The following is a 267,144-nucleotide window of genomic DNA, read 5'->3' as shown; positions in this document are numbered from 1 at the left end:
TTGTAATCTCAAAGCAGAAAAAGTCAGAATTAACACTGATGACAGCTACTTTTCTCGCACTTGAGTGCAATTGTAAAAATTAAACAGTGGGTGTCCTTGTTTCCAAGACCTTTTAATGCTAGAAATCAAACAACACTGTACTGATCCTGAAGGGGGCCAGTGGGTGTTACAGCAGCACTAAAATGAAACCAAATAAAGACAGAAAAAGGATCAAAATCAAAATCTATACTGATGCTAATATAGAGATGCACAATAACAACAGGGCTGTAAGTAAACACTAACCCACAAAGGGGATCCTATATAGAATATGATACCCTGGGTCAGTATTTATAAACAGGTTTTATGTGCACTGCTATTGCTATTGTCAACTTTGTAAATGCAGTTAACAAAACATTTAGACATCTGCTGATTCAGTTAAATCCAATAGGTCAGTTGGATCTGAAAGTTAGACTGCAATTACTAATGTAACAATAGTGTTGTATTTTCGTAGGATGGAGGGATCGATAGGATTGTGTCGGTGGGCGGCTGAGTGTTTTTTTTGTCTCATATGGCCTTTACAGTAAATGACATATGCTTGTGCCGTTCTCTGTGAATGGTGTGAATAACTAATGATACCGTCCCATTTAGATATTACAGTTCTAGGACCCTTTGGTGCTTCCTTGACACTGGTAAAACGTACTTAACAGAACAGAGCCATTGTTATTAATTACGCCTGTGCTCGACCTGTGATAATGGCTGCCTGGGGATCACTGTGTGTCACATACGGTGCACCTGCATCAAATCCAAGAGTCTGTGCTTGTGTACGCTGTAGAATAGACACAAGATGAAGTGATGAAAAACCTCTTCAGTTAACTGTTTCATCTTTTATTAAAAAAAAAAGGAGCACAGAGGTAGGTCACAGGCCAACACTCAAAAGGACAGAAAATGGTCACTATGGAGATAAGAGAGAGAGAGAGACCACCACTAGCTATTCAAGACAGTGCACAGTGACAGTTTTGAAATGCTGGTGACAAATAGATGTGCATGTACAATATATACAGTAACTCAAAGTTACAAAACCTACGCGTTACCTTCAGTGCGACAATGAGTCTGAGGAGCGAGTTTAATGTAGCAGACGAATCATGTGACTTCTCCACAGTGAGCTCAGAGGATCTCCAAGTAAATGGCCGTCTCTGCATCGGCCGCAGCAGCACTCTGCACCTCTCTTGTCCCTCTGACTCTGTTTATTCCTCCCCCCTCTCCTCCTCTTCTTCTCTCCCCACCTCTTCTGGCCATCGGATGGATCTGAAAAAATGGACAGATGTTGCTAATCCTCAGTTTTGGGAATTAGAGCTTTTTGTCTATGCAGTGCCCTCTGTTGTCAAGGACATAACTTATACTTATAGACCAGGAGATTTAAATACCTGCTTAGTGTGGACAAAAAGAGGTGTGCAGTTCTGGTACACCAGCTGGTAGCTGCCGTTGGTGTATATGTGAGTCACTTCTGTGCAGTTGATATAGAGCGGCATCCGGTCCTGATAAATTCCCAGTCCTCCTGGGCACACGCCTGGGCGTCTAAGAGGAGCAAAACCTCGAAATGAGCAAGTGCGACAAATTTAAGTGAACACTTAAAGGGATTTGCTTCACATACTTTCCAGCTCTCTTTCGGCAGCAGCAGAGAAAAAGAGACAGGACCAGTACGACCAGGCAGATGGCTACAGCAGGTATGACCAACCACAGCAAAGGTGCTGTCTCTGTATGTGGACAAAAAGAAGAAGAAGAAGAAGAAAGAATGATCAGCATTTGGTGTAAAACTGCAATATGATAATTACATCTGTCGCTCCCCACCATGGGTGGAACAACATGGATTATAGTTGAGCTCTAGGCCTCTCAGACATATTGCCTGTCACTCAAGTGCAATGTACTGGCTTCACTGAGATACTCCATAATAACATCTGGAAAATCAGTTTAAAATGTTCCATATTAAGCACTATAATATGAGGAATTATAAAATGGAGCGCAGCAATAAAGAAAAAAGCTGTAATCATAGTTAAATAAGGGTGAAACAACACACTGTAAGACTGTTGTCTTTGCAGCAATTTCTAATTCATTCTTCAGCTTATTCTCTTCTGCTTTTGTTTTCAAGCTGCAGGCATGTTGCACAGATGTTTCAGCAGCAGCCCTACATCAGAGTGAATAATCAAGAGGCACAGCTCTTGTCTTTGTTTGTGCAGAAAACAAAAGAGTGCGTTGAACACACCCTGTCCCCCCTGGAGCAACACCAGGGAGTCGTTTCCCAGGGCATTGAAAGCAAAGCAGATCACCATCTGAGGTTTGTCCATGCTGCCCCTCAGAGTAGCTGTTAGCGTGTCAGACTCGGATGTTACTGATACGTTGTAATCGTGAGGTGGAACGCTCCCGTTCACGCTCCAGGTGACTGCTGGTTTGGGGTTGGAGTCGACTGAACAGCGACACAGCACCTCCAGGTCCTCCACAACACAGGTGGAGATCCGGAGGATGACTGGTTTATCTGCAGGAGAGAGAGAGCAAATTAAACTTTGCCCGAAACTCTTTGACCTTTTGCAATTAATATTTATTAACCGGTAATATCCTTTACATTCTTTAAATGATACTTATGTAATATTGTAGCTGTCTTTCGCCATATTTTGTTCAGTTTGTACCTATGGAATTCAGTGAGTGATTTTACACCATATAAATGAAATATGATTAATGGGATTTTAACATCAAAATGAAAAGTTTGACATTTTGGTAAATATACTTGCTTTCTTTCTGAGAGTGAACATAGAAGAGAAGATCAATACTTTTGTAATTCTTTTGCTTGTAAGCTAAATATGTGGCTAAACATTTAACTTAGTTAAGCAAAAAGACCAGAAACAGGGACTGTGAGCCTGGATCTGTCCAAAGTTGACCAAAAAACCCCCCCAAAAAACAAAAAATAACTTAACATCTTCCATGACTCCTTTTTATAGGGGATTATGAACCAACTATTTCTTGGTCAGGACCAGTAACTTCCTGGAGTGTCTACCTGGTGAGTAAACCGCTGTTTGCTGTAGTTTCATATTCACTGTGCAGACATGAGAGTGATATACATTTTCTCGTCTAAATCTGAATCTAAAGCGAATGAGCATAATGTCAAATTTCTCCTTTACACTCCCTCTATGTTGACACTTTGGCTACATTCAAACTGAAGTGATGCTGGAAACATTTCACTCCTGACCTGACAACACCGCTTGAAAACTTGTTCTTGCTGACTTCTAGTGATTTAACTTCTCACCCTGCTTCAGTGATGTCAGTGTGTACTCCACAGTGTGGGCAGTACACTGTGACATCACTGTTGGGTGTGGTTACAGGAGCAACAGATAACACTTCTGACCACACCCGATCAAACTGGAAGCTTTCAACAAGGAAAAGCAATAACAAGCTTTTTAGCCTGGTGTTGCAGTAAGTCCCTGTGTGTGTACGGCCATTGGAGGCCTACAGGAAGTAGGATTACATTGTATGTTCAGTGGCGTGGGCCGGGACTCTCCTCGACCAATCAGGTTCTGTGCTGAGCAGCGGACCCTCATGTCTCGGGTCACGTTGAACACCCGGATAGAGTGTGCGCGCTGGTGGAGGTGCACCGTGCGGCCGTGTTGACTGTAGGACCAGCGGTACTCATAAACTGGCGGGTCAGCTTTACAGGAGCAGACCAGCAAGGCGCTGCCCCCCTCCTGCACCATCAAGGTCTGGACCTGAACCATCACATCTTTTGGTGAAACTGTGGAGCATAAAAGTTGTGTTATTTTTGGTATATTTTTCTGCAAACTGAGCCAAGAAACATCAACATGCTAGTCAAAACTATGCTTACATGTCACATGTAGATCCTTTGAAGTGGACAGTGTTTTGGCTCCTGGGTAGCTGACCTCACATCTGAGCCTGGGTTTCACCTGGTGTGTCACAGTAAAGGACAGAGAGGCCAGTAGCATCAGCCTGTGGGGCTCTGGGCAGAGTGTCTTTACCTCCCCAGGCTCAGTGCTGTTCAGCTGGACTCCTCTCTCCCAGCTCCACTGCAGGGCAGGAGGTCTGGAGGGGCAGTGATAGCTGACGGAGCAGTTCAGGGTGACCAGCTGTCCCTCTGTGGCTGACAATGTGCCGCTGATGACGGGAGCCTCGGGAGTGTCTGTCAGTGGAGGAAACCTCCATCATTACAGTTGTGTATTTCATGAAAGACAAATAATATTTCTACTGCGATGAATCTCCTGTAAAGTCCATTATTGGGGGTTATTTCTCCAACTATGTAGGTATAGGAACTATTTAAGCAAACAGCACGTGTCATAATATCTAGGGTGGTTTATTTAATGTGGATGATGCAACATTCCTTATTTCTTATTTACTTTGATCTTTTTATGATTCTTTTTTGGACATAATTTGATAATTACTTTTTTACCATTTTCCCTCATTTAATATAAAAAGTGTTTGTTTGTGTTTATGTATTGCATGTTTGTAGAAATGTACTGTATTTATGCTCCTATACAATGTTAAGTTGTTATAAGAGAAGAACAAGGCAGTTCACTCCCCAACTCACCCACAACATCCAAACTAAAGCTCCTTGGCTTCCCCCAGAGTAAATCATCACCTCTCTTCAGAGCAATCTCAAACACCCGTGAGTCATCCTGACTGATCCTTTCAATCTTCACTGAGCAGTCTCCATCTGCGATTTGCCCAAAGAGTGACGTCCGACCTAGAAAATCCCTGCTCACTTGATCTCTGTCCTCGCTGTTAAAAGCGGTGCTGCGGAGAGGGAAGAATTTTCCACCACCTCTGAACCTCAGCCGGACGTCCACCCTCTCCTTCCTCCCCTTGAGAGGGTGAGGAGCCAGGGGAGTGAAAGAGCAGGGGATCACCACACAGGAGCCCACCAGTGCTTGGACACGGTCAGGGACTGAGGGCACAGGAGAGAGAGCCTCCGCCACCGTCCACAAGGCCGCTGCTGTCACAGAGAGCAAGGAATAATTTACCAATTTGTTTTAATTTGATTTCTATGAAGCCAAAAACAGTTTCCCAGTTCCCATAGATCACTTCCAATCATAGAGGTGTAACTGAATTAATCACTTGAGGTCTTCTACAAAGGTCATCCTGAAGAATACATTTTAAGTGACACAAGGTTAGAACTGAGAGTATTCTGCTCCACTGTCTGCAAATGCATAATATGAACTAGAAAAATTTCGCAACAGATGTATATTTAGAAAAGGGAAGAGGGCATCTGCACTGTTGGCTCTGGAAAATCTACTACACTTAGATTTTGTAGTCAGTGGATATTATGTAGTAAATATTTTAAAAGCAAAATTATTTTGATTAGTTGAGGGAACTGTGTATTTTCCCAGTATCACCAACTTCATGGAGATCATAAATGAGGATCTATTTATTAAAAGCATTAGAAAGGATATATATATATATATATATATATATATATATATATATATATATATATATATATATATATATATATATATATAAAAATAATGTAGTCCACCAGCGCAGTATATTCTGCAGGAGGCATTCGCAGAAAAAGTAATGTCTTCATCTCCAACAGTATTAGCTTACAAGTAATGATGTAATGTGGTTAATATGACTGAATAACCTAGAACCGAACCTTGTACAGAAATCTAAAGCTAATGCATTAAAAAAAAAATCATACAGGATTGAATTACTCACCGAAAATCAGGGGCCACACAAGAGAGCCGGTGTCCACATGCATGACTGCAACCCCGCTCTGGCAGCACAGACAGAGGGAAGGATGAACAGCAGAGCAAAGAGAGGGAAGTTGTATTTCTTTGTGCTCCCTGGTACTATGACCTCAATTTGATGCCCCCTCGTACTCCTCCAATGTCTTCAGGATCAGCTCTGCTTAAGACATTCATTGATCCATCACATACCATTGAGCTAATGGCTCAAAATGTAATTGTACAATCAGCAATGGCAAGCGTACACCTTCACAAATATTTAAACGTGTCATAGGAGTCAAATACTCATTCTCATGGGGGAACTAGGAATTGCTTGCAGGGGAAAGAAAGATCTCAGCAAGTATCTGTGAGACAACACATGACAATGGATGAGTCACCCTCATGCTGTTCACCATTTCCTCAAAGGTTCCAACAACTAAATGCGTTTCTGATTCCCTTTGTCTGCGTGAGCTGCTGTAACCAAACCTCACATATTGTGATAGCAGCAACTGCGATAAAAGTTCCATAGAGAGTTGAATTAAACAGATTAATGATTTACTTTTCTGCTTGACACCGATTTAGAGCTGTTGTGCCGACAATAAATCTTCATCAGCCTAAGTAGGTCATCACAGTTACATAAAAAGGTTGGAAAGAAAGGTGAAAAAAGTGCCATGCAACAACTTCTGTATTTCAAAGATAGACTGTTTAGACTACTGGTCAATATGTTTATGTGTGCACAAAAATTCAGAATGAATGCGTAACCGTCACTAAAGGGGACTGGCATGTTTCTGCAAGATCAAACAAAGGCGATTTATCAAAAGCAGGGACAAAGACTTTAACTCTTTGAACTATGGACCCTTTGAAAGGTTGTTTGAATTGCCTCTTAACTCAGGCACTCCGCCTCCGTGCACCTTAAGACACAAACAGCTTTCCTGCTAACACTCATCATTGTAATGGCAAAACTCGACGAATGGGACGGTAACAGAAAACACAATAAAATATGTCTTTAAGGTAAGCATTTTAATCATTGTCTACAGTGGTATTTATGCAGAATTCCTTCTATGTATCCTAAGTGTTAGAACTGAAAAGTTCACCTAACTTTGTTCTTTCATTCATTTAGAGCCCTACCAGTTATAAAGCACTAGATCTTGTGTTGTATTCCTCCCGACAGTATTTCCTGACGTCATGGACTCAGCTCAGCAGTTGCTCCGGTCTCAGAGAGACTTGCTGCTGAACTGGACTTGTCATCACCCAGCACCCTTGCTGCGTTGGTTGCGTGATGCTGAGGTGCTTTCCTCTGACCACTACCTGTCTCTGCTGGAGAGGTCACCATCCAATGCCGTGGCCCAGGCTCTAGAGGTGGTGTGTGCCACTGAGGAGGGCAGCCAAAAGTTCCTGCAGGTGCTGAGGGAGGTGCAGGATTATTACAGCAGGGATCTCCAGGTCTGGGTGGAGAGACACTGCGGGAATGATTCTGTCAGTAAGACAGTGCCTGCACATGTCAAAGCTGAAGGTGAAGCTGCTTTAATACACTGGTGATTATTGTTTTTTTAAACGTTGCTGGAGTGAAAGTCAATCAAGTTTTACTGCCTGAGTAACTGAGGTGTGAGAAGATTATTAACAGAGTATGATGGTTTGCCAAGCAATTTCTGCTGACTATGGCAATGAGGAAGTGTAAATGCAACAAGAATATTTAGCACAGCTATGATAAGTTACATTTTTAGCTATCATGCTAAGAACATGCTCTACATTGCCATCACTCGAACAGTGGCAATGTCTATATAATGCTTCTGTAATGACTTTGGTGATCCCCTGATGTTTCATCCATCACCACCTTGAGGCCAAAATGTTTAAACGTTTGTTTAAAACTTTGGTTTATGGCCAAACACCTGCAAAACTAATGACATTCCCATAAGCCTAATTAGCATGCGACATGCTACCATGGTAAGATGGTGAACATGGTAATCATTACACCAGACAAACGTGCCTGAGTGACATTTTTAAGTCTCCAAACAAACTTGAAATTACAATTGTAATCAAATCACATATCAAATGTCCTGTAATCCTGTAATATCCACAGAGAAGAAGCCTAAAAGCCCCATTGCTAAACTGTTCAAAGGAAAGAGCAAGAGTTTTACCCTGACTGCTGACATTAAAGGTATGAATTTATTATTTTAGAATATATTTAGTTCACTGTCTTTGTGGTTATCAAATAACCAATATAAATAAGTATACAATACTTTGTTTGTTCCTATGTTTTGAGGATATATTACAGTGAAATGATCTTTATTTACAGCTAAAGAAGAACTGAAACCTAACAGGAATGTAAAGCTGGCTAACATCCGAGGTATGTCGATAGTCAAAATATCTATCTTTAAGTCAAATCTGTTGACAATGTATTCAATCTTCCTGTATTCCATTGCAGTTCCCATTTCTGCCCACAAAACCACCCTACTGAAGCGCACAGAGCAGTTAAAGTGTTACTCAGAGGGCGATGGAGTGGCTTCAAACTCGGCTTCTCACATCGAGATCCGCTACACTGACCTTTTTGTGACAGAAGATGATGATTTAGTTGACAGCAACCAACATGAGTACTTTGACTTGGCGAGTAGACGAGCTCGCATCTATGTCCATCAGGCTTGTCAGCGCATCAGGCCGTGCCATCTACTGAGCCCCCAAGGAGAATCAGGACGACCCCCCAAAAGAGTTAAAGTGAAGGGTATTGCTGGTATCGGAAAGAGCGTAGCAGTACAGAGACTAGTCTTTGAGTGGGCGATTGGGAAGAACATGCGTGAATTCACCTGCATATTTGACATCCGCTTCAGAGAGCTCAATTTGATTGAAGCACCACTGAGTTTACTGGAACTGCTTGGAGAACGGTTCCGGTATCTGAAGGCAGCTCTACCTGATCTTTTCACCTCACCAAGCTCTTTGCTTTTCATCTTAGATGGATTAGATGAGTTCAAATTCCCCTTGGACTGGAACAGTCCTGACAAAAATATTGACATTGGCTCAAAGGTACCAGTGTCAGAGCTGATGGTGGCTTTAATCAAGGGAAGCCTTCTCCCAGAGGCATCAGTCATCCTCACAACAAGACCGTCTACCGAAGCTCCCAAGCGTTTCTTCCAGAGATGTTGTGTGGTGCTGGGCTTTGAGGAGGACCAGGTGAAGGAATATACTGCCAAGTTCTACAAAGACAGTAAAGTTGCTGAAAAGGTCTACGATTACATCTTGAACAATGACAGCCTTTTCGTGTTGTCCTTCATCCCTCTTTACTGCTACATCATCTGCACTGCTATGGCTGAGTTCTTCTCCTCAGAGAGTGAAGATGTTGGTGATGCAAGGTCTCTGGAGCTAAACCCGCCAAGAACAGTCAGCGAGGTCTACTTCTGCTACCTGTTTACAGCGGTCAAGCACCATGCGCTGAAGGGGAGTGCAGACAGAAACACCCCCAGATCTGAGGTTCTCTCACTAGCAAAGCAACAGCTGATAAATCTGGGAAAACTGGCCTATGAAAACCTTCTGCAGAAAAAGATCATGTTCAATGCAGCAGATTTGGAGAACTATGGTGTCACACCTGCTGATCTTGAGAGCACCTTCCTCTGCCACATCCTCCAGCCTCTCAAAGAGGAAACAGTGGAGATGTTTTCTTTCTTCCACTTGACTGTTCAAGAACATCTGGCTGCCCTCTACTGTGCAATCAATCTTTTCAGCCAGGAAGACATAATCCAAGCTCTTGACTTCTGGTGTTTTGGGCAACGTCCACCATCTTCTACAGCTGCAGCCCTGCGAGACACAGACCTCAACATGGACAAGCTAGAAAGCCTCCAGATGTTCACACGATTCTTCATGGGAATGCTCAGAGCTCGACTGGCAGGTCATTTGGATGGCATCGTTCTTTCCCCCCTGGAGCAAGCGGATGGCATCCCCACCAGGCTGGGTTTGTGGTTCAAAGACCAGTTTAAGGGCAGGAAACTCAAGAACCAGGCAGCCCTCAATCTTCTCCACTGCTTGATGGAGTTCCACATGAAGGAAGCCACCAGCCTGGTGGCACCAGAGATCAAGAAACTCAACCTGTTTAAAATGAAGCTGAGTGTTGTGGACTGTGCAGCCATGCACTATGTGCTGCAATTCTCTCCACACAAGCTGCAGGAGCTCAATTTAGGCTACTCCAACATTGGAAACAGAGGACTAAACAGGCTGGGGCCAATCCTACATCGCTGTGAATCTCTCTAGTGAGTAATCGATTTCATATTAAGCTGACAAAATTACCATTTGAACACTGATCAGTTAAAATCAACCCGTGTTCAAATGTCATGGCTATTACGTCTTGGACCAAGAATCGGGAAGGACTCAAATGCACGACACCAAACACTTTCAGGCAGTTGAACAACTCTTTAATTTTGCAATGACAAACAATACTTACAATAGTTAACTTGATTTCAATGGCGACATGGACGCTTGAACAAGACAAGACAATCTGGCACAGGACAAAGGGAGACGCAGACTATTTATACATGAGGTAATGGGAAACAGGTGGAAACAATCAGGGCGGGGCAGACGATCACAATGGCAGGAAACACAAGGGCAGGAAGTCAAATAGCCTGAAACGAGAGGAGTTAGATTTCACAATAAAACAGGAACTAGACAAACTTAACAGATACGACGGGACATGACAATGGCTTGCTAATGCCTTTCTGTGTGGAATTTGCCTCATCTCCCTGTGTCTGCATGCGTGTCTGTCTGTGGGTTAACTCTGTCATAGACTGGAAACCTCTCCAGTGTATACCCCACTTCCCACCAGATACGACTCAGAACAGCTTACAAGCCTGAGCATGACAGGCTGTCAAAGAAATGGATGAAGGATTGCTAAATGTCAAACTAATGTTTCTGTGTTCTTTTCCAGTTTGAGATACAACTGCCTGGATAAGCAAGCAGCTATTTTAGAATCTGCAGTCCTGAAATCAAATGAGTGCCAAGTAAAAAAGCTGTTGTAAGTATTGAGAGAGTATTTATTACAAGAACCACTGTGAAAAATACACATTAAGGGTTTAAAGCTAGGACAGTGTAACAGTTGTAAAATGCATAAATTAAAAAATAAAAAAGTGCTTAATGGGACAGAAGTGTAACTCATTTTACATTATGGAAAGTCAATATCATTACAGAAACATGTTAACACCATTCTGCAAAATGCTTCTTCTACTCATGTATACAGTATGTGTGGCAATAACCTGGGTCCAGAGGGGGTTTTGGAGCTGTGGAACGCTTTGGAGCACAACACCACGGTGGAGGAACTCTATCTGGACATCACTGGCATCACAGAGCGAGGAACTGAAAACATTGTGAACTGCCTCAGCAAAAACAAGTCTCTGAAGACACTGACGTAAGTATTAAATATAGCAACTTCTGTGCACTGTTCTCAGTGTTATACTGTATGACAAACACTGCCACCTAGTGTGAGTTCACGCTTTATCACAATGAGAAGTAATAACTATTATTTTCACCTTCGTCAGCATTGTTGGGAATGAGATCGGAGAGGTGGGGAGGAAGAGGCTGAGGGAGCTGGAGCAACGCAGACCAGGACTCCGGATTATTGCAAACTTTGTGGATGACACTGGATTGCTTCAGGCCTACCTGGACTGGGTGGAGGAGATCTGTGTAGACAGAGACCAGATGGATTCGGTGAAGAATGCAGATGCTCTGCTGTCTGTGCTGAAGGGGCTCCAGGTGGCAGGAGAACGGGTGGAGAAAGGAGAGAATGCAGAGAAAGCAAAGGAGCTCCAGACAAAGATTGTGGAGTTGCTGAAGTCCTCTACAGATATGATCAGCACAAAACAACAAGTTGTGTAGCACGTAGTATAGTTTGTATGGTTTGGGTGGTTTGTAAATGTAGTTGCTTTCAGAAAATCATATCATAAAATCATACAATCCCATCTTCTCCACACAACGACAGTCTGCTGCAAAACATCTTCCTCAATGTTCAAAAAACCACCTTGATTGTGTCCAACAGGAGAACAATTACCTGTTGCTACCGGATGAACTGTAGCAGCAGTTGATCCATGTGGAGCAGTAACCACCAAAAGGACAACGAGATCCTGGAATTCAAGAAGGGACTGTCTGTCTCAGGACTCACAGGGACCACCAACTTATTGTGGAGCAACATGGGGCGAGCAACTGAAAAATCCAAAGAGAAGTTCAGAAAGGAGCTGGAGGAGAAAGAACAGCACTGGCCGCAACAGAGCAGAGCTGAAGAGAGATAGATAGAAGGCGACTGCTGGTTCAGGTCGGACAGCAAAAACACCCTCATCCTCCCCTCTTCACCTCTCCACCCTTGCTCTGCACCAACTGTGGAAAACTAGCGTAACACACACACTTTACATTAAAAAAAAAACATGATCAAAACAAAACAATATCAAATCCAGCAGCGTAGGTTCGGTGTTTTCTCTTCACTTAGGGCTTTTTATTTGTGAGCATGTTTGTTTTGCTTGTAAGTGCGCAATAAGACTTGTTCCATTATGAATTTCACCCCATGCATGTATGTTGGCTGGAAAATGTTGTCAAAGTAACAATCTGAGCCTGTCAGTGTCAAAACCAAGACTTTTTGTACCTACCAGTCATTTAGACACCAAAATGCATACAAATAAACTTAAATAAACAATAATGCAACACTTAAACTTAAATAACACAATAAATAATACAGGGGCTTAAAGGGGCAGTTCACCCAAAAACAAAACCGAATCAATGATTTATCAACCGAAGTGACTGTGTTCTGGTTATCAAATGTTAAATAAAAGTTTGGTAAATTACCGTCAAAATACTGTATGGCTTTCTTCAAAGGAGAAGGAATCAGTATTTACTCTGCAGGGCCAGTGTGGGTTAATTTTTTCTGACCGGGGATCTGACGTCAGGCCAGGCTGATCTCCATACATTCACAACAGACCCGTTATACCGGTGTTTCCCAGCACCCTGCATGCTTTATGCTTTATGTTTCCCTGCCTAAACACACCTGATTCACATGAATGGCTCGTCGTCAGGCTTCAGCAGAGCTTGATGACGAGCTGATCATCATGTGTCACAGTGTGTCATGTTTTTATGTAGCAGATGAAATAAGTCTCTGAAGTGATTCTGGTTCGCTATTTGAAATAAAAAGAGGACATGATTAATTAAGCGTGTTTATACTTTTATTACTAGAACATAAATGATATCACAACCACATTTATGTCTTGTATAATTCGAGTATCAGATGTTTTACATTAGTTTTTGTGTTAACAGATTATAATTTGTAGAAAAGCATTTGATTTTCCAAAAACTTCAGCAGTTTGTTTATAGACTTTCAGCATTCGCATTGACACAGGGGCCCACGTGATGCTAATGTCATCTATCTATGTATGATGCAAGGTTGCCTTTGTGTCTTGTCTTGTGTTGTCTAATCAAGCAGAACAGGTTTGAGAGCAAAACTATTGACGCTGCAATCAAAAAATGGTGCACGTGTTATTGGTAACATTCACTTTTAGTGTACGAGGGAGGAGCTGTGAAATCGATGGAGAAGACAGAGCGCAGGGGATGCTGACAAGTTGTCACTCAACTGGCCGACACAGAAGTGTCTTATATCTTTCAGTGAAGGTCGAGCCCACCAGATTCAGCTCAACAGCAAGCAGAACTTTTGGTTTTGTATTAATACATTTTAGATTATATAATTATTTGCAGCATGGTGGTGCGGTGGTTAGCACTGTTCACAGCAACAAGGTTCCAGGTTTGGGGTCTTTCTGTGATAATGGATGGAATAAAACACTGATGGATAGAACATTGACACTGTGATTACAGTGTCAATAGTTTTGCTCTCAAAACTGTTCTGTTGGACGCATAATGAAGAAATTGACGAAATTCAATTAATCTGTCCGACACTGACAGACGCTGACATGCAAGCAGCTGAGTAGAAGCTTTGTGTCGAAGGTTTTTATGCCAGTAAAAGCTTGAGTTGATTGTTTACAGGTCGTCACTGCAGTAGAGGACAGAGACACCCAGGATGACTCAGTGAAACTGGGTTTGGCATGTAAAATAAGACGTGATCAGTGAAGAGAGAAATGTTTCAAGCAAATCCTCAGCTCTGTCTCTGTCTAATACACATGCCTTCTGTCGGTTTGATTGGTTGAGGATTTATCATCTCTGCACACGTAATGACTCGTCACTGCCAACATGTATAGTTATGATTAAGCAGTACAGTGCCAGTAAACATCGCTTCAATGGGCTCTACAACGTGTGCGAGTGACATGAGAGTTAATGAGTGTGTGGGTGAGTTTCCTAGCAGCACCTCTGGGAGCGTGCAATAGTGAGGAATTGACTGGCATCAATCAAAGACACATAGCTCCCTTCAGCTCGCAGCAGCACTGTCCAGAGTGCAGAGCATTGCAGCAGCTCAGACACTCAGCTCACCGCATTATCTGTAAGCATGATCAGGTTACCGCAGCTTCTGTACAGACTAACAGGTCACTGTTGCATCACAGCGCAGGCTCTCTAACAACAATTCAGCAGCAGACCCTGCAGGCAATGTGCACTGCTCCAATTTTTAAAGGAGAACTCTGGTATTATTAAACCTTGGCGAAAAGTGTTGGAATTGTTCCAGCAGATCACCACAGCCGGCAACCTTCAAACAGGCTGCAATGGCTGCAACGTAATCCCTTGGGGCAACTGCACCTGATCAAAGTGCGTCCCCTAAAACTGCTTGTTTTTGCCACAGACAGGCTCAGATTGGTATTCAAAGTGTCTGACAACATTATGGAAAGGATCCCTACAGAGACAGACCTAGAAGATCCTTTCTGTTCAACCAGATTGCTCTCTTCAAAGCCACCAGACTCCAGATTTGACACTGGTTGCTGGTTAACTGCTGTCTCAATTTCGATTTCAAGTGTTTAATTAAATGAATTAATTCATATTTAAATGTTTATTCTGTTATTTCTGCACATTTACTCCAAATATGTAGCTTGCTGTTGTCGATAAAATCAGATGGCATGACTTTTCTCCAGGAACAGGCGTGTTTCTGAGGCGTCTGTTCTCAGAGACACATTTTCCACCATAATATTTCTCTTTGTGCTGCCTCATCTGAATGAACCTCCCACCTGCTTGTGTGTCTCCTCCAACAGTCTGAAAGAGCTCAGGTCAGACTAAATGTACAGGCATTTTGTTCTTGGAGTGGATTTAGATCATACTTACAGCATGCAATGAAGAAATATTTAAGACCTTCTCAAATACAATTTAAGACTGTTTAATGCTTTTTAAAGCATTTTATAAGTAAATGTGAGGCATTAAGGCATTTTAAGATCGCTGGTCTGTGCTTATTTAATGGGAGGAACTTAGGCAAAGGGGAGAGATGCAGGGGGGGAGCTGTATTTTTCAAATTCTGGCCTTTCTTTTGCCTTTTCCAGAGAACTGCCTCATGAAGCTTTAACTGTGTGGGATAACATCCATTCATTTTTTTTGGTCTGTGAATGACAAACAAATGCAACATTTAAAAACGATGAGATGTTTCCCTTTTTTATATGAATATTGATGCCTATTCAATGTATTTCCTTTATCAAATGTACAGTCCCTATTTGTGGCAAAGGGTTACCACATCAAAACTTTTTAGAGGATCAGGAAAACATACAGAAAAACATAGTTGAAGGAAATATGGTTAATTTTGCAATTATTATTAATACTGTTATTATGACTTTTATACACACAGCGGTGATATCTGTGACAAACTAAACTGCCCAGACAAACTTAACACAAATCACTGGTTGAAATGAAACAAGTTTTACCACAGGCTGATGGACAGACCCCAGTCAAGAGACTACCAAAGGCCAACAATGTTAATGCTGACTTATTTTCAGGCCTTCAAAAAGATTGAATAACAGACTGCTCTGAATTTAGACTTTCAGTTGGGTGTTTGTCCAAAGGACTGAATAATAATGACACTTGAGAGTCGGTCACTGTGTCAGTGGAAGTCTACAAGTCACTTTTCATGGTCAAAATGGAAACTTTCTCTCCATCTCCATGATGTAATTTGGTCATTTGATGGTAAAAGTTGATTGATTACCTGTACATTGAAAAAGGGCAACATTTTGGTCACAATGCTATTTCCATAACTTAAAGATCACTCAGCTTGTACATGATCACATTAACAAAGAAATGTGTAGCTCTGCAGTGGAACGTGTGTTGCAAACATCACTCACCTTCTTACAATTGTGCAAGTTCCTCATCTTCAAAACAATTCCTACAAGCTCTCTGCAAAAGCAACCTCACTTCTGAGGAAGCTCACTTCTCTCCGCATGTTTCATCGAGCTGCACAACAGACCTGATGAAAACGTAAGTCATTGTAACTTTCATAAGAAACATATGAACATGTCAAAAATATACAATTAAAACAGTGAGATTGTTTTGCTAAAGTTAAAGTTTGATTCACTTAGTCTCAGATCAATCATCATGAAATTATACAGTTTTAAGAGGAAGCAAAAAATATGGTCGCAGATGGTCATTGAGATAAGGAGAATTTCTATTTGGAAATAGAAAGTTTGAAGAAGGCAGTCAATTGTTTTTGACATTGCTCCTAAATATATCAAATAATTCAAGTAATTGAATTATAATAAAACAGCAGATGAAGTACATTAAATTTTGTACTTTGTGTTTTTCATCTTTTCATCATTCCGTGTTCTGCATTTGGTCAAACAAAAGTTCACACAGTGGCTGCGATGTTGAAATGTGAGCCACTTCTCTCTCTACAGTAGGGACACATAGAAACTGCCTACCAATATTGACATTTTGACCAATATTGACATCAGGATCAAACCTTTATAATAACTCTGTCAAATCTGCAAGAAATGTTCTAAAAATTAATACTTCCACTTTTGTTTTGCAAGTAATAATTACTCCTTTTCCTTTGATTGACAAATGGGTGCACTGCATCACCCTGCTACCGAGCTGCTAACGTGTGCAGTTTCACTTGTATGAGATTAGGAAAAAATCTTAGTGGTTCACATACAGTAAATGTTACTGATGTCACTTTTCTGCCAAGATAAAGATTTGCAAAATATGTAGGTTCAACAACAAGTAATGTCTATCTGAGACTTAAATTTGTGCCTTCAAAGAAACCCTGTTCTTGAATTTCTTCAGGTATGAAATCTATCAAACACATGAACTGTTGCATTTTTAATCTCCAGTTTCTGCCTCTCCTGACAAACAAACATGGCTGTAGCTGGGAGTCTCTTTCTTACTGGCTGTCTGCTGCAAGGTGAGTTGGGGTTCTATAAACATAAGTAATCTGTGATATGGTTATGTTTTTTTTAAATATCTGAAAGAAATATCCAGACTATAAACTGGTAAACATTTCAGTCATCATGCTGGATGGTTAAAATAAATTTTACTGCCCAATTCATCCGTCCATCCATCTCCTTCTGCTTGTCTGGGGTCGGGTCGCGGTAGCAACAAGCTGAGCAGGGTACTCCAGGCGTCCTTCTGGGGGATTCTGAACCATTCCAGATGAGATAAATAATCCCTCCAGCGAGTTCTGGGTCTGGCCTGGGGTCTCCTCCTAGTTAGATGTGCAGCTTCTCACTCCCAACCCGGATTGGGCAATTCACTGTCCACACGTCTGGTGGCCAGGCCTGGATCCACGGGGCCTGGAAGAGCAACGTGGTGCCATCACCCCGTGGACCCACCGCAGGGGTCGGTGCAAAGTGAGCTGGGCAACAGGCAAAGCCCGGGTCCTGGGCACACAGACCCCCGCCATTGCAGACTGGGTCTAGGGATGTGAAAATTTTACTCTTGACTTTTTTTTTTTTTCAAATTTTGTGCTTTATGTTTCAGGTGCTTGGTCTCAGCTGTTTGAGGTCACTGTTCCACAATCAATAGTCATTCTGCGTGGATCCTGTGTGACCATCCCCTGCTCTTTCAAAGTTGAAAACATATATCAAAAAGCTTTGGACAACACATGTGAAGCAATATGGAAAACTGAAAACAACATAGTTGCATACAGTAGCAAAGAGGACACTAGACAAAACGGAGAACTGAGGGGAATACTGAAAGAACAAGACTGCACCACAACCCTGAACAACATTGGTCCTGATGACAGAAAAGCATATTACTTCAGACTGGATTGTAAATTAGTGAAATTTGACTTTAGGGATAAGGGTTTAGTGGAAATTTTGGTCAAAGGTAAGTTTCATGTACAGGTTTTAATCGTTTCACTTTCCTCTACTCTCGCCCAGTTATGGATTTACTGGGATCAAGCTTAAAGATTTTTATTTAGCGACTGGTCCAAATGTACCTCCCAAACAGATGAACCACCCAGGCCGACTGTGACTCCGTCCAGTCTGACGGTGAGGGAGGGAACCTCGCTGAGTTTGAAGTGCTCTGCTCCAGCTCCCTGTCTGTCTCATCCTCCAAATCTGACATGGAGCTCCAGCCTGGGTGACAATCAGGAGACAACTACAGTCAAGTACAGTCTACAGTCTGTAGTGAACTTCACTGCTTCTCTTCTCCATCATGGGAAGGAAGTCTCCTGCACTGCAACCTACAGCAGACAAGATGGCAGCACTGAGTCGTCTGTTACCAGTTTAATGGCTGATATTTCATGTGAGTTCATTTGTCCTCTACTGACATTCTCTTGTCTCATAGTTTTCTTGACTTTGATTGGATTGGTCGATTAATTGCAACTTTTTTTTATTTCCTGCTTTTTTCTCTTTTATACTATTGTAAACTGGATGTCTGAATGTCAGGTTATTTGAATGTCACTTTAGCCTCTGGTAAATTGTGATTTTTCACAGTTTTCCAACATTTTACAGACTAAATAATTAATGACCAACAATAAAAGTTACTGACAGAAAATGATATTCAAAATAACAATAATTTGCAGATCATCGTCATTTTAGGAAACAGCAGCCCCTGTACAAATATGCTCCAGAATCAAAACTAAATTGTGAAGAATTATCTCCTCCAGACTGTTACATTACTGACGCCTCGATGTATAATCAGTATTTCAGCACTGCAAGTGAACTATGTGATCCTGTCTGACGATGTTAAAATATAAGGCCTGAAGTGTGAAGAAATGCATCATCTCACCTTGCTTTATCATTTATGTCTCCAACAGCTCCGAATTTGCAAAGTGACAACAGTTCTCATATATGAAGTGGATTAGGATAATATTTCCCTCTAAAATGTAGTGGTGTAAATGCATCTTAGATCATTTACTTACCAGCTCTGGTTAGATGTTCGCTTAAAATTTAAACCATTTTCAAATTTTTTAATGTCAAAAACATTATATACTCCCAGACCTCTAAAATATGTTTATCCATTTCAATTAATCAATTAAATTATTTAGTGTAGGCTTCAGAATAGTCCAACAGGTGGATAGAAGTGCAGGAACAGCAGGAGAGCCAGCTGCTGCTGCTGTTGTTGATAAATCGACTTCCAGTAGGAGGGCTTGACTCAGGCTTTAGCAGCACAAACTAAGGACATGTCCAAATTGTCTGTATGCTACAGTGGGCTGTTCCATGTTAAACCAAGATGGTTTACAAAAGGCAAAACTGCTCTCTCTCTCTCTCTCTCTCTCTCTCTCTCTCTCTCTCGCTCTTGCTTTCATTGATTCTTCACCAATAACATAAAAGTGTAGTGGGTAGGATCCATCTCACAAAAGAAAGAAAAAATGTTTTACCCTGGCATGTATTTTACAAAATGTGTAACATAATTTGGTTTCATTTCATCACAAATATCAGATTGATGTAAATCCTGGATTATACTGCCAAACATACTCATAGAAGGAAAGCTGCAACGCCACGGATGCGTCCTAATTCTGTTTATACTACTTTATGGAGTAAAAGTGAGTAAAAGTGACCACCACCATGAATGCAGACAAATAAATAAGCAGATAAAAAGATAAAAATGTGCAGATTAAAACCAAAGTGCGATTAAATAAAACTGTAGTGCGAGTTAAAGAACAGAAGTACATATTAGTGTTGAATAGCAGAGGGTGCTGAAAGCTCTCTGCCAGCCAGAGTTGAGTTGTTAAACAGTGTTATGGCTGTTGGCAGACGGTTTAATGACTAAATGTGGCACTGTATCAATAAATACAAATATAAATACTGTAAATATATATAATATAAAATATTCATATATAAATATAAATATTTTATTTAAATAAATGCCTACTAAAATGATATGAGAGGGTGCACATTACAATGAGATAGGAGATCAAATTTGACAAAATCATATACATAGACAAACAAACATAAAGTAAATAAGTTAGTAGTTAACCCACTGGTAAAACTAGCCTAACCATGGGTTAAAATGACTACAAACAATTCATTTATTCCTATTGTAATCATAGACAGTCATGACTGTAATAGAACATTAAATGAGCAATCAAGTGCTTTAACAGAGGAAAAATTGACTTTGCTTCATGAGTCCTCATCCGCAACGTTTCAACAATTATTTTGCTTCTGTACATCTTACTCGTTTTAGCAAACTTGATTAAACATGACTTCCCTTGACTCTTGTCCGTCTTCTCTGCATTCATTACAGTTGCTCCACAAATCCTGTCCTCTTCTAACTGCTCCAAAGCTGCAGAGCAGCTAAACTGTTCCTGTGACACGGTGGGGAATCCTTCTCCCACTCTACAGTGGTATTTGGATGGGTTACCTGTCAATCACTCTGACCAATTAGCAATCAGCAGTGAGCCACCACATGGTACAGCTCTGAGGAGCATCATCACTGTGAATCAAGGGGATCTTTCCACCTTGCTCTGCTGCAGCTCCAACTCTCTGGGATCTGCTACTCAGCGATTCTATGTCTACAGTCTGGAAACTCAAACATCTGCAAGTCATGGTTTGTCTTTGTGCTGAGTATAAGTTTTATTTATTTAAGTTGGAAATCAGAATTCCTTTCAAAAAGACTTGAAAGATTTATTGATTTATTTATGTAGCTACTAACTAACCATGTGCGTACTGTACTATTACATCAATTTGGGTTTCAGATAAATGGCCCCAAAAATATTTTTGGCAGCCACACTAATAAACTGTAAACCTGTTATACACACATACTGTGTGTATAATGGTTTTTTTCTATTAAATGCCGGTTTCCGTAAGGATTCAAGAGCTTGAGACTTTTTTTTGGCAGAGGCATCAGCTACCACTACTAGTGTTACTCATCTTCACTGACTGCTTCTGTCTACAACTTTACCATCAGTGCCCTCACCCTCTTAAATGGTAACAGGGTTAGTGGTGCCACCCATTTCTTCAGTTTTTTTCAGAAAGTGGATGCATGTAGCTGTGTGACCCAGTGTCAGACACACAACATAAAGGCACTATTAAAGGGCCGGGAGCACAAAGAGGATGAGAAAGCTTTACTAAGAAAGATTAATGTTTGAAAGCAGCAGTGTTCATCAGCATGCATGGCTCTCTCTGTGTGTGTGTGTGTGTGTGTGTGTGTAAATATCTGTTGACTCTTGACAGCTTCCTATCATCTGCTATGTGTATTTAGCATGTCAACTCCAATATGAAATATGAATATGATCAATATGGAATAATTAATCCATCTACATGTTCCTTTTTCTTTAATATATATATATATATATATCCTGATCTTCCATCGTACCTCGTCTGTTTCAGACCAAGTGACACTCGCTGTCTTCATCACCACAACTGTCGCACTGCTAGTACTAGTATGTGCTCTACTGTGTATCATCAGGTAGGGTAACAGCTTCAGACACCTACACGTTCAGACCATCTCTACACATAACACCTGCTGTTTAACTGATTCCTAATTGACTCCTGACTTTTACTTGGACTCCCTCTCAAGTGCAAGTACTGACAATACGCAGTGTTTACACGGGCCCTTTCAATTAACAATCTTGAGTAATACCCGTTCCATGAGCGGACCAGGTCCTCTCCAAAAGCAGCAAGTAACTTGATCAAACTGCCACTGCTGAATCACCATTCATTAGGATTAATAATTTGCTGTGTATAGACAGAGTAATGCATTATAAAATGTGCATCACCTTAGTAAATCAGCAAGGGCAACACTGGTGGGTAAAATTAGTTTCCATGTCAATCAGCATTATTCATCAAATTCTCATTATAAAACACGTCCATCATATCCCTGTTGTTTAGCTTCAACATTTGACCTCTTACAACTCCGATTGTCAACACTGTTCTCTGCCATTGCATGATTTGGGAAATGTCTTGTGATTTTACCTAATCCACAGACAACTTGAGCACATGACTTGAGGTCTTGAAAGCTTTTTCACTCGTTTTGTTTCATTTCAAAAACTCATATTTGCTTATCTCCAGACATCTTTTATTGCTGCTTAACTTGGCAGCAGACAGACAGACAGACAGACAGACAGACAGACAGACAGCATGACATGCTCATTTAGTTTTAGCTACTACTATTTTTTGCTTTGATCAACTTTTTCACCCTGTCAGTTAATAGATGAGCGGTGGGGAAAGCAAAGATGATATCAGATATACCCATGTAGGTTGACTGTATTTTTCAGGGCTCAGAAGACTCACCATGAGTGCCCATGTGGCGTCAGCACAGGTGCTATGAGCGAACTTCCAACAAGTGGAGACGGAAATGAGGTACTTTGACTTAGAGCTGGGCAACTTTCCACTTCAGACAATTATACTAGATTAGCAAAGTATCTGTACCACTAATGTTTTCTCTTTACTTGTAGGTACCCAACACAACTGAAGAGGATATTTATGTCAACATCAATGTGCCAAGACAGGCAGATGTTGGCCACCCTGCAACTATCTCTGAGGCAAACAGCACCAGCTTGCCAAACCATGCAGGAGACAGTAGAAGCTCAGAGAACGAAACGAATGAGGAAGGCAGTGATTTGATTTACTCTATTGTGAATTGGACACCCAGGAGCAAGAAGGGCGACTCTGTGAAGAATCAGTCTGCTAGCTCCTATCTGGAGGAGGAGGGGTGCATGGTGGGAGGCATGAGCAGAAATTCTGTGAGCAACGCAGTGGAGATGGGGAGTTTACATGAGGAAGTGGAGCCTAGGAATGTGAGGAGGGAAGTGGAAAGTGAATATGCTCATGTTAAATTTAAAGACAAGAGTGCAATGCACACATAGACCACCTCACTTCACTATTGCTGAGGCTTCATTTCCTCTGTGTTAATGAATAATATACAATACTGTATGTTCACATATATTTCTTACTCATATGTTGATGTTTGGCATGTGAGTAAGGCCCTGCTGTGACAGTTGTTTGGCAATCTGGCCAGCTCATGTTTAACATTTAGTTTTGAGTGAAAGTGAAACTGGCTGTAGATATATAGACACACAGAGAGACCAAAGTTTTACAAAAGTAATGATCTCTACATTTTTCTTAATGTCTAGAGTTGTATGTGTATATTTCTTTCTTTAATCTCCAGTTTTGTATTTGATATATATCTTTTATTGCATCTTGCTCTTGCCAAAGTGTTTTGAACATGTGCTGTAAAACAAGTGATGGAGTGTTAATTAAACCAGAATTTAGAAACAGGCAAGAGAGTCTCTTAGTCAGGCTTTCTCACTGTTCAGCTTTAAATGAGCTCAGTAAGTTCCCTGTTTGAGACTGAACAGAACAGAGGGGGTGTCGGGGGGATTAGGAAGTGGTAGAGAAGTAGACTGAGCACAGTAACACATCAGTGGGCTATCACACACACATTCGTGCAGCAGACAAGGTAAGCTCTCTTGGTCAAGATCACTCAAAGTAATAAATGGATCCAAAGATAATTTTTCAAATACTAAAAAAAAACTACTTTCTCTGTCTGATATTAGGAAATAATGGTCTGTGGCTGTTAGTATTCAGAAGTTTCCTGTATTGCGGTGTAAAATAGCATAGTTAAGTGCAGAAACGATACAATACTAAATCATCATGATCCAACAGTAGTAACATTGTTATAGCTGCTGTGTTCCAGAAATCAAGAGCTCACAATGTGATTTACTGAGTGGTTTACAGCGCCTACTTTGTTCATGGGGACTGCTCATCTGCTAAGACTGCTGACCTTGTTTTTGGGTAATATTGAGTTTAATCTGTTTTTATTTCTGTTCTGTTGCTGAGTGACATTTATTTAAAAAAAAAGAAAAAAAAAAGAAACAATAACATAATATTATACGTGTCCTCATAAAAAGGACTTTATCTTCTGGTACCTTAAAATCATAATTGTGTAACCGCTGGAATGTATGTTTTTGATAATATGGTAATGAATAAAACATTTTAAAATACTTTGACTTCTCTGATATTGTAAAAAGTATTGCCACACTTTATTATGGAGTAGTCATTGTTTTTTGTTCCATGCCACTTTGGTACAGTGACTACATCTAAATAAATATAAATATAAATATATCTAAATAACGAACTTTCGGTGCTTTCACTGTAACATCTCTCTGTTCATCAGTTTCCTGATGTGCATCACGACTCTTATTCTCTCATACATCACCCAAAATAGCATTACAAAATATAGCAACCATTGCTTTTGTTTGCTGTGTTCTGTACTACTATTTTATCCCTCTGACCCTTCCCTCTTTCTCCTGCTCTCACCCACAAAAGGCATCTTGGTGCTCCAGGAGACAGAAAGCTGGAGCATCACTGTACCCAAACATGTAACCGCAGCAGAGGGGAGCTGTGTTGTGGTGCCATGTCAAACACAGCCTCACTTGCGGGTCATCTGGTACCAGTACCATATCATACATTTCCCTGTGGTGTATGACGAACTTAACCCTAGTTCAGTGGCACAACAGTTCAGAGGACGCACCTCAGTGTCAGGGGACGCTTCTAAGGGTGACTGCACCCTGATGATTAGAAACGTAAAGAGAGCCGACAACAACCTTCAGGTTTATGTTTGGATCAATCCAGATGCTACAGCAACTGAAAAATTCCATGATCAAATTGTAACTATCTCTGTTGGTAAGTATTTGTAAATTTACATTCTGAGGGAGTTGAAGGGAGTCAAATGTTTGGACAAGTTTTCATTCGATGGTTTTTCTGTATTTTGATTATTTTCTACATCGTAGATTAATGTTGAATATTGAACCAGTTTTATATTTTAGATTCTTCAGAGTAGCCACCTTTTGCTTAGATGACAGCTTTGCTCACTCTTGGTGTTCTCTCAGTCAGCTTCATGAGGTCGTCACCTGGAGTGGTTTTCAGCAAAGACGTGTGCCTTGTCAAGAGTTCATTTGTGGTATTTCTTGCCTTCTCAATGAAAGCACACCTGCTGAGCTGTACCACAACAGACGTTGTTGTTTAGTGAGTTGACAGCAGAAAACTGTTACGTTTGACGACTGAAGTGTCAAACTGATGTGACGACTGTTTCGCTTGTTTCAACATGATTGCAGAATTTAACTGAGCTGTTTGTTAAACTGAAAAGCTGAGAGTAGTTGTCAGTTCAGCTCTGTCCAAACCGGACAAGAGACCAAGCTGCAGAGCCATGGCAGCCAGTCTTCTCATCACCATCGTGGACTCCAGCAGTAGCGTTTTAGTCAGGCAGTGTGTGTTCACGTGTTTCAGGAAAGTGGCTTTGGAGGGAGGCCTGGAGGGAGTGAGGGGGAGTGGGATTTTCTTTTTCTTTTTTAGTTTCTCCAATGTTACACAACCTGCCTTTAAATCAAACATCATTCCTGCACTAAATGAAATGTCATTTACACAATTTATTATGTATTTTCACAATGTTTTTTTTTCCATCATCACTCTGTTTTGACGTCCAGTGAAAAAAGCTCCAATAGTCTCCATTCAGAAGCAGATAGTGGATGGGGAAACATTCCAGGCTAACTGCAGCATAAGACACTCGTGCCCTTTCTCACCTCCATCGCTTCAATGGAACAAAAGTCCATTTATGGAAAACTCCACGTCGACGGCTTTGAATGAGAAAGTACAAGGGCAGTGGTTGTACACAGAGACTCTGCATACTCTAGCAACATATCATATACACAACAGCAAAATGTGGTGTTCTGCACAATTCGGAACCCTCGTCACAAAAAGTCAACAAATCACATTAAACATTTTGTGTAAGTGATGCTGTTCATAACACAACACACAGTGAGAGACAGAGGTACATTTACTTGCCCCGTATATTTTTTCGGGGAAATGTCTTACTGTTTAAATTGTTTATTATGATTTCCTATATCCACAGATAAACCTGTGTCTGTGACCCTGATACTGGAGAATGAACTGGTAATTGAGAGTGGCAGCGTCATCATGGAGTGTGCTGCTGACAGTAACCCACAACCACAGAAATTCTCATGGCTCAAAAGACAGCTGGGTCAGGACACCAACATAAGTTCATCTCACAGAAAAATGACCTTCGACAACATTACGCGAGACACTTCCGTGTCCTGCATGGCTCACAATGCGATTGGAGCGGGGCAGTCCATCTGGTTGGATCTGGATGTTCAATGTAAAAAATCCTACATTCTGTTACCTCTACTGTACCACAACTTAGCGATAGTGTTATTTTGTGAACTCAGAGTTAACATTCACACCAAGATGTTGCACTGCTGACTATTAAACAACAATTTAATCTTTAACAAGCAACAGCCTGCATGCGGGTCGCTCATTACAAACTGGTGCGCTACAGCCACACTCAGTTTAAACCCACAGCGCTGTTGCTTGAGCTTATTTGGAGCACTGACTTTCGAGCTGCAACAATTAGTCGATTCATTGGTCACAAAACCAATGTGCAACTGGTTTTATGATTGACGAAGCATTTAAGCCCTTTGTCAAGCAAAAATTCCCCAAATTTGATTGTTCAAGGTTTTAACATTAACATTTGATGAGGTCACTGTGAGCTCTAGGATACTGTCATGGGCAAATTTTCACAGTTCACTGTAATGTTTTATAGAGCAAACCATTAATCGAGAAAGTAATTGGCAGATTAATCAGTAACAAACCTCTGACTGATTTGGTTGATTACTACACCAGAACCACACTGCTGAAGCTGAAGCAACATATTTGCTATAGTTTGACAAAACAATCTCTACACAAGGCTTCTCATGGCTGTTCAGGAGCTTTCGATCTTATTACACAATCATTCTTAGCTGATGAAGTTGCAGCTTTCATCAAACAGAACTCCATGTGCTGAGGAAGATCTTCTGATATGATTGAAAGCTCCAGAGCGGCTAACATTACTTTAAATGGGCCTGGTGAGACTGTTGAGCCAACTCGTGCTGTTTCAAAGGTTTGGAACAAATTGTGGAGAAAAGGAATCTGGACATTTGACAAATACAGTTCTCCTCCTGCATGTCTCCCTTCTCTGTCCTAAGTCGCTCCTACCAGACAAGAACAGGCATATGATATGCATACGCTTAATAAGGAAAACACTTCCATAATTCCGGCCATGACCAATCGTAAAGCCTTTTGAGATGATATACAGTGTTACACTGTACAAAGTTCTAACATTAGCTAGTGCTATTTTTGATATTACTTCAGTCATTAAAAATTGTGACTGTTGCGAAGCGAAATGATGGCAATAATAAAAACAAATACATTTTACTTACCATTAAAATAACCTAAACGTGAACATGTCTGAACTCGGTTGATTATCCTCACTTGCTGCACTCACATAAACTCCAGCTGTTTCGTAAGGCGGCCTCCTTAGTGCGGGTGTAATCTCTGGGTCACAAGAAGCGATTTAACGCCATTTTCAATGTCTTTGGTGTTCTTTAATTCAGGGAAGCTTGCCCCATTTTGGCACCCGATGTGGTCATTTAATATCATCTCACATGAGTGGGCAAATTTCAATGCAACCTTCCGCCTTTCCGCCCTAACTTCCCACCCCACAGCTGGACAGTATGCAAGAAACATTTAAGGTTATTGCATTGTTGGCTCGCTTTACCTCAGTTATTTATATACCTAAAATATGCATTCAATAATTTTTGAAAGAATATGTTAAAAATGTGATGAAAGGGGGTAAAACCAATGTATGTTTTGATGATAGATAGATAGATAGATAGATAGTCTATCTATAGACCTCTCCTGCTGCCTCAACAAATCATGTTTTCAGCTTAACAATGTATCTTTGACTTTTGAAAAGCATTCACTAAATCCAGATGTCTGTGAGGGTTGAGAACTTGTTTAGTAACAACACTTTTTGTTCCATCTGTCTAGATGCCCCAGTGATCCTACCTGAGTCCTCCTGCCACCTGACAGGGGAAGTTCTTAAGTGTGTCTGCCAGGCTGACGCGTCCCCTAATGCGTCCATATACTGGACCATTGATGGAAATGACACTCTTCCATCCTCCTTCAGCTTTGTCTCCATAAATAGTGTCGCCTCTGGGGGAATACGTGGCCCAGCTGGAAGCCAGTTTAATATATCTTGCACAGCCACAAACTCCCTTGGCAGCAGCACCAAACAGTTTTGTATAGACAACTTCTCAAAAACCTGTACGTGACTGGACACTGTGGGTGATAATTCATTTATTTTTTCCCCAAACAACATTCAAGAGCACATCAACAGTTCTTTTGTGTATCATATTTCCTTTCACAGCCTCTGTGCCCGTGACGTTGACAGCTTTAATAATCCTGGGAATTGCTTTGGGATGTGTGGTGTTCATTTACAGAAAATATTATAGAGACAGGTTGGTAGACTTCACTCCTTGTCATACAAAAAGACTGCGCTGCTATGAAAAATCTTTTTATTCTTATTATTTTACCCGCAGACTTCCACCAGGCTGCGTCTACAACATTCATCTCCGTTTCAGGTGAGAAACTGGAATTTTGTGTTCACAGTTGACAATGATTTATTTTCACATTTGCTGAGTTCAAATCATGTTTTTGCATCTTTTTTAAGGCCTCAAAGTGTATTAGATAATGTCCAACAAGACCAAAGAAGGAACAGCCTTCAAAGGTAAGTTTCGCAGTAGTAGCAAAAATGATTCCGTATTTAGTTAGAAACTAAGTCACTTATTTATGACACTTGAGTTGCCTACTCTATTTTTAGCCATGAACTTACTGAGCTCATTTAACCATGTCCAACCTCTCTTTCTTTTGTCTCTCTCTCATGCACTTCTAGATCGAATGGTGAAGACACGCAATACAGCACATTCAGACTTGAGAGTAATTCTGAGGAGGACGGACTTCCCTGTGTTTATGAAAATTACATTTCGGAAGAAATGTACAGACCAGCCACAACACAGCAGCGCAGGAACAGCCCAAGAGTGGTTTGAAACACAATCACTGGCAGAGGTGCAGTGAATGTGGAAAAATATGCCGTGGTTTACAACAGCACATCACTTATTTTGTGCATAAAACACCTGAAAATACTATACAGGGATCAGATCGGGAGCTAACATAGAGATTGACACATAGAACCTAATTCCTTCAAATCAAATTAGATCTATAGTTTTTTGTAACAGGTGCCATGAGGTTCTTCTGTCTCTACACACTGAGCATCACTTACAAGTCACATATCAGTTATTTTCTCTCCTCGGTTTTTATTACTCAAGCATGACTTCCCGCACGGTGTGGCTTACAGCATTGCATTGCTTAAAACAAATGAAGTAGGGCAACATTTATGTAATGCAGTTTCCTCCTATACAATTTAATCTTTCGGCTTGAGAATGGCAGTTGTACAAATATTTAATTTTGCATGCATCATTAATGTTGCCTTAAATTTTGGAAAATAACATGAATTACATGTACAGTAGTGCCTGCGACCTTTCAAAACTTAACATAAAGGGACCCATGTTTATTTAGTTGCAGTGTTAACTGATGCTAATGTAAATAGGGCTGACAGGAAGGAAACCAATATTTTTGCTGTTACCAGGCAACAGAAAGCAGATCTACTGTTGGCTAAAGGCTACTATAAACAGTCTGTTGGGGAAACAACAAATGTCTCAAATTGCTCTCTGGTAATATTGCCATGCTGGACTTGAACTCAGAAAAGGATGTCTTAAATTCAATGTGTATGTGGGGGGAAAAAGTAATCTGTTTATCTGAAATGATGACTTGTTCTCTGAGTTTGTGGTGTGTAGGCGTAACTTTGGATAAATGCAAGCTCACAGCTTGATGAAATCCAAACCTAATTATCATGCTAAGAGTTTACTCCAGCCGAGGTCGAGTGGGAGGAGGTCCTTTATTAACATACCTAATATCAAAGTCAACATCAGCTTCAGTTTTGCATTTTAGTTAATATTAACCCACTGGTGTCTCCTCATTGCTCAGTATAGACTGGGTAGAGCAGCGTGTCACTCGGGGCTTTGATATGACATGCTGCTTGTGACCTTTTATATCAGGTCATCTTTGAACTCACAAGTTATAAACTGCTCGTCACTGATGAGAGGCGCTGCGAGGCAAGCGACGTGGAACTTAAGTCGTTTTTCTTAAAGCCTTAGCATTTTTGAAAACTTCTGGGTAAGTAGATATGCTTCCATTATCAGACCTAACTTTGTAGATCCCTTTTGTTCCTCATTTGTTTGGAATCTGAGCTCTTTTTAAATGTTCCGTGATCACAGTCATGAAAAGCTGTTTTCCTAACTAACTTTATCCATTCTTATATAAAATTGGAATAATAGTGGGTGGCTAGAAATACAACTGAGGTATTAACAACATGTTCCAAATGGTGAAAGCTGAGCGAAAGCTAAAGAGGCTGATTTGACTTATTTAAGACCAGTAATGTCTTTGAACAGATATATTAAGGTAATCATGGGGGGCTCTGGTTGTGTTTTCGCTACCATGTGATTTACATGTATGTGACTGGGACTTTAAAGTTATGTGGTTGTTCAAACATGTTTTTTATTCCCTTATAATCTCTGTTCATTAGGCATCAGAAACAAGCTTGATGTTTCCTGTTTGGGCCGCATCATGCATACAGACTTCATACAGACAGAAAATAAGCAGTGATTTTGACAACCTGTTTGTTTCTTTTAGTTTAGGATCATAATGGGGCAAGTGGTGAAGAGTGAAGTTATTCTCTCAGTTTACATCCTTTCCTTCCTGATCGGCCTCCCAGCCAACCTCCTGTCTCTCTACGCCTTCAGTGTTAAGATCCACTTGAAGCCACTTCCAACGGACATCCTGCTTCTCAACCTGAACATCTCCGACCTGCTGTTTTTGATGATCCTTCCTCTCAAGATGCACGAGGCAGCCTCAGGCATGAAATGGAATTTGCCCGAGTTTCTGTGCTCCATCACCTCCTTCACGTTCTTCTCCACAATCTACACAAGCTCCTTGCTGCTGATGGCAGTCAGTGTGGTTCGCTACATCGCGGTAGCATTCCCTGTCACCTATCATCAGCTGCACAAACCTGTGTACGCGATAATTATCAGTGCTGTTATTTGGCTCATCTCAGCAGCACACTGCAGCATTACATTCATCACCCAGCACCACCCATCCCTGTCCAGCAAAACCTCCAGTGTGTGCTATGAGAATTTCACACAAACGCAGTTGGAGGTCCTCCTCCCAGTACGTTTGGAGTTTTTCTTTGTGCTGTGCCTTGCGCCTCTTCTAATTTGTGTTTTCTGCTACTTGCGCTGCATCACGATCCTGTACAGCCGCCCCAGGATATCCCGGATGCGGAAGCAGAAGGCCATCGGTATGGCCGTGGGGACCCTAGCTGTGTTTCTCATATGCGTGCTGCCATACAACACCTCTCATCTAGTGGGCTACATCCAGGGTGAGAGCCCAACATGGAGGTACTACACCCTGCTGCTTAGCACCTTCAACACCTGTATTGATCCCATTATCTTCTACTTTTCTTCCTCTACTTTCCACTGCACCAGTGAAAAGTCCATTTTCAGGAAGCATAGACTTGTGTCAGAATCACAAAGGCAGGCCACAAACTCTACCTGAACAAAATATACTTTCAATTTGTACGTTTCCTGCTTTAATGCTTCTTTTACAGACATTGTATCAGAATGTGTAATGCTCTGCAGATTTCTTTGACAGTTAAGTCCATTAAAAAACATGGCTTTGGACAACATAATATCTTGTTGAAGGTGATCTAATCTCTATAAACAGACATCTGCATATGACTCATTGGATAGCCGCGCTGCATTCTGAGACTGATCGTGATCTAATCCTGCTCAAAGAGACTGGGCTGCTTTTCGCCTCAAACCCCTGGACATCATTTTCTGACAAAACCGCAAAAGACATGTTTGGTGCATATGCAAAATTCCAAATTTTATTATGTTACAGTAAATTCTCTATTGTTGAACGGGAATTAATATCATTTGCACTCTTGCCACAATTGCTCCCGTTTGCTTTAACGTGGGCCAGCCACTCTCCTGCACTCATGCATTCTGTAGGCACACATGTAGAATATACCTGCAAAACAAAAACATAGGTCAGCTGTAAAGTTGCATGGTGTTTAATTACCACAAAGGCTGTTTCTATACTACCCAGACACGGCATGTACAGACTATTGTATGAAATGGTTTAAGATACTTTTTACTCTGGTATGTGTAAATCTTACTGAAGTGTTAGTTTAAAAATATAAAATGGGCATTTTTTATGTGTGCAAATCTGATGAGACTGTACTAACTCATAACAAAAAGCTTTGTTACTGTGATTTGTTACTGTAAATATTTCAAGAAAATTAAAACTTTCTTATGACTGTGCTGATGATTTTATGATTCGTCTTTCAGGTTTCGACAGAGCTATTGTAAGAATTGCTAAGAAGAAGATTTTGTTTATCATCAGCCACGTAGAGCGCTTATACTAAACTCTACTGCACTCCTTTATTCGAACGAACCTGCAAAGAAGGTCATGAGCAGTGCCACCCAGCCTAGTATGTAGGACCAAGAGAAGCGCCAGTCACCAAAGCGCTTGCCCAGGAAGTTCACTGTCACCCCGGTGTAAATGGCCATTGCAAGCAGAACAAAGAGAGCTGGCATGGTGGGCAGAGAGTGACACATATTAAAATTAATTCAGCAATAGTAACTATGGCTCCTGATGAACTTTGTCTGAAAATTACACGATATGCAAATTCACAACATAGTATAGAATTTATGCCAGATTACTGTATCCATAACTCACTTGAAACAAAGAACATGATCCCAGCAGCAAATGAGCGGTTGAACCTCTCAAAGGCAGAGAAGTGGGCAAAGGAAAGGATTCCTGCGATGATGCCAGCAAAGCATGACATGGCAGAGAGGATCATGAAAGCACGAGTGGCATTCCAGTAGGCTGGGCAGGAGTAAAACACAGGAGAAAACTTACTGTAGACGTTTGTGTAGGAAGATAAATTAAAAAGAAATAGGTTAATCTTTCATTTGTTATCAAAATCGGAATCAGAATTCCTTTAATAATCCCCAGGGGGAAATTGCTTTTTGTTACACACAGCTCCAAAAGAATAAGAATAAACTTCAAACACAAAAGTAAAAAATATAAATATATAAAAAGTATGTATTAAAAATGATGTATTAAAAAGTATGTATTAAAAATTATTATTACAAATTATTACACAGATTATGTGTTTTATTATAACAGTTTCATACCAAAATGCATTTAGGGCCTTTTGCCGGAAATGAATCTATTTCCTAATATTTCTGATGACCCCGTAAACATGAACTCAGACACAACGTTTGCAATGTTTGCACTGCACACAGCAGCAGTCCCTAATGCTGTCATACTGTTTGAACGCAGACAATCCAAACAGTGAAGGTATATACAGTATTTACACAGTGAAATGTACAGTCACCTGGTATCAGCTGTTCACGCTGCACAGGGGAGTGTATTTACAGTAAGTATGGTATTTAAATACAATTTTGAGCTTCTGGCTCTGTGGCTATTTGCATTCGGTGAATGCAACGTAATGCAAAGCGTAGTGCAATTTGCATTTGACCTAATAGGAACTTTTCAAAATTTTACACAATTGCTGTTTATCTGGCAGCAGCAGTTATTGTGTAAAACATTTACATGTATTGTGGACTGAATATGTAAATATATACATACGCGCATTAGGTCCAAGAGGAAGTTGAAGAAGGAAGGAAGCTAAAAGTATTTCACATAAATATATTTCTACAGAAATTCGTGGTTTCTAGACGATGTATCCTGAGCACTTGGTTGAGCCATGATGGCCATGAGGCTGACGTTTTGATGGTTTTTGAGAGAAATGTCTCACCTTCTATTGGATGGATTGCCATGAAATTTGATTCAGACGTTCATGTCCCCTAGCGCCATCATCATCAGCTCAAACTTTTCCCATCAGCCTCAGTTCAACTTTGTGTTCAGTGCTAATTAGCAGATCTTAGCATGCTACCATGCGTGGTAAACACTACACCTGACAAGTCACCATTGTCATTGTGACCATGTTAGCATGCTGACTGTAGCATTCAGCTCAAAACACCACTGAGCCTAAATATATAGTCGTGTTTAGCAAAAGTAAGTATTTTTTCCCCTCACTATTGTTGGCACTCTAGTCTGCCTGTATGCACTTCTCCTATAAAGAGTCACCTCTTTATAGAGGAAATTTGTGTTATTGTACCTCAAAATGAAGGACATTCATAATAATCCCCAGTGTATTCAGATAAGGAGACCTAGGCTCTGGTTAGACTTGCTGTGCCTCAGAGAGACACAACAGACATTTCTAAGAAGATGCTTTCCCACTTACCGATGCTGTCGGTCTGCATGTAGCACTTGCCAGACATGCAGTACCTCCACAGGCCCTGATGGGCAAAGCTGCCAGACAGACGGTACTGCATCCAGTAGTCTGTGGCTGTGGAGACCACCAACAGGATGTTCCCCACGATGGCACAAAATAGGCCCCCTCCCATGAAGCTGTACATCATGAGTGACACTATGACAGTGGTTAAGGCTTATGCACTGTGCAAAAAGAAAGGAAAATGGTGGTCAGTGGTGCAAGTGAACGAGGAGGAGTGCAAGTCATTTTTTTTATAACAGCGTTTGTAGCTTTAGTTTGAATGTTTAATCAGTAGTGAATTGGTTGAGGAGACAGGAATGGCCTGAAGGATTCATGAAGAGGCAGAAAAAGACTGTAAACATCTAGGAGCTGCAAAATGCAGTCAGTCTGCTGTGATGTCGGCCAGCATCAGCAAAGGTGAAAAGGGGGGCTTATCTTTGAGCTACAGTTAAGGCACCTTGATTTATGTATCTGAGGAAGGGAAGGAATTTATTTACATTTCCTGTTTAGATTTACCCAGCAGGACTTAAACCAACATTCTTCCAGACACAGACCATTTTCTCTCTCTATCTGTCTCTGGGAACAGTGCTGAATTTTGAACCCTACATCTCCTCAAACATAGAGGTGACCCCTTCTTGTCGCTTATAAAAGAGAGAATTGTGTTGTTGATTCAATTATCTTTGTCCTAAGAATATTGGGCCTACATTATTCTGCTCGCAGCAACATTTGCAGCTCGTCGTTCGAGGGAGATGCTGCCTGAAGATACAAAACGATGTCAGAACTATTCTGTCTGCATGCATATCAGTTAGTCTTGACTACGCAGTTAGCTGTTTACCACAAAGCACGTAAGTAGTCATGAGAGCTGCTGGCCTGACAGAGTAATCATACCAACCACAAAGAAATCAGCTCATAGCAACACGTGTTATCTCTCTCCTCTCTCTCTCTCTCACTGTTTGAACATGTTTTTTTTATACTCGCTGCTGCAATTAAACAAGCCACAAATGCACACATTTTCTAGCTCAACCGCATGAGACCTAAATCAGGAAATAGCCTTTGAACACGACAGTTAACTCACAATGCTGGGAAAGCAAGTGATGGCTGACACGAATGAAACCTTGAATGATATGGTGATCAGGGTTTTAAAATGACAATGACAAAATCAAATAGGATCACGTTCTGGGGAATTAGTCCAACACCTCGAAGATCACCTTACATTAACAGCTTGTTCCCCTATGTGCTGCACAAACTGCAATTAGCCATTATTATGGATTTTAAAAGGATGACAACAAGACTTCGAAATTAGCTTTTTTAAACAACGTCAAACTCAAGTCAACTCAGGTCAGTTTTCCTGTGGAGACAGAATACAACATCTAGATTCTTTGGTGAACAGTAGCCGATGCGTTCCTAGTCATGTATTGAGTAAAAACATCAAAATCTATGAAATTCTAAAGATATAAAACAAGAAGAAACATCTAACGTACATTTATACAAAATAGGAAGCTAAACTTCTGAGGGCATGTCAGTATCACATGGCGAAGGCCCTCTCTGCCTGCCTGTGAGACACACGCTCACTGGCACGCATAATATGCGTTCTGCTTTATTATTTTTACTGTCAATTCTTACCATCTAAGTGGCATCGCACATTAACAAAAGATCCGACATCATCTTACCTGAATTCCTCAGGATAAATCAACCCTCTTAAGTGTCAGCCTTTCCTCAGGGAAAGAGTGAGAGAGAGTGCAAGCCAGGAGTGAGCGAAACGTCAAAGAGGAAGCCCTAGGCTGAATTCCAAAAAGTTATCCCCTCCACTTTTCTGTTGATGGAGGCAAAATCCTTTAAAACAATCAACACAGAACAAATGCACTTGAGCTGGTGGGCCAAAAGCCACGTGACTCTTTCACACTGAACTACATGGGAGTATTTTGGGGGTCAGGGGAGAAGGGAGGGGTGATGGTGTTGCGGGATAAGGGGGAGGGTCTGGGGTATGAGGCCGCTGCACTACAGACCTTGTCTGTTGTTCTATCAGGCATTCTGGAACTGTGGATGTGCAAAGGCTTGCAGTACTGCTGTGGTCAATGGAACATGCTGAAGCGCACACTTTCTTTCAGTGTGGCTGGGGTGTGGTCATGGGGACTCATACACGCTTAGAACAGACACATGACCAAAAAGCAGCTTGATAAAATTACACACTACATGCAGAGTGGGCTATACATGTTCACCCTGAATATGGAATGACGTTACGGTAACAATGTGCTGACAGTAAAAGGCTAGCCAACACTGCATAGTAAACATGAAATGAAAATGTTTATATGCTACTATTAACACTGCAAGTTATCAACATTATCCACATGGTTGTCACACTTTGTGAAAACAGTCAAAGCAGCTACAATGGATGTGTTCTTTCAGAAAAAAAATCAAATGATGTGTGCACAGATAATTACATCTCAGATGAACTCTGCCCTCTGGGACACCACAATTAATTGCATAATTAGTTTATCTACTAAAAAAAAAGAGGGTAAAGGCCTTATCTCTTTTATGGACACGGGAAAAAGCCAATTTCAATATACTAAGTATTTTGTGTAACAAATGACTAAGCATAATTTCCTCATTTGTGTAGTCAACATGAAATTCACCGCAGTGTTTCCAAGAAATAAACACCACAGCTGAGCTCATATGCAGTCAACTCTGTGTTTTCTTCTCAGCTACAGCAACCAGACTTATTACCAAGTCATACTGAGATTGATACACGTTTCTCACCCATGGTCTTCCAGCTTAATTTAGAAGTGACCTTAAAAGGTGTGCAGTGGTGTTCAGATGACGTCATGGGCCACCACTGGACATCTAAGACTGTGGTGCTGAAATCGTGAATTTCAAATTTCCATTTAAAGGCCATTTGTTACTTAATGACCTCTATCAGCAATCAAGAAGGAAATGCGAAAACTGAAGATGGCGGCCTCATTTAGCATGGTGTGAGTTGGTTACGAGTTAACTGATTTGTTGGATGGTTCAAGTGTCTTTATTTCAGTGCAGCGCCTTGTGAACGACAGGATAGTCATGGCTTTGGTGGAAAAGCATCACTCAGTGTTGAGCATTCATAACTGACTAAGATTTAGGACCATAATGCATTGCTCCTCATGGATGTATTAGCCAGTCAGTACCATTTACAAAGGACTGACAATGTATTTAGAATAGAATAGAATAGAATAGAAAGCATTCATTGTCATTGTACTGGGTACAATGAGATTAAAAAAGGGCAGCTCCTTAAAGTGCACAAAAAAAGTATAACACAGCATAAAAAACACTAATAAATGATTAAACAAGTGGCATCAGTGCTGGAATGCAGTAAAGCAATAATGAGGTGACATCAGTGCAGAAACGTCAGTGCAGATCAGAGTTCAAAAAGGTGACAGCTTTGGGGAAGAAACTGTCTCTGAGTCTATTCGTTTTTGAACGAATGGACCCGTAGCGCCTGCCAGAGGGCAACAGGTCGAAGAGGTGGGAGCCGGGGTGAGTGGTGTCCTTAACAATGTTCCTGGCCCTGCTGAGACAGCGGGAGTTATGAATGTCAGTCAGGGAGGGCAGCCGATGATCTTCTGCGCCGTGTTTACCACCCTCTGCAGTCTTTACAATTTACAGGTGCACTTCATGCCGGTCATGGTTGCTGTTGTCCAAACAGATAATGGATGTGTTTCAAGTCAAACCTGTCATGTTTTCTCTGGGGGAGGCTGCTGAAGCTGAGGTGGACTCAGGTTCGTCCATCTAACTGAACCCATGTGACCAATATGATAGGAAGAGCTGCACTCAGGCAAAATGGTCTTAGTTAGACCACTGATGCATGCTGAATTGTCACATGAATTACAGTCGTTTGCATTTGTACTTGAATGTGGAAACAAGCAATGAACATTACATAAAATCTTATAACCTCATCTAGGGAGGGCTGACACCTCGCACTGCTGGCCCTGCCCTGGGCGTTGACTCGTGCAGTTCTTGGATGGTGAATATGATGATTTGATCACTCTGGGAAAGAGATGCGAGAGGTCCGCCCTTTATGCTGTTTTGCAGGAAGTAGCCGGTTGGTCGTTTACCATCTTCGGCACATGCTAAGAACTTGTTTGCACCAAACTGAACCGCTGTCTCATCCAGAGAGGTGCAGAGATGACAGAAATCTGGGGATCTGAAATAAAAATGAAAAAAAGATGACTTGGAGAACCAATGATGTAACAGCAGGATCTAATACAAGTGTAACTGTGGTAAAGGGTCAGCATGGCTGTGCAGTGTCACACTTTTCTTCAGTGCACTTCCTCAAAGTGCAGGTTGCACTAACACTAGCAGCCAAAGACGGAAATCTGCATTTTTATTTATTTTGAAAAAAAAAAAGACAAACAGCATCAGAAAACATTCATAACTTTTTAACATTTAGTTGTCCATGGGGTTAATTCCTATTAGATTCCCTTATCATAACTAGTCAGTTATAGCAGGCTCTTCAAAGCTTGTATTTTTATTCTTTTTTACAGCGACACCCTGCATTTGGATCAGGGATTGAGCCTTTTCGGATGATGTAGCCATCAAGATGTACTTACGCTCTAGATAATCTTTGTTTATTTTCTTCTAGTTAAACTAATACTAGTATGTGTAACAATCGATCAAATTAAAAAGAAATACAACAGGAAAAAGAGATGCAGGCAGACAAAAGAGTGGCTGCGTAACTAAGCGGCTGTTCAGAACCTTGAAGTGATACGATGTCTGTAGCACGGTATAATAGCACCATCTGCTGTGCAAATACAAAAATAAAAGCACGATGGAAACACCTGACTCTAATCTGCATGTGTGGTTCTTGACAGCAAAAGGAGACTGTCTGCATCAGAGTAACACATGTAGTGTAACGTCGACCTACAGCTCACACTAACCACTGTTTCCTGGGTGGCACACTGTTCCCCTCAGTGTTTGCCCTACTGTAATCTTAAAACCCAGCACCATAACATGATCCTCTGCATAGACAACTGATCATCTAACTCCACTGTGTTGTTTACTACTACTTCAAGTCTGTGGCTCCTAAATGAGAGAGAGGAGGAGACAGAGGAGGACGCCGAAGGATCCCTTAGGTGAATCTGACAGCGCCCTCTAACTAAACCAGTCAGGCTTCGTCAGGCTAACTGGTTTAGTTAGTGTTCCTCTATAAAAGTGATGGATCATTATAAGGTATGTATGTGAGATTGAAGAGCTTCCAGAGGGATTTCACAGGATATCAAGCGCTTACTTAAAAAGAGAGAATTTCCTTGTATGCCCTTTGATTGTTATACTTTGCAGCTCTGGACTGTGTTTGTGTGCTGCTGCAGATAAATAGGAGTACAGACCCCAAGTCATGTCAAGACTGCTGTGCGCATGTGGGTGGGTTAAAGAATAAAGGGTGGTAATCTGTCAAGGCAGATACCTGGCTCTGCAGCAAGAAACTCTCCACTTGTAAGTCACCACCACATCACTGAAACCAGAAAGGAAGCTGATCAAAGTGCAAGCAAATGAAAGAGAATGAAGGAGGAAAAATGGTGAGACACACGGTACGAGTGAGGATCATGACGAGCAAAACAGCATATGTCCCTGGAGGAAAAAAGAAAACCAAATTTGACGTCCTTGCAAATGGTTCATCTAGTTATCCACCCGCACGCGGCCAGGACTGAGCCCACATACGGCAGCAGATCACTGTCTCGAAGAATGCTGAACACAGCGAAGCTTCAATATAGTAAACAATGTCATGAAATTATTTTGCCAGGAGAGGAGAGAAAACCTTAAGCGACAAGGAAGTCAGGTCCTCTGGGAAAGTCCATGGTCATTATCTGTTCCATGAGGGAAAAATAAACAAGAGAAAAATATAAGAACTACACTGTTGCCCATAAAGTTGGAATAATTGTTACCCTCAATTTTGTTAAAGCCTGAATACACAGTTTGCAAAGGTTAATTGTGGTTTAAGTTTCACTGTGATATGTTTGGAAGAGTTTGATCAATAAAGTTGAGAGGATATACACTTTATTTATCAAGAATAACTCACATTGTCACAATCATTTCATGAGAAGAGGTAAAAAACATTTTATTCCAACTTTACGGGCAACAGTGTAATTGAATGCCAGTAGTAACTCTACTCTATGCTCGAGATTCTTGAAACGTTTTCCATATTCTTCCCATTCAGTTGTGTTTGTGATTAAATACTATAGCATAAAAAAAAAACACGATTACCCTGGAAGTTTTTAATGTCTTTTGTTGATTCAATATTTCCTGCACAACATGATAGCTCTCTTTGCAGTCCTACACTGTCAGGGACTGAATAAAAGAATATTCATAAGATTACTTTAACAATACACAACTCAACACAAGGAAACAAAACATGCCAAGTCATGCTCATTGTTGACTGACAAGAACATGAATTTCCACTCCTGTCGGTGTCTTTAACTGTTAACATATGGAAAGTACAGTATGTAAGGTGTTGTCTATCAGATAAAATACGACTTGAATATCTTTATTAGAATGTACATGCTTAAAAAAAGCATGGTATGAATGCATGGTGGGATTTACTACAACCTAAAGACATAAATATACAGCAATTATGGACACCTCTGAGATGAAACAATTTTGATTTATTATAAATAAATACAGTTACAAAATCTTTTACATTACAGATAATACAGGAAAGTGATACAATTGTCTATTTCTACATGGAAGACCCTTATTTAGTTAAAATGCTAATACAAATATAGAACAATCACATATATTAGAATAAGGAAAAAAAAATATCGCATGCTATACAAACTTAATATACACAAAAAAAAAGGAGTTTAGACGGTCGTGGCAACTCTGACAGGCGGTGGTGGGACAAAGGTGGGGAGAGCCACTGATCTTTCAGAGGGAGCCTGAAAGAAAAAGAGCCAGTTCATTAACCGTCAAGCCTCAAAAGGAGCAATCCTCCACTTATGCCTGTCTCATTAGAGAGACTACCTGCTGTAATCTGTTGTAATCAGGGGGAAACTTGAACCCTCCTGTCAGCAGGTTGTGAGGAGTTGAATCTGTTAGGGTTGTTATTGTCTGTGAGTGACAAGAGAGAAACTCATCAAACATCAAACCAAAATAACAGACGCAGAATTAATGGTACAGCATGAATGAATACATACTGTATCTGATGCGATATGGAGAGTATGGTACAACTATCAACTAATATGTTGACGGTAAAGCTTCCCAGATCAAACCCTGTTATATTTATCATGTTGGCCAGTGAAGTGATTCTAACCTTCTCAACTGCTCGGGGCCCTGGATATCTCGTCTGCCGACCTACAAAAAAAACATTTATCACAGAATATGTGATCATATTTAAGGGCTCATGCAGATTTTTTTGTTTCAACAAGCAAACTTCACCTACTTTTGCTCTTGCTGCAGTAGACACAGAGATAGATGAGGCCGCCCAGCAGGAGCAGGAGCAGAAGGCTGCAGGGGATTCCTGCTGCAATGCCAGCTACGGCAGAGCCACTGAGCCCATCGCCTAGTATCACCAGGACACACAGCAATCAGTGACTTTACTATTGCAGCACCATCGCTGGCCCTGTGATGAGGAATGCAATGCTTTAACACACATCAATAATTTGTCATACCTGGACCAATTCTGTGGACCTCAGATGGGTCCCCGTCAGCCATCAGAGCTTTGGGGATGACTCGAAACCTGTACGTCAAGTTGGGATCGAGGACAAAGATGTCCGTACTCCTGGCAGAGCCCGGTTTCTGCTGGATGGTGTGAAATTGGTTTGAGCTGCCTCTAATTTGGGTGCCATTGCGATTTTTGCTCAGGAGGACCGGTCCTTTTATTTGGATGTCAAACCCTTTGCAAAAGCAGACGCAATTCTGTTATGTCCTGTTTGTACATCATGCACATACAACCTGACAGTGAAGGAAACTGACATTTACTTTTCACAGAACTTCTGCCCTTAACTATTTTTTCCCAAAACACAGCACTGCTCAGCTAGATGGGTCACACATAAGACAATATTTACACCCCCATCTTCTCTGTTGAGTTTCTGGTTTCAACACCGCATCAGCAGAGTCCTGCCGAGATGTACAAATTCAAAACAAGACGGCCGGGTTGGTAAATCAGCCTGGAGCTTCCCAGAGCTGCCTTCCTAGAGTTAATTACAGTTTTACCTGTAACAACAGAGGTAGGAGGGACCTCCCAGGTCAATGTGACGATGGTTCCATCTTGATTAGGGAACAAACTGGAATCTGAGATCGACGGTCCTGGAAAGGGAAGGATTGTGAGCGAGGGGGAGATCAGCAGAGGCCAGGAGAGGGGGGGGCGGGTGTATACCAAGACTGGAGAGCTTTGTTTAAAAGGGAAAGAGCAAGCTCAGGTATTACTTAACTTTCTCTGAAGACCCATTGTTCTCTATTACTGGTAATGCTAGTAGAGCATAGTGGAAGAAGTAACCACATCTTCTATCAACATATGTTACAATAAAGGTGTTTCAACATTTCATATTGAGCATGGAAGTAATAGTAAGTTATGAAGAAAATATTGAAAGCACTCACTCTAAAGCAGAGCTGCACTGAACACTTATTTTATTGTCTGTTCGTCAGCTGATTATTTTCTCACTAATTGAATCTCGTCTTCAAAATGTCACAAAATAATAAAAGATGCCCACCTCAACTTCTTAAAGCCAAATGAGACATTTTGTTGGTTGAGATTACTAAACACATAACACAAAGAGAGTAAGGAAACCTCACAATTAAGATGAAACAAGGGTATATGAATAACTTATTACACATTACTAAGTAGTTTATTATGTTAAATGTTGTTGTGTACATTAGCCGGTTCATGTGGGGCTAAATGTCAGTTTATATAATGTTGAACAGTTTAAACTACTGTATAAAAATGTATCTCCTTAAATAAGCTTACACATTAAAAAACTTCATGTGCAAAGTAATTGTACTGCAGTATGCAGTGGATGAAGTACATTAGTTCTGTATGTGTAGTAGAGAAGAAGTTGCATCAAATGAATAAACTCAAGTACAAGTACTTGAGAAAGCCGAGAGCGGCACTTCTCTACCTCTTAGCTGGATTTCCCTCCTCTGGCTGCCCAGTGGGTTGCGGCAGATGCAGGCGTAGTTTTGAAGGAGAAAGTTGCTGACATTGTGATGACGAATCTTGAGCTGTGTGGTGTCACTGCTGATCTGGTATGTTGTCCCGCTGGTGACGGCCTCACCGCCTTTGAACCATGACACCACAGCCTGTGGCGAGGCCTCACTGACACAGTGGATAGTGACCACTATTTTGCCCCCAAAGTCAACTGTGGTTCTCACAGCTGGCAGGAACTTCACTGGACTACCTGTGGAGGAAAAGGTTCTTGTTTAGGTTTGGCTGCTGAAGTCACTAATGCATAGTATGTGGGAGTTGAATGACAGCCCGTTGAGCATTTACATATCCCTTGAACTGATACTAATACTTATACATGAAAACACTTACTTGCAGTAACATTGCACTTATTCTGTTCGATTGGGTGGTCTGCCATGCATGTGACAGTTTTCCTGTCCATGTAATCAGAGGCGATGACAGGCAGGCTGAAGTTCCCTGCTCCACTGCTGGTGTTGCTTAGTGCTGGGAAAGAAAGCTCGGCCTCTGGGGTTCCCCCCGACCACTGACAGTAGTACTGCAGGTACATGTTATTCACCGCCTGCACAGAGCACATCGGGTCGCCTGGGGGCACCTCTGCACAAAGAGGGAATTGAATATAGACTATTATTAAAGTGAACCAAGGAGTATGTCATTCATCTTTGGGTCCATATTCAAAAATATTCAGACAAAAGTCTCAACTTTTCAAGGGCTAGATATACAAGACACCTACATCCCGGTGTCCAGTAGGACAGCTGGATCAAAAAAAACCAAAAAACATTTCCAGCACAGGGCCCTTCCTCAGATTTCTGAAGCAGACTTAGACATCATCGCCACATAATCTGATAATAAAGATTATATATTCTGTACTGTGATTGTGACTGTGGGTATTTAAGCTTGCTACTCTCTGCATCAGAGGTCTGAGGAACAGCCCGGTGCTCCAAACACCATGACAAATTAAATTCTGTTTTATTGGAGCTATTTGGTGTGCAGGTGTGTTTCCGTCTCAATTCTGCAAGATTTTAAAGATTTTTGTCAATTATGTGAGAGAAAAATCTTGTCTTTCCTGGTGTAACCAAATCTTAATATTCTTTAAGCCATATTGAGGATACCTTAAGAGAAATTACTGTGAAAGAGACTTGCAAAATGCCGAATCCTACCACATATATACACACACTGAAACGATGAAACTCGTGCCTTTCACATACCATAAACCTTTAAAATCATGCTCTTTTGCTGCTCTTCTTTGGTCTGCTCATTGAGCACTGCACATGTATAAACACCTCCTTGACTGCTTTGTACATTTGTTAAGTTTAGGACTCCTTCGTGAGCAGAAAGGGTCTGACCACCAAAGACCCAGCGAGCAGTCGGCTGTGGGAACCCCTCAGCCTGGCAGGAGAGGCTCAGAGAGTCTCCTGATACATAGAAAGGCGCAGCTGGGCGCGCCTCCAGCGAGGGCTCATCTGGTCCATCTATGAACAGACCACAAAGAACGGAGAGGAGAGATACAAGAAAATGAGGTGATACAAACAGAGAGAGGTTTAGAATGACAGGAACATCAACCATAGTTATTAATCTTACACAGCACGGTGACATTCAGGTCAGTTGTCACGCTGCTGAAGGGGTTTGTCAGTAGCACCGCGTACTGTCCTGTGTCGCTTCGGTTTGGCCTGAGGATCACGAGGCTCCTCGTCTCCACCAAGTAGTGAGAGTTGTTGTTTATCTCCGTGCCGTCGAAGAACCACATCTGTTGCTCGACCACTCCTTGCTGCATGCTGTACTGCAGGGTGAAGCGCTCAGCTCCCTCTATGGCAAAATCAGGCCGTGCACTCAGAACCACATTCTGGATGTTCTCTGTGAGAGAAAAGGGGGAACACGTGGATGACAAACTCTAGTCATCATGACTATTTTACTCCTTTTCCTTGCAAATGCACTAAAGCGACGCTGCAATGGTTTCAACCCAGCAGGAAGCTCAGATTAAGATGCAGCCATGAAATCCAACCCCCCCCACACACACACACAGCAACAGCACATCTCCAAAGTCAGATCTCAGGCTACTCACCAAATACTTCCAGACTGAATTTACTTGAGGCTTTTCTGAGTCCAGACTTTATAATTTCAATTGTGTAGTTGCCGGTGTAACCGAGTGACACATTTACAAAAGTAAGAGATCCACTTGGCTCAATCCCCAGCACCTTCCTGTTGGCTTCGGCTACGACTGGGGTAGCATTGGAGTTAAGAGTCCATGTGAGCACAGGTAAATCTCTCATTAACCAGGTAACCACTGGGTCAGGGGCCCCACTGATGGAAACAGCCAGAGTCACATTGCTGCCAGCTACAGCGTTCACCTGGGTGGGACCAGCAGGAGAAACCAGCAGCTGGCAGTGGACACCTGTGAGTAAGGAGCCAAGGCATTAGGTTAAAGAGGAAATGTTCACCTGCTAGTTACACAGCACATTATCCTATACATGCTGATGGCAGGTGGACATCATATATTTATAGTGTTTATCTGTAGCTACTAAAATAAGCACAAATAAAAGAAATGACTACAGAATCCTTAACACAAAAAAGTTAACAATATTACGCACACAACTCCAAGAGCATTTTCCTAAACAGATTGGCTTTTTTTTCCTATAAGTAATCGAAGCACAAACAAAGGGAAGAGACAAACTTGGAATTTGAAGCCTGCTGTGCACTTTTAAACTTACCTTGAGAAGCAAAGCTGAGAAAAATGGCGAGAAAACCTGCGCGTAATCTCCCACATTCATCCAGCCCCGTCATTTCAGCACGACGGAGGAGCTCAGGAAACAGTAAAGAGCCGCTCCCTCCCTTAAAGAGGCTTCAGACAGAGAGGCGAGTCCTGGAAATGTTCATTTACTTTCCCAGCAGCTGAAAACACAGACGGACGGACGGACGGACGGACGGACGTCCTTGGCGCGTCGGACAGCAGACTGAGCTGTCAGCAGGGCGCGTGAGCTTCTTCACAGCCCTCACTGTGCACGTGAGGCCGCTACCTGCACCTACCTGCACACAGAAGCCCCCCCCCCCCCCCCCGCTACTTTACACTGTAGCTGCTTTAAACGAGGCAGGTGATGATCCAAAGGCTTGGCTTACATGTAATCAGATTACAGAAATAAGACTACATTTGAAGAAAATTCCAATTAGACTGCAGTTATATTTTTATTTTTGATTACGTCTTTGAATGATTCATCAAACATAAACTTGTTTGAAAGTTCTGGCAAAACTAGATGCATGCTAAACTCCAGGTCACTACCCACATCTGAACCCTTCAGGGCTCAGAAACTGAACCTGTGGGATGTTATACATATTTGGGACTCTGGCTGTATACCAGACTCACCCATCCAGGAGCACCCATCAAGCAAGCTGAAGGTCAACAAATCATGTTTCTCCTCGATTAGTCTAAAGAAATCATGTGTGGGCCTGATTATGGTGATATTGTACATGTGCTTGCTTCTCCCTCCACCTTAAAGTCTCTTCACTCCATCACAGGTGATACACTTCTCCCTAACCACTGCGTCTTCTGTGAGAAGGTGGGTTGGTCCTCTTTAACAAACAGGAGGGAGCAGCACTGCATGTTGATTATTCATAAGCCCCCACTGCAAAAACTGCCTCTGCTCTCTGGTTGCACTTAAACGCAGCACTTCCAATGTCAGGCCACGGGTTAACATAAGCAGTAGCACTCGTTCACACCAAACTTGGAAAATGTGTGTTCAAGTTTTCATGTTTCGCAATTTCATGTGCAAATGGCAGCACGTGAAATTGCATTCTGTTATTTGTATATTGTGCATCTTTTCTCTTTAAACTGTATATTGGCTTTTATTGTGCAGTTGAATAAGATCACAATCTAAATGAGAAAACCAGATTAACAATAATAATAATGTTTGTCACTACATTGGTACTTGCAGGCTTTGAACAACTTCAGTGTGTTAACAATGACACAGCTTTTTTTTGGACAGTAAAATGGGAATTTAGTCCTGCCCAGACCCAATCACCACCTTCCCCTCAGTTACAAGAATAGCAACATCTATCCAGGGAATTTGTAACGCCTGCTGTAATATATTATTGCTTGCAGGCCACATTACCTGCAGGGAATTGTTGTTGTGAGTTGAAATTAAAAGATTTGCCAGAAGAACAGTGACAGGTGTATTTAGATATGAAAAAGACTGGCTGCTTTATTGTCAAGGTAATGTTCTGTACAATCAACAGAGAATTGAGGCGCTTGCGGTAAAATTCAGATTTATGCTCATAATCCTTTGCCGATACTGAGAGACACCGTCCAGGCAGTCCTGAAGCCCAGTTACACTTACACAAACTACACAGATTACCAGCAGACTTGACACTAACCTTGAAGGACATCACCATCGCAGCATGTCTGGGTCCATATTTACATACATCATTTACAAAACCTGCACCTCTCAACATGTGTGACTACAGATATACAAGATTTAACAGCCAAGTCGAGCAACTGTTGGCGAGATGCATCATGCAGTGCAACGGTGGCGTTAATGTACAGTGCGATGCAAACAGAAGCATGGACTGTGGGAGGTTTCTGGGTTTAAATTATTGCAGACAGAATTCTCGTCCGAGGTCAGATTCAAAGCCTGTGATTACAGTGGAAGTTAAAATGCAGATAAAAGACAAGATGATCCTGTTCGGGTGTCTGGGTCTGCTGCAGGACAGTGTTTCTCAGTACTCCTCCTCCTCCAGTCAGTACCTCCCTGCATATCCTCAGGAGTCACAGTCTCAAACAGAGGGATTACACCGATACACAAACCAGTGGGCGTGCTTATGTAACACAGTCCAGTTATTCATTAGGGAGTCCTGCAACGAGACAAGAGAATGCAGATATGTAATTCGAGACAAGAGTTGCAATTAAAAGCTTTAATTAGTTTTGCTTCCGTCGTTGCAAGACACGTAATGTTCTTTATCAAAAGCAATTAATTAGATCGTTTTACGATGAAGATGTGCCGATATGAATTATATAACATTAATATTTCAAGAAGCAATTCTATCATTCATCACAAGAGGCAACTGTGCTGCATGCATGCACAAGCTCGAAACGTATGAAGTCATAATGAAGAGGCAGATGTGTTTTTTTTGTTCTTTTCTTTCAGTTTATTCATTAATTTTTTTATATACTGCCCCTTTTCCTAGAAAAAAATCATTAAAATAAAACCTGTACTATTATCCACCCCAAAACACATAATTGTGAATACTGTCCATAAAATGCCACTTAAAATTTATTTTTATTTTTTTTATACAAAAGACGCCAAACTCTCTCTGGTTCCTGCTTGACTGATGCAACGAGTTTGCATACAGTGATACTCACCCTTCTGCTCCGTTCTGCTCTCCCCTGCGGATGCTCCTGAAGCCTCTATACCGTCCCTGCCTCTTTCAGTTTGCCCAGAAGGTCGTCCACCGTCTCCACCTTCACCCCCGCCTGCCTCTGTGGGGGCTCATCCACTCTCAACACCTCCAACCGTGATGCAACGTCCACCCCTAGGTCTGCAGGCTTCATGTTAGCTATCTTCTTCTTCTTGGCTTTCTGAGAGCAGGAAAACGCAGAAGGAGAGTAATGTACATATTCTCTATGACTTAATAGCATCTTAGGTGTGCATGTCTGAAGCACTTTGCATAGATTTACTTAGCTGGGCTTTATAACTTTTGTACTTTCTGAATACAAATCAATGTTCATTCTTGAGTATGTCATGTATTTCTCATTGTTGCCTCTTGCGTTGTGGACCACATTTCCCAGCTACCTACCATGATATTAGGCAGGGTGGCATATCTGGGGGTGTTGAGTCGAAGGTCTGCGGTAACCACTGCTGGTGTGCTGATCTTAATAGTTTCCAGACCACCATCAATTTCTCTCACCACTTTAATCTTGTCTCCTTCCAGTGACACCTCTGATGCAAAGGTGCCCTGCAAAATGACCAAACGGCACAAATGCATAAAGTGAGACACACAAACAAGGACAAGGACGACTGTCAAAACAGTCCGTCTGGAAAACATGGAAACATCTGCTGACATTCTCGTCCTGTAAAAACAGATGACAGTGGTGTCAGTTTATGAGACAGTGGGATGTGAAACTACACTTCAACTGCAACAAATCCAGGGCAAATGTGTTTTAACTATAAATGACTAATAATAAGGTCAGGGGTTTGGTGACAGTAGTTATACTGTGTGAGTAACGCCAATATAAAAATGGTGGTAACCTTTATAGCCGGTTAGGATGTCTGGATTATATGGACATGACACTATTGCGCCTCTGACTGCTCACTGTGAGAGAACATGCTAACAAAGTGCTCCATCTAATGGCCAGCCAGTGGAACTTCGCCTCAACTGCCTGAGCAGCCTTTGACCTGCTTTGCTGATGTGTGCTCGATCGCTGCAGCTCTTACTGACTCAAACTAGTCTCTGCCAACGTCGATAAGGCAGTCTGAGCAGGTGCACAGCCTCATATCAGCAGTGCGTCACACATCTGACACTTGTAGAGACGAATGGAAACAACAGAAACTACGGTAATCTGAGTTGGAACTATCACTGAAGAGAGTCAGACCATTTTTAGGTCAAAACGGGATTTCTGTAATTATTGGGACAGCTTGGCTGAGTCCTGTTGAGAATAACTGCATTGGATTTAAAAGTCAACTAATTATAGGATTCTAATAGCACAGATGTTGTTCTCTTTGCACATGGGTATATACAACATAGATAAGTGAGTATATGCACATGTACACACACACTCTGTGTGTGTACGTTTTGTATGTGCGTTTGTGTGTTTTTTTATGCTAACTGGTTTCTATATTGTTTAATGCATCCTCCAAACCTGAGAATAGACATTCATCTTTATCCCCTCAGAACTGATTTATGTAAACAGCTATTTCATTTATTATCAGTACTAATGTTTTCTTTTCTTTTTTCTTGTTACTAATTTCTTTTTTCCTCTCTGTCTTTGTTTTGTAATTTCCTAAAACGGAAATAAGAGTTGGAATTCACCTGAGGCCAGTCCAGTAAGGCAGCTGTCATCTGGCCGGTCTGATTGCAGTCATCATCGATGGCCTATGAAAGCAACGCAAGTCACTCAGTGAAGGTAACAGTAGAACAGCACTGGAGTATTCATCACACTATGAGACCAGGAAGTGATCTGACTGTAAATAAGGACAGGGAGTCGAGTTAATCCTGTTTTTTTTTTGTGTTTTTTTTTACCTGTTTGCCAAGAATGATGAGTTGAGCGTCCTCCTTCTTGGCCAAAGCAGCCATGATCTTGGACACCTGCAGGGGTCCCAAGGATTCATAGTCTTTCCCAGTCACTTCCACATGAATGCCACGGTCTGCTCCCATAGCCAGGGCAGTACGGATGGTCTCCTAGACGAGGAAGAAATGTGAGTCAAAGAATTAGGGGAAATTCGAATTATTGGATGATGCTGTCCATCACATTTTGTTACCAGAACCCAAAGGATTAAAACACAATGTGTTATGGTCTCACATTTAAATAGCATTTGTCTCCATATTAATAAATGTAACAATAACTGATTTTTTTTAAATCAGTTTGCCCTGATTAATAACAGTATGACAAATTAAACATTCTGGACCTGAAAACCTGGTTATTTGTCACTGGGTGTTGTAATTATTCTCACTTTGTAGACATCCCAATTTATTTAAATAAAATGTGTACATAGCCTGCATTCTGGTTTGGTGACATGTTCAAAAAATTGACGATAATTATTGTATATTATTTTTATTTATTCATTAATATATATGTATAGATATACATAACTTATCAAGACATCTGCAACAAGAGTAAAGAACACATTAAAAAAGGAAAGTGATTTTTATCCAGTTGTACTGCTTGATTACGTCAGGTATGATAAGTGATTATTACTCTGCAATTATTTACATATACTTTGTCTTTTAATCAGCATTTGACATTTAATCAACATTTAATTACAGCCCGATTCCCCTACAAGATCATTAAAACACAAAACCGAATAAATCCCCATCTCACCCACCTGTGCTTGCTGTGGCCCACAGCTGACAGCCACAACCTCCTTAATTAGCTTCTTCTCCTTCAGCTTGACTGCTTCCTCAACAGCAATCTCACAGAAGGGGTTCATTGAGTGCTTAACGCCATCCGTCACCACGCTACTGTTGTCCGGCTTCACGCGAATCTGAGGAGGAAGAAGGCAGCGGGACAGAATCACTAGGGGGGTACAATCAAGATAGTCCGGATTCTGGGGCAAACTGTCAAGACGCACTGACAGAGACTCACGCAGGACGAGAGTTAGCACGGCGTCAAAATGTTGAAAAGGAAGACATCTAATGATGCATGTTTAAACAGAACTGTGCAGCTGGAAAAATTTAACTTCGGTTTTGGATGAGCTCTTGCCTCCTGTTTTATTGCTCTACTTTGTTTTACAATTGGAAAATGATAGAGAAGAAACCCCCCTGAGGGTATTAAGTGCTATCCGGAAAAAAAGTCCTGTGCTCAGAAGAATATTGTTCCATGGGGTGATGCACGATATGACAGCCAAACAAAGTATATGAACTTTGATGTGTGGCTTTAACGGCCTCCACTCTTCTGGGAAGGTGCTCAAAAAGATTTTGGAACCTGGCTGCAGGGATTTGATCCAATTCAGTCACATGAGTAACACTGAGGTCTGGGTGATAAGACCTGGCTCACACAAGTTCCAATTCATGCCAGAAGTACTATACTCCGTACTCCGTGGAGCTGTCTTTATGTACAGGAGCACTGTCATGTTGGAACAGGATAGGATCTTCACCAATCTGTTGCCACAAAGTTGGAAGCGTACTATTGTCAGTCTACTGGCATTGTATGCTGTAGCGTTAAGATTCACCTGAAACAGAACTACGAGGGTTAGCCAAAAACCATGAAAAATAAAAGAAAACATAAGTGTATGTGGACAGGGGTGTCCACACACTTCTGGCCATATATTAACTTGAAATTTGACATAACATATACAGAATACTCATAGTGTAAAAGATCAGAGCCAGATCAGTGTGTGCAACATAATGCTAGGAATATAAACAATAATACATGAAGCACACATAACAAGCAAAAATTAGTATTTTCCAAACCACAGAGAAACTGTCCTGACTTTGATCATCTGCCTGATGATGTTTGTGACAGAAGGAAGGCAGAGATGTGTCAGTACTGAGCACTGACCCTGTGCAGATCCTGCTGAGGGCAGCTGAAGCAGGAGTGCTCTTGCTGTTTCATGCCTGCTGCGAACACATTGATTGTGTGGAGAGTATCCCTGCTAGAGGTGACAGATAATGACTGCACTGTACACCATTGTCTTCCGGCCTCACCTGAAAAGGGGTTATAGTCCCAGAGCAGAGTGTAAGGCGGACCTGCTGACTGTTGAGCCAGACACTGGGTTACACAACTGGACTGCACTCAGCCAGACAGCTAGTCGGGTAACCACTAAAGATATTAGAGCAGCATGGCGAACAAAAATCTACATTATTCGCCATGTTTCTGCTTGTATAGTGACCATATGAGTGTGGCTGTATACTGACAGGCTATCTGTCAAGTACGTGGACAGTTAAATGAGCTCCTTAGCTCTTAGGGCACCGCCAGCTGGCGACAGCAGGCTAACGTTAGCTAGCAGAGCACAGAAAGTCAAGTGAGTGAGTGAGTACAGGAGACAATGTTTTTTAAACGTGAATGAGCCCGTTAAAGCAGAAGAAGGTTATTACCTTAACGGCGTAGTCAATGACACGCTTTACTCCGACAAGAACACGACCAGACATTGTAGCTAACTATACAGTAGTAGACAGCTAATGTGAAAGAGTCACCGGAATGAACCTTCACCCAAGGAGGAGAGGTCGGAATTATTTTACGGTGACTTCAGGGGAGGAGCCTGGGGGACCGCCTCCCATTCCAGCCAATGAGAAACAGACATAAACAATCGTCTCAACACTGATTGGCTGACGCGCTGGAAACCGTTGTTAAATTCAACAAAAAAGGGGCAGTCGGTGCCATGGTTACACTGAGTGAATGACAGCGAAAACTTGTACAGGGTTTCTTTTCGAGAAAGCGTCTCAAATTCCTCTCAATGCCGAATATCGATTGCCTGATTTTTCAAATCGCAGAAATTACGACAAATCGCTTGTGAATGATGTGGTGCTCCTCATTTCTGTGTCGTAAACAAAACCCAGAGACGAACGTTCCGCTTTATGTGGGGCAAAGTTCACGGCAAACGGTGAAGTGTGATGATGAGGGCCAGCTTCAAATAACACGTCAGGTTACACATAGGCATCACCTGGAAACATGTGGCCACAGTTTATTATCATAATATTTATTTATGTCTAATCTTATTCTTAAGAGAACGTGTCTTTTAACTGAGTGGAAATAAACAACTTATGCGCATAGATGAGTCATTAACATTTAATTAGAATAATGTATTCAATGCATGTTGAAATACATACGTTTTGCCTTGCTCTTGGTCCATTTTTCTGTCACCCCATATCATTTGCTCATATCTTGGGTCTGATTTCTTAATCTTAAATTGATTGTTGTTCCCTGTCTTCTTTTGTAAATTATTTTTGTATTTTGACTTGCATAAAAAGAGAGAGGGGGAGATGTCACAGAGATCATCTAATAGTTGCTTTTTTTCCTTCACCATCCTTGTGATCACAAAAACCTAAAATTGTCATAGTGGATCAATGTATGTTCCGTATTTTATTTGCTTTTGCACATACAGGCAAGCCCTTCCACTTTTCTTCCATTTACCATAATGTAATTTCAATTTATGAAGAGGCATTAGTGTGGAATCACAGTGATGTCTCATTTAAAGCCTTGGCATAATAAAACAACATTATAACAATGAGAAAATAATAATAGAAGTAGCCTTCAGTTAGTTACCAGTTTATTGACAAAACCAGCTAAAGCTAATGCAATCTAATACGAGTCCTGCAATAATATGAATACTGGCAAGTGAGTGAATAGTGGTAAAGCAAATGATCTTAAATCATAATGCAAACCACAGCTGACGCACCCCTGATTGTGGCACTTTGCACATTTTAGTCTTGCTGGAAGAGTTGACTTTCCTTGGATGAATAATAAACTTCAAAACTAACATTGTTTTGTTATAACTTCATAAATAACAAAGAAATGGAAAAAAAGGTGTTAAAAATATGAATGAAACAAAAATGAAGAAAAACCTTAACATTAAAATGAGCTTTGGAGCCAACTTTTACCCCCTAAAGATACTTTTGTAACATTTACTAGGGCTCTAGTTACTCTTGGGGATGACAGATGATAACAGATGATTCTATTTTTTATTTTTTGGTCTCTTCTGTGAGTTTTTGTTCTTCCCACTCTCTTCAGGTGACCAACAACATTTTATGTATGAATTCAGCTGGTTATGTTTCCGGTGGTGAAATGCATTAACTACATTTACTCAAGTACTGTACTTGAGGAGGTACTTTAACTTTACTTGAGTATTTCCATTTTCTGCTACTTTATACTATAACATTTTACTTCCCCCCCCCCCCCCACTAAATTTATTTCATGGCTTTAGTTACAAGTTTCTTTGCAGATTTAGATGATCTCTAACCGCCTAATCGACTAATACATTAGAATATATTATAGCTTAAGCTCCACATTAGTATATCATTAAAATTAGTCCATCTTTACCAGCTCCAACATTAAAATGATGACGGCCTACACGACAATTATAATCCAATAATATATAATTTGATTCTGAAATAGGTCATTGTGCACGGTGATCGACTGTTTTTCTGATTTTTTTCAACTGCAGCATTTCTTCTTATCCATGTGAAACATATGTGAACAGATCTTGCCCCGCTGAACGGTGTTCTCCCAGAGGGCACGAACAGCTGATGGAGAGCAGTCACCTCGGATCACCCAGCGGCAGCAGCGGCCTCCATTTTAACTTCTACACCGAGCCGCACCTCACGTGTCCTGGGCTGTCTCTCTCACATGACCCGAGTGTTTGTTCCCGTGATCAGCACTTCCATCTCCGTCTGTGACACCGAATATCACTTTTTATTCTAACACTGATGGATATGCTCGAACAGAGTCTGGACAACGCAAGGTAACCGGGAGTCGGCCAAAATGGCTAACTGAGACAAGCTAGCCACAACATGCTATTTCGGATAGCTAGTTTACGACGCTAACCAAGGCCTGACCTAAAAACTGTTGTCTAAAACGAACTCAATCAAAGGTCTGTGGTTAACTTGGGAGGGGAAGTGACAGACTTGCACAGCAGGACAGCTGACCTGTTGTCTCGCAATGCGCAGTTGTGTAAAACACGATCATAAATAGCTAATGACAGTACATTAGCTAAGTTTAGTTAGCTCATGCTAGCTATTAAAACACAAACAACAGTGTTGCTGTCGGTAACCTGAGGACAGTAATATGGTAATGTGTTGAACTGTAACTGCCTTCTTCCACAAGTTTGCCGTCGGCTAAGCCAAAGTTTAGCCAAATTCATTTTATTTTATTCCGAATATTCACGAATGTAAGCTGGTTGAGTAGTTTTTTTTTTTTAAAACGGACTTATCTGTGCGTCTGGTTTGCAGCCAAGACAAGCAAGAAGAAGAGGTTGTCCAGACACCTGAAGGTAAGACTTTATTCAAGCAAGCTAGCTGTCATTAGCAACATGACACAGCCAACACCGCGCAGCTTTTGGTTTTTTAAACACGCATACAGACTAAATGAACAAGATTTCTAACAGGATGTAGCTCGTATTTCTTGTTTCTCGGTTGGCTGCAACATGTTGTTCTCTGCGGCTGATCTCTGTAGCATTTCTTCTACTGCTTCACCCTCTTTTCCATTCGCTGAACTTTTAAAAAAAAAAGTCTTTTCTGTCCTTTTTCTCCCCGAGACGGAACAGGAGAAGAGCAGAGCGCTGTCACAATAGCCAGTGTTCAGCAGGCTGCAGCATTTGGTGACCATAACATACAATATCAGTTCCGCGCTGAGGGGGGTCAGGTAAGTAGCTCCTAGTATAGTGGCTCTACTTTTTTTACTGCCTACATCAGAAAGACACTCAGTGCTCCTAATGGCATATGGGTGAAGAGTTTTCAGGAGGCAGGACTGCATCTGTTCAGCACTCACAGCAGAAAACAGATCACCCTTAAATTACTTTAGATGTCAGGTTGAATAAATGTCTTGTCTGCGCAGAGGCATAATTAGCAACTGACAGAGCTTCACATTACATATTGATAAATGTGGTGGAAAGGATTGGGGCCGCATGCATGGTGATTGTCAGTAAACACTATTTCACGCCACTGCATGTGTTCATTATTTAGAGTACCCTTTTTGATTTTGAGCTTTTAAATTGTTTGTGTCGTGGTGTAAGCGCCGTCACCTCACACTCATACAAATCTGAGTTCCTGTCACGAACAGTCCATTCTCTGTAAGGTCGCCTTTTCTTGGTATGTCGTCGTGTGTTTTTCCTCCGGATTCTCTGTCCTCCATTCCGAAGGCAGCTCAGGAGGAAAGCAGGCTCTTAAATTGTTTGAGGATATGGATGCTTCTTTTCCTTGTCCTATGAATGACTGGTGGCCCTTGTCAAGAGTGTCTCCGTGGCCATCCACTAATGTGGTGCTCAGTGATGGACAGTGACACAGTCATGCAAATAAATAAATCGGAAGAGGTAGTGTGCTATTCCAGGTGGTTTATCCTCATTTGGATGATTTACACAAAGGGGAATTAAGTCAGTGATCCATGTGGCTCATTTGGCGTAAACAAGGCTAATGTGAGCGATCATGTGATTCCAGTCTGGTCTAGGATTGGCATGGGGCTGCTGTCACATGTCAGTCAGGAGGAGAGTCACATGATGGGGGAATACAAATACTGATTCTTGGAACAAACAAGCTCATTTTCTCGACTTCTTTTTAAAATTGAATCAAGCACATTCTGAAGCATAAGCATGTTATACCCCAGACAAAATGCTTGCGCCTCAGAATGTGCCTCAAGTGAGATCAACGCATGACTGAGATTAGGACTGCAGTGTCAGATACTGGGCTCGGCTGAACAGAAGCAATAGTTATGATAAATAAATCTACAAGTCAGGTAAGGGTTTGATCTGGACACAGGGACTTTAGTAATCTGTCTGCTCTCTTTTTCTATCTTGTTTTTTTTTTGTTGTTTTTTTTTTACGCGTGTCTCTCTCTCTACCTTGCAGGTGACTTATCGTGTTGTTCAGGTGACTGACCAGCACGTTGAGGGAAGAGATGATGGGGGAGGAGCAGTGAGTGTCGTCTCTGCAGCTGCTTTCTCTGGGGCTCCTCAGGCCGTGGCTCAGGTTTTTATTAATTGTAGAGAACCCACTGGTAACGTGGGCTGTTTTCACTGACTAACTGCATGCTTTAGTCTAAGAGGGTGAAGCCGGTGATATGTCAGCTATTTATTATTGCATCTGTCTCGCTCGAGAAATTAAAACCAACAATTAATTCATCATGCTAAGAAGTATTGTCTCTGTAGACACAGGCTGATGCCATTCACGCCATAAAAATTAAGAGTAATTGAAGGAGACATACCCTTGTACTCGGCGACATATTCCATCGTTGTGATTAAAGCTGTAGGTAATTGATCTGAGCTGTCGAACTAGCAGAACAGTATACAGTGAACCAGTGAAGCCTGTGCATGACGTCTGCCAGACACAGTATAAAAATGTAGTCACAGAAAATGTTTTAGAATACGGTACAAATGCAATGTTCACAGCCAAATTCAGTTTTTGGTCAAAAATATGCAATTTTCCCTGCGGGAACGGACCAGATTTGGTTCATTTGCAATAAACTGATGAGCTTACTGACCTTGCCATTATCTCTGCTAACAAGATAACTACTACTTCTTTTCCTCCCTTTATCCCAGCTGTCAAACTGTGCTGTGTCTTGCTTGGGGGTCTAAGGGGATACCAGTATTGAGTCTGACAGAGACTGAGGTGTGCGTTTACCTGCTGTGACTGCTCCATTGCTACTTGTTCAAGTCTTTCCTCTGTTTCTCTCTTATCTGTCACAGGCTGTGATCCAAAACCCTTTCAGTAATGGAGGAAGCCCAGCAGGAGAGGCGGTGGGAGGGGAGACGCGCTTCGCTTACTTCCCCGCAACTGCGGTGAGCGACGGGACTGTGTCTGTGCAGGCTGCCACGGACCCCACACTCACACAGGCAGGGGGTGAGTCAGCCCTCACACTTAATTTGGGTTGAAGCTTACCACAGGGCTACAGGGCTAATTTAGCCATTATTTTGAGCGACAAACAGGAGAGCACGGAGAACTGCCGTAAAACAGAGAACAACAGCGCCTCTTTTCAGTAGTTGTAAATGAACCACAATCCCCATGATCCTTTGGCTGACAGAAAGCAGGACCATACAAACAACTATAGATTGTGAATTATGCTGTCCTTTTTGCTAAATACTGTGAGTGAAATATGATTTCCAATACCGGTGGGCAGAATTGAAATAATCTTAAATACACATTTTTCAAGATTTCAATTCTGAACAACAAAAGATTTTTTGTCATACAAATCCGGCAACATAATTTGTTTAGTATAAGATTAAAGTAATATACGAGAAGCATTTTTGCCAAGGTTAATATATGCTTCCATTAACAGTTTGTAAGTGACATAAGTCAAATACCATCAGACCTTGAAATGAAATTAGTCACGCTGATCATATTTACTGTTTGCTGCATGTCACATGCCCACCCACTCTGCTTCCCTTCCGCTTTACTGCCATATGCTGTTGTCTGGCTGCACTAACTGTCCTTGCGGTGTCATGGTGGTGATCCAGAGGAGGCTGGTGTCCTGACTATGCCTGTCGGTGAGGGTGGTCAGGGCCTGGTCAACCTGGAGAACAGAATGTTAAACACAACCAGCAACTGCTTGTTCAGGCACACTGTTGCCAGAACTCTGGTTAGCAGTTTAAGGAGCGGGTTGTCAGTGTTCTCTGATGGTTTTTAGAGGATAGTGTAAAGCCTGGATTGTAGTTACAAGAGGAACTTAGAATTCATCGTGATTATTATTATTATTGTCAGTAAAACTGTGCCAGCCAGAATTTGTCAGAGCCCATAAGATAGCTTTGATTTACCGACCAACAGTCCAGAAGCTAAAGATATTCATTTAGCTGTCATCCATAACAAAAAAAGAGTAGCGCATCCTCTTGTTTGAGAAGCTGCAACCAGAAAGTATTTGGCATTTTTTCTGGAAAAAAAATAATAGAAAGGATTTAATTAATCAGTTATCAAAACAGCTGCAAAGGAATTGATTAGTTGATAGACAGAAAGTGAATCAGCTCATTGCAGCTCTATGTAGGCAAACACAGAGTTGGCCACAAAACAAATGTTCCAAAGCCTCTAATAGTTGATGCCTCTCAGATGTTTGTGGCAAGTAATGCTGCACAAATGTTATCCATCCATGCAGCAGCACATGGCACTACAGCATTGCATCGTAATATACCATCTGGCCTACCTGTTAGCTGTTAAGCTCATGTTTTTAGCAAGATGATCCTGACTCAAACCCACAACATTTTTCTCAGCTTGACATTACTCTCTGAAAAGATCAATACATAGACATGATCATGGGGCATACAAGGTCATTGTCTCGCCTGAGTGAGGGAGCCTTCCCTGAATCTTTGGGGTTTTTCTTCCCCTTTAGCAAGTTTTTTTTTTTTTTTTTTTAATTATTTCATCCATTACTGACACCTAGCCTGTCAGGCTAATGCAGCACGTCCGCACACACTGCCTGCGCCCCTCTTGCCAAGCACGGCGTGTTGTACTTGCATCACATGACAACACACAGAAGTCATGTGCCCTTAGGGCCATTGAGCGGTGTCAGTTGACGCACTTCAATTACAACTTGTGTGACACACTCTAGGTGCAGCAGCAGAAAAGCACAGAAACAGCAGTGTTGCAGGCGCTTGTTGTGTTTTTTTTCTCCTTTGGGTGTCGTGAGTGGCTGCCTGCTGATGCCACAGAAGGGGAAGAGGACCGTGAGGTTTCTTTGCTGTGGGTAACAGCTGAGGCCAAGAAGAGGCAGGAAGAAGTGAGCTGCTGTCTTTCTCTTCCATGAGCCCGGGGCAGTCTTAAGCAGGCATGACATACTGGCTGAGAAGTGAACTGTAGGGTGTAGGTGGAGAGTGCTTTACAAGCTGCCACATCCCATCAGGTGAGGGATAGTTGAGGACAGTGCACTGGGCTCTGGCAACGAACCATATTCTGGCGAGACGGGATCCAGGGGTAGGCGTGATCACTTTTGGTTTTCACTATTTTCAGCATTTTTCTACGAAATACAAGGAGCGATTCAGTTAATGGAGTTGCATGTCCTTCTACCTGAAGCTGCCGGAGATGGTTTTATGTGATCAGACCTTCATTTTTGAGCTGATGTATATCAAATTGCAGTAAATTGTGTAGGAGATTTTTTTTTATCTGTCGAGGCCAGGTTGTGCCTTCTAGCTGACCCACAGGAACAAGATGAGTTATTTGTGTCTCACATGCCGTGCAGCAGTACTGAAATGGATGGTCTCTGCATGCCTGGAATACGTGCAACCCCCCCCCCCAAAAAAAACAAACAAACAAACAAACAAACATATATATCGAATTTGTTGTGAATGTCACAGGAACTGGGAGAAAGGAGTCTTGTTTTTTGTACATAAGAGGGCTTCCAGCAGTGTGAGTGCTTTTGTGTGTGCTCAAGTGAGTTTAGGGCTTTTTTTGAAACTTTTTTTTTTTTTTTTACAGTGAATGCAGTTTTATTTGTTGTGAGATATTTCATTAGAGCAACAAGAGTCGGCCTTTTGGCATGTTGTGCCATGTTGCCCTTCTGCCTTTTCCTTATTGCTCACTGCTGACTCCCATTGCCTTCCACAGGTCAGTTTTATGTGATGATGACTCCCCCTGATGTCATCCAGACAGGCACGCAACGAAGCATCGCCCCACGCACACAGCCCTTCCCTGCGTGAGTATCAGCTCTATCTATCAGCTATTTCTGAGAGCAAACTCGTTATCCAGCATGTAAATGCCACTCAAAATGGGCCTTGTGTTGGTTTTAGCTGACAAGTTTTAAATTACTCAGTCAAAGTTTGAAGATAAATTTTTGGTTGGAGTTTAAAAGAGCTAATCGCAGCTATTAATTAATTTTGATTAATTTCAGTCGGGGCATTTTTATAACAATAACACCCGCTTGAGTTTGACAGTGTGGGTCTGCTACTGTGACACTCCACAACAAATCTGCACAAGCTTGACACAGACTTCTCTCAGTTCAAGGAATCCCACCTGGCAAAGCCTGACATACACAACATTTAAATGAACATCAACACATATTGAGTAAACAAAGCACGCTGAATTCACCTAAATCTAAATGCTAATGCAGGAGGAGGCTGGGGAAATGGAGAGAGCTAAATTGCTGGGAAACATGCAGGGATGCGGTTTTTAGTAGAGGTATATACAGAGCGAAATTGAGAACGTGTCTATATGGACCACCTAGTTGTCTGAGATCAAACGGATCGATTGGTGTTTGGATGTTATATGGACATATGACTATAAAACAACTTCCAAGCCTATTTAAACAACCACGATGCTCACTTCATGCAACATGATGTGCTACTGCAGGTGTTGTTGTCTTTTAACTTCTACCACACACTGTGTGTCCGCCCAGGAAGTCTTCCTCATCTCTTTGTTTGTGAAGGTTGATCTTTATAGCAGGGATTTTTACTCTGGCACATCCTGGCTGGGCTGTTTTCTCCTTCTCCTTCAAAATCCTATACTATTTATCTCTAAAAATTCACAACATGCATCATAATAATCATGCATCAGAAGGGATCCATCTCAGACACTCTCCAACTGTTAGCCACACGCTGGTGATTGCTGTTATTAACATAATCAGCAGGCTCACCTGAGCAAAGACAAACTGAATTGTCCTCTTAATTGCATGATGCCAGCTTGGTTCTGGCCTACTATGGATAGTAGATAGAAAAGGACTTTCATCAAGCTTTATTTCAGATTCAGGGTTCACTGGAGTACCAAAACATTTACCGGCAAATGAGCCGTAGTGCTTAGGGATGCAGTTTCCTTTAAGGTCACATAACCATGTTTTTTTCCTCGTTTGGTAAAAGCCATTTCCTCATTTGATCGCCCAAAATGAACACATGACCCATTATCAAATTAAGTTCAAACTGACCAGTGAATATTCCTCCATTTTCCACCAGGCTCATAATAAAGCTTGGTACCACACAAGGTTTTACACAAGGACACAACATACTTACACACTCATACTTTTCCGCCTCATTGTGATAATCGTTAAAAACACAAACAGGAGACAGACGCCACACTATGAACGGTCTCTGCTTCTCATAAATCATCTGTCAGTTCAGGTACATAAAGTGTATGAATTGCTAACAAGGATGTCGACTGCCTTTTGATTTTTTTTTGATTTCTCATTTTTTTTAAAGAACTTTAGATTTCTCACAGATTTAAGCTATTTTGTTGTGGGCAGCGTTGTGGGGAGATCTAGATCCACCTCAAATTTGGCAGGAACTCTGCTGTTTTTTTTTTTGTTTTTATTTTGCTTGATATTCACAGTGTACAACAGACTGCTTTCCAGCCAAGAGTAATGAACAAGCTTTGTTGCAGTGTACATCTGCATTGCCATGTGTTGAAATACAAAGTGAATTGTCTTTTCATCTCTCAGAATGCCTATCTGCAAAATGTTTGTTTCTATTTATTTCCTCTTACATGAATAATTTATGATTGCTGGCACAAGCCTCAGAGTTATATTTAAGTGTGAACTAATGAACAGCTGACATGTGAGTAAAATGAATGAAAACTTCCCACCCTATCTGCCGTTCGCAGAGATGAAAACGAGCTGCTGCAGCATGAAGGTTTAAACTGGTGAGGACAGTTTCCACATCTCTCCCACACTCCTTTTTACAGCAAACGAACTAATCAAATGAGATCACAAGAAGAGAGAAGAAGCACACAAACCTCTGCCCTCCTCTCCTCTCGGCCCCTCCCCTCTCACAAGTCCCTGGTGATTCTCCCTGCTCTTGATGTGCGAGACACAGATGTAGCGTTTCTCCAGTGCCGACCCTGATCCATTGTTTTTAGTTGTGCTTGTGGGAAACGTATTTCTCCATTAGGACTTAGAAATTAGGTCATTGTTCTCTGTCCGGAAACGAATGGCTTGCTCCACAATTTTATTTTAGTATCGTTTTCAAAGTGTCCTCTGTCGTAGTTGTTTGAGCTTTGTTCTCATTTAGCCTAGTTTTGGATAAGTTAGTTAGCAAAACTATTTGGACAGTATTTGAGGTTTTTCCTGTGATCTCGTAAAAGTAGAAATGTTGTAACAAACGAAACGGTGTGCTTCACCAGATCTCTCCTGCACACTTGTTTGTACAGCAGTGGTCAGTGGTTGCTAAAACTCAGAGACATTCAAGCCCAAACTGCAGTCACTCGCATCTCAATGTTCACTAAAGTGCCTCGCTGTCCAGGCCGTGGCTCAGTGTGATACTAAAGCCTAATGATAGGGGAGGGCAGAACGCATGACAGTTGCATTTCTCTTTCCAGAATCAATATAAAATGACACAAACGCAGTTCTCGTCTGCACCTGTGCTTCAAACGATCTGGATAAAGCCCTTCAGCTGTGGGGCTGTGTGCCACTCATTTTCTGGATTTCACTGGCAACAATAACTGTCAGGAGCACTGACAGTTATTGTCGTCAAGACGTTCCTCTAGGTCTGTACATTTAGTTATTCATACAGTCATCCACAATTTTTTTTTTTTTTTTCTCCTTTTAAACACGCTGCCTAAGAGTACTGTTGGGCTGAATCCATTATACAGCCGAAATCCCATTAAGATGTGTTGAGATACAAGAGAGACTGCAGTTTGGCTTGGCTGACTATCTCAAACGCAGATATCAGCAGTCGAGTTGCGTTGATGGGTCACAAATTCACTGCTGTAGAATAAAGATGCGTCGCGTAGGGACAGACGAGGAGCAAGAACGACCTTACGGGACATTAACTTCATGCAACGAGCAAGCAGAAAAGCATCCTATAAACAATTGTTTCGTTTCGTTTTGTTCTTTCTTTCTTTCTTTCTTTCTGAAGCTTTTTTTTCCTGCACTGTTTCTGTTCTTTTGCATGGTTGTTTAGTCATTCTTTAATAGGGTGAGTGAAGTATTGTCTGTTCCATTAGTGAGACAGAAACGAGGTTGAAATATTCAGTAGGTCTTCTATATAATCATATGCGAGTGTGTTATTGGCCTTCTTGTGCCGTGGCGGGTGGTTGGATAAGTCTCCCTGTCACGTCTCAGGGACTTAATTAACAGAATACCTAAGGGAAGACACAGAGACAAGAGACAGTTGTGCCATTAGCCGTGCGCCCAGACTCCAATAGACAGCATCTGGTTTTTCTACAGTGTTGTAATTTTACAGCATAATAATGCAGGGAGCTCCCTGTGGGCCACACCTGGGAAGAGGACAGCCAATAAGAATAGGAAGGTTGGATGGGTCTCAGTATTCCAGTCAGAGCAGCCCAGCTTCAGGCCATTCAGGGCATCAGGACCACATACGGGGCCTCATATGGCTGTGCATCTTTAAGTACTCCTACCAAAGGCACCGCACGACTTCAGGAGCTCCTTTTTGAAGAGCACACGGATACTGGCAAGGGCTGTAATTACAAAAGGCTTGAATTTAAAAGATAACAGTAAAGAATAGTTTTTTAATAGGCACAGGATTAGGCGAATTTTGGGGATTGGCTTGGAGTTGTGCCTAATTGTAGTGTAGTCAGAGATGGGAGATATTTTTGTGTATGAAAAGTGTTTTATTTCCTGTCTGACTGCAGGAAAATGGACGGACCGCGAACACCAAGAGATGAAAGGAGAAGAGCGCAACATAATGAAGGTGGGTAATTGGCTATGATTGTGGCTTTTGATTTGATCAGACAGTGTAACACAATGCAGTGCGAGGCTTTAATGGAGCATTTTTGTCAAAAGAAAAACACCAAGGCCTGTCAAAATATTGTATGAAGAATAGATGTCAACATATGTTTAGGGACTGGCCACTAGAGCTTGCTGTTGAGCTGCCAAACTCGGCAGTATTTGGTACCTTTAGTGCAAGACAACGTCGAGGAAATGAAAACCTGCTTCTTTGAACAAAAAAATGCTTCCTGATCTCTCGGTCCAAAAAGAAAGAAATCAGGAAATGTGCTGCTTGTATTTATTTGCTTGTATGTATTTATATATAATTACATTTTTTTTTTAAACTTGTTTGTATTCTAAACTTTCCATCAGTCGAGAGGCGGCGAAGAGACAAGATCAACAACTGGATTGTCACACTTTCCAAGATAATCCCAGACTGCAGCATGGACAGCACCAAGACCGGAGCAGTAAGCAGGCTCACTTGACTCTGTGCTGCTAACCTTTTACCCATGTGTCTGTTCTAAACGGTCACCCTTCAACTCTGTGACGGCACCTCTGTCCCTCTAGAGCAAAGGAGGCATCCTGTCAAAAGCTTGCGACTACATCCGCGAGCTGAGGCAAAGCAACCAGCGACTGCAGGAGAGTCTGAAGGAAGTGGAGAGGATACAAGTGGACAATGAGCTGTGCAGGCAGCAGGTATGAATAGCAGTCTATGCTCTAGCCTACAAATATTTGCATCGAGTGAAGTTTCCCAGACTACAATGACGGGTAAAGAAGCTCTATGAATGATAATGTCCGAGCCTTCCTTTGAGGTGGTCCGGTGTAGCAGAGGGAAAAAAAAGTCAAGTATAATAAGGCAGCCATAGTGAGCTGCATATGTCTCTGTGAAGATTGCCACTGCATTGAATATATTGGTTTGCTTTGGAGTGCATCGCAACACCCTTTCACTTAAGTCTCAGAAGCATGAAATCCACCTAGCTCCATATGCATCTTCATTTCTCCAAAACAAACCCCCTGGGACTTCAGTCTGTAGAGCCGATCATCACAGCCTGACAAAGAGGATCAAAGAGTTTGCACTCCCATAATGAGAAGAGTTACCTGAAATCAGCGCTTTGAGAGACTGTGGGAATAATATACACAGGGGTTGTGTGTGTGCGAACTAACTGCATGCTAATGCACTCAAAGTATTGTGAAATCTTGCAGCTCTGAGGCTGCCACATCTCCCCATTGAATGCCAGGCCTGCAAGGCACTCTGCAATATATTCTTATTCTGATGCTCAAAGCTCGATATTCTTTCCTCGGCACCTCAGTGGGGAGGCAGGGAATGCGGGATTCACTCGAGGGAAATGTAGCAGAGATGACATACCTCAAGATTTGATAATCCAGTTGGTTGTGGACAGGGGTGTCTTTAAAAAGGGCTGCACATACTACTCTTTAATCCCACGGATTGAATAGCCTTGTGTGTACATTACACACAGCCAGCGCGCTCGGTCTTCAAACGAAAAAGTTTGGTCTGTAAACTTTGAGCTATATTAAGCTGTCACGGGGATGAAGATGTTGATAATGAGATTTTTTTTTTTTTTTTGTTCTTTTGTTCTTAAGATTGAAGAGCTGAAGAATGAGAACGCTTTGCTCCGAGCACAGCTCCAGCAACACGGCATCGAGATGGTTGGAGAGACACCGCCCCAGTGAAGCGGAGACAGAAAGAACAGGGAGGGGCATGCCACCCAGACATACAGCCGACATGGTGGGAAAGAAGACGAGAAAAAGGACTTGTGAAGAATCACTTTGTTTTTTAGTGACTGCACCCTCCCTGGGTTCCCAGGTCGCGATCCCTTCACCGGCCAAACGTCGCTGTACTTGACTGTTCCAATCCTATTGAGATAACCACCCCGTTACAAGTCAGTAGAAACGTGCTCCAGGAAAAGACGCCCACTCGCTCACCGCCATCACAGTGCTTTACCAGCACTATCAGTGAAAGAGAACCTCTGCTGAACTCCTCCCTTGTTTTGTATTTATGTAGCCTCACTCACGGGCTATGATGTTTGTCATTTAATTTTGTTCCCCGTCCGTGTATTTTTTCCCCCCAAATTATTCATTTTGACTCAGTTCATGCTTTTATTCTGTTTGTGTTTTTGAGTTCGGTATTAATGTTGTTTTTAGCTGCTTTAATTTATTAGTCTGCTTGTTGACAGAAGCCTTGATGGAGACCAGTTACACAGAAGCTCGCGCACCCCAGAGAAGCAGATAGAATTTTAAGTTAGAAAACATCAAAGTATGCAAAAACGCTATGATTCTACAGACAGAAATAATGTGATACACATAGCTTACCTAGACCCAAAGACAAACAAGGAGCTGTGCTGGCCTACGCTTCTGGGCTGGTTTATGTAAATATGACTCGCGTGTGTTTTAATACAGATGTTACAGAATGTTAGAGCAGAGTATCTCTGGGAGCAAACAATCAATAACTCATTAACTTCATGCTGGCCCTTTGTCATAATAATTAACATGACTTGTGTGCCGTCTTGGAGCTTGATTTGGAAAGAAAGAAAAAAAAAAAAAGTGGTATACTTGAATTGTTGGGCATTTGCTTAACAGGAAAAATAACTCAAACGTCAGTTTTCAAGATCCAACTATTCAAATTGCAAGACTTACAAATTGAAATATGTACAAGTGTGGAACATGTAGACAACTGACAAACCCAGCACTGGATTGTGACTTGGAGAGGAATGCGGTGCAAATTCCCACTTTTGCCAAACTATATTTAGGTACTGCGGGTTTTATTTTCATCTTTTGTTCACGTGTGATTTACCGGTGTCTCAATACGTGTATGAATTATCCCCACATGTTTCATTTCAAGCTGTTTGCTCTATTTTGGTATCGCAACACTTCAAATGGAGCTCAACGCACAAAGGGGGGCAGGAGGGGGGGGCACCCTGGAGAGCGGCACTCAAAGACTCTGCTCGCTACGGAAAAGGAGCACACAGGAATTCTGTGTTGCACTTCTTAGTTGAGCACAACTCGCTCCCCATAAAAAGCCGGAATAGTTGGAAAGTGGGGAAACTTGGAAATGCTCTCGCACATTTCTCCGCCCACTCAGCGAACAATAAGTAAACTGTAATTGGCTGTACAAACAGCGAAAGCCAATATTAACATTGTTGATGATTTTGTGAATGAATATACATGATGTATTTTTGTTCCGCTTTGGGCGATGCGAGGGAAAGTGGAAGAGAGATATCAAGCCACCCAGAGCACGATTGCTTCTTCCTGTGTCAACAGCTCAGGATCCAGCAAAGCAAAACCAACACTCAGACCCCTGGCAAAATCAGGCAGACTTTCACATTTTAATATCTCAGACTGTGCAAGTTAACAGCTTTGGAAGTGCTGTTCTGCTACTACTGCTAGATTCAAGCCTGATACAGATGCAAGTGTCTGATCTATCAAACGAGGCTCCTAGCCAAAGTTGAATGATGGATGCTTTGCAGTAGAATTTTTCTACACCTCAGTGAGAGGAGAGCAGAGAATGAAGACATGAATAATACTATGGAAGATGGATGTTCACAAATGAAAGGTCACTTGTGGCTAATTTTTTTTTCTTTTTTCTGTTTCTTTCTTGAAATGGCAAAAGAAAGGAAAAAAAAGCTTTCTTTTCTCTCTGTAGCAGCCTCACTGTTCTCAGGTTAGATTGTAAGACATCTTTTCTAAGTAAAATGGTGGAAAATAAACCTTTCACTTGCTGGAAACCTTCATAGACTTTGGTTTGGACTCATTGTCCGTCTGCAGATCTTAGACATAAAATCACACTTTCTTCTTTCTGTCAAGATGGTTTTCACTCCCTCATATGTTTGTCTGTCTGTTCCATCTGAAGGATTTCTTAAAAACTTCAGCAGATTTGAGTCAGTTCGTGTCGCGGGTCTCACTTTACATTTTGGTTCACATTTCCTCAACTGTAGCATATAAAAACAATTCCATATTCTGCTGTCTTTTTTTTTCCAATCCTCACCAGATCCTCCTGAACATATTATCTCCTATTTTGAATTTTTAATTTCTTCCAACTCACCTACACACATTTCATTCAATCCATACCAAATGGTGGTCCATTAAATATTAAAAGCTCCTGAAAACTTGCGTTTGAAATCTCAGGAACTTCTCTAACATTAAATATTTGTGACAAAATTTGCAGAGTTTAAGCTTTTGACTTCATCGCTCATCGATTCCAGGGGCTCTAAGATGAGCCGAGCGGTTCTACAAATGCTCGGAATTTGTCCTCTTTGAGATGAGCTGCTGTAGTAGACCATATTTCTGTTTTTCCCCCCACAGCAACACAAATTTAAACGGCCACAAATCACAGGTCCTGAGTCTGGCTAACACTTGTTAGGAAAATAACAAATTTGGAGGATAATATGTCCTTGGAGCAAGTATGCAAACCCTGCGTACAGTTGTTCATGCAATCGATTAAGCAACACACTGGTAAGGCTGAAACCAGTAAGTAGTTTGAACACACAGAGGGCACCTTGGGTGAGAAAGATCAATGGTGGATAAAAGGCTCATCTAAGCCCTGGGTGAGATTGAGCCCGACACCGCAGGTCAAGGCATTTAAGCATCATTCTGCTCTTCTTAAAAGAAGGAGCACCCATGATTTGGGTAATCTTTTATGTGCAGACTGGGATGCTGTACACGTCCAAACAGTAAGTATTCATTCAATCAGTATTCATTAGGCTGACACCGTGTGTTAAATTTGCCTCGGTTTTGTCTTGCCGCCCCCCCCCCTCCAGAGTCTCCAGGCTTGTCAGCTGCCATTCAAACACACACTGCTCGCCAGGCAGGCGTCTGTGTGTCCCTGTCTCTGTTTGAAGTGGCTGATCTCTGATCCCACATACCTCTGATTGGGACATACGTACTCTGTCTGTCTGTCTGTCTGCCTGCCTCCCTCTTTCACCCCAAACCTGTAATAGCTCTCGGAAGAAAAACCATGCAGAGTTGAAATGTAGTCGGTCTGGAAAGGAAATCTAAATGGCACGCAGTGTTTCTTCTCTGACAAACGTAGTATGAAGCGTGTACTGGGAAATGTCACTTTTACCTCACAGTGTGGATAATTCATTTTACAATTACTTGATGTATTAATTGAAACAGGAAAGTGCCTCCGCTTTGAACAATAAACTGCTACTGCTGAAATTATACTTAATGCATTTGAAACAGTGGTTTATGTCTGGTCAGTGCTGAACAGAACAAAAGTCTGCATCCACGTTTGCCTGCAGGGCAGGACAAAGCCACCTGCTGTAAAATCCTTTGTGAATTGCAAAAGTCCTTTTTTAATTTGTGTTTAGGCACGTCCACCAAAGCACATGGTTGACTGATTTTCACTGAACTCACGCTGGCCAACACATTCTGCTGGAAAGCCACAGTTTCATGTCCTGCAGGCTAGTCTTACCTTTGTGCTTTTTGAGCTACAGGAGCACACTGTCAGGGAGCATGTATTGTCCACCGCCTCAGCCTGTTTCACATTCCCTCTATCTCTGAGGTTGTTATTTGTCAAAAATGGCTGACGGAACGAGACCCATTCCATCCGACAAACAATGCTCCTCATACCTTGTATACTACACCGAGCCGCATCTTTGTTGGGCCTACATTAATAGCTACACAGCTACTACACAGCTCCTGTCTCGCTCATACAGTAATAGTGGTATCAGCACAAAGGTTTGTATTCTGCTGCTGCCGAGAGATGGGGTGGGAATGAGCTCAGTCCCTTTTTTTTTTGATCGTCTAAAAGCTTGGGTTGCACCCACGAATAAGAAGAAACAATTGGGGTGTAGTTTATGAATCTAATGTTTAAAACACTAAAAATACAGTTTCTAAACATCTGTGTTTTATTTAAGACTTTCTGACAAACAGGAACATCAGATGACTCAGGTAAGAATCTGACTATTAATAAATTCTCATTTATTTATATAATTCTTCAACTCATTTACTGCTCTCAATTCAATGGTCAAAAAATCTGGTGGCATCTTTAATACTATTACGCTATTATTTTTTAAGGGATTTTTGGCATCTTCGTGAAAAACATTAGGATTGACACAGACTGACTCAAAAATATCTTGGAAAATCCGGTAATATATTGTAACAGGCCTGAACACACAAACTGGGAAATTCCTATGAGTGACAGCTCCTTAAGTGCAGGGAGCAATGAGCCTGAGCTCTCTACTGCCCCCCCGAGTCTGAAGAATGACACTGCATTCGTTTAATGCTGTGACAGTCACAAGCAGCACATGGCCAGAGGTCATAACTATTAAACGCTCATGTTTATTCACAAATCGATGTATTTATGATGTACCAACACTGGTTCCTCCGTGTCCCAGTTTTGAGGAAAGCTGCAAACACTCGGGGCAACAGTGAGGCTCTGTTGAGGGCTGTTTTTTGGGGGGGGAGGGGGGGGGATTGTTGTGTGTTGTGGGTTTGGTAGCAGACAAGCTGAGAGAAGATGAGTTGAATTTGTGGAGTGTCTTGCAGCAGGTAGGGACAGAGAGGAGGAGGGGAAAAGGGGGTGAGAAATGGACGGGGACAGGGGCAGAGGATGATGATGAAACAGGGACAGACGGGGGCAATGCCCCCGACCAGGAGAAAACAGTGGAGTGGCGCCTGCAGAGGTGAATCTGTCCGCCGCGCTGGTGCCTGGCTTTGTTTGGCCAGAAGATTCCCTACTGATAGCCTCAGTGTCTGTTAGGACACGCATGCTCAGAGAACACAGGCCACAACACGCATGCTTGGAAAACCCAGATTGCACCTGTATTTTAACTGCTTTTCATGTCTCTTTGTCTTTAATTGTCTTCTCCCACATGCTCAAAGTGGACCTGGATATAATATTTGTGTCCTGATCCAATCAATCATCATCATATTCAGATTTCCAAGTGAGGCATAGCAAACAAAAAGACATGTTCATCATGAGCGGACATGATGTGCTGGTTCAGATAGTGGACCGGAGCCCCCTTCTGTCCCCCAGTCCTAATCCTAGTCCTAAACACACAAGCACACACAAGAGGTGTATAAAGTAAAGATGTATGGACGCGGGCAGACGTATGGGTAGATTCCAACAGATGTGGAGCCATTCGTGGTTGTATTTGTTGACAGTGACGTTGTGGTCACCCAAAGTAAGCACACACGGGCCAGCAGGGTTATCAGTGAACGAGACAGACTGACGCAGGGGTCCCGCGGCATGTTGTTTCTCTAATTGAGTCAGCACGGGCAATTTGGAGAGACTTTGAAGGTATAATGAGAATTCAAATGGCCTCTGATTTTATCAGCATGAACAGCCCACCATTTATCAGTTTGTGGTGTTATTTCTCTTTTTGTTATTTCTTTTCCACCATTATTGATTTTTGTATATACTCACAGCCTGACGTTGTTCTGGAATACCTTTTTTTTTACACTGACAGGTTAATTAATCTTAAGGTGTTTATCGCCACTTCACTGATAAGAGGAAAAATAATTCTTGCAATTTTAGAGTTGTGGTTTTTCTCTACAACAGTTAACAATCTGGGTTATTCTCATACTGATATTGTCATTAAATCACACTGTTTGAAATATTTATGAACCTGTCAACAGTTAACATGCTGTGCCAGGAAATTAGTGATGATGTTTTTACGAAACAAAAGCAGCTGTCCCTTGTCATTCATGTGAGGCTCTTTATTATGTGAGAATATGATTGAAATACAGACAAAGTATACAAAAAGACTAAATGTATCACACACATAAAGTTGTAATATGCAATAGATTTGTTTTGCTGCAGGCTGAAACACCTGTAGCAATGCAACTCTTTGGTGCCCAGCCATAATACACCTCATCAGATTACATTATATTCATCTTTAACTAATGCACATTGAAACACCTTCACTCTCAGCGTTTTTAATCCTGGCTACTATTCCGCTGCTCTCAAAGGGATTTAATTTGGTTCAACTGCAGGTTCCTGTGTATTATGCAAAAACTGAATGTGTTGAAAATGAGGGGCTAATTATTCCATTTGAGAGGTTGTAATTACATCCTTTAGACTGAGCAATGGATATTCCAAAGTGGCTCCCTCTCCTTAGTGAAGGATTTCCTGGGTCGAAACAAATGCAGCTCAGTGAGCCGTGCAGTAGACTGACCCATGCTGTCTTGGCTTTTGCTGTGGGAATCTCCGGCTCTCTTTCCAGCTTCTTCCAGGAAAAGTCACATTTTTTAGATGAATGTCCAGAAGGATTAAGTGCTGCCTCAATACAGAATACATATTGCCTTCATAAATTGTAAAAATGATGATCTCCAGCAGCAGCTTGTTCATGTGTGGAATTATGTATTCTTTCAGTGGAAAGTAATTTAATTTAAAAGTTCATAGTTGATGTGATAATGCTGAACAGACAGTGGGGCCCACAACCAAAGAATAGATCAGAGAATTCCCAGCAGAGTTGCAGCACTAAGAAGAGGAGAAATGAGGAGGTCAGAACTTCCCCAGTGGAGTTAGGCAACTGCTGCCAGGAATGGGCTGGGCCTCCCAGAGTGATGAGGCAACACTGAGAACAAGTGTGTATAAATACCCTCTGCACGCTCAACCATCAGACGGACTCTAAAGAGCTGACAAGGGTCACTAGAAGATCTGAGGAAATCCACTTGCACCGACAATCACCATCCATCACTGGAGCTGAAGAAGAAATTGAAGACATTGTGGTGCTCCTCGGTGGCCTGACACCCATGAGAAAAAAGACCTATCAACTCTAATCTTCAAAGGATTTAATAACCAAACCATTTAAACACCCGCTAAAATGAAGGCATTCAGCATTGCAGTTGCAGTGACACTCGTGCTCGCCTTTATTTGCATTCTGGAGAGCTCTGCCGTCCCATTCACCGGGGTAAGAATTTGACTTAAACTCACTTCATTTGCTTATTAGCTATAAATGTTTTGTCAGGATGCTAAGATGTGGCTCCTAAATGTGCATAATTCATTAACAGGTGCAAGAGCTGGAGGAGGCAGGGAGCAATGACACTCCAGTTGCGGCACATCAAGAAATGTCAATGGAATCGTGGATGGTATGTTCAATTGACTGAATGAATTAAGCCAATTACCATGAGCAAATTAAAATTTAAGTGGATGTGTTTTCCCAATGGAGTACCCCGGTGCTCTCTCTGCACAAGGAGAGGATGAAATACTGGAGATGAACACCATGCTCTTGTCTCTTGTCTTTCGCACAGATGCCAAAATACATCAGGCAGAAGCGCCAGAGCCACATCTCCTTGTGCCGCTGGTGCTGCAACTGCTGCAAGGGCAACAAGGGCTGCGGCTTCTGCTGCAGGTTCTGAGGATTCCCGCAGCAACCACCAAATAATAATTTATTGTGCTTTTTTGTCTCACCCCAAGAGATGACCTTTTCTCCAATGCATTGCTTGTGCTACACTGTTTCATTTGTACGAGGTATGATTCATGGTAGAGCACTTGAAAAAAAAAAAAGTGGAGCTTTTCTTTATTTTTATTCTATTTTTTTTATTGCTTTCACTCTGTAAGTCTTTTTGTAAGATCAATGATATGTATATTTGTTTCTAAAATAATCTAGATGTGACTGCTTCTTCATCTAAATTAAGTCTTGACAAGTTAATATCCGGTGCTGAATAAATAATGAACATTTGAAGCAACTACAAAGATGTTTTTGTGTGATTAATAAGGAAGTATGTAACAGCTAGTAATAGGTCTTTAGGTCTAAAAAAAAATAACACAAGTGTGATCATTTGGGCAAATGTTAAATATTCTGCTTGCTGTACAGTATGTGAGATGATTCAGTATTAATAGATTAAAAGGAAATTTTGAATTGTAATTACTGTTGCATGATTCTTAAGCTCGTGTTGTAGTTACTTGTGCTCAGGGATGTGAATGCAGAATTCAAACACTGTACTAGTTTTACATCCACATGTTAAGACCTAAAACTTGAAAAAGTGGACACCATTCATATCAACAACAAAAAAACCAATTTCCCAATTAGATTAAAATATACAAATATTAGAATACAAATATTCTTATCATCTCTCTTATTCTAATTATTCTTGCTATCTAGCATTTAAATTTCTTGAAATATCTGCTGGTGCTCAGGAAGAGACAGCTCATGCTCCTGGATGTTATTTGGGCCGTAGCAGATGGAGGTACTATCAACAGAAGCACATTGACAGTCAGGTGAATACAATTTCTAAGCCGCATTGCAGATCCTCATCATGAATTAATACATTATCTACACAAATAGCATATTGTCATCCAGCTGCAGGTTACATCTGTACTGTCCGTCTGGTCTTTGAGAGCAGAGGCGCTCCCTTGCTAGCTAGGTGAAGCATGTTGGTGGAAAACTCAAGGAAGTCCTGTTAGATCATCAGTATCGACAGTGTGCCCTCTGCTTGCTCAGCTAGTTATTGCAGCTACCAAAAGGCGTAGCCCTCACTATTCCACCTCAGTCAGCGTGGCGCCACTGAACCCTGGCAAATCAACTAAAAAAAATATATATATATATGATGTGTTCCCAAGGTGCTCTCACCAAAGCAACAGGCAGCAGAGATTGAATTCCCTCTCTGGATTATCATTTGAAAATTATTTCTTTCAAGGACTGTTAAATTCAACAATAAGAGAGTTACTCAGATGAATGACGGGTATTCAGTCATTTTCATCAGTGAATTATTTTTTTTCTTGCAGATTATCACAGGCTGTGTGCGTCATACTGTATAAGTTACATTCCTGGTTTTGCAGATGCTCTTGGTTGTCATGTTACTCTTTGTGTGGCAGACAGAGAGAGTGTCTCTGCGCGTGGGCGAGTGTTTGAGAGCGTGCATGCGTGTATTGAGACGAGAAAAGCAGCAAGCAGCAACAAAAGGGGAGAGCACCACACACAGAAGCTCAAACTTGAGAGCAATGTGAAGGACTGAGTATTCACAGGCTGCGTTGCCGGCACTTGAAATGTCAGTTGCAGCATTTGAATTCAGCAACTTAATTTGCAACTCAATTCGTCCTTCTTTTTGATTTGTTCTTTGCAGCAGTATGCAACATTTAGCAAAAGCCATAGAAAAGGGGCGTCAAATTAGAGCAAAAACTAACATTGAGTGTCTTAATAAGGTGCTGGGCTGCCGTGGGCCTCCAGAACAGCTTCCTTGGCACAGATTCTTTGAGAACTGCACCGTACTCATGTTGTGTTTTGATAATGTGGTGGACATCACAGTAAACCTCTGCCCTATGGATAATTACCCCATCTTCTATTCACGTAAAGTGAAGTCCAGTCCTTGATTTATGCATTTCCTGTTTGTCTCTAGTCTGAAATGGTGGATTCCCAGGTTGTGAGTCACCTCAATAATTCAACACCTTGAGTCAGGAGCAAAAGCTTCTTCTAGTCTCAAGGTGCGTTTTGCATCATGCTTTGACAAGAGTTGGTTGTGGCTGTTTAAGCATCTTCAGAGCGTTCGTTTTAAACTCATTCATGACTCATCCTGAATTATTCTCTCTTGCAAGTATTTACAACACTGATTCAATGTTCTGTCTTTCATATTGAATTATGATTATCCGCCCCACACTACCTATAAGGGAACCTGTATCATTAAATACAAGCCAAGAGATGACTCGTTCTGTCTGTACAGTAAAAATGTGGGCTCTCCTTTTTTGTTCACATCAAAACCAACCTCTGAAACATTTGCTGGATAAGTCTTCCCATCCATGCCTTCCCTGAATTAGAACTTGTCAAATTCTTGAAATATCACATCTACCTGTACATTCTGTTCAAAACTAAATGAGTGGGCACATTTTCAAACATCTAAAGTTTGCTACATAAAGCTGATAAATACGTATGTAAACTGACGAGTATGAATAATATGCATGACAACTTAAATTTGGTTACATACACCTAGTTTTATTTCCATACAATAAAGTAAGTAGGTCAGTAAACAGCAGTGCAAACTGTGATGGTGAAAAAAAAAAAGCTAAGTCCAACTTCCCTTCACTCCCTGAGGTTAGTGTGGCCATTGGACAAATATTGGACAAATATTGGACAAATAAAGATACAGTGGGGCAAAAAAGTATTTAGTCAGCCACCAATTGTGCAAGTTCTCCCACTTAAAAAGATGAGAGAGGCCTGTAATTTTCATCATAGGTACACTTCAACTATGAGAGACAGAATGGGGGGAAAGAATCCAGGAAATCACATTGTAGGATTTTTAAAGAATTTATTTGCAAATTATAGTGGAAAATAAGTATTTGGTCAATAACAAAAGTTCATCTCAATACTTTGTTATATACCCTTTGTTGGCAATGTTTTCTGTAAGTCTTCACAAAGTTGTCACACACTGTTGCTGGTATTTTGGCCCATTCGTCCATGCAGATCTCCTCTAGAGCAGTGATGTTTTGGGGCTGTCGCTGTGCAACACGGACTTTCAACTCCCTCCAAAGATTTTCTATGGGGTTGAGATCTGGAGACTGGCTAGGCCACTCCAGGACCTTGAAATGCTTCTTACGAAGCCACTCCTTCGTTGCCCGGGCGGTGTGTTTGGGATCATTGTCATGCTGAAACACCCAGCCACGTTTCATCTTCAATGCCCTTGCTGATGGAAGGAGGTTTTCACTCAAAATCTCACGTTACATGGCCCCATTCATTCTTTCCTTTACGTCACATATGTCAAACTCAAGGATACAATTATATCCGGCCCGCGAGATAATTTCATGTGACTATTAAGAATGGCCCGTCGGTAAACAGCACTCCCACCTCTAATACTACAAATCCCACAATGCACTGAACAGCTGCCGCGCCAGTCAGGACCCGTGCAGCAGCCCCTCCTCCCGCAGGTATAATGACACATGGACCTACGGAATAGGTACTAGTGGAAACGCGCCATTAAGCTAGCCCCCCTAAAATAAATGGCTAAAGGAAAAGTGGACTTTGAAAACACAGACTTTCAAAGCAGGTGGGGGGCAGAGTTTTACCTGTTTGTCTGTCGGAGGTGAACCTGCGTGTCTTGTTTGTGGAGCTGATGTGGCCATAATTAAAGAATATAAATAGACGACACTATGAGACAAAACATCAGGATAGTACAGAAAAGAAAAAAATTATTTAAAATTCTATTTATTTTATTGAGGAAAAGTTGCTGAAGTTTGGCTGTTTAAATTCATATTTCTGGATAACATATATATATATATATATATATATATATATATATATACATACACACACACACACATATATATATTATTCTATTATATTATATACTATAATAAAAGAGTCACTATTAGAGTCTTCACTAAATGTTGAGCCTGTTTGGCCCGCGACTTAGACCGTGTTTTAAATTTTGGCTCTGTCTTTGATTGAGTTTGACACCCCTGCTTTACATGGATCAGTCGTCCTGGTCCCTTTGCAGAAAAACAGCCCCAAAGCATGATGTTTCCACCCCCATGCTTCACAGTAGGTATGGTGTTCTTTGGATGCAACTCAGCATTCTTTCTCCTCCAAACACGACAAGTTGAGTTTTTAACCAAAAAGTTCTATTTTGGTTTCATCTGACCATATGACATTCTCCCAATCCTCTTCTGGATCATCCAAATGCTCTTTAGCAAACTTCAGACGGGCCTGGACATGTACTGGCTTAAGCAGGGGGACACGTCTGGCACTGCAGGATTTGAGTCCCTGGCGGCGTAGTGTGTTACTGATGGTAGCCTTTATTACTTTGGTCCCAGCTCTCTGCAGGTCATTCGCTAGGTCCCCCCGTGTGGTTCTGGGATTTTTGCTCACCGTTCTTGTGATCATTTTGACCCCACGGGGTGAGATCTTGCGTGGAGCCCCAGATCGAGGGAGATTATCAGTGGTCTTGTATGTCTTCCATTTTCTAATAATTGCTCCCACAGTTGATTTCTTCACACCAAGCCATTTCCTGGATTCTTTCCCCCCATTCTGTCTCTCATAGTTGAAGTGTACCTATGATGAAAATTACAGGCCTCTCTCATCTTTTTAAGTGGGAGAACTTGCACAATTGGTGGCTAACTAAATACTTTTTTGCCCCACTGTACTTCACTGTGTAACCATGACCATGCCTCTCACTAACTGTAATAGTTAAACCATATAAGGGTAAGATATCTGTTGAAAAGAAAAAAAACATGCAGAAACTATAGACTCAAGAGGATAAAATGTGTTTTACTTTAATGTTTAATGTTTTTACTTCAGAGTTAGTCTTACGTAGAAAAGTACACCATCTTCTCAAGTTATTTTAAATGCATAATTGTGCCCCCCAGTTATTTTAACCCAGACCTAGAGTTATTCTGGAAACATCAAGTGGCTGCCAATGGCAGACTGCTGCACACGACAGGGTACCTCTCAGTATTCACCAACAGGGGCAGAGGAGAGAGAACTCCTAGTTCGTCCAATATACACTTATTTGGGCTACTTTATAAAGCCAGGGCCTGGCCTTTAATATGTCCAAAATATTCACATGCTAGAGAAGAGAGAAAAGAGTCATCAAAAGAAAATCAACATTGCTGAGGGCAAATACAACTTCAATAAGAATTTTTAATGACACAGCAAGACTGAATGCCATCGGCATAACAAGCACAATGATCCCTGTGTTGTCTCATACTTGATAGCATAGTGGTTCCACTCCAGGCAAGTTTGTTTATTGGATTTCATTGAAATTAAAATTACCTCATCTACTGTGATAACGTGTGAGTGGAATTTAATGTGTAGGAGGAAGTCCACTCCGGGCACACACAATGGTCAGAGGGTTCGGGGGCATTTGCAGTTAAGATCAAGCTTTCAGCCAGCAACAGGCATGCAGGTGCAATCAAACAAACACACAATGGGGGGAAAAAAAATCAAGCAGATGTGAATAGCTCAACCAACACAACAGAGACCATAAATGAACCAGTAAAGATGTGTGGGAAACTGTCCTTCCCTTTATACTGGGGAGTTAATGAGCAAATGAGAAACAACTGTGCAGACAGGTGGTCAATCACAGAGGCTGTCAGGTGTCGGGTTAAACTCACCGAGGGTGTCTTGTGGACAGGTAGGGCATGACAGGACAATTAAACAATACACACGGCAGACACAACCAGACTGGATGTGTCATGCTGTGTGAAAACGCTGCCTTCATCCATTTTCTATGAGAGCAGGTGAATCAAGGAGAGATCAAGCCTCCCCCTAGTGAGAGAGAAATGCATCCTTCGAAGTCAAAATGGGTCAACATTTCTCACACAGTCTTTTGTCTATTGTAAGCTATTTATAGAGACACACTTTTTCCCCCTGTGGGCTTACCTGAGTGTGTTGTCCAGCTCTAGTGTCAGCGTGACAGCATGGACAATACAGAGACTCTGAAACCGAAGCAGCTACATGAAATCAAACCATCAATAGTACCATTATTTACCTCTCTGCTGTGTCCGTGAGATTGTTGCATTGAATCTTTGATAGCAAATGCTGCAGTGTTTGCTTGTGTCTATTTTTAGTCTGAATTGTTGATCTAGCACCTGTAAATTATTTTGGATGGGCGTGTTCTCCACACTGACTCTCAACAGTTTTATCCCAGCCCAAAAGAATGGAGCACAAGAAACATACACGAGTATTTCACAATGCACTGTGCACCAGCATCCAGTCAGGCTTCACCAACTGCTAAAGTTGAGAGTCATCATGTGATCATGAAATACACGAATGATGACCAGCTATTTGCAGTCAACGGGAAATATGCCACTTAACACGACTAATAAAAAAAGACGGATACCAGCATTAACACCTGGATTTGTTGTTGCATTACAGATAAAGATACATTGAATTGCAGTGAATTGCCAGCCGTGTGCTGAATTAAAAGATCACAGCTCATAGTTTTTAACTTTGGCCATTAAAGGGAAACATCCTTTTGATAAACCCAGAAAAACGAGTCTTTACAAGTTTACAGGGACTGGTATCCAGCTCCTTAAATGAGATCCAGCCACAAAGTCGAGACTGAAGAAGGGAAACGGTGCAGTTGTGACCATGACAGGGATAATATTTGATATACAGGTGGGTGAAGTAGCTAACCACAGCTCTTATGTTACAAATTTTAAAACTACATGATTTAAGTTTTTATTGGTTGTTAAATATCATTCTCAAGGAAGCTGTTTGTTTCCACTGATAACTGGCCACTGTGTCCACGGCATCTTTGACGGGGGGCGGGACACTTTGATGCTGGAAAAGCTCAATACTTTAACGGCAGAATCTGCAGGAGACGTACAGCACAATCTCTCTATCAGACACTGATACAATTTCAGCAAGATCATTAGCTATACAGTTGCTGTGTGCAAAATCGTAAAATCTTTTAATCTTTCTTCTAGTCATTTTTTAAATTTTAGTTAGATGTAAAACCTGCTGTCAGTAGGGATTCAGCTTAAACTAAAAGACCATCATCTGCTTCAATCTACCTTTTACTCAGATCCATTTTCCAGAATTTAATTCAGGTTTTTACACTTGTGATATTGCCTGCAGTAACAAGAATGTAACTATTTGTCATAATTATGGATCTGTGTGGTTCTGCCCTTGGGTAGAGCTACACACACCAGTGTGTGCATGTGTGTTTTAAAGGAATGCCGCGATGACCTAAGGGCTCTTGAGACCCGGTGTGATTTAAAAAGACAGGGATGGGAATAGACATAGTTGCTTTTCTCGCTGTCTTCCATTGATCGCCAGCTTTCTCAAAGGCCGAGAGGAGAACATGTTAATCGACTCCTTAGCTGCTGAGAAACGACCGCTCCCCATCCCCAAGCTTTTGGAGAACATTTAGAAGCCTGATACCGTTATTGACCAGCAGCCATCATTGAGATTCCACCACCCCTACCAAAAGAAAGGATCTCCTTCCTGCTGCCCATATCACTGCTCCTCACGCCCTGCATAATGCATCACACTGTACCATTTGCATTTAGATCACCCCTTTTTTCTTGCATTGCACATTGTGCGTCGGGATCCGAGTCGATACTGAGGTGGTTCCTAAGGAGAATGGATGGAGACAGTAATGAAGGCGAACCACCAACACAAACACGCCGCCCGGCCGTTCCTCGGCCCGGCGCCGTGGAGCACCTGGAGTCGTTAGTTTTAATTAGCGGAGGGGAGTGATAGGAGCTCCTCTCCCCTCCCACCCACCCATCCCCTCCGGTGGAGAAGAGCTGAATACTGATGCTCCCTCATGCTGCCTGAATTTTTTTCTTTTCTTTTATCATTGGTATTTAATTGACATTACAGCTCCGAAATGACCCACTCTATCAGTTTGATTACATACACCAACATTAAATCAAAAGAAATTGTTTGTTTGGATGGAGAAATGAATAATCAGGTCAACACATTGATTAGCTCAGTTGGATTGGTTAATTAAAGTAGTTGTTCATTCCTATTCTGGTGCCAATTGCTGTGTTACAATAGTAGTTCTTTGAGTTTACAGCTCTTTGTAGTGTGGGGTATTTGTAGAAGTCTGTGTTGCCTGTAGGAGCTAAAACATGTCAGCTGAGACAGATGTGGTTTATCAAGTAGGCAGCTGTCCACACATATTTCATGGAATTAACCTCCTGACAGTTGCAGAAAGTTGAGCAGCGGAGTCCAGCATCCTTAAACACCCCCTCCCCTCTGTGGCCCTGCACTCAACACTGATAAGACCTGTAGTCACCTACACTGGCCTGACACTCCACCCACACATTGCACAGCCTTGTTAACCGAGGTAGAGGAAAAGCCAAGTGCACTGTCCTCTAAATTCAGGCAAAAGCAGGAGATCAGCCAGTAGGCAGTGATAATGTTTAGTGATATTTCAGAAAACAGTATTGCAAATCTCCTGTTGGTCTAATATTACAGTTCCTATGATGGCTCCTCCAAGCTTTATCTATTTCATTCTTATTCAAAGCTGCATTTGGAGGATTTGGTTCCTGATAGAATCGCTGCGCTCCAGCCCTCCTTCCTCTTCTCCACTGAGGCATATTCCATGATTTACATTACCTATCAAATCTTCCAGTCCCTTTCTGTCAAATACTCAACACCGCCTTCCAGCCTACTAGCATAGCTTAGTCTCTACCTCATCCTCCCAGCGTATGTATGCCAGACCGAGATGGTGGGGGCATCTGCAGAGTTTTTGAAAGACTTATTTCTGAAAAATAAGTCCAGTGTTTTGGAAACCTGTAACACTCTGCCAGTCCCATTGGTATGTAAAGTCCTATCTTGGTTCAGACATGTGGAACTTTTTTTTTTTTTTCACTTTTCAAGGCTTCTTGAGTCCCAGCCAAACTGGAAATGTATACAGTGTACAATGGAATTGCAAGACTATTGTACGCTCCCTCTTCAAGCCTGCATTGCGATATGAGGCAACTTGTGTGGTTAAGTAATGCATTTGAGGTAAAGCATAGGCATTGGGCAAACCTCAGAGGTCTGCCCAATGTTTGTCACAGCAAAACCGAGCATACCCCCAGGCAATATTCTCTCTTGGATTATGACCATATACACACGTATACAAATCGCCAGCATGTACACATGCACACTCCATCCTTTAGATATCTTCTTAAATAGATTCCCAAAACCTGTATAAAAATGTTCCCTCTCGTGCAGTATTGCACATGTGGCCATGTGTTGAAATCTGCATAAATCATGTCAGTGCTACTCAGACTTATATTACCCTTGGGAGGGCTATGTGTTTGAGAGCTGCGCAGTACCCCCTGGTCCATGTTGATTATATCAAACAATATGCAGCATGACTGGAATACATAAGGAGGGTGGGCGTATCTCCCCCTATAGCTGAACTGTGCAAGATGCCGCTTTATCTCAGGGCTCAGTTTAATACGGCAGACTTCGGAGGAGCCACCCTGGGGTGGATAGATAGGGCTTGTCATTGTTTTACCGGCTCATACTCCACTATGGAGCTGTATACGCTCCCCTGCGTGCCCCTACTCAATGTAACGGTGCTACAAAATCATATGGCATGGATTTGTCATTCCAGCTTCCACACACGTTCCATCACTTACAAGCCAACGAGTGCTGAGACACAGAAGTGGATGTCGTTTAGTGTCGCTGCATAAATGTAACCGTTTTAGATCAGTGTGAAAAAAAAAAAAAAAACCATAATAAGGTTCTCTCCTCTGACAAAGAGGCGCTATGTCAGTAAGTGCATGTTAATACCCTATTGTAAAGAGTAGTACCTGTAAGAGCGCGTGCAGAGTCGAGTCGTCAAATTAGTCCTGGAATTACGTAACAAACTAATACATGGGACACACATTGCTTTGAGATCATGCATCACTGCATTTTCATGTAATACTATAATACCTTAGATGACTTACTTAATCTGTTCTCTTTCTCTGTCTCTCATACAACCTTCATTCACATCCATCAACATGAATGTCTGGTGGCCTGAAACAAGTCTGCCCTCATATAATGGATGGTTCCGATTAGCTGCCTCTGTGTATGTGCTCGACGGACGCGCGGCCAGTTGAGCGCTGTGAGGCTGGTGATTTGTAAGGTCTCGTATGGCGGTACAGTGGGGACGGATATTAGCAGGCCTTTGGAGTCCCAGGAGAAGTATGTTTTTTTGCTGATGGCATCACATCTGTAGGCAAATGCGCGTGTGTCTCTATCGCTCGCGGTCTACAATTCTACGGCTCTTGCACAAATAACTTCCTCCCGGGCTTAAAAATGAGCTTTGGGTTGCACCGTCCATCGATCCAGTGCTCCTTCTTCCCCTCCCCTCCCCCACTCTTGGCAAGGCCCTCTCTTATTCTTGCTTCCCTGTTACATAAAATGTCCTACGTTATTTTCTTTTAGTGAAAATGCAATTTCATTTCGGTTCAGTTCAGATAGTGCCAGGAAAGTCTGGATGAGTATTAAATAAAGAAAAACAAAACATGATGGGGAGTTCCTCTCAAAAGCAGCTAAAGCAGGAAAAAATGCATTTCTTTTATCTGAAAATGGGTCAGTAAACAACAAGAGGACACATGAATATAATTTGGTAAAGAGTACATGTGCTGACTTTTGGCCAGCGGAATATCTGCACAACTCTTCTTTCTCATGGTGCAGGATGTCCAACGATGCTCCAGACCAAGGCATTATGGGAGAGGAAGAAAATGCATTTGAAGCTACTGCTGGAGGAAAATCATCCCTAATTAAGAAAACCCTTCTGCGATGTGCTCTCATATGCATATGCCTCCCAAATTCCTTACATCCTCTTATGTAACTCTGAACTGATTCCCTAAGAGAGGGCCTTAGAGGGATTTTCCGCACACCTATTGAAAGCAACACGTTGGTGATAACAACACGGAATTATTTGTTTTTCATGTCACCTCGGAGGGATTTAAAGGAAGGTGTTTCTGTTTGTTCCCTGAGCAGCTACTGTAGCTTAATCCAGGCTTTGTTGTATGCATTGTGTGCGTGTGAGAGCGAGTATGTGTGTGATGAGTCAGCACTTTTGTGACAATTACGATGATCAATAAACTTGTTAGAACAGCTGTCTCGTCATCCCTGGTCCTGAGGGGAAGGTTCTCATCAAAAACCGATCTCACAGACTGCACACAGGGGCCAAAGGTCTCCAAAAGGTTCCTCTTCTCTCCTCTGGGTAGAAACTGGGTGAAGATGCAGACTTGAAGAGGTTATTTATTAGACACACACATTCAGCCGTCTCCCCATCCTGCTGATTCAGCTCTCTAGTGGCACTCCAGAGCATAAATCAGCAAACCCGGGCTTCACTCCCCAAACCTCCATCCATCCTTCCCTGCTCCCGGCCCTTCGAGGGGGTGCGGTATGTATCTCAACCCACCCACAACCCTGGCTTTTCCAAGGCAATTGCATTCCTGGATCCAAACAGCTACCACATGGCACAGCTGGGGAGTTCCCTTGGTCCTTGAATGCGACTTCCCCTCAAAGAACATCCCGTCTGTGCTTGCCACTGCGTGACGAGCTAAATGGAGAGGAACAGAGTTTTGGGAAGAGGAGCAGAGATACACCCAGCTGTTTCCCCAGTCGGAGCAGTTGTGCCAATCCTGGCTCTAGTTAGTCTACCTTGTTAATCCACTGCCATCACACCTATCCTCCGTGTGCCCATCCACCATAGCTCACTTTACATCCTGGATGACATCTCCTCCAGCCAATCATAGGGAAGGGGTGGGGCCACAGGGGTGCTTCCCCTCCATCAGACTCAGAAGGTCAAACAAAGGTTGTAAAGGATGAATTAGTGAATGGGTCCACTGGGTAGAGCCTCTATAAATGCTGCAGGCTAATTCAATCAAACGACCACAAAGAGACACAAAATGACCACCAAAAGACACGTAAAAAACAAAGACACGTGTCGAAATGACCACAAAGAGTTTCAAAATAAGATTTCTAAAACTGCCCCTGATCATTGGCCGTACTCAATCCTTCAAGACCAAAACTGAAACACTGACTAACTCTATGAGGAAAAGCTGCCACGCTCAGAGAGCATTTTCATTTTCTCATCTTCTCTAGAAACAGTTTGTGGTGAGATAAGGTCCCTTGGGGGAACGTGTATAAAAAACCTACTTCCTGCTCCTCCTGTTTTATGCTCTCCATTATTCTAGCAGGGCTGATAAAGTATCGACTTCTTAGCTTGTAAACCATTATAACCTTTAGCTGTTTTAGTTTAGACTGTCATGGCAAGACGAAACAAAGGCAGTGACAATTTACCAGTGACTATTTACTTCTGGTGGATGGTATAGCAGACTTATGACATATGCATTAGTAACAGACATTCATACACAATTATGCTTAGCTATAACACTGAGAAAGCCATCAGCCGCTGATCAAACTTTCATTTGAGCTTTTTCTTTGAAATCTAAAGAAGTTTTGTCATTTTTAAAAACTGACAAACATCAGCCCACATGGGACAGCAGTAAATTGATTTTTTATCATCCAACTAGTTCTTTTTGAAATATAATTCATCAATGAATCATAAAGAACACTGGTGTGACTCTGAGCCTCTTTATTGTGTCGCATCCTGGGTGCTTGGGGTATTTTTATGGAGAACTTCATTTCTCAAATGTAATATCTCTTTCTTCTCCGCCTTCTGAGCCTCCCTTAAAACATAAATCCACTCCAGACTAGCGTGCTCCGCAGTCCGCAACGATTCCGCCGTCTCGCAGATTAAGGCAGAGTGATCCAAACAACTTGGCAACACTCTCCCTGACACTGCACTGATTTGCAAACTGATTACCATGTAAGAAGAAAAAAACACAGCAGTTGATCTGAAGAGGTGTCAGGAGTTTTTTTTTCCAAAAGAGAAGCAAATAACGCAGAGAGCAAAGGAGGGGAGAGGGAAAAGAGAAGCAGGAGGGTGAGGAGGAGGAGGAAAGATGGAGCAAAAAGAAGGCTACAATAGCACTGATTGTGATGGTGCATCCCACAAGATGGGAAGAAAATGGGGAGTGACAGAAGAAGATGAGGTTAGCTGCTTTTAGATGAGCTAAAAAAAACATGGGAGAGAGACAGTCTCGACTCCCCCATCCCTCCAAAAAAGTGTAAAGTTAAGACGACATGAGGTATTTGAATGTGCAGTGTGATGACGGAAAACAAGCAAATAAGAAGTGCAGGTACACTAGGTTGGGACAAGGTCAAAAGCATAAAGGCAACAACAACAGAGGAGCAACACTGCCAGAGATAAATGTCATGGAAAGACTGTGATCCCATGTCACTGTGGGGAAATCTTGTGTCTGTGTGCATATGTGCTTGCGTGCTCAGCCATAAGCCTCCAGCCGGCCTCTCGATATGGGGCCGGGCCACAGTCCAGAGAGCTCAGGTAATTTGACGGATTGTGCCACTCAGGCCGGTGATGCTTGCAGCTCCCCCCTTGCTAGGGATTGTTTCCCCAAGCTTGTTTGGCCAGGCTGGCATGCCGGCGCAAGATGAATAGCGGTTCCTTCTCCTGGCCTGTCTGTCTCTGATCCGTCCTCGCCGCTCCAAGGTCAGCCAGCCACGGAGTTGTAGAGAATGGGAATGTAGGCTTGGGAGGGATGTTTGGGCTGTCTGGCTGGAGGAGAGGAGAGCGGGGTGGGTGGGTAGGGGCAGAGGTGGGAGGAAAGTGTGTATGTGTGTGTGTGTGTGTGTGTGTGTGTGTGGGGGGGGTAGAGAGAGAAGACAGATGTCAGGGAGTCTACAAGCAAGGTACATGACTTGGGTCTGAGCAGGTCTGGGTGTGCCCTCTGTGTGTCCTGTGTGTTTTTAATGTGTGTTTGTGCGCGCCAAGGAATGAAAGATGTAAGAAATGCATCAAATGTCATCAGTGCGCTTCAGAGACGGATCCTGCCAACATGTCTGTCTGGCTCACCTGCAGTTAAATGCGTTGGACTGGTTTTTTCTTCCACGGCCACATGGAGAGAAACCAGAGCCAATTTGTTGTGTTTACAGAACTCTCTCTCTGTTAAAAGAGAAATTATTATCAACCTTGATGGATCGCTTTAAGAGAGAGATCTACCTTATGCTGTCTGTGTACATTTTTCCAAGCCAACCCTACTGCCAGACAGAGCATTGATTTTGGATGAGTCAGCATAAACCAATATTACTCTAAAATGCAGTTCTGTCGCATTTAAATAATGTTTATACACTTTTCTATTGCCAGTATATACTTTGATGGAAACGTAACTGCTGCCTTAATCATGTTCCCTGGCAACATTTTATTGTGTAAAGGGAGTGCAATGTTTTTGTACCACATTCAAGCCATAAGGCAGTAGTCAGGATGCATAGTGGGCGTACATATTGCAGGATTTTAACACCCGAGACCTGCGTGTAGGAAAGCACTTTGGTTAAGGTTAGGAAAAGGCTGTGCTTTCAGGTAAGTGTTAATAAAATAAACGCATCCTGTCTCGAGCCTTGTGTCACTTTTGACTTTGTCTGTACTAAATCAATACCACAGTCTTTCCCCGAGCTTACCCGAGTGCTGTCTGTGCCAAAACATTAATCAAGCTGTAGTTGCTACAAGCGAATATTTGACTGCGCCAATCTGTCTGTGCTCAAGAAATAACTGCTTTTATTGTTTGATTTAATGTCCTGTGCTATCTCGGGCCTTTGGTGTGTTCTTAGTAATCTAGGATCTTTTGTTAACTTGCCTTTTAAAGTGTCTTTGAGTATCTTGAAGAGTGCTTGAAGAGTCTTGAAGAATAAAATGTGGTACTTTCATCATGGCAATTACACTGTGGCCAGGCTATGGTTAAAGTTAGGTGACTAAACCCATCAAGGGGTCAAGATCGGGGATAGATTATGGTTATAGTGTAATAGGGATTTAAAAAACACCCCAAAAACTCAAGACACAAAATCTTGTCTCTGGAACAGAAGTCTGACATTTCACATCCATCAAACTGAGAACGCATTGTTACTTTCTGCCTTGCAAAATAAAAATGAATCCGAGGTAAAGCGCTGTCCACGCCATGAAAGACAACTCCAATGAAAATGACAAAAAGTGTTGGTATGAAAATTGTTCTAACTCAAGCGTTGGAACATTATGGAGTGATAATAATATGCCCACATCGAGCATACTTCAGATCATCGTACGCACGGTTTTAGCTGAGCTAGCTGCAGGTGAAAGGATGACGTGGACATGAGGGAAACAGTGCTTGTTTAGGTTGTTTGCCAGTTTCACTGACTGTGTTATTATTTTGCAGTCTACACCGCAGTCTGTAAAATCCCACTCAAAGATACTTTTTTATGCTTCTTTTTACTTTTATTTATAAACTTAATTTGAATCATTTGAGTCGAATTTCATTTTATTTATCTTATTTAATGTTGAGCCATTATTTCCCTGTTAATGATTTTACGTTTTATCTTGAATTGTAAAGCACTTTGTGAAGTCCGTTTCAATATGAGCTTTATGAATTAATCACCGATCATCCTTCTGAAGACTAATAATGATGATTGAGATATCACGGTAATGAAGGTTTACAGGTACATATGATGAATTAGTGGTGTGCTCGCTATAAACTGCCACAGCTGTGCATAATGGCTGCGCCTAATGACAGCTGTTCTGGTGCTTTTAGAGAACCTCGTCACACGATCGGTTGAATTGAACTTCTCTTTGCTGTTCATCTCATTAATGAGCGATGGAGCTGGCATCGGAAGGGAGTTTCCATGTCAGTTTATGGTGAACTGTGGGAGTGGAAATGAGGCTCATGCACGTGCGCCCAGTTCCACAGTGAATGAGATGCATGAAACAGAGACACATGTATGTGCAGCTTTATAAATCTGGCAAAAAGAATATGTATGAGATGGCATTTCTGTCTTTGTGAGTGCACACAGTTTTAGTCCTGAATCTACAGAGTTTTCTGCATTTGGCAACTGGAGCACACTGTGTGTACCTGGTGTTCAACCTTTTTAGGAAGACGTTTTGGGTTTAGGTAAAGGTCAGGACTTGGATCTTGAGATACTGTAAAAACCCAAAGCTTTTTTAACACTTCACAGCTGTTAAAACTTTACACCTGTGGCATAAACTATCCCATTTAGATCAAGGTTTAAAACTATCATTGGACTCCTCACTTTGTGGCATGAGCCACCTTATTCCTGGTCTCTCGCTGGGAGACTCATAGTGTGGGAGTCTTGCGTGACATTTCTGGCTGACAAGGTTTTATTTTTTGTTTGGGGATCAAACAGCATGAGCTTCTTTCTAGACATAAAAAGAAAAAGGTTTTGCATTTCCCCCACCAATGTGAGGTTTGACAAACTGGAATGCAATGCGGAGTTTCAGTATGGAGGCCATTTTTGATGCATGGTGGCGTCTTTGTATTCCTTTGACATCCCTTTTTTTTTTTTTCTAGATTGGTATAAACTTGCTTTCGGCTATGGCTGTTACGGTCTGTGTTTAGGTGTGTGTTTGTGCTCAGTATATGCGTGTGTGTAGTATCTGAGTGTAGTATGTGTGTGTGTATGTGTATGTGTGTTTGCATTTGCGAGACGTGTGTGTACATGTTACTGAGTGTCAGTGCATATGTGAGCCTCATGAGTGCACTGTATAAATGTCACCAGATCATCTCTTTGTGGATGCAGCTGAGTAAGTATAGCTCAGAAAAATCAATTTTGTGCCCCATAAGGGTAACATGAGACCACATAACAATTTTTTTTCTAATCAAAACGTGTTAGCTAAGCTTTAGAGGTAAAGCTTGGCCTGTAAATCAAGTGGATTTTCTTTTTTTGCTGAATAATGCCGTTTGAATTAAAATTGCAATACATAGGGACACAGCTCTTTCTACACAACATCATCTATTTTTTAGCATGCAAGTGCTTAGGCGCTGTGTAAATCAAAATGTGATTTTCTCTGTCATGACACTTGATTTGTGTCAGAAAGGAGCTTGAACAGCAGAGAAATTTGTTCACTTGTTTAGGGAGCTGTGTCAAACAACTGGAAAAATGCAGCGTCTTGTACTATGAAGATTGCAGCGAGAAATAATGAGATTTTGATGTTTTTCCAAATGTGCAGCCCAACGTGAAGCCTGCGCATTTCTCAGTGCATTTCATCAGCCCTCACATCACCCCTGTCCCATTCACTCTTCCTCTTAACTAACTTCCTCTGCCTCTCCTCTCAACCCTGCCCGCCCGTCCCCCCCCCTTTCCCCCCTTCAATCTCTGCACTGTCAGTTTGTGGCTCTCGCTTCTCCTTCAGTCATTGATCACGGTGGCAATAGCGCAGTGTTTGCTGGTCTGGAAATGTGTGTCTCGGCGGGGAGGGAAAGGAGATCAAACACTTTAATTACCGCAGGCTTGTAGGTGGTGCCAGCTACAGGCAGCAGTCATGTAACAAGGACAGGTAGAAGAGAAACGCCCCAGCAAACACGGATGCATCAGAGCAAAAACCTCCTTAATCCAGATGCACTAACTCTGACGCGCGCACACATTCATTGAGCAATATCATAAATACCTTGCTGTTGTCACACTCATACATCCTGCTGACATGGATGGACCTCTGCTGCACATATTTATAGCCGAGAATGTCACTTACTCATGTGCACAAACACCGTAAATGCATTTGCATACAGTCAAACGCAGCATGTGCACACTGTATATGAACACATGTACAGTACATCCTCATAAATCATATTTCTACTTCAAACTAACCAGCCAATTTTTCACTAAGAATGCGGCATCATGTACGACCTAAAAACCTATTGACATTCAGCTTTTAAAGCTCCATGGACTCATTTGTAGGACCTGCACTGATCCTGCACAGAACTACATGGAAAGAAGGAAAAGGCTGACACAGACTAGCACTGTGATTGATGCCCTGTCTTGCTTGTCCCTGTGCTGATTCAGAGCTCCAGGCTTTGTGGGAACCAACTCTCTACATTGCTGGTTTTTATTCCTACCAGGTAGTGCCTTCCTGTCACTCAGGACCTATTCGTGATTGCACATGGTGTCAACCAGCTGATCAGACGTGGGAGATGCCAAGACATGTCAGAATTACAGTGTTTATAAGGCGCAGGCTCAAAGGGCGGAACAAGGTCAAAAGAAAGGGTTATGCAACCTCTAAATTCAAGGAATTTGTGTCAAAACTTGTGCATGTGGTAGTTGAGAGCGAGAGGGGAAATCAGGGATTGTCAGAGTATAATAGATAGGATCAAAGAGCAGGTAAATCACAAAAAGTCAATTACTTTAACATTAACACAAAGAGAGCAAGATAAAGTGTAAGCATTCTAATTACGCTGACTACACAAAGCCTTTTGCTGGTGGGACTCTGTTATAATTGTTCAGGTCGCTTTGTTTACGGGTTTCTGGCTTAATGAGCAAATTATCTCAGTGCTGAATTTGAGCTTAGTCTGAGCGATGAAATGTTTTCATTTTTCCCTGGGAAAAAATTAAAGTGTGGCCAAATGTAATCAAGGAGACCAATTCCACCTTATTGTTTGTGAATATAATTTATATTTTCATTGAGATCCTCCGCAAGGGGTGCCGTCCCTCAAAGACCACAAAGAAATAGAGGAGATAATTAGAGAGATATGTGAAATAATCCAGGTAAAGGCATGATTGCATTCTCCCAGTGTTTCATCATTTCTTACCCTGCGGTATTATTTTTTATCTGCTAAAATATACTGTTTCTGCCACTCCCATGGGGACTGCCAAAAACACATCAGCTTTATGGTTGTTTGGTCTGGTTTGCGCCACAGAAATGGATTTTGTTTTTCATTAAGAGGTGAGGTCTTTGATATGGTGGATCAATTTTTCAGAAGTGTTTTTCTTTGATAAACAAGGGCCTTTTCCTCACTGGGTGAGCACAGGCACAAGCTTGGACCCAACCCAGCACAGGTTGGAACAGGAGCAGTCAAAGAAATTATGGAGAAAATAGAGAGAGAGAGAGAGAGAGAGAGAGAGAGAGAGAGGGAGAGAGAGAGAGAGAGAGAGAGAGAGAGGGAGGGAGAGAAGGGGTGGGGGGGGAGTGTGTGTCCTGGAGAGGAACAGATGAAGATGGAGGCAGCAGCAATGAAGAGAAGAGAATAAATATTTATGTGCTGTAATGTTTCTGCATGACAGATTCTATATTATATTTGAATGTGGTGCTACACCTCAACCATGAGAAATGTGTTGGCAATGAATTGCACACTGCACCAATAAAGCACATCGGGGGATTTGGAAAGAAAGAGGAAAGGTAAACAGATAGGGGGTTTGTGCAGGAAAGATTGGGGGGGGGGGGGGGGGGTAGCACTGAGAGATGAGAGAGGGAGGAACAGAGGGAACAAGAAAGAAAGAAGAAAAGAACTGATATGAAAGGAGGAGCAGAGGGAGGAGATACAAACAAAGCACTGACAGACAGAAATTGACATCACAGGTACGGCAAATGGGACAGCGTACATCAAGCAGATCGAGATAGTGTACACAGGGAGAGATGGCAAAAGAATGAAAGGGAGAGATTTGTGGCCTGTGGAGTGAAGGGCATGAAATGAATAGAGCCAGGGCGCCCACTGGAGTGTGTCCTGGGGATATGTGCTACTGGCTCGGGGAGAGGACTGGGCTGTGGGAGCAGGGATGGTTGCAGACAGGGTCTATAGAGCCAGCTAAAGGAAAGGAGAAGAGACGGACAAGGCCCATTAACTCAGCGATAGTAGCTAACCAGGATCACCCAGGGAGGGGCAGCTGTTTTGGATCTGCACTGATGGGAGAGAGGGAGGAGGATGTTTTAGGTGCTAATCTGCAAAATCGTTAGTTTATCAGATTTGGGTTCTGTCATTTTTTGTGATGAGTGGTCGTAGCGATGCCCTGTGGCACTGTACCTACATCAATTTAAAGGCTCCATCTGTAGTTTTCTTTTTCTTCTGTGGTTTGAGTTCTAATTAATTACATAGCTGAGTTTTGAAGTATAGATAAAAATTGTCATAATTGAAAATATAGGCCTGTCTGAATAAAACCACCTATCTCCAAATTTGAGTTTTTTAGATAAACTGAGGGATTAATTGTTCCTGTATGGTTTGAGAGACTTCTCCAAACAGCTGATCTCCTCCATCCACAGACTCTGTCACTATATTATAACCTTCATTTCAGGTCCTCCTTTGCTCCTGCCGTAATTACTGCAGCCGCTAGAGGACTTTGTCGTGCAGCAAACATTCCCCTGATACTGTTGCCCTGATGACAAAACTAAGCTCTCAAATAGAGTTTAACGGGTTTTTTTTGTTTTTTTTCTGTGACTAACTGCTCAATGAAAGCTCGGACGACTAAGACTCTTCCCATCGACATAACAGTTTGGTCGACTATTAGCCTGGGACGTGCATTTCAAGCACTGCTGCTCCCAGATGCAGTGGGCATAGCTCATTTAAACTTTACTACACTGCACACGTATGAAACACAAATTACTTTTGGCACAATCACACGTTTGAATCAAGCCTTTGGACTGAAGCGGACTGTGAGTGGGTCACTGGTAAAAACAAAGGAAAATATATTTTCAGGCCGATAGTCACCTAAACTATTTGATGAGGCTGCAGCCCTAATTGGCACGAAGCTTAATAGAAGGCTGTTTATCTTGGCTCATGAAAAGCTGAGGTTTTGGAGATACCAGTTTTCATAGGACAGAGACCTAATTGGGGTTGGTGGCAGGTTCCAATCTAATGTTTTAAATTTTGCTCTGGAGGTGTCCCTATTCTTTAGATCACGGATTGGTCCTTTAAATCAAACAGTACTGGCTAGTGCTGATGTATTTTTATTAACTGCAATTCCTGTTACTTAAGTCAGAGTTTCTGCATGAGCTCCTGTTTTAATTGTCTGTCCTATTTATTCCACGTGGCTGTGACTTTACATCAGGAAGTCGATTTATTGCTTTAAGTCCTGGATTAATTTCTGGAATGTACTGTTTGACAAAAACAACAAAAACAGGAGCAGGATGTCGTTCAGTGCAGAAGTACAAAAGCAAAGAATCAACAGCAGCATGTTTCAAACTGAGATATTGCTGTGATAAAGAATGCATGATGAGAAAAAATTTGCACATAACAAAGACAAATCGAAAGTGGGGAAAAGTCCTATTCGCATGGGACTGATTTTACTCGGGCGTATCGAGTGATTTGTAATAATTGAGGTGCTGGATGTTGGTTCTAATCCGCAGGGGATCTGCTGCGTTTACTGTTTCAATCTTCCCTGTCATGAAAAATGGAGGCAGCTAGCGGTGGAATCAAGGGAGGAGGGCTTTCAGCAGAAACTTCACATTTTGCTTTGCTGAATCAGGATGTGACAAATATTCAGAGCACATGGTGATACAGTTAAAGAATGATTTTAATATTAGCATTAAATCAAATGGCTCTATGCAATGTGAAACTGTGGGTTGTGACTCTCACAGATTCCACAGATCTGGCCGTCTTAGTCCCTTTCAGGTCACTGTTTTGATTTTCTGGTCCACAGTGTTGAGTCGCTCCGGCTCTCACATATTACACTGTGGGCAGCCGCTCTCAGCTCCCCTACACATACACACACACAAGCTGACTATGGGCTTCCTGCCCAGCGTGCAATGGTGGAAAGCCAAAGTAACTGAGTGGCTGGTGGACACAATCGAACATCCAGGAAGCCAGAGAGAGAGCCAGATGTTTTTCTCAGGAGTTGGCAGATGAAACTGTGCAGAAAGCGCCAGTGAATATTGGACTTCATTCAACAGGTGGTGAAATAGAGCTCCAATTAAATGCCATTGTAGCTCTGTTTCTTCTGGATGTGTAAGTAATGTTTGGCAGTTGTTTGCTAACAGATTAGCCCTGTGATAAATTGATAGTTGTCAGTCAGTCAATCGTCATCAGTCAAGCCAACGCGAAAGTTTTTGACAAAATGCAGGGATGAAAGGTAAAACACACACATGAGAAAATCCTCTCTTCCACCTCTAGTGTGTTTCTTGGTCTATAATACAGTGACAGTCTCACTTTGGTCCAAGCCTTTGCTGGTGACGAAGCCATGGACTATATGCACATGAGTGTGCCCATGCACTTTAATGCCATACCGCGCTGAGAGGAAGCACTCGTGTGTGACAGAATTGCCTGACGGCTGGTGATGTGGTAGCAGGCTGTATCAATGGAAGTGTCTTGCTTGCTTCTCCTAAATGTGCTCAGACAGAGACAAAGACGGAGGCTGCCGACTGAATCCCTGAAATGGACAGCCCTGGGACGCTGAGTGAAAGTCAAACAGTTTAGTGCAAAGTAGTTAGGGCCTTCAGCTCTGTCTGCCTGGCCCATTAATGGAGAGTGGAGCAGGTGAGTGCTGCAGTGGTGCAGAGGCTGGCATATGCCAAGCTATTGGGGTGAGACTGGCATAGTAGACCCCCTGCCTTCAGTGTCATCTGTCACCAGGGGGAGGCATGCGTGTGCTAGTGCCTGGATGTTTGTGTGTGTGTGTGTGTGTGTGTGTGTAGGTGCTCAGCAGGGTAAGGAGAAAAAGGAAGCCGAGGGAAGAGGAAGAGGGCAGAGTAGAGGGCAGAAAACCTGGCGGAGACTGCACAGAGAAACAAAGTGCTAAGAGTATCCAGGAAGGTAGACAGAGTACATGTTTCAATAATGTAATGCCATAATGTTTAGAGTTGTCCATTGATTTCACTTAGATGTGAAATCAATTATTAAAGGTTTAAAAAGTATTAAAGGTTTAAAAAGTCCACTCTGCTGCCCACTGTGGCTCTGACCCACTGTGTGGTCAGAGTACATCTTTGGACATACTGGGAGATCACTAATTGGATAGAAATTGGATAGAAATTTGATACAAAAAAACCCCTCTCCACATCTGCCTCTTCTCCTGCAGTCACTCTGTTTTGCAAAATGTGTGGCCCAAAAGTCAGTTATTGCAGGTTTTAAAAGGTTAGTCAGGCTTAGATTGGGGTTATGCTAAAGCTCAGGTCTCAACAACGTGTGTAGAGATGCATAAAAAAGCTGTTTAGCATCTATCATCTATCTGTGACAATCAATGTTTGCATTTGGATGAAAAAAGTTCTATCACACATGGTGTCATTCATTTACTTAAGGGTCGGTAGTATGTATGTCTGTCTTAAATGTAGTCGTCAAAGCACTTTCAGAAGCACATGATCCTGCAGGCTACAGAGTTAAGTTCATACCTCACAAATACAGTAACAGTGGGTTTTAGTTTTTTTTCCACCCATTTGGAAGTAACATCTTCACCTATAGCTGTTCTTCACCTCAGATGTTCAATAGGTGACAAGTCTAACAAAAGTCATTGTCACTAAATTGCAAGATTCTATCATCAGCAAAAGCTTCCGTCTCAGGAGATGAAGTAAAGCCGGCTGCTAAAAAAAAAGAAAAGTGCATTCAGCTGAGCAGAGTGTCAAGAATCCCACACACTCCAGCACAGAGGTAGTGGGCTTTATCATTCAACTAATGCAAGCAATTTCCTGTTTTATTTGTCCTTTCCCTTCTTTCTTTTTTGATGACAAGCTGTAAGGGTCTTACATGGCGCACAGTCTTTTGCAGCCCATAACACCTTATAACCCCCTCTTGAGTTCCAATTTATTATCCAGCTGCAGAGTGAATCGCAGTTGAGGGACTTACAGCTTATGATGCTCCCTTCCTTTTGTAATCAAAGTAAAAAGGACACGGCTCAGCAGCAAGGTGCTAAAGCCAATCCCAGCTCAATGTGAGCGCAAGATGCATGGAAACATTAACACACCTATTGTGCCATCTGCATTCTGGATGCATCCACGCATCCACTTTTATAGGTGGACTCACGAATGAAAATCTGGAAGGATGTTATGTTTTTTCCACTATAACACAAATCACAGCTCAATTTAGTGACTTAATTTTCAGTACAATTTCCAATTAACCTCACATGCATCAGAATGGAAAGTGACCGTAACTTGTGAGTTTAAAAATGTGTTCGCTCCAACGACTCACTTTTTAACCACAGTATGCAACTGTTCTGGGAGTTCGGTCCATCAAAGATGCTATTAAATCTGTCTCCCTCTCAGTTTTGTAAAGACCTCTCTTCACCTCCATCACGCCGCTCTGAAACATTTTGTTCTGACTACAGAGGCTTCTGCCTCACTTGTCTGTCTGCCTATTTTTCTTTTTTCGTTTAACTCCTTTGCTTCTCTTCTGCCGCAAGGCACAGTATGTCACTGCGCAGAGCAGGTATTGCTGACAGGTTGTGACGTTTTGGTGTGAATACACAATGGCCTTGCAGGTCACTTTCCTTCATTATCAAGCTGAGATCACAGCAAAATATTCTGCACAGGCATTAATGTGTGTCACCTGCGTTGTCACTGTTGAGCTTTAGTCAAACCTCCTGAGCTTAAGATAAATCTGTCTGCCAATAGCCAGATGAGCTGATCGCTTATTCCAAAATTACTTGCTCTGTCTTCCATCTTCCCTAGAGCTCATCTCTTTGTGCTTTGAAATGATCTCTCTAGATTTTGAGATGCTGCTTTCAGAGATAATGTAACAATATAGCAATATTAAACGTTTGGGACTTGTGGCACCAGTCACTAATAATAAATCCACTTTATTGGTGCCTGAAAGTTCAACTGAAATGATTGCTTTTAATACAATGGCATTACAAGCATCGCTAAGAAATAAGTGTATCCTTTTTTTGTGCTTGTTTTGACTTGTGTAAAATTATAATTATCAAAAACGCTTGCATTTAACCAGCTGGAGGGGTCAGCCTTGTTAGCCGCTGCTTAATGCAATCTGTGATTTGAGCGTTCTCTGCCGCACTCGGCGTTATTCAAATTACCGGGTAGCTAGTCAGCCTAGTATGCTAACTTCAATTTACCAAGTGGAACACAGACTTTACGGCATGATGGGTCCTCTCAAAAGTTAGATGTTGTAAATAACCAATCTTATGTGGTCTTGTTTGGAAAAGGGCATAAAAACATTTTTTATCGATCTCCGCTCGCTATACCCTCGGTTGTGCACCACGGAAGTCGAAACATATCATTTATACAGCAGAATAAATTGTAAACAAATTGAACACTGGTTACCTCAACAGATATTCCTCAGCCTACTGAGGCCTCATACTCTCCATGAAAAGAAGACAGAATTACCAGGGAATGAGGCATAGCAGAGAAATGCATCCCACTTGGATGGAGGGCCAGCGGTGCATCTTGAAGCTAAGCTTTTGGAAGCAGCCACCCAGAAGTGGAGCCTGAAGCTAGAATTATACTGCTCCACTCTCACAGTCAATCTTAACTGTGGTGAAATGGGCACTTGGCCTCTTTAAGCAGGCTCAGCGTCCAACAACTGCCGCAGTCTTCGGTTACAGGTGTACGTTGTCCCTTCAGGGTATTAGTTAGCAGCTAAGACTGTCTTCCAGAAGGAAAGGCCTGGGAGAGAGACAGGAATGAAGCAAATGGATGGCAGGAGTTATCTGATGGGCTGCAGGTACCGGAGGATACATGTCATGAGATTAGTGGTTGTAAGGATTGCATTTGACACACAGTGCAGTTATTGGGAGCTGAGAAATGCAAGATATTTCTTAATGATGTAAAAACTGAAAAATGTGTTTTTAATGGCCCTGTAAATGTTAAGCTACTCCCTTGTCACGCAATGGGCAGTTTACTTCAGTATATCGTGGATGTACATATAAGCATTTCATGCTTGAGATTTCTGTCGAAGTGCAATCAACAGAGCACTCAGTACCCTCAAAAGAATGTATATAACTGCGGAGCCTTGAGAGAAAATGTTTCAAGGCATCTTTTTCATTGCCTGCCTTCACTGTGAGGAGCTTTTCACAGCAAGCGTTAAGTGCTTGGGACTGAACATGAGGGCCATCATTCACTGACGCCTTCTGCCAGAGCCACTTTTCACCATGCTCTTTTGGGTACCGAGTCAAATTCTAAGCAGTGTTTTTAGAGTGTCAAGGCCCTGTGTCACGCTGCTTCGAAGACAAAGGCCCGGAGAAGTCCTGGAGAAGTCAGATTCTCCGCTATTATTCAGTCACTCAGAAGACAGTGCTGCGGAGCGTTTCTGCTGTGGCAGGAGTTTTCTGAAAGAAAGACGGGGGAAAAAAAGAGGACACAGAACAAGATCAGTGAACAGCCTCTACTTTCCCAGGGAGGAGTTTTCCAAAGGTCACAGTGCCCATTCACGCACCAATTTACATTGATCAGCACTCTCTGCTGTTGTTTATGCACCAGGAGTTTTTGCCCAGAAAACCTGCCATAAATCAACCACCCACTGAATCCAACACAGAGAAAAATGTAAAAAACCCTTTTTTATATGAACACAGTGGCAACAATGGCTGCAGCAGAAGCTTTTTCCTGACTTATCTCTTTGTGCCGTTAGATACATTTGGTTTCCCTCCCTAAGTTTAGTTTGCATTTGATGTAGATCAAAGCGCAACACATTTCACAAAGAATCGGGCTGTGAATCCCAGCGGTCACTTGAAAGCGGTGACAAAATTAATAAATAAAGAGGGAGGATAAATTCTACTTGACATGTATTCAGTCAGTCTGTTTCAGTGTTGTGGAGCTATTTGTCTAATTAATATATCGATGTTCACCAGTTTAGTCGGGGTAAAGTGAATAATTACTGTAATGACTCAATCAGGTTTCACCCTGTTTTGTTTGGGGAGGCACCTATGTGTCTTTTTCTGTTCTTCTTTTTTTTCTGTACCTCTGTGGACCCTCAGTTGTTTTCCCAGGATGATGGATATTAGACTTTCATGTGCACCACAGTCAGCTGAATATATACATAACACACACATAAGCCCATGAATATGGAAATTGTGCAAAACAGGTGGTGAGTGACTAACAACAAAGTTAGATTTTTCTTGTATATGTAGCAAAATAAATAAGCACACTAAAGGATAAGTCTGGCATTGCTCTATATTTTCTTACTGTCAACAAATCCCATGCAAATACCAAAAAATGAATTAAGCCTACTAGTACAACCTGTGTGGCCAAGGCCATGTGAATTAGATGTCAGGGAGTGAAGGTAGCCATAGATGAGAAAACAGCACTAATTACATTATCATCATAATGTAACATTAATGTTGATTTATCGTCATCAAAGCTAGTTAGCTAGCTAGCATCAATAGAAAACATAAACACCGTAGATAACTTGACGCCACCCACTGGTTTGTAGTCCGCCATTTTGAAGCCTTGAGTTTCACTTTATGGACGTCGCCATCGTGTTTTTTGCCGGAGCCAGAAGTGCCGTTCGTTCCATGAAGAACGCCTCTGATTGGTTAGTCCCAACGTAGTCCCGCCCTAAAGCATACCCTGCTTTCTTGTGAATTTTACTATAAATGGGACCGTAATGTACTAAATGAACATCATGCTGTATTGAAGAAGGCTTGAAACTAGTGATTTACACCATAAACTCTTTAGGAAAGTGTTTACTGAGGTAATAAAGTAAGGGAGAAGTAGGCCCATTTTCTCATAGACGTTCATTCATTCGGACTTCTTTGTGCAACCAGCAGAGTCGCCCCCTGCTGGACATGAAAGAATGCAGGTTTTATGGCACTTCCGCATTGGGTTTGATTTTCAGATCTGGAAGCTCCATACGCTTCTTTTATTCAGTCTATGGTAGAAAGCCAACCTGTTAGCTAGGTGTTAAGTCTTCTTGCATGTTACTCAGTGCAGGAGTTGACATTGTGAATCAATCAACACATCTTAAATGTCAATATGACAACTTTGACAATTCAAATTGCTTTCATTGCCTCTCTTGCATGACATACACTTTGGTGATAATCCAATCTGTAAGCACTACAAAATCTATATGAATTTCAACTGGATTATGTGAACTGTGAAAATTGTATTTCCTCACTGGCAGAAAAAAAAAAGTGGCAAAGAGCTGTACCCGTGGGCTCCAGCAGCACTACACCTATGGTCCCAGACAAATGCGTTGCGGTAATGTTTGCTAACAAGGTTAAGAGATCACAGCTACACTAGAAGCTCTGTGGGGCTGTAATAAGGCACAGTGGTGCTTTGAGCAAAATGCAAAACACCAGTATGCTAACATGTTCACAGTGAAGGTGTTAATGCAGGATTTCCAGGTTTGCGCAACAAAAGCAGCGTAAATGGCCAATCAAAACCAGCCCCAAAACAAGTCCAATATCCAGAACCCAAAATATACCCTTGCCAAACCATATGCACTGCTTTTAAACTCCAACAGTATTGCTATCATAGCCAAATTTATGGTAACACCTAAAAACCAACACCATAAATGTTTAATGTGGCAGCATTAAAAGCAGTTTTCCCTGAACAGTTCTTTTACCTTGGTCCTGAAATGGTCTTGTGTAATTAGATGCAGTATATTATCATAAATAAAATATAGCTCTGTGAACCTATAGACAAATTCACTGATGCACTAACTAACCTGTTGCTTTGTCTTTTCAATTTCTCTTCCCTTTTCCCTCTTTGTACCAGCCTGGACAACATGACCTGTTGTTACTTAATGCATTTACTGTGGTTAATGCAAAACCATATTTCTACTGAAACACCTTATCATTCTCTTTTCTACTGCAGTCAGAAATAAAACTGCTAAGGATCTGTGAGTGACTCCACCGCCACACAGAGATGTGTATTTGTAACTGTCAGAAGCACTTCCATATGATGGTGTCATCACGAACCAGTCCTGGGGCTGATGCCTGTGACATTTCTGCTGCAGGGAAAATACTGGCATGTGAGCTTGGGTTTAGTTTCTGGAAAGATCGCAGAAGGTGAGGATGGAGGGGAATTGATCATGAGGGAGTTGCTTTGGCCGTACCTTGAGAAATCCATGAGCTTTGCCTGCAAAACAGGTTACAGGTTGCCAGCGGACAAAAAATTCAACCCGCAGCAGCAATTCAAAAGTAGCCCGATGCTGCAGGAAAACCGCAGGCCTGGCAATGCTTCTGATGTGGTGGCGGCAGATCAAAAGTCAGGGTATCACACAAATGGCAATCCATCCAATATTTGCAGACATTTCACTTTAAAACACAGATGTCAACCTCATGGTGGCACCAGCGGAGCAGTAGGGTGAAAACCATTGACATTAGGATTCATCCTCTGGGGACCATGAATGTGTGTACAACATGTCATGGCAATTCGTGCAATAGTTGTTATATGATATTTCAGTCTGGACCAACCAACAATGCCATCCGTAGAGGCATGCCATTAGCTTGTCTAAACACCAAAGTGCCCAGCTATTTTAGAAAAAGACTTCAGGGGCTGAGTGCCACAGACGGGGTAGAGAAGTCAGAAAGGGAGAGGTGGACTAACGAACAGCTGGTTTGGTCACAGTCTTTGTTGTCAATGAGAAAAATATAATAATAACACAGCCATTATGATTTTACTCAACGATTTTGTCAATACAAAACATGGTTTCCAGACAAGGTGGCATTTTCTCTTAACAGGTGGGACTCTGCCATTGTCCTGATGCCAGAATAGATTATCCTAAAGGTAATGCAAGTTTGCAAACACATGATAATAAGATTCACACTGAGGTGCAAATCTGTTTGCTTCAGAAATGTCAGTGAACGACTAGAACAGCTGCTAATCTGTCACTACAACTCTATCAAACAAGACAAAGCATCCATTTTTGCTCCAAACTGTGCCTGTCATAGCATTTGACTAATGGTCCTGCAATTTAAAAAGTACAACCTAAAACTTTGGTTAAAATATGATCCATTTGTATCGAGCAGCGAGATATTGAGGGAGGTCAAAAGAGAAGGAAGAAAAGGCTGGAGGGACTGAGAGAGAGAGATGATATCAGCTGGGTGATTGAGATGCACAGCAACAGGGACAGACAAGCGGAGAAGCTGGGTGACGCATCATTGATTGGCACTTTCATAGAGCCGGGACAGATTCCCCATCAGCACTGAGAAGTTCGATTTAGAGTGTATTGACAAATGTTCCCTAGTGCTTGGGAAAGGGAGGATGTGTTTAATTAATGGGCAAAACAAGGGGTATATGTTAACAGGATTAAGCGAGGGCAGGACAGAGGGGATGGGCAAAATTGTGAGTATTTTACACAAACTGTAGAGAAGGCTTGGCAGTGTCTACAATCAATACATTAATTACGGTAGTGTGTGATAATCACACAGGGATTTGATGACAGTCCTACTTTGATTAATGAATATCACTGGGAAACAGTCCAAGCGCATAGCAAACGCGCCAGAACCGTGACATTAACAACATAGCATATCCGGTGTACGACTGTTTAAATGTGTATTGATGGACCATAGTAAATGGGTTAAGAGACAGCCAGCGAAATGAGTGGCAGCACCATCAACAATCAAAGATTTAATTGTACATTCCATTCCACTTAGCAACTCGGTTGGCTGAAAATAATCAATTTCAAAAGCCACTGAGGAGTATCTCAGGAGTGTGGAATCTGTTTTTGGATGAATTTAATGTGCTGTAGTCTTATCACCATCATGTCGAAACCCTTAATACTTCAACTGTGCACAAAAATGATTGCATTTCTGAAACACCCCGTCTGTATCTGCCTTCACTTCTCAATCCCATCTCTTATTTTCCTCCATGCCTTTCTCTCCAAGCATTACAAACACCACAGAAACCTTCTGAGAAAATACAACGTGGCACAGATTGATTATAGGTCTCTGCTAATACATCGGAGCTCGCCACATTGTACGGATGTTGCTGAGCGTTAAGGGGAAACGGATAAATCTACCAGTATATGCTTGTCTGATTGCACTGCACAAACAGCTGACCGTAGCTTCTTTTTCTGCGGCACTTGTGTGAGTTAAATAATGAAATGTTTTTAACGTCTACAAACTGACAACAAGTTTATATGTGATGATGAGTGTATATGTTATTGTATACATTTCTGACTGTCAGTCCAAAAACTGCTTATCAATTCTCTTTCATTTTTCAATCAATCAGACATTCACCGCTGCAGCACTTCTTCAGGGGAAAAATGTATCTAAGCAACTGCTGCAACAGCTTACTGAGAGACAGCTATCAAAGAGACAGAACGAAATCACAACTCATTGGTGTGCAGGGCCATTTAGATGCTTCTTGAACAGAGTTTGAGGGTTAAGTTGAAGGAATCAATATCTGCCCTCTCTTGTACTTGTATGGTTGTTTGTTATACAATGAAGCAGCACTGAAGTTAATGGTACAAAACAAGCGAGCGCATGTTTAGCGTGCCTTTGTAGTGTTGAAAGCCTGATTCATCATTCAGGGGATGTTTACAGATTGGAGTTTCAGGGCTACAAGCATTTTCCAGTGGTAGAAATAATCCCTTTGGTTGGGTTAAACAGAGCTAAGAAATCCGAGCTTTCATGTTTGTGTAAGGCCCCTAGAGGTAGTCACATATGGCTTCTGTGAGAACGCTGTACACGAAGTATTAGTGATCCAAAAAATGTTTAATTTTTAAGTGAGCCATGAACAGAGGTAAATGTTGCACATTTAGAAAGTTGCCCTTCTTCTTGAAATTTGTTCCATGTATAACTGCTAAGACCTTGGCAGAGCAATAGATTCATCCTGTCTTTCCACTCATCTATCTTTTATTCTGATGTTCAAGTATTACATCAATATTTTCAACAATCAGCCCATTCTGTGTCCAGTTCCAACTTTGCTTTACTGATTTAGGTTTGCAAAAGATGGCAAATAAAATATGGTCAAAATCATGCAACTAAAACACTTGGTTAATGTAAAAGAATGATTGTGGTTACAGCTGAGTAAAAGCCAAATGTTTGTTGCAGGTCTGGGATGTACTTCCTGCATTAGTAGGAGCACTTAACGTAAAGTATGACGTATGGCTTCATACAAAATGACATAATTCCAAGGGATACTGGGCTAGCAGTTCTTGAGCCGTATGCTGAGGTCGCGCTATGAGAGACGAAGCTACAAAACAGCCTAACGGGGCCAGCCACATTGACACCAAGTTGGCCCTGAAGTGTTGCTCAAGCGCTTGTTCACGCGGTTGTCATCATGGGCTTGTGTATTAATTTACGATTTTTTAATAGCCAGTAAACATGATTTAGTAGCAATAAACAGAAGCTACCTTTGGCTAGCAATATGTCAGCCATTGAGGTTTAGAAATGCTGCATACATTACATACATGAATGTTACATGTCACCCTCTGCCAAGCTCCATTTGTTGTGTTAGTGTTGATTAATAAAACATCAGGCTTAGATAGCACAGGGATCTGGTTAATGGCAATGCTGAAACAAAAACATCAGTGGAGCACTGAAAAAAGCTGAGGCCAGCTCAACTGTCCCTTCATGTTGCTGAGCTTCATTGAAAACGACTCGTATGACAACACTTTGTCGCTCGTAGCGTGAACACAGCATTAAGAGTCTTGGGCTACTTTTGATTTTGCCACACAAAACACAGGAGCAAACCTGACACAGGTTGTGGCAACACAAAGAAACCAGCCAACGGTTACTTTGAACCACTTTTTCACTCAAGATGTAGAAAACGTAATGTTAAACACTGGGTGACTCAGTGATGTTCTGCTGTTATTGCTACAAACCGAGAATGATACGTTTGCAGCATAGAATTTACACAGTCTTGCAAAGAGTAAAAAATAATCAATTACACAGCGTTTATGTAATTTTCTTTAATAAATGCCAATACCTGGTTATTTCTCCAAAACTAAATGAACAAAAGCAGTCTTGCTCTTGGAGGCTTTTAAAAATGCTGCTTTGGACCAGATTATGGTTGTTATAATTTCACAGCGTTTTCTTTTTTATCAAACAATTTGTGGGAAGTAATCTCTTTAGGCCTCGCAGCATCGCACGACTAGCATGTGCACCTTGTGATTTTGCCCGCTCTGCCAAAATCGCCACAGTTCAGCTCTGTCCCTAGGGGCATGGTTCTTTGGCTCTGCCCAGTCGACAAATGCAATTAATGTAAATATTCTGCAGCCGGAGCAGTTCTGTTTGTAGAACTAAAATTACAATCTGGAGTATATGTAGGCCGTCTGTACACATGTTAATGAAGCGGTGAAAGTTAAATATTGTTGCTGCGTTTCTCAAGCATATGTGGTTTAGAGATGTAATTATAGAACTGCAGCTGTTAAAATACAAGATATTCAAGTGATTACCCTGCTGATAGATGTGAATGCTGAATAATTAAAATACTGTGCAGTGCATTCATATACTTTGGGGCGACCATCCTGACTGATTGGTAATCTACCTTCACAGTTCTGTATATCAGTGCCGTGGTGATAATACACTGCTGACTGCTGACATAATATCTTATGCATGGCACCGATACTGCAGCACAGAATGCTTAGCAATGCCAGACACATCCAATCAAGACATTGTTCCACAACTCTGCGGAGGTTACCAAGTAAGAGGACAGAGCAAAGGAGTCCCATTTGTAATGAGTCGTAGCAGAATGCAGAGCAGGAGAGATGGAGAGCGAGATAGAGGAGGAGGAAAAGAGCAAAAGACGGTGAGAGATAGGGCTGGATGAGGTGGAGAGAGTGAACTGCAGGATTGCGTCAACGATAAGAGATGGTGAAATCAATTCTGGACGAAATGAGAGATTGATTTGGGAGAGAAACAAAAGAAAATAGTGACAAGCGCAGGTATGGGAGGAAAGAGGTTAGTGAGAAGAAGGGAAAAAACGGAAAGAGTTCACTTATAGGTGACAGGGAGTGTCAGACCGTTGATTACGTGTCAATCAATGATATTGTACTAAAGCTTTATAAGTTTCTGTTTTGTTAATTTTTCCTCTTTCTGGTTAATTTTTTGCGATCTGATTCAGTGCCATCATTTATTTATTTATCTATTCATGTTTTCAGTCATCTGTCCATTTCCCTTCTTGCTTACCAATTCACAGTGAACGTATCGCTCCCCATTGGTTGCGCAGGTGAATGAGAAAATGTACAGAAGACAAAGCAGCTTCATTTACTCGCCTCCTCTTGGCACAGCTGCTGTACTTTGAGGGCTGCTGCATGTATTTGACACCGTGTGTCCTTGTTTGATTTTTAATTTTCTTAGCCGTAGGAACTTTGGCGAACCAAGGATTAGAATCATTTTGAAGATCCCAGATGGCTAAATTAGTTTATCATAATGAAATTATGAATACATTTATTAATATTACATTATCATTCTAGTCTAATAACTGTTGATTTATTAATTATTGTGAATATTAAAAAGTTGTACATTCACATTTATTATATATTTCCACATAATAAATGTGCACTTTTTGGCACAAGCCCATCACGGCACTTTCTGACCTCGGCTGGCAGTCACACTCTCAGACATGAGTGCATTTGTGCATCAGCTAAATTCATTATTGCAAACGTTAGTAATGTCTGTCAGTTTGTCTGTCTGCCTCCCTGGCCCTTGTGCGCTCTCTCTCTCTCTCTCCTTCCCTCATCCATTTACTCTCTTTTTACACCTCAGGCAAAAAGCAAGGTTGCTATCCTCATTAACCTTCCTGCCTCTTTCCAGCTCACCTCAGGCCAGCCCCACCTTAAGCTGCACTCATTACTGCTGAATCAAGCTGGGGAGACGGAAATTGAAGCTGGGAAGCAGAGAAAGCATGATGGGGATAGACAAATAGTTGGCTGAAGAGGGAAGACTGTCATAATGGGTGACAGAGAGGGAAATAAAAAGAGGAGAGAGACAACAACTGAAAACAAAAAAATCAAAGACAGGCAGAGAAAAGGAGTGGTTCACTTTAGTGTGGTTAAATGAAAGAGGACAAAGGAGACAGAGAGAGACGGACAGCAGGGGCAGAGAATCCATTAGGGAACACAGGAGTGGCTAAGATGATGTGTGAGCCAGTCATAAGCAGACATGCTCAAAGCTTAAAACTACGGCACTCGCCATGGTTAGCCATGATAGATATCTACCTTAAGATACCAGTTATTCATCAATGCCACATTTGTGTTGGCTGTGAGGCTACCAGTTCAGTATTTCTTCAGTATTTTCATCATTCCTAAGGATTCTGACTGGACTAAGCTCAACCAAACTGCTTTTGTGGACCCCTCTGCTGCTGCTGCTGCTGCTGCTGCTGCTGCCTTATGGCTGAGTCAGAGTTCAATAATCCCTACAAACGTATCTTTGATTAATGAGTTGCTGCTTTAAGTGCAACAGTTATAGAAACAAATGGATGCAAAAGTACTCCTGATGATAATGAAGCACCATTTTTTTTTTCCTCCCACCACTGAAAAGTTCAGTTTTTTGCTGCCCATTTGTTTCAAGATCTATGGGATATGTGGATGATTAATGGCATAAGGAACGCTCTTGATGTACTATCATTAAGAATTTTTTAATTAGTAGGGAATGGTTTGCAGAGTGAGACGCAGCACTTCTTTCCGGACTGAGGAAAAGGACAGAGCTCAGCAGCAAATGCCTCCTCATGGCCAGAAGGCAACCAGCGCGCGCTAACTAAGGCAGTGATGTGACATGAAACACGACGGCCGATCTGACATCAGTCTGCACTAATAAAGTAATTGTACTGATGTTTTCTTGTGTCATTGTGCTTCAATAGCCTACGTCAGTGACTTGCATCTGGAAAGTCAGAGTGTTGCAATGATGGAAAAATTTGATGGAGTGGCGAATTAAAATGAATGGAAAATGGCAGTTGCGTTTTCAGACAGAGAGAGAGAGGGAGAGGGAGAGAGAGAGAGAGAGAGAGTTGGGCAGCAGACATGATTAAATTCCATCATCTATTACAGCTTGGCTCGTGGCTTTGATCTGGCTTCAAGGCCGCACTCTCTGACGCGCTCAGGCTCCACTTGCTTCTTAAAAGGTGACTCTCCCTGCACTGTTTCATTATTCATTTACTATCCATCATTCTCCGCCTATGGTGAAACACATCCAAGTACATATGGCTGCGTACGCCCACATACACTTACCCACACACTCCTCCTTTGGTTAAAGCAATTAGCAGCCTTGACCAAGATGGAGTACAGCATTCACATTTTGACCCTCAAATGGAAAAACCGTCAGTTATTTTCTATATTTTGATGTTTACTCTCCATTTTCTCCGACCTCTCTTCATTTCCTCCATCTCTTTGCAGGCTCTCTTTGTCATCTCCTCTTCAGATTCAGATGCAGTTCTGCAATTTCAAGGTACTTTACAAGCGTGGCGTGTTGCGGCAGCAGCAATCAGCGCTGAAAACAATTGTGTGCTTAAAGTGAATGTAACAACATCAACTTGTGAGGCGCTAACAGCAAGGGTTGTATCAGAAGTGGAAATGAACCGAATTAATAGGTTGTGGTAAATAAATCGATTTTCGTGAATTAGAAATGTGGGGCCGGCTTCTTTACTGACTTTTTCTGAGTTTGGAAAGTTAACAGAGGATGAAAACCAATTAAATTACAACAGGTGGGGCTTTAATGTCATTTGACCTCTGTCATCTTCTTCTGACCCGCACTCCCTTCTTTTTCCTTTCCATCTTCTTCATGTCCATCAAACACCCTAAGCCCCATCCCCCCCCCCTTTTCCCCCTCCGATCCAATGATCAATCTCCATTCACAAACCCCAACATAAATCTCCCATCCAATTCTCCTTTCCGTCCATCTGTAGTCCTGCGTTTCTCCAGGAGCAGGGGAGCTCACATCAAATTTTCTTCTCCAGCTTCTCCCTTTTTTCCCCCTCCTTCTTTCATATCTTCCTCTCCTGCTTTCCCCTCCCTGTCTTTCTGCTTCCTTGCACCTCTCGGGATAACATAACTCGGAGAACAAGCCTTTCGAGACCAAAGGCTCTCGCTCGCTCTCCCTCCGTCCCTCTCTCCTTCAATCCTTCTCAGCGGGGTTCTCCAAGGGACAGTGATTACAACCAAGTGACTACCGCCTCTGCCATGCCAATTAATGTAGGGGGCTTAAAGACGGAGCAAGGGGAAAGAGGGAAAAAGTGCCCGTGCCCGCATCTCCATACATTACCATACTAAACAGGCTGGTGGGGCGCCTCTGTCCAACTGGTAGCTCTACAGCAGACACTTCAGGGACAGGTCCCCCCCCCAGCCAGACGTACTCCAAGTCAGACATGTTTGCATAAACTGCCCCAATCTCCAAACAAGCTCGGCGAGCTGTCCTTCTGTGTTTGTCCTTACAGTCAAGGTGCCAACATTTGACATTATAGTACGGGTCGGCTTTATACTCTATTAATTGGGTGTGAAATTACTGTCATCTCAGCTCAGAAACTCAAGGTGTCTCAGTGACAGTGACTGTGGCTGATAGGTCCATAGGCTCAGATGTATGCCCTTACTGCACATGTGAGTATGAGCCTATGCAGACAAATGTATGCCCACGCATGCTACAATGCACCTTGGTGAGTCTTAAATAGCTTGCTACAAAGAGAGGTTAAGTTACAATCCATCAAGCTAACCTACCTGTTCCTCCCCCCCGATGAGTAATGATGCACTCAATGGCATTGTGGCCAGTCCATCACACTACTGTGCGTGATGATCCCGTTATTCATCAGACAACCCTGATCACTGTCACTCTCAGATTTCGCCTCACATTCAAGAGAGTGAATTGAATAATTATTCTATTTTGCCATCACCGTACCATGGCAACGCCTCGAAGCTTGTTAGCTCAGTACAAGAAGAACTACAAGATAATGGTCACTCACCGAAGTCATGAAAAAGGGAGATAATGAGAGTGTAACACTTTTGCTGAAATGATTGGGATTATTAAGTCACAAATTAGTTACACTAACTGGTTGCTGCAGCTATAAGAACCTTCACTTAGAAAGAAATTAAAGACTGAGGGTAAAAACAGAGAATCTGCAAAAGGTCAGAGCACCAAGATGACTACTCTAATTAGTGTTACCTTTGAAGAAGATGAGGTCTTCCTCTTCAGAATAAAGGCTCCTGCTCTTCTGTGAGTAAGAGGACCTGGGAGAAGCTCTGAAAAAAACTCCAAGTTTGTCTGGCTGATCTCACAGCTTATTACTCTACCATTTTCTTTTAACAGACCTAAGAAGCTGTCCTGCCCATTGCATTTCATCCTCTTTAAACATTCCCCCCTGTACGGAGCCATTTGCCTCCACTTGTCTTTCATATTACTTTGCCTTCAGCCAACATTTAAAATTACTGAGCAAGCACATTCATACTCATTTCTAACCATAAACATGTACTTTCCCACTATTGTCAACTCACCTTTACTTAGTAGCTTTGAAATGTTCTTCTCTTTAAGCGCTTTTCTATCTATTTGCCCATTCTACCAGCATGTGTCTTCCTCCCGCATGTAGTCTGAAATGACGGTCCACTATCAGCCTCTGGAAAATCATCTTAGCAAGTCCCCAGGAGCCCCCAAGTCAGGTTTGATGCTCATATAAATGCTTTACATTGACGCAGGACTAATGTGATTGTTCATGTTCTTCTCTGCAGTGTTGCCTTCAGGCCAAAATCAGACACTGACACAATAATGCTTTTAGATTGAAAAAAAAAAAAAGAAGTAGGTTTTAAAATTTAAAATGTCGCACTAGAATTAACAGGCAAGATGGGCCTAACCTGTGCAGTCAGAAGATATAAAGAGACCATAACTGGCTCTTGTCCATTCCAGTTTATTTGGCTTCACTTTTGCAAAGCGGGAGGACGTGGTGACCTGTTTTCTTCTCATACAGCCCATTCTATTTTCAATCCACATTGTTTAAGTGAAGATAAGAGAGTCTCTTTGGGATCCACTGCTAATATAGCAGACTCAAGGTAGCAGTCTGTATGTACACGTGAGCTTGTTGTGTAACTACGGTAAGCGCTGCGTGTAAATTAGTTTGTTTCCTTTAACAACAAAATTCAAAATGCAGCCAGCACCAGTCTTTCCAAAATGAAGAAATATTCCTCTGTCTCAGCCTTTCCTCTAAGCCTGCTTCTGCTGTGCTCAGGGTGTCATACAGCATGATGGGAGCTGACGAGGTCTGAGGGTAATTGGCTTTGTAAAATCTGAGTCAAAATGCAAATTTATGTCAACATTTTTGCAGGTGTTTCTACTTTTATTGGATAACTTGGAACAACAGAGTACAAACAAACTGCGTCTTGTGACGGGACTATAAATAATATCCGTGACTGCACGGAAACCCAGCTGAATTACTGATTACAATCATGAATCTCATTAATGAAGCTTTGTAAATGCATATACAGTATGTCTTGTTTGGATCGCAGTTTTTGTATCATGCTGAGGCGATGTCTCTATGCTAATGTGGAAGCTGTACAATAACTGTCCTGCGGCATTTCACTGCAAATACTGTAGGTCCAAACGAAGAGGAGGAGGCGGAGGATATGCTGATTAGAGGAACAGTGTACCATACTGTGGCTTAATTGTTTTGTACAAACAATAGCATGTAGTTAAGGGTGTATAAACCATGTTAAATTGGGGGTTTCCCTTGGGCCAAGGACCAGACCTACTGTCTTTATTCAGTTACCTGTAATATCTATCTATCTATCTATCTATCCTAGCTAAAAATCTGAAAGAAACATTAAAAAATAAACATCGCTTATATAGTGACTCAAACGTGTCAAATCTAATTAATAGTGAATAATAAGTATCTAAAAACAAATCACAGACAGTAAGTAACTAATGCTTTGATTAGATTGCTCATTAATCAGTCCAGGGTTTTCGTAGTGCTTGGCCGTTCATCTTTCTCCATCTTCCATCTGAGGCGGATATGAAGTCAGTTAATCCCCAACTGTGTTTATTGTAATTCTGTCCGAACGCCATAAATCAGCATGCAGCGCTTTGTTACTCATGCACTCAGTAGCACCAAAGCATTAATAGGTGATTCGGGGAATGAGACAACAAGTGTGTCGTTCAAAATGGAACAAAGCATCAGCTTATGTGAAAATAGTCATCTCAGGAATACAGTGAATACTGCAACAAGATGGACACAAAGGGCACTGTGTGAGCTGTGTGTGCGATTCTGACCGGGGAGGTCTTCTGATCTGATGCAATGTGACTGTAATGAACTGCCAAATGTTCAGGAAATGTGCATAAATTTGGCAATCAAGTTTTCTGGGAGTTTCAGTGCAGTAGTTGTTTTCCGTCTCGGGCTTCTAGCTTCCATGCAAGATGATTAGCTCGCCATGTGCGCTGCCTTTTAAAAGGAAGATTTGATTTTCACAATGGACAGCTGCCTCTCACTCTAATAGCAACAGACAGCGCAGAGTAAAGAGACTAACATGTTTATAAATGGCTAATCAGTGCTTCTGCATAAATATAAAGTGTCTTTCTACATGGGTTTATGTTGCCTGCCATCAAGCCAGAACTGGGAATGAGTCAGATGGTGTGTTTTCTGCAGTGCTGTTACAATCTGCTCAGACACTCAGTCTGCACACAGCATGCATGCATGTGGGCAGTTCTCTCTGTCCTTATGGACTTCTCCTCCTCTGCTCTGACAATATTCATTTTCGGCATTTGAGTAACGTCTGCTCATCAGCAGCACAGCCTGTCATTCTCCCTTGTTCTGTTGTCATTCATCTTCTTCTAAACCCGCGCACCGGAGTCCATATGGCTCCACCTGCCCCTCACACCCTCCACCACACGCACACGCACACACACACACGCACACGGCTCTGTCCCTGTAGTTATTATGCCTGCCTGTCCCCCTGTGGACTGTTTTCTCTGAGTACTGCAGCAACACCGAACTGGCTATAAATCACATTGCATTATCACCGCGCCGTGCTTCGCCTCGCGCTCTGCCCGCCCAGCGCGCGCCTCCGATTGGCCGGAGACGCTCCTCGGCCGGCCTCTCCGAGCGGGACATCGGTGCAATCGTAAATCCCGCCTCCTTCCTTGGGGCCGGTGATTGGGAAAAGGGCTCTCCTTCAACTGTCAATCATGCTCTTTCTTGTGCGCCTCGCGTTCAGTGCTGCTCCCTGCGACGCGCTGAGTGCGGAGCGACGAGGCGCGCTGCATACCAACAGAGACATACGGGAGCAGGCTAATTAGGACTGAAGTGACGACTTGCGACTGGCCAGGACGCGCAGACCCCCATCCTGTTCTCTGACCAAAAAACATATTTATGTCAAGTCATCGGACAGTTTAGATGTTACCTTTTCTTCCCATGCATCTCCTAAAATATTTTCTCTTTCCTTCAAGGCGCTGAGAGCCAAACTAAGTGTCTGGATATTTGTTTTTTTGCTTTTTCCAGCTCTGATATTTTTTTTTTGTGCTTGAGAGATTCTTCTACACAGGAGCAGACAAACAGCTCTCTCCGACGGGGGTCACCACAAGGAAAAGTCAAGTGGACAAGACTGATGTTTTCGTCCAGTCACATGTAGAAGCGTTGGACTATTGCTGTTGACATTCATTCACTGGGTCGGTTTTTTTTTTTATACGCAGATTCCCCGCAACGGCATCTTAAAGGAGGAATACCAAGGCATTAGGCTGCAAAAACAAGCAGAAAATCAATCAGAACTCCATCATGGGCTGCCCCCTCATGCGGAACGCGTTTGCTGGTTTGATCCTGGTTCTGCTGTCGAAAGGTAAGTACTTACGGGCTACTTTAGCGATGTGCTGACGGCTCTGCTGCTGCGTCTCTACGCCTTTCATTTTCTGTAAACGGCTGTGGAGGTGAATACTAATGATGGAGGGGAGGTTGGTTGGTTGGTTGGTGGGGGGGGGGGTCTACCTGCCTGTGAATCACGCGTGTCTGCTGTGCCACTGCGCTCAGGCTTTCCATTTGCTCACGCAGAGGTATATACAAATGTAGAGGGATGCTGTGTGTGTGTGTGTGTGTGTGTGTGTGTGTGTGTGTGTGTGTGTGTTTGCGTGCGTGCACGGGCACGCATCCATGTGCGCGGGAGCGTGCGTGTGAGCGCAGCGCCAGGTTCATCTCCAAGCCAACCTCGTGGTGAAGTGTAAAGCAACGAGTGATGCATGTTAAGATGTTTACTATGAAAAAAAAAAAAAAATAGACTCCCGTCTTCAGTCTGCTGTGAACATTCCTTTACGTGACATGAATGGCCTGGTATCCCACGCACACGACGCACCACCAGTGTAGGGGGGAGGGAGGAAGAGAGGAGGGGGGGATGGGGGGGGTTGTGATTGGAGGTGGTGGTGGGGTTAACGTGAGTGCGAGTAGGAGCAATGCAGAGCGATTCCGGAGAGAAAGACAGTGTTTTTGTTCTCTGTCTTCAAACCCAAGGTCGAGAGAGACAGAGAGAAATAAATGGTGGAGGATGAACAGTTGGGGGGCTGAGGGGGTCAAACATGCACAGTGCTGTCAAGCCCAAATTTCCCCTTTTATCTCTGGTATAAAACATCTTCCCCCCTAAGCTCAACAAATAGAGATAAACACACTTCATCCATCTGCTGCAAAAATCCTGCTGTTCCAATCTTTTACAGTGTTCAGACAACTTGCACAACCAGAAGATTCAGACTGCATTTTAAACTGCTACATTATGAATAACACAAACAGACAGCGTTGTTATGTTGTTGTAGTCCACAGGGAACGCTGACCAGGGAATATTTCAAATGCGCTCGCATTTTTCATCGTATCATCCTCTAATATTCTCACCATGCTCTGGGATGTCCTCCTATATATTAGTTGTGCACAACACTCTCACCATGTATCTTAATTTCCCCCTGCCCATTTAGCATGAACACACACACACACACACACACATATATATATACACACCTGGCTCAATTAGACCTGCCTTCGTCCTGTGGGAAATCAGTATATAAATAAATTACTCCAGCCCTTAATAACAATAATTGATGTGTCAGTGCAATAAGATGTGAGGTTAACAACCTGCAGATGCAGACGGGCTATAGCCTCCTGCTCCTGAGCTCCTTGTGGGCATGAGCGCCCAGCTGGTCATGGTTGGCTTACCACAGCAAGCCCCTTCTCCACACCAGGCAGAGAGCAGACGGACAGCCCTGCAGGACGGACACAGCACACAAGCGCAATGAGCTCAGCACCACACAAACCAACCCTACAACCACACTGAGTGTTACCTCAGCTTTCAGCCCTCTGAATTTGTAACCTGTGGGTTTTTTCGGGGATGCGAGAGCGTGACCAATCATGTAGGCCACAGTTGAGGAATGATTGGATATTGATGTGAATTGTGCACATTGCAGCACATGTGAATCAGATTCATCTCGGAGAGGGATCCCGCCTGCTGCTATGAGTTGCTGTAGGTCCACAACACGTCCGTTTTATGAGATGGAAAGCATACATTATGAAGGAAGAACATGGCTGTTAAAAGGGCACTGCCCGCTGCTTGATAAATCATGCAGCAGTGGAATAATCCTTTTTATCTGTGCCCCTGAGAGCTGAGCCAGTGTGGTACGTGGAAGCTTAAATGCTTCACCACCATTGCTTAGCAAACTGTGTGTGAGTTATTATTGCCAGGTTAATGACGTATAAGACAAACTCCTCTGAATGACTGTACAGTATTTTATTCATCTGAATTCACCTGCCTCCTCTTGACATCGATTATCACTCATTTAACCACTTCATGTTATGCACAGCAAATATTTAGAAAGATTGAGTGCCATTTGATCTTTTCTACCCCCAGAAACAGGTAGTAAAATGTGGTTCAGACCTGTCCAGTTGCATGCCAACCAGGTTCAAAAAAGGCTTTTTTCTATGCTGCACAACACAAAGCTATTCAAAGGTTTCCTACTGGCTAGGTGTTTGAATGCACAAACCACTCCATGGGTGTGATGGCAAGGTCCTCGCCTGTCATTATGTGTTTCCCTTCCTCAGTTATTCTCCAATTTCTTCCACTTTAAAAAATTCAGAGAACCGAAACTCTATAAAGGTGAATGGCCAAGCCCCCACTCATAAATACAGTAAAAATATCTACATATTTCTGGCACACAGGCCGTCTGCAATTAATCAAAACCTGTTTCATCTATGAGACTAGACAGTGTGAGGCCTTGCTGGCTTCTCAATGATGGAACATTAAGGCTGTGAGAGTATCCACACACACCTCCACACAAAATTAAACGATTTACCCTCAGCTCAAAGGATTTCTGTTATGACAGAAGCCTGCAAGATCTGATAATGAGAATAATGCCGTCATTGATTCAGTGAAAAGTGAAGATGACAAGAGAAATTGTTTCTGCTTACGGTGCTACATAGGTCACAGCAGAGGACATATTATTTTAATGCTAGATTTAGATGTTTAAGAAAAAGATTTCTGCCACACAGATACTATTAATCCATTTATCGGAGGAAATCCCACTTTCACTCTGTACTGTATATTGTGCATATAGAGTATGCCACTAATGCTCAAACAGTCCAACAGATGGGTCTTCCCACGAACATGAACTGCTGTGATGGAGGATCTGGGAAAAAGGAAGTGTTCAGGGCAGGAACACAGGTGAAAACAGGCGGGGTGGCTTTGTAGCCCACCATCCTTCTTGTTTCAGCAACATATGGGGGCCAAGTGGGGTCAATGCACATTGCACATGTTAGCACGTGGGCACCCATCTTCCCTGCCCCCCTCACACACACACACACACACACACACACACACACACACACACACAAGCATGCATACACACAGACACACACACTCGACTGGATCACCGGTCTTGGCGTAGAGATGAAGAGAAGGGAGATGCCAGCATCAACAGATGCCTTGCTCTCCTATTCTGGAGGGGCTTCTGCTTTTTCTCTCTCCCTTTGAAAGCTATGGTTTCTGTGTGCTGTTGTTCTCCATATTTGGCAGGTTTTATTTATCTGCAAGTGTTGGAGCGAGAGGGCCTGGATTTGGTCTCAAGAGCCTCGGGGACAAGGGTTGGAGGTTTAACCAGCCTGGAGTAGGTCTGTAGTCAGAATGTTTTTCCTTTGGGCTTCACTTTTTGTGTTTGTCCTGCTGCTCTGTGGTGGCCTGTGGTGCTGTGCATTCAACATTTTCCATTAAATCTATTCTCCACACATAGTGAACAGCGATAGTGCCATAGGAAAATACAGTTGTGTTTTTACGTAGGACCGGCAGAGACCGGTGCTTTAATGGAAAACAAATAGGTGTGTTTGATGTCACACAAAAAACTTAATTTTGATTAATGTTTGAGAATTCATATTTGAAAGATGAAAGATGAAGATGAAAACTCGCTGCCACCCTGATAATGGCAGAATGGTCTAGAATATTTGGTGGGTAAAACATGGCATAGTGGAGAAGAGTTGTGAGACTGATTGCTTTTGATGTATTCAAGTGTTGTTGGCTGTAGTGAAGTCAGGAAATGCATCAGAGATTGTTGAACAATACTGAGAAGCAGCAGAAACATTTTGAGAATGTACCAGGAGTCATTTAATACAGTCAAAAACCGCCTTCTGATGCTTTAGTGGAATCTCTTTGGAAGTAAAACACCTGTTGTACTTTGACTTTAGCCTTCTGAATACAGTGGAAAGAATCACGTCATACCTAACAACCACTGACAGCATTTTTATTGGATTTAAAGGTGTTAAGGATTCAAATCAAGGACTGTAAAATACAACCAGTTCAGTCTTTCCCCGCTTGGGAAATTTGGGTTGCGGAATGGCAAAAAGGCAGACTCATGCATCAGTAAAACAGTTTAAATAAAAAACATGATTTAGTAGGAGGAACGCACCATAACCATAAAAACAGTATAAAAAACAGTAAGTAAAAATAAATTCAAACAGGTGAGACCAGTCCTTAAGAGCAAGTTAAGAAACAGTGAGACAACAGGTCAAGACTGGGAGTCAAACTCTATTTAGGGGGTAGCAGGTATTAGTTGCAGTACTAAGTGACCAGAACAGAGAGGAGTGTTGAGCTGTGCTCATTATCATGCCCTCACTTCATGGGTTTTGCAGCATTTCCAATTACAGGCCAGACAGAGATGAATAACCCCTGAGCTGGTGACCCGACGACCTGCCGGGCTGAAACTGAACTCTGCATCTCATAGTGTTAGCAGCTATCTGGCCAGAACGGTGACTGAGAGGTCACAGGTTCAAATCCTTTGAGGATGGTTAGCCACAGTGTTGCTGTGGACGATAGGCGGGTGCGGCAACACCTCACTGCCCTTGAGATTTCTCCTGTCGGTTTTGATAAACACTTCACCGGGCCTCACATATTGGTTCGGGGGGTTGGCAATTACACATAGTGTCAGTGTCATAAATAATGATTACAGCGAGACTTGTTTGCAATTATAATTACAGTTATAATATATGGAGTTCAGTGTAATGGAAAGGAACTAGGACCGCTTTCAGCTTGGGACAGGTAGTTATACTGTGTTTAATTACTGTAGTAATTCGTTTGGTTACAACCTCCCCTTGTCCTCCTCGTGTCCCAGTCCCAGCTTAAAGACCTGCGCCGGTCTGCTTGTGAATATGAACATTAGCTGTGGGTTCTCACTGTAACAAGTGAAAAAGAGCCATGTTTTATTTAGTGCATGAGAAGGATCATTCAAGAGGGAGCAGAGTGGCAGAGTAGAAGCACGAATAAGCGGTGGCTCGTGTACTCACATCAACCGCCGCCCACACAGGTATGCACACACACACACACACACACACGCACACACCCAATATGGAATAGCTCCTTTACTTAGGCCACTGGCTGGCCCAAGTAAAGGAGCTATTCCCCCACTAACGGTTTGAGTGGTAAATCAATGGAAAGCCAATGGAGCCCAGCCATGAGGGAGAATGGAGAGTGTCTTAATACATACATACCTACATACATACATGTACTGTATATGTATACTGTCAGCGTGAGTATTAATAACTCTCATTGAGCTCTGTTCAAAATCGTTCTTACAGGGAAAATCAAATAAGTCTTAGCGCAGTGCAAATTTCTTCCCTTTGGTTTTCTAGGCTTCAGTCCACACTGCAGATTGAGCTGTCTGCAGGGAAAAAGGGAGATAGAGAAAAAGAGATGTTTTCTTGTTTGGTGATGTGCAGATGTTACATTTAAGAGGAATGAATACTGTTAGAAAGGGAGGGAGAGCGCTGTGTGATTTTCTTCTCTCTATTCCTCTTCCTTCTAGTCTTTTTGTGCCAGGGAGTTAGCATCATTGGAAACACAATTCAGATTAGTGCAGGCGGCTTGTCCTAGGGGAGCCGAGAGGGACGAGGGTCCCGCTTCTCTCCCTGTCCTCATTACCAAAAGACAAGGAGCTCGCCGGCAAATCAATGGAAAAGGCTTAGGCACTAATGCAGGCCATGCCTGGTGATGGGACTCAGCTTTGTGTGTGTGTCTGTGTGTGTGTGTATTTTTGTGTCAGTGCGTTCAAGTGTTTATGTGTGTGATCCTTCCCTCGTGTGTGCGTTTGTGTGTGCGCGCGCGCGCGTGTGTGTGTGAAAGTTTAATCATTTGTGCTACAACAGCAGGCTGGAGAAAAACATTAGTTTCAAACGACTGCTGAAATGCTTGCCGTTAGTAACCTCAAAACTCCCGGTTAACTGCACTGATATTTACCACGGGGACATACGATAGCACGGAAGCCCTTTAATTACGCAGAGATAACGTCAGATTCATCAGTGAATCCATTTAGTCCAGTACTAACACTGTTACCATTGTAATTATAATTGCTCAGGGCATTGTTGCCATGACTACTTCTACTTCAATAGCCTCCAGTTGTGTACAACTTCCTTTACAGTGACAAAAAAAAAGATCAGCACCTTGGTGTTCCTGTCAACAACCCCCCGCAGCGGATGGCGGCATCAAAATATGCCGAAACAGTCCACCTGTCTCACTGCTCAATCTGTGCCGCATCTGTTCGCACTGTAGCTGATGCTGTTGTTCTCACATTTGCCTTCATCCCACACTCGCGCCTCTTGTTTTGTTTACACAGGTAAAACTACCGGGTGCAACAAATGCTAAATAATGGTTTCATGTTGTGGATTTTCAGCCCCTCCGCCGCCTCTGACATCTCATGGTGCTGGAGGTGTTTCTGGGTCTGTGCAGAGGGAGAGGGAGGGCAAGAGGGAAGAGAGGGAAATAAATAAAACTGAGGAAAACAGATCAATAAATATTTCAGCAGCTGCTCCCTTCACAGACTTCTCCTGAAGCCATAAGAGGTGGAGAGAGAGCTAGAGAGAGGGAGGGATGGATAAAGTGCAAGAAAAGAGAGAGAGAGAGAGAGAGAGAGAGAGAGAGAGAGAACAGGGGTAATTGTGTTCCAGACTCTCATTCACAGGGAGCGAGAGAGATGGAGGGTGAAAGAGAGAGACAGAGAATGGGGATAATTGTGTCCCAGACTTTAATGGACAGAGAGAGAAGGCATGAGTGAGGGGTGGAGAAGCGACATAGGGTGTGCTAATGAGCACCACATACCAACATTGTCTCCTATGGGAACAAAAAAGGCGTATGAGAGGCTGGGTCCCTGGACTTTGGCACTACATAATAGTGACTGTAAGAATCTCTCTCTTCCTGACTTTCACATAATTCTAATTCCTGTCAGGAGTTAGCGACAGACTGTGTGGGTGTGTAGTTTGTGCAGCGAGCAGTTCTAAATGATAATGAGCCGGTCGGCAGCTGAGATGGCTAACGTGTTGCTTTGAGTCAAGCATGGCCAGCGTCAATGCCACCATGCTCCATTCATTAGCTGATATGTTCTCACATTGGCATGAAATTTGCCCTCACAAAAAGCACATTGCATGCAGCGTGTGTACTGTGGTATGTATGTTTAATAAAGACTAAGAAGCAGCGGGGGGAAAAGACAGAGGGAGCCAATGAGGGTGGACAGGCTGGAGAGATGGAGGAGTTATGAAAAAATGATTGAAGGAGGGCTGCTGGGAGGAAGCAAGGGAAGAGAGACAGATGGTGTGAGGGAAGAAGGGGAGGAGGGATTCAAAGACCCGCAACAGGCAGTGATCGAGATGGATTGATTTTGCAGGCAGATGATTAGGTGGAATAAAAAATATGGCAGGTTTATCCTGCCAATGAAAACTGTGTTTGGGAAATATTGCTGTGAGTAGGTGTAGTAAAATTGTTTCAGGGTCACTTGTTGTGTGATATTGCAGCATTAAGGAGCTGGTGCTAATGTGATATTCCACTGGTTAGGGAGTCATTCCAGCGAGGCAGCACACCTCTAATAAGATGCTCATGCAGTGCACCCACATCATAATAAGTGGTTTTGAGCTTGTCAAGAATCCACAGGTTACATGAAATATTATATTTAGACACCCTTTAAAATTGCCAGAATACACAGCAATCAGATGCTAACATCTGATTGCTCATTTGGTATTTGGAAAGCTACATAATTAGGAAAACAAACCAAGCTGATGCCCAGTGGAAGTCAGTCAGAGCTCGGCGTAGTTGTTGCCCTCCTCTCGGAGCTTATGCTGCGATTTAGAGATATGCCACAATTCTCCTGCCGTTTCAGGCTGGCACGTGGCTCCAGCTCCAGCTGCGAAGGTGCCGGTGGGATTTTCTTGTAATAAAGTGTCCATATTAGCGCGACATCCTGACAGTAAGACTCAGTTAAGGAGAATTTCACTAAGGATTTGGCTGTGACAGCCTATAAATGGACTGTTCCAGGTGTCTCCAAAGATTTGAACTATTTGTGCCCTCTGGGGTGTTAAAAGAATGCTGCACACAATTTGAAGCAAAAGATCACAGGGATATTTTTTTAACAGAATATCATATTTGTGATATTCTGGTGCTATTGTGGTAATTGGGATGTTAGGTGAGATTTCATCAAACATTTGTGCTGCAATAGACCATTAATTGGGTTTGGGGAAAGACGCTGCTGAGTTATTGTATTATGATATTTCACTAATTAGATGTGGAGTTGGATAACACTAAAAGCCTCTGCTGTTCTTCCCAGTTTCGTAATGCATTGAGTGAAATTCCATTAGAGCTTGGACCTGCGCAGGAGCAGATGTGAGCACTTATTTGACTCAGACTTTATTTAAGACATTTCCAGAATATGATGTGCTTTTAAAATGTACTTTAATCACATTCTCTTCCTTTATTCATTGTGGAATGTGGGTGAACAGTGATATCTAATTTGTTGTGCAATACCATTCCTGCGGTGCCAGTGTGATTTGCAAATTCCGATCAGAAATCCTTTTCCTTTAAAGGCTGTGGTTCACTTTAAAAACACATGTCAATTACTTCTCTCCTCTTATTTTAGAGCGGCGCCAAACATGAAGGACTTTGACCGAATTGTACTCATTAAAATGCATATCATTCCAGAGATGCAAGTCAAATTTCTAATTAAGATTCCTCTTCATTCTGTCCTTGTTGAGCTGCTGTTTACTCCTACTAGCAGCAGTCATTGCAATACTGAAGCACATGTAAATGTGTCAATAAAAATTATTGCCAGAAACCAATATTCTCTAGGTTAATGCTGTGTTTGAAATACTGATCAGATAAGATGCTGGAAGCAGCAGATAGTTTTAGTAAATAAAAACAAAAACAAACATTTTAGCAAGTCTCCCTTTAGAAATGGCTCTGCGAAATCATTTTCGTCTCAGCAGCAAAACACCACACTCTCTCTCCATCAAGAGGGTACTGACTGTATCGCTGTGACCTTTCTCTGGCCAGCAGACCTCCAATTCCATTAAGAAATAATGAAGGTGTCAGAAAAGGGCAATTAGCTGCTTAATGTTGGGCAACATTACTCTAATACAACATATTTTTGCTGACAAGTCAATATCTATACCTGACAACAACCGCTGTACTTTGAGACGCGATAAGAGTTATTGGAACGGCTGACATTATAGAAATGAATGTTTTGATTGAATCCCCATGAGCCTGTTTCAGTGCCAATAAAAACAACACTGTTATGCATTTCTGCCGCGACAGACTGGACAATAAGAATCTGTGATAGAGGTGCCTTTAAATGGTACAATGATGTGAAAAAACAAAAAAGCACAGACTCAGTGATGATATGTCAAGAGGCCACCAGTGTGAAATAAAACATGAGAAGGGTCAAGATAGAAAATGTTTTTATTTTACGCAGTTATGTCTGAAAAACAGCAAAAGCAAAATTCAGATGAGGGCGATGTCAGAGCAAGACCCACAGTATTGAAGATTTAAATCAGATGATTTGTGAACCATTGAAGATAAACAACCCAATTCAACACTTGTTATTAAGCTTCATGTTGGCCTATTTATCATAAATATCTGCTTTATCAAACTCACAGTTACCTTTGTTTGTTATTTGGGATTTGACAGCTGTAATCAGAATTGATCTGTATACTGCAGGGAGGCAGCTAAATCAGACATGACAAATGTGGGGCAGACAGTGCAGGTGTTTTCTCAATCAGACCGACGTGATTGATCCTCTCTTGAATCCATCATGATCAAGCTTTATTGACACTGGGCTTCTATTAAGATTTTTTTTTTTTGGACAGGAGCGAGACTAGATAGATAGATAGATAGATAGCAGCTGATTGACTGCAGTGAGAAAAGTTATAGCAAAAAAAATTGCATTTCAATCCACCCCTACAGAGCATGTATAAATCCAAAAATGTTGCAAGGAATTCTGCTGGTACTATTGATTTTGCTTTAATTAGATTTTTTACCACGCTGGTTTTGTAGGCGGTGGCTGTGAATTAATGTGAGGAGTTATGATGGCTAGGAAGATTTGCTATAAGGTTAAATTATTCCAGACAGTTAAAGCAATGACATATTTGTAATGGACTGCTCTTGATTAAAACATGTTTTGTCTCTAAATATGATGCACTTAAGCCAGTATGTCTGATATCATATACTGAGTGAGAAAGGCTTTATCCAGTGCCTGTCATTTAATGCCTCACTTCTGCTCACTTCATCACAGCGAGGTTTTTATTCTCAAGTATATAGATGTCCATTGTCAGCATTTTGACAGTGCAGTTTGATGTAGTGTAGTGATTTTTTTTTTTCCTTAAAGCTGAGGCTTCTAAATGAGCAGAGATTCTCTCTATACAAGTGTGCTGCACAGGCTGAAAGCAAAGATGGCACAACACAAGTTGTCAAGCCACATAGACTGAATAGCTTTGAAATACTGCGTCTTTGAAACTACAACATTTCAATTCAGAGGATAGCAATTACACAGTCAAATGTGGAAGTGGATAGAATTGCATTACAGTAGCACCACATTTATTATAATGTAAAACCCAGTCCGTTTGTGTTCTATAAGTTATGCTTTAGTGCTCAGCCCTGGGGACCCCCGGGCCTTCCGACTGTGCCCACTCACCCGTTGCTGCTACTCGCTCTCAGCTCACACTTAAAGACTCAAGCGCACAACCTAAGGCCATCTGTTTGCTTTTTCTGGGTCAACTTGATGCCCACGGCGACATGGACATATGTGATAAAAAGTGCCATGAAAGTTGTCAACCCTCAGCGTCTGTCCTGATTACCTGGGGAACGCCACATCTTCTCAACTTCTAATAAAAGCTTCACCTCTCCTGCTGCGGTGCCCCCTGTGACGGGGGGGCACATTCCCCCTGTAATAGGAATGTGTGCAGCTACTAATAGCTTAATTTGTGCCATGTCTATCAAAATGGTATATCACAGCAGATGTTGGTGAATAAACACTCCATGATGACATGCTGACACCACTGTAGAGAAGAGCTTCCCACATCTGGTCCAGGGGACCCACTGCCCTGCATGTTTTACATGATTCCCAGCTTCAGCACACCTGATTCAAATGAATGGGTTATTATCAAGCTCTGTGGAAGCCCTAGTTTAAGAACTATCCTGAGCTATACGACCCACATTCCCACTATGTTGATGCACTGCAACGCAAGGCTTTCTTTTGGTGCTAGGGACGCAACTTCATATGACGTGCCGCGCCACTGCAGCGGCAGTGTGTTTTGCACTTTTGTGACATTGAATGGATCCTGGGGAACTGATGAATCGTGTCTGAAAGAAGGTTAAGTGCAGGCAGCACCTATGATGGCTCCTGCATGTAAAGAAGTGGAGGGTGAGAAGAATGCTGCAGTACAGGCATTAAGTGGCCGGGCTGGAAAGGGTAAGGCCACTCCTGGGATGGACCGCGCTTTGCACGAAGAATGGATGAGCCAGATAGAGCTGGTTGACACTGAAGCACACCATATGGAGGCATGTGTCTGGTGTGGTTGGTTTGTTCATTAGCTCTGCCAGGTTGGTCGCCACATTCATGTTAAGCCTGTGTTGCTCTTCTTGAATCTTGAAGAACACTCACTTTCCCTTAAAGCACAGAAGAGAATAATAAAGCAATACCAATGCTGTGTCTGTTGTAATTACAAGTGATTAATAATATGTTTAATTTTCCATTTTTCGCTTTAAGCTTTTGATCCACAAAAACTGGTTTGGGCAACAGCTTCACAACATAACTAAAGGTGACAAATCAACTCAGCAGTGCCACAGTCACTAATATTAACTTACACCCTGTCCCCAGCATGCCAGCTTTACTGCCACTTCTCACCAGTGTTTCTTGCTATTACTCATCTGAATGTCAATCACCTCACAGTCACTGTCTGATTGAAGGAGAAACTGTCAAAAATATTTTAGGGGCAAATATAATGAATATGACAGCTCTCCATTTCCAACATATCTGTGTGTTTTTTGGGATTTTTGTGTTGGATTTGAGTTGAATAGAAGTCAGACACACACAACTGTTGTGTCACATGCTCACAATGCTGGGTCATTGCAAATGTTTGCAAATGGCTAGCGACAAAACAAACTGAGGAGTGGTGCAGTCTAGAGGCTCCAGAGATGAGAGGAGCAAAGTGAGGAGTCCTAACCTCTTGGCCAATCAGTGAGGATCGGTTTGGAGGGAAGGGAAGGCTCTCAGCTGCAAGCATCCCTGAACAAAGAAGTAAACCCAAACATCCAAAAAATAAGTCATGCCACAAGATTTGACACAGTAACAGTAAATCTGGACCCAATGTCTGTTTCTTCGCTGCATGTTTCCATAAATAAGAGAAATTGCATCACGTGTGTCTCCGAACCGAATCTCCACTTGGCCTCTTTGTGTCTGCAACACCATGACCCACCTGTCCAAAAGATTGTCTGAGTCCATGATCCAGGTGCTCAACCCTAGTCTTGTCTCATGGTCCGCCAAAACCCAGTGGGGAAGCAGCTCTCCCCTCTCTTTTTTCTTTTATTCCTTTCCCCATATCAAACAGACAGCCAGCACTAAAAGATTCATGCATGTGGACTTTGGGTCATTAAAGAATGATCCACAGCAAAGCTGTTTTTCTCCCTCATAATGAAATCCAATATTCATGAAATGGATTTTCCTCTCTGCTCTCCCACTCACTCTAGCCACAGATGTGTGTTTGCTGGTGTATTTAGTCTGTGTTTGCACAGCCTTGTTAGGCTAGCACGGGTTAATGGTATCCTAAAGGCGCATTTTCAGGCCACCCAGTTAATTACACAGGGTTGACGGATGACCTTGCCATACATTACCTGTGTAAAGCAACGCAGAGTTAGGGCATATCTGGGCTTTTCAAAGATTGGGGTCAGAGTAAAGACCAGTTAATCAAAGCTTTGTTTACGCAAGTACGGTGCTCACCATACAGCGCTTCCAGTTAGAGGCAGCAAGACAACATAATCACATTGGTACATGTGTATCCGAAACCTACACTATGCAAATTTTGACATTAAAATAATACAAAGGAATTTTCAGTCCTCATCAGTCCATTTCTATTCCTGCATGTGAATTTTCACTTTTTGCGCTGGTGAAATCGTTGTGGGTGTCTATGGTGGGGGTTAGTAATTAATTATAATGATACGATATCTTATTTTGAAATGTGTTTCTGCCCACACAAACCTTATCTAAACCGTTTAAAGACAGCAACACTATTAAATGTTGTCTGTATCTGCCCTCTGTCACCGTCACTGGTGTAGCTTCACTTTGTGAAAAGAGGTTTACCCATATACAGTAGAAATGTGATCAAATAAGCATAAAACATGACTCAGACAGAATCTCCTCCCCACTTTATATCACTCGATATTCCCAACCCAGACGACACGAAGTAATAACCCTCCTGTAACACCCAGGGACCCCGTAAAGATCTTTCCTCTAATCAGACTGTCATTCACTCTGGCACTGTCTTGCTCTGGATCTGACCACAAGATGGCATTACCTTAAAAATTCAACCACTGTTTTGACTAAACATAGCCGACAGAACTCGTCCATATAGCGTGAAATTATTTATCTATGTTGCTGATTTCCATTTCCTCTTCTTCCACACCTGTGCTGTCTGCTGGTTACCTCAGGCTAAATGGTGGGCAGCTCATCAGTATGGGTGACAAGAGTTGAGGTGGGACCCTCACTGACTGAAGGGAAAGAGGGTGGACAAGCTTAAAAGCTTAAAGTTAATTAAATTAAAAATACTTCACTTCTGTTGATATAAAATGGCCATGTATTCCTAATTCAATTTTTAGGGTTAGCAGTCATACTACATTTAAATAAAAGCAAGTGACTGACACCAGTGTTGATACCTCAGGGCAGTATTGGTGGTTGAATATTCATGAACTCATATGAGGGATTGCGTTCTAAAATGCAAAAAAAAAAAAAAAAACCAAAGGGAATTATATGATGCAAAACAGGCTTCCTGCTATACTGAATTATAGCAGAATATGTAAAATCTGGAATCGGTGTGATTAAAATTGTGCCAACAAAATACCACTATCATCACTGGCATCAGTAGCAATTTTAATCAAGTCATCTTTTTTTGTCATATCATCAAGACATTATGCCACGTTTGATCCCCACCACCTTCATTATGATAACCACCAACACTGTTATCATCAACACTGATAATCAGCCGAATCTTTCCTCCCCATCTTCTCACTGTTATCTCCATCTTTATCACGGCTGCTAATTCCCAGTATCACATTCGGCTCTTTGCAGCACAATTGTGTTTTGTTGTCTCAGCGAGTCAGTGTTTTTTGCTACAATTACATACTCCACTGAAGCAAAGGAGGTAATACTTTCTCTCACTGTTTTTGATTATATTTCATTGCACTCATTCTTCAACTCCCCCACAGCCACAACTGTCTCTTCATTCGTATGTACTGGACCTCTGTGGCTCTTCCCCTCTCACTGTGACATAAACTGTGAGATTGCTGTGCAGCACTGAGCCCACTGCTCTGCGTGGAGCTTTTTGGGGTGCAGATGGTTTGTAACACAGGGGCACAGGCACTTTAAATGGAGGAGGTAGAGTGTGTGTGCAATGCATTTGTTTGTGCACCTTGTGCATATATGTGTGTGTATGTGTGTGTGTATAGGCGGCATGCACACGTGTACATGTGCACATTTCTTAACCAGGCCTCTTCTCAGTGTGAATTTAAGCGAATCCAGTAATTGAAGGACTGGTATCAGGATGGCTGTGGTTGTACATGCGCACTGAGGAATTCTTGTGTGTGTGTGTGTGTGTGTGTGTGTGTGTGTGTGTGTGTGTATGGCATGCACTCATGGCAGCTTCGTCACATGTTTGTGTGTGACAAGAGAAAGATGGGTCACGTCTGTGATGCCTGAGGCTTTGAGCACAGAAGGAGGCAGGGTTGAAAGGTCAATGCAGGGTAAACACTTCTCCTATAAAGCATGAGTCACCACAGGAAGTGGAAGCCAGCGGAAGGTCCAGTGCGGTGTGCACCTCCTGCCCCCCCAGGGGACCTCCACCCACAGGAACAAACACCTCGTTATCTCCTCCATCGTTATCTCTGTTACTGTCGTCCACACCTCTGTTGCTGTCACTTCGAGGGAGAATAAAGCCATCACACCCACACACGGTTGTGGGAAGGAGAGCGCCTGCTCCATTAACAAGTGTTTTCTAATTGGCTCTGAGCACTGACAGACAGCCAGGCACCGAACAAGAGCTTTCTATAAATACAGTCTAACAGGCTTGCTTCGCCCCAACGTGAAGAGTAGTGAGAGGAACGCACACCTGCCTTCACACAGGCACACATATGCACACACGCGAAGCACAAGTTAGACAAACAACTGAATAAATCAGAGGCTGAATAAATCAGGAGATCTGGATATGTATTTTTTGCTGTCTTTTCTTTTCCCTCATCCGTTCCTGCCTTCTGCTTGATCTTTCAGCCTCAACAGGAAAAGAGAAATTGAATTAAAAAGTGCTTTTGATATCTCTTCCTCGCTGCAGATAAATAAAATGATCAGACTCTGTCAACAGGATGACTTCCGCCCCTGTTTCCCCCTCCTCCTTCCCTCTCTTCTCCCCCACCTTCTATCCCACCCCTCTCCTCTGATTGGAATCTGGAAACCCATTTGCTGTCTTGCTCTCAGACCCAACTCAGGCCATGTCAGGTAGTCTGCGCACGTCCCCCCTCAGTGCGTCTCCCCTCGTTCCCCTCCCTCACTCCTCCCTTCCCTTTTTTCTCTCTTATTGCTCTCTCCTTTCGTCTTTATCCCCCCGCCGTCTGCTGCAGGCTCTGTGGAGAATTTGCCCAAATTACCTGTCATACTGGCAGCTACGTGTAAATAAGCCCGGAAAGTGTGTCGCTTTCTCAGTGTCCCCCCTCCTCCCATCCCCCCGTTCTCTCTCCCCTTTCCTCCCCCCACCTTGACGCTATCTCATCTCACTTCAAACCGCCCTTCCCCTTCTTTTCAATCTATCACATCTTGCCCCCATTTTTTTCTTCTTGCCCTCAACCTCAATCTCCCCTTGCTGTTTATACCTACTCGTCTCTTTCTCCGTCTCTCAGTTTGCCAACAAAATCTTTGTGATTCTTTCTGGTGGGGAAAATGAGTTTGTTACTGACTCCGTGGGAGATACAGCATGCAGAGAACAGGACACTGACTACACATCATTTAGCCTTGGGGTTTAGTGAATTAGAAATTGCGGTCTTCGGTCCACTGTCCTGGAGCTCCAAACAGCTTCAGGTGGGTGGAGGGGGGGGCAGGAGGGAGGTTGTGTGTTGCATGTTCGCATCAATGAACAAAGGGCAGGCCCATGTATGTTAGGATGTACCAACCAGAATCTTAATTAATATGTACTTCATGCAGCAACCCCTCATCCTAATTACTGTTCTTTTTAATTCTGCAGGTGTACACCTCTGTTTAATGGCTGTTGTCTTGGTGCTTCCACATATTGTTAGTCAAGGTGGGTGGAGGTGGAGGTGTGCAAGTGAGGTCAGGGCCAAACTCTCAGTTCAATTTCTGCTTCGGAAGGTGTAATCATCTCTCACCCAGGGGTTACAGGTGCAAAGACTGTGATTTGGAGGGAGGGGAGTGGAGGCAAAACCTGGAGGAGGGTGTTGTAGTGAAGTGGAGAAAGCGATAAGGAGGAGGACATGGAGCGAGGGAGCTCTTAAACCTGGTCCAGGTAACAGAGCCAGACTCTCACCAGCCACCTTACAAGATTTATCGAGCGCCCCTCCCCCCCCCTTAAAATTATTAGCCAATAGAGACGTATCAACCTGATAAATGAAGAGTGTTCTGGGTTATTTCTGGGCCTTTTTAAGGAGTCTGTGGGGAGCAAACACTCTCAACAACCGTCCTAATTCAAGGACAGAGGCTTTTAAAAGCTAGACTTCATGCATCAAAATAGTTTTGATGTGTCCATGTCTCCACCTTGATTCCATACAGGCCAACAGAGGTGGAAATCACCAGGTTTTGCCTACACAAATCCAAGAATCCAGCTGTGCCTATGAAATTCAGCACTTTTTTTTCCGCTCTCACCCTGAAGTCCAAAAGCCCACTTTCAATTATCATTCAGTCTGGGATTTCACGCTGCGCCTATCTTTGTGATCAGATAATTTATACATTTGTTCTTCTTTTACACCTTTTGTGGGGACTACGAGTGCGAGGCGCAGGCAAAGGTTTGCAGAGATGATAGCACCTGTTAGCTGAAGAGGGCTCAATCATGAACAGTCACGCATCACCTCATTGTGATCCCTCCATGTGGGAAAGAGGGCAAGATATGCACACTGGGCACAAGCTGCAGTGATGGAGTAGTGTGGCTCTACTAATTGGAGATGGCCTGCAGCTCTGGTTAAATATATACAGAGAAGGAGAGGGTGATAAAACTTGAGCAGGTAGAAGATCAAGACCTCTGAGCATCCTTTGCGGGCATGTGTTTCTCTGAGGCCATGCAACATACAGCTGCTGCACAAACATGTGGTTGCAAAAGCACATACACATATGTATCCCTCTAAAAAGCCATGCTAATCCATGAGCAGTAATGTAATATATGCATAGCAGTCCCCTGAGGCATGGCATATCCATGAGGAAAGAAAGCTAAGAGAGAAATTCCTCCTTCTAGTGAATCCTATTAGCATACCTGTTGGAACAGCGCAGCTCAGGGCCTTTTTTCACGTGTACAGTTTTCTCAGACATGGAGGAGGGAGGAGACAGAGGTGGGTGAGCATGTACGGAGGTACGTTGAAAGCAAACAACAACTGCAGGACCATCTCTCGGCCGCACAGCTTTTTCTCTGATCTTAAAAGACAACAGTGAATCTTAAAGGCAACATGGGGTTGCAGGGATTGTAAATTCCAACCTGCTGCACCTCCAGACTCACACATAAACTGACTGCATTTAATAGTGTGTTGCAGACAGTGCTTTCAATTTTTTCTTTTTGGCTATACTCCATTCACATTAGCACCAGCACCTCTGCAAGTCAGGCTGGGCAGAGATGCAACAGAGAGGACGTGAGAAACTGTGACAGCAAACTGGGATAGACGCCTTTGATCAGGGCAGCTTTGTGACTCCACACAGCCCTACATACTCTGGTCTCACTGACACACAGCTGCCCCAATGTCACAAGGCACGGAGAGGCCTCAGGACCCTCTTCCTCTGTGGCCCACTGTTAAGTTGACAAGCTGAAGCCAAGCTTGATTTCTCCCATGGCTATGGCGTGCCAAAGAATATCTGCGGAGCAAAAGCCTAAACAAACATTCCCAATTAAAAGGCATTCATGGAAATGTGGAAGCCAGAGAGAAAAAATATTCTATCAGCATATTGTGCACCATTACGGTGCATGAATAAGGAAACATGCTTTTCCTAATGAGCTCAGGATAAAATTCCCCACCATGCCATGTTGGCTTTTCATGGCTTGATTTCACATCCATTTATCCACCCCCTCACAGCAAATGGGCTTGAGAATTTATGCTTTTCTACGACAGTGGTGCTATCAAAGCGGAAAGCTGCCTTTGGATGGGAGAAGAGATAATAAAAGGGGTGTACGACTGGATCAATACCACAACACTCACTTGTGTTCAGCCGGCAGCGTAAAGGTGTAACAGAGATTGGAGCGCTTGAGCCAGATGGTGAGAAGACATGGTCTTGTAAAAAAGTTTTGTAGGTTTAATTTTGTCTCCATTTCCTGAAAGAGTAATTTAGGTGCGCGCAGCCAGGACATCCTTGGCTTTTTTCTGAAACAGCACTGCATTATGTTTACGCTCTGCTGCTGTTTGGCTGAATGTCCTCTCTTTTTTTTTTCCGTGTTTGATCTTTCTTTTTTGTTTGTTTGTTTGTTTTCTTTTCACTCGTGTACGCAGGACACAGACACCAAGGCGGAGCTGGATCACATACAGCTTTGGCTCTCCAAAGCTGATTGAATTCCTAAGCCCATTTCCCTTTAGAAAGGGGACAAGAGAAAGCAAAAATGATGCATCTCCCAGGCGCTCCAAGACTATCTTCTGCCTTTTCATTCTCTTCCCAGTTTAACTGTGTAACGAAATCCCAAGCTCAGATTGAACGATATGACCTCCTTATTCACTCTGCTGTTGTACTTAAGATAAGCAAGACTCTTTTTTTTTTTTTTTGAAAGCTGTGAGAGTAAAAACAAAACTTTCATTTGATTTCCTCTGCAAACCTAATTTGAACTTCTTAAAAAGGACGAGCTGAGAGAGGGTAGGGTTTTGAGTTATTGATTTCTGCATACTTACTCGAAGGGAATGCTTTGCAGCTGTACAAATGAGCACATAATGCTATCCCCATGATGCATTTTGATTGGATTACTCCAGTATCCAGGAAGATGCCTCTGCTCAATATGTTGGCAGTGCAGTGAGAGCACAGTAAGTGGACATGCTCAGATTGGGATTGATTTGGCAGCCCGCGTCACTGGAGCGCTTGTTACTCACCAGTGTTTCCCCAGCTGCCAAATTCTCCTGAAAACCCCAGCAACTCAACCCTGAGTTTTGTCTTAAGAGCTCGACTGAGAGCGCTTGTGCAGCAACAAATGCGTCATCTACGGCGACTTGTGTTGGACTTGTAGTTGCAGTCGCCATTTAATGATAGTGAATCTTTCGCAGGAAGTGCATCTGCAAGGATGATTAGTCATGCCTGTGTTTTTTTCTCATACAAATGACACATGGGGAATTCTATTTGATGTGAGTCCCCAGGCTGATTAGCGCTGCAGCTCAGTGGGAAACCGAAGCCTTTTCCACCGTAGCCTCCATTCTTTGCTAAGAGGGGTTGTCGTTGCGCCACAGAGAATGGCTGGGGGTCCGTCAACTCCCCTACATTTCATACAATCTGAAAAATAAAGTGAGTGGAGAAACAGGGAAAAAGAGAAAGATAGGGGGAGAATAATAAGTATTTGTTGTAATGGAGATGAGAAGTCACGGCAGTGTCAAGGGAAAACTCTTGGCTGATGATGGAGACACTGAAGAGTATTGTTAGCCTTGGTGGAGAGTTCTACAAACGAGAGTTAGGGGGGAAAGAAAGGACTGGCGGAGAGGGATAATGAGATGGTCAGGGTGGAAAGGCAGCCACACATTGTACAGTGTGGATGAGAAAGAATCAGAGAGGGAGACGAAGAAAAGGTGAGATACAGATATAGAGGCAAGCTCCACTCATGTATTATTGCTGACCATATTGATTGGGCTGGGAAGGCAGAAAAAAGAGCACTACTGACTGTCTTGAAACCAAGTACTGATTGATGGGAGCATGACAATGGTGTTATTCAGACGAATGAAGCATCCATTCTGAGAGCCTAGTCAGTGTTTGGAGCAATGCTTATAGTTCACACTAACTTTTCAAACGGCAGCTCTTCATAAGGTTTACATAGGGGACTTGTTGTTATCCCTCTAGGTTAGAGGCAGCTGATCTACTAACAGAATGATTGTCATCAACACTCCCAGGGAGGGCAAGCTGCATGTTTACCATCGCTGATTGTTTTTTGAATGACTAATACAGGCAAATAGAAAATGGTTGTTATTGTCTGTACTGCTTTCCCCCCACAGGCCACAACCTCTCACAGAGGCAATTAGAAATTGAGCAAAGACGTAGGCATGTGAACGGAGGGAGTTGCACGTCTGGCTCCCTCCCCCTCCCCCCCAGGGGCAAAACCACTGTCTGTGACCTTGAGCAAGGTATGCAATTTTCAGTCAGTGAGCATGTGACAAGTGCCGCATTTGCGTTGAACAGAGAGTCCTATCAACATGGGAGTCATCTCATCAAGCTGACATGCGGATAATAATATGGCTGAAATAGGAGAAAGACAAAATGTTTGGGAAGAAAAGCTTTCAGCTCAGCATGTCTGTCTGCAGATGAACTCCCGTCCTTGGCCCCAGCCATGGTTTAATGGATGTTTGTGTTGTCTCCGTGAATGTGTGCGAGCCTGCAACAATGTGTTTCGATTGTGTTAGCGTGCGTGCCTGTGTGCGTCTGCGCGTGAGTGATCTGTGGCTAGGGCCATCCCTCAGGTGTCTGATATCTGATCGCCTGGATTGATCGGCCCAAGGAGAGCGTGACATTCAGCTCGTACTATCATGCCGCAAGCTCATCCAATAAGGCTGTGGAGCAACGGTGGTAGAGCCCTTTGTTACAGAAAGTTAATTAGGCCTGCTCGAACCACACAAGTGAAAATAACAGAGAAAAGGCAGGTTAGCCACAAGGAGTCACGTTGATTTCCCAGCAGTGGATGACTGTACGATGGAGCTTTCCACATCTATGATGGGGGGTGGGGGGTTCCCTGTTTCTGCTGTACGGTGAATCCCAGAGGATGCCAGCTCCGTCTTCAGACGAGACGCAGAGGCTTTTAGAGGGGCTCCAGGCAGCACAGGTGCTGCCCCTGCATGCATTGATCTCTCAGTGCTTTTACTACAGGGAATGTCATCCGTGACAATGGAAATATACCCAGGCATGGCTTTAAGACATGGTGCATTGTAACCACAAAGTGGAGGCTGCACATGGAATATACGGCAACGCTGTCAATACATCCTTATGTCAAATGAATACTGCATGAAATGCTGACTTCACTAATGGTATTTAATGATCAAAGTTAGTGCACGGTACTCTTTGACCTTACTGAATACATCAGAGTAATTCTCAGGTGTCCTCAGAAGGATCCAGGATGTTATGATCTTTTAGATACCACCAATCTTCTATACATCTGTGGTTTTGGAGTAAAATACATCCTTTGACAGGCTCCGTTATCTGTTACCTTTAAAACAAGGTATAAACACTTCATGTTCTCCTCTGCCCTTGACCGAATTAAACACTCTTAAGCAGACCATTATCCATCTTTTTCTGTTTTCATCTTTTTAATTAGTTTGTTTCCATCGTTTCAATTTGTGTGTTAACATGCCATAGACTGCATGTATTTCATCTGGAATACACTTCACAAGGCAGTTCTGGTTTTGTGTCATGGCCTAATGTCATACAGTGGCCCTTTGTGATGTGGAGGCATTGCGGACGAAAAATTATGCCAGGGCCATCGATTGAATGAATGGTCTTTTCTCATGTGGTCCACAGGGCCACTGTTTCACAACAGAGCACAGGGACACCATGGCAGCTGTCTCCCATTCACTCCGCCTGTTTTTTCTTCTATAAGATCCCTCTGACAAAGCTGTCTCTGTAACTGCCAACTGGGAAAAGTTCTCCCTCTGCATGCCCTGGAAGACCTATGCTCACATAACTTGACACGATAGATAATCATCCTATAGAAAGGTTTTTTATCGAGTTTAATTCTATTAAAGGGGAATTAACAGTAGGAGTTATCGTGAGCTCCAGAGTGGTGCCAGAAGTCGCAGTGGATCCCCCTGGATCTAGATCAAGAGTCCTTCTAGTGGAGGATCCCACAAGACATCATTAACATTATCTTGGCTGGCTGGCTGGAGGGACATATTCTCTCTCTCTAATTCCACTGCAATGTCCTGAGTAATCCCCAGTCACGAAACCCTCTTTAAAATGAGCAACCAAAGAGCGGTCATTACCGACTAAACGAGGCAACTCAAGGTTAGTAAAAGCAGACAAAGGATTTCATAGATAATTGATGAGGCATTATTCAGTTTTTGTTTCTGTGTGGATCCACTGTGCTGTCATAGTGCCAGCAATAAAAGTATTTTCCTAGCTGGCATTGCCTTGATGTGGCTCATCTCTGCTGACTGTGTAGTCCACATTGTGCATTTGGTCTGGCCAGCAGCCATGGTCATCAGTGGCAGTTATGCCTGTCTTTGATCATCAGCTGGGAGGGCAGAGCATCACACTTCACAGCACCTGGTTGCCTCACGCCTTCGCATACTGTACACCTACTTGTCTCCCCCTGCAGTCTGCTGTGTCCTTCCAAACTCCTTTAGCTACTGCTGCACTCCAGATGTCCACCGGCGAATACGATGGGTGTGGTTTGCAAAAATCTCATAAATATAGCAAGATAGGAGCACATTCAGCACAACAGCCCACACGATCCTTGTGCCTTGTCGTTTAAACTATTTAGACGTAGAAAAGCTCTGTTTCCTGCCAAAACCAATGTCAGAAGTATGCAAACTTTGCACTCTGTGTAATTCTGATTGGTGGCTGGAAAAATAAACCATAGAAGCAGCAGATTCCGAATGAGAGGGCTAATTTTGTAGAGAGGCAGACTGTCTGTGACACCACTGACCATGTGGTCTCAGAGGCTGCCCAGCTGATGTAATTGCATATGTTTTAGTCAGTACTTGTTTAGCTCTCGAAGGTCAAAGGCCCTAACCGACATTTTCTTAATGTGTGCATATTTTCAGAGGCCACTCTGTCCTTTTCGCACCCGTCATTTAATGCGGGGCACCTACTAAACCTTTCATAATTTGCTAATGTATCACTTTGGTTCTGAGGTCAGCTGTAATAACGCATTTCTCTGAACATTTAGCTTTATCCGCGCTTTTGCTCAGAAAGCACTATTAATGTTCCATTCCAATTTGTTATTGGTAAACACTGTGAAATTGCATGAGTCAACAGCTTCACTGTGGACCTGATTTGCATGAGTTTTCCTTTTGAAACAACATCCTCCCTCTTAAAGTATGTTTTAGTCTGCACCATCTGGTCCTTAGTTCAGTGCTGTATTAAGCACTGAATAGTCTTTCTCCCACTAAGAACGGAAGGTTTCAATTTTCTTCTCACTATGGGCGTCTGTAGCATTGAGCGTGAAAAACCAGACTTAATTATATGATATAGGACGGTATTTCATCTGCTGTGCCAAGTAAATCCTAATGACTATTTTTCTGGACGGACTAACATCTGTCTTCCCTGTAGATCTCTGATTTGTCTCTCAGTTTTTCCTTTAAAGAGTGTTTATTTTTCTCATCCTGAAATGCCAAACTTTACAGGCTATGAAATTCTCTGCCACACAGCAGTGGCAGTGAATGTATCTCATGTGTATTTTTATCACGCCTTTGAAAATGGGTGGCTGCCAAGTGGAAGGATAATAAGATGTGGAACGTGCGGGTGAATTTTAAAAACAATTCCAATTTTGCCCTCCGTTTCCATTATCATAATCTTCAAAGATGCTTGTCTTGTTCATTTTGCTCATGACCCTGGCAAGTAAGTCATTGAATTTCCTGAAATAACTGCAAATAAGAGAGCCATCATTAAGATCCCCAGCGTGTAGGAGTGATAGGACAGCAGAGACTTAGGATATGAAAGGACATCCAGTTGATGGCTTTGCAAATGATCTGAACTCCGCTCATGACATGAATGCAAATCTGTCAAGTTTTCCTCTTCCTTCTGCAGTGCTGACTGACCCCCATAATTAGATGAGTGCTGAGAAATGTCCTCAGCTTGTGGCAGTGCTGATGTAAAAGAGAGTGTGTTTTTATACACAGTTGAAAAGGTTGTAAAACACAGGGCAACTGTGATAGGTTACATTGTCCCATGAGTCGACGCAGCAGTTGCTTTAGTCTCATAGGAATATTGTATGACTTTTTTTTAGATTTTTTAGAATATTAAAACTTTTTGGGCTGTTTTTTTTCTTCACTTTGATACCTGCTGCCTGGGCTGTTGTATGTGCTTGTGTTGGGCTGGTTAATGTTTGAAATTTTTCTGTATTAGTGCCAACAACACCTGTGTTTTGGTGCCAGTACTAAAGCATACATAATACTTTCAATGCCTTAAACTGAGATGTTTTACTAAAAGGCCTTTTGTTGATCTAACAAAACATGTCAACCTTTACAAAGCGTCAGCGTTTGGTGTCATCTTTTTACAGGTAACAACACAAGAGCTTTGCAAAATAGTATAGTCTAAAATCAGCCACATTTTCTCCAGCAATTTCTTGTAATATATCAGGAAACTTTTGATCAAAGAATTAAGAAAATGATACAAAGAATCTGGCTAAGAATTGGATGTTAAAATTGAGTTCTACAGACACATTTCAGTCGACACTCAGAGCCTTTATACCAAGCGGCAGTCATCCAAAGCAGCAGCACTTTGTGAGTCTTTTTGTAGAGTGTAACAGTTCTGATAGGTGTCTGCAGACTCAAAGCAGAACTGGGAGGCAGAGCAGTTGAGGTTACGCTCAGGTTCAGTAGGTCACTGTTCAGAAAACAGGTCAGCAACAGGCGGTCAAAATCAAAGGAAGGATGCAAAAAAACTTGCAAAAAAACAAATCAAAAAACAAAACCACGCTGGTAGAAATCATGAACAGATAGTAATGGAACTGGTGTTTATGGGAAGGTCTGTATACTGAGTAGGGCTGATGAGAGCAGGAGATCCAAGTGTTATCAGTCCATTAAGAGGGCGTTATCAGTTGTCATCAGAAGCGTAGATATGAGGTAGCATGGCTTAACGCTACCTTCTAATTGGCTCAGCAGGCAGTGATCATGTATTGGTGTGCTGGAACAACACAGATTTAGGTGGTGACCCCCTGTGGCTGTAGTAATTACGACGGAAACAAAGTAAAGGCGGAAGTACGGTGATGTGGTATAAAGAGCAACAACCTCTGCGAGGCGGGGGTCGAATAGGGCAAACAATGTCACCCAGGAGACTGGGTCAGCATTGTCTTAATTAACTGACGTAAATTAAGTCACGTACGTAATGTGACTTCACTCCCTGAAGTATTGTAGTTATTTTAACCAAAACCATGAGGTTTTTTTCTAAATCTAAGTAGTTTTGGTGCCTAAACCTAACTAAACTGCAACTGTTTCACAACATTAACCATGTATTTATTATTGTTACCATGATTACATGTCGCTACAGATGTGTTGATGATATGGGATATGGCCTACTGGTGGGTGCAGTAAGCCCCGTCTGAAGCATTTTACTGGTAATGACAACATTTGATAAGGGGCCATTTAATGGGATGATGATATCTGAAGCACGCGATGAGAGACGGATGTGGTGTGGCTCGATGATGGTATGAGGATTGGACCTCCAGATTTGCTGACTGAGCCCTTGCGGACTTGAGTTTCATGTGCTGTGAAAGTGTTCACTGTCATCACATCAAGTCTGTGAGGGTGGATCACAGCGGGATAAAATATGTGGGATGTTTAACCAACTCAAGTGGAATTGAAAATTCTAACTCTGAAAGTATATTCCCACATTGTTCTTAATGTTTTCAATATTGGCAACAATATTGTTGTACATGTGACAGATATGGTCAGGATGCGCAGTAAAGGTTCCCCTTTACATTACATGAACACTGCTTATATTATATTCACATTAAACCCTCAACTTAGGACAATCACACTGTATATGGATGAAAACCAAACTGCAAATTAGGCTATAACAAACAAACCCAAAATTATGCATATTCCTTGTCTGCATTGTCTAACCTCCTTATCAATAAACTTAATAATAAAACAAAAGTAACTATGGTACATATTATTATTTATTTTATGTTTTTTAAGTTGTGACACCCATATTTCTGTGGATTATTGGTAAGTTTCTGGGCAAAGTCTGGTGAACCCTGCATCCCAAGCAAACTGACAGAAAGTCTCTCTTACGGGCTTTAAGAACGGTGGATTTTGACAGCCTGGAACGTGTCAGTTAAGTCTGCAAGTCCGGACATTTGGATGCAGCCCCAGACAACTTGTCCTCATGACAATAGAGCACATGAATTTCCTCTCCTGGGAAGCGTCAGCATTATCCTGAACTTTTAAAATGCACTGAGTTAGTGACGTCTTTAACACAGAAACCCTGTGCCGTTTGTTCCAACTAGAAGAAACAATATATACAGTAACTAATTCTGCCTTTCACATCATTATGAGGCGATCATTAGGAAAGGATCATTTAATGCCATCAGATCAAGGGGAACTGGCCAATGACCCAAGCTTAAGCCGTTCCACTTGGAAACAAATTAATGATAATACTCAATCCTGTTTCATTCTGTTCCGTCTAATTTGCTGACTGTGTTGTCCTAGTCCACATGCAGGACTTACAGCTCCAGTGTTAGATGAATGGGAGAATATGTGACTCAAAATCTATTTGACGATTCACTTTGTCTTAATATTGACTCATTAGATTGAGTTATTTTCAGTTAGTAATGATATATTTGGAGAATGTTTATCAGAAAGTAAATATTGAGATAAAACAGGATAATAACAAGCTCTGCAGCAGCCTTCCAGTGGGAATATGATAATGGTAATTGCGTTGTTCAGTTTTAGTTACATTATTCAACACTTTGTTTAGAATTAAGAATCACTGTCTGTCTTTTGCATAGTATATATATTTATATATACACTACATGTATTTGCAGGATATCGCTCATCATCCCGCTATTTACATGTTACAAGTGTTATGACTGCAGAGCTTTGTTTCTGTTTCTGAAGATAGGGGCTTCTCTGGCAGGCCTGGGGCTTCCATTGCACAGTTTAACGAGCTTCCACAGAAACTCAGAGAGCCCCAAGGTGAGCGGGAGCATCCATACTTGGCCTACTTAGCTGAACTTTCCTCGTTCTCTGCTGCCCTTGCCAACATTTCTCTTCTCTTAGCGTTGTATGATCTCAATTTATTCTAATGTATTCTTCATATCTTGATGCTTTTTTAGATGTGGAAACAATTAGTTTTACTGTCCAACAGCCACAAAATGATCATAACTTGTGTGCAGTGGTCTCATAGTTGATTGACAGTAAAGCCTGAAACATTACTGTACCAGTCGCTGAGACTTCAGATTTTCTTAATTGCTTCAATTTTCAGCTGCTCAAGATGGTCCCATGAATAAGTGAGCTGCTCTAAAACACATTTCAAGCCATGGAAACAAGATCATTCATAAGCGAACGCTAAGAAATAGCAATCAGTGATATATTATGTGTTGAGTAAATGATACTTTTGGGTCTGTGCTCTAATTAGCTAACCTACTAGTCTCTATTTTGAGAATTTACTTTATTATTTCTGTCAGTTATAGGTCACTAAAAGATGTAAAAGAAACTTGTTTATTTTTACAACTCCTTAGTGACTGCCGGAGATCAGTTGGGATGTTAGACATGTTAAACTTTTAAACACATTTGAAGCTGTGAAATATACAGTGCAGACATGCAGAGCTGTTTTGCATTAGCGAAAATGTGTGTACACATTATGTAACACAACCACACAACCTCAAGATTTAAACCAGTGCTCTAAAATCCTATTAGCACATTTTATTTGTCTCACTGTATTCCATCTGGAGCTGAGACTATGCTATGTATTTATGTATAGTAGAGTGTGTCCTGTAGTTTCTCCTCGCACTGTTCATGTCCTTGATGTATAGAACCTGTTCAGCGACAAAGAGCTGGTGCAGCCATGAATCACGGACATACGCAAACAAAATTTCTGTTTTTACACCAGTGTCCTCCAGCACTGCTTTGGACAAGTGCATAAAAAGTGATATCATTCCTCAATATTAACCTGATAACGTCACTTGCAGCTTCTGTAACCCTGATGTGAGAGGTACAGGGCCGATAAGGGGCGTATAAAGAAGCTCACATGTGTTGAGGTTCCTTGCTGTACAACTTGGTGCATAGCAGTTTGGGATTAAGGGGCACAGCTGGGGACAAAGAAAACTGAGTTGGCTCTGATTTGCTGTGTTATATACATACCAAGCACAGTTCTACCTGGCACTGCAGAAAACTAAAAGCAGTGAGAAGAAAAATGCAATGCAGCACTTTGATCCATTTTCAGGTGTGTCACGGCCACATGGCGCTACTGTGATATAAATTGCTGTAGCGGTACAGTAAATAAATAAAAAACAAAGTCGCTAGACCACATTTGAGGTTATAGGATTGTAATTTAACTCAATATTCACACAGAGGACAAGGTAACAAGCATAAAATCCCCTACACCTGGCTGTGGCGCGTGTCCAACTGGCTGTCGGCAGCGTGGAGCCGGCAGCAGCAGGCCTGGGGACTAAAGCGACATGCCACATGCCTTTTTTCCCTGCTGGTGCTACTCCCATTGAGACTTATTGTTTTATTCTCTCACTTATTCGCTTCATGGCTGCCTTAATCTAATGCAATTTAAGCCACTTACATTTTTCATACAGCGCACATTAGTGAGTTAGTACTGCCTGAGTGGGCCAGGTTAAGGACCTTCCTGAAGGGCATTGTCACTGTTACACACTCCCTCATCTTGGGACTTCTCCGTTGTCTTGTACACTTTGTTTTTACCCTCTTTTTCTCCCCCTCAGTGTGGAGTGGATGCAAGGGCTACTTCATGCTGGGGCTCCTCACTAGGTGGTTCAAAACCCATTTGCAGGCTTGAATGGTCTGGTTCCAGTCCAAAATACAGCCTTTTGTTTTCATGACGTTTTTTTTTCTCTTTTACTGACTGGATAGTATATCACGCTGCATGAGAGGAAAGACCGAGAGTGAGGAGGTACAGAAAATAAATACAGGCATAAATCTCTCAGTGGCTCACCTAAGCCGCAGTATAATGCTGTCCAGTAAATGACAGAGTTGTGGCTTAACATTAACATGGCATATACACTAGCTGGCACAACGTAGATAATGAAATGTTAGCGTTTTATGTGTGTGCCTTTATTTGTATGTGTTTATGAGCGTGTTCAGCCCTGATGAGCATGTTCAACCTTGTAAATAGACCCTCCCCCTTGCTCACTTAATACAGTTTGTTAACTTATGGGGTGGCAGTCCAAGGCCAGACCTCACTTTAGTGTTCAGTATTCAGGATTAAATGATAGTTATACTTTATTTTGGAGCTGTGTGTGTGGACTAAGCAGTCCAGATGAAATAAATCGATCACAGGCAGGGCAAGGAACAAAAAAAGAGAGACATTAGCTGGCCTTTAAAACATTAACAAATTATTGATGTGTTTTTATTAATCCTGGTTGCAAAGGGGTTTAATGGCGTTGCACTCCATCACTTTTTTTCTCAAATGTTCCCCTCCCTTCCTCTCATTCCCTTGTTTTTTGCTGCCTCCATCCTTCTCCTTCATCCCATTGGTCTATCACGCCATCGTGGCGGTTGTCAGAGATGGAGGAGAGTATTCTGGCTATAGAAACCCACATCGATCCGCTCGCCCGCAGTCCACACCCAAACCTGCTGACTCCCGGCAGAAAATAAAGGGAGACAAAAAAAAAAAAAAGTCAACCCTCAGCTCTTTTCTTCCCTCCCCACCCCTCCGTTATCACAACCATCAACAATACAGGTCACTCATGCACTCTTGGTCCCTCTTCTTTCCTCACAATCAGACCTGCCATTTTCCATCACACCCTTTTCTCTCCTGACAACAGTTCCCTTATATCAGATGAGATTTTCCCCTGTGTTTGCACCCCCGTTCAGCATTTTTTTCATCCCAAGATCCAATTTTCCAATTCCTCTCCCCATCTCTCATATTTCTACCTCCTACCCATCTATCTTTCACCCTCTCCTCTTTGCATCTGCTCCTTTCTGCTTCCCTCGGCACATCTATTGCTCCGTGTACACAAACACAGACGATCAAACACACACACTCGCATACACACACGCATCCGTTTCTCTCTGTCTTCCCCCCTGCCGTTTGTAGTCCATATTGGAGGCTCAGTCATAGGAGATTAGCCACAGACTTGATCAGAGTCTCTGCGGTTGCCAAGGTTGAATCTGTGGCATGAAGATTTACACCCGACACTTAATAACACACATGTTGGAGTCTTGAGCCAGATGTCTGTATATCAGCTTTATAAGGCCAGACTGGACTGCTCATTGTGTGCATGTCCTCTTTTGAAGACATTTCATACATCATTTCCGCACCACCAATAAAATATTTTTGTCATGTGCTAATTACCTCATCCCATCCTCTTTCATTACCTGGTGCTCTCCAGGTGTCCCATTATTCAGGTTTGTAAGTACAAGTTAGACAAATACTCAGTTAATAAATTCACTACATAAGAGACAGCTGTCATTAGAAAAAAAAAAGGTCACCTACCCTCACAGGTTTATTTAGAGAATGAAATCAAGACAAATCTGGGTCTTTCTGAAGACAATAACACCTTAACATATTTTACCCTTGGTATTGCAGAGATATTTAATCAGAAGTTTCGGATAATTATTTGCTCATTCAAAATGGATAGCGCTTTGGAAGAGGAGTCTTCAAATATTAACCGATCAAGTATTTCAAAGAGAAAGTGCAAAATGTCTTTTTCATGAAAGATAGAAGGAGATCCATCCCACTGCTGTGCACACTGTGGGCACATCATTTTCTCTCTCTGCTAAAGGAAATGTGTAATACATGCATTTTCTTTTCTTTAAAGGACTTATTCATTTTTCTGATTGGTTGGTCAGTATTTTATCAATAATCTATAATTAACGAAGATTCAAGAAGTTTATCGGCACTGTGGTTGTACACTTTGGTGTAATTCTTTGGCTAGGTGCTCCGTTACAGAAAGATATACATAAAGAAACAAGTTATAAAGATTAAAAACCGAGGTATATGTAGAGCAAATAAGTGTAAAAAAACAGAATATGAGGCAATAAGGTTTGACAGCAACAACGTTATATCCGCTGATGATGGCTGTTTTGAGGCATTAATACAGAGGCCCTGTGATTTGATGCATTGCATATTCACTATTCAATAAGCAAGGCGGGAGAGCACATTACACATTCAGTTTTCCATCATGGAGTCCTAATTTATAGAGCGTTTTCATCAAAGCCAGTGCCAAGCTGCAAGATTAATGAGCGTCATGTCTCCTGATGTAGATTGATACTGGACGACAGAAGAATCAGTAACAATTCAGCTCGCGTCTGTTTACAGTTTGGTATGCAGCCTTGCTATTAGGATACAGCGACTGCCAATGAGTTGACAGTCAGAAGGCTAAGAGCTTCCTTCTCCCTACTGCGATAAGACAGATCTGATCCGCTCCTTTGCTTGGCTGATGTCAGCAGTATCATTAGAATAAATGAATCACCATATTGCACTGTCTCTGCTTCTCCGTTTCCCGCATACATGAGGAGGCGTCTTTTGGCAGGAACCTGTGTACGCTGTCTGTTATTTTGTTTTTCGTTTATTGACCTCTGCGCAAGAACACACGCATTTGAGCTGTCCAAATGCAGTAAAAAAAAAAAAAAATCCCTGTTTATATACACAAATGAGTGTCCGTGTTCCTCGTTAGGTCTCCAAACGAGGTCTTAATTAGTTAATTGGCTTATTACGTCCATTGCTCCCAGGGCAGCCGGTGTGGGTTGGCTGTCATTCATCGGAGGCCTCCACAAACCGTAAAAGAGGGGGAGTTGTCCAGACCAATGACAGGAAAGAAGGGGAGGGAATGGGAGGGGGCGCCGTGAGAAAAACGTGGCGGTCGCCGTTTGATTTAATAAACTGTGGCAGTTCAGTGGCTCGCCATTCCAGAGTGGGATGGTCTCAATCCCTCTGCCTGCCCTCAATCTCACAGCAGAACAGTGGGTGAGGGGTGACTTTCAATTAGCAGAATGAGCCTAATTAATCAGTGAGGAGGTGATCTGTAATGGGAACCAGCAGCATCGGCCGCTCATCACTGTGACGGGGTGAGAGGTTTTGCTGCTTCTGTTGCCATGTCACGGTGACCTTCACTGCTACAGATGGGGACCCACAGAGTGCACACATGACAGCCCAGATTCACCATCACCCTCATTACCGAGCAATATGCTTCAAATTTCTTTCGTTGTTGTACATATTGCAAGTGACCTGTGTATGATGGTGTTGTCAGCTACAAGTTTTGGAGCATGAAAGGAACATTTCCATCGTGTCCTCTGCGTTTGAACTGACTCATCAAATTGGAAATTTAATTTATCACATCGTGCTCCTCCAAAAATGTAGCATACTCTTGACTCAGTACCCAGAAAAAAAGAACAGAATTTTGCAAGTCTAGGTGCAAGATGCAGAATATTTTCCCTGTTGCTGTACTTACCGTTCCCCTCATATAACTGGCCCAGCAGAGAGCCGCAAACATGTCTGATTGAAGGAGATTTATGTTGATTGACGGAGCCTCCTGGAGCAGTGACTTCGAAGGACTCAGGAAGGCTTTCAGAGTTGGAGACTTTCTTTAAAAATATTAGCGGTTACATTTCAGGTTAAGCCCAACATTCGTTTTTTTTTTTTTCTTTCTTATAATCCAAAGTAGTTGACTTAAAGATGATGAAGGCCCAAGGACTGCAGGGATGTTCGGCTCAGGAGCACTGTCAGTGTGTCGAGACTGTCCTCATCAGAAAAACAACTGCTCTGGTAGTTTGATTCAAATGGCAACCTATGTTTACTTTTTCCTCACAAGTCATATATAGTCGCAATTAAGGAAGTAGTGTAATCTTTATATAATCGCCACAGGTGGTTCCCTTTAACCGAGAAAGTGATCTTCTTCTAACCTTAACCAAGTAGCCTGAGTACAGTATGAGATGTTTTTAGAGAAGCTCCCAAGGTTATCCAAGGCGCTAACAGATTACTTATTTTGTTGTGAGTATGAGCAGTCAATTCAAATATAAAGAAGGAACACATTCAAGTCCAGGAGATTTAATAAGAAATTGACCCCTCAAGCAAAATAATGTGTTTTCAGGGTTTGTCTAGTTTGGGCTGATGCAATGGGCCTCAATGGTAAAAGAAAAACATATGTTATTCCATTTGTTATATTGTCTTCTAGGCGGTGGTTCTAAGCTATGATGTAAGGCACTAATTATCCTGATGTGTGTATTCGCATGTTCCCACAATGAGGGGCATGTGGGAATGCATTACCAGTAGTATTTACACATGAGTAAATGCATGCGGAGCAAGTGTTTTGCGTTTGTGTGTGTTCGCGCTGTTCATATGTATGAGGTGTGTACTTGAGTTTCTGAAAATGGCGTGGGCGTTGATGGTGCATTCATATTGGCAGTGGACTCCCTCTTAAGGCTAAAATGTTTGCACTTGACTAAAAGCAGAACACCCACACACACCCAGGCTTTTCATAACTAGCTGGCTGTTATACAAGTTGAATGCTGATGCTAGCAGCTCCATGGGATCCGTCCTTTTCTTTCTGTTTCTGCTTCTTCCTCTCTGTGGTGATAACAGCATCATGGATCTCTTCAGAAGCAAAGTTTCGCAAATGCTGTTACAAGGGCACAAATTATCGTCAAATCCATTTGCTTTCTATTCATCACCGTAGCATTGTGTTTTGTTTAATTGACTGTGAACCTGCTGGTGTGCATCCAGCTCGTGTTCGGCAGACGCCAGGCCTCACAAATGAGTCTGGGGGGAAAAAAGAACTGGCAACAAATTAGCCAATTCGCATGCATGTCAGGGCGCTGCATTTAGGGTGACGGTGGAATGATAGACAGCAGAAAAAGAACAACAGAAAAACATCCACAACTGTGAGATGATCTAATGGCAGCAGTATTTCTTCTTAACTGTCATCCAGGATCATTGTGGGGAGTTTCTGCTACTTTTCTCTGTGTTCTGCTCAGCAGCTTTCACTCTCATTTCTATCTCAGACTTCTAATTACAGAGGTACATGCTCAAAAAAACATGTTTTTCTTTATCTGATCCTGTTGTATTTTAAATTATGCTCCTGCACTAAAAAAATACTTGTGATATTGAAAATTATTTGCAGTCCTCTGAATGGAAGGTAAGACACAATAAAGAAAAAAAACACACCATATGAGTCACTGCAGATATGATTTCCTTGATTTGACTGTCACCCCCAGTGAACGTCGGGGAATCCAAGTCTCTGCATATCTCTGAAAAGGCAGCCAGTGACATGGAGTGGCTTGGAGGTCACAGATGACTGGGTTTAATTGTCCCTGATGGGCGGCACCCAGGGCAACACTGGGTCTGCTTTACTTGACTTGGTCAATATGTGCATGTGGTGTTCATAATAGTGCGAGTGTGTGTGTGTGTGTGTGAGTGAGAGAGAGAGAGAGATAGAGACAGAAAGTGAGTGGCATTTTCCTCCTACTTGCTTTCTGTTTTAACTCTCATCCCATCACATGTCCCATCACGTTAAGATCACTTTGTCACTCCCTCCGCAACACAACTCCAGGGCCTGTTTCATTAGCTGCTATTTTCAGCTGCAGCGCTTGTTGTCTTCCTTAAATTATACTTAGTTATGAGTTATGAGCCTGCTGACTTCAAGAATCCTGTCAGGATTTCAGTCTCATTTGACCCTTTCCCCAGAAGGTGGTTTGTGGAGCGCAATCATGCGTCGGCTCGGGCTTGCCGGCTGTCGCTCATGTTGACAGTTTTTTTCATATCTTCACACGCCACCACGCATTTTTATGCCTCCATCAAATGGAAATGAGTGTTGATTTACCCATCTGAATGACATTAAAAAGTTTACATGTGTGACTCGACCCGGCAGGGAAGATGTACTAAAAGCCAGCTCAGGACTTCTTTTGACAGTGACAAACACAACCTCTTACTTCAGCGCTCATGTTTTCAGGAAGCTGTACTAGTGGCACTGGCTGTTCAGATAATTAGCAAATCAAGTGGTTTCTCTATAAAAGTCAGTAAGCCCATCATGTTCGCCTCCTAGCAAGCTGATACTGACAGGCATGCTTTTAATAACTATAATTAGCAATATCCCTTTTCCCCTCATTCTGACACGAGTTCATCTGCACGCAGAAGGGATTGTTGTGTAAAGATTTATGTCCAAGCTAATGTATTTCTTTGCAGGGTAGGAAATCCCCATTATCCATACAACCATGGCGGTTCTTATCAGAGCAAAACTGTATCCGTTCATTTTCTTTCAAACTGGCTAATGATTGCACAAAGTGGTAATTATCCACTGTAATAGTTACCAATATCACAGTATCAATAACTGATTCATACTTACACTTATACTTATTGATACTTATTCATTATTCCTGACTTTGTGAAACACATGACCAAACTGTTTTTGCTTGCTCTTACTGCAAAAAAGGATTTTTCATGACAGGTGACCTCGAAAAATGTGCTGTTGCTAATTTGCTCGATGTGATCATTCATTTTTAACTTTTTATCATCCAGACACATACTATCTGGCTTATATCTGATGACAAAATATTTTCATTTGATTCCTAATGATTTGAAGCAAAATTAAAAAAAATTGGGCATTTAGATGAAAAGAGCTACCTGGATAATGCTCAAATATTTTCCTTTAAATTTAGTACCTACCAATGTGTTTGAATCATTTCACAGCCCAATTTAATTAAAACCAAAATAGACAGTAAGTTATTAAATTTCATTTGTTGATACAGCTGAATAGGATTCTTTCGAGGCCAAGAATATCCAAGTATTTTTTCCACAGAGCAATTCACCACCTGGCATCAAAGTCTCCTCCAATATCAACGCCCCCTGCATCAGCCCAAGCTGTGCCAAAAACTCATTAGAACTTCCACCAAACAGAAACGAGTGTCATGGGACAGTGGGAATGGGGAGTAAGCGATACAATTGACTTTCAAAGATTTGAGCAAGTAGAGCCCACACATCGATACAGAACCAGAATTTTTTATCACATGTGGAATTGGATCAGTCACTTTGAATTGGAGAAGCAATTCACAAGGGAGAGCGTTAAGATGGTGGTGTAGGCTTAGTGGACTGATCAGCCGGGAAACAGGTAGCTTCACAGGCAGGGAGTACCACGAAACACCAACTTTGATGGATGAGCTTTAGACCCACGCTAATGCTAGCTCCTGGAAACATGGCACTGCCTGTCCCCGGCCATATATTCAACTGCAAAGAGAAAATGTGGCTACAAAAAAAGCATTAAAGGCAGGAATCGTAATGAAGCTCACCCTTGCGCATCTTGTAAATCCAAGCAGTTCATTGGTGTTGCCTGTCCAGTGCATGTCTAAGAAGTCAGCCCTGCGCTGCATTGCAAGGGTCGTAACACGCTTGAACGGCCTAATTAAAAGGATCACTTTAAATCATCACTGTGGATGCCTAGTGGACAAGCCTCGTCCAACACTCTGACCTTTAGACTTTGCCAGCCAACTCTACTCACCACACCAGCCCCGCTGACACTGGATTCAGGCTAACAAGCTATTAGACCATCCAGATGGTTACGGTGGCTGGGGAAACAGGCTTAAAACTAGGCTGGTCCATTGTCTGCTGCAACTCTGTGTGTGGCAAGATGTCTGAAGCCATTTTGTCTCCCCGGAAGCCGTCTCAAGCTCATGGTTGCAGGCTGATATGAAGTGAAAAAAGACAATTCCATGCACTTTTCCTTGAAGTCATTTCACAAGCACTTATAATCTCTTTAGAGGGAAGAAGAAGAAAGCTACTGCTGCTGCTCCTTTTGTTTCCCCTCTTCTCCATCAGAAGCATTCTGGAAAGGAAGCAAACTGGAACAAAGAGACAACAGGGACCAACACAGAAAAATAAATCTGCTGATTTAATCAGGTTGCTATGCCTGTCTCTCACCAAGTGGGTTTATCCCTGCCTCCAAGATAGGAGGGAGCTCCGGCAGCTACAACCAGCATCTCACTGATCTAGTGTAACCAAGAGAAGAGATAATGTCACTCCTCTGGGGGGCATGCAAGTTCAGGTACTGTTTAATTATCGTCTCGTTAGGACATGTCTTCAAGACTGAAAAACTGAATGAAACCGTTAGTGTGACTTATTATCCAAATGACCAGTAGAATTTGCTAATTAAGGTCAGGAATGGAGAGGAAATGAGCAAACCAGTTGGACTCTCAGGAGGCAGTCTGACCACACCTGGTGCTGGCTAACCCTCTCCTGTGAGATCCTCTAGCCCACGGAGCCTCAACATGCTCCCACAGCTGCAGACCCAGTAGGAGATCGCGGCACTAGAGGAGCAATTTAGAGCCAAGTAGCATGATTGAATCATGGAAATAAGACAGCCTGAGCATATGAAACACATAATTTCTTGCCAGTCCTACTCACTGATCTCATCATGAAATCCTGCAGGAGTGAAACTGGGTCTCGATGTGCTATGCAAGCACTCCAACGGTGCCTTGATGTAAATACGTGTTGGGTAACAAGGAGGAGGAACACAACAGAGCCAAACAGGAGGCAGATTTTCTAGCCTCCGGGGAAATCACAGCTCCAAGCAGCGTCCACCATCCGACAGAGAAAAGCCCTCAGATTCATAAACAAGGCCAAGGTATTTAGGTGGAAAAGGAAAGCAGGGAGCTTTGATTTAATCTTCGTCAATGTCAAGCACTTTGTGACAGCTGATGGGGAGATATACAGTGGACTGTGTACCATTTAACCCACATGACACACTGGCTGATTCACACTGGCCGTCTGACAGACACACTGCCTCAACTGGGCGAGCTGACTGACACAGTGACTCACAGCAACACGAAGTCTCATTACAGGTAGGGGAGGAGAGGAGACCCATGAGGCTACTCCTGCAGCCTCCCATCCTCCCTGCACTTCTGGAGGCATAGGCCAGGATGCTAAGAGGCCAACAGAGGAGGTTGTGTGCAAAAATTGCTCTTGTCCGGTCGAGAGGTGAATGGATCGGAAGGAAAGTGCGAGCAAACAGTGACATCATCAATGGAGGCAACAAGCGGCCATCTCTCCAGACCGGAGGGGGTGTGTTTGTCTTTTTCAGATCAATAGCAACTACAGTGATGCCCTGAAAGACAATTTATGAGGCATAAAGGACAGACACATTGGTTCAGGTCCAGCTGCCCACCCCTAGCCCTTGAGATTCCTCTGTGTGATTCTCTTTTATTCTATTTTTTACCCTTTCACACACTTTCACCTCAGATTTTTGCCACATTGTCATTTGATTTGCACTCTCTGTGCTTATCTCCTGATTTGGCAGTCACATTGTCTTACTGCTCCTCCATCTTATAGTGTTGTTGTCCCTCTTCATCTATTGCTCCACATCTTCCTCTGTCCCTCCGTTACCTTTCCACAGCTACATCTCCTTCACAATCCTTCCCTCTTTCATTAGCTCCTCCTTTCTTTCGTCTCTCTCCTCACTCTCCCTCTCCCTCTCTCTCTCTCTCTGTGCCACTGTGCCAGCTGTGTGATGAGCCAGGGGCTGATAAGCGGTGGTCAGCCTCTCTCCAGATGGCAGCCTGAGCAGCAGCTGCCTGGGGGGTGGGAGGGTGGTTGTGATGAGGAGGGGAGTGGGGAGGGGGGGGGTTGTCGGAGGGAGGAAGATGGGGAGCATGCGGATGATTACAGTTTGGTTGGATTTCCAGGTGAAAATGGGCACACACTAAAGAAAATCAATTGTCAGCAGCATTCTATGGTCTGCCTGCTGAACCGCTGTTCGACACACACACACACACACACACAGGCAGCTTCTCTGCTGTGTGGTTTCCGCTCTGTCGCCGGAGGTGTTGTGTTGATAGTTGGGCTTTGTGGAGTCGTCGCTGGAGAACGCCGCCTCTGGTTCTGGAAGTGGCGTGCATGCCTCCCCATATGACATCCCTCTGCCATGGTAGCCTAGAGGAAAGAGCCTCCATATGCGGTTCAGGCAGTGATCTAAGTATGAGCAATGCCATTTGTTCAGGTTAAGCGGACTTGTTATGCAACCACATGAATTTGTCAAACGATGTCTGGAACAAAAAACATATCCTCCCACAGTATTTGCTTCGATGTGAGTCACTGATGTGCCATCATACCCTGGTACGTGATGTAACCCTAATTCCTTTCATCTGCAAAGCTGGATATGAAATCAGTGGCCTTTTGTTCTAGTCAATGTGCTTGGTCACGGCCCTGGCTTGTCTCTATGGCTATTCACAGTGTGGGTCTGGGTGAGGGGCCCGTTGCAAGGGAGGAACACTTAAAACAGTCAATAGTTTTAGCAATTTCAGCAAAGCCAAAGTGGAATTCCTCACATGACCAACTTTTGCAATCGACATTCTCATAAATCTTTGAAATGAAAGTGAAATTCAATACAACCTCTTGTGTAAGCTGTGTCTTTCTCTCCCCACCACATCGCAAACTTGACACACACATACTGTATGTCTGCCACATAATGACTGACACCCACTCCCGTGCATTTTCACCTCACTTGCTCTGTTGATCTCCTCAGAATCTTTGTACCATTTCCCATTTTTCTCTAATTCCTCCCCTGTCCTCAGGCCCCCACCACCCAAATAGGGGCTAAACTCTCTCAGCAGCTCCTCCATCCACTTCAAACAAGGCCTGTTTTCTTAGAGCTGTCGGTGGGAAAAACCAATGCCAGCAATGGAGGGTCTCCAAGGGACTTGTATGAGAGGCATACAAGAGAAAAAGGGATGGGATAGTCAGATTGGAAAGAGGAGGATTGGGGAAGAAGGGGAGTGAGGAGAGATACCCCCTGTGCATGACAATGAGGAGACCATTCAATTAGCATTGCTTTATGGCCCCTGATGTTGATTACCTAAGACAGGCCAGCAAGTCCCATCTTTTTGCTGATTAAAACCAAGAGGAGCACAGCACTTGGAGGGATTGGTCAGACAGTGGAGGCTTTCTAATTTCTGTTTCATAAGCAAGGAGAAACAAGGTCAGTGTATTCTTGGAAACAAAGTCCACTTGTGAGTGTCACTCCCACCACCAGGTAATTGGATGTAAATGGAACACAGGCTGGGAAAAGCAGTCACTAAATGTCTTTTTTGAAATGGTATTAGTAGGTATGTCTGGCATGATTCACGTCCTACAAGTAAAGTGGCGCTCAATACGTGATTAATTACACTCAGAAATGTCATTACCCCCTACGTGGTAATCAGGCTAGCCTCCAGAGGGGTTCTGTGCTGATTGCCAAATGTGTCAACAGTGACAGTATTTGGTGATGGTCCGGTTACACATGCGTCATGGCCGATGATTCTCAATTTAGAGAGCGGACGCAGCTTGCTGCTCCGTGACTACAGTTCATCAAAGCAACAGTCCTCTTATTTATTCTTTAAATGGACCATCTTTCAGTTTTGCAGTCACCACTGTACACAGTCTTTCAAACCGTTGCAGGTATTTCTCACTGTACTGCTATACCTCCCGTGTATGCACACTTACATGATAATTGGTCCCATCATATTTTATTCTGCAGGAAAAACACTGTCAGAGGCTATAAAAGCTGTAGATATGTGAATGTCAGAAAAGCAAGATCACTGCTGTTTAGTTCAGAATCAGTTAGGAGCCCTTCGATGACAGCAGGTAAATCAGGAAGACATGCAGTGCACTCAAATGTCTTGAGCGTACCTAAAAATATTCAGCAATTGTTTGAGTTCTCACCTGCTTTTATATTTGTCCCACCCTGTTTTCATGGCATCATTCAAGGTGACACTGTCATCGAATGTCAAGTAGCATAATTGTGGGAACCGAAAAATAAGCAGTGACATTAGTGCCTCAAAGACCACTTGCAGCAAAGTCTGTGTCTTGTCTGCCTGCTAAAAAGAACTGTGACAGACAGTTTTGACATCCAATATGGGGGCTGAGGTGCAAAGAAGTGGGAGGAGGTAGGTGGGGGGGGGAGCGTATGTGAGGAGAAGAGTGAGGAGGCAGAACAAGCGCGTGGTGTTTTTAATCACGCTTTTGCCAGTGCCACCGCCTGCATGACAGCTATGTTTGTTGCTTATTTAATAATTCATCCCAAAGCCACTGACCCACTCAATTAAATCCCCCATGATTCTGTCTTACATTTTCCCTTTTCTCCAAGAATGTTGAGCAGAGAAGACAAATAAATATTGCAATTTCAATATTCAAACAGTTGCGGGGAGGGATAAACAAGTAGGGGGAATTGGTAAATATGATTGCCTCGGTAATTAAAGAAAAAAGGCGAGAAAGGAGTGGAAGAAAGGAAAAGGGGAATGGACGGGAGGATGTGTTAGTCATATCTGAAACGCTTTTGCGACAAGATTACATAAAGAAAAATAGAAGCGGATTACAGGGGGGGGGGGGGAGGCAGAGGGAGGCAGAGGAGGAGGAGAAATGGGAGAAGTAGGAGGAGGCAAGAATTGGATGAGGTCTCGGAGGCCCCGAGGTGTAGATTTAGACCGCCATGACCTCCCTGCTGAAGCCCAGCAGATGAGGTGTGTGTATGTATGTGTGGATATTTCCGTGCACAGATTTGTGTGGGTGTACTAAAGAGTGTGTAGATGTGTGTGAAACAAAGACAGATAAGAGGGAATAAGGGTGAGATATAAAGCAAATATTCAGCGAATGTTTATGTTGGTGGTTCTCTCTACTGTACAGTATGAATACACAGAGGGTGAAAGCTGCTGTTTGTGTGTATGTGTAAAGGTTTCATTGAGTGTGACTTAGTTGTCAGTAGAGGATTTTTTATTTTATTTTTTTTTCAGAAAGAGGATACCCATCAACCTTCCTATAGAGTCCCTCGTGGCCTTTGCTGCCACAGCTTTGATGGGGGGCATATGCCTGCACTTCTGTGTGTGTCTCTGTATGTGGTGTGTGTTTGTATCTGCGTTTTGTGTGTGTTTACAATCACTGTGTGTGTGTGTGTGTGTGTGTGCCTGTTGGTGCACTATGGTTCGCTGCTTCTCTGAACCCCATTCAGTCAGAAGCGTGGGCAGAGATGGAAAGTGAACAGCTGGGGGACGTTCACAGGGGTGGAGGGAGGTTGGAGAGGTGTGTTTCACAGGGCGTCAGAGGGTGGAGACTGTCTGTTTTTGTGAGGGGTGGTGGCTAGCAGCGTGAGGGGACGCTGGCAGTAGTGCAATGATGGTGGAACAGGGAGGAGGGAATGGGGAGTCAGTGAGCAAGTGGCGAACTAGATCAATGACACGGCGGGCGCGGCTAGAACAAAGTGGTCCAGCCCTGTGTGTTGATGTGGTGGAAATTGCATCTTCAAGGAAACGTGCTTGATGAGATTGTGGGATCAATAGAGGACGGGGGCTGCCAGGCTGCTGGGAGGCTGGAGAGGCGAGAGAGGCCGAGGCTGGGCCTGAATGAGAATGGGGGGCACAGACCAAGGCTCCGTAACCTTCCTCTGATGGTCTAATACAATATGTCACCTCAGTCACCAGAGGGGCTGAGCTAGAGAAATGGGGGAAGGGGCCTGCCAACAGTAAAAGCTGTTAAGGTCTTTGGAATCCAGAAGCAAATTGAACCAATTCAATTCCACCACAGCAATTCTGGGATTGGCTGAGAGGCTTTAAACGGGCTGTGGTGTGTAATGAGCCTGCCATGCATGCAGCAAATGTAAGTGATATCACCAATCAAACATCCTGTCTCATTTACATTAATGATATACATTAATGGGCAGGAAATTGGATCAGTAACACACATTCACTTGTCCATGGATGAGCACGACCACACAGACATACAGAGCATACAAAGTAGAATGATGGACAGTTGAGGTGTGACTTTACTTTGCAATGTACATTGAAAAATAATTGATAAGCACACACTGTTTCTGTTTGTCCTCTGTCTTCCTGTCTCTCTCTGTCAAACACACATACAAAAACACACAGCATCCCGTCTCCACAAGTGCCTGATTACACACTCATTCAGAAGGTTTCTATCAGACAAACACACACATGCACACACACACACACAAAACACTCATCCAAGTCGAGCAATGCGGCAGAGATTTTTTTTTCCCCCTCCCATCTTATACAAGGCTGTTTCTATGGCAACAAGCTCCAGTTTCTGGCACTGAAAAGTGGAAACTTACAGGAAGTATGAGCAGCCTCCAGGGGGCAGGCAGGGGGATGGTTGGAGGACTGGGTTGGTGGTCGGGGGGAGGTGCAGATGGTGCTAAAGAGTTGGGGTTCAAGAGGGTGGCTGCAGGGTGAGGGTAAGTTTCAGGAAGGGAAATTCCCTCAAGTTCATTGTACCATCTCAATAGTGACCTTATTCCCTCTCTTCCTTCCTTTCAAGCCTTAAATTCCACATTCCATCCCAGTGCTGTGTGTTTACCCGTCTTGCTAGCCTGCGTTCCCCAGTCAGCTAAACCAGTTTGTTTAAATTCATCAAGGACGCCTGATTGACATCAAAGCCTTTGCTGCCAAAATGTATTGCCATGCAAATGGGGTGGGGGCGTTTGTGGCTCAGCCTCAATGCCTGACATGTAGGTCAAGGGTGCTTGGAGACAGACGCCTTGTTGCTCATTTCTTCTCAAACTGTCTGCTTTCTGTCTGCCTTTCCCATTGAAATTCCCCAACAAGTCCGTTTCCCTCCTCCCTTTTGGCTTATAGAATTATTCCGCTCACTTTTGAGCTGGTTTCATGGAAGATTTATCAGTGTCTCACCTATAATCTTGACAGCAGAGTGACCAAGGCTATGTAAGTGCTTGAGAATCCTGAATTATAACCCTAAGCATGGAAAAACACATTACAAATGCAGCACCATGCAACTGCAGCTTGATTATCTGCCGCAAGAAAAGTTTTTTTTCTGTTCCTGAATATGAGTGTCTGTTTGTGTTGTGGAGAATTTGCCTGAAGGCGACAGGCTGATAGCTTGGCAGTAGTACTGACGAACAAACTGAAGGCCATTTTCACACCTAAGTCTTGCTTGACTTAGTGCAATATTAATGTCTCTCTTCATCGCCATCGTCTCCACTCCCTTCACCTCACCTCCTCTCTGGAGAGATATGCAACGTGACTGTGACAGACGTTAAGGTTTTTCTTTGTCTATCGTTGGAGTGGTTGCTTCGGCTTACACGCGCAGTGTCTCTTTCTTTCACCTTTCCGTTTTTTTTTTTCCCTGCTCATTGTCGTCTCCTTACCATTCCTCCCATTGCCGTGCCTCTCTTTATCCAGCTCTCTTTCAGCCTATGCATCAGAATGACTGATTGACACATCCAAGCACGATCCCATAGCACACGACTTTCAAAAGTATAGTTTTTACATTAAAGCAAGACATGCACATATGTTTAAAGATCTTTTATTCACAGAATTTCCCTCCCACTTGATCCTGGTGGATTCACAGGTTTGCACACTTACCACCCAACTTACAAGGTGAAGTCTGTTGCTATGATTTTGCAATATTTATGAAGGTTGAACTGAAACAATATAATTGCAACAAAAATGTCCGTTTGAAATATCTGATAGTGCTGCTCACTGACAGTTTATGTAAGCATCACAGATTGAGCAAGGACTGCTGAGGCATGTGGCCAGGGTTAAGAGGGAGAAAAGCTTTTTTCATCATGGACTGACACCTCAATCTTCATCATGCAGTAAGCTGTGCTACAGCACTCCAATCCCTCGGCCCTTCTGGAAGAAAGTAGGAAAAATCTCATGCCTGATTTTTAATTCAGACAGGATAGATTGGATTGAATTGTACTTGGACATTTTCGCAACTAGATAATATGCCTCTGTTGTTTCAGCCACCTGAATGGAAAGAGATGTCTTGCTCCCAGTGGACCAGTATTTTGAGTGAGTTAGCTCGAATCTGACTGGCTAACTTGAAATTCTGTGATTGACTCCATAACTTTGAAGATGTTTCTGACCAGCTTCTGTAAATGAGTTTTTCTTATTTTTCCTCGACTGCATTCGGTTCCTAACCCTCCCATAAGTCAGTGTTTCTCTTTCCTTCTATGTCCCTTTGGCTTGTTTCTCTCCTTAGGGTTTCATCTCCACACTCTCTCTACCACTTTTTTTCTCTCTCTCTCTCTCTCTCTCTCTCTCTCGCTTTATGTCTCCCTTGTTTACCTTTGTTCTCCCTTGATCGGACTTTGACGAGCCCAATTCTTCGGACCCTTGGTACCCCGTCCTGCCTCCAGCCTTTCCACAGGAATGAACAAATCTGATGATCAATTCTCCCTCCCCTTTTGCAGCACACTGACACACTTGCACTCCGCACACCCCAATCTGCCATAGAGCGCAGAAATCGGCTCAGCCTAGCTGCCTGCCAACCAATTACCACACCACATCACCAATCCTGCCACCTGTCCACACCCCCCTGTGTGTCTTTGCACCTCAATCTATTCACATCTACATCCCCGTACCAATACATTCCACACTTAGAAGAATCTGCTTATATCACCTTTAATTACCTACTGTGCCAAAGCTCTCCCTCCTACAGGGCTAGGACCTTCGCCCGTCTTGCACCTCCATCTACTCTATCAATCCTCCAACAGCAGTTTACCTTTCTACAACTTGTTTGCAAACTGAGTTTCTCCTTTTTTTTTACCCAATTGTTTTTTTTATATATATTTTTCACTTCTTTCCTCTGCTCCCTCAAGCCTGACCAACCCAAGTCCCTGTTGAACAGGCTTCCTGGTCCTCTAGATGTTTTCCACTCAGCTCTAATTAAAGGCTGTCTGATATGAACACCCATGTTCTGCTACTCTGCGTCCTCTTCTTTAAGCATATAGCAGCCATGCAGTGTGATCTCATTAAATACATATCTGTTACATAATGAATGCCTTCTGCTTATTAATGGTTATCTCTGTCATTTAGTCCCCTGTCTTCTTATACTGTACTCCACTGGAGCAGTATTTAACCTCTAAAGACCTGGCGTACTCATGCGTGGACATCACATTTTGGGTTATATTACCATAGTAGTTAATTCTGCTTAGCTGGGGCCGTATGGACATGTATGTGGGCAAAACTGTTGATATTTCATATAAAACATGTTCAAAATATGTTTTGTATGTGTTATAAATACATGCAAAAGCAGTCAGGAAAAAAAAAAAAAGAGTTTTGCACAAAGGTGACTTTATTGTGTTTTCTGGAAATTAAGACCGATTGTCCACATATGTGGACATCATTTTTCTCTAAAACTACACCATGTAAAAAGATGATGCTTAGGTTTTATACTTATCAGGGCCCAATAAGCCCAAATTGCAAGGAGAAATAAAAAATGCATATCAAACAAGAGCTCGGGTCTTAAGAGGTTAAGTTGCAATTATTTAGCCAAACTTTTTTTCCCCTGTGCGTTCGAGTTAGAAAGTTGAGTCTTTTGGTGAACTGTGGGCTGTGTGATCTGCAGACTGTGGTATGTCTGAGTTTGTTTTCCTGCAGGTTTGTCTAGACAGACACTCAGTCCTGGGTATTCCTACAAATGGTCTTCCCTTCCATTTCAGCACTTTGTTATGTAAGAGATATTTTAGTATGGGGCCCCAGCTGCTTCTGTTGCTTTTCCACTGGGGTGTGGGTGTGGTAGCAATGGAAAATTGAATGCCCAACCGAAGCTGTTGTGGCTGGAGCTTTCAGCTGGGTGCCTCCAGTCCTTTGCTTGTTTATTACCTAATTTGTTGGGTCTAGTGTAGTTGCGTTAGACATGCCACTCTGCTAACAGGCACTGTGAGTCGCAAGGTCAATGGTTAACAGCTCCTGTGAACTATCCTGCTGCCTCCTGAAATACACATTTTTCAATTGAAAGGTGTATTAAAAGCTTGAGGAGACCCATGGGCTTTGAGGTTAAAAGCTGTGCCGACCAGTTAAAGTTGTTTACATTTTAGTAAGCCTTGAGGAGAGCAGGCAGGTTTTACTCTGTTGAACAGGGAGGATTGTTCCGACTCTAATCAAAACTCAAGAAAAACACAGCAGGCATAACTAGTGCTGCTTCCAGTCATTATACTTCTGTCTTAACAGTCAGCTGAAAACCCACAGACCCCTTTGACAAGTCTTTGTCCAACCACCTAGAGCTTAGCCTCTCTATACAGGTGTCAGGTTGTGTTAACAGCAGAGCATTTATTTGTCCCATCCATCTGTAGTGTTTTTGACCTCTTATCCTCTATCTGAGCAGCCAGCATCCTTCTTCTGACACTTCACCTCAATTTGCTGCTTCACATCCACAAGGCCAGGCTTCAAAGTTCTTGTGACTGGTGTGTCTGCCTCTCCCCCTGTTTCAAAAGTTCCTTTTGAACTAAAAGTTCAGTCTGGAACATTTCACGACCAACTTATTTTCCAGCCGTTTCCTTGATTTTCTATTGATTCCCATCTGCCTTGGTTGGGTGGAAAAGGAGAAGAAAAAGAGAAAAATAAGAAAGACGGGGAAGACGGTGGTGGATCGATAGCTTGACCTCCCATGGGGGGATGGGTCGGATGCATTTCAGATGAAAGTCATTAACCATTTCTGGTTTTCCAGCCTGAGCTGAAGAAACAAAATAACGATAATGATTTGGTTTTTATTTAAATCGAAAAAAGTTACCTTAACAGTCAGATTTCCATGCAGTTTTCAGTGGTTTCCTTCATATTGAAGTTGCAAATGCTGTGACCATGAGATGGTGGTTGTTATTGGAAATCGTTAAAGGACATCAATTTGTGGGCTCAAGGCCAACTTCGGAAATGATAAAGGCATACACCTGTATCCAAAGTAAGCACTAAAGACATACTGGAGTGCTTTACTAAATGTTCCCCTGCAGCTATTTCTCTACTTTTCTTGTGCCTCTTAGACTGTCATGCTTGACACACACTGAACAGGAATAGAGAGCATTTTGCATTGTTTTTCAATGTAACGCCAATACAGGAGAAGGAAATCAGAATCCCAGATGATTTCCCTTAAAAATACAATCAAACTGACATTGCTGTTTATGCCCATGTAATCAGGCAAGCCAGTCATTAATTACGGTAGTGTAGTAGACCTTAAAACCTCAATCCACAAATGGCACCGCTGCATGCAGCAGTCTCCTCTGTGTACTCTGTATCTCCATGCTTTATTCCTAGAGCAACTCCATACAGCACTCCCTCACCAGTCGTCCTCCATGGCTTTGGCCAAGCGTGCAAATGGCAAATGGACAGCGGGTGCCCCGGCGGCCCTCTCAGCCCATGTCTTATTCATGAGCAGGGGTCGCGCGATGCCCCTCGTCACACACCATGTCAGAAACACACTCTGCCCCGTGCACCACAGCCTCTTACCACATTCCCCCTCCAAACCCCTTCCTGCCCAGTAAAACCCCCGTGACATTTTCACTTTATGTGCTGCTGTGCTTCTATCCTGCCTAGCAAGGAAAGTGATAATAGTAATAGCCAGCCGTAACGGCAGGAAACACTCAGCTGAAATGTAATCCAATGCAAAATCCAGCTCGCAGCTAGTCACCGCTCCTTTATAAGTCACACAGATGCTGTGTGAATATGATAATGTGATTACTGGTGGCGTTTTCTTATATTGTGGAACATCAGTGAGGAAAATGTAATGTTGTGGTCAGGCTTCAGGCCAGAGTGTAGCCTGCCCGTCCCACCAAGCATCTCATAAAGAGCAGTGAGCGGAGCTAAGCAAGGAGGAGTTGGGGCGTTTGGATGATTACATGGTTTTATGGTTTTGTGAAGATGCGTCCAGCTTCCTGGGCAACTATGACATCAGCACTCTGACATTCAGGATGAAACATCTAGTGTGCAGCACCGGCGCAGCTAAGCCAGTCAAGTCAATAAAGTAATAAAGTCGTTTTGAGCAATAGGCTTTGTTTAAAGGTCGGGTCATTTGTGGTGGCCAAGCGAAGGTGTTGACTGTCCAGGAAGTGATGGTGTTATCAGCAATAACATCTGAGTTGCAGAAAAGACTACAACACTAATTGTTTTCGTCTCGGAGTACAAATATACTTACCAAGATCTGTCTCTCCTTGACCTGATGTTAAAGCAACAATATTGACGACAGGTTTCTCCCCCAAGACTTTCTTCTCTTGACTTGAGTGAGGACAAGCCAAATTGATGAATTTTACCTTTATAGGTAAAATTCATCTTTTTAAAGATCTGGCGACTTCATTGAGAATAAACTGATCGATTAAATTTTAACAAGAAACCAGTGATGGGCTCTCTGCAGGGTTTAAACATCCAATCCATCATGGCCATGACGCTTCTTCTTTCGCCTTCTACTCTGCTCTATCCATCTCTTCCTCCTAACTGGTTTGGGGAAGGGAAAATTATCTCTTGATTAAAATTTAATTAAAAGCCATTTAACTTTTTTCCCTCCTCCTTCAGTGCCCTTAACAGAAACAACTTTCCCCTGCGGTTGGGGAGCATCTCACTTTGATGGCTGCGAAACCACTCAACACTCCCTGGGACACTGATTATGTCTCAGCTTCTTTTATTACACCTATAGATCAGTGCAATTAAAGTCCTAAAAGAGGGTCATAAATGCAATGGTAAACAACCATTCTCTGGGGGTCCAAATGGAGATCTATTGCCACACATACTATTCACAATTATCTATCCTGTTGATACCCCACCTGAGGTTCAAAGTTAACTCCACGAAAGCAGAAATCAACTCTAATCCACTTATCTCATTGATTCAACCAGCTCTGACCCCTCTCACTGCCACTCTGTCCTGCCTGGAGATCATATCTTGGGCTTGGCCTCAGTAACATGCAGTGGCAAGGGTCAGGATGCAGAGCAACACTGGGATTGCAAGAGGATCCCATCCTCTCAATTAGCCTCCTCCTGAGTCTGCCGGGCCCTTGGGGGCTTGGGATTTAATTAAGTAATTGAATAGATGATTCACATTTGGCTGGCTCCTGCTATGCTGGTTCCCCCTGTGGAAGGTAGTGGAAGTAGTATGTGTGTGTATGCATGCATGCATGCTGTATCTATCTCTCAGTCCCCTTTAACCACCCTGGTGGCACACAAAATATTGTGAGTGTCAGTGCGCCTTTGTGCTCGTGTGTGTGTGTGTGGTCATCCCTCGACTGTGCTGCTGCTCCTTAATGACCCGTGCAGTGCCTGGGAGCTGGGGGTGTCACAGCGTCGTGACTAACAGCCTGGGCAGATTGGCTGCTGCCAAAGCCCTGGCCCTGGCCAAGCCCCCATGCACACACATACATAGAGACACACATCAGCGTGTCTCCTGTTGCTTAGATTCCTCTAAATGTGTTTACGTTGCTGTGGGTGGCTGCCTTAAGACATTATTATAAATTTATGTGTCTGCAGGGTAGAGGGTATGTGTGTGAGCGTTGCAAACATGTATGTCTTGAGTGCATCTATATGGAAGGATGAGATTGATTGTGCAGCTGCGTATTACCGCAATGGTACATAGTGACCTGTTAGGGGCCCTCGGAGCTGAAATCATCCATTGAGCCCACATTATGTACTCCAATTTAGTATGCATGCTGTTGCCTTTAAGCATCCATCAGGTACACGTGACAGACTAGAGATGTTGAAACCAACCAGCACTGTGCTGTGGTGGAATACTACACTGCTTGGTGCCAGTTAGTTTGTAATTTGTTTGCGTAGAAACACAAACATTTATTTTGCATTAGGTTTCAATTCTAATATCTGTATCTACAGAAATATTTAGGACTGGGCATGGGGTTGCAAATATTTCAATACTTGTACTGATGAGTGTTGATACAAAAACTAAATCATACATTTTTTATCCTTGTTTGTATACCAACAGTGGTGGAAGAAGTACTCTGATCTTTTACTCCAAGGAAAAGTAGTAATACTACACTGCCCTATGCTAAAATTCATGGATTCAACATTTTGCTCCAGTAAACGTGCAAAAGTATCAGCATCAAAATAAACATAGAGACACATAAAGTAAGTAAAAGTGCTCATTAAGGAGGGTAGTTTTTGCCTCATTGGTCCTCCAGATTTAAAGGGAAGTTTTACCACGTTTCATATAGATTTCCCTTTAAATCCATAACGAAAATTTATACACAAGATGCAACAGGCCAGGAGTGACAGCAAGCGTGTGTGAGAGGTTTTATTACATCTTTCTCTTTATGTGTAGGTGTGTATTCGTGTGTTCATTTCGGTGTATTTGTGTTGGTGTGTATGTGTGCACACACTTATGTTGGCTTGTGAGTGATGAGCATTGCAGTGCTTTGGTGCAAGAGCTTGTGGTTAGAAATCACAGGGGGATGCAAGAGACTTGATTCGCCCTACGCCTCATATAGGTGCATCCCATCCTTCACCAACACACACACACACACACACACACACACCCCTCGGAGATATAAAGAAAGAGAGAGAAAGCGCGAGATAGGTGAAGGGAAGAGAGAACCCTCACATCCTTTTAACTGGGTCTCATAAATCACAGACAGCAGCATGGCAGGATTATGTTGTCAAGTAAAAAGGTGTGTGTGTGTGTGTGTTTGTGTGTGTGTGTGTGTGTGTGTGCACCCCTATATGTGTCTAATGTGGCGCTGCCTACAGTAGGACAGGTGGCAAGGCATTGACACAGCATTGTTCAGTTGTTGTTTGTTGGAGAAGGGATACATAAAGCCACCTCACAAGGCGAAGGCAGCTGAACAACTTGAAAAGGCTCATCTGAAAAACCTGAACAGGTGGATGAAAAGCTTAAACAGAGATGTTAAGGTTTCACAGTGAGGGAGAAGAGGGCACAGAGTGTGTTTATGTATGTATGAGAGAGACTGAGAGTGTTAGAAAAGAATTACGATGGTTCAGTAGATTCATCAAGAGAGAGAGAATGAAGAAAAATGCTAGAAAAATGCATTTTGATAGCATGGGGGAAGTGAAGTGGGAGTATATTTAGAGGCGGAGGAGAAAAGATGGAACGAATGAGATGGAGGGGGAGAGAGTCCATCATAGATCTGTGGTTGCGGGCTTCAATCAATTATTAACGCCATGCAGATTAGCAGCCGAGCCGACAAACGATGCAATGATGGCTGTCAGTTTCCCCCGCACTGCCGCCTACCTCAGGGAATGATGGAGAATGAGAAAACGACAGAGGGAGAAACAGAGAAAGGAAGAGCAATGATGAAAGATGAATTGGAAAAAGAAAAAAAGTTGGACCAAACTTGTTTTGTCGTTTGTTTATTCCGCTAGGAGAGAGCCAGAAGGAGGGACAAGGACCGTATGAGCAAGGGAGGAGTGTGATGTGGGCAAGAGAGGAGATGAAGTGCAGTCTTCCTCTGCTTTGCATGAAGAAGAAATTAGTCCAATTTAGAGCTGGGAGATGTGAAGATAGATCCCATGATTGATAGGGTTAGAGATGTTGTTAAATCCTATTTACTAAGGTAGTCATTTCTCTAATATCAGAGCGATGATTAAATTGCATCTATGATAATTAGTTCATTGTTAAAGTCATTTAAGAGAAATCTTTCGTTTCAATTCAATTCAATTCAATTTTATTTGTATAGCCCAATATCACAACAGAGTGTCTCACAGTGCTTTACAAAGTTCACTGAAATAAACAAGTGTAAGCGAACAAACAATCTAATAAAGAGTCCAGCAGTCGATGAGGCCAATGGATCAGTCCGGTGGATCAGTCCGAGGCATCACCTGCCCTTTATGACCCTCCTTCTTCGAGAAGGAAAAACTCAAAAAACCCAGTGGGAAAAGAGAAACCTCCGGGAGCACCACAGTGAAGGAGAGATCCAGCTCCCAAGGACGGACAGGCTGTAGCCTTGGACAGACGCACATCCATTGGCTGATGGAGAACCACATCAGCGGGACCAGGACCAGGATCCATAGGAACCAGGGAACCACATCAGCGGGACCGGGACCGGGACCGGGACCAGGACCGGGACCAGGACCCACAGGAACCAGAGAACCACATCAGCAGGGCCAGGACCAGGATCCACAGGATCAACAGGAACCTGAGAGATGAGAAAGCACAGAAAGGCTCCGGTTTCAGCTTTTAAAATGTTTGAATTTGCTGCTTTTCTTCATTTTAAATCACTGAAGACTGTTGAAGGTTTTTTGGAGCAATTTGAAGACCTTGGGCTCTGGTAAATGGTGATGGGAATTTTTCTGTATTTTCTGACAATTTTTTTTATAACTAAAGTTTAATTTACTGATTGAGAAAATGACAGCTCAATCAACAATGAAAAATAATCATTTATTAAATCAGACTGCAATATGATTTCTTTCTCACTTAATTTCTTGGGTTAACTAAAAACAGAAGCCAAATCAGTGCCTCATCCTTATAACCAACTTTAAACCTGTTTGTTTTCTGTGGCTTTCACTTGCTTAAAACTTTTATTTATCTTGTTATAATTTATTGTATTCTGTCTCTTGTCTCCTTCTTTGTCTTTCCCTTTTTCTCTAAAGCATTTTGCAAACTGCTAGATGAGTACATTTTGTTTGCTAATTTATTCATTTAAACTTTCAAACAGTTTTTTTTAAACAGTTTGGGAGCTGAGTTTTCCAGATAATGTACTGTAACACCTTATATATCACTGTCATGCGATAGAAGGTTGCATCCAAGTCGCCCACTGCTCACTTTGTCAAGGTTTGATGATCTAAGGGAGCAGCACAATAAATGCTTTGTCTCCTAAATGAGGTGGAAAAACATGTGAGACAATTATTGAAAAAATGAATTTGATATGTTATTATATAATATATGTGTTAATGTCTCAGTATGTAACCCAGACATTACACCTCCAGAAAAGGTGTGAGATTTCAAAAGGAGTGCAGCAGAAAATCATGTAACACCAGGGAGAGCAGATATAACTTCAAGTCTACATCAACACTCTGTGTTGTATCCCTGAGCATCCAGAAAACCCCTGAGTCTAGCTTTTTTTTTCTCCTCTTTTTTTTATCACAAGTACTTTGTCTAAAATGTCCAGAGTACAAAAGCACAGCAAGGTGATGTTGCCCACTTTCCCAAAAAGTTTGGGAATAGACAAAGGACTTGAACTTCTGACCCCTGTGTGGGAGAACAGCTTTCACCTGGGGGCACTGAAAGCAACCAACGTTGTCAAGGGAGATGATGATGATGACGAGGCAGTTTGTTTGCAGAGGGGAGAGAAAAAGGCGAAAATGGAGAGTAAGAGAGGGAGAAAGTGTGAGAAAAGGGGAGATGAAACCTTTGGGGGGAAGGATTGCTTGGCCTTAAAATGCATAATGGTAGAACTCTCAAGGGCACCACAGCTGGGACGCCCTTGAGTTACCACAATTAACCTATACGCCCATTGGAACTATACATAGCTCTCTATAGAGGTTACCATAGAATAGTGTAGAGCAGTACCATTTGAGCTTGTTAAATCCCCCAGAATTCATAAATCATTCAGTGTTACCTCAGGATGTGCTGACCGTATAGGGACGCCCACACAAGATACACAAGTACACAGTCCTCTCTCTGATGTCCCTGTACTGACAGTGTTCTGTATTTACAGCATGATGTTAGAGCTGAAGGTTGGGCAAAGGTAACCAAACATTAGACTCACGATTAGACCTGAGCTCAGCACAGCAGCAGGCTGCACTGAATGCATCTTTAAGAGGATCACTTTGATGGTGATTTTTTGACAGTTTTGGCCTCTTTCCTATCAGTAATAATAATATTTCACCCACCAGTTAAGTACTGAGATTTTGACACTTGGGAAACATTTTTTTAAAGGCCTGGAAAGGTGAAAATATCCCGTTTTTAATGCAGAACAAAAATACAGAATTGTATGTAGACAAAATACGTTTTTATCCTCTAAATCTTCTTGTGACCCTTCAGGTTTATTCTGTGATCCCTTGGAGGGGCCCATTAACACCCTGTCTGACGGACTAAACACTCATTTCCTGCTCCATCTCACTTATATGTTGCCATGTTCCCAGTTGTCAGCAGTTAATTTGTTGCGTTATCATCTCTGGTAGAAATGATGGGAAAAAAACACCAAAATGAGATCCAAGCTGTAATTACCAACATTTCAATGAGGCCTTGGACATTTTTTCAGTGAACGAATAATTGTTCCAAACTATGCTTCCTCTTCCTCGTTATGTACACTTTGATTACTGGTGCCTTCGCCAACTCTCAGAGAACAAGGGCAGAATTAACCTGTAAGGTATGAGAGCTGAATTTAAAAAAGATAAAAGAAACTAAAGGAAAAAAGTAAATACCGTCAATAAGGCTAAGGTGCTGGTTAAAAAGATGGGCGAAGAAACGCTACTTTGGCGTTGTCTTCCTCACCCAAAGGCTCCCCTGCAGATATAGAAGTTTCAAGCTTGCCAGAAAGCAACAAGACTTTGCAATTAACCAGGGAGCCACTGAGAAAAAAGGATGGGTGGTGAGAGACTGCTGGAGAAAAGAGCAAAAGGAGAAAATACATTAAAAGAGAGTTGGTAATGCATGTGGTCACACCGGCTGTCTGGTTCAAGCGAATAAGTGTTTTCATGGGAGGAAGTGAGGTATAGAGTAGGTGAGGGTGATGTGTTGGTTTCTGGACCCCTTTTAAAACAGGTAATGGCAGACAGTCTATCGCCACAGCACTCTTTCTTTCCCTATTTGTTATGCCAGGGCCCTGCCGCCAGCGGCCGCCTGCTGCACCATCTGTGGCTGCAAAGTGCCCAAAATTCATTAGTGGAGAGAGACAAGGGAGACGAGGAGCAAAAATCCACCAGGAGAGAAACACACGGGGGGAGAAAGAGACAAGGAGGGAAGAGAGGGGACCGAGAGGGCAAGAGTGGACAGGGCAGCAGAGACTGACTTCTGAGGCTTTCTAACGAAACATCTCAAAGGAATGGGAAAGCGTGGTAACGAGAGAGAGAGAGACTAAAAGGAAAGGGACGGAGCGAGAGTGCGAAAATTGAGTCAAGGCGGTGGAGGTGCGCTGAGAAAATGAGAGAAGGGAGAGATGATGCAGAGCAGAAGAGAAAAACGGGAGGAATGGAGTGAAGCAAATTGAGAAACAAGGAAGTGACAACGCAGAGAGAGGAGCTCGAGGTGAGGGGGAGATGATGAGGAAGAGGAGGAGGAGGAGGAGGAGGAGGAGGAGGACTAACGGGGGCCCTCTTTGTCGCAGCAAGATGTTCTTCGTGCCTGTCAGAGTCTGACTAAAGATCAGGATTTGTGTGACACATCTGTACTAAATCTCCAACAACGACAATCTGTCTGTCGCTGTCTTTATCTGGGGAGCTGTGTCTCTCACTCCCTTTTCTCGCTTTCTCTTCACATTTTTTTTTTTTTTTATCTATATCCATTATCTACCTGTGCTTTGTTTCTTTCTTGCCTCTGTTTAAAATTACTTCACGGCACCTGTGCTTTATTTGACATAATCTGCTGTGACAGGTGACAGAAAGCATGGGAGAGCAGATTAAATGCAGCAAAGGTCCTGAGCCCGAAAACTCAGCGGGTAGATGGATTTATCCTGCCCATCTGACCGGATGCTGTTGTCTCTCTTTCATTTCCCTCTTAAAGCCATTATTTCATTTGTGGCCCCTCAGATTTCTATTATCTTTGCCCTCTTTTCTGCACTCCATTGCATTTCCCTTTCTCATCCTCGTTCCCTCGCTTTGTTTGCGTCCCCCCGGCAGCGCCCCCCCCTTCCCCCGTCCACCTCCCTTTCAGTCACCTCCTCAACCTCCCACCTTCCTTCATCCCCCCCAACACAGCTCTTACACCGTCATCTATCTGCAGCACTGACTCATGATTCCCACGAGGGCTGCGAGGTGACAGGGATCATAGAGCTTTGTGGAACTTGTATGCTCAGATAAGCTGCTGAATTAGAGGGTGGAGAAGATCAGCGGTGGCGTTGCAGGGGAGAGGAGATGAGCAAGGAGGTGAGACGATAAGAAAGTAGGGAGGTGTTAAGAAGAGAAGAGGAAACGGGGTTGAAAGACGGCAAAAGGAAAAGAGGAGACAGTTTAGGTTACAACGGAGGATGGAGGATGAGCAAAGTATTTTGAAGATGAGGAGGATAGGATGAGGACAATTACAGTTGCTGTTGCCTGTTTTTGGCAGACTTACCAAACAAAATGTTAAGGAAGTTTTTTTAATTAGGTCTTTTGATTGGGGTACAGAAAAGCAGCCCTCTCAGTTCTAGCCAGTGACCGCTGCTCTTGCGGGCTGAAATCTGAAATTGTTCCTGACTTCTGTGTTTCAAGAGAAAAAAGGTCTATTTTTCAATGAAAGTAATGAAATGTAACAAATCACTTTTTGGATGAGGGCTAACGGTGCTTGGCAAATACAAATTTGGTGGCCTGGAGTTCTGGGGTGTAAACTTAAACCATTACAGCGCAAGACAAAGCTTGCTAATGTTAACATAAAGTGTGATAACATCCAGAACCAGCTTCCATACAGCAGATATTCTAGTCCTACTGCTTTTTGGGTTTTTAAGCAGTCAGTCCTCAGATTTGTGTGTATTCATATATATGTGTGACACTTCTGCAGAGGTAGGAAAGTACAAATACTTCTTAAGCAGAGTTTTCAGGTATACTTCATAATATCTGTACTTAATGATAATAATTTATTTTTCTTATTACAACTTATTACTTTCACTCCCTACATCTTAACATAAATACCTTTACTTTCTACAGGCTTCTACCTTTAGTTTGAGGGGAATTCATTTTATTTTTATGTTTTTTAATTTTATTTTCAATATTTTTAATCATTGCGCACCTTTCCACCATTATAACTGATTTCAGTCTAAATGTATGGGACAACATGACACACAGAAAAGACGACTGAGAGATCCGTTGGTGCAGCCAAGCCAAACCATACATTTCTTACATTTCATATAAGAAATGTATGGTTTACTTTTATACTTTGAGTATGTTTCAGAGTCTGTACTTTGTTGAATCAGCACTTTTACTTCGAGTCTTTTTTTTTTAAGCATCTGTACTTCTATGTGACTAAAGAATGTGCATACTTTTGCCACCTCTGCATTTCTGTGCATCACCATAAGCACAGCTCACAAAACGGTATGCAAACATAGACTGTGCACCCAGTGGCAAACAACATTGAGATTTACAGCCACACTCTCAGACACAGAGTAAAAGAACTATGCAAATAACTATATAGAGCTGCATAGAGAGAAATAAGCAGAAAACAGAGTGAAGGAAACATCTAAAGTAATTTAGATTCTGACGATGTGTCGACCTCAGAGCATAAAATAACTTAAACTGAGAAAAAATCCCCCTGATAAAAATAAAGCTGACAACTGCTGCAGGAGGTAAAGCATTAGGTGTGAGGTCAGAAAACATCTTTAAAAAAAATAGGAATGAGCAGCTGATTTTATTCTATTCCATTTTTTTCCTGTCAGTCTCTTATATCTTCCTTTTCCTCAAGGAAAATACATTTTTAATGCTGTTGAAACACTCTCTGCCCATTTTGTGGTTTGATTTTTTTTTTTAAGTGAGGGTGTTAGTAAGTAACTCAGATAACCAGCCAAATGTAAATGATGTGACACCACACAAGTTAGCTAGCAGGGCTTGTTTTCAGCTCTGCACTGTGCAAAATCAGTTCTGGTTTTAGTCCAACACTTTTACGGGGAGGAATTCAAGTTCAGTCTAGAATTAGATACCAATTTTTCTCAGCTGGCGGTAGCCTTAGTAGAAGAAAATGCAAAGCAGGTTTAAAAAATATTGTGTTTCAAGGACACAAGAAAGGAAGCACATGAAATCACTAGCATTAATAGAAGTAGATGAGGCAGATTGCAGCAAAGGGGTAAACCAAAAAAAGTAAATTACTTTAATGACTAAATAACTCCTGGAACGCATTGAAAATCACAGACTTATGATGTGTTACAGTTTAAAAGAATCCGAGGGTGGAGTTCCCCTTGCAAATATTCACCTCATCGTCTCCATCATCCTCTCTTTGTTTAAAAAGTTTTTCCATCAGGCTCTAAATGCACATCGGGCATAATCAAGTCTCGCTGGAGGTTAACTTGTGTCTCAGGGGGTTGATTTTAATCCTTTACTCCAGACTCTTGTGCAAATGTACGGAGTAAACATCTGGCTAATGTTTTGCCGGGTCATTTGCAGATGAAGTCGGTGCTGAAGCAGTACGATGTGAGTCAGATAATGAGACAGCTTGTAAAAAGGTTAGAAATGATGTTTAAAAAAAAGCCATCACCTATGACACATTCACTCGCTTACTGGCTGAATAGAAATAATGAATGATATGTAAATTAAAGTAGCTGTCTGATAGTCTTTAGTGTGTTTTTTGCATTAAACTGACGTCGTATAAACTGTGTTGCTACATTGGCGTTACCTTAAAAGGAGGATATCTCGTTCCACTTTCCTCTTCACAAAGTTTTGTAGAAATTTTTTTGAGGAAATATTCCTTGTTCCTTCCTCCCCTAGATTCATTGCCACTTACACTCATTTTTAGTCAGCGCGTGTCATTTGCAATACATCCTGGCAGCTATTCATGTTTTATTATTAATATTTCAATTTATGTCTCAGGAATAAGGCAAGGTCTTGATGCCAGTTTGTTCTGCAGTGCATTGTGTGCTGTAAAGTGTGAGACACTTGAAAAATGATTCTTCAAGTTTTTTGCTGTGGATATTGACACAACTGTCAACCTGTGACAGCAAATAACAATGTGTGTGTGTGTGTGTAATACTGTTACACCTCTATGTGGGTATATGTATGTGCAGAAGGAATGTCTTCACATGCTTGTGGCACAGTAGTAAAATTGTTTTTGCAGCTCATTCACACATGAGGGAGAGGGGAGCCAGAGATCATTTTCAGTGCTCCACATGAAGGAGCATTAATCCAATTCAAACAGCTCCGAGGAGACGGCCCTCTAATAACTTATGGTGACTTAGGAATTTGTTTATGTTTGTAACAGTGCACTGAAAGAATAATAACCTCCACAATAGGAGTTATGCAACACTTTCTCTGAGAAAACACAATAAGAGAAACGCACAAGAAACTGATGTGTAGAGATAAATGAAAGGCAAATTAGCCAGTGGCAATGTATTTAATTACGCATTACTTCTGTCACAGTTTTAGTTATGCCCCTGATTTCCTCATATTCCTCGATAGCCTCCAGGTTTGGTAAAACAGCTTCATCAGTAACATGAGCCAGCAGATTCATCAGTGGCTCAGTCCGCCAGGGCTGACATAAATGCACAGCTTAGCTTTGCCTCAAGTAACTGGCTTCATGCTTGTTTCCTCCTCAAACAGACTATGACACATTAATTCACCTTTACCTCTCTTCTCATCTCTCTTTTCTTGATTCTGAGTATTTTTTCTGTATGTCATACACAAGACCCATCTTAGCTCTGCTCAGCTGCAAAGATTAAATGGGCTCTCTATCGATTGCTCTTTTCTAATGCACCGGCCTCTCCAAAGAAATACCAAAAGCATGTCATCACCCAGGCTGAAAGAAGGGGTTGGAGGGTGAAAAGGGAGAATTGTGTTCAAAGACGGGTATATTTTTAACTTCATCTTTGCTCCACAGGATGAAGAGAGCAACCAGGGAGCATATGAGCAAGACTATCATGCTGTCAGGGGAATGGGTATGGGCTTCTCTGCAATTGAGCAGTGGCAGCAAGCCGGTGGCGCCAAAAGCTAGCCGGGTTGTCATCCGGCGTCCATCTGGTGTGACACAGGGCTGCCGAGAAAAAGAGAAGGGAGCTCCATAATTTGTTGAGTGAGAGTACCCTCTTGCCCAGAGAACCAGGTATTTCACAAAGGAAAATGACGTCAAACGAACTCCCTCCAACTTACAGACCAAGGCCTGAGCTCGTGGTGGCGGTTTGAATGTCTGCCACGAGCTCTCGAGCACAGCTGTAGCCAAACATAACTGGCACGGCGGCTATGTGTGCAGGAGCTAGCGGTGCCGAGTCACAGCAGTGGAGCAACAATGGCAAGAGCTGCTGCGATTCAGAATGCAAATGAACCCCATCCACAGCTGTAAGGATGGCTGTGGGCACAGCCAGGCGGAATCCAACTGCACACAAACAGACGGAAGTATGCAAACACATGCACGAAAACACACTCCCACACCCACACACACACCCACACACACACAGATTCACAAACACGCACGTGCCAAACGGATTTACACGAGCTTGCAAATACACGTGCACATTCTCACTCTCTCACACACACACACACACACACGGATGCTTACTTCATCTGTACTTGCCAGCGTCTTAGTGCACTGCACCATGCCTCCCCTCCTTTTTTCCTCCCTCTCCTGTTCCATTCCCTTAGGATCTCCCTCCTAAGCAGGTGTTAGCTGATTTCTGTTCCCTCAGGTAGTTCTGTTTTGTTCTCCGCAGCGAGCACTGCTGCTGTGAATTATCCTGACAGCACCTTACTCATGGGCTCTGGCCTTCACCTTCTCCTCCCTCCTGCTCCTGACTCTTTTCGTTCTCTTACCCTGCACCTTTAGTCCTCCCTCCCTGCTGCCTTCTCGCCGGATCTCCTCCTTTCATCCTCTCTGCCTTACCACCCCATGTGGCGCGGGTACCGAGACCCCTGGACAAGCAGCCCAGTGGTCCTGAACAATGCATCAGCCCGCACGCACATGCTGAGATGGCCCTGCACAAACTTTGGAAAATGTCCACTCAAACACACACGCCAAGAAATGTACACGCATGCATGAATTCATGGATGCACTCGTTTGTAGATGTAACCCAGGTGCACTTGAAAGCACTACATTCCAGCAGTGCACTCTGTTATTTGTGCATTCATTGAGATTGAGTTTGTTGATGTGAAAATGCTACTGCTCCCCTGTAGCCAAAACGTTGTTCCCTCTTGTTTATTTCTGTTTGCAAAAGGCACAGACAAAGAATGACTTATTTTAGATTGCTCATTACCATGGAGGCTTCAGACAGCGGCTAATTGCCCTCCATTCAGTCATCACAATTAACTGGTCTTATTACTCTGTTTGAGTACATTACATGTTTTGCATATTTCCACAGAAATGTGTCATTATCAGTATGAAATGAATGGTGGGGGGAAAATTAATAAGCTAAGTCAGTGGTGGTGCCATAAAGGCTTATGTCTGCACAAAAAAAAAAAAAAAAATCTAAACAAAAGCTAAATGAGATGTTTTATTCAGCTCCACATTGACTCAAGATTTTATTCAAAATTCACTGAATGCATTTTCATCATCTTTTGCCTTTGATGGAAATTGCTTGACTTCAGCTTTTTCAGTGTAAGTTAATGTCTAGATGAACAACAGTGCAGTAATTTTCAAGCTCTCGTCAAACTCTGTTTTTCTCATTAGTCCTACTTTTCAAGTGTGCCGTAAATGACCATTGGCAGCTTGTATTGCCAGGTCATCCATTTCACACATGCGCTGCCCAACACTCAACTGACTTTTTGATGCCTCATTCTTTTTGAGTCCACTTTACAGCCAATGGTCCTATCGAAAATAACTGCTCCCATGCTATTACGCTCCTTTGTCTCCTGTCACTATTGCCGGTAATTGCTGTTTTTATTGTAGCCTCTTACAGGCTCAAGTGTAAACTATAGGGTGAGCCACGCTACTGTGCTGAAAGCTCAACCGCATGGCAGGAAATATTTGTTCAGTCTCACAGCGTCTGACAGAGCTCCTATAAACAGGAAAAATATGGAACATCAAAACATATTCACAGTTTTATTATACAGTTCTATTATTTATTTATTTTGACATTACATTATAAGGCAGGACAATAATTCAATATTATGTTTTGCAGACTTCCTGTTGAATTACCTCTTGGTGATATGATCATATTGTATGACTCTTGTCCGTTGGGTATAAAGCAGGAAGTCGGGTGATGTTGTTGCTGTCAACACGAAAGACAACTATTCAGTCCATCGATACCAATGTATATAAAAGAGAGAGAGACATTCCTCTTAATGATACCCTAAGGAGGTTTTAGCAATATGTAGCAATATTTCAAACAGTAGGTTCCTATGTTGTTCACATCTTGCGGTTTTCTAGTACGTGCATATGGACCCAATACACATTCCTGCAGACTATTTTACACTATTCAACAGTCAGTGACAGCATGGCATCAAGAAATGTGGGAATTCACCAGAAAAAAGGCAGAGAAGGAGAAAACTCCCTTTACTGTAAAGTAGACTTGAACTCAGTGACAATGAGATGCTAATATTTTGATAAAATTTCATCCATCTATTGTACCTTTACGGTATGCTTTAACTATAGTGTAACACTAAAATGTGTCAGACTTGCTCAGTGCCATAGAAGACACCGTCCTGGTTAAATATAGGCCTTTTATTCCTTTTTGTTGCTTATAAAGTACAGTATATTATTGTCAGAGGATGATAAATGCAGAGCTTGGGGTGAATCAGTATTTAAAGCTTCTCTTTTATAGCAGTGACAGCACTTGCCCACAAATCTGTCAAATTACTAGTGCAGAGGGTGTATTTAGGGGAGTCTACAGGGTCTTGTATGAGGCCGGCGTGTGTGTGTGTACTCACTGGGAGAGGAAGTAACAGTTTAACTACTGTATTGATTTCAACAGTGCTAAGGGGTTTAGGCATCAGTCCAAGGAAAATGGGGGGTAAAAGAAAGCAGAGTGGGGTTCGTCCCGGGTTTTAGCACGCTCTGCTTTTCTCCCACGCTTGATTCAATGGTAAAGGTCTGTGGCTGCCCATTGAAGTTGTACAACTACTGCATTGAGTACTGTATGGCTCTGTGCACTCTGCAGTGCTCTATTGATTGATGTGTGAAGAGGGATTAGTGGGTGGGAGGGGAGGGGAGGGGAGGGGGGGGTAATGTTAGATGGGAGGGAGGGATGGGCAGAGCGACCAGAGGCAGAATTGTGGATGCAGCATGTGTACAATAAAAAAGGGGCAGATGTCACATCTTTGGTAAGGCCAAGTTAGACACCCGAGGGTGATGCCCTGCTTTCCTGTAAGCGTTGATGGTTTTGGCATGCATCCAAGATCAAGCTGTGTTAGCAGTTATATGTGTGTCAAAATATGGGGGGGCCTGTAAGACCTGCTAAATATATGACCTTGAATGATGAGCAGCTAAATGTCCAACCAATCGTCTCGATGCCTCAGAACGAGGCCAGCAGAGCAGTAAATGTGGTAATGAGCCAGAGTCACGTAAACACTCATTTTAGTCATTCTGTCACATTCTTCCAACAGGAAAAAGCATCTCTGGTCAGACAGGGGAAAAAATGACATTACCAGACAGATTCAAAACAATTCATTCACCGTGACTTCTCTGACATTTCTTAGATTTCCTGTCAAGTGGAATCCTGCCGACATCCATTTTGCTTCACCAGCAATTGTGAAAAGCAGGCGACCTGCATATCCATCTTGGGCTGTTTGAGCACGGCATCCAGGTGGTTTCTCGCTCCTTGGCCATCACTCTCTGCCTGCTCTCCTGTTGCTTTGTCCCTGACAGGTGCTGCTTCGGGGGGGAAGGAGTCAGGAGGAGATTTCATCGATAGGGAGTAGAGAGAGAGAGAGGGAGAGGGAGGAGGAGGGCGTGAAGATGGAGCTTCAGAGAGGTGGGCATGCGGCTGGATTTGGGCCATCCAGAGTTAATGGGATCAGATGAGGAAGAGAAAGGGATATCTGTGCCGATTAATGTTAAATCCTCCACCCCAACCCCTTGTCTCCTGCCTGAGGCTCCCGGCATCTGATAATCCTTGGGCTGCCTCTCTTCATCATCAAGGTGTCGGAGGGAAGTGCCTCTGTAAATATTTAATTGGCTGCAGCATGCCGGTGTTAATTATGCGGGTGTGTCTTTCTTATGCTTTGCTCTCTGGCCCGACGTTACTGACTGCGTTACTCTCACTTTTCTCTCTTCTTCATATGCTGTTCCATCACACCCTCTCTTACTGCTACTATCACACCGATGCTGCTGTTATCACCTTATACTCCTGCTGCTACAACTCTATAACTGTCTCCACTGTTACTACTGTTTCTGTAGCCGCTCCTACACGACGTCCTGTAATTACATATTCCACTACAGCTCCTTGTTCTCAATGACTTTCCTTTCAGTACCTCACCTCACCCTGAATATCTATTTTCACCTCTCCGTTCCAACCTTGCGCTATGCCTCTCTCCTTCCCCTTTCAATTTCCAAACCAGAGCAGCCTCCGTTAAAACGGATTATTGTTATGGGTTTCATTATAGCCTCTGCTGTTATCCGTCCTGACGCCAATCATGCTTTCAGAAGTAGCTTTCCCCCCTCTCTGTGTTTATTTGATCGTCAAGGGCAATGCGAAATAGATGAACAGTACAAAGACAGCCTTGCAAGGACTACGCAGGCTAAAGTTGTACAGCTCAATAGAGCTCTACTCATAAGTGTCTGCCAGTAGCAAGTGCAATTACAAACAGGCGCATGTAAAAGTCAAGAGAATACAAATCACATAATAGATGTCCCGTGGGTACTGAGCAAACAGCCTTTCAACGCTTTCACAGACAAAAGACACAATGTGCAAGAGCATGGAGACCAAAACACTGGACCACAAGTGGAGGGAATTATGTGAATCTTTACCTATGGGCTAGCAATAAATAAAGTGTTATCCTCAGATGAGCAGAACAGATTTCTGCTTTTGCAGGGAGTGTAACAGCTGAAGAGGAGACTTTCTGTATAGGTGCATTGATGGTCCATTTGCCCAGTTCTTTTCCTGTGTGTAGTCCCCGAGGCATGTCCATAAAATTGTTTTCTCTTAAAAATGTCAGACAAATCTACACCCAAGGCACAATACTGTGTGCAGGCAAAAGCTTGAGGGGGGTCATTTGGACGGCATACTTGTGTGTGTGTGTGTGTGTGTGTGTGTGTGTGTGTGCGCGTGTATAGTATGGAGATGGGGGTTCCATATTCGTGCCAAAACAGCAGGTCATTGCAAGGACAAGAGATACCAGTAGCCAGGACACACTGTATCTGCTGTAGACAACGGTGAGCAGGGGAATTCAATACCAGGGACGACTGCAGCAACACAACTCTACATTGTTATTCATCATTTCTATATTCATACTCAGACGTGTGGTTTCAGGGTTTTCCTGAACCCCACTAAGGAGGTAAATATAAAAGGCTTTCTTTTTTTTTTTTAGCTCACATTGTTTGTGTGCATTTAGAGTCTGTGGGGTAGCCTGTGGTTCAAGAAACACTATTGGAAAACACCTTCCTTTCTAGAGTGTCAATGGGCAAGACTCCTGAATCGTCCTGGTGGGTGCAGTTCATTGGCCAGCACGCTGAGCCCCAGGAGGGAGCTGAGGAAAAGCAGAATCTGAAATAGGGATCATTAAAGCCAAAAGTAGCCTAGAAATTGAAAGTGATGTCTGAAGATTCTGTTTTGGCCGCCCGACAGCACAGTGCTGGTTGCATTCTGGACTCATTATTGTTCTGTTTGATCATGTCCGTTGTGTTTGGTCGGCAACGTTTGAATTAATTGCCTGGAAGGGACAAATAACGTGGATTACATCAAATGGTGGGGGACACATGCTGTCATTCAGGCAGATGATGTTTACTTTTTGTTGTTTTACACCCAACACCCCCAGTCGCCTATTAATGAAATGCAGCAGATTTACACTTTATAAACACTAAAACCTCCTCTAGCTTGAACACAACTGTATCAGATAAGCTAATGCATCATATGTTCATGTTACCTGGTCACTGTACCCTGGGCATTCAGAGTGAGTGACAGAAGACAGAAAGGTTCATACAGTCATGGATGTGTGCATGCTAGATATTTGTGTGTGTTTGTGTTTCCCTGTATGTTCTGTATTTGGGCTTTATGTATCTGGATGAAGCCACGTTTGTATTTTCCTCGAGGGATGCAAAGTGAATCTTGTCTGTGTTTGTTGTCACAATGAACTCAGACAAACCTCCTCTCAGCTGCTTCGGCTCATCGACGAGTGTGTTTGCGTATGTGTGCGTAAACCTGCGTCTGCTATTGATTCCGCGATTCAGTGGGAGGGAGGGGGTGTGGGCTGAACATGTTGACCTGGTTATCATGTTGTGCGATGCCTGGGAGTGGAGGCAGGGTGATGCAGGTTTTGGAATACGAGGCGCCAATCGAGCTGTGAAAATGGGAATTGAGTTGGGAAATGGTAATAGCTCCCCGCTGGTTTGTAACCTTTGCAAAGTTGTTTGGAGCATTCACCGTATGTATCCATCACTCCTTCAATCAAACTGTGTGCCTCGCCTGTGTGTCCCTGTGGTTACGTTATGTGATAGGGAGCGTCTTTTCTTTACGTGTGTGTGTCTGTAATTGTGTATGAGGGTTAGTATATATGTATGACAGCATGTCACACCCGTCTCCAAGCCTTGAAACTGAATTGAATTAACCTAAATAAAGTCAAGTGTAGAGTAGAGAGCACTTGAAAGGGAACAGCTGAGGGCTGGAGCTGAGGACTGTCTATCTCTAAGACAAGGCACATCAATGCTATGCAACATAACTCAGTAGTTAAAAACCACAGATGAGCAAAAGCTTGTGACAGTTTTTGAACATTGGACACAATGGCTAATGTGCTACACCCCTCCCCCAAGGCTTCCAGTGACAGAGATGGAGCCGGTTCTGAGATCCTTGGCCGGCCTAGATAGCACAGCAGCAGTGGCAGCAGCGGCGCCCATTAATGCGATTACAGCTTTTAGTGAGAGATTTTCAGGGCCAGTTTTCTTTTGAGGCGTTATTAGTTTGTCCTCTTTTTTTGTTCTCCGCTGGTATGTAAGCAGACAAATGTACACATTCACACTTATTCATTAACAACAACAGACACTGTAACTGCTCATACTGTACGTGCATGCACATTCTGAACATGAGCAGCACACTGGTACGCACACACACTCGCACATACTTGAATATATGAATCCACAAGCAGGAACAAAGCCTAAATTTACTGTGGCATATCTAAACAGATATTCCAAAACACACTCTTGCATCCACAAGCATGCAGAAAAACAGGCGTAATTCGTCTTTATTTAGGAGAAGATAGATTATTATTTATTGTCGTTGCCGCTTCTCAGAACTTTCTGCTGTGCAGTTTGAGAACCTTTTGATTACCAATCCATGATGTGCATTATGATTCTGAAGCCTCGCTCATTATTCTTTGTAATCAAACCAGGATTCCACAAAGACCCGTCTTTAATTTAAAACCTACACTTCCTGTCAATTTAATGGTGCACTGCCATCACTTCAGGTCTCTTAGTGGATTCCCATTCCGCACACTTAACATGTCTTTGACTTTGCACGGCTATTTAACAAACCTTGAGGTGCTTCGCAGCTCCTCAATGCAGCGGCTTCCTTTCATAAAGTCACCATTTATTAAACCTGAAGGCTAGACCACAGCGAAAACCTATTGAGATATTGAGGTCATCTTGAAGGCAGAGTAAGAAAAAGATTCTTCGGAGATAGTGGGAGGAGGACACAAGCTGAGGTATCTGTGTCATGCTGTGATTTGGCAGAGCTTAGATGGACAGAGCCAGGTGTCTTACTGGGGAGCGGCCTGCCTCACTAGGCAATATCTCTGCCAGCATAGAAGGTCTTTGGTTATCTGTGTTTGCAGCCCGAGCAAGTTCATAAAAATGACTTCACACTGCTTTAAGATCACCTTCATGTCTCAAACACATCTCACATATGCGAAGTTCATATTTCCTCTTCAACTAATGGCTCTCAGGATGCGCCTCTGTTCTTGCGTGTGTGTTTGTGTCTTCGCGTGTGTGTCTGTGTGTGTATTGGTAGGCAGGATGAGCATCCCTTCTGTTACCGTTGCTGTCCCTTCATTTCACGCTCTGGCAGCTCCGCGTGAATCCTCTTCCCTTGGCTCATTATCAGTGCTGTTCAATGAACGCGCACCCCACCAGAATGCAGGGTAAAACCAAATCATTATTCAAGTATGGGGGTCAGTGCAGACATTGTGACTCTTTTGTTTAGTATATTTATTACTTTCCTTTCAGTAATAAGTAAGTAGGATGCAGAGCACATCCCAGCCCAACCTGATTTAGTGAGGTGGTCGATTCCCTCTTGCACCTGATCTGAGATTGATGAACACCAGCGGAGCGTCCTGTGCCATTATCGGATGCTCATTGGTCTCTTCTCATTTTTCTTGGCAGGATCCAGTGTGCACGGAGCAGAATTCGGACACCTGCCGGACAATATTACAGTGCTGGAAGGAGAGAGCGTCACTTTGAGGTAACTCTTGATCCTACACCTGCACCTACTAATTACATGAAAAACATGTTTGTCCCCCACCCCCTTCCACCTGTCACACTGGTTTAATTGCCAATTCTCTGTCACATAACTTCAATTAGGCATACCATATTTTCCAACTCTGTCTATCCTATAGGTAATTGAAAGGTAAACCTCTCAGATGTCGCCGGAGTCGTGTCTGCTATCACCTTTTCCTTTAAATTAGATGTAACAAGAATGATGCACAGGCCGTTGAGTGGACCTCGACTGTGTCCAACCACACCTGTGTAACTGTGAGTGATAAAGTAGAAATCACAGCTTTCCCTGGCTCCCAACCAAGCAGAAAAACAGCCAACTTGCTTTTTCCTCTTGTGTGTGGATGTGACCTGGCTTGGCGGTTCTCTCAAGAGCGCAAAAAAAATAAAAAAAATCCAAGTCAACACTATTTCCATCACCTTTAAGCCTCCACCTGAACAAAATTTTAGTCCCTTCTTTCCTTTGAAAGAAGAGTGTGTATTCCACAAAAATCAAATATGTTATTCCAAAGCCAAGAACAGTTCTGTCAATATGTGTTAACACCAACAAGTTTTGCACGAAGTTAAAAAATCAAAGAGCCAGTATGCAGATCTATAATGTCATCAAGACGTGTAGCCTGAAGCTGTTTTATTGATGGTATGAAGATGTCAAATCTATAAAATTTCTTCTGGGTGTTTTTGCACCTAAAACTCTTAAGTGAATGCACTGGGGTGGTAAAATCTGCACTTTCAATTCCACGGTTTAATTCCTTTAGGGTTTGGTGTCAGGAAAGCTGTGCAGTAGTGTTACATTACACACATCTGGTACACTGAGAGCGATGGAAAAAACGGGGTCATATTCCTTTGTATGTGCACACATACATTGCCAATAAGCTGATTCTGATTCTGATCTCTTTCTTGTTTCTGACTATAAACAGTGATTCCAGCTCCTGTGACTTAGATTAAAATAAAACATTAACAACATGTTTATGTTAGTCATACTCCTCTCTTCAGTTCTTTAAACAAGTAGTTTCCAACCTTTATGACTTTTGACTGCTTAAAACAAAAACAGTGATGCTACTTGTGGTCTACAGATTTTGACAAGTTCAACCAAAGGTTGTTACTCTTTAGAGCATCCCAGCCCCGGGCTGGGAACCACAGCTTTAAACTGTAGTTGCACTACTCCATGCATTATTCTGTAAGTTTGTTTTCACGGCACAGAAGGCCTTTACAGCCTCATCAGTAGAGATGAGAAGGCACTTTTTGTAATCAGATGTGTGTGTAAGTTTAGTCTGCAGTGGACGGCCAATAGCTGCCAAACAAGGCTACAGAGCTTTATAAACAAAAATCCATTTTCATGTAAAATCACTTTTGCCCAAGTGGCACAAATACTTTGTTATGCTTGAGACAATGCTGTTGTGTTGGCTTTGATGCGGCCCATTAAGATGAGGCACATTTGATGCTATTATGGTGCTCATTTCCTCTGGGTCTGTAGTCATGTAGCTACATCATCAGTACAGAAGTGATTAATTTTAAAAATAGATTAATAGAGCATTTGTGATATTGAATTTTTATGTTGGGATTTTGTATTATGTAGTCTCGTAATTCAAACCCACCAGCCACAAACAGCATCTTAATCAAAATAATGTTTAATTTGCTCTTTTCCTTTATTTCCTAAGCTGTTAGCAGTGGTTCAGCCCTTAGGTCATGGGTCATCCTTAACATCAACCCAGTGCCTTGTAGCCTATTTGTCAAACGCCTCCGAGCTTACCTGCACTATAGTTGTTATTCACTGCAGTGTCACTGCCACTGACTTGGCAGGTGATCTAAGATCTACATCAACAGTGATATTTATCCAGGACATATCAATTAAACATGAGGACTACAGATGCATGTCCTCACAGCTAGCTGAAGCTGGGTAAGGACATCTAGTGGCCAAGCAAAGAACTGAAGTCACACCACTGGGTCATGTGTCCTGTTTGGAAGCAAGCCACAACCTTTTGGAGCAAAAGTGATTTACTGTGCTTTAATTACCATTTTAATATTTTACTTTCCCCGTGCCTGTTCTTACTTCCACAAATTTTTCCATTTATTGCCATTAACTGTAATCATGAGTTTACAGCCAAGTTTGGGAGAATGGCCAGATGACGTACCTCTGGACGTGAATTGTATATATTGTAGGCTGCATTCATTTAAATGTTCATACAGACAAAACAAAGTAACCCAGCTGTGGAGACAATAATGATGTATGGCCACTTTTCATGCAATGCGTTCCTCGCAAGCTGTTGACTTTTTTTTTTTTACAACTGATTTCAGCCATATTTATTGTATAATTCCACCCATTTTGCGCCACCTGTGCAGCACCTGCGAGTGATGCATAATCATTTGCACTGTGCTCCCCAAGAGGTTACGGACAAATGACAAATAAAGCAAGAAGATAAGGCGCCCACTTGCGTGTCTGTGCAGAATGTAATGATCGAACACCCCTCAGCAGTATTTAGTATCAACCCTAAACATTTCGCCACATCTTGTCCTCTCACAGGTGTCGGATCGACGAGGAGGTGACCCACAAGGCCTGGCTGAACCGCTCAAACATCCTGTTCACGGGGACAGACAAGTGGTCGCTGGACAAGCGCGTAACGCTGGCCAACAGTAACAACAGTGACTTCTCCATTCACATCGACAAAGTGCAAGTAACCGACGAGGGGCCCTACACTTGCACCTTCCAGGCCAATAACAAGCCACGCATCGCCCACGTCTACCTCATTGTCCAAGGTCAGCAGCTGAGATGAGACAGTATAGGAACCTGCTATGAGTGACTTCAAAGTGTAGAGCGTATTCAGTGTGAGAGCTGGCTCGTTTCCTTGAGACATCCAGACTCTGCAGATTTGATTGCCACTGCAGCCGCGAAAGAAATCTGAGTGCACCCACGGTACTGAAAGCTGCTTTGGATAAAAACATCAGCTAAATGGCTTAATTATGTATTTCATCATTCATCTAAGTGTAGTGCTGTCTATTAGGTGTGATTAAGGTTTGACATGAGAGGAAGCAACAAAGAGTTACCATGGCTACGTATCAATTTTAACTTTTCTGTTAAATCAAGCTTAAATTTATGATAGACAACTTAGAAGGCAATGTTTTTTATGCTGTTTGAGTATTTAAGGTTGTATTTGTGGTTTTATCAAAATGTAAGTACTTGATTATGTCTTCAAAGGTCATGTGACCCGTGTGCGTGTGTGTGTGTGTGTGTGTGTGGGGCTACAGTAGCGGATGTGGGAGGTGACAGATAACCAGAGAGACAGTTACAATAAGAAGGCTCAGTCCAAGCCCATTTGTTGTTTCCATGTGGCCAGTTAGGGTCACTTGTCTTAATAAACAGAAAGTTAGGCAGATCAGATGGATGAGGATGTGTGTGGAGGAGATGAGGTGCACAGGGGGGCTGTCCAACTGCCTGAGTAAATAACTGACAGTGCAGGACCACAACTGGGGCTCAGTCATCAACTCTGCAGCTAAGTGACTGAGAGTCTGACTGATCCTGAGTGACACGATATATTGGCGCAGGACTGCCCAGAGGATGGATCTCAGACATTTCCCCCCTAAGCGTGGCCATTTTTATGCATATTTTGGACTGTGTGTAGCGCAGATTTAGTGCAGTTATAAATCATCAGCAGAATGAAACAGAAACCTTTAACAGGATATATTAGGTACATTGTGCTGGAATGAAAAGACAAGGGCCTGGCTTACAGGTGGTTAGAAACAACGTCAGCCGCTCTCTAACAGAGTTTTCTCTTCGCACTGCAGCCAAACAAACACTCTTGTCTGCAGGGTCCAAAGCTTGGCACGGATGACCATATGTACCTAATTCCAACTCGTCTGCAGTTTCAGCACTAGCTCGATATCACACAATATAATTACACCCTCAAGTCAGTACATCAAGCAAGAGCAGCTTCACTGCCACTCCAATCTGTGCTTTATCGCTGCAAGTATTCAACTCCAGCAAGATAGAGAGAAAAATAGGATCCGAGGTAGTTGTCTCGCAAAAAAGCAATCTCAGGACAAAGCTCATTAAAAAACAATGATAATGAGCCATTTAAATTCAAGGGCCATCTTGTTGTCATACTATCTACGTACATGTGTACCGCTCCAACTCTTGTGAGTTGGGGGCAGAAGGTATGCAGGGGTGGTCCTTCACTTCAGGAGCACATGTAAAGATTCTGACCACCACGTCTACAAATTTCCTTCTGTTCTTTCAAAGATCAAATTAGATAAGCTATCAGGAGCGGCCATTAAGAATTCAGTGCATTTTAAGTCGACAGTCAAGCATATTGTTGCACAGTTCAGTGAGCACTTGGGCACAGATCATTAATCAGCTGATTGCCCACCTGTCTTAGGTGCAGAGATTTGCATCACACGTTGAACACCTTAAAAAGCTATACATTATTACACTTTATGAAATAAAAGTGGTTTTGAGGTCACATTTTAACGGGATGATCTTGTTTTTCAGTACCGGCCAGAATTGTCAACATCTCAAAAAACGTTTCGGTGAACGAAGGAGAGAATGTAAACCTCTACTGTCTGGCAGTGGGTCGGCCTGAGCCCTCAGTCACCTGGAAAGACCAGAAATGTAAGCTACCTCTTCATGTTTGCTTGTCTCCAGATTCAGAGATCTCTTGTTCACAGCTTCACCTTTATCTATCCATCTTCCCATTCATCCCAAACCATGTGCGGTCTTTTTTTTTTCCTCCACCCTAAAGGCTTATCAGCACTCAGCTCACGTCTTTATCCCCCGTTCCTGTGTCATCACTCTTAAACCCAGCTGTTTAGTCTGTCCCCATCTTAAATTCATAGTCCCGTATTTTCCCTATGTCCCAATGTTTTGTCCCAAATAACCACACATTATACATAATTATCCCCACCGCGCCACCTGTAATCATCAGCATCTGTCTTCATCCAGCCTGTCAACTGGCATCACGATGCCAACTGACGCTAACAGCCGCTTTTGGCATTAAATCAGCTATTTGTATCCTCCATCAGTGTGAGGAATCAGAACTAGTTCAGGGTGGTCAGGCTGAACGGCTTGATGGATGAAGTTGAATCAATTTGATTTGATTGGCGCAGAATTTATTCCCCTTCTGTTGCCTTTTTTGCCACCACAAAGTCAGGCAAATAACTATTATGTGGCCTCTAAAGATTGTATGGTTTTAGGTGTTATTGGAACTGCTATGGCTGTTCTGTGTCATCTGTTTGGCACATAAAGAAAATTGCTATGCCCTGAATAAACCACAAGACTCAATATGCTTACCTATATTTTACCACGGTAATTGTTGCTATTTAGGAAAGAATGCTTGACACTTTTGACTTGTGTAGTTTTCTAATGCAATGCTTGTTGTTCTTGTCAGTCTGGCTTGTTTTTCTTTAGTTTCTTGATTGTTTTTTGGGGACGTGTAATATTCAGTATGTATGGAGCAAAATATCAACCCTGAATAGATGTAGAGGGTGTTTTGTTTTTTCCGTTAGCATATTATCTACTTTGTGTGACATGGGGTTTGGTGCATAATGGGACTGTACTGCAATCTGCTTTTTGTTGTTTTCAATTTCTTTATCAATTGCGCTCGGTGACCTCCGTGACAAATGTTGTTTGTTGTGCGTGCTTTCAGCTTTTGTGTGCAAGAAAGTTTTAAAATTTCTTTGATTGAACCTTTGAATATTGAGTTTCACAGGGAGAGACTGTATATAATAGAACAAGGATTATTATTTTAGACTTTTCAGTGTTTTGAAAGGCAGACAATGGACTCTTTGTGAGGCTGGCATTGTATCAGTGTCACCAAAGTCATGGTTAAAGTTGTAGCTTGTGTACAGCAGCGGCAGCGCAGATCAAATGCAGCACAGAGACAGCAGCAATAAATAGGTCAGTGTGAACAACGACTCAACATGATGTAATTATTCCGTTAGGCCTATAAATGCACAACCTGCAGTATACTGTACTGCTGTACTTACAGACAGCTATGGGCTTGCTCAGAGGTCCATTCCTCCTTGTCTCGCCTTTGTTTGTCCCTGAGTTAGCCTGCTGTGCATGCAGTGTCCTTCTCTGCAGGCTTAGTGATGTTGAACCTACACAGTACAGTACCCCAGGCAGGGACAGGCGGGAGAGGAGAAAAGGAAAGCATGCATGGACGCACACCTGCAGCAAACGCACACACACACAAAACCTTACATCCCGAACTCTGTTGTCCTCACTTGCAAGCCTATAGCATTTCTCCTCTGTCAGCAGTAATCCTCCCTCTCTAACAGCCCCCACCATCTCACACAGCCCCCCCCCTTCTCACTCTCACCCCCCATAACCCCTCGGCTTGCAGACAGAGAGAGAGAGAGCGGGAGAGAGAGTGGGGCCGCATTGCTATTCCACGGGAGTCTTTGCAACCAAGCCATCAGTTGCAGGAGACCAGGGGCGGTGGAGAAAGAGGGGGTGGACGAGCCCAAAGAAACAGCAAGAAGCTGCCAGCCATCTGTCCCCATTACTCAGAGATTGCATAGAGAAACTGCAGGAGGGGGGGGGGACAGAACGGTGTACATGGAGGTTGAGTGGAAAATATCTGTGTGTGCGTCAGGAGGTGGTGGGATAGGAGGAGGTAAACCACCTCAAACGGTGAGACAGAGACCTGTTAAAAGTCTTTTGCAACTTTTGTTACTGTTACTGTAAGAGGTCACAAACAGATAGTGATGCTGCTCTGCACCGCTGTTTGCTGACGCCGCCTCCTTCGTTTTTCACCCATGCAAAGATACAATCTGCCGCACCCATTCACTCTCACTGACATCCATCAGTTGACCCAAGCAGAGACATACATGCATTCTGTCTCATTCAGTTAAATACACCAGCACATCGGGGCCTTATCATTTGACATCCCATCTGTTAAAGCGCACACACACACACAGGCACACAGGCTTAGCATGAATGAATGGGTGCCCGTGGTGGTGGGAACGAGGGCTGCTCCACTAAGAAGTCAGTGATATGACTTTTAGAATGTATATATTTGGCATTTAATTCAGGATTTTTGAGACTAGTTAAACGATTAGGGGGTTGTGGCATGACAGGCATGTGTTGTGTGGATTCAAAAGCTTGACACAACAAGAGAGCAGGTAGGATTGAAAAGGGAAGGCAGAGGTTGGCAACAGGCAAGCAGTCAGTGGAGGCAAACAAATCCATAAACTAGAAATCACGAACCAGTAGCAACAAAGACTTGAGCGCTGTAGCTACAGCAGCAAGGATGATCCGGCGGAGTGTTTTTATGTGTGTACTGAGTGAGGTTGATGAGGGACAGGTGTGGCTCGATGAGAGAATGAATAGCAGGTGTGCAGATTGGGTGGAGAAATCAGATGACTGGGAAAAGGCAGAAAAATCTGAAGGCATCTGGTGAACAGGCAGAAAAACAGTGTTGCCAGAGAGCGCCGGCAAGTTTCTTTTTCAAGTGTAAAATGTCAAAAAACAAAAGGCTCCTTATCAAAAATGTTTATGCATTTATGTTAAATGTTAAAGTTAAATCCTATTCAAATAATAAAACCAACAGTGCATTAGTCCATCTGTCCAAAATACCCTCTGGCTCTCAGGTGTTCATACAAATGGAAAAACTGGCACCAAATACACAGTTTAATTTTTCAAAAATGCCAACTAATATCCTATAACACAGGGGCACTGTAGCATTTAGAAAACGTTACTCAAACAGGGGTAAACACTGTACCTGCTAGGAACTATTTCCAGCCGTGGATTAAGACACATTATGCGAGTATTTACAGCAGCAGGATGGTGTGTGTGGGATTGAGTCAAAATAAACTACAGTGCCTATGTTTATGGTAATGAAATAACATTGCATTCAGTGCACCAGTGTGGCTTATTGATGTGTTTTTAATAGTTTTTGGACAACAATGGATGTCAGTGGCACAGAGGAATATCATATATCAGATTTTAGAAGGAACAGTTTAGGGCCTTTTATGGAATTTGTTGAAAATGAGAAAAAAAAATGATATATCGATATCAGTCTTGAAAATCCAGCACTGGTGAGGCTGGTGAGGAAGTAACAAAATATGGCCATGGAGTAATTCTAGGCATGTGTGAGGAGAGCCAGGGCAAGGTGGCCTTCCTGCGTTACCTTCTGCCGCAGCTTCATTTAGCTCAGCTAACACATTTCAGCCCTTTTCTCTTCCAAATGACAGGTTTTAGAGTCTGTCAGCCCGTCCATTCGTCTCTGTTTTAACCCAACACCTGAACTCTCTGCCTTGACAGTAGTGTTTGTAATGGAAATGGGTAAGAGTGGCCAGGAAATCAAGTGCCCTGATGATCTAGTCAGGCTCAGAGTGCTGCCGGGGAAATAGAGCGTGGTTTTACTGTAGGACAGGCCAGAACTCCTGATCCTCCCCCCCGTCTCTCTCTCTCTGATTCATACAACCCCCCCCCCCCTTTTTTTAGGTGCAATCCGACTATCTCTGGTGGTCAGGAGTCAGTCTCCTTCAAAAGCCATAAGTGGTTGATGGAGCTGTATTTTACAGGCCATTGTAGGAGTGCCAGGGGCCAGCTCCAGTCAGATATGATCTCCCACCAAAGTGGAAAGAGGTGTGCAATGCTGGTCCAGAGATCTCAGGGGATGGAGAGGGAGGCAAAGAAAGGGAGAGCGAGAGGGCTGCTTTGCACTGTCATATTAGATCACACACAGGTGCTGGGGATGAAAAGTCCATGAAAGATTCAACCACATCAAATACCCAAGTTGACATCTCTCCTTTACCCTCTTTATGTTGTTTCTCTCTCTCTTTTTCTTCTATCTTTATATCTGTGTATCTCTTTCAGTCTCTTGCTCGGTATCCCGTGCAAATTACCACTCCCTCTCTCCGTGTCTGTAATGCGCTCTCCAGCGCTCGATTGCTCCTGTTTTTTATTTCTTGGAAGTCATCTGTAACAGGCTCGTGTGTAATTTCTCCAGTGCTCGTGTCTGATTCTATCCTTTTCTCCCCCTCTCCCCCCCCCCCCGTGCCTTCACAGCTCCCCCCCCTCTAGCAAAGTTTGGTGCTCTGCCTGCCTGCCTGCCCGAGATGTCACAAGAGAGCTATATTTATTAGACTAATGGAATGAGTGGATAACATTGCACCCACCCCATCACCCGGCGCCCGCCCGCACTCGCTCGGGTGGCACAAGCAGCCATCACCGTGGTTGTCGCTCGCTGCTCAGCCTCTGCCGCAGCAGCTGCAAATAATCGTCTCCAGCTCAGTAGCCGCACTAATAATCCTCCAGTATAATCTTCAATTAGAACCGCCGCGCTAATCTCTGACAGGAATAATCATGGCGTTTAGTGTCTTTTTTGTGCGTGTGTGTTTACGTCGGTGTTGCTCACAAACGTTCACAGCAGCCGTGTGTGTGTGTTTGTGTTTGAGGGGATGTAAAGGTCCACTGATTGACAGTGGTTGTGTGTATATTTGGGGGGGCTTTGAAAGGAAAAAGTGAGCGGCAATTTAAGAGCTGGATTTCCTTGTTAGTGGTGAGATTATATATTATGTCGTGTTCCACAGTCTGACTTCTTTAATGGGGTAAAGGGGAAAAAAAGGCCTAATGGTTTTGGAGGCTGTGAGACAGCTGGCTGCTAAGACTCGCAGGGAGGAGGGGGTGCACGCTCACTCTCATTCTTCTTCCCTCTCCGCTCGCGTTCTCTCTCTGCCTCCGTCGATCCAATAACACCCCCAACATCCATTCCCTCACATGAAGGAGCAATAACTTGTAGTCCGTCCCTTCGACTCTCCCCTCTGAAAATATTCTGTGGCTGTTAGTCGCCCGAGGAAAAAGAGTGAAAGTGCGAGACTGACTAATTTGGTTTTGGGAACACCTGGGAGTTTGTCAACATCAAATAAAAGCCAGATATTCTTCTCACTACGTAAAGTAGTGAACAAGCCATCACCCCCCGGTGTGACCACTGCTAGGAAGGAAAGCTTGCAATTTCCCCTGACACCATGCAAGTAATGGTGTCACTGCTGTTGAATCATGTTTACGTACTTTGCATCTATGAAACCATCCACTAAGTGGCCAAACCAGCTAGAGGCCCTTCGTGTGGGTCATGAGAAAAATATTATTGCAATATAATCAGTTTGTCTTGATTACAGATGTCGATAATTCGATATCATCACTTTTTTTGTGGAATGATATTTTTATTAATTTCACATTCTTGTTTTTTGTTGTCCAAATTAATTATGTGAAGCAGCCAATGGCCGTTAAAGATAAAACAAAATGAGAAATGTCGTATGATATAGCAGGGTTCATTGCATTAAACTCAAATATATGTATTTTTTGTAACATGTATCAAATTGGGACATTAGTCTGCGAATACCTTGATACTGATTTTCAACACATCATGTCAGTGATTTTCCATAAATAAGTATTACATGATGTTATCTGATGCATACATCGATGCCTGCCCCATGCTCATAAATCATTAGTCTCAGCTGTCCACCTGCGGCTGAATCTCAAGTACTAAACCTTAATCAGTGGCCTGAGACACCTTACGTTTGATACATAGTGACCTTTGACATCTGCCTTACATTAATAGATGGGTTGGTGAGTGAGGGGGAATTCCTAGACATCACAGAGATCAAGAGGCAGCAGGCCGAGGACTATGAATGCATCACCAACAATGGAGTGGCTCCACCCGATCAGCGCAAAGTCAAGGTCACGGTCAACTGTAAGTATCCCGCCCTCCCAGTGGTAATAATTCAACTCACCCTGGATTTCACATGTTATAGCACACAGATTTATTTATGGTGTATGTAAATACTGCAGATGCATTACTATGTATGTATTCATACATCTTAATTTCATTCTCTCCGGGGGTTTGTCAACCTTATTTGCTACCCCGGGTTGACCTGACTTGACTTCTCAGTGAATGCAGATGTATGCTAATTGCAGAATCCCCTCCCTCTGCTTGTCCATTCTCTTCTCCACTGTTTTCTCTCCACCAGACCCTCCCATGATCACAGACATGAAGAACATGCCAGCCCATTTGGGTAAAACAGCCATCTTGCGCTGTGAAGCCATGGCAGTACCACCAGCTGCCTTCGAGTGGTACAGAGATGACCACAGGTGAGGCCTCCAAAGAGTCCAGGGCTTCTGAGGAATGCTCCACAGGGTGGAAAAATCCACTTACATTTTAGTGTTAATGTGGAAAACTTTCAAACTCGACCTTGGTTCAATTCGAGCATTCGAATTAATGACATATGCCTTCTTAGAAACAGTTGGGGACTGTAGCAATGAAGTTAAGAAGACAACTTTCCCTCAAACCCACTCTGTGAGCACACACATTTTAAATGTCAGTAGAGCGATCACATACTGGAGGTGTTGGCATTAACCTGCATTTGTGATTTGTGGTGTTGACATTTATTGGTCAACGTCTCAGTACAGCGGCTCAGGAATAACAGTGTGCCCCCGGTTGGCACGTGCCTTTTATGAGCTTCAGTCAAATCGCAGTTTTATACCTATTAGTTGCCTGACAACAGAAACCGAAAGTATGTTAATGAGTTCAACAGTATTAAAATACAGTATGTGATCCCAGAGGAAGGGGAACGGAACGGAGTTTTAACCAGCTGAGCCTCAGCAGAATAAATTGTAGTTGTAGAAAAAAATGATTGTTGTGACATTTCAGAGTGGAAAGAGATCTTTACAAAAAACTACCAGAATAAGACGGACTTTTTGACATACAAACAGCATTTTCGGGTTTTGCCGGATCACTGTGGATGTAGTCTTGGCCGCCATCCATTCGCCTAACCTCTGACATTAATATAGCTCTGAGATAATCATGTATGTTTTTCCCATCTCTGGAGAAAGATTAGCTTGTTGGAAACCTATTTTCTCTCTATTACCTGCATACAGTCTGTCCTTCCAAGTTTGTAAAAGGTCCCAGAGAGCGCAGAAGAGTTAAGGTGATTTGGCATCAGGCAAAGCAAGACGCAGAAGTACTTAGACAAGCTTTTGCCAGCCAGAGAGAGCTGTTAATAGAGTATAATGGGCCCCAGCAGGAGGTCTCTGTTATTTATGGAGTGTTAGATTTCACTATTAGTACAAGGTGCGACAGAGCCGATGTGGGGGGGGGGGCTGTGTTGCTTGGTCGTCTCTGGAGAGACAGAGAAAAAAAGCCTCTTATGCAGGCTGAGTCACTATGTGTGATGTTTTTGTCACACTCTTTGTCTCTTTTTCTTTCTGCTTCCTTCATTCGCTTTTGCTCCCCCACCACTACCACCCAGGCCGGTAGAGAGTGACAACACCCTGAGGATCAAAAACGAGAAGACGCGCTCGCTGCTGCTGTTCACCAATGTGACAGAGAAACACTTTGGCAACTATACCTGCTTTGCTTCAAACCGTCTTGGGGCTTCCAACGCCAGCATGCTGCTGTTTCGTAAGTTATGACACAGAGCTACACGCAGGTGCATGTACATTGCACACATGTACGCAAACCCAAGGTATCACAAATACACACAAGCAGACTCACAGTTATCTCGTGCGACAATCGATCAAAGTGCAAGAGTTTGAGCAGACACTCGACGACAAAACGGTACATATGCAATGACACACTGTTGTTCCCTCCTCGGCCCATCTCATTTCTGCTCTGCACACAGCACAGCATTTTCTCAGCCCTCTCCTCCCTCCTTCTCCCCATTTTCGTTATTCTCCGCCCCATTAAAGCTTTGCTCGCCTACATTACCGTCTCTCTCTCACTTTCCCTCTCTTATTCGTCCATGCTCTCACCCTCCATCTCTCGGCCATCGGCATTCCTGCATGCACGAACACAGACTGTCGCTTTGCTCTGTACCGTTACACAAGAAGTTGTCATCTCACTCCAACCCCAATTCACATTAACCGTCCCCAATGAGCGATTTCCTACCGTTCCATTTCCCGTCACCCACCCTCCCCTCCTTTACGGCATTCGGCATTACCATCTTAAGTGAGTCCTTCATCTATCCCCTTTCTTCTTTCATTCCTTTACCCATTATCTCGGTCAGTCTCCCTTCAATGACTCACTCCCCCGTCAGACCCATACATCTTCCTGCTCTCTTTCCCCACCGCTGCTGCCACTTCTGTCAGCCTATCTCTCCATCATCTGTCCTTCTGCCTCCTCTTTCCTCCCTAATCTTCTCCTGCCATCATTAGAACACAACAAACCCCTTTCTGTTCTGGACCAGGCAAGGAAAATCGCACCATAATCGGATACTTTTATGGCATTTCTATTCATACTCTGTCCCTCACTGTCATTGCCTCTCCTGACTTCGTTTCCCCGCTTTTGTACCTCTTTTGTTCACCATTTTAAAGGTGCCACATGTAGCATTTTAACATCAACAACCCACTATCACATCAAAATTGGCACATTATTGTAATTACCCTCAACCAATGAGCCCATTACGGAGACCGCTGGCAGCCTGTACCAGCTTCCACTCTACACTGTCACATTATAAGCCACCAGGTTTTTGGAAACTGCACTGTGAAGGGCACAAAACGGGAAGAGAGAAGGTTAAGGTTTTCACGCAATTGCCCCTTCAATTGTGATGCAATTTTTTATCCCTAATACAATATTTTTTTAATATTGAGTTTTATTTCTGTCTCTCTCTCTCTGGAGAACCATTCTTAGGTTGTCACCACAGCATTTAATGGCCTTATAATTTAAGATTAACCAAATTAACATACTGAATTACATAATTCAATAGACATGGACATTAAGACTTATCAATTATGGGTGTAACTAATAACTTTAATATGGGTTGTATTCCATGTAGGTGCTCCAGTGGCAGGGTGCTTGTATTGTTCATGCTGCCTCCCTGGCTTATATGTCAACTTTGTTTGACAAGTCAAAATGTCTGAAGGTCTACAACATGTTAGCTTCTGCATTTCATCGTGTTGTAGCTTGAGATTAACCAAATATGTTTCTGTACTTCAGTAGACCAGTCTTACAGTTTTCAATTTGACTTATGAAACACAGGGGAAGCTAATAACATTAACACTGGCTTCAGATTTCTCATTTCCAGGGTGCTTGTATTGTGCATGTGGGTTCAGTAGGTTGGCTTCTTGTGTTTGACAAGTCAAAGTATCTACTATGTCTACTGCTGTATATACAATGGCTTTGACATATGCCATAGTCTTTCTATGTTACTGCTATTTTAAGTACACTATGATCTTAAATGATGCTCAGCCATCTCCAGCATATTAAAAAAAGAAATGAGGATATTGAAAGAGCTTCAGATGGTACAATGACTGTAGAGCTGTTTGGATATGGGAAATGTATTAGTAACCATATCACTATTGTGAAACACAGGATATGTCTTAATTGTTCGCTGTAATTATGCCAAGGAATCAGAATTAATTTGGTTAATTAATTGTAATATGTTTAAAAATGTGCAAAAGCTGTCTCAAACAGAAACCCCGTACTTGTTGCGGTGTCAGTGGCTCTCTGTTTGTATTTAACTGTACACGTTTCTGCTTTTTCCCTTCTGTTTTCACCCAGGACCGGGGGCCATACAGGGGCGAGGAACTGGTTTACATGCAGGAATGAGCGTCTCCATGTGCGTTTGGGTTTCCCTCTCTGCTGTCCTCCTGCTGAAGGTGTAAAGATGGAGCTCCACCTGGAATTGTCCCTAAATGAAAAGCCCCGCCCCCTCCTCCCTCCCTCCCTTTCTTCCCCTCTATGGAAGGAAGAAGGAAATGAAATTCTTTAATTACGAACCCATCACTGTGAACAAAAAGAATATGCATTAATCCAGGAGCCATTGAATCATTGCATAAAACACACAACCACATCGCCCGCCCCATCCCAGCCCCGAATCCCCAGCACCCTCAATTCAATTTCAAAGTGAAATCATTGTAATCATCTCTCCCTCCCTCTCTCACCCACACACTCTGTCTCTCTCTTTTTGTCTCCCAGAATGCCTTGCAGATTTGTCTGACTTGGTACTCCCTCCCCTTACCTTGTTTTACCCCCCATCATTACCACTTGGCTGATGTTGATAGAGAGTGTATATTAATGATTATTGTGTCCGTGATCAATGAGAAAATAGATAATCTAACAACTGGACGATCATGTATGTAATATACTACATAGACTAATGACTGACCTACAATGTTTGCCTTATGGAAATGATACATAAAATAACAATATTATGGTGGTTATTTATGGAAATTATAGTTATAATGTGGTACTGGCGGTCATGTGACCTTTTGAAAATTGTCCAATTGGTGGCCATGTGAAGTGTCACCCTTTGATCACACACACACACTTACACACACATGTATGGATTTTTGATTTTAACTGTGTAGCAGTGAGGCTGCTATGAATGATGTCAAAATGTATAAAAAAAAAAGGGTGGGTGGTGACAGTGTCAATCTTAACTACCCCTTTATGTAATTTGGGGGGTTTATACCAAGGTTTTGCATGTCGACACCCTCACCACCCAAACCTTTTTAGTCCCCGTGCCCCTCTGTTCAATGTGCTCTGTCCAGTCGCCCTTCGCATCGCTATAGTGTTCTCTGCTCCGTGTCAACCCCCCTCCTCCCTCCGTCTTTCTCCCCAGTGTAAATATATGCAGTACAGAGGCGACGCCGGCGGCCTTGAGCCGCCTGGCGCCAAGCAACATCTCCCATCAGCCTCGACTACGCTGCAGTCTTCTGAAGCAGCAAGAGACTGTCCAGTGACAACAATATCTTCTGTTTCAAAGCTGTGGCTCCATCCTCTTTGTCGCTTGTTGATAGCATGTACCGGTTAGAGATGTTCCTGTTGTGAGTCCATCCTCTCTACACTCCCTCCCTCCCTCCCTCCCTCCCTGCACTGTGTCTGTTTTACTCTGCAAGGTTACCTGCTTTTACTTTTTTGGTGTTAATAATAGTACAGATGATGATGTTAATAAGTATTTGAATAACTATGAATAGTAATTCCATGTGAGAAAAAAAAATGAACAAAATCTGATGGTAAATGAGCCGTGTGTGGGAAAAATAATTTTTGTACTTTGCTCTGAGAAGTCACACACATTGAACGACTACAATGAAAAAAACAAACAAAAAAAAAAAAGATGTAAAGTTTTCGAAGTGATGTGCTCTATTTTGCCATGACAAGCTTTTTAAAAACGCATTTGAAACAGTCTGAGGGATTATTTCATCCAGTCCAGAAGCAGTGAATGATGATGTAATTTATAATTTGTAACAGTTTATGTATTGGACTCTTTTTGTCATGCTGTTAACTGCATCACACACACATTTACTGCATATTTGTCCACTTATCATAGTGTGTCTCTCTCCGACCAGCTAGATAAATGATTTGGATCCATGTCAGTCTCTGGTCGTGGCTGTAAGTCGGTTCTTGTTCGGCCAGACCGCAGGGAGATAAAGATGTAATTAGCCATTACCTGTGGCTGGCTAAATGAAGGAGCCTGGGCTCCACCTGTCCCTCCTGCCAGCCAGTGATGGCCCCCATAAATCAAGCTCAATCCTGCCACTGACAGGAATCCTCTTCAAGGACAACCTCGCATTGGTGCACCGGTACTCCCTCCAATGTGTACCTGTGACATGCAGGCATGGGCACTACAAAACCCCCATGGCACAATTATCCATCCACTTCTCCCGCACAGCACAAACAGTGGGAGGTAAGCCCATATTTCAATATGGTGGCGCTCGTTTCTCTGCTGAAACGCTGTTCCACTCACATGCAGCGACTATATGCAAATTTGCCATAACGAGCCTGCACGGAGAGATGAGTTTACCACGGCTGAACCCTGACTACTGCGACCTTAAAGGGGAAATACTCCGTAGTGAATCAGTTGTGTGAATGTGTTTTGTTTGATTTTATTTGAAACCAGCAATAACCCCTAACTCTACTGTGCAAGAGGTGTCAGACATGGTTAAAGCTATGGTGTAATATCTGGAAAATGTCCATTAACAAGGTATATCAAATAAGTCTGTTGTTGTACTTTTACTGTGTACAGTACTCTGAAATGATTGTGAAGCTCTGTTTAAATGGCCCTTAATCTTCATGTTGTACTCAAAAAGTCTTGCCCTCTGCGATGTAGTCGGGATGTCTGTGTGACAGAACACACACTGTTTGTGCATGCATCGTGTTGCTCCAAAAATAATGACGGATTCCATTTCAAGCACAAGAGCAGGTCGTTTGGTCAGTGCTTTCTGTCTCAGTCGCTTTTTCATCCTCTCAGTATCTCTGTCTCTCATGCTCTTTTTTTCCCACTCACATTCTGCACACTGTTCCATGTCTGTGTCCCACTAGGTTTGTCAGTGGCATATAACATCTGTATGTACATAATCTGTCCTTGATGAAGAAAAACAACGAAAAACTGAAGAAAACATCAAAAAAAAAAAAAAAAAAAAAAAACATGGACAAAAAAGTAACATACTGTCATGTTTCTCAATGTGGGTTTGAAAAAAAGCACGTCAATGTTCGTGTATGGCTGGATTTTGAAAAAAAAAAAAAAAAAAGAAAACAAAGCATATGTATGTTGTGTTCAGGTTTATGGGTAAAGGGTCCGGATGGAGGCGAATTCGGACAACACGACCTGAAATCGAGGAATGATGATAAACACAATGTGGCCATTTATACAAACTAGTGGCGAAAATGTTTTCATGAGTCATGATGTATGTGAATGAGTCACACTTTTGGTGCGAGAGAGGACTGGAGAGAGTGTGGGCAAGGAGGCAGCAGATCCTCTGGGTGCACAATTGGAGGGCAGATGAGGATGCTGTGGAGGGAGCACCCGGTCCGACGGGGCCCACGGGAGAATACCCTGACAATGCAAATCCAAAAGCTGAGAGCCAGAGGGAGATGGGATGACACTAACCAGACAGTGAACTCTCCATTTAAGGAAAGAAGACAGACAGGCACTCATATTGAATTTCCAAACTTTCAGCGCTGTGGTCTTTCCCAGGGGAAGGTGTACATCACACTATTTATGGTTGCACTATGTAATATGAATAGCATTAGCATAGCCTTGATCACAAACACAGTCTGGCCTACTTCAAGTGTATAAATAACACCCCAACTGGGGTTCAATGAGTTTACAGTGATATAAACAAGACGTTAGCTCGGCCCTTAATTACATTCGGCGCACCCTGATGAGCAAGTGTTGATTGGCTCCTGCAGCTGAAGGTTATAATAATCTGTTTACAGAATCTTTGTTTATAAGGTGCCATGAAGCTGTTTTTTTAGATTTCACCCAACTAGCACATAGCTGTAGTTTACAGCACACAGCATTGTATTGCACTTGTACTTTTGTTTGTATGAACTTGTGTAATTGTAAATAATTGGCACTTTTTGTTTTGGTTTTATTTATGTTTCCGTATCAGTGCAGGGTCATGACGTGGATTTTTGGAATAGGATTTGTAAAATACAGAGCTGTGTGCCTTTGCTGAGAAGAATTCGGAAAGGGCCGACTGTAGAATAGCTAAAGAAGTGTACAGAGGAGAAGGTCTAAATGTAGTGCTTTCTTCGCTATATATGTGGCAAGCTCAGGCTGTAACCTTCCCTACAACACCCTCCCTTACGTAGAACAGATCACGCACCGACTTTCAATTCAGAACGCAATGGTTAATCAATACATTCGACTGAATGGCTTTGGAATAGAGCAATTTCTCCCCAGCCTGCCTTACCAGGTCCCCAAAAGCTGAATTGATCAAGTGTCTATAGACCAGCCTTAGAACAGAGAGCATAATTCATCATGCCTGATACAAGACACCCCTAATTGCGCATCGATTTTAAGCCCTTCTCTGAAACTATTTGGGCAAGCTGTAATGTCAGCTCAGTAAACCATGTGTTCAGAGCCCCAGTTCAGATCCCGGCAGTAAGAAATTCATCATTTGTTTTTCTTGTCAAGGTAATCCATGCTGGTTTGTTGTTTGTCCTCCTACATAATATACATTAATGCTCCTTTTTTGTATTATTTGGTGGGTGCTTTAATGTTACATTATATTTTATGAACAATGACTGAGATGTAACCTGGATCATCATTGCTGTTGCCAACGCGAGCAGCTATTGACACTGTGTCTGGAGGCTTATGTCTGGATGTAAAATACACAAAGATAAGGTGTGAGCGAAACAAAAAACAGATTTTAATTTAATAGTGTGAGAAATTACAGTCATTGCAGCAGCAGAGTCAGTATACCAAAAGGATATGCTACGCGCAGTGACAAGTATATATGGACGATTATCATTGTTCTAAATCCCCTGTGCACGTCCTTAACAGCAACGCACTCCTAATTCCTATATATTATCCTAATTATCTATTGTTTACCAACTATCTACAGGCTCAGTCAGTTCTCATGGGCAAAGTCAACGTTGCAAGTCTATTAAGGCCCAGTACTTTTCCATTACCACAGCTAATGAGTGCATTACTATACAGCATGCCAGACAGGATTGTGAGGAGGAAAGTCTCCACAACAGTGAGCCTGAGGATGCTTCAGGTTTTTGGAAACGGTATCAGATGTGCTGATTTCAGTCATATAATAGTTACAAGATACAGGTGTGGGTGGAGATTAGTGTTCATTAATTACGATAGATAGATAGATAGATAGACAGATAGACAGATAGATAGATAGATAGATAGATAGATAGATAGATAGATAGATAGATAGATAGATAGATAGATAGATAGATAGATAGATAGATAGATAGATAGATAATGCAGAGCCGCCAGCCTCGCCCTCTTCCTCACCGCAGATGGCGTCTTGTCAATCCCTCACCTCTCTATGAACGGGCACGTCTGGCTAATTAACAGCGTGCTGCACTCCACCAGCTGAGCAACAGCAACGCTCGCGTGGACCAGGCAACACAATGGAGGCATCTCGCCCATCACGTCTCCCCTAGTCATTAAGTCGCCCACCTCACATCTCCAACATAGAAAGAGTCCCATTACTTGGCCTCTCTGAATCACCAGCCCACGCCTGGCATTTTCCTTGTCAATCAACCAAAGGGTAAATATTGGTTGTGGTGCTGAGAACTGACAGGGGAAACTTGGATTTCTTTCACAAGTGACAGCACCAACTGGTGTTTTTGTGCTGATTTATATTGCAGTTATGGATAGGTTAGGGATGCAGTGAAGTCACTGATGTGTGCTCAAGTGTCTTATTACCATGTACAGTGCGCTGGAGGCTGGGATACATGACAGGATGTATGATAGGGGCTGGTCATGTGATGTGTGCCTCAAGAGGGCAATAACAGTGAACAGACTGCAGGAACCGTCACTGCAGAGTAATGGAAAATGTCTCATTTGGAAACTAATAACAAATTTTACCAGAAGAAAACCCACCGTGTATAATTGAGGGAATGAGTTGGCTTAGGTTAGTGTCGAATGTGGAGCCCATCACTCTCTCTCTCTCTCTCTTTCTCTCTCTCTCCACACACACACACATACAGTTTCTTTCCTTCCTCCTGCCCTCCATTTCTTTTTCCGTGGAGATAACCTGTAAAAGTTGTGCCCTCCCACTCCTCAGTACACTAGGTTTGTTCATGTGTGTTTATGTGAGCGTGTGCACCTCTGTGTCTTCGTGCAAGTGCGTATTGAGCTCCACAAAATGAGTAATTCTTGGGGCTTCACATGCAAGCATCTAACAGTATGTGTGCATCTGCGCGCGCGCGCGTGTGTGTGTGTGTGTATTCTCTGAGCTGAACAGGGCAGGCATGTCTGGTTCTCTCACAACACCTGAACCCGAATTTCAGGCATTTGTTACATTTCTCAAGTTCGCATCAATGTAAACGCATAAGACAGAAAAAAAATGAAAAGGAACAAAACATTTGTCTTCCACCCCGACAGATGTTCAGTGCTGTGAAGAGATGATTGTACTTCTTCTTTTTGATTATTTAGTTGCTGAACTTGTCTTCTTTGACTTATTTTATTTTGTCTTTTTTTTTTTTTTTCAAAATCCATGAAGTGGAGTTAAAAATCCTATCAAGTGGAGGGAGACAAAAAAATAAAAGTTTTGTTTTTAACAGAACTCATTGCGTGTGGTTTGTCGCTGGAAGCGTGGCTCTCTGTTGGCCCCTGTGGTTGGAAAGGAGGTGAGGTCAGGAGAGTTGCTTCAGCTTGCTTTTTGCTTCCTGCTGAGTAAAGAGCCTCTGCCTTTTGTTGTATTTGCAGGTTTCTCTCAGGGTTGGTTTTTTAAAATCTCTAAATGTTCGCTTTGATCAGACACTGTCATAATAAATGGCTCGTATCAAATCGCTTGCCAACAAATTATATAAATGTGATTACTGGATGATAACTTCAGAGCAGAAATGATCTGTAGTCATTACCAATCATTAATATGAAAATGAGTCATTTTTAACGAGTTTGTCAGGGTCTATTTTGGTTCAAACTGGCTTGTTAAGTGGTTAATGTTACACAGAGGAGGAAACTCTCCACTTGTCCTCCTTGTGTCAATGACAAACATCTGTGTCCCCTCATCCTCAGCTACAACAGCTCCAGTTCACTCATTCAGCCTCTGGAAGCTCTTGTTGTAACAAAACACCAACAGCGTTCCCTTTGTTTAAATCTGTCCAGGGAGGATGAATTTATTTAGTCTAAACATGAAAAACTATCAAGCTGGATTCTACTGCAACTTGTGTGAAATAACATATAAATAACGATAATGTCTGTATGATAGTTCTGACAAATGTTCATCACACTGTGAAATGAAAAATAAGAATAAGCAAAAGTAGAATGAGAATTACAAAATATTACATATTACATTTCACTAGACACTAGACTTTGCATCAGCCGCACAAATGATACATTAAAATGTATTATTTGAGAAGTGCATACAGCTGGTGTATAAAAATAAGGGAGGTTTGAAAGGATGACACTGACTTTTACTAATACCGTGACCCAAAAATGATCATTTTAAAGGACAGTGTGAAACTAAAAAGTAAATGGTCAGTCAGTAATATAATCATTACCTCACCAAGGCCTGTCATTTTCGGCTTTTGAACTCATTTCCTGAGCCGTGCTCTATTTTTTGGAATAATTCTCTCTTGTAAAAATTCGATTTTGTTGTAGGTCGCATCTGTCGACCTACGAAACTGTTTTTACAGGGTGGATCCATGAATTTAGAGTGACAAGTTTTTGGAAGACATTTTTTTTTTTTTACCTCAAGTTGAACTCATGTGTCAAGTTTTAAACATGACTCTTTTGTATTTACTTCAGTGTTACGAGATCATTTTAAAGTAACACTTTATTAATAATAAGCACTTGTTTCTTAGATGCCTGGCCATAAATACAAACCTTCAGTAGCCTAAGGCATTTTGCAGAAACCTAATAACATGTAAGTACTGAAGATCAAAATACAAATCTTACAAATGAAATGGTTTTGATGATTGAAGGAGCCTCAGCCCTACTGTAGGGGGGAACAGAAACATGTAGAGATATGGCGGCAGCATGTGTTGTTCTCGTTGCGCTGTGGTTTCTGTCAGCGTGCAGACAGAGTGCCTATTTGTTTGCCAAGACACTGACATGTGTAGTTTTTTTCACCCCAACAGACTGAGATTCAGGTTTCTTTTGAAGACTGACCTATTAATGAACCATCAACTCAAACCATTGAGCGCAACAAAAAAAAGCTGACACCATCACATTTTAAAGCACCACAAGCCTCAGACTGAAGAGTGCCTGAGAAATTATTTCACTCAGCCTTGGAGTGGGGAGCAACGGCAGCATGGCAAAACTGCTTCATCTGTGTTCTCTTCTCTTGTTTGCAGGACGAGTACCAGGTCAGTCTGAATACAAGTCAGTCGTGCTACAAAATGTGTTGGCTTTGAAGAAACTGTCACCCAATGGTTTATTTATTGGTACTGAACGTCCTCCTTCACACTCGTCTTTTTCACAGTTTCTTTGAGTATCCTATTTAAAAAGCTTGAAATATCACTTTGTAATTAAATAACATATATTTTCATATATATTTACATAATGATTTACCATCTGTGACAGCAATCAATATTGACGCAATGAAACACAATATTATGCAATATATAATTTCTAAGGATGAAAAAAGAAACGATAGAATTGGCGCAACGCTTGCTACCATCACTTTTGTGTCGTCTCATCTTCTTTTTCATCTGTGCTCCAACTGTGAGCAACCAAGTGTTTTGCTTATCTTATCTACAGTATTCCATCGTCACACTTAATAATCACTTCATCACACTTACCTAGACAAGCAGTCGCTACACTCAAACAGAAATTCCAAAGCTGCTGAAATCTTTTGTACTGCAGTGTGTCTGCAAGAAGAGCATTAATAACAGCACTTGTTGTTAGGTGATGTTTATCACATTGGGAGCCGTTCAATAAATGTTTGTTTGTATGTAAAATTATACTAAATTGACTTCCAATTTTGTTCCCTTTGTCACCTTGGAGTTTTCTGTCTGATCGTCTTTGTCTGGCAAATCTCGCTCCCAGCTGTCATCCAAGCATGCTAAACACACAGTTAAAGTAATAGTGGTTGACCCGCAGACCCACTATGCACTTTTTAAAAGTTCTTTGTATGACACATTGTAATAATGGCTCTGTCTTTAGCCCTGACAGCCACCCCAGAGGGACTGAGGGTTAGACAGAATCCCTCCTCTCTCAGTGTGATGCGGGGTGAAACGGCAACCCTGTCCTGTCATTTCAAAGTGGAATCCCTCAAGTATGGGGTTCAGTGGTTCAAAATGAAGCCGGAAAAGCAGCTCATCCCAAAGTCACCCAGGCAGATCGTCGAGGAGAAGAATCAAACCTCCTCCCTGAAGATCACAGAGGTAGCACTGGAGGATTCTGGGTGGTATTACTGCGAGGTGAACGTCCTGCAGAAAGACCCAGAGTGCGGCAATGGCACCGAGCTGGTCGTCTTGGGTGAGAAACAAATAGCTCTTTTTTAGAAATTCATTAGGGCTGTTGTGCTTGGGTGATGTTACCATGTTGGTAATTATGTCTCATTTGTATCTTTTGTGCGCCAGAGCCACAGCGTTTAGTGTGAGGCAGCTCAATACAAGCGCCAGTGTGGACCATGCATCACCATAAAAGAAAGGGCCAGGCTCAATCTATAAAAATTCAAGTCATGTGAAATTCCCTTAGAGTTCATCTTTTTGCCTGAACAGTTTCATGACAGAGCTAGAAATAATCACCCCGGCACTATGCGCAGTGCCTTGTATCGATCTTGCCCAGGGAATTGAAACTCACCAGAAAACAAGGCAGGGAGGGATGGCCAAATTATTATGTGGAAATCCTTCATGCGGAAGAAAAGCTTCCTTTTGACTTTCTTTGATGCGTGGTCGCCTCCACCAAATAACAAATGACATCGTGTTTTTCCCCATTTTATTCTTGTTTAACAGTTGTTGTTTTTTTTCCCCAATTCACTTGTTTTCTTCCAGTTTTTACAATTCATTTAAAACCAATCGCCCTTTTGTTATGGCTAACATTTTGCAATGTTTTACTTAAATAATATACTGTGCAAATTGTGGTTTGCAGACATAAATGATAATAGTGGCAGAAGTCAGAGGAGATATCGTAGTAGTGACGGTGCCTGCAGGATAAGTCAGAGTAGCAATTTAGAAAGACAAGACTTTTCAGTCATGCAGGTTTTTTTATTTGTCATAGAGTGCATATTTTATGTTTATCATTTCTTTGTATTTTACATCCCTTACCTTCACGTCTCAGTGAGATTCACCAGTTTGCATTTTGTGCAGCCATATATATTTTGATTTGTCTATTCTTAAATTCAAACTCATCAACATATTTCCTCTTTTTAAATAAATGCCTTTCATCTTGATCCTTTTTGTGTTTTCCTCTATTATTTCCCCTCGATGTGTCGTGTGTGTGTTTGCCGCTGCAATCGCCCAATTTTGCAATCTTTACTATCACCTCATCACTCTGATTATCTTATCTAATGTGTTTACTATGTTTCTTACCTCATTTCCACTGCCAGCACCACCTTCTGCTCCCAAAATTTACCTCCAGATCCCCCCGGACCCGGTTACTGGTCAGTGGGCTCTTCTCTGCCTCACTGGGGGATTCCACCCCAGCAAGCTCACCCTCACCTGGACCTACCAGAGCAGAGCAGCCGATATCGATCACTTGTCAGTCACCAACTGCACCCTTCCTGCAATCAACCCTCACGGTAATCTGTCTGAACACCCGGCTGATGGAGCACTGCTGTCCTCAGATTGGTTGGTGAACTCCATGCCCCCCAGCCAACCGAAGTGTTTCCAGGTGACGGACAACCACAGCCAGGAAGTGTTCCTGTACAGTGTGTTTTTCCTCCCACTGAAGCAGTCTTTGGACACAGGAATTACCTTCACGTGTTGGGTGCAGGACCATCCTGCCATGAGCGCGGCTCTGACTGCCTCCTTCACTTGGGGTAAATAAATACAGAGAATCAATTCATTTCCCTGATATGACAATTTAATACTGTAGAAATTCACCAAGTAGGCACTAAAGAGCTTAACATTTGTAACTTTTCTTTTAAATGTATCCTATATGTCATAAAATAACAACTGAACTCCATATTTATGGCTAGTTTGAGACATCATGTTTTTCCTCAGTCAGTGTGGTGTGACAGATGGCTCTAAATATTGTAACCCACTATTTGCCATAGAGCAGGAGCCTGCCAGAGGTATGAATCACTGCTGTGACAAATGTAGAGTACATGGCATTGGAATTTTAATAAAAACAACAACACCTAGTTGCTGAATTTAACTAAAATTGACCTTGAATATGAACCCCGAATTGACTTCAGCTGAAGACATTATTAGCTAACCTTTAGCGTCCGCCTGCCATTAGCCTGCTGAAATACTCCTCGGACATTGACTTTCTCCCTGAAGCTGCAATGACAGATTCTAGGCTACTTTGAAGTTAGCAACAGTTGCTAGTTTACACCTCTAGCAGTTATGGAGCAGCATTAGAATTCATTTAGAGTCGGATTTCTGGCCTCCTGACCAATATAAGTCCAGTAGTCACTTTCCCTTTAGCTCTGCTACGGTCTCCTGAGGGAAATATCTGACTCTTAAACTGCAGTATGTTCTTATGTTATTCACCAACCTTGTCTGTCTGCTGTGTGGTGCTGGACGGGTAGTGCACAACTGATTTATTGGTGATTTTGCCGAAGATCAAAAGTGATATAAAAAAAGATGCATGATGTGTCTGCAAATGCCCACAATCAGAGCGGTGATTTGCAGGTCAGAAAACGGAAACCATGAGCTGAAAGATGCTAAAAAGCTCATGAGAGCTGCAGATAATTTTACCTGGATTCCTCACTGCAGATGACCCCTTGCACAGTAGTCTAATTTATTATTAGAATGAAAATATTGACAGGAGCAGCTCTAGGTTTTTATGTACACAGGCTTGTACCTTTGACTTTTAATCAAACAACCAAATATTTCATAGTGCAGTTGCTCATCTGTAGTGCTGTAGTGCTTCATCCAGGAGCTTTTCATGCCTATTCACACCTTGGAAAAACTCCAGTGGTTAGGGGAGCCTTTTACTTCTGGAACAACACAACACCTCTTTCCCCTCTGCTGTTGGTCTTTAGTTAACTTCTTTCCAAATAACACGGTCTGTGCTGCCTCAGAGTTCAGGGTCTCATAGAACACAAGTCATTTGCTCAGTGTTTGCCCTACTTGACTGTTAATGTGGGTCAGACATCGATCATTCCAAGGCAACAGATTGCCTGCAATACTGCATACTTCAACAAATTAATGATTTTCCCAATCAATGTTTAAACACCTCTCCTCCCACGGAGGAGGCGACTGTCCATCAACCAAAGCCAGTTCAACCTTCCTGATTTAATTCTGCCGTGCTCAATAACATGATAAGTCAGTGCTAATCAGTGTTTGCCTTTTTTTTCCCCCCATCGCTCTACATTCCAGATGCCTCCCCTAACGAATTGATTGCACACTTGAATATTCTCAAGATGTGTTTCCTCTCTGCAATGACAGTAGTATTTTTATTGGAAGGTGAGTAAGTAAACCTCTTAGCAGGAATTTCAGGAAGTTGTTAAAAAAACAATATTTAATTTCGGTGATCTTGCTCTCCACAGCAGTCAAACATTTCTGCCTGCAGGGAAAATTATGTCTGCCATGTGAGTATACTACTCTCCTCTGCCTTTGGCAAACACATCCTGTGCACACACACGCACAGGCATACAAGCTCGCACGGGGCTGTTTTGCTTACTGCCTTATCCCCGTAACTTATCACACATAGTTAGAGGAATTCAGCAGTGACTCAGCAACCAATTATTATTTTCCAGGAAAAACAAAATGAAATAAGTGAGAAAATAAACCAACGGGTCTTCAGCGAGGCTCATTGCAGCAGGCCAGCCTTTGACAAACAACATCACGCAAGTCAAGTGGAGAGTCATCACAGGAGAATGAACAAATTCTGATTTAACAGTTAATTCTGCTCAACGAGTAAATGTTGTATAACCACCTCACCACCACCCCAAACCCACTCCCCGCCATGTTCGATTTTTGAAACGAATCTGCCATTTTTAAACCTCTCGCTGTATATTCTCTTTGGCTTTCACATCCTGTGCTGTATATCATTGACGCAATGTCAATTTCCTTCAGCACATCAAAGCTGTTTATCTCTGTAACTCTTTATCGCTGTGGTGTGCTGACTAACGTGTTTTTGGATTTGCTCATTGTGTTAGTGGCTGCTAGTCCACACATCTTCGTCATTCACTCGGGTCTGTGTGTCAAAATGAATGCTTCATGCATGATCCACCTGTCAAACAGATACAGTGATCAGCTCAACCTCCGCGGAGGCCTAATCCTCACAAAACAGGATTACAGTGGATGCCAGCGCTTGCTTATGTGATAGCATTGTTTACGCGTGCAGTGTGCGGGGTGAGATCTTGATTCACATGTTGGAAGTTCATTTTAAATGCAGGCCTGCCCACACTGCCAAGAGCACCAAATGGTGCCGATAATAATGACCATTAAAATTAGAGCAAGATGATGTATCTACGGCATAACCAGATTAGTGATGTCAAAACATGCTTTTTTCTGTTCAATAAACTCTCTATTGCTCATACTTAATCCTCATTTTTTATTTCATATTGCTTTAATGAATTTCATTATATATGAAAATATATACATTTCATACAACATGGCTACTGATCTGGCGATCACATCTAAATCAGTGCAATACGGGGAATATTCACATGCAATATTCACATTTGTTCCTGTCTCTGTCAAAAACAAATTACTCCTTATCTCTCCTCCTTCACGTCTACACACACAAACACAATCACCTTGTACCTGACTGCTGCTCATGCAAAACAATCTCTTGTCACGAATGACGTAAATGTATTGTTATATCATTTGCACATGAAAACAGTGTACCTGTGGATTGTCTGCTCACACACATGTATAGACACACACGCACACACAGACGCATACAGATCACTCAGATTCAGATTCAGAGAAGATCACTTGTTACCTGACTGCTTTACAAAAGAAGTTATGAGGCATTACTTGCGTAAAATATATGATTTGTGTATGAAAATAGTGCTTCTGTATTTTGTCCTACATATTTGTAACCCTGTTGTAAAGCTCTCAGACACATTACATGTTTTTATACATATATTCATAAATGAATGTTACTTTAGTACCAGATATGGTTTAAATATGGATTTGCATGTCATATGACATATAACTTTTATTAATCAAATCAAAGGATTAACACAAAACTGAGAAAATTAAAATCTGCACAAGAGTGCTTATAGCCACGTGAGGCAATATACACAAATATATATTCACATGAAAAGCAAACTGTATGTCAGCTGCACACTATGCAGGCTGCTGCAAGGTTGATTCTTCTTTCACACGTCACACTTCACAGTTCTCTTTTTTAACCACAACATCTGGTATAATGAGCATGCTGTCACAAACAGGTGACACCTCCTGCATATGGCCAAAGCTGGTAGGAGAGCTTTATCTCCTATTGCGCAGAGATGACGTCCGAAGCTGTTGCTCAGATATCCATTTTGTTGCCGTCTCTGCCGCGGACCTCCGCAGCACCTGCAACTGGATTCGTGGACCTCCTGTGACGTCCTGACGTAATGTAACAATGTTCATTTGTGTTTCATTTGAATGTTAGCCCGTCTCTGTGGCTTTACACTTGACACTGCAGAAAAAAAAAAACTGAGAGGCCCACCAAGACAGTCCGAGCATATCTTATCTTGTCTTGTTTTCAAATATGCAGTTCGACCGAGAGTCACGGCACTGTGTCGTTTTCTTATGTGTAAAAACATACACATGGTATTAATTTCCTGCTTCCAGGGATGAAGAAATAACAAATTAGTGAAGGCAGCAGCTCACAGCGTCCTTTCAGTCAGCTTAGATAGCATTGATCTCCTCTTGTTTGTGTTCCTTATCTGTTGCAGTCTTGTTAATTGCCCCCCACAAGGCCCAGAGCATGTGACAGGACATGCACCTGTTTAGACGACTCTTAACCCCTTCCATCACACTACCCACAGTCCCTCTCACAGCGGAGGAGGAGAAGTAGAAAATAAGAGGGTCTAGACAAGCATTAAAGGTGCTGCACAGTAGGGCCTTGTCTCTCCAGTCGGGACTTCTCCATGTGATAATACCAACAATATGCGAGATGTTATAGGGGCCAAAACATAAAGCGAACACCAGCAGTGTTCCTAAAGCCATGCCAATGGCCCGCAGGCGCCGGCGTCGGCCAATGTGCTGCAACTTGGACAGAATTCTGATGAAGTTGATGTAGCAGAAACTGCAAATCAGGAAAGGAATGCAGAAAAGTACCACACAGAGCTCCAGACGCACTGGCAGGAGAACGCTCAGCTGAGCCTCCGTGAAATTTTCATAACACACCTCCAACTTGGCAGAGCTGGCCGAGTCATTTTGGTCTGAGGTGGTATTCGGAGGGTGTCCAGGGGTGATAAAGGGCACGATGAACACAATGCTCAGGTTGATGAAGGAGAAAATCCAGAAGAAGATGCTGGCGGCGACAGCGTACGCAGGTCGCCGTTTCAGAGTGTGCTGGATAGGGAAGGCCACGCCCAGGTAGCGCTCTACGCTGACCGCCGTGAGGAAGAAGGTGCTGTTGTAGATGGTCATGTAGAAGATGAAGCCAGACAGCGGGCAGAGGGGGTAGGGCATTTCCCAGAGCATGTTGTTCATCACTTCCTGCATCTTGAAGGGCAGGAAGAGGAGAAAGAGGAGGTCAGAGATGGTGAGGTTCAGGAGCAGGATGTCAATCGGTGTGGGTTTCTGCCTCACTTTCTTGCAGAAAGTGTAGAAGGCGAGGACGTTGGCCGGGAAGCCCAGCACAAAGGTAATGATGTAGACAGACAGACATAGTCCAGTGTGGCACTCCTGCATGGTGGCCTTGCTGTAAGTCAGCCAGTCAGCCAGTCAGTCAGGGATCGAGATGTGTCACATAATGTCCTTGACTCTGGAGAGAATGAATACACCGCAGCACAGGGAGGTTTGATGTCAGCCAGTCAGAACCGCGGGAGACGAAGGCTTCTTATTGGGTCAACGGCCTGGAACAAACCCGGGGAGACAGCGTGGTTTTCCTGTCCCCGCCGATAAACCAACGCTCATCGTTTCCTCGAGTGCTTTGAGCTCTACTGATAAGAGAGAATGGAAAGAGATTACCACACTACACAGCACAGTATTTTGACCTACTGTCCATTTGACACTTGGTTTAAGAGAGCACTGCTATACTTTTTATACATTAAATTCGAGTCTACAAGCTGAAAGACCACAGGAGGAAGCCAGAGATAAACTCTAATTCCTTTTTTTTTCTGTATTCTCTCTTAATTTCTTGCTGTATCCCTACTTCAGAAATTATTGTTCAGCTGAATTATCTCTTAATGAGGAGCCACTGTTTTGGTCTGGCACATGGGTTTGTATACAAACCGTAATACTGTGTTATTGCTTCGTCTGCATCGTAAATACAGTACTACGATGCCTTTATCATTAACTCCCAGACCCTGCTCTCAGTATATGCACAAATCCTGGACATGTTGTGATAATGATGACCCTCATAAACATAATGACTTAACTACACTGGGGAAATGAGTGTCCCATAGCTTTAGCTGGCACGGATTCACAGCACGCTGTTGTCATCAAAACAATATCTGTATCTAATTTGTGCATCTCATTACAAAGGACATACAAGATAAGCAATGACGGAAAATGGTAGAATCTGAAAAATAAATACAAAGACAACACACGAAAAGCGAGCTTCTTACCCTGCATGAGCTGAAAACAAAAAGTGAACATGTATGAAAGAAGCTCAACTCTCACAGTCCAGTGACAAAACAGAGGAGACGTTTTTTATACTGTCCTCCAGAGGAATGTGACGAAATCAAAGAAGTGCCGCCAATTTAGGCAAGCTGAAGACTTCCTCCTCGTCTGTGTGTCTTTGTGGTTTGTCAATTCACAAGTGTGATATTTTTGTAAAGCAGCTACCTTGAAAAAGGAGTAATTGTGGCTTACCGTATTCCACTGCGTGCTTCTTGGCACACCCACATGTGGTGATTGCTCAACTTTTTTATTTGATCTCCTCTTTTCACCAGCCTTCAGTTCCTACCTGCTGTCGCCTGGCACGTCCCCCTATTTACATGATAATCTAAACATCCAGCACAGATAATAGAAATTATTATTAGGGAGATACTGCTGCAATTTATCTCCCACGCTCGCCACACATGGTTTCCGTGGTAACAACTGGCCTTTTTGCAATTTGAGTGGCGCGGAGGGTCTCTGCAGGACTGTCTGATTGTAGGTTATTAAATCATTTTTAGTTATCCATTCCCACTGCTTCTACGTGGACGCCTCTTTATTATGTGAAGGAGAGAAAAGGCATTTGACACAAAAGAGATGACCTGTTGCCGGAGCGGTCCCTCCCTCCCCAACATGTGGTGAAGGCAGCGGGGCCAGCTATATGGTTATCCAAACAGAGGCCTGTTGTTTGGATAGCCATATACTGTACACAGTAATAAAAAGCCATGACTAGTGCTTCATTCAGAGAAGACTGATGAGTCTCATTGTAAGACCAGCAGCCAGGGATGTTAGAGATTAGTGCCCCTTTTTGTGTTTACCACCTAATATTTTAACAAAAGAGTCAAGTTTCTCTTGAACAGGTGAAGCAGGTCAAAGCGCAGGTAGTCATGGTTAATTTCACAAAGTGAGAAAAATGAGCGTTTGAAGTCGTAATGACTCAGAGGTGTACAAAGAGTCCTTTTGATGTTGCTTAATGTATGTAAATCAGTCTGAGGCACTTTCACTTGAGCTTAAACACTTGATTCTCATGTGGGAGTTTTGGATATTTTGTTACCGTCTGACGTTGCTCCTTATTAGATGTTTGTCTCCTTTGCCGTGTCAGTCACTTCTTACTCCTGCTATTGATCTTATTTAAAACCATTTTTTTCAACTTCCTACATGCCTCCAAGCCCCTTCTAAGTTGAAGGAAATGTTTGAGTTTCAGGCAACGTGTGTTTCTGTCTGCAATCAACACATTTGGATTCCAAATAAGAATTTGCATGATCACATCATATTATGCAAGCTGGTGTTCTCCACTGTGACAGCTGGTTTTACAGAATTTTACAGAATGACATCAGGGATTTTCTAAGATGCCATTTGAGCACAACCTCTACTGTAACACTTGGTGATATTTTATCACTGCAGGACAGCCAATTAGACAGATAATTCACCCTTGGCAAGAGACAGAGGAGCAAATCAAAAGAGAAATGTAGACAGGGTCTCATTTTGTACCTTCACAATCCATATTTTACTTTTTCTTATCTTCTAAAATGATATCAGGGACAGAATGTTATTTTTCACATTATTCAGTTAAAGTTGTCTCCACTGCCAAAGGAAAGTCATACACATGGGATCAAATGTATAATATAAAGCAGGCAAGGCCGATATTCCCATTTAGTTAATAACTTGAACTGCAAGAAAGAAAGAAAGAAAGTACATAGTTATATGTGTGTGGTACTGATGCATATATTTGGCTAGATAGAAGATAGAATTTGCAGGACTAGTACCAATAGTATACTGGTAGTAGTAGTACTGCTCATTCAGGACCATAACAAAGAACACAGGTCCACACAGTAACGGCTGACGAGCCTTGTGGCAACAAACATGACATTCATTCTCCCCATTATGTTATGTGTGCTTATGAATATACAAAGATGAAGGTTCCAGGAAGGTGCTGCTGGCATGTGTGTAAAAGGGAAATCAGGGATTTTCCCAGCAGCGTCGGACAGGTTGAGTGGTGTGAAAACAGGTTGTGAATGGCAGCAGCAGACCCACAACCCTGAGGTGCTTGTCAGAGTTTGGGACACGGGGAATGAAGTCAGACAATGCTGATGCAACAGGATGATATTTGTGGAAGAACTGACAAAACAGAGCAAGGACATGGTTCAGACGCACAGCGGTGCGGTACAGAGAAAAGCCCACGGAGCAGCAGTCTGTGTGGTTACTGAAGCAGCAGGAACAGAATCATACATTATACAAGTAAGGAGTCGAAGATTTATTGGTGTGCCAATTTATCAGGCACCAAATATCAGAAACAAAATGATGCAGGCTCCTCTCTCCTCATCCAAACAGTCATTGGGGATTTTTTTTCCACTCTCAATTTTTTATTTCACCAAAATACATAAAGCATTTTGCCCTTGCTGGTAGTCCTCTTAAATATACCACAGGCTAAATAGAGAGAGTGGAAAAGACCACAAATTGTTCTTGTATGAATTCATATTAATTAAATCTTTTAATTAAAAAATAATAAATAATAAAATAATAAAAGTGTTGGACTTCAGAAACCTGCTTCCACTCTGATATGAGCCACCATACCTCAGCGTGATATTACTCAGAAAATAAACTGGTCATCACTGTGCCCCTCTGCTTTGTGCTCATCAGGAAAGGCCACTTTGAAGCTCAATTGACACGGCTGTTATGAACAAAGTGTCAGAGTGCTTGTGTCGTCAGAGAGCACAAACATGGGCAGCGTAGACAAGAGCTGCTCTCAATGCTGTCAGCAGCGCTTTGAAGAGCTGAATGAGGAGAGAGAGGAGTTGGGAGGTGGTGGAGTGGTGGAATAAGTGGGCGTGACTGTGTGCTTCCCCTTCTTGATTTACTGTAAATGTTTTAAGTACAAATAAACTCTGCTGTCTGAGATCATATGAGAAAGAGGAAGGAACTAATAAAAAAAACTCCAAGTTTCTGTTAAGGTAACTATAACGCAATACCAAATGCGTCTGTTTTTCTGAGAAATTGACTCTCCCATTTTCTCCCATCATCTGCAGTTCAGTGCGGTACTAAAGAAACATGAGATGTGTCAGTGGTGGAAGAGGCGCCCAGATCCTTTAGTAAAGTAAAAGCGAGATCACAATGTAAAAATACTATTATCAGTTGAATATACTCAAAATATCTATTTAACAGTTCTCAGTCTGCAGAGAAACCGGCTCATGTAACTGAAACAGTGTTACATTATTAGATAGTTAATACTGATGCATCAGTGTTATAAGCAGAATTTTACTGTCGTAGCTGCTCGTGGTGGAGCTAATCTTGTGTCATAATGAAGTAGTTTAACCCAGTTGACCCCCAACTAGGATCTGCTCCAGAGAGCCAAGATAAACCATGCATACATTTGTATTATTTCTTTAATTTGGACTTTGCCCTTTTGTGAAACACTGCAGAGTTTTATATCTCTGGGCCTTGAAGGGTAGAATAGTTGAAGGCCTCTGAGAAGTTGAGTTTTGTAGCATCACAGACATCTGAAACATGACAACAGACCACGTCCCACCACCACTGCTCATAAGTCACAAGTCATGAAGGGTAGAAACCACTGGTCTCATCTTCAGCATCATCAGCATTTATAAGATTATATTGTGTTTTTTATGTACCAAAACAAATTAGCCAATAAGAGGCACCTGAGTCTGTGACTGCAGGAAGCTTGTGAACTGACAAACCTCCACCGCAGACGAGGAAATGCTCGGGTTGCTTAAATTGTTGGGACTTGTTTGGGTTCTTTGGGTCCTAATGTGAAAAGTAACATTTCCCACTGAATTCGAGTGGAGTACAAGTATACAAGTAGGACAAAATCTGAGGTCTAATGGGCTGTTTCAATTATAGTATGTTGTTGATAATCAACTGTACATAAGTCACACTATTTTCATTTAGTTGGACACAGTAGGAGCAGCAAGGCTTGCTAGCTCATACAGCTAATTTGTCCAATTTCACAGTTTATCGGAGCAGCATCTTGCAGTGGCAGACTCAGCTGCTTCTTATCAGCAGATTTGTTTTGGTCCAGATCAGAAGAGACTAACAATTGTCTCACACACGACCGTGCACAGACACAACAGGTTAGATGCAACGCATAAAGAATGACTGAAATCTGCTGCCATCTTGCTTCTAAAAGACCTCAGTGCTTTTCAAATAAATAGCTAATTGTGTTACATCAAGTGGATATCTCAACAATGAGGAGATTGCGGCTTTGTGCCACATGGACTTGAGCCTCCCAGAAGCCTCCTCGCTAATCCCTCTGTTAATACCAAGAGCATGAACCTATAAGCTTCCTTATATTTGTGGTGGAGGGGAAAAAAACATACAACATAATTCTGCCACCCCAACAGAGGAGTTCATTGGCTGCTAAGCCATCATATTGCTATTTGTAGAGTGACTTTGCTTCCAACATAGCTAGACTCATCGCTATTACTTCCAGTGAAAAGATAATCTTGTACATTTAGCTGGCAGCCTTATCAAGTATGACCTGGGTCCAAAGAACAACTATTAGAGGACAGAAATCTGTGGGGGGAAAAAATGGAGCCATGGAGGCAAAATAGATTTTCAGCTCTTGGCTCCCCGCCCATATCAACTAATCAGTTATATAATGATCACAACAAATTCATTTTTTTTTAGAGAAATACCAAAAGGAATTCCTCATGTAGTCCCATTTCAAAGTGTTGTGCGGTTTACTCTCACTGCCAACATGTGCAATTAATATTTCAGGCAGCAACATGCAGCCAATACTGTTTTGTGTTAGTCTTGTAAACACAAAGATTAATTTTCAGTGCAACTTTGCTAAAGCTTATGATCAATCTGCAGATTTGTCAAACGTCTGCCACTTCTCGGAACAAGGCCAAGCCACACACCTGCACAATGAATTCCACTCGTGGGCGTTTATTGGGTTATCTGGTGTTGCTGGGAGCTCACAGAGTGGTTGTAAAAGCAAAGCTGATATTGAGACTGCTGGATGTATGAACGTGCTTAGAAATTGGTCAGAGTTCACAGTCGCGTACAGTGTTTGAGGTTCCTAAGCAATAACGCTCTTGCGTCATCTGCCTTTCATTATGAGCCTGAAAATGATGAATATGCACAACAGGAAACGGATTGTTGATTGTTTACAGGGGATGTTGAACTGCGGTCTCTCGCCTATCAATTATGTCGAAAACCTGCCTACATTACCAGTCTGCTTTTTCTTTACAGTACAATTAGATCCTTGATTACCAATATTTTTAGTTTTGGCTTTCACACAAAACCTGTCTCCGTTTAATCAGCTTTGATTCAAGTTCTTGAATACTACATGCTTTTAGTCAGCTCGGAGCCGATAAAGAGAGCTTAGTTTCCATCGTACCACTGCAAACAACTCTAAATACACTGAACTGAACCGATGGGAAGCCTAGATGTTGAAAAGCTGCTGATCCTTAGACCAAGAGACTGGATCATGTAGATAAAAATGTCTTGAGAGATCAAAAAGCATAGCTCTTAAAATACATCTCATTATAGGAGCAAGAGGGAGTTCAATCAATGGTTTTGTCAAACAGTGGGTGACTGGCAAGATAAAAGGAGACCACAATTGGACTGGAGCCACGAGACGGAGACATCACGCTCATTCTTTGAGGTCGATGAAACTTGAAAGTCACTACTCTTCTGATTAGAGTGTAAAATTGCACAGTAGATGTACAAAATACCTCTCTTTAACATGTTAGCAGTCTAACAGGAAAGAGAGCGAGGAAGCAACAAACTTTGGTGTTCAGGTGAGATGAAATTTTAATGATCACCACGGGGAACATTTTCTAAGATGTGGGACCATTTAGGTGAGAAGTCAGCTGGCGATGACCTCACACTAACACTCTTCGGTAAAATAAGCCACTCTAATACCAGTAATTTGCTCGTCTTGGTTTCATTTCAGTGTAGTGTATGATTGAGGGAATGCCTTCCTCCGTGTGGCTCCACATTAAACAGATCCAAGATGTTAAGAGAATCAGTGCAATATGTTTTTTGCTTATTGGAATGCAAGTTTAGACATTTAGACAAATATTTTCAAAAATGCAGCCAAACGGTAAAGAAAACAGTGCTGTAGTTTAATGTGTTTCTTACTGGTGAATCTCTTAGATCCCACATAAAAAAAAAAGTCTGTGTTCATGTGGAAACCAAATGCTCATAGTAAGTGATGGAGAGAGTATGATTTCAGTCCCTTTAGTATAAAAGTATAGATTGGAACAGCTCTAAATAAATGTACTGATGACTTCTATGTCAACCCTAACCCTATGTATTCACAGGGGAATAGTAGTCCTGACAACACAAAATACATTAATCATCTCACATTGTGACTAGAATAGATTTAGGCTTTTAGGGCTCTATATATAAGCGTTTAAATCCTTGCCGCTGCAGAATATAAAGATGAAAAAAGAATGTATATTACAGTGTTTCAAGCTTTGAAGTGCTTTGCTTACTCAGCTTATTCTGCTAAGGCAAATTAAAGGCTGATAGGACAAACAGCACCTTTTTAGGTCAGCATAAATGACATTTCCTAAAAGACCTTCAATGGCCCTCAGAAAATATTGTCCTTATCAAAAAGCTGTTCAAAAATATGATAGTGAGCAATTTTACATGAGTGAACCCTGCCAAAATTTTTTGTAAATGTCACTGTTAACTCCCCCAAAGGCATGCTTAATATGAGGTCACATGGCACAGCGGTGACATTTGGAAGGGCAGAGATATTCCAAGGCTTTGTAGGCCACATTTTGTACCATTAAGTCAAAAATAAGCAGAAATATGTTGTTTGTTTTCATTATCAGTCATTTTTTCAGATTAATCATTCGGTATTAAATGACAGAAATAATCAAAAAAGCTCATTACAGGTTAGCAGAGCCTAAAGTGATGTTTATTAATGGCTTAGTCTGGAAATGAACTAATTAATAATTTTACAAATTAAAATGAAAACGAGCAAAGGCTTGGTAGTTTGACTGAAGGAATGGATTGATTCTCAGAATTAAGCTTTTAAGCTTTCATGTGATTAACTAGCAATTCTGGCAAAGTTACATATCGCCCTCGTCATTCCTTCCACTCAGGCTTGAGCTCGGAGCCGCCTTACTGCACATTTTTTGGGGGCAATTTAAGCAGCAACGGTGGTAGACCGAGATGGAATCAGTGTCCCTTTACAGATGTCCTCATTATGATCATTTAACAAGCCGTTTTCAAGAAGCATACTAGCAGCTTCCATTCATGGTGTTTGGTTACCATTAAGCCCCAAAATTTGCATCTATGAGTGGTATATAAACACTCACACTTAGTAAAACACATTACAAACAATCCTGACAATCTATTTTTTTTTAGCATGTTCAAATGGTTTGCAGGTGGGATTAAAACTGTTAATAAATGTGCTGTAAACTGGCCTTAATCAGTGGCTGGAGGTTGCTGCATTGTCAGAGAGAGTGAAGATATCAAAAATGATTAATAAAATAAACAAAGAAATACTGATACAAATACAAATAAATCTTCCAGCAAATCCCCAATGTGCCCTTTAATAATGATGGCTTCCTTTAGTGTTTATGCATTGCTTGTAAATGCTAAATTCAGGGGTAATAAGTGTTTTTGAGGCTATAATTGGATAGTGTCATCGTATACATGAATCTATTTACTGCTTAAAAACCCACTTGTCACTAAGAACAAAGCAAACAAATCTGACTTGACTTGATAATGCAATCAAAAAACGTTTAAGAAGTTGTTAAAACTGAGATAAATTCATTACCGTTGACAAATCTGTCAGTCAAATCCACTCTCGATTCCTCCTGTGGGTGTTAGAGTTATATTTAGAGTTTAAAAGTAGTCAGGCTGAGCTGCTGAGCCCCATTAAGTAGGGCAACACATTTGTATCAAATAACACACATTCACACACGGGAGCCACATACTGCATTTAGTGAGGATGCAGCACACAGGAGCCTAACCAATACTATCAGCTGATAACCAGTTACTGATATCCATATTGGCACAGATGATGGCTGAAAATGTATAAATGGCATCATTAATATTTGCCTCCATAGTTTACAGGTCTCTGCAGAGTGGGAACTGGCAGAGCAGCGTATCGGCAGCTGCAGCTGTGCAGATACTGGTGCAGTTCTACAGTAGTTGGGCTGTAAAACACTCTTCCTTCAGTGCATACGCAGTATCTTTGTCATGACTTTTTGATAAGCTAATCCGAGGGATACCTGGCGCTTCTGTATTGGTCAGGCTTTAGCAAACACCTACAGAAATCCAAATTTATCCTTAATCTGGCATCTGCATTCAGATGAAGAAGTATCTGTGATAGCATGTGCTCTGCTTTACAGTCACAAGAAAGTAAGACGGTGGCATAAACCAGTCAAGGAAGAGAATGGGATCTATCCAGCCGTTGCCATTTCAAATACAAGTCACGCTAATAGCAGAGTATAGGCTGTGTCCTGCGGTGTATTTAAGTAACACTGATGACCTTACTGGTAAAAAGGGTATGTGGGTCTTCACTTCAGGCAAGGCATGTGGGACAGAAAGCAGCCTGCTTCCACGAAACGTACAGTACCACACCTCACCTTCCCTCTGGATTCATCCACTGATCTCTGTGTCTTCTGGCTGGTATGTAATGAGACATGTGAGGCTGATGTCTCCTTTAAGGTGTGCGGGTTTATTAACTGGCCTGTAATGATGTTTGGTGTAACGCTAAGCCTGCTCTACAATACACTGGAATGTGTTGTGCATGCATTGCTTGCAGAACTATGTTACTTTTGAAAGGAGAAAAAAACATTGTTCTTCTTAGAAATGAAAAGCTGGATTTATCAGTCCTACACTCAGGGGTTTTGCTGCTACATCCTCACCTGTAACCACTAGCTTATGATTGCTAATGTTAACAAATTCAAATCTGCCCCCTGTTCACTTACTATGACTATTCTCTACTTGTCCACCATCAGAAAGAGTTACATACGGTAAGATCTAGCAGAAGTGTAACATGCATCTACTCGTTTTTCTATGTGACAACCTTAACTCTTCGTAAGAGCCATAAAACTTGTCACGCCAAGAAAATGCAACAGTGCACAGAAAACCCAAAAAGCACCGAATGGAACATGAAATTTACTTTAAAAAAAAAAACTGTACAACAAAAGCCACGAACCCATTTTGTTAAGTACCCCTAACTGCGATGCTTTCCTCTCTGCTCTTGGCTCACATATATTTTTAATGACTCGTGCATCTGCTCTGTTTTATCATCATCTTTCTTTTGAACTGCTGACTTTGGGTTTTCACTGTAACACATGCCTGAGTTATAGGGAAAGCTATCTGCGCTGCATTTCGGTGAAACTGCTCTTTCTTTGAACTTCTAACAAAAGGTGTCTGTGCTGTTCTCTGGCCACTTCTCATTTGTGGTTTTCAGTCTGTGAACTGTAAACCTCCATTTCCTTTAGAATACTAGGTAGCAGTATAGTTTAGTGCCAAAAAAGTTGGGTGTGATGTCAATTGTTGATGCACTTGGATTTTCAGTCTTTCACTGCAGTCCTCTGTGCACCTAAACTTCAGTATCTACTAAATATCAATTTACTTACTGTTGTATTTCAAAGCCACAGAGGATATCAAACATCTACTGAAAAGGATTTAAATTTCTACAAAGACCCCGCTGCTTTGTTTTCCGATTTATTCTAGCGAGAAATATCAGTAAGAGAGCCTGTCTTTATTTGAAAGCAAGAGCATGGCGACGATATGGAACACAACACGATACACTCAATCGAATCAACAAAAGTCTTTGAAGTTCTTGCGTTTGATATGTATCCCTGAAGGCAGCAGTTCACCTTTAAGCATCTATAAACAAGCCTGTGACAACTGAGGATTTCCTTGTTGTTTCACATGACTATATATAATTTTTTTCCCCCGCTGTTCTTTTTGTTTTCTGGACTACAGTCAAGAATAACTTTGCCGACAGCTTGGTTTTTTAATTTCAGCAGTCGCCATCAAAGTTGCACAGATGGTGAAGGCCTCCAGGAGGAAAAACGGTGGAAAGTGATCAATAGATAACCTCAAAAAAACCTCTCACACGGCTCCCCCTGGTGGGATGACGAGGAATGAGGTCCCTGGATGCAACAGTGCAGTTTGGACGTGCGATTTACATTTCAGACACTCCCATGTAGACCGATTTACAGTTAGTGACCTGTTGGGGATTTAATGTCCTCTTCAAGGACATTTTAAATGGATGGATGGCTGTGGCACAGACTGAAGCTATAAATTCAAGGTCACGCTTTCAAAATGTTGAGTTTCTTCACAGCTGCCCTGGTGTGCAAAGTTCAATCACAAATTTGTTTCATTTCACATTCCTCTGAGACTAATATTCATGTGGCATTTCAGCTAAGGGGGTCAGTGCACAGAGGCACCGGTTCAGTGTCTTGCTCAAGGACACTTTGACAGGGATGGACACATGGATCTCAAAGGACTTTCTAGTTCATTTCAGTGATGATATGAGGACCATCACGCCTGACCTCTTTGTTCTCCCTGGTGGTGGAGAAAAATCATCACTGCAGGGAACAAAAGAGAGGAAGAAAGGTGAATTTTCATCAACTTCACAATTCTGCCAGGGCCTTATGGAAACTCCTACGTTATTTCAAACTACAAGATGCCATCAAATCTACAAAAATATGTATGCCTGCTGAGCTGGACTGAATTTAAATTAAAATTGGATTACAGTTATATTGGCCATCTTATGCTATGCTAAGTTTTTCTGTGCAGATCTCCTGCAGTCTCCTGAGCAAAATCAACACTGGCTGTCTACACGCTAGAGTCAGGAAAGTTCTCTGCAGCAGTTTGACACACAACAAAACAAGCATTCATCAATACAAAAAAATGCCCTATTTGCACACGGTGCACTTGAGTTATGTTTGCCTTTAATTTATGCCTCCAAAGGGATGTGTAAACAATTACAATTACTTGCGGCAGTCACAGTAAATCACGGTAAATCAGTGTACTAAAACAACACGAGCAGATTTCCATGCAAATTGGCCGGGGAAAGGTAGCTACATCAGCGTTCAAGGTTTACTGCGTTGTGTGCTTCAAGACTACAGAGTCGCTTGTAATTGTAGTTGTTTAGGCCATAAACACACTTCATTCCAAAGACAGCAGGAGCACTATTGTACTATAGAAAAAAAGTACTGCGTATGTAAAACTGCTTCAAACTTTTCATAAATCACCGCTTTCATGTGGAACTGGTATGCAATGCCGTAACCTTTTCTAGTACCAGGTACTCAAATGCACTCCATCTCCACTCATTACAGTGCTAGACTACCGTGAAGTGTCTCCAATAGTGAGCAGCAGGACTGTTCATCAGAGGTGACGTGCAAGTGGGAGCAGGGGATTGGGAGACTGATGAAGCTGTGATCCAAACACACGCTCCGCACCTCCACAACAAGCCGAAGGAACAGATTCATCTGAGGAGAACCAACAGCAGCGCTCGGTGTACACAGGCACCATGCATAATTAGCACTATAGACACAGTGAGCATAAATATTCTCAGACTGCAAACACTTCTGAGATTCAGAGGAACAGCAGAATAAAAAGGTAATATATGTGCTTTTATGGTCTGACGTGAGGAGGTATTTTGCTCTGCGAATCGAAAGAGGCTCACATTTGGAGGAATGTGTTCACTTTGAAAGTAGAGGCAAAATAGAGTCATGATTGTGCAGTCTGCTGTGAATAGCCTAGACAAGTTAACTTCCACTTCGATGGAAATAAGGCAATGTGCAGAATTTGACAGTTCTTTTGGTTTTGCTTAACAGGAGCCTTCACCGGGGTCATAAGCAAACACACACACACATAATAAAATAAATATTTATTGTCAATCAAATCTCAAGATCTTGGAACAACTCATAAAGCCCAATGTACAAATCCTTGATGAGAAGCAAAGATAAATACTGTGCTTGTAGCATTTCACATGGATATTCAACATTTGCATAAACTATTTACAAGCTTTATTTTTCCTAAAACAGCACAATAGCTAGTAAAGTAAAACTCATGCACCACATGTTTGGCTGGAGCTGGGAGATGTGTTGTGTATTTAATAATGCTGGTTTTCCATTTGGGATGTTGGATATTTTGAATTAAAGGGTATGGTTGGCATTACCCTGCTTTTAATTCTTATTTATTTATTTTTGTCGTCAACAAGTCATGAAAAGGCAGAAAAAGAAAAAAAGCTATGCATTAGTCTGTCTCTTCGTGCGTCCCAAGCTAATCTGTTTCTCCTGAAAACGTAAATCTTTAAAAACTGGTCACAAAAGTACTTTTGCTTTCACAAAAGGCCAAGTAATTTCCTGAAATAGCGAGGCACTGTAGCTTTTAGCAAATGCTGCAGTAAATAGTGTTTTTGTTGGAGACTATTTTCAGTGGTGGATTTATAGACATTTGGTGATCTGGTAAGAATTTACAGGCACAGGATGCTGTATGTGCCATCAACTCCAGTAGACTATGGCACCCATGTTTATGGTAATGATGGACCATGTCACCAAATGTTACTCTGTGGCTCACTGATGTGCATTTATTAGGTTTTTGACAATAATTGAGCTCTACGACACTGAAGAATGAGATCTATCACATTTTGGCTCCACAGACAATACTTGGGATCAGTTCATTCTTAGCCTCGATCTTTTCAGTGCATTTGTTGACAATGACACAAACATAGAAAACCACCAGCCTTCCCCTTGTGATTCCATATGAGTTTGGTCACATGTACTCATAAAACAACAGTACTCTCATTAATTGGTGCAACCTAAATAATCATTTCACAAGTACTCCCGTAAGTTTAAAAACCACATAAAAACACTATAAATCAATAAATACGTAATCTGTAAAAGTAATAGTGACTTCCCATCATTTTTAATGTGCTGTCCATGACCCAGTGCAGACAGTAAATTGTTACGCTGGGCTTTTTCAGCAGAAAGCGTGTCAGCTCAGGTCTTTGTGCTGACCTCATTCATGCGCGGGTGTGATATTTTCCAAGTCATTTAAGTCACATAAAAGCATTTAATTAACAAGCGCCCATCCATTCGTGGGATCCCCTTCATAGTTAACTGGGCATTACTTCTGTGAGTCACTGAGGCGAATCCGCTTAATTGAGAAGTGCCATGAGAGGCATCTGTAAACAGACGGCGCAAAATAAATAGTTCCATGTGCATTAAGACAACCCCAAAGGATAATTCCTTCTTTCATAATTGTTACTATTCCCAGGGGGCAAGACCATCTTCCCTTCTCATTTACTGTCTGTCCCTACTCGATCTTCTTAAGTGTCAGATACACGCAGATAGTCATGCATTTTGTCAAGGTGCTGTTGTTTAGTTCAGATGATGAATGGATGTCAGGGCGTGAGCTATGGATCACTGAACTTGTCTACTCTGAGCGGGCTCTTGGCAAAGTTTGATGCATGACCAATACTTCAGAAGTCAAAATCTTACAATGCATGTGGCTCTAGGTAAAAGAGTGTGTGCGTGCGTGTGCGTGTGTGTGTGTGTGTGTGTGAGAGAGAGGGGTTGTTGAGAGGGGGGAGCATTTTATATAAAAACCTTCAGTAACATTTAGTTGATTTAATTTAGGAAATTTTTAAAAGGGCAGATCAAGCCTCCTTCTTTGAGATAATTTGTCATATCTTTCTAGGAAAGCAGGACTGTATTTCAAAACGTAACATTTTATCATCCCCACGGGAGACATGTTCATTTCTTTTATTAAAAAAAAAAACGGACTTTAGGACCTTGATACCAGGGTATGACAGCTTTTTTTGAGTGCAGAACCTTGTGCAGTCAGTCTTGCTTGGTGGTATATTGGATCACGTCTGTCAACTGTTTGTTTGTGTCGGTGGATGTGGGACAGTTGTGAGTCTGCTGACACCTGTCATCATCTTGGTCTCCCTCTGTGAGTCTGTTGCTAGAAAGACACAACAAACCCTTCATTCCCAACATGTCATGCAGAAGAAGAGATGGAACCTCTAACACACAATGTTACTTTTAAAAACTGCCAGAGTGTCACAAACACTCAGGACTAAATACATTTTTATCACACTGCAAAGACTGTCGATCGAAAAAAAATGAAACACCCAAGTGCTGTCAGGAATCCTTCAAGAAATGCACACTACAGACAAGAACACATACTGTTGAGGAAACAGGTAGAGGCAGGCCTATAACACTGCACAGTACACGGGAAGCATGACATGCTGTGACAGCCATAAGTGCACATCTGAGAGAGAACAATGTGCTGAAAATATGTGAATATCAACACAAATATGGCATCTGTTAAACTATCGTGCTGTGTCTATCTCACCTGCCGTGGGTGGGTGAAGTGGGCAGGGTGCCCGTGGCCGCGGGCATGAGCATGGGCCTGCCTGTGGCCATGCATGTGGCCATTTCCAGGATGGTGATGATGGTTGGCGGGCGCGGTGGCAGGATGGTGGTGCACATCGGGGCGCTGTTGTACCGGCATGTTAACAGGAGGTCTGGGGGGCTGGGGACCTCTAGCTGGGGATTTGTGATGGTCGTGCTTCTTGGGGAGGGCCTGGAACTGTGCGAGGGGGATAACAGGAGGAGGAGCCGGTGGGTGCCGAGCCCCAGCAGCAGGAGCCTGTGCCTGTGGTCCAGGGTGAAGCAGGGCAGCCTGTGTCTGTTGTTTCCGGGTCTGAAATGTTTGAGCCCTCTCAGTGTGGGCTGAGAGTACAGCCCGGGTTAGGTTACTGGGATTAGGCTGGGCAGGAGAGTATGGGACTGGAGCAGTGCCTCCTTGGCCAGGCTGACTGGCTCCATGCATGACAGTCTGTGTGCCCAGGCCTTGTGATGGGTTTTGGATCGGCGCTGTTCTGTGTTGCTGGGCCATGTGTGCATGTGGTAGGTGATTAGGATCAGCCAAAGCTCTTGTATCTGCACCCTGAGGTGCAGTCAGTCCCTGTTGTGTCATGGGTCCTTGTGACAGAGCAGGGCGGCCTACAGAGAGCGGCTGGCTCATGTGAGGCCTTGCCTGGGGGTTATTGCTGTGTGTGGCTTCCTGCCTGGGGGCTGTCTGGCTACCAGGCAAACCTCTAATGTCTCGCTGAGCACTCTCCCTTTGTGTGCGGGGGCTTCTCTGTATGTGGTGTGCAGCCTCAAGCTGTGTTACAGTGCGAGTGTTTGAGCCTCGAAGATCGGCTGAATGGCTCCGTCTCTGCCTGTCCACTAATGGTGCATCTTGTCTGGGTGGAGCCCTGCTCCGGGAAGAGGTTGGGCTCTGAGGTCGAGGCTGAGACCTGTTTGTTGTTCTTGCCTCTCGTATGGGAGGATGGGTAGTATAGTCTGTAGTGTCAGAGGTGATGTCAAGCGATGTCTGTCCTCTTTGAAGCGTGCCCATGGGATACGCTGGTGTCCCATGAAGGCTATCCCATGGCATCTGCCGACGGGAGGAGCTGACACTGGTATCATGCCTACTCGAGTTTCTATCAGACCTGCTACGAGGCTCTGGCTCCTGCTGGTATGTCTGTGTGTTGGCATTTCGCTGAGAGGTGTTGTTACGATTATAGTGTGTGTACCCAGTCGGGATAAGTCCAGGATGATCTTGGTGACCTGATTCTATGTGACCGTTCACCTGTGGGTCAGGATGATAGGACTGCCCATTTTGCATTCTGGGATGTGATTGGCCCGCATGCATTAAGTTTTGCTGGGTTTGTGAAGCCATATTATTGGCTGCGGTGGTAAGAGGGAATGAGCTGTCTTGCTGAGTGTGTTGGCCATTGGTTGAGTAGGAGTTCAGATTTACATGAATGGTGGGCATCTGTGCATTGTTGTTTTGCTGGGCGGTTCCTGGCAGCGTGTTGAGGCTGACGTGGACCGCCGGCGGCTGGGCGCCACCCTGGGCGGTGCCAGCCTGTATGAGAATGTTAGGATTTTGCTGCTGTGTGTTTGGGAGTGTGTTTGCATTCTGAGCCTCAGTGTGCATGAACGCCGGGTTGTCAGTGCCATTGTGTGGGTATGAATTAGTGTTGTGAGGAGAATTGTGTAGGAGTCTGTTTGTTTGTGTGCGACCATTGTGTTGGTGTGTGTCTGAGTTATGCAGGCCGTTCAGTGGCAGTGTCTGTGGGTTGCCACGGCTTTCACGCGGGGCTGTGTATAAGCGATCAGGGTGGCGCGTGTGCGCGTTCGAGTGATAGAGGGGGGGTTGGGGACCTTGGCCCAAATCTCTTGCACCATTAGGTTGTGGATCTGGAGGCTTAATGGGAGCAGATGAAAAATGAGGGGATGGAGAGAAGAGGCGGCAAAAGAAAGATGGAATAAGGGGGTTAATTTGTGAAAAGCCCTGTAGCACCATCACATGGACAAGACAAACACAAAATCAATAGTGAATCATATGTAAACTTTACTGTGGCTTACTATAGGCCTGGGATTTGGGTCTGTTTTCTCCACAAACACAACGTCCCTTTGTCTCTGTTGTGCTGCAATAATAGAAATAACAAAACAATTTATCACTTCAGTGCAAGAAAACATGCCTGAGCTCTCACATCAAGTACAAATGGACATAGAGATCATGAAAAAGCCTTTTACCAAGTGTTTTACTCAACATACTATACAATGAAATGAAAAATGGGCGAACAAAATGTCCAAGATCACAAACACACTTACCCCTCCTCCTGCGCAGGAGAAAGACAATGAGCACGATGAGGAGCACGATGATTATGATCAGCAGCAAACAGCCAATAACAATCCCCACCACTTCCCCTGCATTTAGACATGTGTCTGAAATAGAAGGAATGGTGTCAGAGGGGGGAAATTAATAAAGATAATGAGTCTGGAGCTCAGACAGAGAAGGGGAGGAAAAGGAAAAAAAAAAAAAAGCAGGGGAAGATTCTAAAAAAGGAAGATAAAGTATTAGCAAAGAGAGAGACAGGGAGGGAAAGAAATGAAAATAAAAGGGGGAGAGAGAGTAGTAGTGTGAAAGTCACTGAATGACTTTGACCACATTCTCACCAGATCAATCTCCCAGGATACTTTCTGTCCCTCTCCTGTCGAGAAGACAGATACAGGGACGGAGTCCAAAACCAACCGTCATCATTATCAGTCACAGAGAGGTCAGCGTCCACCATAACTCACCTACGATGGCCAAGTCTGTCCCCTGCTCCGACGAGCCTCCAGTAATGCCGTTTCTGGCGATGCAGACGTATCGGCCGCTCTCATTCGTTGAGAAGGTCTGAAGGCTGAGCACCCCGCTGTCCGGCTGCCCGGATGCGACCGGCTGTCCGTCACGTTGCCATGAGAAGAGGGCAGGGGGCAGTGAGTCAGACATGCAGGTGAGACGCACCGTCTGTCCCACCAACACATTCCCTCCCCCGACGCACTCTTTCGGGGTGTCCTTGGTCAGTACGGGGGTGTCGGGTCCATCTGGTTTGGTGATGATCAGAGGACATCGTTATCAGCATCAAAAACATTTGGTTCAAAAGTGCAGCAAGCAAAATCTGTATTCCCAAAAAAAAAAACAAAAAACAAAAGCTGCCTCTAGTGCTCCGATTATATATTCTGCTTGAAGGGTTTATCATTTTGTCAATTTTGGATTTAAGATGCCTCATCTGGCTAAAGCATTTTGATGAGCGCTCTTTGATCTTGTCGGCATTTTACTCAGCTAATGTAGGAGCTGTGCACGGATGGATGTTAAATATAAAACCAAGATGGCTGATACCTCTTGAATCAACATGTGTCTTATCTATGTGTGATATGTCATATTCACAGTAGGCTGTCATTGGCAGGTGAGTGGCGTTGTGCATTCAAAATCAGAGGCTGAAGAAAGTAGTGCATCATGAGGAGATACTTCCCACACGAGTTACTGCAGCCTGACGTTCAACAGAGTCTGATGTTAGTTTACAATTGACAGTACAGTATGGTTTATATTTCAAGCTACATTTACGATATATAAAGTAAAAAAGAGTTTTATCATCAGAGTCAGAGTTTTATTAGAGGGGATATTTCGACATTTTGGTGCTTATTTGCCCACTTCCTGATGGTCTCTGCTGGTTACCAGTTACTACCCTGTCCAGGAAATAATCCAGCATAAACCCCCTGTAATACCACAACTTGGTGGATTTATTTACCTTTGCTCAAAGCCAAGCTAACTGTTTCCCCTGTTCTTCAGGCCATGCTACATGCTAACTGGTTGCAGCTTCACATTTAATGGACATATGAGAGTAGTATCAGTGTTCTCCTCCAACTCTCTACAAGATACCAAATAAATTTGTTTCCCAAAATGTGAAACAAAAAATGAAAACAGCTATTCTGATATTTAATTAAAAGTTCAAGAAAAATGTGCTTCATTCTGTTTCATATAAGTGTAAATCAAATGTTTTGGGGGTTTGGACTGTTGGCCAGGCAAAACCACTTCATTCATTTCAGGATATTAACTTAACTTCTGGGAAAATGTGACGGCAACTTTGCAGTCTTTTCTGATCATTCAAAGACTTGAGCATTTGCTCAAAAAAATATCCAAGAGATGAATTGCGAATAATCATTCGTTGCACCCTCAGTTTTATGAGCTTCAATCAGAAAGCAGGACTGCAAACGGCCTGCCCCTGTAATGGTGATGCTCCAAATTTACGCTATATGACCAAATTAAGTTCTGGTGTCTGGGATGAACACTTGTAGCGTGACTCACATTTCTATAAGAGCAAGCACAGCCCCACAACAACACCCATAGAGGGATGCATTTCTCATCTGGGTGAAGAAACCTCTGTTTGATGTTAGAGGACATCGATGTGAAGCCATTTTAGTATGCTGCTGGGATGACTGGGTGTTTTGGGATATTACTGAGAGACTGTTACATCAGAGATAAGGATGTGATCAAGACAACACTACAGGCACTTCATTAAGCTTATGGAAGAACGTCCTTGCAATGTGAACAGTGGATGAGCTACTGCTATTTGCAGTGGCTACGGCAGATTAGCCGCCACTTGTCTTGATCATCGCAAACTCACAGTAGACAGTGAGGCTCCGCGTGGCAGCTGACTGGCTGACAGGGTTGCTGACGGTACACGTGTACTCCCCGGCATCGCCCCGTCTGGCTGGGTTGATTATCAGAGATCCCTCTGAGATTGTGATCCTGGAGTCAGGGGTGACGACTGAGCCTCCTTTGCCCCATTGGACTCTAACCTCGGTCCCAGCAGTCCACGTACACCTCAGAGACACATTTCTCCCCTCCACCGCTACTGAGGGAACAAACAGACTCACCCCGGCCACTGCATCTACAGGTAGAGTAAAAAAAAAAAAAAAAAAAACATTTTGCCAAAGAGCTGCAAAAGCAGAGTTACCCAGAAAAGCTTTCTAAAAGACACCATTACAGTAGGTGTAGAGCATCAGAGCGCTCGCTTCAGAAGCTGGAGTGACAGAACAATAGAAAGTAGTTTTATGTTTCTGTTGAGGAAAATTTGTGGTAATCAAAGCAAGTGAGAGCTGAGAAGGGACAGGATTCAGATAGAGGCACAGATGGTGAATAAGGGGGCAGACGGTATGAGTGGTAGCCGAGATGCCTCTTGGCGGGCAGCCTAAGTTAAATAATTGGAGAGGGAGAAGAGGGGGCGTGCGGACGGAGGAGGCTGTGACTAAGAGAGGACCACGACAGCGACAGCAAACAAACAAAAACATTTGAGCCACTACCAAATTGCTCAAATCACTCGCATTTTTTGCTCACCCGTGACTCAGCAGAAGCGTTTTGGGTTTTAGGATTTTAGCTGGCTCTCATTTGCGCGGCAAGTTGTGAGTGAGTAAGTGGGAGGTTGAGAGTCACGCTCAAGGACGCGGATGTTCCGTGACACGAACTAGCTGCTTTGAGTTTGCAGGATGTGACCTTTCAGCAATAATAGACTGGTGCTTCTAACAATTTGGTCACCCTGCCACCCCCATTAGCGCTGGTGGTGGGAGGGATGAGAAAGACTGCACGTCGTCCCTCCAGCGTGGGCTGATGACTGAAAACAACAAGAGGCACTCGGCTGTTCGGGCTCCATTACAGTACAGGATACAAATAAATGCATGTACTGTATGTACTGTATGTAAATGTGATGCTACATTTAGGCTGTTACAATATGACACATCTAAGAGTATGAGCGCTGCATATCAAATGAGTTTTAATTAGCATAAAGCCCTGAGCCACTAGCTTCATCCCCTCCTCCTTTTTCATTAATTTTACCTCGCCTACTATGGGTCACTAATTTCATTATACCTCCCAGACTAATTCTCTTACTCCCCAAATCCTCCCTCTTCTCTGTTTACTCCTTTCTGTTCCTCCTTAACACCATCGCCTGCACACTTCACCACCCCTCCCCGCCTGCCTTCGTCGTCTTCCTCCTCCTCCTCCTCTTCTTCTTCTCTCTTAAGTGAACTCACAGGCGCACTTCTTTATCTCTTACCAAACACCCTCAGTTGTATCGATCTGGAGTTAGAGGCCAGGCCTGTTGTAGCAGAGGGGGTCACCTCCACCGTGTAGTTCCCTGCGTCTCGGAGCTGGGCGCCTCCGATCCGGAGCTGGGTGGCGCTGATGGTGACCCTGCCCTCGAACTGGGGCACAGGGTTGACCACTGGCGCTCCTCCGGCCCACAGGCCCAGAGTGACTCCTCCTTGGTACTGCCATGTCATGGACAAGACCTGGGACACCGTCAGCACCGTGAATACTATCTCAGTGCCAGTCTGAGCCAGAACCGGGTCTCTCTGGAACTGGATCTGTACCTGGTCCTGAGCCAGCACACTGGCAGAGAGGAGGACTAAACAAAAAACAAAAAGGAGAGAGAACCACTGGAGGAAAGCAACCAAGTGCATTTACTCAAGTACTTTGGTAAAGTACACGTGACTTAAAATTATACTTAACTAACTTAACTGAACTTCTGAGAACACTTTACTTGAATGACATTGTCAATGTGCCTCTTTTACCTGTAATAGAGCATTTTTGAATTGATATATTGGTACTTTTACTTAAGCAAAGGATCTGAAAACGTCTTTCACCACTGCAGAGTACAAAATCTATAGATACACACAGACTGGCCTCTGGGGGTAAAAACCCATTAGAAAGGTACACACTCTTTCCTCCCTCGTAGGTTTTACACCATGTTCTTTGGATTGTAAGTGATCCCAAGCTAAACATCTATTTTGTGTTTTTGTTAGCCCGACTTAACGTGAGCCTGTCAAAATCACATTTGCCGTCTCTCCTCTCAAGAGTCATTGGTGCATAGGTAATTTTTAAAAAACAATGTGGTAAAGAATCATTGATTTTACACAGTCAGACATTTAACTGCTGTATGCCGTTTGTCCATTTGTAGTCTGTATGTGAGTGAAGATAGGGGAGGAAAAAAATCTGTATTTTTATGTTTAGCTGCCAGTCCTCCCTCTTGTTTGTGTAGGTATTACAGATTCAGGCAGGGAAACCCGGTCTGAATTTTCAATGCCCTCTTACTGGCATATAAAGCTACCACGCAAGAGCGCTCCCGCCAATGAATTATAGTGAATCAAATCAATATGGTCCTGATCAGTCTCGCTGGACTGCCTTTACACGATTTTCACAGGGGAGCGGAGTATAAAATGACATGAGATGGATTTCATTCAGGCTCCCACACCGAGTTGTTCAGGACAAGTGTGTCAAGGCCTGATTAAAAATCTCAATGGCCTTGTTGCTTTTTCAGTGGGGACAAAGATAAAGAGTCATGAGTCATAAGTGAGAAACACCCATGAGTGGCAAAGCGCCTTGCCGATGCCTTCAGGTGCTGTTGGATTGTTTTTATGAGGCCAGACCGCAAGAGTCACGTTTCAGTTGTCACAATTAATTTAGAACTATGCAACTATTATGCAACTATGTAGCTATGAAACTGATTTAAGTGCAGGTTTTTACCTTCGAATGAACAATGGCAGAGAGCCCAAAAGTCATACTAGCAACTGTAGCACAACTGAATGGATGATAAAACTGGAAACCACAGAGATTAACTGGCAGCCAGGAAGGTTTTTACTGTCTCTTGGTGGACTTTAGGTTTCTGTGGGTCAGTCTAATGGTTAGAACAGTTACTCCAAACTAACAGCTGTTGTTTGGAAATGCATGATGAATAAAACTCTCTTGTTTGTGACACATCCACCTAACCCCAGGCGTTTAGAATAGAAAAAGCCAAAAGCTTTCATAAGCTGTGTAGGTTGAATCACTATTTTGTAATAGTTCCAATAGATAGCAGCAAAATGAATATTTAACGTATGAAAATGTTGCTGATTATTACTTTAATTATTATCTTTCATGCAAGAACAAACACCCGTAGTTAATGAACAAATTAAAATGTAATTTGCATTCCTGGTGCTAATTGTCTGTGCTCATCTTGCTGCAGCAGCACAAATACTAAAAAGATCTATGCTGCTTGATTTTTTATTTTTTTTTTGTTCGTTTTTATGCATCCAGCACTATTAAAATGTATCAATGTGTAATTTTAATGGGAAAATTGATACCACAGTAATAGATACATAACTGATTTGGTACCCATCATGCACGATCTTCACAAACATAAAATGCAGTGCACTTAAAGGGTGAGGTAAATACAGCTAGGCACTGTAGTTGTCAGAGACTGCTACTCAAACAGGAATGAAACGTGCATGCTGTCAACTATTTTCTTCTGCAGAGCCACACGCATCTGGCATCCTTTTGGGTATTTACAGCATGTAGGATTGAATCACGCTGAGCTACAAGTGTCCACAGCGTGGCTCATTCACGCGTTTTTAATCATTTTTGAACAACAATAGACGTCAGAGTGGCACAGAGGAATAAGACACAGGCTTTAGATACACAGGCAATACTCCTCAGTGGGATCAAACTATTGTTGGTTTTCATCTTTTTGTGGGATTTGCTGCCAAAAACAAAATGATCACCAGCAATGTTTTCAAAATTGTGCATGTTGTGAGAATGACCAGACTTAAGATCATACTTATGGAGCTAATTACATTGATTCAACAACAAAAAGTCTAAAAGTGAGATTTGTTTGGGTATTCAACTCATTTTGTTCATTTTCTTCATTTTGTAGAAAGTTGTTATGCACGCCAGGATGGACTGTGTGACTTTTGCAACCTGGAGCCTATACAACATATTAATGATACTTAAAGTGATATTTTCATAAGCAATAACCAAGTATCAGTATTGGTAGGAGGCCTATTGTTCATGCATGAACACCAACCACACAGTCATTGCTGCTGTATTAACAATACTGCCCATTCCTGTCAACAGAACACCAAATGGCATACAAATACAGAAACAGTGACCTCCCCATCCCTCTGAATCTGCCGTGGTGCTCAGATGTTTGAGCCTGGGGGGGAGGCCGTGAAGGCATCACGTCACTCAGTAGTCAGTGCACAGACGGGAATGCAGCCGCTCAGGTTTAAGAGCAGTTAGGACGAGCTTTCTGCTTGAAATGCAATTGTTTTATAAACGTGCCAAGAATACCTCAGCCTGTCTCCCCTGGCCTGTTTTTTTCCCCACAGTACAGACTCTATCGATACTCTGCCTGGGAGGCTTTGTGGGCCCTTTGAACCAGCTGAATGTTGCCATCAAATGGTAAACAGCAAAATGTTTTACCTGCCAGTGACAGACTGAGGAGGGGCAAAGGTCGTCTCATGTCGTCAGTCAGGCCGGTCTGAACACAGATTACAAAATCAATTTTGTGTCATAATGTTAAACAGTTTTTAGCAGTCTATTAAATATAATTTCCAAACAATAAAGACTGCGGTATACTTTTCACTTCAGCCGCTAGCAGACACACTCTCCGCTCAGTCACTTCACTTATCTGCATATGAAACTTACCGAAGGATTTTCCTCCGACCCTCATGTTCATTTTCGGGCTCAAATAAGGTTCCGTTTGGCTTTGTGTTTGCCAACTAATGGGTCTATTTCCTGTTTCTCCTCTATTACCTGTCCAGGACGCACCTGTTTTCTTAAAGGGGCCGCAGCCACAGTCCAGAAGGTGTACACAGCAGCTACGGCTCATCGGGATCCGGGTTTCGGGCTCTTCAGCGCCGCCTCTGGTGGGAGCTGGTAACTGCGGGTATCATTTTTTTTTTTGGGCCTTTAGACCCAATCAGCGCTCTGGCGGAAGGTTTTCACTGTTTCTGGCCACGAAGGTCGATTTTGCTTCTTTGGATTTGCACTTGTTTTTAAAGCTTCCCCGCGTGTGGTCGTCGACCTTTTCTGTCTTGGTCCGGTCGTGGTAGCTCGTTTCTCTCAGCTCAGCAGAGACCGGACGGAGCAGCAGCCTGCGCCGCTTCCGCCTCCCTCTCTGCGGACCCGCCGCCGCTGGGTGATGGACGCCGCTCCTGACTTTAGTCGGGGACGCTGACCGGACAGACAGCTGGTGAAACCTCTACAAAAGTAAGGACTCTTCATCAGTGGGCTACAGTCACCACTGCCTTTACTCACTGGCAGATCATATATAGTACTCTTATTTAGCCTTCAGATTTCTGAAGGATGATCGTGAAGTTTAAAAAACACAGTGCTTTCATGTAGATTAAACTGAAGTAGGTTATAGAAAGTAGTTAAAATAGCTGTACAATGTTGCTTATGCATTGATGCATCAGTCCCAGACTGTAATATCATATAATAATACACTGTTGTATACTATATCTGTCACATGGGGCCATTTTTTATGCAGAAATAGTCATTTTACTTTCTCCACTTTTGCTGATTATACTGATGTGCTTTTCACTGAGTTGGGTTTTGAGTTCAGGACTTGTAAAGGAGTATTGCTCATCGCTGTATTGTTGGTTTTTTGCTTAAGGCTTAGAATACTTAAAACAGGCATTTTCATCCATTGAAGTTTATCATGTAACTGAACGTTTTTTTATAAAAAATATCTGTAAATTATCCAGTAATTAAAGATGCAATGGCATAAAAACATATAAGCATGAAAAACACAACTACTCAAGCGCAGTACAAGTACCTCAAAATTGTATTTAAGTACAGCACTTGAATAAACGTGCCCTGTTTCTTTCCATCTCTGCATTTATAGTTTTGAATACTTGCTTTCACACTAAAATTAAAAATAACACTGAAACCTGGCAGTCAAGGAGCAAAATCTCAGCCCACATCTGCACAGCTACAGGCACATCATCATCAGCACACTTACTGAAAAACACTACACACACACACACACACACACTTTTCTCTACGTTAGTTGCACAAATCTAACACCATGACACATCTTTGCCTTTTCGAGGCACTTCATTGCAAAACACCATCCCTATGAACCAGCTGATAAAATACGGGTGTCAGGTGTGCAGACCCTCGGGAGCTTACTTGTAAACTCACCAATGCGGCGTTGAGCGCTGCAAACAGGCAGCAGGTGGGTGTACCGTCAACAATGGAAGGCAAAGCTGCGGTAAGAGGAAGAGGCAGAGGTGGACCTGAATGAGGACGCGGACCAAGAAGAACCAGATTTATCAGATGGGATTCGAGCAACATTGATTGTTCACGTTGAAGACCACAGGGTTGACGTTGAGAGACGCTGGGCAGAGAGTTCAGACCACCCTCAGCTGGGATACTGTTGCAGCGGTGATCAGGACATTTTCACAAGAGCACGAGTGGAAATCAACTTCTCTCTGAAGTTGTCTACAGAAGAGAAAATCACCATCATCAGGTTATGTGATTGCTCTACAAAGGACTGAAGGTCGAGGACGTTGGGGAGGAAGGGAGATGGAGACGTCGTACACGTGGCTGTGGCCAAAAATGTGATAAGCCTCAGAGAAACAAACATCCTCGGTGACCACACAGCTTTTAATACTGTGCGTCTCTCCATCAACACGGGGTCCGGTCTTTGGAACACATCCCATGCTGAAGAAACAACTCTACTGAGTGCCATTGGACAGTCCTGCGACGTGCGAAGGTAAGTAAGGCATTCCACACAGAACCTCTTTATATGTACATTTATAGTAGGCCTATATTGAACTATACAATGTTGTCTTTTCCCCAGACCACTCTGATGCAATCCCACATGAGTGTATCGTCTGGCAGGGTTCGATCTGCCCAAAGTAAGAGGAGGGAGAAACATCACTGGCCACAGAGCTGTTCTGGATGTCCCAGGCCAACGTGGTGGTGACATCACAGCGCCGACTGGGGGTCCTCCTCCGCGCATGTCAACTTAAATCCTTGGAGCACGACCCACATCCTCTCATCTTTGGACAGACTACGCAGCATGGAGGACGCCTGCGACCAGACTGAAGCAGGGTCTGTGCCTGGATGGTATTCGCCCTTCAAGAGACGTTCTTTTTCCTCGCTGTGTTGCAAGAAATGATGAAGCGTTACGGCCACATCTAGGGCGAAAAGATGATTAGGGCTTTAAGTCAAGCTTTCTTTTTTGTCACCACAAATGTTTCTGCTGTGTTTGTGGACCATATATTCTATTTAGAAAATGCTCCGTTCCGATTTTCAGTGCAAGCTTTGACGCCTTGACTGATTTTTACAATGTGGAGAGAAATAAATATTGTCGACAACGTGCGGTATTGGTCTTCAGTGTTGTGTTTGGTCAATATATTCATATACCCAGTGAAATTCAGACTGTCATTAGAAAAGAAGAAATAGTAAAAAAAAAAAGAGATTCAGCACAGCAGTGTGGAACTTTTCTAAAGGATTGTATAGTTTGGACTGAAGTTTTTAATTTTGCAAAAGATCTGAGGTGGTGTGTTTTGTGTGTGTGTGTGTGTGTGGCTGAGTGCCCCTTTTCAAAAATGGTGTTTAAGCAATCACAAAAGAGGTGTAATGATGGCGTTTAATATCCAGGAGCAAATACCAAAAAGTGTTATTGATATTTTCTCTCTCCAAAGTAAGTATACTACAAAGACTGGTTCAAAGAGCATCAGAAACTACAAATGCAGTTGATTTAACCTTATTTTTTACCCTTTTACTTTTTGCCAGAGGGTTTTTAGAGAAATGGAATCCATATTGATGCGACAATGAGACGCAGTGTTACTCTGGTAGCCGTTTGGCAGAGACCACATCACCTTCAGAGAATAATTATCTACTTCTCTCAACATGGCCATTGTTTTCCTTTTAACATTGATAACTGAAGGTCATTTCTGTTTGCCCTGGCTACAGCACTACATGGCAGCTATGATCTGATGAACCGAAATTATGAGGTAACAGCATCCTAATACTTTACATTATTTGCTCGATTTACAGGCCTCTGCGATGTTATGGATTACTGTGTAGCAAAAGTAGACCTGAATAATTTAGCATGGAACCAGAAGCACGCGATGATGTCTGCAGAGGAGAGAGAAACTCAAGTGAGGGCCAAGTGTTGCTAGTTTTCAGCTGATGTATCAGTGCCACCCACTGGTTAACTCCAGCCAACAGCACTCCTCTGCAGACAAAGAACTCAGTGGGAGCCACAGCTGTGACTCCCATGATTATTCATAAACCCTCTGCAAATACAAATGGATTTATAATCAGTTTAAAATCGCTCGTTACATCTGTGCCCCAGGATGCATTTCGTGAAATGAGGAGCTGCAGAGCTAACCCCAGAATAAGTGATGTCATTATGTTTCACTGCTCTAGTGGCGTAAAGGAGGTGTGTAGCTGACAACTCACTCGTCTATTCATATACTATTTAGTGGCTGGTCTGGAGCCTTCGGTTAGGTTACCTCAGCTCGTTTGACAGAAATGTTTCTCAGAGTTGTTGAAACCGGCTGGAGTTTAAATTCTGATTCATGTGTTAGAAAAAGCCCGAATTTGAGCTTAATTTTAATGTGCTTCCACTAAATCGGCAGCACATATACCGTCTATGAGGCAGACTTTGAATCTAAGGGGGTTTTCTCCAATTTCACAGACACTTTCCCAGGGGAACGAGTAAATAAAGTCGTCTGCGTTCCCTGTACGTGCTCGAAGGTGTTTCTCAGCCGCATGCAAGAGACAATTATTGAAAATAAATAAGAATGGAGTGAGTCATGTTTTACCTCCTCTTAACAATCCAAAGCCAAGACAGTGCATTGTGTCTGCAGGGCAAATAGTGTTCGTAGTGGATAAGCAGCCCGCAGTACAAAGCCTATTTCATAAGACCGAGTTCCAACATTGTCACTGGTTTCCTTTCATAAGAATACCAACTGCATTTTATCTCTGTTTACAAATAGTGCGTGTGAAAATTCAAATTGAACATGTTGTATTGTCGTGCAAGCATGTGCTTGGACACAGGTCAGAAGAGAGGAGGGGGTGGTGGTGGTGGTGGTGGTGGTGGGTGGGGGTGCAGGGAATGAGGAAGGGGTGCCTTTACAATAGAGAGTGCACTTATTTAAAGCACAAAAGCAAAGAGAAGCCTTTACTGTACAGGAAACAGGGGGGGACCTCTGGGTGGGGGAGGAAACTGCTTAAAAAACAAGGTGACGCCTACAGTTTGTGACTCACTGACTGGGCCTGACAATCAGAGAAGAAAGGCCAGAGAGAGGGGAGGGAAGTCCTCAATGTAGTTTTTTTTTTATCTTTACTCCCGTTTTATGTGGTTTGCAGCAACAGCTGTAGATCTAGGAGCTGTCATCTTCCACTCGATTATCTGCAATGCAATGGCAACCGCTTTGAAGATATTGTTTTATTTTGGGGCCGTAAATCTACTGGCAGAGTGAATTGCGCTGCACCTTAACCTTTGAGAGAGTGATCGTGAGAGTGGAAGAGCTCTGGCTCCGCTGTATTGTTTGTCTCAACTTTGGCAAGGCAGGTGAATACCGCTCTGTGGGAGAGGGGGATGGGGGCATTGATGTGGGTAACTTCGAAGTAAACAGCAAAGAGAATTGCAGGTTATATTTTAATGAATTCAGGTTGTGTTGTTTTTCCTGCTGCTATCAGTGTTTCCTCTCTGTTGTTGTTGGAGCAGCTGTGCTTGAGGGGGTTCATTTTAGTTTTGGCAGTAGACCTGTCCCTGTTTTGTTCCAACTTCTGATTCTGGTGCGCTCTGCAGTGCCAGTGCAGTTGTTCTTTGGATACTTCACCAACAAATTAAGTAAAAAAAAAAAAAACATTTGGATTACTTTTTTAATAGGAGGGACATGCTTCTTTAATTGTTTTTTGCTCTCATTTTAATTTCACACTTTCTCTGGAGGTGGCGTTAATATTCTTGTTCTTGTGGCACCCCTGCTGCACTAAGTACAGAGGAAACGGTGCGCTGTCGCTGAGGTCATGAACAAATTCCTCTCTGTGTTTCTCCGTCTACATCAGCAGGTGTTATGGATCTACGGCGTTTCATTTGCTGGAGACTTGTCCTGCTGCTTCTCTTCAGTAAGTTGTTGTTTTTTTTTTTATCATTTTAACCACCATCCTAATGAGTTCTGCTTAAAACTTTTTTTTTTTTTAAATGTTCTGCCTCTAATTCTTTGTTGTCCTCTGTGCAAGATAAGGCGGCAGCATTAGTTTATTCACTGAGAACACAAAGAAAGATGTTTAGATGCTGCACCCACGCCAACGTAAAATAACTCTTGTAAACGGCCTTTTGCATTACTGCCCACATTTGCATTATTTATATCTCCTCCGTCCACTGCCTATCACGTTAAAATGCGTGATTAATGCGCCTTGAGGTAAACACACAGAGGCCTACCAGGTCCGCTGCAGTTTTGTCACAGATTTTAGAGTATTGATGTGCTCTGATGGATATCACATTAGGCATGGCTGCCATGCTCTATAAATCATGGCTTGACATTAATGCAGTCATACATATTCATAAAGTACATGCTAAGGACGGAGATGAAGTATTATGCCCGTGTTTGTTTTATTAGAGTCCCATTCTACCCAAACAGTGCAAACCCTCCAAAAGTCAAAAGGTCAAAACTGCTGAATATGAAATACTGTGGGTCACACTGGTCAACTGAATACAACTTTAAACTGTACGAGACGTGCAAGTCGATGCACCATTCTGATGAGCGTGCATTAACAACTGGTCCAATGTCTGTCCCCAGTGCCATGTGGGCTCCGGTGTATGTCAGTGCACATCCTCAACGAGGAGCCCGTGTACGTAATCCCCGGCTCCAGTCTGGATCTGAAAGCTCGGGTGGAGAATGGACCCCTGGAGGAGGTCTCAGTGGTGTCCTGGGAACGGGAGCCCGAAAGTGGGTTTCATCCAGAGAAAGCGACACTGGCCACGTGCTCAGGCCGAGGCCTCAAGTGTGCCGGCACGAGGCCGAACGTCCACGTGAACATGGGGCAGCAGGAGACGGCGCTTCAGGTTAACGGATACAGCAGCACGGACAGTGGCGTGTACGCAGTGACTGTGGAGGATCATACGGGGGCCAAGACCACTGCACACTGCATCGTCAGGACATACGGTACAGTGTGACACGCAGTATGTGAAGGAAGTTACTGTGAAGTCGGTAGTTGTAGATTTTGCCGAAACAGTTGGTTGATTAATCTGTCAAGTGGCAGATCGACAGTTATGATAATAACTACATTTTAAAGAGTAACTTGAGTTTATACCTTTAATACACCAACAGTTGAGGACAACAGGATGTCTGTGACACTCCCCGGTACAACACGCCCCTGAAGTACATGGCAACGTCACCTCCAATGTGTTTTTTCATTTTGCAAGGTGGGGTGGGGGGGGGGCCGTGTTCAAAGTACCATGGGGTGTGATGTTCTTTAAGTTGTTCTCATGGAGATTATTGATTGATTTGCAGAGATTTTCAATCTTATTTCACTTTATGCCCCTTTCATGGACAACAAACACGTCACATCAAGGTCCATTCAGCAGCCGCCAGTATTTCATTGTCAATATCGACAGATGGAGTTTGCCTAGTTGTCATGGCATTAGATTTTAAAATTCCCCACTTCTTCTGAGCACTTTTCATCTGTGTTGACTTAAAAGATGAAGTTCATAGTTGACATTGGATGCAACAACTTGAATCCCTTTGGATGTTTTTTTTTTTTTTTTTGAGGCCAAATAAGTAATTGAAAGTCAACAACACGGGCTCTGTGAAACTGAGATTTGCATTTGTCTTTGTGTTCTGATGTATTATAGACTAAACGACTGAAGAGTTGGAAAAAAAAAAAATAATAATAATCAGACAGACTAATGGATGCAGAAGATAATCATTAGTCGCAGCACTAATTAAAGACGATTGGCAAGAAATGGTCATAAGATTAGGAGGATCAAAGAAGTTGACAAGCCAGAAGCGTGCAGCGTGCGGAGACGGGGACCTAAATACCGTCTCTTTATCTGTTTAAAAAGCTTTCAGAAGTCTTAAATCTCAGAGTAAGCAGAAATATTTTAGATACTCATCAGCTAACTATGCCCTGGCCTTTCAAGTGTTGAGCTTAATGATTACCAACAGTGTAGTGAATGTGCTACGTTGTTTGTGGATGTCTCGTTTAATCCGGAAACACTTGAAATATAAGTCTGCATGTGTGTTTGGATTACTGGGTCCTCTCCTTTTGTTTCTGTGCTGATGATGATTTCAGGCTCATCTCATCTTTTTCCAGTTTTCTGTCAAAGCTTCCTTGCTTTTACTCTCATCCATCTGCTGTAACAGTATCAGTCCGTCATCTCGACTCCTCTCTACATCTGCTCCCTCAGCTTCCAGGGTTTTCCATCATCCCATTCTCCGACATTACGCCTCACTCTCATTATTGTCTCTCAAACGGAGCCAATTTCTCCTGACAGCATTAAAACGTCTCCCGTGATTCTTTGTCTTGGACAGCCTTGTGCCATGATTCTTATTCTGCAACAGATAGATGCCCACTTCACATCCCATATTTCTATCTGGATCTGCATTTTACCCCCCCCCAACCCCAACCCTTTTCGCCTCTTCACATTCTTTTCCTCACCCGCTCTCATCTGTCTCTACAGAGGAAGTGCACCATGTCTCCGTCAGCATCAATGCGTCTCATTCCGTACTGGTTTGTGGCGAGGCCTGGGGGACAGAACCCAACTTCAGCTGGCTCCACGAGAGAGTCGCCATCACCAAGAATGTGGGAAGAGTCTCCAAAGATGGCACCACATTGTTTGTGACAATGACTCCATTCTGTGGCCACTTCACCTGCATGGTCAGCAACAAGCTGGGCTACAGCTCTGCCACCTACACTGCCGGTACGAGCCGACAGCATATTGTTTCTCTCTTCCTCTATGTTAAACAAATGATACCGTTCTTAGAGATGTATGGCTGGAGTGCAGTTTGCCACCGTTAAGTAGATTCATTCATCTCACTTAAAGCTGCACTAATCGCTTTGATACAGAGCATATTCCACCTCATTGTTTTCATCGTACAGCCTGCAACTTTTTTGGTTCACGCTCATATTAGCGTCGTTTTCCTGCAGCAGGCAGGTGTTTTCAGCCAGAAAGAGTAAATATACTACACTACCCGCCCAGCAATAACGGCAGACGCAAACACTGCAACCAGCTGGTGAACATATAACATAAAACATGTTGGATTTTATGTGATATTGGTCCAAAAGCTCAACTCGAAATGAATACCAATGTTGCTCTGTGTCTGCTGAATGTGTGAATAGGAAACAGTTCACCATATCCACATTTTATGCCGGCTGCGTTCACAGCCAAGTACAGTTGTGCTTCACTTCAGTATTTACGTTTTATGCCACTCGTGCCAATAAATTCCAGAATAAAACATACTGCATAATCATCTTGTTAAATTCACACGTTTAATCATGCATTGCTGTAGATTAAACTGATTAAGCTGGATATGAAGCAGTAGATTTTACTCCATTTCAAGCAGTTGCAAAATTACAAATGCTGCATACATCTTCATACATTAGTAATAAGAGAGATAACAAGTTAACATTCTGCAATAATGCATACTTAGACTCTTGATGGATTTAGGACATTTTGTTGATAATACTTAATATTGATAATTAATACTTTTCTTAAGTAAACTTCTTGTAAAGGCACAGCTACAAAGCTATTTTTACTTACATAAGATGACCTGAATACCTATTCAACCGCTGAGAGGTTATGAGATTATCGTAACGCTTAACCCTCATTCGTCTAAACTAAAAGCCGGCTATGTCTGTTTACGTCTTATTAAAGAAAGTCAGCTCGCTGTGTTGTGTCACGGGCGTTCAGAAATCAGGCGCCTTTACACCGTGGCTTGTGTTTATCTTGAACCTCATCCTTATTGCATTTCGTTCTGTGAATTGTAGCACTGGTGGTGTTTCAGTGATATAGGATTTTCCACAGCGCGATCAATAAAACACTACCGTCACCACCGCTGCTGCTAAGCAGCCGAGACAAAGAGGCGTGATGATCCAAAGACAGTCGGTGCATTTTAGGATACCTCCTGTTAGCCCTTTCTGTTCCAGTTTAGTGACTGTACAGACTTGTTGCAGGGAACCTTTCTGGTCTTTTAGGGCAGCCATGTCACATGTTGTGTTTTTTTTCTTCCCCCTCATCTTCGTCCTGGTTGACAGCACCTTGTGAGACAGAGGCCAGAGGGACAACAGCTGTTGTAGTGTGTTTTGTCCTCCTGCTGCTGTTTGGAGGAGTGCTGACATTCCTGCTGTGGAGGTACAGTGATGCACATTCACACCGGCAAGAGCAGACGCAAATCTCATTTCAGGCTATGGTCCGATGATAAAGCCATAGGCTGAGAGGAAATAAGACACTGGTAGTAGCTGCTTTAAAAAGGACTTAAAAAAAAAATCTAAGGGTACCAAATGAAAACAACAAAACGCTGCACAGCTAGTGTCCTCCCACATGATAGGTGACACATACAACACGACAGGCCAGGCTGCATCTGCTGACAAAACAATAGTCATGTTTACTCGAGCCAGTGTACAGCTTGACACCGCCGTTTGATCTAAATTGGACACTTGGTTTCTTTTCAGGAGACACAAGCACGCTAACAGAGGAGAGAGGCTGCACGAACACTTGGATGACACCATCTAAAAAAAAAGGCCTCAGACTCGCTTGTGTCTCTCTGAGGTCTCAGAGAGGAGAGCAGGAAACGGACTGGACTGTGAGGGAAGACCTTCCTGCCCAGTGAGCAGTATGACCTTACACTGTATTGGAACAATGCGGAGAGTGAACTGCTTTCTGGCAAATAAAACATATCTTAAAATGGATATTCAGCTTGAAGTACCAGCGATTGTCTTTACACTGCCTCCTGCTGGACTGCACCCGACACTGTGTATTTAATAAAAGTAATCATTTTGTATCAACTGCGCATTGTATTGAAATGTACTGTATTGCCTTCATAATAAAATCCCCCTCACTGAATGTGAAAGACCCCTGTGATTCAGCAGTTATTTGAATGAAAGAAAAATAAAGCTTCGTAAGAGTGTTAGTTTGGGAGCTGTTTTGACAGGGCGTTAATTTTTCATAAGGATGGAGTTGCAATCTGTTGACTTTTTATGAAACACTTTCACTGGAGGTTGAAGACAGGAACAGGCGATGGTGAAACAGTGTGAACAGTAAGTGACAGGGATTGCACATCAGAAAAAAAAAAAAAAAAACTTTAAATGTAAAGAAATCAGAAAAACTGAACAAAGAAACTCAGACTTTAAAATGTTTCCATGGACAAACATGTTAAAGTCCAGCTGGGAAGAAGGAAACTACCAGCAGTCCATGACGCCATGGCCACTACAATGGCGTACGACTGCTCAGAATTCAATTGAAAGTATTTGTTTTGTTTCTCTTGGGATGCCAGCGAATACAATCAAATCTGCTTGACTCAATAATGGAGCAAAAATTCATATATAGACGTGGAGTGGAAATATAAAACACACATTTCTCTTATGGGATTAGTGTTAATTTCAGTTTTTTCATGTTTTTCCCCCCTCTTGTTAAAATGTTCTTGGTGTTTGTCCAGAAACTGCAAATTATGTGTGAAAGACAACACCCTCGATACGCCGTGATCTACACTGGGAATGTTAACTTTCACAGCACATCCATCACGCCACATAAGAAATGAACCCTCTGATCCCCAACAGTGTCATCGCTGTGTTCTGTAGAGCTACATTGGACCACATGGAGGAAACGGGACCAGATAGCCAGAGGTCACACGCAGGACAAGTTATATCGGGTGTGGGAGGAAAAAGCAATTGAACATCTGCCGTGAAAGTTTGGATGTGCCTCTGGGAGTGTTAGTCAAAGAAGCCAGAGTCGTTTCCGCTTTCTATGCCGATAATTTGAAATATATCGGAGACGCTCCATTTGCAGCTACAAAAGTCTTTAATATTGCCAAAGCTTAAAACTGATACAAGAATAGTAAATACAGCTTATAGCTCCCTGTGGCTGGAACCAGAGGTAGAAAAGACAATGATGAAATATTAAGAAAATGGAATGAGAAGCATAGAGTGGAGAGATGTGGAATACAAATCACTCACTGCTGAAGTCAGGCAGCTACATTTCTATGTGCCCTCTTACTGCAACTGCCCTGACTGAAACAAATGTCTGCCGTGCAAATGCAGGCACTATAAGAAACATACATCACTGTGTGCAGATTATCCCTCTCAAGAGCATTTTGACAAGCATAAAAAGGAGGGCAGAACATTTCTCAGATGGCTCCTTCACCCAGATTTGTGCCAAAATCCCCCAAGCCATGAGCCCGTTAGCATCGCTCCCATTGTATTGTTAGTCTACCCTGTGCTCCCTTGCATTCATGTGGCTCCCATCAGACTGAGAGGGAGATGGAGGCACATCCATCAAGTGTAAAGAGCCTCCTCTCAAACTGGGCCGAGCCGGATGCACAAAAGGTAAAAAGTGTGTGCGTCTAGAAAACTTTCAGCTCCTGCAAACAGCCTGGATCCACGGCAGCAAAACAGAGTGAACAAGATGTCATTCTAAAAAGGAAAATCTGGTGATATTCTATATTTTTATTATTGTCAACACATCCAATGAAAAAAAAAAAAAGATTGTAGTTTATTTTGAATCAGTCCATCAAACATCATCCTGCTGCCGAAAAAGTGCATCAAATCTGTGGCTGAAAATAGCCAACGAATACTGTTAAGTCCTGTTTACAAAAGTAAACAATGAAGCTTTCAGGAAATCGCCTTTTTTTTTTGGTAGAATATGAAAGTAATCGTGACCATTTTTAAAGATTTTTCCTCTTCAGGAAGAACAAATGGTGCTGAGACACAGAGGGAAGGGACGTCCACATGAATTGAGAGATAGATTGCTGTTTTTGGTCTTTTCATGGGATTTGTTGAAAATAACAGCCTCATCTTTTAATGCAAAACTCAATTTCAAGTTTCTGCAATTGACCTTCTCACAAAAGTTTTGTCAGTGGTTCCCCAAAAGTAACTGAATTATTCTTACTCCATGCCAGATCGGAGTATAGTGGCCCAGACTGGCCGTCTGCAGGGGAAAAGGTCAAATATATCAAACAGGATTGCACTCTGTGACCCAGAAATTACTCCACAGTAGTCGCCTACAGCTGTTCACAATGACAATACTACCATGCTAATGGTTAGCCAGTAATACTTATTTATGCTCACCATTTTAGTATAGCATGTAAGCTTGCTAACATTTGCTAATTAGCACTAAACACAAAGTATTGCAATGGCTGATGGGAATGTCATTATTTTTTATTTATTATTATTATTTATTATCATCATTATTTTTTCCATGAGATCTGTTGGCACTAGAAAAGTCAAATTGTTAAATTCCATCCTCCGGGATGAAACGTCGGTACGATCATTCAATAGCTCAGTCTGGACCGAGCATCAGACAGCATATAAAAAAAATAATCTTGGTTGAGAAAAGAGCCGAGTTGTCACTTTCTCTTTAATTTTATGTTGTATCTCCATCAAGAGTATCTGTAAATAATAAAAATGCATTTTAGATACACAGCCAGACTCTGACAAGTGGCCCCTCATAATCTATCAAGTCCATAAAATAGAAAAGATTGTCTGCTGATCCCTGACAGCTCAATATTATCTTATCACCATCTCTGCTCACTCGCTCTCTCTCTCTCTCACACACACACACACACACACTAGGTTAGTCACAGATTCAGATGCTTGTTTGTGGGGCGCTTTGTACTCTGGAGCGGTGCACTGATCCATGAGAAGCATCAGGGGCCTGTATTCCCTCTGCTGACCCCCAATTATTCAACGTCTCCGTGCGCTCCAGACATGTTACTCTTATCACATCTCGATTTCCTCGCCAGAACTATACGTATTCATGTTTACAGAGATAGAGACCAGTGGAGGGCCAACAAAAGGAGAATGGGTGCTCGGGTGTGATTAGTGAAAAAAACATGACGGGCTATTTATAGTCGAAATTGGTCTTTTCATAATCTAAGAATGCTGGTATGAGCCTTTTAACTCTTCAAGCCATTGTTTGACATTTTGGGGAATGTGCTTATGAAGAATGTGGATACCACTCTCATATCTCTGCACATGACCGGCTGAAACTGCTCCTTTTCATTTCTATACAATTTAATTTTCGGTAACTGGAGGGAATTGTCTGTCTAGTTTGTTACGTTGTTTTCTGCAGTCTTATAAAAAAAAAAAAAAAAACACAACACTCAGATTGTACAAAGTCATGGAAATTGGGCAGAAGACACTGCCAGGCGTTGAAGCCATATATTAATTGGACAGAGTGGTAGGTCCTCTCATCAAGAGAGAAAACAAGCCTTTCTTTTAAAATGTGAATTATCCAAATAAGTGATTGTTTTGGCTCAAATTTAAAAAACAAACAAAAAAAAGTTGTACATGATCACGTGATTTATTCAAAGTGCATCAGAATAGATCTGAGTTACTTCATCACTTTCCAGAAACCTTCAAAAAGAGCCAAATATTCACTCAGCAGACAGTCAATCACAAACTATGCGTACGTGCACAGAGATTGTGGTATTAGTAACTCAGCATTTGTTGCTGACTGTGCCCGGCAGATGCCAAGTCCTGTGCTGCGACGGCCTTCTGGAGCTGGTGGATCTTCCTCTGCAGGCCGACGTCTGTGATGACTCCCTGTGCTACGACATCGTTTGTCAGGCGTGCAGCCTGTGAGTCAAGTTGTTTCCCCCTGTATATCTCCAGCCACCCTCCTGACACAAGCAGTGGTCGAGGTTAGAGGTACAATAAAAAATGTCACACTGGAGATTCTGCGCTGAATCATAGATCATCCTGGGATTAAAAAAAGTACTTTGGGAATATTCCCTTTATTTCTTATATTTTCCACAAGTCACTTCTAACACGCATCCTCAGGGGCCCTTTATGTTTCCAGTGGAGGCCTCATCGTGACCTCTCTGGTAACTGACCTCTGGCTGCACCTCCATAAACACAGACACACCCTTCACATCCTATTGTACATAATATCTGTGAGCCCTGACAGAGAAACACACCACCGCACTCCCTCCTCATCAGTCCAGACTTTTTTTCTTGGTGAACTGCTCCTTCTCCTGGTGAGAGGGGAAACTGCAGGGGACCTGCTTATCCAGACCGGTAGAATGGTTGTAGAGCTGTACAACACCAAGACTCTGCCTTTCCTTTGGGGGATATTTCACTGAAAATATTTGGAACGTTTTAATTAAAATGCCCGTGTGATGATTCTTTGTGTGACCGACTCATTTTGTTGTATATAACCTGCAGGTGTTTCTTTGTGTGTGCAGGTGATTTTGGTCTCAATGAGACTCATGGTGAACAAAAGTCCTCTCAGGGTGATTTAAGATTAAGCCCAGTGAAACAGCAAGAAGTTTCAGTTTAGTAAAAACTGCGGACGTACAACTACACAGATTATGATGTTGCATTACTCTGAGTTCGCTTCATCATACATCCTGTTTAGATGCAGTTTAGCTGAACCTCGGCTCATTTTGACAGAGAAACCAGGTCCAGTTTAGCAGAGAGCTGCGTTTTAAACCCCTGCAAGTTTTGGTTTAGCTGGACTATTAAGATGCTGAGTGACAGACTGAAGATTCCTCCCTAAGATTCACATTTTACACAGAAATATAGACATTGTTTGTACAACGCCTAAGTTTGCTGGATTTCCTCCCCAAACATACTATATGTACCATCATCATTTTAAAACAAAAGAATCCTCCAACTCCAAAAACAAAAGAAACACCCAAAAAAAAAAAAGTGCAGCAGCTCAGACAGCCCCCACAGTCTTGATCATACAGCTCCACACTCTTTTTTTTCCCCCCCAATCCTTCCTTTTATAGCTGCCGGGTCAAAGCGTTACAGGCACAGCTGATCGTCATTAGCTCAACAAGGAAACCTGCAGAGGTGGCGGCGAGGAGCAGGAGAGGAAAAGAACAAAGAGAGCAAATGAGAGAGCAAACGAGGGCACATGTGGAGGCGTTTGTGATCACTTTGTTAATTAAAGTTTTCAGTCAAAACGACCTTTAATGAGAAGAGAGATCAAATATGTCGCTGTCTGTCCCATTCCCCCCCAATCAGCTGGAAGACAGACACCTGTTTGTGTGCTCGGATGCCTCGTTAACTCGTTTCTAATGAAGATGGTGACTCGAGTTGTGTTAAATCTGATGCACACTTTAAATTGTTAAATTCTTACTAGAACCATTTATGTTGCCTTGGTAATTAGGAAAAAGTACTGGGTGCCTGAATTGCGGGTGCATCAATAGTTGAGTTATTATGTGAAATGATAAGGGAGAAATTCTCCAACAAACATGACAGATCTCCCCTACTCTCACTTTTTAGGGGATCTGCCAAACAATCCAACAAACCTCAGCCTCAGAAATGACTGAATCAACACGTGTGACAGTAATTTCAGTCCAAAAACAGCAGCAGTGCTTGGCTGTGATTTTTTATTTAAGAAATGACAGCCTGCCTTGTATCTTGTGTTGTTGTACAAGACCAAATGTTTGAACAAGTTGTCAAAGGCTGACAAATGTACCAGAGAGAACCTAATATTCAACTTGATATATTATTCACTACTTCACTTGATTTAAAGCTGCGCTGATGAATATTTTTATATTAAAAGGTTAACCCTTTTTTAATCCTGGACCGTATTTTGACACATTTTGAGTTCAAAATGGAGCTTAGTGACAAAACCTTTTGGTCCATTGGATCACTGCCACCAACAGTGGCTGTAATGTCAAAGTAGGTCCTCTAAACGTGCTTGTTTTTGCCACTAACAGGCTACAATGGTATTTCGAAGTATCTGACGACATTACAGAACGGATCCTACAGAGAACCAACCGCTGCGTAGGCTTTTTTCACTGCAGATATTTTGGCTCGTCATAGAAGGGAAAGGACAGATGTTACTAATGATATCACTCGTGGCTCTGTCCCAGCTAAGTCATGATGGTGACAACAGCAGGCACAATACAACCACCCTGAAACTAAAGCAGCGAAATGGAAGTCAGCCATCGTGCATTTGATTCTTTACAGCTGTGCTTAACCCTAACCCTACTGTGTCAAGTCAAAATAAGTCTTCTGTGACTTCACTAACTAACTGACTGTGTAAAATTACTGTTTTTGTCAATAGTCTGGTGGCTTTGATCCGAGCAAACACAACAGCTATTTCTGGTTAGGGTTAGGGTTAGGGTTAGGGTTAGGGTTAGGGTTAGCCTAACCCTAACAAAAAGCATCTCACGGGTCTATTTCTGTAGGGATCCTGTAATGTTATCAGACACCTCAAAAAACAATCTGAACCCGTCTGTGGCGAAAACAAGCATTTTTCGTGGACGTACTTTGATCTGGCACAATTGCAGCAAAGGATTACATTCAACATCTCGGCTGAGGCAATCTACTGGAGCGAATTCCAAATGTTTTTTGTAACCAAAATATGGAAAAAGAAGATCCAGGTTTAAGTTTTCCATCAACAATGGGGGGAAATGAGTGCTATGAAAGGGGGTCACTCATACTGACGAACTCACACAGAATTAACATCAAATTCTGCAGTTCCCCTCAGTTCGACGGAGCATTTTAGCATCTTTCAGACGGTTTTGGCTCGGACTCTCTCACAAGCCTGGTTTCCAGCAGCAGCAGGCAGCTCTTTTCAGTTCCACAGCTCTAAAAAAAAAAAAACCTGGACGCTACAAGTCCATCTCCAAACAGCACACAGACAGCAACTAGCTGGTGAACTTACAGTGGAGCATTTACCTGCTAAAGAGCCCAGTATCTCCCTCAGGAGGTGGGGAGCCTCATGTGTGACCTCAGCAGTCCTCTAACTATTCATCATTATACCCGAGTGGGGACCTTAATGTCTGACTTCACTGACTGGCTGGAAGTGCCGTCACAGAGCAGTTCATATCATGTTCCCTGTCAGCAAGTGTTGATTTAGCCGTTAACAGCGGGTTTGATCTCAGCGTCACTGTCGTGTTACTCCCAGACAGAGAGAAACTGTGGCAGCTGCCTTTAGGCCCACACGGGGACGACTGTTTGGCTCAACAGTAGCTCCCCCCTAATGATGAACAGAAATTAACACCATTGTTTTGTCAGTTGGATGTGACTGGGCGCAGGGGAGCCGAGCTGTTTATGACAGTCAGGATGTGAACATAATCAGTGTTGAGTTCCACCTGCAGAGCATCCGTGACTGTTGCTGCTCAGCAGTGAGTGTTTGCTGTCGGTTATTCCTCTCTCATTACGCTGTGCTGTAGGTTGATGTGCGCCGAGCGTCTTGCAAATTCTCCTAAAGCAAAAAAGCAAACTGTTTCACAAAGAACAAAAGCAAAACAAAACACAGGTTTAGCAAAGCGTCACTTGAGTTAATCAGCAAGCCAACAGAGGAGTGAATTCAGCAGTAAGTCGCAACTATTACTACATTCTTTAATACAAATACAACGTACAGATCACTCATTTTGACAGACAGAGCACTATTTTAGCACTTAGTAGCCTGAACAACACAAAGGTGTCTAGTAACTGAGCTCATTCTGGGCATGTGTAGAAATATATGAGCAAAGAGCATGTGTGAGAAAAATGGAATAAAGATCTTGGAATAAAGGAATAAAGGAAATGGAATAAAGGCCTGTTCTTCCTTCTTGATGGGGAAGCTACAATCAAATGAATAAATGAGCTATTTTATACAGGCTTCATGAGAATACTGCTGGGCTGCAACTCTGACATTACTATTCTTATATTCTTCTTCTTATATTCTTACTATAAAAGCCCACGTCCATATGAAACTGGTTTGAAGGATTTTTTAAATTATTTAAACACTGCTATCTTTCTTTCGCGGCAGCTTTGCAGGTTTTTAAGAGCCACACACACCCACACAGGTGTTTTCAGTTACTGCTGCTGATTAAGCAGCTGAGCTTGTTAGTGGAAAAAGCTCCTCAGAGCAGCTCCGCTGTGTGTGTGTGTTTTTAAACAGTATTCCTTTGTAAGTTTTCCCACTGACAGTCAGCAGTACTGAATAAATAAAAATGTATAAAGTAACATTTTTTCATGAGTTTTCTGTTGAACTCCACATCTCCCCCCTCATGTAAGAATCGTGTCAAACAATCAAACTCCCGGGCACTTTCCTCGTTTGGTGAACCTTCCTGTTTGTTAACCTTCTGCTCAGCTATTCAAGGTTTCAAAGACAAATGCCAGAAAAGACAGCAGTGTTCTTTCACATAGAGTTACTGCCTGGTGGTTGTGTGCCTCCGCCAGCCAGTCATGTTGTAGTTTACATCCATGTCTGACTCAAACTGTATATGATCATCCTCTCAGATCCATTCTTCATATATGTTCACAGCCTCTCTGTAATTTCGCCATTGTGATCGAATACTGTTGGTCTGCTCCGTACATGTGACATCTAACCCTAACCCTAACCCTATGGCACGTCTGTCTGTCCTTGAGGGTTTGAGGGAGAGAGATCCTTCCTCTTAAGTTCTTCCATTGTGATTCTTCATCCGAGTTGAGGATCTAAGGATAGAGGGTGTCACTTACTGTACACATTGTGAAGCCACTTGATATACATCTCTTGATTGATGATATAGGGATAGACACCGATCAAGCATAACATTATGACCACTGACAGGTGAAGTGAATAACACACTGATTATCTTTTCATCATGGCACCTGTTAGTGGGTGGGATATATTAGGCAACAAGTGAACATTTTTTCCTCAAAGTTGATGTATAAGAAGCAGGAAAAATGGGCAAGCATAAGGATGACTGGGTCAGAGCATCTCCAAAACTGCAGCTTTTGTGGGGTGTTCCTGGTCTGCAGTGGTCAGTATCTATCAAAAGTGGTCCAAGGAAGGAACAATGGTGAACCGGTGACAGGGTCATGGGCGGCCGAGGCTCATTGATGCACGTGGGGAGCGAAGGCTGGCCGTGTGGCCCGAGTTCCTTAAAACACCATTAAAAACTGTACAAAAAACAATAAAAGAACTAAAAGAAATTAAAAAAGCTGCCTGACGTTTCGCCGGTTCAGCTTCATCAGAGGGACAATAGTCCAACAGACGAGCTACTGTAGCTCAAATTGCTGAAGAAGTTAAAGCTGGTTCTGATAGAAAGGTGTCAGAATACACAGTGCATCACAGTTTGTTGCGTATGGGGCTACATAGCCACAGACCAGTCAGGGTGCCCATGCTGACCCCTGTCCACTGCCGCAAGCGCCAACAATGGCCACGTGAGCATCAGAACTGGACCACGGAGCAATGGAAGAAGGTGGCCTGGTCTGATGAATCGTGTTTTTTTTTTTACATCATGTGGATGGTGGAGTGCGTGTGGGTCGCTTACCTGGGGAACACATGGCACCAGGATGCACTATGGGAAGAAGGCAAGCCGGCGGAGGCAGCGTGATGCTTCGGGCAATGTTCTGCTGGGAAACCTTGGATCCTGCCATCCATGTGGATGTTACTTTGACACGTACCACCTACCTAAGCATTGTTGCAGACCATGTATACCCTTTCATAGAAACAGTATCCCCTGATGGTTGTGGCCTCTTTCAGCAGGATAATGCGCCCTGCCACTGAGCAAAAGTAGTTCAGGAGAGGTTTGAGGAGCACAACAACAAGTTTGAGGTGTTGACTTGGCCTCCAAATTCCCCAGATCTCAATCCAATCGTGCATCTGTCGGATGTGTTGGACAAGCAAGTCCGATCCATGGAGGCCCCACCTTGCAATTTACAGGACTTAAAGGATCTGCTGCTAACATCTTCAGGGGTCTAGTTTGGTCCATGCCTCGATGGGTCAGGGCTGTTTTGGCAGCAAAAGGGGGACCAACACAATATTAGGCAGGTGGTCATAATGTTATGCCTGATCGGTGAATGAATAAAATGGATTTGATTTGACTTTGTTAATCTTTGTTGTTCTTGTTCAGCTGTATGTCTGTTAGTGTGTAAGTTCACTGAGAGAAACAAAAAACAGTAAAACTCCTTGTATGCGTTCGCATGCCAGACCAGTAAAGCCGATTCCGCAACCTTAATAGTAGATAATCCTTCAAATATGGATGTTGCTGCATTTAGCTGCAAATTCTAACTCGTGGATGTTTCACACACACATCGTCAACAGAAGACCTCTACAGTCACCACAGTCTGAAGTTGGACACCAAGATTACTGTCACCAATTCAGCGTCCGACCAGATGTGAGATATGGTCACTGTCTCCCCCTCTGGTCCTGAGTTATGGCCAGAAAAGTGTTTTGCAGAAGGTTATGTTGTCACAGTAAAGTTGACCTTTTGAATATAAAACGTCATCATTTTATCCAATTAGACATTCATGTAAAATTTTGTCAATGATTATCACATGAATTTCTACGAGTAACGACAAAAAAAATTTATTTGTGAGCTCACAGTGACCTCCTCATTCTGTCAAGGCGTTCCTGATACGTCACATTAACGAGAATGGTGCTGACATGACAACGAACATATGTACAAATTACCAGAAAACGTGACCGACTTCTCCTGTAGTGCCACCATGAGGTTGACCTGACTTTACTATGATATCACTTTGTTTGGTGCCACCTACACTACACTTATTGACTACTTTCTTGTTGGTATAATCCAGTAAAATACGTTTTTTTTATACTAAATGCAAAAACAGTACCATAACAATTAGTGTGTATTACAAACTGCATAGAATAAGTGTGTGAGATGGATTTGGGACACAGCTATTTACCTGCTAAACAGCCGCATGCTATCATTGTCAGCATGTTCTATTGTTGCTTATCTTGCCTTTGTTGCTGCTGTAACATGTGAATTTCCCCTCGGTGGGGGATCAATAAAGTCCATCTTATCTCTTATCTTATGCTGATGTTAACATTTAGCTCACAGATCTGCTGTAATCTGGGTTCAAAGAATGAGGTCAGATTGAAATGTAAGATAGTCCGGATGAACATTTACCATCTGCAGTTAATTCAGCTGGATGTCATTTAATAGAAACACAACAACATTTATTTTATCTTTCGAACACTCTCTCACCAAGACAACCAAGGTAAAGCAAAGCATTTTATTGCAAGTATTAGTCAAAGATACACTTCAAACTGAAGCAAAGCAACACTAAAAGGCCAACAACCTATAAGAGAGTTACAAAAGAAAGACATTTAAAACTGAAAGGAATAGAGCTGTTGGTACAACAGAGCCTTTGCAACATACAGAGAGACTGAGACATGGATCATCTGGTGGTGAACGTTCACTGTTCGACATGTACATCAGTTTGCTGGTGCCTCACTCAGAGGGATCAGAGCCCGAGATCTTTAGTCTGAAACAAAACTGACACAAGAGTGAGGTGCTACATTGAATAGAAAAAAAAAAAAAAAAAGACAATCTGAACAATCAGCGCACACAGAATACGTTTTAAATCCTTGGCCACTGTCAAATATCTGTCTTCCAAACCATTATGTGTGTACAAGGGAAAACGGCACCAGGAGCCTAATCTCTCGTGCAATATTTGGTTCAAAGTCATTATTGGAATGCTAATGGGATGAAAACAGGTTAAAAATCTGATGGGAGTAAACATTACAGTAAACATGTATCAAACCAAAATTATTTGGTTTAAAAGTACAGAGGGCCTATTTACTCTGGAACAGGACTGACAACACTCAAAAGCTCCATGTCTCTGATCCTCCGATGGGGGTGAGGGACAACCAACAAAAAATGAAAAGGAAAAGAAAAAAAAAAAAAAAAAAGCAATTCATCACAACACAACTCATCCTTGGTTCATTATACAGGCACAGGTCTCGGTAATCCAGCACTCTGGGGAACCTCCCAGCTCCTGTCAGGCCCGGGTCAAACTGAATGTGGAAATGCTGTTCTTTGGGTTTGCCTTCAACGACAATACAATGATAACCAGGAAGTTTACACCAACACAGGGAAGTGTATAAAAGTCGAGCATATGTTTTCATGTCATTCAGAATTTGTTGTGTGATATCTGAATTGTCCTGAGGCAGTGAGTACTGCTCATCTGGTTAAAAACTGACTTCCACTCGCCGTTTGACCCAGACCTGGTTTCTGTTCGGACATCAGGAAAAATGAGATGTAGCAAGTTCTGAAAGCTTCCACTTGTTCGTACATCAGAGTTCACCAGGTTCTGTAGCAATGTTAGTGGTTTACATGAGAAATGAGAAGACATGAGGAGGATGCCTGTTGGGGAATCAGGGCAGATCAAGTACGTAGGCTTGTTTTCTTGGTAGGCCACCCAACACAGGCATAGCAAAGTCACATAGAAATCTGACGATTATGTAAGAACGCACTTAAGGCTGAGGCATGTCTTTTCTTGCGGAATGAGACCTGTTCCTGCTGTAAAATGTTCTGGCACAAGAAAGGACAGGAGGAAAAAAAAAAAAAAAAAAACCTTTGACATTGACAGGAGACAATTTAATAGGAAAGAAGCGACGCTTAGGCTAAAATTTTCACCGTGATCTGAAGAATTCTGCCTTTCCATCATCTTTCCTTCCTTCCCCCGCCGTCCCCGCCGCTTTTTAATTTTACGCACTCCCACCTGCCCTTTACTGGCTCTGGGAATTTACATGGCTAACGTACCAATTAGCAGCTTGGGATGAAGGAAAGAAAAAAAAAAAAAAATTCAGCTATTCGACACTCAAAGTCAGTGTGGTTCAGAAATGGTTCCCTTCGTCAGAGATGAGCTGCAACATGTGGGGGTTGGCGTTTGGCCTTGTCAGGTGGTAACAGAAGAGTGGAGGGTAAAGAATATTAAGAAAGGGAGGAGGAGGCATTGACCTCCCAGAGCCTGATGCGTGGCTCTGCATCACCAGGTCAAATCCACCTCTTCCCTTTGCTCCACCTCACACCCCCCCCCCCCCCCCCCCCCTCCATATTGTTGTGCTTGCGTGTCTAGGAGAATAAGGCGTCAACATGGAGGGGGAGGGGCTAAAAGGCCTCATCCTCCTGGCTCCGCCCCCACCATGCTGCAATATGATGCGGAGACTCCAGCCGCTTGAACGCACTCAATAAATACACCATAAAATATTCCGCATATATATATTTCATATATAAATTTAAAGAACGACACATTTAAATAGGACAACAAAATAAAAGTCGGCTCAAGAACAATTTCTCAAAATCGGATAAGTGTTAAGACAAAAACAGAGAATATTTTTACAGTTATACTTATTTTGACTCTAAAATAGTTACTGTATAAGAATATCGCAATCAGGCATTACTCAAGCATTATATGTCATAATAAAAGCAATTTGCAGTTTTCTTTCATGTAGTATAACATATGCAGCATACCAAGGTAAGTGAGGTGCAGTGTTTTTAGAGATCTCTTGTAATAGAAGGATTTCACCCCCTGGACTGAAAGGGTACCCACAGAACTACAGACCACTCTTGGCTTTCAGTCGACACCCTACCGGCTCGAGACGGGGACACTGCTGGGCACACATTCCCTCCATCGGGGACGAGACGCATTGGCAGGGCATTGTACTGGGATGAAAGAATGCCATGGGCTGCTACTAGGGCTGGGCGTCGTGAGAAACGTTTCAATACTGACACTGGTTCTGTGAATTTCATCTCTACACTTGCTGTAAAACGACCCTCGAATGAAAGCATACCGCTCTATGCAACAGACTAAATCATTTGCTGTCATTCATGCTTTTTTTCCTCAAGAAGTTTTAGATCTCACTTGTGAGTATTTCCTTAGTAAAAATGCCCTTCAAGAAGAAAATCTTGATTCCTCAGTGCAAGAATCTATTATTATAAAAACCTCTGGGCTGCTTTCTGTTTTTCTTTTTTCCAAGTTTGGGATACTTCAAAATGTTGATGTCAGAATCTGGGAGGTACTGATATCATGTTTTGAAACCCAGCCCTAGCTGTAACAAAGTGTCGAGTGGCAACTCCAGAGGGGGAAAACCACCACCGGAGAGCAGGCTGACTCAACCGAGCCACCAACAGAGTCACGAGAGCATGAGGCACACTTTTAATGACCGACTGCTTTGTTTGGTTACACACATCCCTAGGACTCCTCGTTTACGCCGAGGTTTGGATCCTCGCCTCCTCCTCCTGGTCGGGAGGAAGAAGGGGACAGGAGGGACAGAGCTCGAAACCTCCTGGCTATGTGTCAGAGTGAGAGTGGCAGTCTCTAAAGTGCTGTGCTATGTTTGTCATTCGTGGGCTGGGCCGTGTCACGCCACGTGTCAGCTGAGACCCCAACCGCCCCGCCAACCCACCCGCCCGCCCACCCACCCAAACGCACATTCCACTGTACCAACGACACCATTGGTCCAAGACACTAAATGCACTAGGAAGCGAAAGCTCAACCACAACCATATACTTGGCATATATTCTATTTCTATGTAGGCTTAATATCTAAATACATGAAACACGAGTTTTCATTGCCGTCTCTAAAAAACAAACGTGTACAGTGAGCGTGTGTAAATGCAGCCATTCCTGCACTGCAATGTGTTCTTGAAAAGGAGATTCTATTTGTTTGACTTTACATTTTCTCGTTCAATTTACAGCACCATCGAGAGGAAAGGCACTTTCTGTGGACTTTTTTCTCACTCCATTGCTACCTTCCACTGCAAACAGAGAGCAACCAAAATCAGGGGTAATGGAATGAACACCTTGACTTCCGTTTTAAAAAGGGAGACACTTACCTTTTTAAAGTTAATTTGGCTAGTTTTATTCACCAGACAGTCGTCACTTTGTGGCTAACAAGTTTGGTTTTTAGCTTCCATAAAAAGACTTGTCTGTGTTGTGAGCAGTACTATCTGATGGGCCACAGGCCACAGCTGTGAGCTGAGCGAGCCCTTTTGTTTCAGTCAAGTCCAACAAGTCATTTTAACAGAACTGGGGAGGACAAATAAGTCCGCCCCCCTGCTGTGTGACACAGGTGTCTGCTGAGGAAAAATGAATCCCTTCAAGCCTTCACTTCCACAGGCCCCAACCGGTCTTGCTCATGCCAGGTCACCTCTCTACTGGCTAATACTTGCAAAGCAGAGCTGATGACGTTTCAGTTGTAAGCGAGGCAAACACATCTGCTATGTAAACATGTGTTCAACTGCCCTCAAGTGTGTAGTTTATACACAAACTGAACATCCATTACAGACAGTGGAGATAGTGCGTTACCAATGGATTCCAAGTCTCGCAATCAACCTCCAGACTCGTTCAACTTTCAAAATAACCTGCTGCATAAAGTTAGAGTTCATCAGCTTTGATTCCTTCTAAATCGCACGTACTTGAATGAATAACAGAACCTCTTACTGACCAGAGCACACTATTGTCCTTCAGCTCTAATCGCTCTTATGCCTCCCAGGGGGATCGGATGGGATTGTACGGCCGTGGAATGTAGTCCTCTGGCACACGGGAGTCAGTGTTCGTGAGCAAAGGGGAAGGAGAGCAACAATAAGATTACAGGCTTTGTCACAGCGCCGATTTACCGGGAAGCTAACTCTTTGTACTTGTGAGCACATGAAGTGGCTTCGGTGGGGAGACGGGTCTGAGGAAAGCAACAGAGGTTGCAATCCGACGTAAATCTCCCGAGGCTTTAACACAAAGGAATGGAGACCGACTGCCTCTTGTTACAATATTGTTTGATCAACGCACGTCCTTGAAGAGGATCAGCAACTCTTGTCAGAACCACACGCCCATTCCTTTTCACTCTCCCTCTTGAAAAGAGGCAGACGTCAGCACCAGTTGAAAAAACGAGAACATTCGAAAGCGGTAATGTCCTATTACAAAGCCTTTCAGAGTACAATATGTAATATTTTCTCTCTCTCTCTCTCTCTCTCTCTCTCTCTCTCTCGAGATTCTCTCCTCTGTGACAAACCTCTGACTGTACAAACATCTACAAAAAACAAAAGAGAGAAATAATTATTCAACATCTTGCAGCTTTTTTTTTCCAAACATCAAAGCAAGAGGCGGCTTAAGTCCACATCCAATAACAGTATGACAGTCCAAACACACATCACTAGTTTCAACAACCCCACCACTGTTCACACATACACTATACGTTATAGTGACACAGGAACAAGTCAACAGTCTATTGCAATAATAAAACTTTGTTATTATATCTTTTTAACCATTACTTATCATGATACATTTATTACTAAGATTAATAATTAGACT

The 267,144-nt window shown here is 42.6% G+C and overlaps 13 protein-coding genes across 19 annotated transcripts; 7 read left to right on the top strand and 6 right to left on the bottom strand.

The window, feature by feature from the left end:
• Positions 1-993: 993 nt before the first annotated feature.
• Positions 994-6,012, bottom strand: LOC139204870 (sialoadhesin-like). Its single transcript, XM_070834891.1, has 9 exons — positions 6,009-6,012; positions 5,695-5,835; positions 4,565-4,969; positions 3,848-4,159; positions 3,494-3,757; positions 2,240-2,509; positions 1,631-1,733; positions 1,404-1,554; positions 994-1,284 (listed from the first exon to the last, which is right to left on the bottom strand). The coding sequence occupies exons 1-9, from the start codon at positions 6,010-6,012 to the stop codon at positions 1,144-1,146; spliced, it is 1,791 nt and encodes a 596-aa protein (XP_070690992.1). The 3' UTR covers positions 994-1,143.
• An 858-nt stretch (positions 6,013-6,870) lies between these two features.
• LOC139205245 (NLR family CARD domain-containing protein 3-like) lies at positions 6,871-11,967 on the top strand. The gene is made up of 7 exons (XM_070835403.1): positions 6,871-7,215; positions 7,783-7,860; positions 7,999-8,049; positions 8,128-9,937; positions 10,609-10,695; positions 10,918-11,085; positions 11,216-11,967. The coding sequence occupies exons 1-7, from the start codon at positions 6,888-6,890 to the stop codon at positions 11,550-11,552; spliced, it is 2,859 nt and encodes a 952-aa protein (XP_070691504.1). The 5' UTR covers positions 6,871-6,887; the 3' UTR covers positions 11,553-11,967.
• Positions 11,968-30,604: 18,637 nt separating this feature from the next.
• Positions 30,605-32,189, top strand: LOC139205149 (free fatty acid receptor 3). The gene has a single exon (XM_070835276.1). The coding sequence runs from the start codon at positions 30,608-30,610 to the stop codon at positions 31,514-31,516; it is 909 nt and encodes a 302-aa protein (XP_070691377.1). The 5' UTR covers positions 30,605-30,607; the 3' UTR covers positions 31,517-32,189.
• lim2.5 (lens intrinsic membrane protein 2.5) lies at positions 31,866-34,455 on the bottom strand. The gene is made up of 4 exons (XM_070835278.1): positions 34,278-34,455; positions 32,702-32,851; positions 32,418-32,552; positions 31,866-31,990 (listed from the first exon to the last, which is right to left on the bottom strand). Exons 1-4 carry the CDS (start codon positions 34,453-34,455, stop codon positions 31,929-31,931), a joined length of 525 nt encoding a protein of 174 aa, XP_070691379.1. The 3' UTR covers positions 31,866-31,928.
• A 6,676-nt stretch (positions 34,456-41,131) lies between these two features.
• Positions 41,132-45,842, bottom strand: vsig10l (V-set and immunoglobulin domain containing 10 like; the record flags this gene model as incomplete). Its single annotated transcript, XM_070836164.1, has 11 exons — positions 41,132-41,206; positions 41,292-41,378; positions 41,581-41,621; positions 41,710-41,829; positions 41,939-42,163; positions 42,483-42,575; positions 43,385-43,663; positions 43,801-44,043; positions 44,655-44,918; positions 45,028-45,300; positions 45,509-45,842. Coding segments are annotated over 11 exons (2,034 nt in total), but the record flags the coding sequence as incomplete, so codon positions are not given.
• Positions 45,843-47,609: 1,767 nt separating this feature from the next.
• Positions 47,610-53,307, bottom strand: etfb (electron transfer flavoprotein subunit beta). Its single transcript, XM_070834621.1, has 7 exons — positions 53,188-53,307; positions 51,477-51,635; positions 50,674-50,832; positions 50,464-50,526; positions 49,231-49,389; positions 48,797-49,012; positions 47,610-48,288 (listed from the first exon to the last, which is right to left on the bottom strand). Exons 1-6 carry the CDS (start codon positions 53,239-53,241, stop codon positions 48,842-48,844), a joined length of 765 nt encoding a protein of 254 aa, XP_070690722.1. The 5' UTR covers positions 53,242-53,307; the 3' UTR covers positions 47,610-48,288; positions 48,797-48,841.
• A 2,053-nt stretch (positions 53,308-55,360) lies between these two features.
• usf2l (upstream transcription factor 2, c-fos interacting-like) lies at positions 55,361-69,117 on the top strand. 5 transcript variants are annotated; one of them, XM_070834617.1, is made up of 11 exons: positions 55,361-55,550; positions 56,038-56,078; positions 56,343-56,449; positions 57,648-57,713; positions 58,484-58,637; positions 61,326-61,413; positions 63,306-63,344; positions 65,295-65,353; positions 65,743-65,837; positions 65,938-66,066; positions 66,973-69,117. In XM_070834617.1, exons 1-11 carry the CDS (start codon positions 55,516-55,518, stop codon positions 67,060-67,062), a joined length of 903 nt encoding a protein of 300 aa, XP_070690718.1. In that variant the 5' UTR covers positions 55,361-55,515; the 3' UTR covers positions 67,063-69,117. The 5 variants fall into 5 exon arrangements, with proteins under 5 accessions (XP_070690718.1, XP_070690716.1, XP_070690717.1 ...); XM_070834615.1 differs by having other exon boundaries at positions 57,648-57,767; XM_070834616.1 differs by lacking the exon at positions 63,306-63,344 and having other exon boundaries at positions 57,648-57,767.
• Positions 69,118-73,971: 4,854 nt separating this feature from the next.
• On the top strand, positions 73,972-75,107 carry hamp (hepcidin antimicrobial peptide). The gene is made up of 3 exons (XM_070834953.1): positions 73,972-74,246; positions 74,347-74,424; positions 74,587-75,107. Exons 1-3 carry the CDS (start codon positions 74,160-74,162, stop codon positions 74,692-74,694), a joined length of 273 nt encoding a protein of 90 aa, XP_070691054.1. The 5' UTR covers positions 73,972-74,159; the 3' UTR covers positions 74,695-75,107.
• A 40,936-nt stretch (positions 75,108-116,043) lies between these two features.
• iglon5 (IgLON family member 5) lies at positions 116,044-200,172 on the top strand. The gene is made up of 8 exons (XM_070836181.1): positions 116,044-116,104; positions 185,463-185,541; positions 188,095-188,327; positions 190,057-190,176; positions 196,133-196,264; positions 196,542-196,662; positions 197,820-197,971; positions 200,069-200,172. Exons 1-8 carry the CDS (start codon positions 116,044-116,046, stop codon positions 200,170-200,172), a joined length of 1,002 nt encoding a protein of 333 aa, XP_070692282.1.
• An 8,056-nt stretch (positions 200,173-208,228) lies between these two features.
• LOC139204680 (tyrosine-protein phosphatase non-receptor type substrate 1-like) lies at positions 208,229-212,981 on the top strand. Its single transcript, XM_070834636.1, has 6 exons — positions 208,229-208,294; positions 209,103-209,408; positions 210,481-210,912; positions 212,420-212,506; positions 212,590-212,631; positions 212,800-212,981. Coding segments are annotated over exons 1-6 (924 nt in total). The 5' UTR covers positions 208,229-208,239; the 3' UTR covers positions 212,802-212,981.
• A 1,886-nt stretch (positions 212,982-214,867) lies between these two features.
• LOC139205532 (free fatty acid receptor 2) lies at positions 214,868-215,902 on the bottom strand. The gene has a single exon (XM_070835780.1). The coding sequence runs from the start codon at positions 215,900-215,902 to the stop codon at positions 214,892-214,894; it is 1,011 nt and encodes a 336-aa protein (XP_070691881.1). The 3' UTR covers positions 214,868-214,891.
• Positions 215,903-231,226: 15,324 nt separating this feature from the next.
• Positions 231,227-240,686, bottom strand: LOC139204766 (uncharacterized; the record flags this gene model as incomplete). The annotated part of the gene is made up of 8 exons (XM_070834760.1): positions 240,614-240,686; positions 240,389-240,446; positions 237,207-237,557; positions 235,779-236,045; positions 233,911-234,198; positions 233,443-233,556; positions 233,194-233,255; positions 231,227-233,032 (listed from the first exon to the last, which is right to left on the bottom strand). Coding segments are annotated over exons 2-8 (2,928 nt in total), but the record flags the coding sequence as incomplete, so codon positions are not given.
• Positions 240,687-241,026: 340 nt separating this feature from the next.
• On the top strand, positions 241,027-250,986 carry LOC139205547 (uncharacterized). Of its 3 annotated transcripts, none has more exons than XM_070835799.1 (6): positions 241,027-241,177; positions 246,002-246,061; positions 246,736-247,101; positions 248,619-248,858; positions 250,193-250,289; positions 250,610-250,986. In XM_070835799.1, exons 2-6 carry the CDS (start codon positions 246,010-246,012, stop codon positions 250,668-250,670), a joined length of 816 nt encoding a protein of 271 aa, XP_070691900.1. In that variant the 5' UTR covers positions 241,027-241,177; positions 246,002-246,009; the 3' UTR covers positions 250,671-250,986. The 3 variants fall into 3 exon arrangements, with proteins under 3 accessions (XP_070691900.1, XP_070691903.1, XP_070691902.1); XM_070835802.1 differs by lacking the exon at positions 241,027-241,177 and adding an exon at positions 243,913-243,936; XM_070835801.1 differs by lacking the exon at positions 241,027-241,177 and adding an exon at positions 245,376-245,504 and having other exon boundaries at positions 246,005-246,061.
• The last annotated feature ends 16,158 nt before the right edge of the window (positions 250,987-267,144 follow it).

Source organism: Pempheris klunzingeri, chromosome 8, assembly GCF_042242105.1.
Source record: "Pempheris klunzingeri isolate RE-2024b chromosome 8, fPemKlu1.hap1, whole genome shotgun sequence".
Taxonomy (NCBI): Eukaryota; Metazoa; Chordata; class Actinopteri; order Acropomatiformes; family Pempheridae; genus Pempheris; species Pempheris klunzingeri.
Note: the sequence above shows the minus strand (reverse complement) of the source record. Positions and strands in the feature narration are given on the sequence as shown.

Bases quoted from the DNA above. Each gene is read 5' to 3' on its own strand.
- LOC139204870 (XM_070834891.1), bottom strand. The intron at 3,758-3,847 runs GTAAGCATAGTT...TATGCTCCACAG, and splicing joins AAAGGATCTACATGTGACAT to TTTCACCAAAAGATGTGATG. The intron at 1,734-2,239 runs GTGTGTTCAACG...GTCCACATACAG, and splicing joins GTTGCTCCAGGGGGGACAGG to AGACAGCACCTTTGCTGTGG.
- LOC139205245 (XM_070835403.1), top strand. From the start codon at position 6,888: ATGGACTCAGCTCAGCAGTTGCTCCGGTCTCAGAGAGACTTGCTGCTG. The intron at 8,050-8,127 runs GTATGTCGATAG...ATTCCATTGCAG, and splicing joins AAAGCTGGCTAACATCCGAG to TTCCCATTTCTGCCCACAAA. The intron at 9,938-10,608 runs GTGAGTAATCGA...GTTCTTTTCCAG, and splicing joins CATCGCTGTGAATCTCTCTA to TTTGAGATACAACTGCCTGG.
- LOC139205149 (XM_070835276.1), top strand. From the start codon at position 30,608: ATGGGGCAAGTGGTGAAGAGTGAAGTTATTCTCTCAGTTTACATCCTT.
- lim2.5 (XM_070835278.1), bottom strand. From the start codon at position 34,455: ATGATGTACAGCTTCATGGGAGGGGGCCTATTTTGTGCCATCGTGGGG. The intron at 32,553-32,701 runs GTGAGTTATGGA...CCACCATGCCAG, and splicing joins GATCATGTTCTTTGTTTCAA to CTCTCTTTGTTCTGCTTGCA. The intron at 31,991-32,417 runs GTTCGTTCGAAT...TTTGTTTTGCAG, and splicing joins GCTCATGACCTTCTTTGCAG to GTATATTCTACATGTGTGCC.
- etfb (XM_070834621.1), bottom strand. From the start codon at position 53,241: ATGTCTGGTCGTGTTCTTGTCGGAGTAAAGCGTGTCATTGACTACGCC. The intron at 51,636-53,187 runs GTAATAACCTTC...CTTCCTCCTCAG, and splicing joins TCATTGACTACGCCGTTAAG to ATTCGCGTGAAGCCGGACAA. The intron at 50,527-50,673 runs GTAAAAAAAAAC...TTGCTTTCATAG, and splicing joins TCATCATTCTTGGCAAACAG to GCCATCGATGATGACTGCAA.
- usf2l (XM_070834615.1), top strand. From the start codon at position 55,516: ATGGATATGCTCGAACAGAGTCTGGACAACGCAAG. The intron at 55,551-56,037 runs GTAACCGGGAGT...TCTGGTTTGCAG, and splicing joins CAGAGTCTGGACAACGCAAG to CCAAGACAAGCAAGAAGAAG. The intron at 61,414-63,305 runs GTGAGTATCAGC...TGCCGTTCGCAG, and splicing joins CGCACACAGCCCTTCCCTGC to AGATGAAAACGAGCTGCTGC.
- hamp (XM_070834953.1), top strand. From the start codon at position 74,160: ATGAAGGCATTCAGCATTGCAGTTGCAGTGACACTCGTGCTCGCCTTT. The intron at 74,247-74,346 runs GTAAGAATTTGA...ATTCATTAACAG, and splicing joins CTGCCGTCCCATTCACCGGG to GTGCAAGAGCTGGAGGAGGC. The intron at 74,425-74,586 runs GTATGTTCAATT...TCTTTCGCACAG, and splicing joins TGTCAATGGAATCGTGGATG to ATGCCAAAATACATCAGGCA.
- iglon5 (XM_070836181.1), top strand. From the start codon at position 116,044: ATGGGCTGCCCCCTCATGCGGAACGCGTTTGCTGGTTTGATCCTGGTT. The intron at 188,328-190,056 runs GTCAGCAGCTGA...CTTGTTTTTCAG, and splicing joins CGTCTACCTCATTGTCCAAG to TACCGGCCAGAATTGTCAAC. The intron at 196,265-196,541 runs GTAAGTATCCCG...TCTCTCCACCAG, and splicing joins AGTCAAGGTCACGGTCAACT to ACCCTCCCATGATCACAGAC.
- LOC139204680 (XM_070834636.1), top strand. From the start codon at position 208,240: ATGGCAAAACTGCTTCATCTGTGTTCTCTTCTCTTGTTTGCAGGACGA. The intron at 208,295-209,102 runs GTCAGTCTGAAT...TAGCCCTGACAG, and splicing joins GTTTGCAGGACGAGTACCAG to CCACCCCAGAGGGACTGAGG. The intron at 210,913-212,419 runs GTAAATAAATAC...TCTACATTCCAG, and splicing joins GACTGCCTCCTTCACTTGGG to ATGCCTCCCCTAACGAATTG.
- LOC139205532 (XM_070835780.1), bottom strand. From the start codon at position 215,902: ATGCAGGAGTGCCACACTGGACTATGTCTGTCTGTCTACATCATTACC.
- LOC139205547 (XM_070835799.1), top strand. From the start codon at position 246,010: ATGGATCTACGGCGTTTCATTTGCTGGAGACTTGTCCTGCTGCTTCTC. The intron at 248,859-250,192 runs GTACGAGCCGAC...CCTGGTTGACAG, and splicing joins CTCTGCCACCTACACTGCCG to CACCTTGTGAGACAGAGGCC. The intron at 250,290-250,609 runs GTACAGTGATGC...GTTTCTTTTCAG, and splicing joins CTGACATTCCTGCTGTGGAG to GAGACACAAGCACGCTAACA.